General features: G+C 33.9%; 32 protein-coding genes, 2 long non-coding RNA genes, 4 other non-coding genes and 1 pseudogene across 51 annotated transcripts; 23 read left to right on the top strand and 16 right to left on the bottom strand.

Annotated features, from left to right (window-relative positions):
* Positions 1-8,213: 8,213 nt before the first annotated feature.
* LOC108199054 (protein FAR-RED IMPAIRED RESPONSE 1-like) lies at positions 8,214-10,700 on the top strand (annotated as a pseudogene).
* Positions 10,701-19,059: 8,359 nt separating this feature from the next.
* On the bottom strand, positions 19,060-20,636 carry LOC108198999 (uncharacterized). The gene is made up of 2 exons (XR_001802247.2): positions 20,444-20,636; positions 19,060-19,877 (listed from the first exon to the last, which is right to left on the bottom strand). It is a non-coding gene; the product is annotated as an uncharacterized LOC108198999 (long non-coding RNA).
* Positions 20,637-25,286: 4,650 nt separating this feature from the next.
* On the top strand, positions 25,287-28,576 carry LOC108212156 (uncharacterized). The gene is made up of 3 exons (XM_064083789.1): positions 25,287-27,548; positions 27,824-27,905; positions 28,038-28,576. The coding sequence occupies exons 1-3, from the start codon at positions 25,287-25,289 to the stop codon at positions 28,574-28,576; spliced, it is 2,883 nt and encodes a 960-aa protein (XP_063939859.1).
* Positions 28,577-48,311: 19,735 nt separating this feature from the next.
* LOC108199696 (actin-related protein 5) lies at positions 48,312-57,791 on the top strand. 2 transcript variants are annotated; one of them, XM_017367637.2, is made up of 12 exons: positions 48,312-48,641; positions 48,775-48,845; positions 50,283-50,407; positions 52,295-52,339; positions 52,643-52,745; positions 53,064-53,173; positions 55,063-55,172; positions 55,263-55,353; positions 55,443-55,874; positions 56,232-56,359; positions 56,600-56,939; positions 57,023-57,791. In XM_017367637.2, exons 1-12 carry the CDS (start codon positions 48,541-48,543, stop codon positions 57,521-57,523), a joined length of 2,157 nt encoding a protein of 718 aa, XP_017223126.1. In that variant the 5' UTR covers positions 48,312-48,540; the 3' UTR covers positions 57,524-57,791. The 2 variants fall into 2 exon arrangements, with proteins under 2 accessions (XP_017223126.1, XP_017223127.1); XM_017367638.2 differs by lacking the exons at positions 48,312-48,641; positions 48,775-48,845 and having other exon boundaries at positions 50,337-50,407; positions 52,638-52,745.
* Positions 57,792-60,352: 2,561 nt separating this feature from the next.
* On the bottom strand, positions 60,353-63,742 carry LOC108199609 (scarecrow-like protein 9). Its single transcript, XM_017367514.2, has 2 exons — positions 63,603-63,742; positions 60,353-63,311 (listed from the first exon to the last, which is right to left on the bottom strand). Exon 2 carries the CDS (start codon positions 63,138-63,140, stop codon positions 60,858-60,860), a length of 2,283 nt encoding a protein of 760 aa, XP_017223003.1. The 5' UTR covers positions 63,141-63,311; positions 63,603-63,742; the 3' UTR covers positions 60,353-60,857.
* A 10,533-nt stretch (positions 63,743-74,275) lies between these two features.
* LOC108199698 (telomere repeat-binding protein 4) lies at positions 74,276-79,627 on the bottom strand. Its single transcript, XM_017367640.2, has 10 exons — positions 79,454-79,627; positions 78,590-78,743; positions 77,641-78,487; positions 77,342-77,539; positions 77,195-77,257; positions 76,953-77,032; positions 76,236-76,477; positions 75,571-75,882; positions 75,052-75,115; positions 74,276-74,723 (listed from the first exon to the last, which is right to left on the bottom strand). The coding sequence occupies exons 2-10, from the start codon at positions 78,668-78,670 to the stop codon at positions 74,538-74,540; spliced, it is 2,073 nt and encodes a 690-aa protein (XP_017223129.1). The 5' UTR covers positions 78,671-78,743; positions 79,454-79,627; the 3' UTR covers positions 74,276-74,537.
* Positions 79,628-92,818: 13,191 nt separating this feature from the next.
* Positions 92,819-94,370, top strand: LOC108197790 (protein-S-isoprenylcysteine O-methyltransferase A). Of its 2 annotated transcripts, none has more exons than XM_064082951.1 (2): positions 92,819-92,949; positions 93,423-94,370. In XM_064082951.1, exon 2 carries the CDS (start codon positions 93,530-93,532, stop codon positions 94,121-94,123), a length of 594 nt encoding a protein of 197 aa, XP_063939021.1. In that variant the 5' UTR covers positions 92,819-92,949; positions 93,423-93,529; the 3' UTR covers positions 94,124-94,370. The 2 variants fall into 2 exon arrangements, with proteins under 2 accessions (XP_063939021.1, XP_017220980.1); XM_017365491.2 differs by having other exon boundaries at positions 92,839-92,978.
* A 509-nt stretch (positions 94,371-94,879) lies between these two features.
* TRNAI-AAU (transfer RNA isoleucine (anticodon AAU)) lies at positions 94,880-94,953 on the top strand. The gene has a single exon. It is a non-coding gene; the product is annotated as a tRNA-Ile (tRNA).
* A 38-nt stretch (positions 94,954-94,991) lies between these two features.
* LOC108199664 (AP3-complex subunit beta-A) lies at positions 94,992-108,818 on the top strand. Of its 3 annotated transcripts, none has more exons than XM_064082949.1 (11): positions 94,992-95,347; positions 95,942-96,018; positions 97,055-97,304; positions 98,408-99,031; positions 101,111-101,284; positions 102,344-102,470; positions 102,554-102,678; positions 103,763-103,963; positions 105,137-106,143; positions 107,082-107,354; positions 108,285-108,818. In XM_064082949.1, the coding sequence occupies exons 1-11, from the start codon at positions 95,132-95,134 to the stop codon at positions 108,643-108,645; spliced, it is 3,435 nt and encodes a 1,144-aa protein (XP_063939019.1). In that variant the 5' UTR covers positions 94,992-95,131; the 3' UTR covers positions 108,646-108,818. The 3 variants fall into 3 exon arrangements, with proteins under 3 accessions (XP_063939019.1, XP_017223076.1, XP_063939020.1); XM_017367587.2 differs by having other exon boundaries at positions 94,993-95,347; positions 102,569-102,678; XM_064082950.1 differs by having other exon boundaries at positions 95,292-95,347; positions 97,095-97,304.
* Positions 108,819-109,995: 1,177 nt separating this feature from the next.
* On the bottom strand, positions 109,996-110,067 carry TRNAK-UUU (transfer RNA lysine (anticodon UUU)). The gene has a single exon. It is a non-coding gene; the product is annotated as a tRNA-Lys (tRNA).
* A 14,491-nt stretch (positions 110,068-124,558) lies between these two features.
* Positions 124,559-124,630, bottom strand: TRNAK-UUU (transfer RNA lysine (anticodon UUU)). Its single transcript has one exon. It is a non-coding gene; the product is annotated as a tRNA-Lys (tRNA).
* A 1,607-nt stretch (positions 124,631-126,237) lies between these two features.
* LOC108198372 (16 kDa phloem protein 1) lies at positions 126,238-128,888 on the bottom strand. The gene is made up of 5 exons (XM_017366126.2): positions 128,747-128,888; positions 128,434-128,502; positions 127,738-127,876; positions 127,221-127,356; positions 126,238-126,598 (listed from the first exon to the last, which is right to left on the bottom strand). The coding sequence occupies exons 1-5, from the start codon at positions 128,814-128,816 to the stop codon at positions 126,533-126,535; spliced, it is 480 nt and encodes a 159-aa protein (XP_017221615.1). The 5' UTR covers positions 128,817-128,888; the 3' UTR covers positions 126,238-126,532.
* Positions 128,889-131,389: 2,501 nt separating this feature from the next.
* On the top strand, positions 131,390-134,267 carry LOC108197548 (trans-cinnamate 4-monooxygenase). Its single transcript, XM_017365194.2, has 4 exons — positions 131,390-131,776; positions 132,411-132,861; positions 133,299-133,432; positions 133,545-134,267. Exons 1-4 carry the CDS (start codon positions 131,437-131,439, stop codon positions 134,141-134,143), a joined length of 1,524 nt encoding a protein of 507 aa, XP_017220683.1. The 5' UTR covers positions 131,390-131,436; the 3' UTR covers positions 134,144-134,267.
* Positions 134,268-136,539: 2,272 nt separating this feature from the next.
* Positions 136,540-139,522, top strand: LOC108199900 (alcohol dehydrogenase 1). Its single transcript, XM_017367923.2, has 10 exons — positions 136,540-136,727; positions 136,828-136,964; positions 137,761-137,807; positions 137,910-138,235; positions 138,329-138,411; positions 138,495-138,570; positions 138,669-138,730; positions 138,824-138,919; positions 139,002-139,163; positions 139,249-139,522. The coding sequence occupies exons 1-10, from the start codon at positions 136,688-136,690 to the stop codon at positions 139,357-139,359; spliced, it is 1,140 nt and encodes a 379-aa protein (XP_017223412.1). The 5' UTR covers positions 136,540-136,687; the 3' UTR covers positions 139,360-139,522.
* A 2,349-nt stretch (positions 139,523-141,871) lies between these two features.
* Positions 141,872-144,130, top strand: LOC108198371 (uncharacterized). The gene has a single exon (XM_017366125.1). It carries the CDS (start codon positions 141,872-141,874, stop codon positions 144,128-144,130), a length of 2,259 nt encoding a protein of 752 aa, XP_017221614.1.
* Positions 144,131-147,839: 3,709 nt separating this feature from the next.
* Positions 147,840-150,729, top strand: LOC108199816 (alcohol dehydrogenase 1). The gene is made up of 9 exons (XM_017367805.2): positions 147,840-148,189; positions 148,760-148,896; positions 148,996-149,368; positions 149,457-149,539; positions 149,636-149,711; positions 149,804-149,865; positions 149,954-150,049; positions 150,145-150,306; positions 150,392-150,729. The coding sequence occupies exons 1-9, from the start codon at positions 148,153-148,155 to the stop codon at positions 150,500-150,502; spliced, it is 1,137 nt and encodes a 378-aa protein (XP_017223294.1). The 5' UTR covers positions 147,840-148,152; the 3' UTR covers positions 150,503-150,729.
* Positions 150,730-152,195: 1,466 nt separating this feature from the next.
* On the bottom strand, positions 152,196-153,550 carry LOC108197419 (delta(12)-fatty-acid desaturase FAD2). The gene has a single exon (XM_017365029.2). It carries the CDS (start codon positions 153,455-153,457, stop codon positions 152,300-152,302), a length of 1,158 nt encoding a protein of 385 aa, XP_017220518.1. The 5' UTR covers positions 153,458-153,550; the 3' UTR covers positions 152,196-152,299.
* Positions 153,551-155,139: 1,589 nt separating this feature from the next.
* Positions 155,140-156,933, top strand: LOC108197256 (delta(12) fatty acid desaturase FAD2). Its single transcript, XM_017364829.2, has 2 exons — positions 155,140-155,398; positions 155,565-156,933. Exon 2 carries the CDS (start codon positions 155,585-155,587, stop codon positions 156,737-156,739), a length of 1,155 nt encoding a protein of 384 aa, XP_017220318.1. The 5' UTR covers positions 155,140-155,398; positions 155,565-155,584; the 3' UTR covers positions 156,740-156,933.
* A 2,604-nt stretch (positions 156,934-159,537) lies between these two features.
* Positions 159,538-160,987, top strand: LOC108197230 (delta(12)-fatty-acid desaturase FAD2). Its single transcript, XM_017364789.2, has one exon. The coding sequence runs from the start codon at positions 159,659-159,661 to the stop codon at positions 160,808-160,810; it is 1,152 nt and encodes a 383-aa protein (XP_017220278.1). The 5' UTR covers positions 159,538-159,658; the 3' UTR covers positions 160,811-160,987.
* A 1,688-nt stretch (positions 160,988-162,675) lies between these two features.
* LOC108198962 (uncharacterized) lies at positions 162,676-164,627 on the bottom strand. Its single transcript, XR_001802228.2, has 3 exons — positions 164,492-164,627; positions 163,876-163,939; positions 162,676-163,472 (listed from the first exon to the last, which is right to left on the bottom strand). It is a non-coding gene; the product is annotated as an uncharacterized LOC108198962 (long non-coding RNA).
* Positions 164,628-172,237: 7,610 nt separating this feature from the next.
* LOC108197107 (PITH domain-containing protein At3g04780) lies at positions 172,238-178,312 on the top strand. Its single transcript, XM_017364616.2, has 8 exons — positions 172,238-172,409; positions 172,496-172,582; positions 173,867-173,990; positions 174,381-174,429; positions 174,526-174,583; positions 174,688-174,734; positions 174,825-174,902; positions 177,998-178,312. The coding sequence occupies exons 1-8, from the start codon at positions 172,371-172,373 to the stop codon at positions 178,044-178,046; spliced, it is 531 nt and encodes a 176-aa protein (XP_017220105.1). The 5' UTR covers positions 172,238-172,370; the 3' UTR covers positions 178,047-178,312.
* A 2,596-nt stretch (positions 178,313-180,908) lies between these two features.
* LOC108199913 (uncharacterized) lies at positions 180,909-184,557 on the top strand. Its single transcript, XM_017367936.2, has 3 exons — positions 180,909-181,401; positions 182,876-183,092; positions 183,435-184,557. The coding sequence occupies exons 1-3, from the start codon at positions 181,183-181,185 to the stop codon at positions 183,932-183,934; spliced, it is 936 nt and encodes a 311-aa protein (XP_017223425.2). The 5' UTR covers positions 180,909-181,182; the 3' UTR covers positions 183,935-184,557.
* A 1,019-nt stretch (positions 184,558-185,576) lies between these two features.
* LOC108198874 (uncharacterized) lies at positions 185,577-186,517 on the top strand. The gene has a single exon (XM_017366648.2). The coding sequence runs from the start codon at positions 185,715-185,717 to the stop codon at positions 186,396-186,398; it is 684 nt and encodes a 227-aa protein (XP_017222137.1). The 5' UTR covers positions 185,577-185,714; the 3' UTR covers positions 186,399-186,517.
* Positions 186,518-187,766: 1,249 nt separating this feature from the next.
* LOC108197609 (uncharacterized) lies at positions 187,767-190,683 on the bottom strand. The gene is made up of 5 exons (XM_017365271.2): positions 190,485-190,683; positions 190,279-190,389; positions 188,613-188,683; positions 188,459-188,521; positions 187,767-188,385 (listed from the first exon to the last, which is right to left on the bottom strand). The coding sequence occupies exons 1-5, from the start codon at positions 190,537-190,539 to the stop codon at positions 188,038-188,040; spliced, it is 648 nt and encodes a 215-aa protein (XP_017220760.1). The 5' UTR covers positions 190,540-190,683; the 3' UTR covers positions 187,767-188,037.
* An 828-nt stretch (positions 190,684-191,511) lies between these two features.
* LOC108198370 (1-aminocyclopropane-1-carboxylate oxidase homolog 4) lies at positions 191,512-193,073 on the bottom strand. The gene is made up of 2 exons (XM_017366124.2): positions 192,004-193,073; positions 191,512-191,907 (listed from the first exon to the last, which is right to left on the bottom strand). The coding sequence occupies exons 1-2, from the start codon at positions 193,000-193,002 to the stop codon at positions 191,590-191,592; spliced, it is 1,317 nt and encodes a 438-aa protein (XP_017221613.1). The 5' UTR covers positions 193,003-193,073; the 3' UTR covers positions 191,512-191,589.
* A 1,818-nt stretch (positions 193,074-194,891) lies between these two features.
* Positions 194,892-197,729, top strand: LOC108197551 (probable aldo-keto reductase 2). Its single transcript, XM_017365196.2, has 5 exons — positions 194,892-195,235; positions 195,492-195,692; positions 196,339-196,511; positions 196,596-196,698; positions 197,189-197,729. Exons 1-5 carry the CDS (start codon positions 195,020-195,022, stop codon positions 197,519-197,521), a joined length of 1,026 nt encoding a protein of 341 aa, XP_017220685.2. The 5' UTR covers positions 194,892-195,019; the 3' UTR covers positions 197,522-197,729.
* Positions 197,730-200,245: 2,516 nt separating this feature from the next.
* On the top strand, positions 200,246-204,919 carry LOC108198369 (butanoate--CoA ligase AAE1). 2 transcript variants are annotated; one of them, XM_064082589.1, is made up of 3 exons: positions 200,246-200,417; positions 201,146-201,375; positions 203,409-204,919. In XM_064082589.1, the coding sequence occupies exons 2-3, from the start codon at positions 201,172-201,174 to the stop codon at positions 204,831-204,833; spliced, it is 1,629 nt and encodes a 542-aa protein (XP_063938659.1). In that variant the 5' UTR covers positions 200,246-200,417; positions 201,146-201,171; the 3' UTR covers positions 204,834-204,919. The 2 variants fall into 2 exon arrangements, with proteins under 2 accessions (XP_063938659.1, XP_017221612.2); XM_017366123.2 differs by lacking the exon at positions 200,246-200,417 and having other exon boundaries at positions 201,115-201,375.
* A 1,933-nt stretch (positions 204,920-206,852) lies between these two features.
* LOC108198368 (uncharacterized) lies at positions 206,853-207,871 on the top strand. Its single transcript, XM_017366122.2, has one exon. It carries the CDS (start codon positions 206,887-206,889, stop codon positions 207,790-207,792), a length of 906 nt encoding a protein of 301 aa, XP_017221611.1. The 5' UTR covers positions 206,853-206,886; the 3' UTR covers positions 207,793-207,871.
* A 1,013-nt stretch (positions 207,872-208,884) lies between these two features.
* Positions 208,885-208,968, top strand: TRNAL-CAA (transfer RNA leucine (anticodon CAA)). Its single transcript has one exon. It is a non-coding gene; the product is annotated as a tRNA-Leu (tRNA).
* A 1,334-nt stretch (positions 208,969-210,302) lies between these two features.
* On the bottom strand, positions 210,303-211,414 carry LOC108199131 (uncharacterized). The gene has a single exon (XM_017366874.2). It carries the CDS (start codon positions 211,272-211,274, stop codon positions 210,429-210,431), a length of 846 nt encoding a protein of 281 aa, XP_017222363.1. The 5' UTR covers positions 211,275-211,414; the 3' UTR covers positions 210,303-210,428.
* Positions 211,415-213,198: 1,784 nt separating this feature from the next.
* Positions 213,199-214,086, top strand: LOC108199196 (uncharacterized). The gene has a single exon (XM_017366930.2). The coding sequence runs from the start codon at positions 213,199-213,201 to the stop codon at positions 214,084-214,086; it is 888 nt and encodes a 295-aa protein (XP_017222419.1).
* Positions 214,087-215,865: 1,779 nt separating this feature from the next.
* LOC108199197 (uncharacterized) lies at positions 215,866-217,422 on the top strand. Its single transcript, XM_064082607.1, has one exon. The coding sequence runs from the start codon at positions 216,412-216,414 to the stop codon at positions 217,294-217,296; it is 885 nt and encodes a 294-aa protein (XP_063938677.1). The 5' UTR covers positions 215,866-216,411; the 3' UTR covers positions 217,297-217,422.
* A 3,855-nt stretch (positions 217,423-221,277) lies between these two features.
* On the top strand, positions 221,278-222,361 carry LOC108197524 (uncharacterized). Its single transcript, XM_017365170.2, has one exon. It carries the CDS (start codon positions 221,373-221,375, stop codon positions 222,183-222,185), a length of 813 nt encoding a protein of 270 aa, XP_017220659.1. The 5' UTR covers positions 221,278-221,372; the 3' UTR covers positions 222,186-222,361.
* A 6,714-nt stretch (positions 222,362-229,075) lies between these two features.
* Positions 229,076-232,727, bottom strand: LOC108197765 (UPF0548 protein At2g17695). The gene is made up of 5 exons (XM_017365460.2): positions 232,602-232,727; positions 232,035-232,119; positions 231,780-231,956; positions 231,503-231,701; positions 229,076-229,371 (listed from the first exon to the last, which is right to left on the bottom strand). Exons 2-5 carry the CDS (start codon positions 232,091-232,093, stop codon positions 229,189-229,191), a joined length of 618 nt encoding a protein of 205 aa, XP_017220949.1. The 5' UTR covers positions 232,094-232,119; positions 232,602-232,727; the 3' UTR covers positions 229,076-229,188.
* A 1,495-nt stretch (positions 232,728-234,222) lies between these two features.
* LOC108197398 (uncharacterized) lies at positions 234,223-235,576 on the bottom strand. The gene is made up of 3 exons (XM_017365005.2): positions 235,239-235,576; positions 234,886-235,150; positions 234,223-234,694 (listed from the first exon to the last, which is right to left on the bottom strand). Exons 1-3 carry the CDS (start codon positions 235,372-235,374, stop codon positions 234,475-234,477), a joined length of 621 nt encoding a protein of 206 aa, XP_017220494.1. The 5' UTR covers positions 235,375-235,576; the 3' UTR covers positions 234,223-234,474.
* A 6,659-nt stretch (positions 235,577-242,235) lies between these two features.
* Positions 242,236-247,826, bottom strand: LOC108199882 (GPI mannosyltransferase 1). 7 transcript variants are annotated; one of them, XM_017367892.2, is made up of 7 exons: positions 247,602-247,826; positions 246,339-246,436; positions 246,142-246,209; positions 244,552-245,563; positions 244,116-244,298; positions 242,992-243,539; positions 242,236-242,781 (listed from the first exon to the last, which is right to left on the bottom strand). In XM_017367892.2, the coding sequence occupies exons 4-7, from the start codon at positions 244,820-244,822 to the stop codon at positions 242,467-242,469; spliced, it is 1,317 nt and encodes a 438-aa protein (XP_017223381.1). In that variant the 5' UTR covers positions 244,823-245,563; positions 246,142-246,209; positions 246,339-246,436; positions 247,602-247,826; the 3' UTR covers positions 242,236-242,466. The 7 variants fall into 7 exon arrangements, with proteins under 7 accessions (XP_017223381.1, XP_017223380.1, XP_017223383.1 ...); XM_017367891.2 differs by having other exon boundaries at positions 244,552-244,824; XM_017367894.2 differs by having other exon boundaries at positions 244,552-244,824; positions 247,638-247,826.
* Positions 247,827-257,373: 9,547 nt separating this feature from the next.
* Positions 257,374-259,012, top strand: LOC108198809 (uncharacterized). The gene is made up of 4 exons (XM_017366587.2): positions 257,374-257,558; positions 257,634-257,756; positions 257,843-258,004; positions 258,505-259,012. Exons 1-4 carry the CDS (start codon positions 257,452-257,454, stop codon positions 258,923-258,925), a joined length of 813 nt encoding a protein of 270 aa, XP_017222076.1. The 5' UTR covers positions 257,374-257,451; the 3' UTR covers positions 258,926-259,012.
* Positions 259,013-259,082: 70 nt separating this feature from the next.
* Positions 259,083-260,172, bottom strand: LOC108198810 (CASP-like protein PIMP1). Its single transcript, XM_017366589.2, has 3 exons — positions 259,893-260,172; positions 259,549-259,681; positions 259,083-259,437 (listed from the first exon to the last, which is right to left on the bottom strand). The coding sequence occupies exons 1-3, from the start codon at positions 260,063-260,065 to the stop codon at positions 259,234-259,236; spliced, it is 510 nt and encodes a 169-aa protein (XP_017222078.1). The 5' UTR covers positions 260,066-260,172; the 3' UTR covers positions 259,083-259,233.
* A 3,011-nt stretch (positions 260,173-263,183) lies between these two features.
* LOC108197856 (dof zinc finger protein DOF3.6) lies at positions 263,184-265,601 on the bottom strand. 3 transcript variants are annotated; one of them, XM_064082417.1, is made up of 4 exons: positions 265,392-265,600; positions 264,289-265,138; positions 263,637-263,692; positions 263,480-263,526 (listed from the first exon to the last, which is right to left on the bottom strand). In XM_064082417.1, the coding sequence occupies exons 1-3, from the start codon at positions 265,449-265,451 to the stop codon at positions 263,685-263,687; spliced, it is 918 nt and encodes a 305-aa protein (XP_063938487.1). In that variant the 5' UTR covers positions 265,452-265,600; the 3' UTR covers positions 263,480-263,526; positions 263,637-263,684. The 3 variants fall into 3 exon arrangements, with proteins under 3 accessions (XP_017221069.1, XP_063938487.1, XP_017221070.2); XM_017365580.2 differs by lacking the exon at positions 263,637-263,692 and having other exon boundaries at positions 263,184-263,526; positions 265,392-265,601; XM_017365581.2 differs by lacking the exons at positions 263,480-263,526; positions 263,637-263,692 and adding an exon at positions 263,886-264,114.
* Between the last annotated feature and the right edge of the window lie 2,444 nt (positions 265,602-268,045).

Genomic DNA, 268,045 nt, shown 5'->3' with positions numbered 1-268,045 from the left:
CAAATTTTAATTTTAGATGTGTTTAACATTGGTGCGTAAAAGTCTAAAAAATATTGAGATACAACTTTGAAACCATCCTAGACATTATGTTCTAGTTGTACGAACATTAATCATCTCGGGATGTATGAAGTCCAATCTATTCACAGGTTTATTAGTGATTCCCTCCTTCTTTTTTTTGGATTGGTTGTCCGCAAAAACATCAATTTAAATCCATGCGATCGCAATCTATAACTGACCTTGCTTGCGAGTTGCAAAAATCTTTATTTTTTTTGATACTTTATAAACAACTTTCACTTAAAAGATGCTTGAACCGAGCAAACAGATATTGTGGAAGTGTTGCATGAATAATCTTTTCCTGTATACAAAGTAAATCATATAAAAATTAACAACAAACATGTCCGATGAACAAAACAAACATTATAAAAAAATAACGAACAAACATGTATGCCTAACAATTAATTTATTGAACTTTTCATCCAACAATATCATGTCAAGACTGTATTATTCCCACATCCGACGAACTCTTGCTCTTATCAGCCAATCATCTCTATCACCATTCAATACATTTAGCACAAATATCTAGCATAGTGTAACTCATTATTATATTAGTTGGAGAAGACAAATAAGCTTAAAAAAAATTGTGTGCATTAAATTTTATGATGTCTGACCTCAATTTATAGGGGGTTGATTTGAGAAGAGACCGCTTATCAAAAATATTTACTGTTTTTGATATACACCTTTTCCAAAAATATGATGATAGTTTCAAATTCTGATTTAATTTTGATACAATTATAGAAGTTGATTTGAGAAGAGATTACTTATCAAAAATATTTTCTATTTTTGATATACACATTTTTCAAAAATATGATGATAGTTTCAAATTCTGATTTGATTTTGATATTTTGAAAAAGATAGTTCTGAAACTTTCTTCCAGTATATCCGAAACTAAAAAAGACAGTTTTTATTTTTGATATTTTTTCATCCAAAAATTCTAGAAAATTGAAAAAATATAACGGAGCTCTCAGAGAGGCGCCACCTATACGCCCCTCGCTTCTCCTTTATATAAGTATATTGATGATTTCTTTGTTAAGACTAATTTTGAGCAACTCATATTAGTTAAAATATATATAATAATTCTTTTTTTTTTACAAACAAATGATTTTATTAACGGAAATTACTCATCAGCATCCAGTGAGGACAAATCCCCGAACTGTCAACTACAATCTATTGTAAAACAAAGAACGAGCTAAACAAATAAGTAGCCGTTTTGTTTTCAGATCGCTTAACACACATAGAATATTCAAATTCTTTGATCCAAAAAGTAATACAATGACATGTCCAGCAATCCAATCTACATCATCTATGAAACTATGAAACTAGTAGCATCACAATTGATTTTCACATAAACATCATCTGTCGCCCACATTCAGAACTTTCAATTATATCAATTGATATCTGAGCAACAAGGACTCATAAAATATGTACAAATTTTTATTGTGAAAGATGAGTTTTTACAATATTCACCGTGATACCAGAATCGATACGACTTACGGATCATTCAAAATACAGTAAGAATCCTTTTAGAAAATAACTACGAACTCCAAAAATAATTGTATTCCTAACTATTGAGCCGTTCTAGAAAGCCTAGGGCAGGTGAACCCAACCTATATTAATATGGACAAGGGCCATTGGCCCATTGTATTACACGTGTCGGTCGGCGCAACGCATGTACTGTGTCACCTTGCCCTCAGACCAAAAGTCTTCACCAGTCATTCTGGTCAAACACAATCAACTTGCACAGTGTTACATACATGTATCACCCACAGATATTAATTATAAAATGAAAAAGATTAACTTCTCCTAATTAAAAAGGGAATCATATTATCTCTGATTATTCCACACTAATCTCAAGTAATACCTTGGTGCTTTATTTTTTGGTTTGTTTTATTTTACTGCATTTCATGCTTTGACTTGACATGTGATAACTTTTTCCTTTTTGGTTTTTTCTGTATTGTTGTGATAAAAGAGACATCCCCGCTTACTAAAATCATTTCGATTTTCTTTGTATAACATGCAAGAAAAGGTTTGACGAGCTCCAATATTCAGATTATTGCTAAAATTTGTTGATGCATGTCACATTTTTAATATAAATTTTGGAGATCCTAACTTTCATATTAATATAAATTTTTATGTTAACAGTTTCTTCAAACAGCAAAACCTAACCTAAATAACTTGTAAATCATGATATTCAATATTTTTAATAATTTAAAAATCCAAATCAACGGAGCCGTTTGGATAAACTTAAAAAAGTGCTTATTGCTTAAAGTAAAGAAGTGTACTAGAAGTGAGAAGCAGATTAAGACTTATAAGTGATTAAACTGTTTTGAAATAAGCAGAAGTCCTGAGACACAAGCTATCATTCGTAGCTTTTTATAAGTGTTTCTGGCTTTTTACACAAACAAGCCAAGAAAATTAGAAGTCAGCTTCTTCCGAAAAGAAGTCAGAAGTTTGGTTACCCAAACGGGCACAATTACTCACTTATAATCATTTATTTATTTTAAATAATAAATGACTTCTTTTAATGTGAGCTAAACAGTAAACAGTCCTATAATTTTTGTTGCAAGCTACAAAATTTTAAATGATATTCCGAGGCAGATAGGTTAAGGGGCAGTTATTTGTTTCTACATATAATCAGAAAAGAGGGCATATGCTACACAAAAGGAGACCTAGCTAGCTGGTTGACATCCATATTTCACGGACTAACTTTGTACTGAATCTTTTGATTTCTTTCGGGGTGCTTCAATTATTGAGCCGCTTATTTATCAGCATCAGCATGCTATATTTTTAGGTGGGGAACAGATTGCACAAAAGTTGCAATGTTTACAGTTTGCAGCTTCAAATTACTCCAACACACTTGCTCAGCTTAACTATGTTCAGTAGTTTTCCATGTCTCCTCAGCGACAATACGTATGTGCAACACGTAATATGTGTAACTGATGTACATTAGTAAAAACCGAGTCCGAGTAATGGATTGATTGTTACGACGTAATTTTAGGAGTTGTCTCGTATTATAACTAGATTACAGAGCCAGTTTGGAACAATCCATGTCTCCATGATAATCTCATCTCAAGATGAGTCTAGAAAGAGACAGATATACCATTTAAAGATGTCTCTAGAAAGAGACAGATACTGATATTACTTGTTGGACTAACTAAGTAAGCCATAACTCCACAATATCTGCTTTGGACCTAGTCCATACGACTTTGTTTTTGGACACCCCTAAAGGATTCGTATTATTGAAGTTGCTATTCTAATTTTCTGCCCCTCACACAATTGATGTGGGACAACTCATTGTTACATGGAAATCGCTCTTTTGAATTTAAAGTAACAATATGCTTATCACGGCCCTACCACATTCCCATCCTTCTACCAAAGTGAAAAATATCTCGCAACCAAAGAAGATACCATCCTTAATCTTGATTATCTCAGTAATCAATTTATAACAAATCCACTAGATCACCAGTCATGTGGCCACCTTCAAAAGAAGTAGCATATATAACTCTGACTGCTCCATAATTTGACTGATTATCTGCAAACTGGATGAGAATATAATCAAGATCAACATGGCCCCATGTGGAGCTCTTTATCATGAGCCTTAAGATACACATTTGTGCATCACTCAATCAGCAGGAAGCCCTGTTTCATTGCAAACACTTGAAGAAAGACTGAAAAAAAAAAAGGACTTAACACATCAGACAGAAAATGCAAACCCCCAGACTTGTGTTTGAATTGAGCAGCACTTCATGCCACATATCGATGTTTCGAAGCGAAAACTAGTCCAAGAAGGCTGGATATACATGCTGCAACTCTGTATCTTCTTGGTTCAAGGCTTTTTGCTGATTCTGAATTGAATTTTATATAGGTTAATGATTGCAGATACAAGATCCTGTTTCCTCTTTTACTGCAACCATGTTCATTAATTTCGTTGATTCGGTTTTTTCGATTCGGCTAAGCTACCAATATAACGTATGCAGCATCACAGCCATGAGTTAGAGAGTTTAAAACTTTTTATCTTGGTTTTATTATCAAGCAAGCATCTCAGAATTGACTAGGCAGCTATAAATATTATTAACTGGGATCATTTTAGGTTTTAGCAGCAGCCAAAGCAATATGTCTTCTCTGGTTTCTAGGTTGATCTTGATTTAGAAGGCCTGATTTGCTTGCTTCAATTTAATTTGTCCATGTTAAATGTATCGTTTAGATTCATTTATACATGATCTCAGATACTGTTATACAAAATCTTGATGTATTTAACTAATGTCAGATCTTTGGTGTATCCTACAGTTACACCATCTCACATGCATGATCAAATTTTCGTCATGTTATTGATTCATAACAAATTTTGGAACGTTTGCTTCATAGTTAATGGGTTCAGTTAACATAATTGTAATAGTTAATGGGTTCAGTTAACATAATTGTAATCTTATCACATTGTTGGTGTTTGGATAAGTAAGTTAGTTGCTTCAAATGGGAACCACATTACCGACAGATGGATAAATCATTTATTTTCATATCATTTCCGTTCTCATTAACAAGTTCTCATCTATGTTATGTTACCTGGACTCTTTATTTTATCTTGAATTTCTGTATCGGACACTCGACACTCGAATATGATATAAATATTTTAACACTTATTCTAAGCAAAAAAATATGTACAATTTTTAAATTATTGCCGAATCTGAGACGTATTCATGTTGGACATTTTTAGTCGACTCCGGGTAACATAAATTGTTTGTGTCATTCAAGATTCTTACTCTGATCACTGATCCAAACGTCTTCATAGATGATCACCGACCGAGGTTCTGCTCAAATAAAAACTCATAGAAGTCTGACCCAATTAATCGGAAAACAACAAAATTTAATTTATTAAATTATCGGTTCTCATTTTTATCCGCAATAGAAATCTCAAGATACAAAATGACACAAAACTTCTTAGTTTACTGATAACACATGATCAATCTTCTGGAGTACCAAACCACACACACCCGAAATATGGTCAAAGTTCTCATCCTCTTGTCAGCTTAATAATCCATAATTAATTCCACGAGAAAAAAGACAAGAAAGATTAACAAATCATCAATGACAAGCTCTGCATACAAAACACACGTTAAACTAATCACAAAGATGAGGAGCAGCTCCCATAAAGTAAGCATGGTTCATCAATTGGGGGGCATAAACTTTACTCCCTCCGTGCCTAAATGCTTTTCTCATTTGAAATGTCGGGACTGTTCATGACATGAGACAAATTACTAACTTACGTTTAATCTATAAAACCAAATATAGTCATGAGTGATCTTGTTGAATTCGTATTTATGAGTACTTTAATACAGTGAAATTTTTATATTTATTACTAATACAAAATTAAAGATATTAACGATTAAAAGTGTGCGTTGGCAAACGTGTCAAAAGCAAACAGGAAAAGTATTAAGAGACGGAGGGAGTAGCATAATCTTATTTACAAGTCTATTAAACTTTTTTTCCCGTTAGATTATTTTAACCGTTAGTAAGAGTGCATACATACAGGTTCAGTGGTCCTAATTAACTAAACCTGTCTAATTAAGAGCCTAATAATCTAAAAATAAGCAAAACTGCCCAATCCTAGCTCCCTAATCACATGTAGTCTTGATGAAGATGGGTATCTAGCTACTTTGATAAAGTTTGTCAGTTTAGTAATCTTAATAATCTTTTAATTAATCACACTTATAGTCAAGTTTTCGGCTGTTGTCGTATTTGGCCAAACCATCAGTTTTGATTATGTAGGTCTAATCGGCACACCAATTTACATGTGACCATGTTACACTAATCCAATTAATTAGTTCCTTTTTTTTTTTTTTATTAGGTTTTGGATTAGTTAAGAAGTACATAAATATCATCCAGTGGCGTAACCTTTGGATGTCTAAAGCGACCAAAATCAAAGAATGTGGGAGGGAAAGATTTGGGGCTCATTAATTTTTCTTATACTTTATTACTTTGTAATCATTGATTAAAAATGAAAACTTGCTGCATGCGTATCTCTTTTCTTTTGTTTCTGTTACAAAAAGAAATTCCTTAAATTTATTCTAAAATCATATTTCATGGCTCTTCGCACGTATCGTCCTTGCACGATGGCTCTGTTTTCTACAATTTTTTATTACATTTTCTTTATCGGTATTTTTTATATTTATTTGGCTTGTACATGATTCTTAAATTGTGTTTGTTTGGATGAAACGGAATAAAATGCGAATAAAATAAATTTACATATTAAATCGAGGGTGATTAGAAAAGATGTTTATTTCTTTCTCAACCATTGATTTTGTACAAAATTTGTTGTAATAGTATAAATCACCTAGCATAATTACATGGATTACCCTAATCATCAAACTATTGATGATCACGAGGCACATAGACTTTGTTGAGCTCTGCATATTCTACATTTTATGTATATGGCGTGAAAAGAATTAAAAAAACACATTAAATCTTGTAATCTTATTGGCCTGCTAATCATCAATTTGGTGCTTGCAATAACCTGAATTATGATTTATGATAGATTATATAAATAGCTTAGTCTAATCCAGTTTTTCAACTCAGAGTTCTAAACCTACCGGGATCTTTACCTTATAATAAAAAGTGTCTATATTTTTAATAATTTTAATAAGAGTAAATGACAAAATGGTGGCCGTAGTTTTCTAAATTTTACAAGATGATGACTGAATTTTAAAAACTACATAGTAATGACTGGAGTTTACTTCCGCGTTTTAATAAGGTGGCGGGCGTGAACCTCCGTTAATTACAAAAAATAAAAAAATAAACGACAAAATGGTGGCCGTAGTTTTTCAAATTTCACAAAATGTTGGTCGGATTTCCACCACTTTATCGTTTATTCTTTTATTTTTTGGAGTTAACAGAGGTTAATTAACGGAAATTCATGTACGCCACCTTATTAAAAAGTGAAAATAAACTCCGACCATCATTATATAATTTTTAAAATTCAACCATCTATCTTGTAAAATTTGTAAACCTAGATAATAGATATACCACTTTGTTATTTACTCTTTTAACAATGAGCCCGTGCATATAACATATGTATGCACCTATGCTTTAGGCTGATTTGCATGGGCCTGCTCTAAGCGTCAACATGCGCCCAAGTATTCTGAATGTATGATCTATTTTCCAATGGGCCATACCAAGAATTTGACTTCGCTAACAACTTCAAATGAAATAGGTCCATGTATCTCCTGTTGTCATAATTAAAGAAGGAGAAATGCTAGGTCCGTAGAATTAGATACAGAATTGTGTACAGAATGAGCTGGCGCGCCTGACGTGCATCTACGCTCTTATTTCATTTTTGTTTCTTTTGTTCTTTGTTTCTCATTTAACTTCACTTTTTCTATATTACAAAATTTATTTAATTAATTTTTCCTCTTATGTTTTATTACTTTTTTATTGTTAAATATTTAATCACACTCATATTATTTTTTAAGATCCATTCAATATCTACTCTCTCATTTAATTTGTCATCAATTCTTTCCTAAAACTTATATTTTACTTTTATTTGTATTAAAAATTTAACAAATTCAAATTATTTTATTTTAATTAGTTTATGTTAAAATTAATATGCAAAAAACCACTTGAATTTACAAAAATGAAGATTCTAGCATAGAATGAATTATACTTGTATTTAAAAATAATTTTAAACTTTCCTATCAAATAATAATAATAATAATAATAATAATAATAATAATAATAATAATAATAATAATAATAATTGTAACAGTAATAGTAATAAAAATAATAATAGGTTAATAATAATAATATTTTTAAAGTAATGCATGTTTTAAAACTAAACTAATAATAAGCTGGTCATGTGTCGATTAAGTTCTCCAGATACAGATACAGGGTCATCGTGTTCATCTCCCTGGTAACTCAACTCTTTCATCTTCCACAATCTGATAAAAATACTTTCAATCTGAAGGCGCAAGATCAAGCATTCACAACACCTTGGAGCCACAAGATCAACCAAAAACTAGAACATATATATCTTATCTGCAACATACATCAGGTATGTACTGTCAAAAGTTTTTTTAAATTTCATTTGTGTGTATATATTTATTTCATATATTGAAAATAGTGTGTGATATATATTATTGTTTTTTTTATGTATTTTGGTGTAGAATATGGAAAATCAAACAGTAGTAGATAAAGTAGGAGAACCTAAGGTTGGCATGATTTTTGAGTCATATGAACAACTTCTTTGCTATTATGAGAGTTATGCTAAACAAGAAGGGTTTGCTGTGTTTCAAAGAACATCAACTAAGGGTGAAGGAGACAAAATTTATAAAACTTTGTCCTGTTGTAGAGAAGGTCAGAGAGCTTCAAAATTAAAAAATGAGTTTCGCTTGAAACCTTCTACTGGAATAAATTGCAAGGCAAGAATAAATATTATAATTGGAGCAGATGGAAGTTGCATTATAAATTCTCTTGAACTTAGTCATAATCACACCCTGAGCCCGGAAAAATCTCGATTCTATCGCTGCAATAGAGCATTAAATCCATATATTAATAAAAAACTTGAGTTGAATGATATTGCAGGCATAAGACCAAATAAGAGTTATCGGTCTATAATTGTTGAAGCTGGTGGGCCTGAAAATGTACCTTTTATGGAAAAAGATTGTAGAAATTTTCTTGACAAAGTGAGGCGCTTGCGATTGGGAGAAGGGGATGCTAATGCCATCAATGAGTATTTTCTCAGAATGCAAGCTGATAATTCAAATTTTTTCTATACAATGGATTTGGATGAAACAGGTCAGTTGAAAAATGTATTTTGGGCTGATGCAAGAATTAGGGCTTCATATGAAGAATTTGGTGATGTTATTACTTTTGACACGACATACTTAACAAATAAGTATGACATGCCTTTTGCGCCGTTTATTGGGGTAAATCACCATGGACAATCAATTTTGCTTGGTTGTGGATTAATTTCAAAAGAGGACATAAATAATTTTATTTGGTTGTTCAAATCATGGCTTGCGTGTATGTCGGGCGTCCTCCAAAAGCAATAATCACTGATCAAGATAAAGCTATGAAAAATGCAATTCAAGAAGTTTTTCCGGAAGCTCGGCATAGATGGTGTTTGTGGCATATAATGAAAAAATTGCCTGAAAAGTTGAAAGGTTTTGATGAGTATGACTCAATAAAGGTTGTCCTGAAAAATGCAGTATACAACTCTTTGAGTAGAGATGAGTTTGAAGAAAGTTGGAATAAAATGATTGAAAATTTTCAACTTCAAAGTAATGAATGGTTAAATGGGTTATATGATGAGAGAAGTCGTTGGGTACCTATTTATGTGAAGGATGTATTTTGGGCTGGTATGTCCACCACACAGCGAAGTGAAAGTATGAACTCATTTTTTGATGGTTATGTCAACTCAAAAACAACATTGAAGCAGTTTGTGGAACAATATGATAATGCACTTGCAAATAAAGTGGCCAAGGAGAATCAAGAAGATTTTAATTCTTATAACTCTACTTATCCGTGCATAACAGATTATGAAATGGAGAAACAAGTTCAGTCCATCTACACTAATGTGAAATTTAAAGAATTTCAACAAGAGCTAAAGGGAAAGCTTTATTGTGAAGTTTCAGCGATTCAAAGTGAGGAGTCGAAGTATAAAGTTGTTGAAGATTGTATGTTTGGAGAAAGCCGAAGACATTTATCTTTTAAGGTTGCCTTGAATGAAAATGATCAAGAAGTGATGTGTAATTGTAAGTTGTTTGAGTTTAAAGGAATATTATGTAGACATGCAATTTCGGTGCTCATTCATAGAAGGATTTACACCATTCCTTCCAAGTACATCTTACGCAGATGGAGAAAAGATATAAAAAAATGTCACACTCGTGTGAAGATTAATTACAATGCTATGGCAGTTAAGATTGAAACACAGAGATTTGAAAAGATGTGTAATGCCTTCTATGAGGTTGCAGACTTGGCAATGGATGATGATTCAAAAAGTCTAAAGGTGATGGAATGGATAGATAGTCTGAAGAATACATTGCAGGGTGATACCAGTGTTAATGTTATTGACAGTTCACAAGATAATCAGATGAAAAATGTGTCTGGAGCTGTTAATACTGAGCAAGTAAAAATCACAGATCCAGTAGTTGTGAGAGGTAAAGGACGTCCACCATCTAAGAGGAAAATGTCTGCAGTTGAAAAAGTTGTTGTGAAAAAGAAAGGAAGCAGGAGGAAAACTGAAAATAAAATAATACAGGTTTGTGATTTTAATATTATAATTTTATGTTTATTTGTTATATTAATTTGTGTGCATGGAACTTACATAAATTGTTAATTTAGGATAAAAGTTTGAAATCAAGTCCAAATGTTGCTGATGATTATGTGCAAAATTTAGCCAGGACAAGTTCACAGCCAGGTTTACAAACAGAGTTTCAAGGAAATATCTGTAATCAAGTGGTATGATTTTATATACTTTTCTAATTTATTTTAATTTGTGTGCATGGAACTTACATAAATTGTTAATTTAGGATAAAAGTTTGAAATCAAGTCCAGATGTTGCTGATGATTATCTGCAAAATTTAGCCAGGACAAGTTCACAGCCAGGTTTACAAACAGAGTTTCAAGGAAATATCTGTAATCAAGTGGTATGATTTTATATACTTTTCTAATTTATTTTTTAACTATTTAGAATTTAATCATGTGTTTTGATCAAATACAGGATATTAGTGTAAAGACCACATATGCAAATTCAAATTCTGAAACATGTTCTCTGTCTTCACACAATGTAAGTATATGAAATATTTAGTATTAGCCATTCTTTATTATATTCCTGACTAATAATAAATATAAAATTATGTATGTAGGAAAATGCAAATATTTGTGGGGAGAATACTTTTCAAAATAATTTGTCAATGGCCTTATTCCTCACTTTCTCATGTTCATGGACATTTCCTACCATTTTATACTCCATTTGATTACAGGTTAGATAAAATAATAAATTAATTAATCCCTTTTATTAAGTTATGTATATATTAATATACATTTTTTATATGCAGGGAAGTGTTTTTGGGAATGATCATAATTTCAGAAATATGAATCCACAACAAATGGGAGGAACAAATATGAGTCTTCTTCAATCATTTTTCCAGGAGGGAAGAGATAAGAGGATTGATTAAAAAATGTTGAAATTTGAGTTCTCTCATGTAGCAAAAATTGCTTGATATTTTTGTTTCGCTACTTAAATCAAGAATTTTATTATTTTTCTTAATTATGAATTTATGTAAAGCATATTATTATTCAAATTGGATTTTATGTCATTTAGTTAGTCAATCTTAAACATATATAATGACAAACACATTTTAAAAAAATCATAAAAAATAAAATTAACGTGCATAATTTTAAAACACATGTTTAACATAAAAGTACTTCAACATTATTTGATAGGAAAGTTTAAAATTATTTTTAAATACAAGTATAATTCATTCTATGCTAGAATCTTCATTTTTGTAAATTCAAGTGGTTTTTTGCATATTAATTTTAACATAAACTAATTAAATAAAATAATTTGAATTTGTTAAATTTTTAATACAAATTAAAAGGAAAATATAAGTTTTAGGAAAGAATTGATGACAAATAAAATGAGAGAGTAGATATTGAATGGATCTTAAAAAATAATATGAGTGAGATTAAATATTTAACAATAAAAAAGTAATAAAACATAAGAGGAAAAATTAATTAAATAAATTTTGTAATATAGAAAAAGTGAAGTTAAATGAGAAACAAAGAACAAAAGAAATAAAAATGAAATAACAGCGTAGATTAGGTTAGTGGCAGACAGACTTTACACATCAGATGCACGTCAGGCGCGCCAGCTCATTCTGTACACAATTCTGTATCTAATTCTGTGGACCTAGCATTTCTCTTAAAGAAGAATGGACTTAAATAAGTGTGCTCGTGTGAAGCTACACAGGGTTATATATTTTAAAACGGGTTAAAAAACTATCGATGACGATGATAATACTGTGATATAGCTAGTTTGGGAATCTGAATTTCATATAAAATTTTATATTTGATCAAATAATTTGTTTAGAAACTTGGATTTAGATTTTATTTGAAATTCACCCATTCAAGTATACTATAATTTTGAGAATTTGAAATCTCAACTCAAATTTTATTATTTGAAATCCATAATTTGAAATAAAATGTATGTTTTCACCCTAATAGAGTTTGATCACTAATGTAAATAGAATTTCACATGTAATAACAAAAGATACCGCTATTAACGGAGATATCAGTACCATCCTTTTTATTTTTACAATACAGGCTTATATACTTTACAAATTAGTATTTGACAATAAAAGATAAACTCACCACTGAGCTATCCAATCCTTTATTACTGAGCTATCCAATCCTTTATTACTCCCACCAGATTTTTTACAGTTTCCATTTTTGGACGTCTCACCTAATTCTTTACACTACAAAAATTTCCCAAAATAGTTAACGGGTTCCACCACTTTATCACTTTTTCTTCTTTTTCACACTACTTTTACTCCACTATCTTTCTTTTATATATTAAAAATTAATGGATCCCACTACTTAACCAACTTTTCTTCCACTTTTTCACTAGTTTATAGATTTTTTTAACCTCCGTGCCCAAACCCAATGTAAACAATTGGGTGGGACGGAGGGAGTATAAATTATAATATGACAATATTTTTTTCTGGTCAGAAGTATAATATGACAATTGACTCCGAAGATTGTTATAATACTAATGATACTCCCTTCGAAGCGTGAGGCTTCAATTTTTTTTCTAAAATAAAAGTATATGTACTCGAAATTAATGATAAAATAGATTAAAATTATTAATTTTTATAATATAATTAAAACATAATAAAATATGTGTAACAGATATAGGACTTATGAATAAAGAACATGTATAGTTAAATTTCAGGGAATTGAGAACACAAAATCTATTATATATATAATACAACAACCTTGAGTAATTTTATTCAAAGTGACTATACTACCCCTCGCTCAAAATACATATTTTTTTTATATAAATGTCATTATTGACTTTTAACACTAATGTATTTATTAGACATTAATGTCTAACCATTAATATACATTAAATTACTTCATATTTAAAACTCCAATATATATACTCTCTCCGTCCCAACAGGTTCTTTACGTTACTTTTTGGCACGCATTTTAAGACTCTTATAAAGTATACTTACATCATATATATATTTTTTAAAAAAATCCTGAAAAAAGTTTTGACGTTTAAACTTTTATTCAAAAAAAAAATTAAAAAAAACATTATTGAACTATACTTTATAAGAGCCTCAAAATGCGTGCAAACAGTCCTAGTGGGACGGAGGGCGTATGTATTATATATTTGTATTTATGTTTTAATAATAATTACTTCATATTTAAAACTCCAATATATATATGTATTATATATTTATATTTATGTTTTAATAATAAATAAATAATTTTGTAAATTCTAATATTCGACCTGATTTTCAACCAATTAATCCAATTTTTGTCCAATTAGCCATCGATTTTAACTGAATTTTGTCAAATTCTATTATATATCTAACACAACAATAATGAGTAATTTAATTCAATGAGACTAATTTACCCTTACTCAGTATAAATATTAACATGATCATTATTTGAAAATAATTTAATATTATATATATAATAATATATATATAATCATTTTTAAATTTACCCCACAAATTTTGTAAAATTTAATATTCAACCTGATTTTCATCGAATTGATCAAGTTTTGACCAAATAATCATCGATTTAACCGAATTTTACTAAATCGGATTAAAAATCCTTCTGATTATCGATTAATCAGTCAACCAACCGGTTTTTAGAATATTTAATTAATATGATTAAAAAAAATTATATATATATATATATATATATATATATTAGAATAAGTATAAATATAATATATAACTATATGACAAGGGCTCTGATTCAGCAAAAATCTCATTGCTTTTATCAAATTTTCAATAATTTTAGGTGGGTGGTAATTTAATTATTTAATAAAATTTTAAACTGTGTATATTTTTTTGTATTTATATATTAATAAATATCATAGTGAGAATATGTGTACATATGGATATCAATATAATATGACTTAAAATATAAATAAATATACAATATGAATTACTTTTATAATATAAATAATCTCAATTTAAAAGAACCAAACCAAACCAAATGTGCTCAGTATATCCCGCTTAGAGCAGGGTCTGAAGAGGGTAAAATATACGCACACCATGCCTCTACCTTAAAGTAGAGAGGTTGTTTTCGTGAGACCCCGGCTTAGTGCATAATAAATAAAATTGTGTGTGATACAATATAACTATAATACCTTAGGTCATAGCCTTCTTCACATGGGACTTACTTAAAAATTTCTCGATTTAAGTGGTGAAGTCCATTGAAGAAAACAAACGGAGAAATCAAGAACCATTACTTACACGGATTGCAAAGTTGAAAGCTTGGGAGAAGAGATCGGGTGCCAACCAAATTGGAACCCAAAATCTTGAAATCTTACAATGATTTGCACATTAACACCGATGAAGACCTCTCTAAACCCATTTTCACTAATATACCAAGAACAACTCCATGGACTCTCACTACTTTGATCGCACTGCATTCCACCTGAATGACTTCATTGAAACTCCCTCAGACAACCTTGGCGATTGCGTCGCTTTGACAACCGCTACACCGTAACCATTTGATAGCAGACACACCACAACAATTCTCAAATGACAATGCCGTGAAAGCGCCCTCGAGCGGGAGAGCAAATCAATTAGGAATTGTTTAAACATTCGAAACTCCCTCATAAAACAACATCAATTTGCAAGATTCAAAACAAGTGACTCATTCACCGAGAAAAAAGTGTGCAATGTATATGGCATAGTGAATGCGACTAAACTCCACAAATTTCCAAAACATGTGATTACATGTGCCGCACAAAGTCGAAAGAAAAGATGAACGAAATCTTGAAGATTGGGAGAGAAGAATAAGAGAACGGTTAGAGCGGTTAGTCGTATTTCAGGCTTAATTATTATTATTATCTCTCAATTTAAAAGAGATGAACCTATATCAAAAAAATAATTTAAAACAGCCCGTGCTTTGCACGGGTTAAGAAGCTAGTTGATTAGAGTTTCTTAGCAAAAAACGAATCAGCTCAGATAATGATCAGCGAATAATCAAAAAATCCATGATTAATTGAAATGATTAATCAGATCATTAATCGTTCAATTAATCGGTATTTAATTAATATTATTTATAATCTTATTAATATATAATTAACTTCAATTTTTCCCCAAAATTTTAACAAATTTTGAGATTCTAACCGAGTTTTGACTAATTTATCTGATTTTTAAGCAATTAATTATCAACTTGAGAAATTTATATCAATCGATTTTCATAAATAACATCAGAATTCGTCTAGTTACCAATTAGTCGATCGATTAACTAATTAATCAACCTGTGTCCAAAAAAAAAACTAATTAATCAACCAATTTTTAGAATTTTTTGAAAATAAGTCCGGATAAAAGATGTACTGAAATATTTGACGTATACTGGGCCATGGACAATAGTTTGTCCCGGGTACATTGGGCCGTGTACAATAACTTCACTGGACTAAATTCATTCAGAGGCACAAGAGTTGTGGCATTACACGATACCAACAAAAAGTAATACTCCCTCCATCCCATTTTAAGTGTCTATTTTGCCAAAAAAAAATTCCCAATATATGTGTCATACTCTTTAACCCATGCAACTTTTTATTAGTTTCAATATAATATTAAATACAACTTACTAGTTCCAACATGAAAAAAGGTCAAATACATAGTAGGAGTGGTGCTATACATAATTAATATTTATAAAAACAAGGTGAATAGGTGTGTGAAGATAATGATAAAAACATTACATTAATTGTTTCTTAAGATGTGTGAAATTTGCAAAGTGGACACTTAAAATGGGATGGAGGGAGTATGATATACATGGGGGCCGTCTACAGCTTGTTCACGAGGAAGTTCAAGATGTTTTATATATGGTAGTTGAAGCACATTTGATAAAATAAGTTAGATGCCTGTTTTTTTTATATGACGCTTTGATTTTTGTCATAAGTGTTTTGACCGGGTAGTTAAAAATATACTTTTTTGAATTTTTTTTTTCAAAATAAAAATTTTGATTATTTATTATTATTCAGGAAAAGAAATTTTAAAAAATAATATTTTTAACTACCCGGTCAAAGCACTTAAAAGTGTGTGCCAAAAGTCAAAACGTCATATAAAAAATAGAGGTAGTATTATATTTCCTTAAAAAAAAAAGTTAATGTATTATTTTATTGAGACAGTATTTTCGAGTCTTATTTGTAAGTTCTATTGCTAGTTCGCCAATTTTATATTTTATAACCCCATTTCTAACACATTTGAGAACTCAAATCCCCTTTTGAAAATGAATGCCTTTCTCTCAAGTCCAAAAATATTTTTTTTTTATCAAATCTTGTTATAAAACGCTTGCACAAACTCATTCCTTTTCAAAATCATCCTCCCCGTCTTAATTACTTCTTAACAAAACACGATAAAATAAATTTTGGAATCCTAATTAGTAACAAACTTTTCAACAGACAGAACGGACAAAAGAACCTAGTATACGTTCACTAGCTGCTTTGTGTGAAAATTTCAGAGTGAGGGGTACGTGAATGAAGAGTATGGGAATGATTTACCTACGGGCGGGAATGAGGTTCTCATTCCATACCACAAAATGGTTGATCCAAATACCAACGCATGCGTGTGAGGTTCAGATTTCTGTTAACCACCAGTTCTACTGTCACGATGTGCTTAACGCAGTTGATTACTGTATCCTAAGATTTTGACCAGTTCAATTATAAGAGGATAATGATGATTAAGTATCTTTTGCATGGCAGCATGGATGTAGCTTTTGCGTACAGATCACTCAAAAGAATATTATCTTCGGCCTACGAACGAAGAGTATTTGTGTGAACTTGCCATTTGGGAACCAAATACTACTGTATCACTGTAATTACTTCAAGTTATAGGCTTACAGCTATATATCAAGTACAATCTCTGTCCAGCTTACAAGTTACAGCTACTGAACATGACCTTATTAAAAGTGCACAACTGCAAAATGATCCTCTCATATATTAAAAGTGTAAATGTAAATGTGTGTGTTTATCAATGTGTGGTGAATAGCACAATAAACAGTGTTTCGTAGTACATGTATACACATAGAATCTGCAGTTAAACTAGAAAACAAAGGTCGCAGTAACACTCCAAGACGCTGAGACATATTATACTAGTTTATGTATTTGTGTCGGGATAAGGAGGTGATGCGTGAATAATTAACTATCTCTGGGTTTTGGCATTAGTATGCATCGATTAATATTTTAAGAATCTTTAGGAATTTCAATTGTGAATATCGGCAATTTGTAATTAAGTTGTGTCGGAGGTTTTGTTATGCAAAAGGTTCTCGCGGCGTTTTTTAAATAATGTGTTTGGTTTCATCTCACTGTAAATGAATCTGTTTCTAGCGTTGTGTGTAGCTAGATCCAGTCGGGGCTCAAATATTTATTTTCATTATTGGTGGCCACATCAAAAAACACGAAGTATATTCTATGATTTGACCATTATTCGTGTATCTTCCGGTCGAGGTAAAGAGATTTTTTTATTCTTATATTTTTCACAAAATGTTGAAGCATATCCATATAGTTTCGCTTACACGAAACCCTAACCAAATCTACAATACGACAAAAATATTAGAAAAATCAGAATATTTAACCCTGGCAACAACTAATAACTGTAATTTGATGATTCTCCTCGTAATTTAAAGTAATTCCAGAATATCAAATTAGACTATCACAATACAATAATTTAGAACTAACAAAAAAGCTTAAATTATCATTTTAATTAGCAAGGACTTCCTGGGATCAAATAACGGTATATGTGTAAGAGAGTATCTTTCTAACTCTAGTTCTTGGGAAATCCCGATTAACAATTTCATTTATACAAAATCACAGAAGATACAAAAAGATTAAAGACTGACTAGTTATATAAAAAATCAAGCATGAACAAAATTGATAAAATAAAAAGATAATCAATCAATCTATCATAACTTGAAATTTGGAAAAGCAAGTGACAAGACTGATTATTGAGTAAACACGAAAACACCAAGTAAATCTAGAGAGTAAATTATATTAAATGATCAATTAAAATAATTATTAACTCAACATATATTCAAATAGATATATAAGAGTCAAAATTCAAGTATCACCAAAGCTATCAGTGTTGACAACTCTGATGGACCACACAAGAGTTTGTGAACTGTAATGAGTCGAAACTTATTCTCTGAGGACCAGTTGGAACTAAAATAAACCGCTGGTTTATATTATGTTGTTCATGTTATTAAATCGTAATAATAAATTTTAATATTGTATCAGCCGTTACATATGTATTTAATTGTAATTTATATGCAACAATGTTTTGCTTCCGTGTTTGTAAATGGATTATCTATGAGTTGTTCTATTTGAAGCGATACTGATGTAACTTATCACAGTGTAAGACTGTAAGTTAAGCAATTATTTACTCTTCAATAGTCTTTTCTTAGTTAAGTGATTCTTCTTTTATTGGAGAACAGTTTTTAGCGCGAGAATATTAAAAATACTATTATTCAATGCAGAATAATTGTTCTTACAAACAAAATATTCTCGCCTGAATCAATTACGAGTTTGTATTTTGTTTTATTAATCGATTAATCTTCTTGTTATATATATATATATATAAATTACATTCATTGTTGTGCAATATACTTCACCAACATTAACCCTTGCAATCTGATAGACAACTAATAATCGAAGATGGTGCTAAGTATATAGCAGTAAATGACTAAATGTACACACACATCACACCAGAAAAGAAATCCAATACATCACTAATGTGTCGTGTACTTTCGTATCGTTAATTATACAAAACAGATCACAGTTTTATTAGAATCCTTCGTCCAGCTTTACAATCACAAGCGCATGCAGTGCGCACAAAAATACAGATTTTACATATACAATTTTCCTCTTTTTATTTCAACGAGCAATCCCAGTAAAGCGCTTCTTAAAACAATGGACCCTGCAGGTTAATAAGGACCATACATAAGAAATACAGATATATCTGGTAGCAAAGCTGGCTTACACGATCAAATCTTATGACTTATGAGCTGTTCAAAATATGAAACAAAACCCTAAAGGCCGATAAATGATCCCAAGTATATATGTATTCTTGTCAAAGAAAACTCTGTAAATTAACAATCGGAAAGAATTTGAAAATAGAAATCCCCAAATACTGAAACAGCCAAAATGGTACAAATGTGAATACTGATAAAAGATCCTGATAGAGTACCATCAAATCTAAGAAATATTTGGTCCAAAACAAAAGAGCATATAGAAACAACAGATGACAGACAACACATGATATTATTGGTGGCAAACAATCAGCTCTTTCTTGTATAAAGGATATTTTGTGGTTACTAAGACAATATTTGATCCACATGTTTACATTATATGAGAATATGTTAAGGACAAATGTCATAACTCAAGTGATGAGAGAGGGAGAGAAGGGGAGAGAGGGAGGGGGAGGGAGAGGGAGAGGGAGAGAGGAGGGAGAGAGAGAGAGAGAGAGAGAGAGAGAGAGAGAGATCCAGTGCAGATCGGCAAACAAACAACATCCGCTAAAGGAGTGGGATAATGGGATGCTCAGAGTAGCCAACCAGCTGCCAGATCTAGTTCATGACTGCAAAACAAAAGCCAACTCCAGATAAGAGACAGAATAAATATTTTTTAAATAAACCTAGTATTACCACTTGGATCTTCACAGAAACCTGGTACAAATCCATGTGCTCAACCAACATAAACTAATAAACAAATATATTAACTATATAAACAATATATTAACACAATCGAGATATATATAATAACATATACATTTATATATACTGAATCTAACAGACACAAACAAACACATACTATCACCCATAAAAAAAAAAGAGAACCGCAAACTTTTAGCCTTAGTGATATAATTCTAGCTAATTAATTTGCATATATATATAGCCATTAATTGCCGCTGCAGCATCATCAAGATTCTCACATCACACAAAAGGGCCATATATGAAACCCTAAAAAGCTGTGTGAATCTTGATGATGCTCCACCCGCAAATACCGGCTTCTGGTCAGCTTCTCTAGATCTCATCTGCAACAATCTCTCTTCGAAATCAAAAATAAAAAACCTAACAACATGATCTATGTCAAAAACCCTAACCCTAAAGTACATCTTCAAGAAGATGAACAGAAAGAACTAACCACAAAACAAAGCCATCTAAATACACTGGCAGAAAAAGAAAGAAAAGAGAGAGAGATATAGCTAGTGAAGAGAAGTTGTGAGGAGTGATGAGGGCAGGGGTGTATATTTATAGTGAGAGAGGAGGGATGAGTATTGAATACAAGATACAAGGATTGGTTGGTTGCTAAAGATATGTCAGGTGAGAGATAGAGAGATCTGGTGTATCTCCAACAGTTATCCATCGCAATCTAGTACCATAAATATTATTATATTATTAAATGCTCTTAATAAATTTACGATCTCTCCTTTTTTGACTCAGCTCTGCTCACTTTCCACAGTGGCCTAAACAATAAGTCATCAATACTTGGCCCTTAATAGAAAAACAAAGATAACTAGTAATGGTAGCATTTAGGTTTCATAAATTCCATACAGCTTGTACAGCGATTAAAACAAACTAAAAATGTTAACATTAACATTATACAGGCTGTTATTTGGGGGAATATTGATATGTTCGGCTCCGATTTTAGAATATAATTGCAATCGAGATCATGTAGTTTGATATTTAAAATCAAATATCGCAATCTTAACCGAACTGGAATATATTGATGATCATAGTTGTATTTTTTACAATCTCAACCACACTACCAGTGTGAGTTATATATTGAAAATTAATAATCTTTAACTTCAAATTTATGTTATTGCTTACTTTTGGATCATTTTTTATTTTTCAGCTATCGATGTTAAGCTTAACTTAATATAAATTATTCGCTGCTTAAACTAAAAAATTAGATTATAAGTGATGAGTATGTTAGGACTTGTAAGTTAGTAAAGTGTTTAAAATAAATCACAAATCATTTAGTATTTGGATAGGTTTATTTATAAGTCAGTTGAGTATTCGGTAACTTTAAATTTCTATGTTAAAGTATTTTTTATTTTTCAAAACTTTTGAATGTATAAAAATTAATTCATATAAAAACATATATATTATAGCTAAAAATAAAAAAAAAAATAGATAAAACAAGTAGATGCAATATTCGTACTCCCTCTGCCCCCCATTTCTTTACGTTACTTTTTGGCACGTTTTTCCACGCTCATTTAAAACATAGTTCTATAATATATTTTTCAAATTTTTTTTTTCTAATAAAAATTTGATTTTTAAACTTTTATTCAAGAAAAAAAGTTATGAAACCATAATTTATATGAGCCTCAAAATGCGTGCAAACATGTACGTAAACTATTCAGTAGCTTATTATTCCACGAGCTAAGATCCAAAATACTCCCTCCGTCCCTATTTATCTGTCCATTTTGGAAGTAAAAATTTGTCCCTATTTATCTGTCCATTTATACTTTCAAAACTAATTTAATGATAGTTTTTCAAATATATCTCCATAATTTCAATTTTCAAGGCTTGACTTATTTAAAACTTGGTTGAATTCATGTTTTCAAGACATAAAGTAGGGGTATTCCATCATTTTCAAAATATTAATTAGAGGTATTTAATGAAAAAGTTTATACAATCAATTATTCCTTGGTATGTGTTTTTTTTCCAAAATGGACAGATAAAAAGGGACGGAGGGAGTATAAAAGAAACAAGCGTTTCCGCGACTCTACCGTCCAATAAATTCTGTTGGGACGGAGGGATTATTATTTTAGGATATTCATTTCTCCACGGAAAACACAACGCAAGAACAGTGAGGGGCTGAGGAGCGGCACAGTAATTCCATGAATAGCATTAAATCTGGCAGTCAATCTTAACTCACCTTGTACGGCCTGCGTATATTAAAATGTGTTTGTAGTATGAGCACACTGGAACACAATTATAGTATAGCTGCAGTTTGCGCACATACATACGTATATTCCTCTCCGATTATACCATCTCCCTTTATGTCACTTTTGTGTACAACGTAGTACCGAAGGTAATGATACCACCACGCGTCGATTACGGAAAGATATGACTATTCATACGCACTTCCCCAAATTTTCATTTTACTCCCCGATTGTTGTTTAGGTCAAGCGAATAAGCGATAACTCTTCTAAAGTGTACTGTACGTATTTAGCTGGTTGGTTGGATATTAAGCACTGCTCGCATTGTATATCAAGTTCATATAATTTGCCGTATGCCGATTCTTCGACATCTCTGCGTATATACAATGCGCACCCACTTTCTATTTAATATCTCCATGGTACAGTAAATATCAGTCGTTGGCCCACCGAAACACAAGTTTGTGGGACTGTTTGGTTGAGATTAAAATAAGTGCTTATTGTTTCAAATAAAGAAGTTTAGTCGAAGTTGGAAGAATGTTAAGACTTATAAATGATTAAAGTGTTTGGGAAACAGGTAAAAGTCGTTAAACAAAAGTTACCATTCTCAACTTATTTTAGGTACTTTTTGATTTTTTATACAAAAAATACGAAAAAATGTTTCTAACTTGTAAATATAAAAGCCGGGCTTTTAAATCTCGGCCAAACACCCCACGTTTTCCTCGCTCTATGTTAAAACTGTGTTCAGAGATTGTTGGGTCATAGTTTAATATTAAAAGTGATTTTTGATATTAAAATTTGGTTATATATTAATCAAATTTTAAATATATCACATTTCTAAGGTATGAAGCGATTTTATTTTTAGAGCTTTTGATGTTTTGACAATCTTAACTTCGTTTCTTTTTAATTTTAAATGCAGCACAAATTAACCAAATTCTATCATTTTAGCATATAATTAAACACTTTTATTTTAGAAGATTTTCTAGAAAAGGTACGGAATTGGACAACCTGCTATGCTATTGCGTGATGAATTTGCTTATTTATGAAATCAATATATCTTGTGAAGAAATATTAGAAGATCAACCTCGTCGATCTCATAAATGTTATACCAAATCCTTTATCCCCTCCGTTTCAATTTACATGTCCTCTTATTTATAATTCCTAGATTAATCTCACTCCACATATTTTGATCATTTAATGCAATTAATTTGTGAACAACTACTTTTCTTAAATTGTGTGATTTTTTTAAAGTGGACATATAATTTGAAACGGAAGGAGTATCTTTTATTCTAAGACAAAGGACAATAAATACAGTGTTGTGCTAAATTTTTTTTTAGCAAGTATTGTGCTATATCTTGTTGCGTATTTGCAGTATATGTTGACATCTTCGCTCTCCCGTTTTTTTTTTTTCCGATTTCCCAATTGTTCAATAAAAGTTTAGATCCAATTTTCTTGGGTCAGATCTTAGTGAAATATTTTATTCTGTTATCAAGATTGTTAGTCGTCAATCTTTTACAATATTAGTTTGGTATATTTTGATATTTTTATGTGTCATGTATTTTTAAATTTTTTTCTATTTCCGAGTTCTTCAATAAAAGTTAGATCCAGGTTTTTTGGTAAGATCTTGTGGAGTACTTTATTTTGTTATCAAGGTTTTAGTTGTGCCAATCCATTATTGAATGTTAGTGTGGTATATTTTGATATTTTTGTGTGTCATGTACGTGTTTCGACAATTTTCCTAAAAATGATTTACATGATATTTTCGAGATTTATAAGACTCGCATTGATTCATGAGATAATGGTGGGTCACTACTAGAAAAAGTGGATTAGACATCGCTGTTTAGACATCGGTTGTAAATCACCTCGATGTTAAACTATATCTTTTACATCGGTTGCACACAAACTGATGTCTTTTATTAATCTATGCATCGGTTATTCCTTTAACCGATGTCTAACACGTGTTTAAAATTTTTAAGCGCGCGGTCCTCCCATTGTTCCCCGCCTTAGCCAATTTTTTGTGAAATAACTCCCGCTTTTCTTAAACCCTCCATCTGCCCCCCCCCCCCTTTTTCGTCAATCCTAAACTAAAAACAAAAACAATAACATAAATATAAAAAACAAATAAAAACACTCATTCTCCCCCTTTTCAGACACAAACACACAGGTAAACTCTCTCCCCCCGACAGCTTCTCCCCTTTTCAAACTTTCGTTTTCTTTCAATCAAATTTCTTCTTCACCTTTGTTTCTCTCGTTTTTTCGATTTAACCTAACTTATTTCCTTTTTTTCTCCTTTTGTTTTGTTCGATTAAGCTTGGATTTCATGGATTAAAGGTTGGAGCTTTCAGTTTTAGGGGTTAAAGGTTCGATTTGACAACTCGGAGTTCATTTGGGTTCCAGTCTGGTTTGAATTGGTTCGAGTTTTGGTTTGGATTGGTTCTAACTTATTTCCCTTTTTTCTCCTTGTGTTTTGTTCGATTAAGCTTGGATTTCAGGGATTAAAGGTTGGAGCTTTCAATTTTAGGGCTTAACGGTTCGATTTAGAACTCAGAGTTCATTTGGGTTCGAGTCTGGGTTCGAGTGGTTCGAGTCTGGCTTTGGATTTGTTCGAGTGGTACTTTATTTTTATACCTATTCTCAAATTTTGATTTTGCTTTCGATTTTTTGTTCGATTGTGATTTTTTGTTGTTCTTTGTTTTTATACTTATATATGTTGCTTTCAAAATTTTGTTCTTTGTTTTTATATTTAGATGTTGTTTTTTGTTGGAGTTTGGATTTATTATGCACAACTGTTATTTTAAATGTTTTAAATGCTTGCAATTTGCTTACTCACTGAAAGTTTCGATTAAGAATGCACACTGTTTGGATTTTGTATAATGCTTGCAATTTGTTATCCTTGAATGTTTTGAATGATTCATTACAGTGTATTCTTACCTGATTGTAGTGTAATTAACCTCTATGGTAGCATATTTTCACTCTTTTAGGCAGTTAAATTAACGTATGTTATTATCACATGAGCTTATATATATATGTGTGTGTGTGTGTGTGTGTGAAACTCGTATTTAATTATATTTTCGTAATGACAATTAGGTAGGTCCTGTATAGATGGAACAACATATGGATAAAACATGGATCGGAAAAGACAGGGACACATTAGACTATGAAATCGGGGTTGAAAATTTTTTGATTTATGCCGAAGATAATAGTGAAGATCCTAAGAGCATACCTTGTCCATGTTCACGCTGCGGTAATTTCAAGAAGTTATCGGTAAAAGTTATTAGGGGTCATCTGTATGAGAATGGGTTTAGCTTGGGTTACATTAAATGGATTTGGCATGGGGAATCTAAGACTACTTCTAGATCAACTGATGCTTCTCACACCAAACAGGCTCCTGATCCTAATCCTGATCTGACAGAAGCCTTTGGTGTTTGCAAAGCAGCATATAATAATTCGGGGGCTGATAATTACGATAAAAATTCGTATGAATTCAAGCGGTTTGTAGCTGATGCTCAACAACCTTTATATGAGGGTAGTGAATGCAGTAAACTAGATTCAATGTTAAAATTGCACAACTGGAGGGCGCGATTTGGTATTAGCGATAATGCATTTACTGACCTATTATCTTCTGTGGGTTCCTTACTTCCTGAGGATCATGTCTTGCCTGTTAATGCGTACGAAGCAAAGAAAACCTTATCTAATTTAGGCCTTGAATATATCAAATTCCACGCATGTCCGAATGAGTGTGTTCTGTACAGGGGTGTAAACGAGAGTGCTTCTGAGTGTCCCAAGTGTAGTTTATCTCGATGGAAGCTGGGGAAGGATGGGAAAGCTAGGGTTAATATTCCAGCGAAAGTAATGTGGTACTTTCCAGTTATTCCCAGATTTAAACAGATGTTTAAATCTGCTTCAACCGCTAAACTTTTAACTTGGCATTCCGACAAAAGAATTCAGGATGGCCAAATGCGTCATCCAGCAGATTCACCTTCTTGGCGGAATGTTGATTATAGGTGGCCAACCTTCGGTAATGAGCCAAGGAACCTCCGCTTAGCTTTAGCAGCAGATGGTATCAACCCACATAATAACGGTCTAACTAATAGATATAGTTGTTGGCCAGTAGTTTTGATAACTTATAATCTTCCTCCATGGTTATGCATGAAGAGGAAGTTTATGATGTTAACCGTACTAGTCTCTGGTCCACATGAGCCTGGTAATAACATTGATGTCTTTCTACAACCACTGATTGATGATTTGCTGAAGCTATGGGAAGAAGGCGAGCCAAATGTATACGATGCTAGTACCAATTCTTTTTTCACTTTAAGAGCAATGTTGTTATGGACGATAAGTGACTTCCCGGCATACGGAAATTTATCAGGTTGCGTGAATCAGGGGTATATGTCATGTCCTGTATGTGGTGACGACACTGTTGCGAAATATTTATCCCATAGCAGGAAGATGTGTTATCAAGGTCACCGTCGCTATTTGCCTAGGCATCATCCTTATAGAAGGAAGAAAGCAGCTTTTAATGGCGAACAAGAATTTGGACAACCACGTCAACCCCTTTCTGGAGAACAGGTTCTAGAGCAACAAGAGCAAATTAAATTTACTTTTGGAAAAGAAGTAAAGAAGGCAAAGAAGGTAGACTGTCCATGGAAGAAAAAGTCAATTTTTTTTGACTTAGAATACTGGAGATTTCATCATGTACGTCACTGTCTCGATGTTATGCACATTGAGAAAAATGTGTGCGACAATTTGATTGGGACACTACTTAATATAAAGCACAAGTCTAAAGACAGTGAAGCATCTCGTAATGACATGATGGAAATGGGGATTAGACTTGATTTAGCTCCGCAAGTAGGTGTAAAGAGAACTTACCTACCTCCTTCTGTTTTTACTCTTACAAAGGCCGAAAAACGAAAAGTGTTGGGATCACTATTATCAATGAAACTGCCATATGGACACGTATCGAATATTAAAAACTGTGTATCAATGGCTGATGCGAAGTTGTTTGGACTCAAGTCCCATGACTGCCACATACTACTTCAGCAGCTGCTTCCGGTCGCAATCCGGTCTGTACTCCCCAAAAATGTAAGGGTTAGCATTATCAGGCTGTGTTTCTTTTTTAACTCTTTGTGTAACAAGGTTGTAGATGTATCAAAACTAGAAAAATTGCAAGCTGATGTGGTACTGACATTGTGCGAGCTAGAAAAGATTTTTCCTCCGTCATTTTTTGATGTAATGATACATCTCACCGTTCATTTGGTCCGAGAATTGCGACTCTGTGGACCTGTTTTCTATCGATGGATGTTTCCTTTCGAACGGTTTAATAAAGTGCTCAAAAGCTACGTGAAAACCGTTTTTATCCGGAAGGTTGTATAGCAGAAAGATATCTTGGAGAAGAATCCGTTGAATTTTGTGCGGAGTTTGCTAAGCAGAGTTGCACAACTGCTGGTCTTGCTAAGGACCATGACAACAAGCTTTCTGGTCCATTATCCGCTGCAGTAATAAAGTCGGTTGAAGAAAGAGAACGGGACGAGGCACATTTAAGTGTGCTTCTAAACAATCATGAAGTTCATCCATATATTATGTAAGTCTGTTTTTTTTAGTAAATTGTTTACATAACATTTTTCCTGTTTTTAATTTAGCTTGTGCTTTTTGCAAGGATGCACAAGGAATATATTGAACATATTTATGGAGGGAGAAACAAAAGCATTCAGTGGCTGATTGGTGAGCACAATCGGCTTTTTGCGGACTGGTTTTAACAAAAGGTTAACGATGAAATAGAGAATGGTGAAATTGTTTCACAAGCGATAAGATGGCTTGCATGCAAACCGTCATTTACTGTTTTATCTTTTGAAGGCTATCTGGTAGATGGGGTGCGCTACTTCACAAAAGACAGAGATAATGCGAGGGTTGTACAAAATAGTGGTGTCTCCTTAGTAGCTAAGACGGTCCAGGTTTCCAGTGCTAAAGATTTAAATCTCGTGGAGAGCGACATGACCTTTTATGGAAGGATTGAAGAAATATGGGAGTTAGATTATCATGCATTTAAAGCCCCATTATTTCTGTGTAGATGGGCAGACAGCGACAAGGGAGTGAAGATAGATGATCTTGGCTTCACACTCGTGGACCTTAGTCGACAAGGACACAAAAATGATAAATATGTGTCCGTTGACCAAGTGAAGCAAATTTTCTACGTTGAAGATCCAGTTGATTCTACATGGTCAGTTGTATTAACCTCAACGAGTCGCGACTATCATGAAGTGTATGATGATGATGAATTAGGAGACACGATACTGGAAAATCCACCTTTTTGCTCTAAAATCCCTGCAATTGATCCAGAGGCTGATTCTGGAAATCTAAGAGAGAATGGAGAGGGAATTTGGATCAAGAAGTGATCCAGATTAGTATATCATTTTGATTTGAACATCAAAAGCAACTTAATATGTGATGTTGCTAATATGTAATATTAACTGCTAATTGTAGTAAGGAGATTTAATTTCATATTGCCTTCTGATTTAATATTGCTCTGCTGATTTAATATTGCCTTGTATTAATATATGCATAAAATATTGCCTTCTGATTTAATATTGCTCTGCTGATTTAAATTGCTCTTGTGATTTAATATTGCCTTCTGATTTAATATTGCCTTGTATTAATATATGCATAAAATATTGCCTTCTGATTTAATATTGCCCTGCTGATTTAATATATGCATAAAATATTGCCCTGCTGATTTAATACTGCCCTGTGATTTAATATTGCCCTGCTGATTTAATATATGCATAAAATATTGCCTTATGATAAGCTAATTTCATTTTACAGATATATTGAAAAATGGCAAAGAAGGGCATTGCACATAAGGACAAAACTGTGCAAGATCGGGATAAACAGGAAGAGGTAAAAGAACATGAATCTAATGCTCCACAACTTGAAGCATCGCAAGAAGCACAAAAAACAGAACCCCCCCCCCCCCCCCGGCTGGAGGAAACTTCTAAAGCTGAAGAACCATCACTGACAATAACTAGTACACAGTCCAAAAAGAATTCATCTTGTGGATCAAAAAGAAGTGTTTGTGCTATGCAGAAAGTAATCTTGAAAAAAGCTCAAGGAAAGAAATTCAAAGTGCGATGCAATGGCATTGGAATTCCAGTTGGAGATACCAGACACACATTACAGTCCTACATTGGCATGCTAGCGAGGACAATGGTTCCAATTGATATTCCTAGTTGGCCCAAAGTAGCCACAGAATTGAAACAAAAGATTTGGAATGATATTGAGGTATGATTATCTTTATAGTTTTGAAATTGCATTCCATTTTATTGTAAATGTATATAAACACACAATCAGATGGTTGAATAATTATTGTAACTTGTTTGTTTGCCATTTAATTATATAGGATACCTTCAAGGTGCCTCCAGAACTTGAGAAGACATGTCTACAGTCGGCCGGTGTGAAATGGAGGCAATTCAAGACAAAATTAACCACCGAGTATGTGATGCCATATATTGGAAAAAGGAAGAAGCTGTATAAGCCTCCTAAGAAGTATGCATTCGTCGGTAAGGAGGCCTAGAGACGGTTTGTTGCAGAAAGGACAACAAAAAAAATGGAAGGCATGTGCTAGTTTTTTTTCATTTTGCAGATCTTTAGTCTTGACCTAATTTTAAAAAATCTAATGCATTTCTACGATTTATTTGGATGCAGAAAATTAATAAAAAGCAGAGTGAAATAGTTCGTAAGCGAAAGTATCCCCATAGACTGTCAAGAAAAGGATATATTGGTCTAGAAGAAGAAGAAGTAAGATTTTATTAGCATTATGTGATTTCGGCACTGCATCATCTTCATTTTCTACTCACAATTAGTCAATTAGTTTCTATACTTGACATAGTTAAAGCATTTTAATCAGGTTAACGCAGGGCTATTGAAGCCGGGCAAAAAACCTAATCGGGCAATATTCTGGAAAAAAGCTCGTACGCCAAAGGACCCTGCGGCTGTGATTGATAAGGACCTTGCGAAGAAATTTAAAAAAATTGTAAGGCCATCTGCAATACTTTTTGTACTCTGTAGAAATTGATAAACCTACTCTTCACAACCTGATTAATTGTTAGCGTGTTATAACAGGATTCTTTACTCGAGATGCAAGAAAAAGGTGAATTTAAACCATCCGGGGACAGTGATGTTCTCTCTGCTGTACTAGAAACCCCTGAGCATTCAGGTAGGGTTCGTGGAGTTGGAAGTTTTGTGACCCCGACAACTTATTTCAATTTGCCAAGAGGGGGAAAGAACCGAATTAGTAAAGATGAATTGATTGCCCGTGATAAAAAGAGGGAGGAGGAATTTGAGAAAAGAACAGAGGAATTTGACAAAAAAACAGAAACTTTGATGTCACAGATTGCAGAATTAAGGGCACTGATTGGGGCATCAAATCTTCAGTTGTCATCAAAGTTTTCTGAGGGAGATAGTTGTCGAGCTGAAAAAAGAATGACAGATGATTTGATTGTGGAGCCGGTAGCTGCAGAAGAGTTGATGGAAAATGAAGGTGCCAATGATTGTGTTGTTGTTGATACAATTGACCCTCCACCTCCACCAAATGAAAAGGTAAAAAAATATATGCAAGTTTTATGTCCAATGCAAAGTTGCCTTTTTTAATTATTGTGTCTGATCAAGGAGGCTCATATTTGGATCCATATAATTATAAATTCAGGGGCCGCGTAAATGTGAGCTGTCAGTGGATAAAATTGACAACAAGGTAGCTTTTGGTGTTGTTTTTGATGATGAAGATATGGCTTCAACGGTTCATGGAGTGCCTCTCAAACCGGAGCATGCTCGTGTCTCAGTGGACGGAATTATTCAGGGAGGTGCCCAAGTTCCGGTACCGATACATGGTGAGATAGAGACGGTCGAACAAGCGGTTGGCTCACTTCTAGCCTGGCCTCGAGATTTGATAACCTACGCCCCCAATGGTCCTACTCGTGTTGAGGTATATATTTTCTTAATGCCTCTTTATAATTTTGATTTAAGGAACCTTGAAATTAAAGGAACCTTTAATCATAATTTTACATTTTTGATAGAGAAAGAGAAAAGTAAAGGAACCTGCAAAGAAGGGTGAGCTTCAAATTGCACAAGACCTTTTTGGTAAGGTGCTGCTGAGTGATAACGTGCCTGAACGATACAGGCTGTTGTATAAATATGCAAGCTGTTTTATGAAAGCAACTGGAGCCTCCATTCAAATTCCTTGTGATTTTGATGTGTTTGGAATAGAAAGAACCATATTCTTATTGTCTGAAAATATAGTTTCACTCTCGGAATATAAAATGTTAGGACAAGCAGTTATATCAACATATATGGCGTAAGTTTCTTCTGTTTTTTTATTGTCAATCTTGTCTCATTTTATATTTGTAAGGATAATTATATAAATTATAAATGTATAAAACTTTTTTGGCAGGTTCTTGTGGACCACCATGCAGGTTCATGATAGGAAGAGTTTGGACATGTACGCATTTGTTGATCCATCGAGATATAAGTTTAATGCTGAGTTTGAAACTTATATCATTAGTAGACTGAATGATGGTGTTCTTCATTTCATGCCTTTTAATCAGAAGTATGTCAAGTGTTCAATATATTTGTTTAATTTTTTTAATTAATTTTTAATCCTCATATTGACCTTGACCTAATGACAACAGTATGCACTGGATGTTGGTCGTAATTTGGGAATCAGAATTTTTTTTCCTCAATCCATTGTCACATGCGACCCGTTTTCCAGAACTAGAAAATGCATTAACGGAGTAATTAATATTTTTTTAGCATAGGTATTTGATATTATTCTATCTCTACATCTGTTTAGTTCTTAGGTTTGACACGATTCTTAATTTTTGTCTACAGAGCAGTTAGGTCTTACAATGCTCAAAAAGGAAGGGTGATAAAAAATCCCAAAATTATCTCGCAGTAAGTAATTATGAAGTTTAATTTAATAGGTTCTTTGTAGTTTAATTTGTTTGATTTTGTTGATTGATTATATTGTTTGTATTATCGGAATAGGGCTGCCCTAAACAGCCTGGTGGCATTGAATGTGGATATTGTGTTATGCGATATATGAAAGATATCATTGAAGACAAAGAAATGAATTTCTTTAAATTGGTAAGATTTATTTATTTGATTTTTGGTACTTAACAGAGAAATGAATTGTCAAGTACCTATTTTTTTACTAGAACAATTTGTTTATTATTGTTTTTTTTTGTTAAATGTGCACAGTGGGCCAGCAAGAATCGGAAATCCTACACCAGGAAGGATCTTGATGTTGTTCGTATGGAGACTCTTGGCTACATCGAAGGATTCATGTAGCTAGCTGCTTTGCTTCTGATTTAACTTTTGCAAAATGAAACTGATGCTTATTAATTATGTCGTAACATTCGTAAACTTACCATGATTGCTACTGCTATTATGGTCGTATAATTATGATACTTTAAGGTTGTACGCGCGTAGCGCAGGCTGTTGATTTGAATATATGTTGATGGCTTTTGGTAATGAAACAATCTGGTACTTTAAAGTTGCTATATGGATTTTGTGCTAGATCTAGATAGTATTGTTTTGGTTTGATCTTGTGTTGGCTTGCTGGTGATTTGGTTAACTAAGGCGTAGGCAGTTTTGTATGTTTTGGTTGAGAAGTAATTTGGTTTTTTTGCCATTCGGTATGTATGGATGCATATAAAACAAATAGAACCTGTCCAATTTTTAGGCATATAGACATCAGTTTGTGCACACATTGTTAAAAACTGCAAAGCACCTGATGTAAATTGAAACAAATACATCGGCACATTTTTAAAAACTGATGTAAACAAGATACAACACATCGGGCTAGAATCTATAACCAATGTTAGAAAGAGGCTTTTACATCGGCACATGTTAAAAAAAGCAAAGCACCTGATGCAATTCGGAACAAATACATCGGCACATTTTTAAAAGCCGATGTCAACAAGATAAAACACATCGGGCCAGAAAAAATATCCGATGTCAAAACCATACTTTTACATCGGTTTCACTCAAAAAGTGATGTTAAAACTTATATTGACATCGGTTCTATTGTTATAAACGATGTAAAGGCTGATTTTGACTTTGTAAATTAATAGTTAAGTTTCATAATTAGATCATATAAAAGCTATCTAGAAACCATTGTAATGCACTTTCTGTTTAAAAAGAGGGAATATACATCGGGATTTAAGCTAAAACCGATGTTAACGAGGTCCCCAGACATCAGTCGGTAACCGATGTCAAATGGGGGTACCTTTCTCTACACCTGCATAGACATCGGTTAGGAAATCGTTTAACATCGGGTTTTAGCCGATGTCTATTGAAGTAGTGCGTATAGAATTCACCTTTCACCATAACTTTTTTCCCACTATTATATGGACATTTATTACTACAATATTAGATGATATAACTGATAACTTTGAATACTGATCACACCATGTGCTTATATAAAAGTCATACGACTACTTTCACTTTGATTGCTCGAAATGTGATTTTAATATTTTTATATCAAAAAAATTTGGATAATCTACATATTAAGCGACCTGAAAACAACAAAACTATTTTTTTGAATCGTTTTATTTTCATAATCAGGTTGTTGTTGACGGTTAAGAGTTTGTACCGGCTGAGTTCGAATGCTTATTTGTTAAGTGTTTTGTTTTTATAAAATTATTTATTCGTCAAGAAGAATAGTTTATCCCGAATGAGTTCGGATGCTTGTTTGTTAATTATATCTTGTTACATATTATAAAAAAAACTACAAGTATACCTTTTTGTTTGATATTTGTATGCTGTACTAAAAGTAGTATTATAATTTGCTCTAAAAAACTTGTTTTGAATAAATAAAATTATAATTACAATCACAACAAAAAGTAAAAATATTTATATATTTTACTGGATTATAGTAATAACTAGTGAATAAAGCCGCGTTTCGCGGCGGCGTTATGAATTTTGTATAAATTTTGATACGAATTAATATTATAATAGCATAAAAATTATTTTGAATCATCTTCCAATTAAACATATCACTAATAAAAAATATTATAATTAGTATAAAAATTTGTTTAAGCGGCCATCGTGTCAAACACAATACTAATATAAAATTAGTTCGAACAGACCTCCCGTCAAAAACAATATTAATTCATAATTATTATTTTTATGATAAAATTAAATATAACAGTATAATTTATATCAAAATTAGTTTGAGCCGCTCTTTTGTCAAACACAATACTAATAACAAAACATTATAATTTAAATATTAGTTTGAGTCTCCTTACTGTCAAACACATTACTAATAAAAATTATTCTAATTATGATAAAATTAAAGATTATAATTGGATAATATTTTTGAACCGTGGTCCCGTTTTAACAAAAACATTTATTATAACATAGATAAAAAATTATTTTAGCCACTTTTCTGTCAAACACAATACTGATAGAAAAATTATTATTATTTAGATAAAAATTAGTTTGGGCCGCCTCCCGTGCCCGTCAAACACAATACTGATTAAGAATCATTTACATTATGATAAAATCAATATATTATAATTCCTAATTTATATATCTTATTTTATTAATTATTTTAGTTTTATGATTACTATTTATTAGTTAAAAATTATTATTCTTTTATAATTCTAATTTTTTGCTATTAGTTTTTCTAATGATTATTATTTTTACAATCCTTTATTTTCTATTCGAAATTTAAAAAAAAATTATAAAACTAAATCGAAAATAAAACTCTGCGTATTACCTTACAAATTTGAAATATAAATTATATTTTATCGATGATTGTTAGTTTAAATAAATATAAAAATTATTCTAATTATTACAAAATTAAAGATTATGATTGGATAAAAATTATTTTGAATCATGGTCCCGTTTTAATAAAAAAATATATTATACCATTGATAATAAATTATTTTAGCCACTTTCCCGTGAACATAATACTAATAAAAAAATTATTATTATTTAGATAAAAATTAGTTTGGGCCGCCTCCCGTGCCCGTCAAACACAATACTAATCGAGAATCATTTACATTATCATAAAATCAATATATGATTCCTATTTTAAAAAATTATACTAATAAAAATTATTATAATTATGATAATAATTATGATAAAGTTAAAGATTATAATTGGATAAAAAATTATTTTAAGCTGTTGGCCCGTTTTAATAAAAAAATTATATTATAACTTAGATAAAAAATTATTTTATCCGCTTTCCCGTCAAACATAATACTAATAGAAAATTTATTATTATTTAGATAAAAATTAATTTGGACCGCACTCCCTTCAAACACAATACTAATCAAGAATTATTTACATTATGATAAAATTATAATTATATTTGGATAAATATATCCAATTTCATAGATTTTAGCTATTATGTTTTTCTTTAAGATTTATATTTCTTGATTGTTTAGAATTATCTCTCTTTTCTTTTAAGATTCTTATTTCTTAACTATTTAGAATTATATCTCTTTTATAATTATTATTTTTTAGCTATTTTACATATTTTCTCTCAAAAAATTAGAAAAATTAAACAGAAAGTTTGTTGACTCCACGTGACCTTAACGCCATGTGAGTCCAGTGAAAGTAGTAGTGGCCTTATAGAATGATGGTGCATTAGATGCGATAGATGCGGAGCTATCGGGTCGACTTCGTTAGTAAGCTCGCAATTAAAAATAAGAAGTATATTATTTTTATAATTGCTAAATAAGAGAAAGAATCGTATTATTTTTACAATTGTTTTTTTAGATTTTAGAGTATTAGCTTTAGAATTTGTTAAGAAAAAGAATTATATTATCTTTAGAATTCCTAAACCTGATTTTTTAATTAGAATTATACATTTTCTCCGAAATTTGAAAAAATTATAAGATTGAATCGAACAATTCTTTGTGTCTACTATTTAGACTCTTAAACACGTTGTAATTACGGACCTAGTATTAGATTATTCTTCTATATATCTTATCGAAAATAAAATTTTATAATATAAAATTCAACTAAATATTCTATATATCTTATCGAAAATAAGAATTGTACATATTATCTTACAAATCTTAAATATAAATTGTATTTTATTTATTATTGTTCGTTTGAATTAATATAATCCTATTCCTATTAGAATTACTAAATAATAAAAGAATTGTAATATCTTTAGAATTTAATAAGAAATATTCCATCCATTCCAAAATAATAGTCGCTTTGACTTTGTGCACGTATTTTGAGGTGAAAAAAAACACATTTCTACATGTTATTTTTGAAATTTTCTTTTTCTGAATAAAAATAAAGATGTTAAATTTTTATTCAGAAAAAAAAAATTCAAAAATAATATGTAGAAGTATGTTTTTTTTACACCTCAAAATACGTGCACAAAGTCAAAGCGACTATTATTTTGGAATGGAGGGAGTACTAAATAAGAAAAGAATTGTATCATTTTTAGAATTCAATACGAAATACTAAATAAGAAAAGAATTGTATCATCTTTAGAATTCAATAAAAAAAAGAATTGTATTACTTTTAGAATTCTTGAACATGATTTTTTAAATTATAATTATAATTTCTATCCGAAATTTAAGAAAAATTAGAAGACTGAATCGAGCAATTCTAGAGACGCTCGCATCCTGCTTTATATATATATTGATACCTTTATCGAGAAGATACTCTGTGGTACAGTTCTCTATGCTTGGAGTTGCCTGAATTCCCTAAATTAAGTATTATTTATATATTATTAGTGAAAATTAAATCTTAAATATTCATATGAATTATTTTTGATATTATTTCTAAAATAATTGTCTAATATAATCGATTAAAACACGATTATATAATGCTTGTGTAAATTCACTCAACATGTAATAGGGTGTGTTTCGATGTATTAAGGGGTCATTTGGTTCGTAGAGCGGTATCGGGTTGGAATTAAATATGGTATGGGGTTAAGGTATCATTCTTGATATCTTGTGTTTGGTTGAGTGTTGAAATGAATCTATTTAATTTAATATATTATCATGTTATTGATTAAATTAAATTATTTATTAAATAAAAAATTATAAATATTTTTGTTATTATCAATAACACTTATTTGTACATATAAATTTTTTTATTATTATTATTAATATTTTTTCAAAATATAAGAAAAGAATTTTAATACTGATACCCATACCAGCATCTCATACCCACCCCTCCACTTGGGTTTCAAAAGTCATGATCTTGGGGGTTTCAGGTATGGGTATGAAGACAAAAAAAATTCAACCAAACACTAGATATGAGTTTGGCTGACTTCATACCCATACCTGATTCCTCATACCACCCAACCAAACGACCCATACATTATATTAATGGACCAAGTCTTAAGTGTTAGGAGTTGTCCCGCATCGGTTTTGGGAGGGGCAGAAAACTAGAATATAAGCAGTCAGAACAACCCCAATAGTACGAGACCTTTTGGGAGGAGTTAAGGCTCGCTTAGCTGGCCCAACAAGTGGTATCAGAGCGAGGTTGAAACGGCCTGTAACAATCTCAAGTGGGCTCCATAAAAGGGCCTAGGAAGAGGCAGATGACCCCCCGGACGGGCTTAAGGATAAGGCAGGTGGGCCTTCCAGTTTGGGCCTAGGGGGAGTCAGATAGCCAGACGGACTTCCAGTATGGGTTTAAGGGGGAGCCCGATCACACGTTAGGAGGCAGAATTCGACATGTGTCGAGCCCGATGTGTGAAGGAAGGGGGAGCCCGATCACACGTTAGGAGGCAGAATTTGACAGGTGTCGAGACCGATGTGTGAAGGGGGAGATTGTTAGAAGTTGTCCCACATCGGTTGTGGGAGGGGCAGAAAACTAGAATATAAGCAGTCAGAACAACTCCAATAGTACGAGGCCTTTTGGGAGGTGCCCAAAAGCAAAGTCATGCGGGCTAGGCCCAAAGCGGACAATATCGTACTATTGTGGAGTTAAGGCTCGCTTAGCTGGCCCAATAAGAAGTATTTTAAGGAGTGTACATTATTAACTGAGTATCGTTTATGAGGCCGTTTGAGTGAATTTAAAATAAGTGTTTCTTGCTTAAAGTAAATAAGCGAGCCGTTTGAGTGAATTTAAAATAAGTGTTTCTTGCTTAAAGTAAATAAGCGAAATAGAAGTCAGAAACAATATAAGTGATTAAACTGTTTGGGAAAGAAGTAGAAGTCCCGAAACAAAACTAGTAATCCTAAATTCTTTTAAATACTTCTTGACTTTTTACACAAACGGTACAAATAAGTATTTCTAATTATAAATCTTGAAGCCGGGTTTCGAATACAGTGTTATATTACCCTCCAATATATCATAAATAAATTATTTCCGACAGAAAATAAATTGATCTATAGAAATGGTTTCATTGTGGACATGAATATTTAAATGGTGTGTCACATCCCACGTTGCTAAGTCCCTCCTTTTGCTGCTTTTGGAATCTTTCTCTCTTTTTACATGAGAAGAAAAGATAAGATTAACATAAAAGGTGATTGACCTGCATCATCGTCATCTTCACTATTCGCTACGGAGATTCGAAGAATATAATGACATCCAGTTTCACTCCCTCAATGCAAAAGAAACTACTTAGTTATCTTTCCTTGTAATTTTACGAACGAGGTGATCTTAGCTAGCTACTCATTACTCACATAAACAAGTTGAAACACTGTTCTATTTAAGGTCAATTGCTATTCAGTTTTTGCTTTTGCATACATGGAAGATGGAGTCACATCGACTGTGTTTTTCGTACTCGATTTTATAAAGGCCGTGACCCTAACTGACGACTTTTTTGAGGGAGATGAGTAATAAAACACTTTATCTTTAACTTACAGGTGTTCTTGTCATGTGAAAGGGAATCATCTTATGTAATTTGTTTGCAGAGGCTGGGTTTAGGAGTTTGGAACTCCACTTATCTGTTACTTTCCCGTACTTTCTGAGTATTTTAATTGGATTGGGCAAGGTTAAGCCACGATCGAGGATTGAATAAGAAAGAGATGTTAATTATGGGATGTTTGGTTGGGCTTTTAAACCTAATTTTTGGATTTATATGTCACGTATTGTTTGTATAAATAATGATAGGGTAATTTCTGACTTATAAATCAGAATCTGAGATATTAAAAAATCCTAACTATTTTTAGCTAGTTATTTTATTTTCATTTTACAAAATTGTAGAATACCGTTTTATAAGAAAGTGTAAGATAATTTATTATTATATTAATAATTTTTATACCTTATAAGTTTTTAAATATCAAAAAAATTATCTAAACATATAAATTAAAAGTTACCTTTCACTCATAACTAACTTCTCATTTATAAAACTATGTAAGCACCTTTTGGAAATTAAGTCAAATGGTCTTTACGTGAATCATCAATATTTAAGGGAAATTAATCGGAGCACGTGTAGTGTATTATATTTTAAAAATTAGTAAAATATATGACTCCTGGTATAATATGAGACATGGAACAATGTAAAAATTCTAACGCTACTCTTCGTAAGGGAAAATATTGCAAATAAAATTATAATACATAATTTTAGATGTGCGGTCAAAACCTTTAAAGTTGTGTGCAAAAAAGTCAAGGAGACTAATATATCCAAACAGACGAGTAATAAGTTAAAAGGATCTAAATAATTTTTAGAAGAGAATAGAAAAAGGAGTCATGACTTTTAAAGAATCTCCAGGAAACTGAGTACTAATTTCAGGTTATAGAAGTTCAAAACATTTATAGAAGATGCTACATAGATTGTGGAAAACAATAGATCCATTTGATTTTTCAAATTACTAACATTATAATATTTTGAAATATAGAGAATCCAATGAAGTATTTCAAAATGAAAATGATTTAAGAATCGAAAGGAAGGGAAGTAGTACATCTTATTCTTTGAGAGCCGGTGCGTTCCCTCGAATGATGTCGGGTTCGGGTTTGGCATATCGAAACAGTATTTCTAGGCTCAATAAATTTGGATTTGGAGCACATTTCGAAGAGCAATATTCTTGTTGTCTTGCTTCTTCGGTCTCAATAGATTGTATATAATTTTTTTTTGAACGTCCAATCAATTGTATACATAACAAAAGTAGTAAATTTTTATAATATAAAAAACTTAACTACACCCACCGCCTTATTCCACTACACCCACTTTATACATTAAATATTAGTAGGTCCCATCATTTTGCTCACACTACACTCCTTTTACACATTAAATATTAATGGATCCCACCACTTCACCCACTTTTCTTACTTTTCTTCACTAAATTACACTTTTTCTTAATATCCGTCTCACTCCCCATATGTATAAGGAGTGCTCCCTCCGTCCCACCTAATTCTTTACACTTTCCTTTTTAGGTGTCCCATCCAATTCTTTACATTTCAAAACTTACCAAAAATAATCAATGGGTCCCATCACTTCTCCACTTTTCTTCTTTTTTCACACTACTTTTACTCCTCTATCTGCTTTTTATACATTAAAAATCAATGGGTCCCACCACTTCACCCATTTTTCTTTCTCTTTTCCACTACTTTTATACATATTTCTTAACCTCCGTGCCCAACCCATTTGATAAGAAATGGGAGGGAAGAGGGAGTACTAAATTGCAGTGAATATAATTGAGAACCTGTATTAAAATCTTCATCTGATCGCTTCTGTTCTGCACCTCTAGGCTCTTCTAGCTTAGCAATAAGCTGGGGTCTGGTCACCTTAAGAAAGACAATACGATTAAGGATACGAAGTGACTGAGTAGATGTCTAGGGTCGTCGGCGAGCTAGTGGGGGCTACAAATGGCTAGTGTATCTGCTGCTTTTTGTATCAAGGACAAGCACCTCGGTTTTGGTTTGTCCTCATGGAACCCAAACCAGCTGTGACTTGATTGTATATGCTTCCACTATGTACTAATTATATGTCTCCAGTTGTACCGGCAGGAGCCGTCCTATTGAGTCACTTCTATATTGTCACATTATTACTTTCTTCAATTTTGAGGCTTCACATCACAACTATTCTACCGGCATTCGAAAACGTTTCATACAACGGTTCGTCGAGACTCTGTGGTGCAACTCAGAATTATTTAGCTTTCATGTCATCTCCAATGTAACCATGGTTTCATCGAGTTCTCATCTAAATATGTTTATGTTCTCGGGCATCAAACAAGGCTGTGGTCCAAATGAGAATCCGATATATATTGTATAAGTACATCTCAGTAATATTATGCGCTGTTTGCACGTTCCATACTCAAAATAAATAAACCAGGCTTGAGATATTTGTTTGTGAGTCGGAGTCGAAATCACGGCCGGTTCTTGATAAGGCGATCAAGACGAGCGTCAAGAGCATCACTACATCAGGATGCTAAAAACTTTATGCGTATGTAATATATAATAATAAAATTATGTATTTGATTTGATTGTGTTGTTAATTTTAAAACAATATTTTTTTTATTATATCATTGTATATTGTATATTTTTTTCCCGACGCATAAGTTGTTTTATTAACTAGCTGAATCAGCACGCAAAATATTCAAAAACTATTCAATAGGAACATCTCTCCTATCAAGAACTCGATTTGGAAAAGAACAAGATTCTCTCACTATATTTTGTATATTGTATATTGATTTAATTTGAATGTGTAATATTTTCCTTTGTGATATTGAAAGATAGGGGCATCATTTCTAAATTTCGTCTAGGACATCATAATCCCCACGGGTATCAAGACGCACTCCCTCCGTTTCAAATCTTTTCTCTTATCTAATTTTTTTTTGATTAAATAGACCGGATTTTGACCTACATTTATTATTTATCCTTTTATAATTGGGGAATTATCTTGTATATTGTTTTTTCAATCTTATTTTCAAAAATACTACCTTATCCAATCTTATTTTCAAATCTCTAAAATATTTTCAAAAATACTACCTTTTTGAAAATATTTTCCAAAAATACGGTGGTTGCATATGCAACCATATATGCAACTACAAATCCTGATTTCAAGTTGCAGATTTCAAATGTCATTTTCGACCTCATATTTGGACTCGATATATATATATATATATATATATATATATATATCGAGTCCAAATATGAGGTCGAAAATGACATTTGAAAACTGGAACTTGAAATCAGGAATTCAGTTGCATATGAGGTTGCATTCAGTTGATTCTATTGCACTCTAATGGCCCCGCCAGGGGCACCAACACATCAGTTGCAACTTACAGTTTTCAGTTGCATTTAGTTGCATATGAGGTTGCATTTAGTTGCATATGAGGTTGCATTCAGTTGATTCTATTGCACTCTAATGGCCCCGCCAGGGGCACCAACACATCAGTTGCAACTTACAGCTTTCAGTTGCATTTAGTTGCATATGAGGTTGCATATGAGGTTGCATGCAACCTCATATGCAACCTCATATGCAACGGAAAACTGTAAGTTGCAACTGATATGTGGGTGCCCCTGCGGGGCCATTAGATTACAATAGAATCAACTGAATACAACCTCATATGCAACCATATATGCAACTGAATTCCTGATTTCAAGTTCCAGTTTTCAAATGTCATTTTCGACCTCATATTTGGGATCGAGATATATATATATATATATATAGATATATATATATATATATATATATATATATATATATATATATATATATATATATATATATATATATATATATCTCGAATCCAACGATGAGGTCGAAAATGACATTTGAAATCTGAAACTTGAAATCAGGATTTGTAGTTGCATATATAGTTGCATATGCAACCATAGTATTTTTGAAAATATTTTAGAGAAGGTAGTATTTTTGAAAATAAGATTGGATAAGGTAGTATTTTTGGAAATAAGATTGAAAACGTGGTTATGAATAAAAAAAGCCCTTTATAATTTACAAGATTTGAAAAATACATATTAAGATAGATAAAATGTATTTTAAATTGATACAAATTTTATTATATCTCTATTTATATTTATGTGTAATATTTGATCAAAACTTAATAATTATATCATTAAAAAGTCAAATAAATAAAAAAATTGTTACTGAACCACTAGACTATTCGGACATGATCATCAACACATTAATGTTTTATCCCCGCAAGATAACCAAAATCAAGGCTGGTCCGCGGCCCGACTAACCTTCTCAGAACGATAAATGTTTTATTATTTGTGAGCTCTATTTTTTTACCAAAACAAGTTGAAGTTTCAGCCCAATAGATCTCGGACTCGTGTATATTGCTAGTTCCCCTCAAAGAAGGGGCCAACCGTGAATGTTCTTTTTGCAGGACGAATATAAATCGAAAAACACACCGAGTGGTGGCTATATTAGGTAGGATAGCTGAAATGATAAATCGAAAAACACAGCCCATGAATCTCGCCGAGATAATCAGCAGAGCTAGTGCGCAAAGTGGAAACACACACAGCCTAGGCTTACTCCATTTAGAAACATACTACAGTAATTCATTGTCCTTCCTGGCACTGCTCATCGTTTTTGTTTCCCATGTTTCTTTTAAGCTGCTGTACATGCGAACTTTTGCTTTTTAGTTATGTCTACCTCTTGATCTTTAGTTTAAGCCTATTTAAGGTACTGTAATTAATCTGTGCTGTAATGCTAAACATTAAGAATGTTTTGGTTAATTCGGTTATGCTGCTTGTGGAGCATCTGTTCTCTGTTCTTTTTTTTTTTTTACGAAAGCAGAAAATTAAAGATTAATGGACTCGTTCATGCAGGCTTGGGCTAGCAATGACTAGGCTGTTTTTTCACCGGCCTGATTTTAATAAGAAAATATGCAGGCCTGTTCAGCATGTGGGTTTGAAGCCCTTAGCCGAATCTTACTAGTTCACCAGAGGTATTTGAGTAGATAAATTCATAGAACTCTTCCGTTACTGGTTTATAAATATCTTAGACTATCTAGAATTCGAATCTTGTTAAAAATAAATTGCACGCCTAAGTGTGTCCATTTATTAATTAGGGTTCTGTTCCTTGACAACCGCGTGTTAAATAAGGGTTATCTAACACACTGTACGGGGGCCGTTAGATCTATATTTCAAAGGCTCAGATCCAATCTGAGATTTTAATGTATCCGCTATAAAAAACCGCGGATAGGGAAAACTCCCTTCCGCGGTAAATAACCGCGGATAGGGAGTTTTCCCTTCCGCGGAAAATAACCGCGGATACATTAAAAACCCAAAATTGGATCTGAGCCCTTGAAATATAAATCCAATGGCCCCCGTACAGTGTGTTAGATAACCCTTATCTAACACGTGGTTGATGTGGAACAGGACCCTATTAATTAATACTCTCTCCGTCCCTCCTATTTCTTTACATTTTTTTGATGTCCCATCCAATTTTTTGCATTTCAAAACTTACCCAAAATAGTCAAGGGTCCCACTACTTCTTCACTTTTATTTCCTTTTCACACTACTTTTACTCAACTATCTTCTTTTTATACATGGGTCCCACCACTTCACCCACTTTTCTTTCTTTTTTCCACTACTTTATACATATTTCCCCAACCCAAACGATAAGAAATGGGAGGGACGGAGGGAGTACAAACCATACTGACTTAATCGAACAGTTATTAACACATGGAATGCAATTCTATCGAATTATTTTAAGCTTCATGAACTATGCTTCTGAATTCCAGTTTGAGCCTAATTTCTTTACGAATATTTGATATTGATCTTTCCAATCTGTCTTGTAAAAAATTGGCAAAAAAATAATATTGAAACCCATTAGCATGTCGAGAAGCAGAACTTACTATAATACAGTACATACATTTACATTCACGCAAAATTTCTTACAGATTAGCCTTACATAATAGGATTTGTAATATGCAAAAAAGAGATACCTAGATTAATTACATATTAGCTATTACATAACTACTTTGCTTTATGTATGCAGTTGCGAAAAATTGTTCAAGCTCGGGTGTTTGAAAATACCCATTCTTTGGCTCTTTAACTCTCTTCTGCTTTCCATAAATTCCTCCTGCTTTCTTCCTGGGCGCCTTGGGGCACTCCGTGGCTGCAGGAATCTCGTACTTGCCACTGCGCTTCGGTGTTTTGTAGCCACCGTTATTTTCCATGTAACAGCAGTTCCCGCCCTGCTCCATTTCCATGACAACGACAAATATACGAACACGACTCGAAAAAATATTTAATGTTAGTAGTGTTTTGTACTTTGTATTATTTTGTATGCGTATTTATAGGTTGTATTGGATTACTTGTCAGTGTAATTAGGCTTCTTCGGGAAGCTCCTAATTTGACTTGTAGGGTAATCGTATGGGGGAAGCTTTTGGAGCATAGTAGTGGCGGAGGGAGAGTAGTGGCTGGGGGGTCAAATGCCCACCCTTGACCACTAGTTTTTCCTTTTTTAATCTTTAAAATTTCTTAAATTTTCTATTTGCCCCCTCTTTAAAGACAAAGCCCATCAGCACTATTACACACCAGTGACACCACGAACAAAACAATTGCCTAAGTCTTACTGTATAAATTTTGTATTGATTTATGTATTAAGTTCCTTTTGTTGGATTATAATTTATAAGACGATTTCTTATATTTAAATCCTGCTTCCGCCACTGATCCTACGTGGATTTATTTTGCTGAGGTGGAGGAACAAATGTGGGCGGGAAAGTTGAAATAGGCTCTGCTTCAAAATGTGAACCATTTGAAATTCTGAGTGTGAGGGGATTTAATAATGATGATAATAACATGGGCTTTAGTCGGATTCTTCGCTTCGTGGTGGGCTTACTCGAATGGTGGGTCATTAGTTTTGTTTGATTATTAACGTGGATGAGATGGGTTGAGTGCGTCGTTTAGAAAAAAGACATCTTTGTCATTATTTTGATGACTCGAAACTTTGGAGCTGGGCCTGTGATCATTGTCATTGATTCCTTTAAACAAGTACATTGAGTTCTTTTGATTTAAACCGTATTGTGTTTGTAGCAAGAAAGATTGCGAAAAAATTTATGACATGCATAGAAAGTTATATTTCATTTGAAAACTAAGATTTGATCAAATTACATGTTCAAATAAAAAAAAAGTTGGATTTGAATTTTATTTAAAATTCAATATATTTAAATAATTGATATAGTTGAGTATTTGAAATGATAACTCAATTCATCATTTAAAATTTAAAATTTGAATTGAAATATAAGTTTCCAAACACAATTTTAATTTTAATATACTTTCTCCTTGAACTTCCTCCTCCATGCACTTTCTAAATTCAACATTCTTGCTAATTCCAACAGTTATATTTGCACTTGTAGTAGAAGGTTTTTCAACCCCGTATTAAACTTTATAATAATCAAATAAATTTTTAAGTACTTTATGATTCTTTCACACATTGAAAAAAATTTAGAAGACTCACTTTCATATAAATTACCAAAACACAACCTCACATAATGCATTTTATACCTTGGATCCAAAACTATCGAAACATATAACAAGAATTAGTATTATCCATGTTATCCCAATACTTGTCATGTTTTTCTTTCATTCCTGTAACCATCCCTTTTGTCAAAAAATCATCACTTAAGGACAACTCAACAATTGCTTCTTATATTTTCACAAACTCAATGAAAAAAAAATTTGAGCTAGGTACAATACTTGGATCCGGAAATTCTTATTGTAACCTCGTAATTTTTTTTTCAGAATTGAATCAAACACTTCACATTAGTAAAATCTTGAAATCTAAGATGACTTTCAACATTCCTTTTCTTGTTATTATTAGTATCACCTTCGACCTCATCTTTTTTTTGTTATCGATTTTCACAAGTGATTTGTTAATTAAAAAACAGCTATGAGATAAGAGAGGTGGGGAATAACATCGCTCCACAACTCTCTTCCGGGCTCCGTAGCAAGAAATAATATATTATGTTAAAGAGAGTCCTTCGCGTAAATTGCTTTGAATGGGTAAATTAATCATTACAACGGTTATTTTCTTTAGAAAGAAGCTGTAGTGGAGTCTAAAAGAAAGTTGGGTTTCATCTTTTTTCCTCGATTTTTATTTTTATTTAAGTTAAGTGTTTCAAATCATTTGTCAAATAAGGGGAAAAAAATGAGCTTCTGCGTTTTTAAGCCCACAACCATGTGAATTCTTCAGGGAATTGGGCTCTATTACCATACACCCTCTAAATTTATATTTTTTTTTGATAAATGAGTTAATTCAATAATAAAAAACCATACGGCATCTACATAAACAGTCGCGTCGAACAAACAAAACACAGAAACAATCACTGATTAATCCATTCTTCTTGGAGATAAAATCACGTGATTTGTTGAAGATGATATGTACACATACTTCACCACATTCGCTTCCGCCACAACCAGTTTGAGCTATCGGCTGAGAATGTAATCCCCTAACAACTTTCATTACTAAATCAAGCATCATACTCACACAAATGGTGAGAAAATAACAAAATTCACACAAACGGTGAGACAACATAAAAAACTAAGATCAAACACGAACTAAACGTGATAAACTAGCAACTTTAGATCTGCAAATACTTAAATAAAATACTAACTAAACCAAAACAGAATAACTCGGACCATTTTATAGAATTAAATCATCTAGAAGAACAAGAAATCCGCAATTCCGTGAAATTGAGATCTAAGAAAAAAAAGGTCAAATCGGAAAAGGCTCTGAATCCTTAGATCCAAAAAATAAACTAATGCCAAAGTTTAAGAAAAATTGGATGAATTTTACCTAATAAGAAATCATAAAATTTATTAAAAGAAGAGAGAAAATAAAAAAATAAATACTGTTTGGGGCTTTTCACCCGTAGAAATTCGATGAAAGCCCCTGTGGCAGTGAACCAAAGAAAGAAAAAGAAGCGGCTGCGGAGAGAGTGTAGGGTTTTAGCACATGCTCTGTGTGTTTTGACTTTTACTAAATTTATACTACCTCCATCTCAAATTAGATGACCCCGTTGACTCTGGGCACGTAATTTTAGGTGCATTGACCGTCTACTTTTGAAATTTATTATTTTATTTTTTCTTTTGTAAATAAGAATTTCATATTTAAATATTTATTTGCAAAAATAAAATTTCAAAAATAAGTCATGCGGTCAATGAACCTTAAACTGTGTGGCCAAAATCAACCGCGTCATCTAATTTGAGATGGAGGAGTACTTAATTTCAGATCCAAAGGCAAGAACGTTTTCTTCTGAAAACTAATATACCGGATTATGATGTGTTAATAAATGAATTTTTCACAATCACAAATCAAATATTTTATACATTAGCTGCGGAACTTTTCACGTTATTTCGTCCCTGTTAAATTCTGCATACATGATACAACACCACTAACAGCAAGAGCTGGAGTGCTGGACTAGAAGAAATCCTCATTCATCTTGAGGGTATAGGGTTACAAAAGATGCCATTCATTTCTCAAATCCAAAGACAATCTGATTACCATCGCTTCCCTCCCTCCGTCCCAATCGTCATCGATAATGGCGCCTCCTATTTCCGAATTGGGTTCTCTCTCTCCCCCTCCCTCCCTCCCCCCTCTCTCTCCCCCTCCTTGTCTATCTCCCCTCCCTCTCTCTCCACCCTAATTTTATGTACTATAGCATATACTAATCTGATTGTTATGAATATTGTAAATCAGATGGGCTGGAGAGAGTGAGCCTCGCATTATTTTCAGAAACATTGTTCAAAGACCTCGTCACAAAACCACTGGTACGCTTTGAATTTGTTATTACCTTTTTCTCAACATTTCTATTTTTTAAATTCTAGTTAAATCACAATTGTTTCGGAAATTGAAGAATTTCAAGTGTGTGTTTGTGATTTTAGCTTTCAATTATAAGTTTAGCTATTTTCATCAGTAATGTATATACTAATTTTACCTTGCTCGTGGAAACATCTCGCTAAACATCTCAGCTTGTTGGGTCAAAGCGTGTCCAAAATGTTTACTTCATTGCTTCACTGTGTTGTGATTTTTTGATGATATATGTAATAACAAACGCTACATTATAAAAGAATTATAATTTAGGGTATTTTCGTGCTTCACCCAGCTTGGTTCTAGATATTAGAAAGCGAGATAATGTGGGAATATAAAAACTAGGGGTCTAGAGTAAATTTAGAAATGAACCATAATGGGCCTCACCATGTAAATTGAAATAGAGAAGTGTGTGCAACCTTTTTAAATTTGTTGAATTCAGAGAAGCTGATGAAGTTAGGAATTGTTTGGTTTTTTTATGGTTCTTTTCTCCTCTGGTGAAGTAGCTTGCTGATTGATTTTGCGTAGTTATTTGTTAAAGATAAAATACTTTTAACATGAATTTAAGTATTTGTTGATGAAGCGTTGGCTTATGTTGGTGGCTATTGAGCAATGATTGTCGGTTTATTAGATTTTTTTGTGACGATAGAACACTAGAAGATGACTTTGTATTTTTCTATAAAGATGATATAAATTACAACTATATTGTTTAGCTGATATTAGGAAGGCTCGGGAAGTTGTAAACATACAGCTTCCTAGTCAATTAATCTGTTTTGCCCTTTTCATTCCCAATTTGAGCCCCTTTAGCCTTTCTCTTGTCAATTAGCATGATTCTGGGTTGTTTGGTAGTGTATGTTGGACTGATGTTGCATGGATTCTAGGTTTTTGGCTACTGTAGGCAGGACTTGATGATAAATGGTAGTTGATATTTTAAGTTGACTGGAAATTTCTTTGGCCAGGGTTGGAGAACGTTATGTTATTATCACATTTACTAGTGGTAATGGCATTGAACATAATCGAATGAATGTTTGACTGTAGGAGTTAATTTTGGGTGATCGATCTGCCTTTCATAAAACAATAATTCTGATAATAATATATCTGAAACATTTTTTGATTTGATACTAGCTTTGATGCAGTATCCCGTGGATCTTAATACGCAACCACACAAAAGACAGGAGATAATCGTAGGTTTTTTTGAATCCTCACTTAAACATCAGGTCTCCAAAATCCAAATCTTAAACAATATAGTTTATCCTGCATGGACTTTCTTGCTTATGTATCACCATCACATATGTATTTCACAAATATTATTTTTATGATTGCATAAGATCAGATACTTTTGAAACTAATACGACTTTGCAATCCGTAATGTTTTAAAATTAATATTTTCAATGCAGGGGAAACGGTAACAATAGTTGGTGACCATGATCCGGCACTGTTGAAATACTTTGACTGTACCCGGTCGGGACCTCGTTCAGCATTCGATGCTGATGTTGTGTTTCAATTTGAAATCATGGAATATGTAAGATTGGATATTTCTTATATAGATTACTAGCAGTAGGTAAATTATTGAGATTTCACTGTAAAATAGAGCTGCTTTAACAGTCCATATCTGTTTTTTGTATATGTTTATTGTTTGGGTGCGTCTATTATAATCTACTCCTTTTAAGTCTATAGACTCTATACTATTGCATGTTCTATTTCAGCCTAAAATATTAATTCTAGAATCAGTCCAACTAAATTAAGTTTTTAACTAAATTGTCAATATATGGTACTTCACTGCTATTTCGTAGTGAATCTTTATGCTTTAGTGCCTCAACTTAATTTCTTATTGTACTTGTACAAACCCCAACAGGCTAAAACTAAGTTATAACTTATAACATTCATCATCTAGTTAGTCTCTCAGTGTTTAGACTATAAAGGTCTTCAGCTCCTTAATTTTGTTTCTTGATTCTTTCAAGTATTCCGCAACTTCCTTTATATATTGTTGAACCCATTTGGCGTCTGTCTGCATTTGCAAGCATCAATGCTCATGATTACTCCAAATTGTTTATAGGTCTTGCTTTAGCCAAGTGATTTCATAGGATCCATTTGTGAGTGGAGGCGTGGAGCTGATCATTATTTTTTTAGCGTTTTCTTACTCTCCCCCAAAGATTATATTTCATGACCCCCCTTTGCTGTTGTTTCAAATTTTAATTCGAGCTGCTCATTTTTTCTCCTAGTTAATTCCAGTTCTTTCTTTAGAGATACAATTTCATGATTGTTGTCATCCTTCTACTCTTATCAACCTTTGTACATCTTGCACTTCAGCTTTCCTTTCTCCTGTTTGATTATCTATCTCCGACAAAAGAGATTAGTAAGAAGTTCGAAAAGGGTTATGAACACGGGTTCGACATCTATTGCCATTAGGTATCGTCACTTATCTGCATGCACTCTTAATATATAGAAAGATATTTTGTTAGCCGAATACAGAAGTTCTAGTTCTAGTATGATCAAAAGTTAAAACATAATTGCATCATAGCATTATACAATCTGAGAATGATATTTAATATGATAAATAAAGAAAATTAACTTTAGCCTGAATCCCTAATAATATTAATCTCCAAGAAACAAAGTACAGGGTCAAGTTCTCTCGCATGGATATTGGATAGTGGTAGCTATGTTCTTACATGTAGGTCCCCCGGATTAAATAATTAATACTGGTAGCTAGAAATGGTATAAAACTTTTAATTTCAATATCATGTTTGTAAGACTATATTTTTACACGTAGTTCCCCAAATTTATTCATACCCTTGTTGCACTCTATTTTATTTATAAAGTGTACAAATAGAAACAAAATCGTTGATGCCCTTGCTGCCATGCACTCTATTATAACTTGGATAGTAGGCCCTAAATGTGTTCAAGTGGGGTTAAAATGATCGATCCACTGAGCCCGATTGACTGAAACCGAGTACCAACTACCTGTTTCAGTCTGGTTGGGTTGGGGCGGCTGAGGTGGGTTTATTAGAAACCTTTATCTTTTGGTATGGCTTCAGTGTGACCCCCTATATGACCAAAACAAACTATGATCACTCCTAATATCTCAATACTAAATACTGTAAATTTAAACTGCTTCTAAAGCTCAAAACTTCCATTCTGGGTCCTTCATTATCAACTTTTCGAAAAAATATCCTCAAATATTTCTCTTAAATTCTATTTTGTAATAGGGCTTAGCCAACTTACAGTTACCAACCAGAAAAGAAATTTTAGTACTTAAATTACCAGATGGTTAATTGTTTACTTCAGCTAGTGATGATCATATAAATCAATAAAAGAAGTGTGCCATATAAATCAATAAAAGAAGTGTGCCATGATTTTTATATAATTATTTTTATTTTACTACCTCACTGATTTGTTTTGCTTGCTGTAGATTCTTGACTTCGCTTTTGATAGATTGGGTGCAGATGGATCTGAGGTAAGTTTAGTCGTATTTTGTTAAAGAACAGGAATTTTCTGAAAAAGAAGACAAAAATTATATCAAGTTAAATGAACTGTTATTGGTGTAAAATTAAAATATTGTTTAATTATGTAAAATTTTGTGTTGGCATGTATATTTGGACTCCCATTTGGTTTCATAGTTGAAATCCTTAGGCCGAAGATCAATACTGACTATTCTATCAGTGCATGAAGCTGGAATCGCATCCTTAAAATGTAAGACATAGATTAATAGTATCACCCCATTTGTAAACCACTTCCTTCTAATTTGATGGCAGGACAGATTGATCACCCTGTGCTTATTACCGAATGTCCATGCAACCCAGTCCAATCCCGAAGTAAAATGGCCGAGCTTCTTTTCGAAACATATGGGGTTCCTTCAGTGGGTATGAGCACTGACTCTTTTTATTTTGACATTGTCTTAGCATCTTTATGGTTTGAAGTCCCGCACGATTCTTTAAATCATTTTTTATTTTGTGGATGGTGTCATCTAGCATGTTTTTGTGGGGTACTTGACTTCAAAATTATATTCGATATTGTATCTGCTTCAACAATATATTTGATATTATGGCTGTAGTCTTGTAGACACACAGTTTCTATTTTGCTTGCTGCTAATGTTGAAACTATTTATTTGATTTGATAGAAATGTACATTTTTTCGTTTTACCGAGTTATTTTAACGTGTTCCTTCTTTGGAGTTCACAGCATTTGGTGTGGCCGCTGCATTTAGCTACAAATATAATCAAAAGCGCGGGATATGTGACAGAAATGGTCTTGCAATCTGCTCAGGATTTACTACAAGTCATGTCATCCCGGTATGCGTTCCCATCCAGTGTTTATAAAGTTAGCATACTCTTTTATTGGCTAGTCTTTCCAAATTATGTGCTCATGGTTCTGTTTTTTTCTTCTGTAAATGCTACTAAATTGATAGGCTAAAGTTAGTATGTGGTGTTATTGTATACAGATAATTAATATATGTATTAATATATTTTTTGTTGAAGTCGTTATATCAGACCTTCAATATATCTGTGGATCTTTAGTACGAGGTGGAGAGCCCCCTGACAAAAGATCCTTCTTACACTTGATATTTACTATAAGTTTGAAGTTTAGCTCTACTGATACTGGTGTTTTGAAATTTCTAGCATCTCCTAATTCTTTCTACTTGTTTTGTACTCATTGAAATAGATATACAACATAATGTCAAAAGGTACATAGGTGAGATTCAAAATTACTTTTGCTCTTAGTTATGTGTTGGTATGTGGCACTTGGTTGAAGTGCAAGTGTGGGACATGGCCTATCAACTTGTTAATGCTGGGTCATGTTTTGACAGTTCTCACATTTCACTGTAGCTCATGTGCTCATCCTGGATGTTCTCAGAATTTATGCATTTACATTTAATTCCCGCATTTGGCAATATATCAGCATTGTATATGTTGTAAAATATTCGATTCTTAGTTGAATGTATTATCCCTCTTGATTCCATCCCCCTTTTTCTATATTTTGAGGATTTATCTAATTTAGAAAGAACTATAGATATATTGGACCACTAATGTTGTATATGTAATACATGGGGACGGGTCAAATAGAAGCTTAGAAATTTATGAACGTTTTAAAATTTACTTTTATTGCATGTTTTAGTTTAAATAATTATTTTCAATGCCAACATTTAGGGTTCACTGTTTTAAAAATAGGGTTTAAAAAAGAAGTTAGTTTATTGCATTACGCGTGTTATTTCAAGGTTAAATATTCAAATACCCAAGTCAACCACCATATATTTGTTAACTCTTAATCACACGTGCTGAACCTAACTTACACGGAAGATCAAACTATTTACAACCATGCCACTAGTTTTATTATCTAGCAAATGTTTTATACCAATTTTCCCAAAACTTTTACTTATTTAAAGAATACCGTTGTCTTATTCTTTAGTTAAAATGGTTTTTCTAGCAAATGTTCAATATGTTCAAAAATGTTACAAGTTTCATTTTTAAAAAGTTTTTACCGGAACCTCCCCCTTCTTAATATTACTTAAATATGAAAAAGTTAGCTTCAAGAATTATTTGGGATCCAATTGCGAAAGTGATGCTCACGATGATTCAGGGCATTTGGATGCGAGTACCCTTTTTGTAAATGTCTCTGCTAGTGTGCAGTTGGCTATCTCATTAGGAGTACATGCCACTCTTTGTTCGTTCGAATTTCATGTTAGCCTTTGTGGGTGCAGTGATGCACCATGTGATGCTCAACTAGTCTATGTTCCAATTACAACCTTTCCATGTAGTAGACTGTTCACATCCTGTAGTCTGGGAGAAAGAAAGAGAACTGCCAAGATCAACTTTTACTACTCGTTTTTGGAGACGACTTTCTTGAAGATTAGATAAACCCACATTGTCTCGCACCACACAACTATGTACACAGTACGAACTGTTCAGCAAATGTTATGAAAACCAAATCAAAGTATACTGGCTAAATTCTGTGTTAGCTTGAATGTCTGTCCTAGGTGAGTCACTAAACAATTGTTTGTTTGTTCGCTCTGAAGCCCCGCCATCTAATCTACAAGTGGGTAATCTATTTGCTTGCCTGGTTTCAACATTTGGATGCCTAGAATGGATGTTACACACGAAAATCTATCAGTGTGATTTTACAGCTTCACCTTCAATTTTAAGTGAAGAACTTATGACAGTTGTGTTTGTTATTGTGGATTCAGTTTGTTAATGGAGAGCCTGTTTATGAGGCATGCTGTCGGACAAATGTTGGTGGCTACCATGTTACTGATTACTTGAAGCAGCTTCTTTCACTTAAATACCCTCACCATATGTAAGAGTTAATCTTTTACATTGTACACTTCTAACTCGTTATTCATGGCAACCTAGTTTTGGTTATAAATTGTGAAAGTCTTGCTAAAAGGTCGAGGCTTTCATGGGAAAAAGTTGAAGACTTGAAAATGGAACACTGTTATATTGCACAGGATTATGCTTCAGAAGTTGGATTGTTCCAGGTTTGTTTTTTTTTTTTTATTTATAAAGTTTCTCTATGAATATATATATTATTTCCTGTACTTCATCAAGTTCTTGTAATATCATGCAGAAAGGGACAAAAGAAGCTGAACAGAAAGCCAGGTGTTGGCAACTCCCTTGGACACCGGCTCCAGTTGAACTGCCACCATCAGAAGAAGAAATTTCTAGAAAAGCTGCTTTAAGGGAAAAGCAAGGGCAAAGGTTGCGTGAAATGGCAGAGGCAAAGAGATCTTCTAAGATAAATGAATTAGAAAATGAATTGAATGGCTTGGAATTTCTTATACAGCAACTTCAGCATGTTGGAGAGAAAGACATTCCATCATTCCTTTCTACGACCGGCTATGTCTCTAAACAGGAAATAGAATCGGCAATTGTAAAAACAACACAATCTTTACGAAAGGCCAAAGGTGAGCAAATTGAGAATGAGGAGAAGGCAGATACTTCCAATGCTGAAAAGTATAATCTTCTCAATGTTGACGACAGCTTACTAACTCATGAGCAGGTATGCATAAATAACTCGGGGCCATTGGCTAATGCCAGACATAGGCAGTTTATGTATTTGAATATTATTAGTTAAGGGTTGGTAAAGAAGTTTTTACTGGCCCTGGTCAGCTGCTTAAAGTAGAAAGGCTAGCTTCTTAACAGTATGAGTCCATATTATAGCTAATATTATGCACTCTTTTCAACCAAGACAGTGCCTTGGCATTTTTAATATATATACTTGTATCATTATATGTATATGCTGTATGCATACAAGCATTTATTTATGTGAATGTGATACATTATGCATGTACTAGAGTCTAGTAATTCTTGATACCTGTGACATCTAACTGTTTGATGTTTGTGTTATGCTGTAAAGTTAAAGGAAAAGAAGAGGCAATTATTTCTCAAAACAACATCAGAAGGTCGGAATCGAGCTAGACAGAAGCGCATCGATGAAGAATTACAGCGAGAAAAGCAAAATAAGCTAGAAGAAGCAAAACGCTTGTATGTCTTATTGCCTTCTGGTTCTTTCTTGAAGTATAATTTGAAACTTTTTCCTTTGCAATTCACAAGCTGAAAGGTGGTTAGGATAGAAAATAATATCGAATGCATCTACAGCTGGGCACAACATGCTTTTATGTGAAACAAATTTGTGTCACGAATGATCTATTTTCATGAAACCCATGAGCTAATGATTTAGCACAAATTATCATTTATTGTTGAATATGGCATGTTTTTATGTAGGGAAAACCCAGAGGCTTACTTGGAGCAGCTGCGTGCAAAGTATACAGACCTCTGTGAAAAAATTGAACAGAAGAAACGACTGAAGACAAATGGAGGTAATACAAATGGAAATGGTGTCTCTGGAGGTGTTGGACGTGGGGAGAGATTAAGTGCTGCACAGAAGGAAAGGATGCGCCTCTTGACAACGGCAGCATTTGATCGAGGGAAAGGTGAGGACACTTTTGGTATCAGAGATGAGGATTGGCAACTTTATAAATTGATGAGCAAAGATAATGATGACGAAGATGAAAAACAGGATGAGGATGAGGCAGAGTTGTCTCGGATCTCTTCTAGGCTCCGGGTCTGTTAATAAAACCTCTTCATTGTAAATTTGTGATATATAGTTTAAGGATGTTTAAATTACTATGCTTATTATTTTGACAGGATATAGATCCAACATTTACTCCCAAAACAGATGTGGGATCCTCTGTTTCCGAGGCTTCCCGTCCCCGTCCACTTACCAAGGAAGATTTTCAGATTATACTTGGGGTGGAAAGGTTTCGGTGCCCAGAAATTCTATTCAATCCCAACATTATTGGTATCGATCAAGCAGGACTAGATGAGATGGCTGGGGTTTCAATAAGGAGGCTGCCATCAAAGGTCAGAGGCGCAGAGGAAGGGATGACCAACTCAATTCTTATCATTGGTGGAAGCTGCTTATACCCTGGTATGAGTGAGCGGCTCGAAAGTGGAATCCGCATGATTCGTCCATGTGGGACATCTATACGGATTAACAAAGCATCTGATCCGATTCTTGATGCATGGCGTGGAGCTGCTGCTTATGCTGCTGCGGTGCAATTTCCTCAGCAAACAATCAAGAAAATGGATTACTATGAGAAGGGTGAAGAATGGCTTCGCAAGTATCAGTTTAGGTACACTCACTGATTGGTTCTGTTAATACAAAGAAGGCTTCTTCTTCAAGACCATTTAGGGTCTAGGTTCAAGTATGTAAAATCATCAAATCCCATTGTCTATTCCATGTCCAGTAGAGAATTTTGGAATAGAGAAAAGACCGGGTGCCATTGTTGTGACCAACTCCCCCAACACCAAAAGAAAAACAATTAGGGGTTAGCAGCAGTAATGAATGAATGATAACTCTTACTTTCGCATTCTTCTAGTTCTATATTATGACTTGATTACTCCTTTTTCTTGCTTTGAGAGATATACTGAAATAATCCTATATAATATTTTATAAGTTTGTTCGTACCAATAACGTATTGTCCAACAAATCATAACGGTGGTTTGTTTTCAACAGTGAGCAAAGATATATATACGTTTATTTAAATATATATATTTTTGAAAAATTAAGTCCTTTTAATATATATCATATTCTATATAAGACATGAAATTTACATCTGGACAACAATGAGCCAACCAATATAATCAAGATGGCTTACCAATCTGGAGATGCTTTTAAGGAGTAATGTTTGTAATCAGGTGATTACTTAAAGGAGAATCTTATAAGAACATGTGGTCATGTGAAATGTGAATGTCAAGATAATAATTTGAGATTCAGTTGAATTATTCTCCGACAAATGTTGCACTTTTTACTATGGACAGGGAATACTGTACGGGTGATATGAGTATAAAGAAATCTAAAATTTCTATTACGGGAATCACAGATTCACAGGAAAGATGAAGAATGAGATCGACTGAAGAAATTATGTATTTCTTTCAAAATACGTACTGTAGAATCTTAATTTAAATAGATTGAAAATAAAATTTATAAATATTTTTTTAGTAAGATTATATTATATCCTCGCAGCATTCAGTTCCTTCAAATATCCTTGACTATTTTTTTTAGAGTTCCTAGTTACACCTTACACGAATAAAGTACTCCTTCCGTCCCAAAATAATTGTCACATTTGGTTTTGTGCCGGTCAAATTGACTAAAGCTTAACTGAAATTTATTAATATTTTATCAATTGACAAAATAAAAAAAATATGTTACCGGAAATAGCTTTTAGTCTATTTTAAAATGTAATTTTCAGTTTTTTAAAATAATAAATAATTTATTTATAATTTTTGGTCAAAACTTAGATAATTTGACCAACAAAAATAGAAATATCACAACTATCATGGGACAGAAAGAGTAACTCTTAGGATATAAAAGAAATACGAAATCTGTCGGTTGCTTAAAAACTAAACAGCATAATTTTTATTGGACGTGAATAATCTTACGGGGGTGTATTCGATTGGGATTTTAATGCATTGTTTTTAGTCTATGGATTTTAATGGATTGTATGAGATTTTGATTTTGTGCGGATTCTTGATGAAATGTCGCAGAGTTGATAGGATTTAGGTACAATGCTTCAAAATCCCATTGAATTTAGTGGGATTTCAAAAAACTTAAAATACACTGAAGAATGCCACAAAATCCATCATTTTATGAAATGAAAAAAAATCCATCAGCATTTGAATACCATCAGATTTTAATGGATTTTAAACAATCCCAATTGAATACCATCAGATTTTAAAGCATAATTTAAAATCTCAATTGAATACCACCGGATTTTGTAGCATAATTTAAAATCCCAATTGAATACCTCAAGATTTTAATGGATTTCAAACAATCCCAATCGAATACTCTCGGATTTCATGAATGCAAAAAAATGCTTTAAAATCCCAATCCAATACACCCCTCTTAATATCTTATCCATGGGGGCATGTCAGAACTCCCGATCCTGAGATCTCTGGGGAAGTTCCCAGGGAAATTCAGAGAAATATTATATAATCATCGGCAGTAATCAAATCTTGTTTATGTTACTCCCTCCGTCCCCTTAATTGTTTGCATTGGAAGGGGACACGGAGACCAAGACAATTTATGAAAAATGAGTAAAGTTAGATGAAAAGTGGGTAAAATGATGGGACCTATCAATATTTAATAATAGATTTGAGATAGTGGAGGAAAGTAGTGGGTGTAATAGTAGTTTTTATTGTTAAATATGAGATAGTGGGGGAAGATAGTGGGTGTAACGATGGGAAAACTTACTATTTATAGTAACGTAAAGAAATGAGAGGGACATACCAAAATAGTAACTTTAAAGAAAGGAGAGGGACAGAAGGACTATAGAATAGTTAATTTCGTTCCGTGAAATAATCAAATTTTACTCTTTTTTTTTTATGACAGTTAACTTCGTGAATCATTTGCAGAGTAATCAAATTTTACTCTCTTTTTTTCCCGACAAATATGGCTTATAGCCTTACAAATGAGTATCTGTTCTAAAGATGAGTCAGGGTCGAACCCAGGATGAGTATCTGTTCTACGAAACTCTCGGGATGAGCCAGGGTCGAACCCAGGTTCTGGGACGACAGAGGATAAGCTCTTTACCACTGAGTTATCCAACCGTGCTCAATCAAATTTTACTTTATATTATAGTTAACTTAATTTTGCTTACGTTATATAATACTAATTAATTTTGTCAGGTATTCAAGGTATCTTCGATAATATTTTTATATATAAACAATTTCTTAACTTTAAATTTAAAAATGCGAAAAATTAGTATTTCACCAACAGTATTTGTCCTCATTAAATTAACAAAATCAGTGCTGCATGTAGTGCACAAAATTAAGAACAGGCATATTTAATATGATGAAATATATTTCAGACTAAACTGAAAAATTTTAAGGTTGCTAAGAGAGTCTATTCATGAAAGCCAAATTACAACAAATTACTTCTAGGTCACAACGATGATAATGCAATACCAATCCAGATAATTAAAAGGAAGTTTATTAGGTTAAAAGAACTAAAGATTGTTGAAGCAAAACGTGCCATACATCAAAAGAACTTAGAAATGAAACAATATTACTTGCTACAAGACCTGTATCAGATGCTCCTATTCACCAAAAAAAAAACATGACTGATTACTTACTAAACAAGATGCACACATGCTAAGAACAGGTCTTTTACATGCAATACTATCCGACAGTTTTCTCATGCTTGAAGATAAGTATTTGGCGACCAAGCATGAATATTGCAGGTTTTGAGATCACCGATGTTGATTTCTTTGCATAGCATTGCAAGAAAAAACCCAGAAATACAGGTCTCATTAAACGTGCTGATGTGCTGATTAAAGACACGTGACTTTGAACATCATATCATATAGGAACATGATGTAGATGACCAAACCTTGACTTCAAATGTTCAATAGCCCTGACATTTTGAGGGAAATAGCCATGTTATGAATTGCCCTCTTCTTGTATTTGATGATACTTTCTTCTAATATGCAGGCTTCCAAGATGACAGGGCAAACAGAATTCGTCCCTTCCAGCCCTGCAGCATCCACTGACCATCTTCATCAATAATAAAATCCTTGTGATAGCACGACTTAACCCTATCTTTGGCCATCCTCATAATTTCCTTATCCAAAGGAAGTTGCCTGAAACCAGCCCTTAGATTACGCACCTGCCACTGCTTGTACGTCTCTGGCCTGTCAATTCTCTCTGCACCTTCACATGCAATCACGTTCATTGCCTCCTGTCCAAATATCATTTTCTCAAGAAGCATCCGTTCATGGGTCTCGCGGGGAACATTGGCCTCAAGCATATCAAACAGCGAGGAGAAATGAAAGAGTGCCTCTCGGAATCGAGTGATGAAGAAGGGAGCATTATAAGATCCATTAGTGACACCCTGTATATAAATGTCTGGTTTCATCTTCCTAATTAGATTCATGACTTTATTTCTGGGACTATCCACCACCACAGTCTCATCGAGAAGATTCTTAAACCTAAACAGACAGTTCACTACAAGCATCTCATCCCTGTCGATATCGATATCTTCAATTTTGATTGTATCCCACTTCTGAGCAATGGCGTGGAATTCAAATGGAACTCCAAAAGTCTCCGCATAATTAGTCAACCGCTGACCAGTCTCCTCAACCCTCCGTGATGGTCTAAAACCTGGATTAGGAAAATCTACTCCTGTGATTTTTAGTTTGGGAGGCCCGCCAGGTCTGGTTGAGAGTCGCTGTATAAGACAAGGCCACTGGAAACCATAAAGAATCCCAAAATCAACAATGTGAAGCCTTGTAGCATTTTCAGCTACCTTTATGATTGTCTTATTTGCAAAGAAATTGGGAATCTTCCTAAATGGGGAGGTAGCTAGCAACAAATGGTAAGCTTTCAATACATCAGCAGCCGTTAATGGAAAGGCAATAAGTTGCTTGTAAATCTGCGTCCCAGAGCCAGCCATGCGTGCCTCCAGGCCGTTGGAGAAATAATGAGCTAGCCTTTGCATACCATCACCTGATGGAGAAGAATGCTGTCTGATCTGCTTCAGTAAATCACTTGCATTTCTTTGATCATTGGCTGCAACAGCTTGTGCACAGAGGGTCAGAAGTGTTCTTAGATCTACCACATCCTTCTTACCTCCTTGTTTTTTGCCGCGCGCCTTCCCGCTATTTGATCCTTTTGGTTGATTATTCTGTTGCACACTTTTTTTTGCATCGTTCATCAATGATTCACGAAGAGCAGAATCATATTTTCCTTCACTACAAAGTAGCACCATATCAAACATCTCTGACCTCACAGTCGATTCACAAAACAGTGCAGAATGCTTGTTGCTCCTGCTTTCATCCAAACCATCTTCTTCTGTATAAGGATTCTTCCTGCTTCTTGACCCATTATGTGATTTCTCGTTCTGATTCTTGTCCTCCAACTTAACCAACACAGTCTCATCCTTTTTCTTCTGCCCATTTGCTAACAATTCATTAGTCCCCATATCAGCAAAAAAATTATTACCACTGGGAAGGAACTTGCTTGCCTCCTCATAACCTTTTTTCATTAGCAACGCAGATTGGCTATCTGTAAATATATCAGTAACTCCAAGAGTGCTCACTGGTGAATCTGCCAGCCCATCCACAGGACTGCCGTTGCTAGTTAGTGAACCTATTGACTGAGATGTTTCTGCTACAAGTCTAACAGAACCACCTTGCGAATTACATAGACTATAATCACTAGAATCACAAATGCAACCAGGCGTCAAGAGACTATTAATAAGATGATTGTTTCCACCATCACTATTGTAAGCTTCAACATGGTTTTCATCCAAGCTTTCACTGCTCTGATCTGAGTAGGCTACTGGCTGCTCCTCATGCGGGGGAGGGTACTTCTCCCCGAGGACTTCATAGAATGATTTCTCTGCCGCTAAAAGTGCTGCTGATTCTTGGAACATACATGTCTTCTCCTCCATATCCTCTTCCATAAGCATCTGGTTTATATACCCAAGAACTACATCACTAAAATCAAAATCCTCATGAAGATCTGTAGTGTGTTGTACGCCATAAAATGGTGTGAAACCACTAGAATTCGGATCAGCAGGCATCACAGGCCTATCGACTCTCGCAGTATCAATGAACTTACCATCAATCCTGGCCCCATTAACAAGTTTCTGATCCAAAAACCTCTGAGAACTGACCTCATTAAAACTCATCGGATTCACCGAACTAGTGCAATATGGTCGAACTTGGCCATCCGTAAAACCTAATTTACATGAATAATCCATCACACGATCAAACCCTCACAAAAATCCCCCAAACTCAAAACAAAGTCTTTATCCTTCTTCCTTCTAATCCTAAATTCCTCAATATCTATTCCCCAGTGGCCTAAAATCACAAACCGCTATCTGAGTAGTCTAAAATTAATCCAAAAGCAGCAAAACCCCAAACTCATAAACCTGAATCAAGAAAATTAAACCCATAAACATAAACACAAAATCACAAAAACCCACAAGCAAAACAGAATCTTTATCAACTATACACCACTAAAACCACAAAAAGGTAAAAACTTTAAGCATAAAAACACAAAAACAAAGATGGGTATTTCTATGATCTTCATGAACTTCCACTAAACCACTTCAAATATCAAAATTAAAAAAATAATAAAAAATACAGCATCAAAAAGATAAATACAGCATGAACATATGTACATAAAAAAGGTTATAAAAGAGAGAGACATGAATGAGTACCTGAACGAGAGAGAGCCCAAATGGAAGAAGCTAGAGAGATGTATGTGGAGAGGGTGTTGAATCTGAGAAAAGAAAGAAAATGTGAAATGAAAGAGAGAGATATATACATGAGCACAGAAAGATCTCAACCGTGAAATATCTCATCAGACGGGGTCACTTGATGAGTTTGACGCGTTGACTTGTTGTTATTACAGCCACCACTTATTTAGTTTGATTTTAATATTATACAATTTCGATAGGAAAACTTGAAATCGAATTAAAATTTTGTATATATTTGATCTGGAAATTTGATTATTTTAATACAAAAAATCAATTTTATGTAAGAAAACTCTCTAATTTGTGTTTATTGTTCTAAAAGATAAAAAAAAATTCATTTTTTTGTCAGAGACCAGAAAGTATTTCGAACATGATTTAAAGCTGTCGACTTGGTATTGAAACAGTACGAAAATGTTATATCCAAAAGGTCGTAGAAAGACGGAGGGGAGGGTATCCAGGTGGAATATGGATGGGAACATGAAAACTAGTTTTCAGTCGGTGTTTTGAAAATCCGGTTAATTTTATATAAATTTATAAAATGACATTTTCTCAATTTATCGATTATATTTTCATTTTATTTAAAATTAAAATTTGATAATTTTGATAAATTCTAAATTTATAAATTAATCGATCGATCAATTTTAATTATCAATATATATTTCTCGGACAACCCTGATACTAATATACAGCGAAATACTAATAGCATGTTGGCAACCAAGATCTCATATGAAATTATGAATTTGATCAAATAATTTGTTTGGGAATCTAAATTTGAATTTCACACATGTTAATATAAATCTCAAAACTTAAAATGACAACTCAAATCTTCATTTGAAATCCATCGTTTGACCTCTAATAAAATTTGTGACTAGTGTAAACTGTAAAGTTAGTAATAATAACGTGAACAAAGTGAAAGAGCCACATACATTGAATCTCGGATGGCTTTGAATATTGTGAAGTTTTGTGAGAGAGATACAGAGTAAGACTAATAATATTATATTCATAGTATTTTGGAGGTAGAAGACTGTGGACCAGTCTAATATACTCCACAACTTTCTGGTCATCGGGTTCCTCCTAGTTTATATAGGCGGTCTCTGCTGCACAGTAGCCACAGGAGGATTATCAGTTCACATTTTGCTTGGGACTCAAAGTTTGCTGTGTGAATTCTTCATGACCTTTTTATGCACTTTTTAGTTTCTTTCTTTAATTTTATATTTGTGTATAATATGAGTATGGATGGAATCAACCTCAGTACGACCAAATCTCTAATTCTATGCCAAAATAAAATCGGCTACACTTTTTAAGATATGAAAAGAGCATGTTTGTATATAGTACAAACATTATTTCCGACTTCAAATTGAAGATTAAATATTTTTATAATAAATTAAAAACTGATTTAAAAATTGAAATGAATTAGAAATGACGGTAAATAACTAGTACAAGTGTATTACACATGCTCTTGTTTTTTGACGACTTCTTGTGTTTGCATCAAGTACTTAGTACTACTAGTTGAGATTTATATTAAAATAAGCAGTTAATCAGAGATTTAGAATTAAAATATGGCCCTGATCACTAATCAGGGGTTTTCAGGACTTTTTTATTATTATTCTCCTAAAAGTCATCACAACATTTTTATAATATATATTTCCGCTATCTTCGCTGCAAAGCAACTGCAAACAAACACGATCAAATCAAATTAGATTTCCGAGTAATAAAATATTTGTCCGCGAGATTCTTTTATTCAAAAATCCAACTACTCCCTCAGTCCCAATGAATTGTATACCGTTTTCTTTTTGGTACGTCCCATCAATTGTATACATTCCAAAAGTAGTAAACTTTTATAATATAAAACATCATTACACCAACTACTTTCCTCCACTATCTCTATTCTATAATAATATAAACACTATTACACCCACTATTTTCCTCCATTATCTCAAATCTATTATTAAATATAAATGGGTCCCATCACTATACCAACTTTTCATCTAACTTTACTCATTTCTTACACAGTTTCTTGGTCTCCGTGTCCCAACCATTTGTATACAAATGACTGGGACGGAGGGGGTACAATTTATGGTTTTGCCTTAATATATTTTTGACCAACAGCCTAAAATTGTGCTTGCCACCTTGAACTTTAAGAAAACTTGTACTTTTCTTCCTGTAATACTTAAATAATCAGTCTTATACCTCTCTCCGTAGAATATTGCCCGGTCCATCGAGGATGAACTTTTGCTCTTTTTATTATATACTAATTGAATGATTTAAATATCTTGAAGCCCTCGTACTACTTCCGTTTAAATGTCATGTTTTATACAGTATTTTTTTTCGGTAACTTTTTTAAATTTGATCGAAACTTTTATGTAAACAACTAAAAATGTGTTATTAAAAAATATTCATATTTTATGATATTTTCAAATGTCTAAAATTATATGAAATTTATTAAAATGAATCAATCTAATAGAAAAAATCAAAACTGAACACGTACTTTAAAAGATGTATTCGTAAATTTATGTTAAAAGTTTACGATCCGGTATCAACAGAATTGCAGGAAACTTCTACGTGCATGTAGAAGTGGTTCAGCATCATCAATAGCTGCTGGACCCAAATAGTAAGATACAGTATAAATTTGTTGTCATCCACAAACTCTCTCTCTCTTTCAACTGAATTATCTTATCCTTTGACGTTGTCCGAGCTTAGCTTCTTTCCTCCCCGGGCAACACCTATAACACATACTTCATTGTCCAGTAATTAATGAGTTTTTGTCCAATTATATGAGAAATTATGCTTTTAAAGTATATTCTTTATTTTCGGATAGATTATATTAGTTTTTCCTTTTAGAGCATGTTTTATTAGTACCTAAAACATGAAAGTCCGGTACAATCTTCGTTCATGTAGTTTGCATGCTATGACGTGAACTCGTGGGTTTAGCTAGTGCGTACCCGGATAGCGGCTGCGAGTTCCTACGTTAAAGAAAATGTCTGTATTTATAATTTTAGAATAAAAATTAAAATTCATTATTTCTCAGGTGTTTCGTATCTTGTATTAAATAGGAGTAATATTATAATTTGTGTTAAATATAATGAAACTTTAATAATCACATAATCAAATTATGAAAATAGCGCAGATCGAAAAATTGTAGGGGGGGTTTGGAATGACATAAAAATCAACTACTAGTCACATGTTACGATTTTAACATCCAAAATCATTTTTGGGCACTAAATAATATTAAATCTCCATCTATATTAAATTAATTTTTATAGAAATAAAATTTGCAGCGAAACCATTGTTGTTTTTTTTCTTTTCTATTTTTACCTCCACAGGATGTCCCAGATGGTTGACATGGCGCTTAAAACTTGATATACTAAGATCACGAGCTGGAATCCTGGACACTACAAAAATAAGTGAGCTATCATGCGGTATTAGTGGGCTAGTGTGTTCAACCGGATTAGTCGATATGAATACAAACTGACTGGATACCGGTTTAACGAAAAAAAAAAAAATCTTTGTTTTTTTGGACGAATTACCGCTATTCATAGTAAAATTGTGAAGCGTGACGTTGATTTCTTGAGGATACATCCAAACGTATTTATCTTATCCTGCAGGTCAAGACGATTGAGTCCAACCCTGATTTGGACGAGAATTAAGCTGTTGGATTCTGTTCATACTAGGACATATCCAGGAAGTTTGGTCTGTTCACACTATGACAACTATAAACAAAACACAAGGGCTTAATTTTCTCCGTGTTTCACATACACTTTACTGTAAATCTGTAATGCACATATACATGTCATTGCACCACTTTGTTGTGACTTGTGAGTTGTGACCCGTAGGTTCGGAAACCTAAATTTATTACACTTTGCCCGGTTGCTAATGCCAGGATTCGATGTTGTGATAGAATGAAGGGGATTTGTGAACCGAAGTGATCTTAATTTTGCCAACTGAAATTACATTTGGATCAATAAATCCAATCTGTCATAAACAGAACAATCAATGGGTGTCTCGTCTGACATATCCAGCTGAACACTATTCTCGTTCCATTTCAACAAGAGTATCTTTTTTTTTTTTTATGGCTTTCGATGGTTGGAGATGCTCTAATAAAATATTTATTAGTACAAAACCCTAATTTTCTTTTTATCTCTTCTCTCCAGCCGCCTCCTATTTTCATCTCCGACGGGGCTTCCATCGGTTTCCGGTGGAAAGCCCCAAATCTTTTCGTTTGATTGCTAGTTTTTGATTGTTCTTGCTTTTTCATTGAGTTTCTTAATAAATCTCCATATTCGGAGAAAGTTTTCTTAGATCTATATCATCGAAACTTTCGATTTTCGTTCTTATTCGCTTCCAGAAGCCTTTTTGGATTTGTGAGTGGATCGATTATCTCCTGAGCGTCGTAGTGCAGATCTAATTGTTTTAGTTTGTTTTGATTATAGTTTGATTTCTCTCCCCGGTGAGAGTGTGTGATTTTTCTCTCCTTTTGTGAGAGTGGTTTGGATTCATCGATAAAGCCTTTCGGGAATTGCATTTGTGGTCGATAGCTCAAACGGAGTTTTTGGAAAAGATGGTGAACACAGAGCAAGAATTTATACATGTACCATCGTCAATTTCAACATCGCTTATTTGTCTCATCTTAGGTATGAAGACAGACATGTTAATTTTTTCTATGTTTGTTCAACTTGATCATTCTTGTAGATGCCGTATGGCCATTATTTATTGAATTATCTCCTTTTCTTCAAAAAAACAAGAGTATCTTTTTACTTAAAATTTTAAACTAATATTCTCAAGGATCCTCTCTATTTTTTTATTTGATATTTTGACTTTTTACACACACTTTTAAGTATTTTGGTTGGTTGGTTAAAAGTATTTTTTTTCAAAAAAATTAAAAAATATATATATTCAAAGTAAATTAAAAAATCAATCAAAAAAATAGTAAGTTTTACTATCTGAATAACTCATCTAAAAATAGTGTCAAAAAATCAAAATATCACAAAGGAGTATTTCTTATGAATCATTTCAGCTATGATCTTCAAGGATGCACTCAGTTACAGTTTCGGATATCCCAGATCGAGATAGGGTCTCGCGAGAAAATCAAATAGTCCGGAGGTTGAGATAATTGTTTCACATGTGACCATGTTCTTAATTTTTGATTTTTTTGGTAGATTATATTGAAGAATATATATGTGCGTACAAGATCAAAATCCCTGCAGAATGTACTACAGGTAATTATTGTCCCATTTTAGTGGTCCATTTACAAGGACAAAAGCGCCAAAAGAACATGATGTCCAGTAAAAACATTGATTTTCGTATCAACAAACAAGACAGCACACATCAAATCAGTTAAAGCTGATAGAGAGTTGCGACCCATCTGTCAACTTCGTTGTACTGACCCTCAGGCCTCATGCTCTGGCCCAAACCTATAATTTTCATTTGATTGGCCCCTTTCGTTTTCTCTCATCTTCTAGAACAACTCAACAATGCTCTTGGCTGCAAATTGTGACCATCTAGAAGCCTACTGTAACAAATGTGGGCTACAACATGACATAAATATTACTATCTCTTTCATCTATTATTATAAATTTTGGTGTTGATATTTATAGGGAATTGATAAATAAGCTCCATAGTTTACTATTTAAGCTTCAATTTCAAAATTTATATCATGTTTACCCATGTTTCGTCCATCTTATGAGTGATAATGTGATTTGGATAAAGAAAAAAAATGAAATTGGAGCTTAAATAGTAAAGTTTGGAGCTTATTTATCAATTCCCTTATATTAGTGTTATTAATGGTCCCTGGTTTGATGATGTATTTGATACTATTTATTATTAAATATTGAGGCATGTTAGTGAGTGTATTTGGTTTTTACTATTTACAGTACTGTTTTCTTAGAACTATTGATGTATGAGAAATAAGTTTAAATAATAAACATTATTTTAAAATATAATAATTACTTGAAGAAATATATACCCGTATATATGTTGTGTCCAATTGTCACATCAAATTTTGGGCCCAAGCACTACTAACTTGGGCTGGAATTAATTCCATTCTCCTAACAAATACTCTTGTTAGTGGATGTTTGGGAGGAAGGGAGTGGAGCTTAATTGTTCAAGAAGTGAGACTCTGCTTATTGTTGATTGTTTGGACAATCATCAAGAGGCTTTATGTTACCCCCAAACCTGCAGATCAGCTTGAAAAAATTAGCGGTTTTATGACAGTGGAGCAGGTTCTGGCTTTGATGGGGTTGGCTCCGGATGAGGATTCGTCTTCAAAGGCATCGGGCAGTGGTGATGCTTAGTTTATTAGGTTCTCAGTTTTAGTTTCTCGCAACAGCAGTGTGTAAACTTTATGTATTGGTAGATTTTGTCCCAATGTTTCTTTCTCCTTTGGCAGCTTCTGGTTTGCTGCAAATAGCCGGGTAGGTTGATTTAGGCTATCTTTTGTTTTAGAAACTCAGGGACATTAGATGATGTACTGCTTCTTTATTATATGCTATCTATTTCAGCTTTTCAAAAAAAAAAAACATTTTAGCTTCTTCTTTTAAGCTGCGGACTTATTTCTCATTTCTATGAGAAATTTGTTTGAAGTGTTTTCTAATCACACAAATAAATTAGTGAAATATGCTTTTATACCCCTTTTTTCTTTTGCTAAATTTTTATGGGATCTTTTTAAAAATACCCATCTGTAAAATTATTTTTTTAAAAATACTACCATCTTTTTCATTGTTTTTAAAAATACCTTTTCATAAATTTTTTTTTTCAAAAATACGATTTGCAACCTTTGCAACCTCATTTGCAACCTTGGGCGGCGCAGCCGTAAAAGTTGCAAATGAGGTTGCAAAAGTTGCAAATAAAAATGGAAAGTTGCAACAGTTGCAACTGCAATTGCAACTAGTTCAACTGAAAACTGTAAGTTGCAAAAGTTGCAAATGAGGTTGCAAAAGTTGCAAATGAGGTTGCAAATGAAGTTGCAAAAGTTGCAACTGCAGTTGCAAAAGTTGCAACCTCAGTTGCAACTGCAGTTGCAAAAGTTGCAACTGCAGTTGCAACTTTTGCAACTTCATTTGCAACCTCAGTTGCAACTAAATGCAACTGAAAACTGTAAGTAACAACAGATGTATGGTGTGCCCCTGGCGGGGCCGTTAGATTACAATAGAATCAACTGAATGCAACCATATGCAACTGAATACAACCATATGCAACCATATATGCAATTACAAATCCTGATTTCAAGTTCCAGTTTTCGAATGTCGTTTTCGACCTCATTTTCGGAATCGATATATATATATATATATATATATATATATATATATATATATATATATATCGATTCCGAAAATGAGGTCGAAAACGACATTCGAAAACTGGAACTTGAAATCAGGAATTTGGTTGCATATGAAGTTGCAAAAGAGGTTGCAACACGGCTGGCGCCGCCTGGAGTTGCAGATGAGGTTGCAAAAGTTGCAAACAGTATTTTTGAAAAAAAGATTTTATGAAAAGGTATTTTTAAAAAGAATTCTGGAAGGTAGTATTTTTGTAAATAATTAAAGAAAAGGTAGGTAGTTTTGTAGATTTCCCAATTTTTATACCCCTTTTTATCTAATAAGTAGTAGCAAGAATAATCAAATTGGGTTGTTTTGATTTTAAATTATAAAAAAAAACCTCTATACTTACAAATAATTAGTAGAATAAGGAGGGTGTATTCGATTGGGATTTTAATGTATTGTTTTTTATCATTCGATTTTAATGGATTGCATGTGATTTTAATTTTACGCGGATTATTAATAAAATGTCGGAGAGTTGATATAGATTCTTTAGGATTTAAACTCAATGTTTCAAAATCTCATGGATTTTGATAGGATTTCAAAAAACTTAAAATACTGCGAAATACCACAAAACCCATCATTTTCTGAAATCCAAACAATTCCATGAGAATTTGAATGCCATCATATTTTAATAGATTTTAAACAATCTCAATTGAATACCATCGGATTTTTAAGCATAGTTTAAAATTATAATTGAATACAACAAGATTTTGTAGCATAATTTAAAATACCAATAGAATACCTTAAGATTTTAATGAATTTCAAACATTCAAATCAAATACCCCAGATTTCATGAAAGAAAAAAAAAATCTTTTAAAATCTCAATCGAATAAACCCCTAACGTCTCGTGAAGTACTAATTACTTATTACATAATGTTTAATCAGTATGAGATTACATAATATTGTTATAAATATGTTTTAAGCACTTTTATATAAATAATTTTTTATGCAACAAAACTAATAATAATAAAAATAAAATAAAATTACACATGAAAAATGGCATCTGTATTATATCATTAAGCATGCAAAAGTTTGATTATCTTTTTAAAGAACAAAAAATTGATTGATATTTTATATTATCGTAGACTACACTATAACGGTGAGATCACTTAAATCAAATTAACAACAAACATCATAACAAATTTGTATATTTCACTAGGATCTCTTACAAATCTAAGATTCGAAATTTCGAAAATCGTCAACATATTAAAATGTATTATTAGTTTAAACACACATAATGAAATTATTAATTTATTAAAAATCATTATATTGCATCGCACAATTATAAACATATATGGATTTGATTATCTATTTGTACAAAAGATGAAAACATAACCGATCAAAATCATCTAAAGCTGTACCTGATAAAAAGAGTCATATAATACTGTGAATTTGATTCAGAGTCTTGAACGAATGGTTTAATTAATTTCTGAAAAGTTTCTGCTAAAACCCCTGCAGTTGTAAATACTAAATATATACAATTTCATGAGCTGAGCTATGCTATATACTCCATCTATCCCCTCATGCACATTTTAAAATTTTCATAGATTATAGTTTGATAAATTATTTTAATTTTTTTTCTTTTGAATAAAATTTAATATTTATATAAAAATTTAAAACTAAATTATAAAATTATATTTATAAGAATCATAAATAATATGTCTAATAATATTAAGAAATTATTAAAGAAAATGAGTACTAGAAAAAAGAGTTTATTGCATGACCAAAGATGATCCATCCATAACTTTGAGAAAACAAAGTCGAGGGTGGTAGATTTTTCACCTAAATAGAATGACTCCATAACAAGAAAAGAAAAAGGATAAGAATAAAGACGTGACGTAGAAGAGGAAGCATAAAGCACACGCTAAATCCAGGGAGACGCAACTCAAAAGAAAATGAGCCAAGTCTTTGAGTTGTTATAGATAACGTGATCTCCCTGCTAATACCTGACTAGCCATATGCTTGCCCTGCTGCTCCGGTGGATGTCTCTTTTAAAATTACGTCCTCCTCCGATTTATTTGTATACAGTTTTTTTTACATCAATTGTATACATTCTAAAAATATTATTTTATATATCACTTTTGACTTGAGCGCGTAACTTTAGGTGGGTTGACCGGATAACAATTTTTTTAATCGATTTTTGTTGTGAATTAAAATTTTGATTATATATATTTATTCAGAAAAAGAAAATTTTAAAAATAATACTTTTAACTATCCGGTCAAAGCACTGTGCCAAAAAATCAAACGTTATATATCAAAAAACAGAGAGGGTATAATTTTATAATATAAAACACTATTACATCAACTACTTTTTTCCACTGTCTCCCAGCCAAATGTATATAATTGTTTGGGACGGAGGGAGTATATGGATATTAATTAATTGTTTTATATACAATATATGTGGATCACCGCCAGGTGATCAGGATTCGAGATTCTGGTTGTCAAGTTCAGATCTAAAACTGAGTAGTTAACACTTAACAATTCAAGTCCCTTGGAATGTTTTTTAAATAAAGATCGTGTCAGTGTACAGCTTTGAGTACACATGCTATTTTTTACCATTACATATTTTGTTATGGTTTGAGATAGCTGATTTACGTATTTATAAGATGAAAAAGAATGTATTGTCTGTGAGAAAATTTTAAAATTATCTCATTTTTTAATTAACAATATACGGTAGTGTGAGTTTCAAAAAAAAAAAAAACAATATACGGTAGTGGAATATAATACTTCCGGGGACTTTGAGATTAATACCAAAAAAGGTTTTAGCTGCTTTGTTTATAAGGAGTATCATATCGTACAAGATAACATTGTTTACAGATTTTTTTTTTTATCAGAGAAAGTTTATTTATTACCTAGTCAAAAAATATTTCAGAAGTCGGTGGAAGTTTATTATTGAACTTATATCCAAAAGGATCCGAATACCTTAAAGAAAATAAATCGGTATAATGTAAATTAGTGACTAACGATATTCACGGATACTCATTTAAATTATTATAATCATTATATATACCACTTCGTTAAATCTTGAAAAAATGTTAATGAAATAATTAACAAACAGATAATGTATTTGCAACTAAGTTTTTATATATATATTTTTTATAATATTAGATTTTGCTTATTTTTTTATAATCCATATGGCTCACGCTCACACATCATTTGCTACATCAATTGCTGATTGGGATGATATATAAATTAATTCTAATGGCTAAAATGAGTATCCATGAAGATCGGACAATTTGATATAAAACCCGAAAATAAACAATATTAAAAATCATCAAACACCACAAGTTTGATATATTCGAAAGGAGCAAATCACTTGAATAAGTTTAATAAGGAAATCTCATCAAATTAATGTACAAGTAAATACCACAAGTTCTATTGAATTGCGGCTTATTCCCTAGAATTCATTTACAGGAATCACCCTCTCCAAAGGGGAAAGAGCAGATATTAAAAAAATCATCACAATTAGTTGTGAAATATTACAAGAAATAAAACGACTTTTCAAGTCTTCCCTTCTAGCATCTGTTTTCTAAAATCACAAATTCTTTTACATAGTTACAATTAGAAATTCAGATCCCACCTCTTAGACTCCAACCTCTCCGGCTAACTTGAAAGGTTCCATCTGGGGGTGTTTACCGTGCTTAGATTGATGCTGAGACCAATATGCATGGGCAGCCAAGACTCTGTCCAAAAGCTCCTGTGGCACAGGCTCTCCCCTCCGTTGCTGGGGTGCAATGCTTGCTGTGTGGACCAATGTCTTCCATTTATCCTGTAAATTCATGATTACAATTTTATTTATATTCACCCTGAACAAAAAGGTGCTTTATAATTATCTACGTAGATTAAAAATGCTCAGAATAAATTCACTTATATCACAGTATTGATGCTCATTTTAAAATTACTTACTTAAAAAGGCGGGCACATGGTATTACATAAATTATTTAACTCCGGAATTTATATCTATCTTGTTTTTTCTAACGATTTGTCCGCAACACAAGTAAAATATTGTGATTGCATGTCAAATATTTCAATTACCAAAATGACAAAATCTAAAGACTAGTTAGCGTTTCAATGCTATATTATGCTAAAGTTCTTACCTTCAAATCCACATAAGTTCGATGGTTTGCATCATCAAAAGCACGCATTTTGACATCACGCCACCTGCAGGATCAGATAACAAACATACCTTGATTTTCCGGTTCGAAAAGAATTCTCTTATTTGAACAAAAGATAAATATACTAATAGTTCAATGCAGGAAAAAGAAGCAATGTCTTTGGGGATATGAGCTTTTGTTAGTAAGACAAGCTGACAAGATCTTTTGGCATTGGTTGCCATCACCTTCAATTTAAAGAGAGGTAGTAGGGACAAGAAGTTGTGAAGAATATCAGGCAGTAGGAAGAAAGTATCATATGGGGGCATATATAAACCCATGTAAGAAAAGACCAAATCTAGCATATATATGTTAAACAAAATGAGGACGGATAAACAAGTAATAAGCTTAATTGGCAACTAATTAGCCCCAAATATCCATATTATTTTTAACATTATTGCTAAACAAAGACACGCTAGTAACTACAGACAGTAGTAATAAAAAAAAGTGAAGTTTAATGCACACCTTCCAGTTCCAAGTGTTTCAACGGCTTCAACTAGTGCTTCAACTTCCGATACAGAGAAGGGCCTTCTAATCCTCCGCTGTGAAAGGTCTGATCGCTTGGTCTTCTGGCTCATAGGAACCATAGCAAGTGCCTCCGCATTTATGGGTGGAATAGCAACCAATGCTTTTGAGTCTGTAGCTGTTCCATCTGTTGATACATCTGTAACTGAAGGAGCTGTTTCATGATTACTCTCAACATGATTGTCCAGCTTAGTCAGTGGAGTTTGATCAATTGATTTAGAGAACCCTGAATCCAGAATTGGTGCTGGGGTCCTGGAAAGAACATAAATTTAGACATGTCTTTTATACAAAAAGTACATAAAGGTCTAATTAACTAACACCGAATATCCTAAGTTACGAAAGGTAGTTCCTCTGAATAACACTATGCATAATGAACAGTATAAAACTAAGTATACCCGGCACAGATAAAGAAAATAAAACGAAGGAAAACATCTTGCATCCTACTCATTGTAGGTTTCCACATTTTGCATTTTATACAGCTCAGAAAAATATTAAACTGTGAGAACTCATGGCGGATTATTTCTTTGCAGGGATCATATTCCTATATCAATTTAGATCCAAAGTAAAGTTGCCGGGAAACAATGTCCAAAATAAATCTGCCTAACCTTGATAATTCTTGATTTGCATCATACGGTAGCAGGAGTGGAGAGCCTTTCTGAGCTGAAGGTGAACAGGCTTCTACAAAACTAGGCTCCAATGTAAAACCTAGAGATTCAAGATCCTCGTTTTGAGAGATCCCAGATTGTTGAAGAGTTCTGTTGTCGTCTTTAACTTTCTTTCCTTGAAGGACTACCCCCACTCGTATTCCACCTCCAAGAATAGAAGTCACAGCATCCATAACAGTCCTCTGTGTAAGAAAATCACAACATATATAGATTAAGACTCAGATAAAATCTTAAATAATCATTCAAATAGATAACACAAACTATACTGCTGAGTCCAAGCATTTGAGGCAAGAGGTAACAGGACTATACTGCCAATCTCATAAAATACAGCCTCACTGTGAAGCACCAAGAAACCAAATGGCTCACATATCAGATTGCTGTATCTCACGAGTTTGGATAATAAAAAGGTCGACTCAACAAACAATAAATCAACTACACATTCAAAAGTGAACATGGTTAATTATACCCACAATAGATAAACAGTGAACGGAGATTTGATGATGAGAGATTTGGTAAAACGACCTTAATCGAAATAGAAGACAAAGTCTACTACATTGATGATGATATATTTTTCAAGTACAACACAAATTTCCGAATCAGAATTTCATTAAGCAAATGGCAATTTGGCTAGAACTGGATAACATTTTAAAATCGTACCTTCAGTGAGCCAATAGTTGCCGTTTCTGGCACCTCAATATAAAGCTCTGGCACTTTAAAGGACTTTATGCGGAAATTCACTGATTTGATCAAAAGAATATACGCAAAAATAAGAACCTCAAAAGGTAATATCCTAAGCAAATGTGCATCCCAAATTAAAAATAGTAATGTATTACAAGAGAGAGGAAATTCAGAATTATGTATTAAATATTCAAATAATATTAAAAGGAACAAATTACTACCGCGGGGGTCTTTGGACTGCACAGAGGCTTTATGTCCTGAACCTGAAGATGAGACCCCAGTCGCTGCAGACAAGAAGTATAACGCATTCAGGCAACTGCTAGAAACAGTAAACCATAAAAAATTACTTATGGTATATAAGTAGGGACCTCTGTTCCAGATTGCAGGCATTCCACTCTTGTTTCCCCTCAAAGCTTTATCACGGAAACTAGAAATACTTTCACTACTTGCCTCCTGATCTGATCTATGTCCAAACAACCGCCTTCTTTTCGCCTGTAGGTCATACTGACATCTTTCTTGAGCATAAACTGTTTTCCTTTTGTGATAGAATGCCCTAGCTCCCCTAGCTGAAATGAACAAGTTTGTGAGCTTTATAATAGAAAAATCAGCTACACTCAAGTACACAATTTTCATTAAAGAATGGGAAAAGAAAAGACCCTCCACTTACAAATGTTAGAAAGTTCGTAATCCTTCAACTTTGGATATGCTTTCAAATATCTAGATGTTTGCAACTTTCTCATTCTACGGTAACCCATGCGTGATTGTGGCCTAAAAGCCCTTGCCTTGGTATTGAGTACATTACTCCTAAAATAATTTTCGTCATCATCTCTATTAACTATTTTTACACCACTCCTGTACCCGGGAAAAGGAGCATCGAGATCCTGGGCCCTGTACAAGGGTAAATCTACACTATTCTCTGAATTAATCAGCATATTAGTATTATTCACATAAAATTCTGTAGGATTCTTTAAAGGACTAGCCTTAGCCATATCTAAGGGCCCTCTTTGTTTCTTTACAACCTCTGTTTGTCTTCGAGGCTCTTTCTCCAAGTCCGAGTCATACAATTTTCCTTCGCACAAGGTCCCGTTTGATTTGCTGAGGATACTTCCAGGTGCATCATTGCTTCTGTGTTTTTCTGATTTCACACTACACTTTCCCTTAACCAGGAATTCAGAACTTGGAACAGCAGCAGCATGTTCATGAACATAAACACTCTCAGGATGCGGGACTTCCTGTACAGTAGACTTTGAATTGCGGTCAATAACTGGAAAATCAGGAACCTGTACACTCTCTATGCAACTTCCTTGATCAAGGCACTCAGATCTGATAACTGATCCTTCTAGATGTTCCTTTTTTATACCATCGTTATGGATTTTAATCTGTTCTTTTAATTCTGCTGCATTGCTAGAGGTAGAACTCTCACTCTCCTGCAATAATTTGCCCGCTACAGTTGCCAGCAACTCAAATGCGCATATTTCGCCATCGTCTGCTGGTTTCTTAAACATTGCCCTCCTCTACAACCAGTAGAGGATAAAGTCAAAAGGGCACACAGTACATAATATTGCACAAGCAATTAAAGTGAGCACGAAATACCACAGTTATCAAAGTCCACTTACCCTAAGAGATCTGGGACCTCTTGGTATCGCAGGGATCTGGTAGCCACGGAATCCATATTCTTGCCTGTTCTTCAAAACCATATCTCAGGCATGCATATGAATATTAGATCATCAAACAGAATACAATGCAGGACAATCGTAGAACGCTCTTATCCTGTAAAACAGATACGAATAGTGCATAAACAACAAATTCTTACATAAAGTCGTATACTTCATTTAATTTAGCATGAAAACAATAATAAATTCAAACAACAACCTAAGACCTACCACGAACTAATACCAATTAAATCCAAACAATTAGCATCCGCGCTCTCCCCATCCAATTATAGCAATTCGCATATTCCAAAATCTAAACTAACCCCTATTTAAACCCAAACTAACTCTGCAATCAATACAACATCTTACAAAACATCTGCCTACACTAAATTCGATCATACCGCCATAAATTAACAATTAACACATCTCCTCAAACTTCCACTTAAGCCATAATTCCGCAAAAACAACCCGATCAGTCTCCCCAAATTCCCATTTCCCATCAAATCCCCCGCCCAAATCACATCTCTCTGTCTTTACGACAAATCCGCATTGCTTAAAACCAAATTTTAACACAGATCCCACTACACCACTCAAATCAAACAACATGTAAACCACAATTCAACATCACAATCAACAATTCAACACGATCAAGCAAAAATCCCAAAAAATAAAATCACACACCCACACGATCCACACCAATTCAACTCAAAAACACGGAATGTCCATACACAAACACAAACACACACACAAACATGCATACACATGTATCTAAAACACGATCTGAAGCAAGGAGAGGAATAAACAGATGCAATTGCGATCGGATTTTACCTGAGACGATTGGCGATGATGATTGTGCGTATAGGTGTAAGTATCGATTGTGTGTTGATTGAATTGAGGGGAAGAGATTGAGAGAGTTTGTTTGTGTTTGTGTTGAGTTAATTCTTAAAACCCCAGAGAGAGAAATAAATTGAAATGCTATGCAGATGATGTAATTATTATTATAGTTTTGGTGTAAAGATGGATAGATATGTGTGGGGGTTGGGGGTGACTGGGAACCGGACTAGCCGGTCAGAGAGAATGAAGAGAGAGAGAGAGGGTATGACACACTCACCTTAAACCTCTCTAATCTTTGGTGTTGGTCTAATCTAATTTACAGGGACTTGAGACAGATAGTTGGACCTCTTCTTTCTTTCCTAAATCCTAACCCCTCTCTAACTTTTCTTTTCCGAACAATTTAGAGACAGTATACCATTGAGATTTTATTTTATTTTTAAAAAAGTTACTCCCTCCGTCTCTAAATACTTTTCCTGTTTGTACTTTTCACGTTTGCCAACACACATTTTTAATCATTAATATCTTTCATTTCGTAGTAGCATTAAAAATAAAAACTTCACTGTATTAAAGTACTCGTGAATACGAATCTAACAAGATCACTCATGACTATATTTAGTTTTATAGATTAGATGTAAATTAGTAATTTGTCTCATGTTAGGAACAGTACCGACATCCCAAATAGGAAAAGAATAAAGAGACGGAGGGAGTATCATTTATGAAATTTTTGAGAATATTCAATTTAGATTTGTTTAAAATCTATTAAAATCTTGAAATGTTCGATTGAGATTTTAAATTGTGCTACAAAATCTGGTGGTATTTAATCAAGATTTTAAATTATGTTTGAAAATTCATTAAAATATGATGATATTCGAATGTGAATTGATTTTTTTTGATTTCATAAAATGAGGTATTTTGTGAGATTTCTCGGGTTTTTTAAATCCCACAAAAATCCATGAGATTTTAAAGCATTGTGCTTAATCCTAAAGAATTTATATCCGTGACATTTTTATCATGAATCGGCACAAAATCAAAATCACATATAATTCATTATCCAATACAATCCATTATCCATTAGACAAAAGAATGCATTAATATCTCAATCAAACACACCCCGTTACTTATACCCCTTTGTTGGTTGTTTACCTTAACGCATTTTGAGCTTTTATAAAGTATAGTTTCAAAACAATTTTCTAAAATAAAAATTTAAACACCAAATTTTTATTCAAAAGAAAAAATTTAAAAATATTATGAAATTATGTTCCATGGAAGTCTCAAAATATTCGTCAAAAGGCAACATAATGAACCTGTTGGGACAAAGGGAGTATAATTTTACAAGAGATTATATATTTTTGGGTTGTTTGTTATTCTTGTTTTTTTAAATAAAAATTTATTTTAGAAAAAAAATTAAATTATCAAAATAAATTTTTATTTTTTGTCAAATAATGAATATGAAACATTTTTTAATACTTATATCTAAAATAATTATAAAAAAATATATTTTTATTAAAAATAAAAACTTATCTAGAATCTCTTAATAATTTTTAAGAATCTATCGAATCCGACAAGTATGTGATTTAATTTGTTTTGATTATGGAACTGATTGTGCAAGCGACCGAGGAGAAGATATTAAAGTAATTAAGATAGGTATTTAATTCAGGTTTCTATAAATTTTAATAGACTGTGATTGATTTTAGTTCTCATGTGAATATCTTATTGAATTTTAGTTAAGATATTATTGGATTTTTTTGAATAAGTTAAAATTATAAGTCAATAATAAAATTTTGAAATAAGCTGGATTTTTGATTATATTTTATATAATTTTAATTATATTTTACAAATAAAAAATTTACAGAAATTTAAATAAATATACCCCTGCTTTCAAATGTGAAGATATGATTAATCGATTAAACACCTATAATTAATGATGACTTTCATGAGCATAGTTCTGCAAAGGGTTGAACACGGTCGGGTTGGCCGGGTTAGAGGCAAAAATTCAACCAAATCCAATATGATCGGTTTATAAAAATTCGAACCCGTTAACCCGGCAAAATATTTTGAACCCAATACTATTATTCATACGTCGGGTCGATCGGGTAGGGTAAGGTCGGGTTTATCAGGTTTTATCCCGTCAAATTAGAACTCAAGAACATACGTACAACTTTTCAATAGTGCACTTTAAATATTATAATTAACTAATAATTAATTAAGTATACGAAAAGTATAAATTTAAACCAGCAGACGTCTAGCAAAAACATAATCCTCACTTCCGTGGTCTACGTAAGTGATCTAATAATCAAGAAAACTAAGCAAAAAACTACTTAAATACTGAAAACATAACTCATGTCACATTTATATAGTTTAACAATTAACATTGACACTAAACACAATTCAAGTTTCTAAACCCAGACACACTATTCACTAATATCAAATTCTAAGTTTCTGAATCAAGTTCTGTGTCGTCATGTAAAGCAACAAAAAACTTCTATTCGGGTTGATCGGGGTTAATAATTTAAAAATCCTGACCTAATCCAATCTATTCGGGTTGATAAAAAAGAATCCAATTATTTTTTCGATTTTGAACGGTTCGATTTATTCGGCCGAAATAAGAGGTGGGTTGAGTCGGTTTTACGGGTCGAACGGTTTTTTGTTCACCCTTAGTTCTGCATGATTTTAGATTAGTTGTAGCTAGATAACTTTATTTCAACTAGATCTTAATTGGTATTTAAAATATTCGACACTGGCCCGTGATGAGAATAATGGAACACTTAGGGACAAATTTGATCACATAATAAGTGTCAATATCATAAATTTTAAAGATTATCAGCAGCGTAGTAATGTACTGTTCATATCTTTTTCTTACTGAGGATGTACTTTTCATGTCTTAATAACTGGTATATCTAATATGTGTCTCATTTTAAAAATACTATCATGTTTAATTCATTTTCATTCATTTCAACATATCTCTAATCTCTCGTATTTTATTTTCCTTCCATGCTAATTTAAACATGTTATCATTTTAATATTAAAATATGATTGTCAAACAGGTCGTTAGACTTTATTAATAAAATGATATCGTAAATCATCATGATATATAAAAATTATTTATATTTACAAAACGACGTTCAGATCATTGAACTTGCTGCTCCTATAATTAAATCTACTTTTCCAATCTCTCTTTATATCAAGGCTGAAGCAATTTATTAATCTAATATTCAACTTAATTGACTATAATATAATCAAATGATTTAAACAAGATAAAAATTTGTCAATTATGGTACAAAATCCTACGACATCGGAAGACCTTGAATTCATCGCCGAGACAGGACGAGATTCCAACTCATTTTTGTCCATGTGCTATGTTTTTTTATAACTAATTATCCATATGCTACATAGTCTTGTGCTAAGTTGTATTCCCCATCGCAACAAAAATTATAAGTGAAATCAGAGTGTAATTAAATTTTTATATTATAAAATATTTTAATTTTTGAAATATATACAATTGAGTGAAATGTTCAGACAAATCACTCAATTGTATAAAAATGAATTGGACCAATAATAAATACTTCTCTCTTGTCTATTTATGTTTTCAGAAAAGATGATCCTCTATTTATGTTTTCAAAGGGTGATCCTCGGTAATTGAAAGAGGGAGGAATGCTTGCTTCAATTAAATGAAAATTATGTTAAAGAGTTATTTTTAAAAAATTGGTTAATTATTTGATGATACACGGGTTAATTGAATAATTCTCTAAAAGATCTTGGTATTAATTGATTAAATATCAAATTTTAATAAAATTTGGAAAATTTATAATTACATAGATAACATTTAATGGTTATATATTATTTATTAGATTAAATTAACATTGAGTCTTGTTTTTTAATCAATATGTTTGATTAATTCAATTAATTCTTTTATTGCCCCGACCTATATTTTTGAAATACTCCACTTTACTGTTGTTTCATACGAGTATCCTGTGCTTTTGTGAAACAAAAATAATAAATAAAGTTATCACATGTTAAGAATAAACATTCGCAAACTCGAATATAGGCAGCACTTTTAATTTCACAGCCTTTTTGTTAGGAGAGGAGTTAGACAAGTAGCTGTACCATAGTTGGTACAATTACGTAAACATATTTAATTAAGAGAATTGCATGTGTATGAATAATGCACATTTGATGAGATTCAGAATTATCGGCAAACATGTTACGTATATGTAATTTATACGCACATATATAATTTGTGACGGTGATCACGATGATAAGGATGAGTGAATAAAATATGTTTAAACAAGGCAAGTCGTCATAGATGTTGAATTCCGCTGGCTGCCGGTAACTATTTCATGCAACACGTGTCGAATATAACTTTAATTTTAGCAGCTATATTAAGAAATTCAGTGGGCTGGAATTCGAGCCATTTATATGCTGACCTAATTTAGAACATTATTTGTTCGAAATATTTAGTTCTAAAAACATATAATTCTATCAATTTTTTTTTGTAAGACTGTTACATTAACTTAAACACATGTGTACGTAATACTTATTTCAAATAGTTTAATTACATTGATATATATTTTGCAAAATTAGGATGCATTCGAAAGGAATGTGAGAAAGATAATCAGATACAAAAATGAAATGAGAATAGGTATTTTAGAGATAAGGAATGAACAATTTATTATTGAGTAGAAATGAGATTTTCTTTTCATATAATAAAATCACAAAACATATAATAAAATCACAAAAACAAATACTAATATGTAAATTGAGATTTCGATTCCTATCAACTAAATTCATTAACCGAATAATTTTTAATGCACAGAAATATATATAAATTAAAGCATGTATAGTTATTATAAATGACTTATGCTCCTATTTTATCAAAAGAAAGCATGTTGTAGAAGTTTGATAAAACAATACTCCCTCCGTCCCATTGAGATATATACATTTGTACTGGGCACGGACACTAACGAGAAAGGGAAAGAAAAGTAGGTAAAGTGATGGGACCCATTAATATTTAAGTGATAGATTGGGAAAAGTATATGAAGTTAGTGGGTGAGTGAGATTTTTATATTATAAAAGTTTACTATTTTGATGAAGTTTTGAAATGTATAGAATTAAATGGGACATCCCGAAAAGGAAAATGTATATAATTCAAAGGGACGGAGGGAGTAACTAAAATTCGTTAATTAATAATAATTTATATTTAATTCTGATAGATTATCAATCTGACAAATGTTTAACTACAGTGGAAAGATATGTTCCGCTCTTTGCTTTTTCAGATCCTTGTACTTGCTTTGAAATGTCGAGGAAAGATAGATCGGTCAACAAAAGTTCAAGAGTCAAAAGATAAGGATGAGATACGGCATGTGCAGCTATACCTTGCGTTCAAGGATGATCAATGTCTCAGAGCTCATTGTTGGCTCGAATTTGGTCATCGGCGGGTACGTAATATTCTGACTTATTTTAGGTCGATAACTATTACTCCCTCCGTACGGGGACGCGACACGGACTTTAATCCTCCTGTAAAATGTGGTTGTATAATTTATTTTTAAGATTTTTTTTCCTGAATAAAATTTGGATGTTAAATTTTTACTCAGAAAAAGAATATCTCAAAAATAAGTTACGGAACTATATTTTATAAGAGTATTGAAATGCGTGTCGAGCAGTTGAAAAGAAACGTATACAATTAAATGGGACAGAGGGAGTACTCTGTGAGGCTGTGATAATCATTTCTTTATATTTTTATTTTGGATGGTCCCATTCAACTTTTTATATTTCAAAATTTATTAAAAACAATTAAGGATCTTATCATTTTCCCATTTTCTTCCTTTTTCACAACACTCTTAGTCCATTATCCCTTTTTATATATTAAAAATTAATGGGTACCATCATTTCACTTACTTTTTTCTTTATTTTTTCCGCTACTTATACATAGTATTTTCTTAACTTCTGTGCCCAAACCATACATAAACAATTCGGTGGGACAGAGGGACTATATATTAACGTATTTACCTTACATGCATTCAGTCGGGGATGGATCTAGGAATATTTTCTTAGAGGGGCACCAAGCAAATTTTCGAAAAACACATATAATAGAATTTCAATCCTATTTTTTATATTTATTCAATATATATTTATTATTATTATCTTAAAAAATTAGAGAGAAAATTAAATAGAATCGAAGAGAAAAAAAATTATATTTAATAATAATAAGTTATGAACAACTAGATACTCTTTTCCTAAATTTTTAAGAGTTTGGTTAGTGTATGCCCCTGAGCACATGCTAAGCTCTGAATTTGATATATTTAGCTTGTTTTGATTGTAATGTTTTTGTATATGTTGGGGGTCACCATTATAAATAAGTAGTACCCAATCAAAATGAATTAAATATATGAAGTTTGTTGCTTAGCATGTGTCCATCGACACACTATAAAAATACAGAATTTTTGATGAGACACTAGAAGATCATTGGATCATTATTTTTTCATATCTGAAACTAGTTGAGAAGCCGCGCGTTGCGGCAGCCTATAAAAATTATATTAATGATTCAATATTGATATTTATAGAATAAAATAATTTTGTAGTTGTCTATAAAAACTAATTAACGTTTCAAAATTAATATTTGTAGGATAAAATAAATTTTATATTATAAAAATCTTGATGTAATACCAATACCAATATATAAAATTGTAAAATTGGACTATAATTCATGGTGAAAAAATGAAAATAAAGTTATACAGGCAATTAACAATTTAAAACACGTCGAATTTTAATTTTATTTGTGTTTTTTTTTGAAAAAAATTATGTTCTTACATTGTCACCTTCCGCCAATTTTTTTGGATTGATTGTGCACAAAAACATCTAACTTAAATCCGTGAGTTTGTAGTATTGAGAAAGAGGAGGTTGTGTTTAGATGATCCAAAACCTTACTATCTACGGGGGTATTTATAGGTGCAGAGAGACTTTTGTGCTACTCTTTCCTATAATTAAATAATCTGAAACAAAATTAGATTAAAACTTTCAAATTACTATATTCCGTAAATAATCCAAAACAAAATCAGATTCTGATACTTGCTTCTAATATACCCGAAACTAATAAAGGTAGTTCTAATTTTTGATATTTTTCATCCAAAAATTCCATAAAATTTAAAAAATAGAACGGACCGATGTGGGAGGCGCCATCTACAGCCCCTCGCTTCTCCACCATATTTTCCTTTATACAAAGTTAATCATATAATAATTAACAACAACAAACATGTCCGATGAACAAAACAAATATTATAAAAGAATAACCAACAAACATACATCACTAATAGTTAATTTATTAATATCATCCATCAATATCATGTCAAGACTATATTTTTTGCCCTTGTTTGAATTTGTCGGCTCCTACATAGCGATCTATAACTACCTTTGCTTGCAACAATCTTTATTTTTTTAATACTATATAAACAGCCTTCACTTATTGTTGCAGAAGAACGGCACCACCGAGTTAGAAATCAAGCAAGAAAACTATCACCAGAGAGAGGTAGAGTTGTGGTATTGAGAGAGAGGAGGTTTTGTTTAGATGATCCAAAACCCTACAATATATAGGGGTATTTATAGGTGCAGAGAGACTTGTGTGCTACTCTTTCCCATAATTAAATAATTTAAAACAAAATCAGATTAAAACTTTCAAACTACTATACTCCATAAATAATCTGAAACAAAATCAGATTAAAATTTTCAAACTACTATATTCCATAAATAATCTGAAACAAAATCAGATTCTGAAACTTGCTTCTAATACACCTGAAATTAAAAAAAGTAGTTCTAATTTTTGATATTCTTCGTCCAAAAATTTCAGAAAATTAGAAAAATAAAACGGAGCGATGTGAGAGGCGCCACCTACACGCCCCCCGCTTCTCCTTTATATAAGTATATTGATTTTAAGTTATAGAGTTTTGTTGCAAAGCTCAATAGTGATACGCTTAGCAAGTAGCGCATGGAAGTTTTTTTTGGACAAACTTAAAAAAAATGATTTTTTTTCTTTAGATAATGAATTGGTTTTAAATACTTATATTTATATTGAAAATATAAATAATATATATTTCAACTAGAATAGATTATATATAATTAATAAACATATTTAAATTGATATATATTTTATTGCATATATTAAGTAAGTTTTTCCCTAACATGTTAATTAAGTTTCTAATAAAATAGATGGGGTTGTATTTTCTAATAAGAATGTTTATGAGGGTGTAGTCAAAAAAAATAGTAAGAGGGGCTAGTTAATTAAATTTGTTCAGGAAAATATATTTGAAATTCGGTTGTATTAAATTTAGTTTTTTTTTTAAAATATAATAAAATCTTGAAGTATTCAATCAGAATTCTAAGTTAAAAAATTTAATGATATTTAGTCATAATTATATATATATATATATATATATATATATATATATATATATATAGACACACACACATTATTGAGATATTCGATCGGAATTTTAAATTATCTCAAATAATCTTAAATTATCTCGAATCGACTCGTGAAATTAGATGAGTCGAATTCGGGTAGAGTTTTAGACTCGATTAAGTGTAAAATTATACGAGTTAGCTCGCTTGATTCGTTGAAACTGGTTCGTTTAGCTAAATGAGCCGTCTCGACTCGACCAGTGAAAATTTACGAGTCGAGTTCGAGCAGGTTTATGCTCGATTAACTAAACGAGCTGGCTCGGCTCGACTTGATGAAACTTGGCTCGAATTAGACTCGGCTCGAAACTCGACTTACCCGACTCAAATTACAGCCTTACTCGCATGCACAAATATCGACCATCCAAATTTTAATATTTTGGAATTAGTACAGAGAGAATATTTTTTATTTTATTATATGTATTTTAACATTAATTTTATTTTGAAGATAATTTATGTTAGAAATTAATATCTAATACTAATTTAATAATAAGAATTAGTATTTATTTTTATAAATAAATAAGTACACACACATACATATATTTGTTTATAAACAACTAGTTGAGAAACCGCGCGTTGCGGCGGCCTATAAAAATTATATTAATGATTCAATATTAATATTTGTAGAATAAAATAATTTGGTGGCTGTCTATAAAAAGTATATTAATGTTTCAAAATTAATATTTGTAGGCTAAAATAGATTTATATTATAAAAATCTTGATGTAATACCAATAATGATATATAAAATTGCAAAATTGGACTATAATTCATGGTGAAAAAATGAAAATAAATTTATACACGTAATTAACAATTTAAAGCATGACGGATCTTAATTTTATTTGTTTTTTTTTTGAAAAGTAATCATGTTCTTACATTGTCATCTTCCTCCAATTTTTATGGATTGATTGTGCACAAAAACATCTAACTTAAATATATGAGATAGCGCATAACGGTCTATAACAACACTTGCTTGTAAGCACCTTAATTTGTTAATACTGTATAAACAACCTTTACTTAAAAGTTGCTTGAACGGAGCAAACAATGCATGAATAATATTTTCCTGTATACAAAGTAAATTATATAAAAATTAACAACAACAAACATGTCCGAGATGAACAAAACAAATATTATAAAAGAATAACCAACAAACATACATCACTAATAGTTAATTTATTGATATCAACCATCGATACATGTCAAGACTATATTCTTTTCCCGTGTTTGGATTTGTCGACTCCAATATAGCGGTCTATAACTACCTTTACTTGCAACAACTTTTATTTTTTTAATACTGTATAAATAACATTCACTTATCGTTGCAGAAGAATGGCACATGCGAGTTAGAAATCGAGCAAGAGAACTATCACCAGAGAGGTAGGGTCGTGGTATTGAGAGAGAGGAGGTTGTGTTTAGATAATCCAAAACCCTACAATCTATAGGGGCATTTATAGGTGCACAGAGACTTGTGTGCTAATCTTTCTCATAATTAAATAATCTGAAACAAAATCAGATTAAAACTTTCAAGCTACTATATTCCATAAATAATTTGTCTTTCCCATAAATAAATAATCTGAAACAAAATCAGATTAAAATTTTCAATTTACTATACTTAATAAATAATTTGAAACAAAATCAGATTCTCAAACTTGCTTCTAATATACCCGAAACTAAAAAAGGTAGTTCTAATTTTTGATATTTTTCATCCAAAAATTCCAGAAAATTAGAAAAATAGAACGGAGCGATGTGAGAGGCGCCACCAACACGCACCTCGCTTCTCCTTTAAAACAAAATCAGATTCTCAAACTTGCTTCTAATATACCCGAAACTAAAAAAAGTAGTTCTAATTTTTGATATTTTTCATCCAAAAATTCCAGAAAATTAGAAAAATAGAACGGAGCGATGTGAGAGGCGCCACCAACACGCACCTCGCTTCTCCTTTATATAAGTATATTGATTTATTTGAGAAAATAAGAGCAATCAAAGATTATTAGTATAAATATAACTTTTTGTAAATACAACCATAATCACATCTTATCGTATCAGTCTATTCATGATTCAGACGTTCATTTTAAAATTTTTTGTTTGAGTTATAGAAAACGCGGACTATCTTCTTTGCCTATAAAAAAAATTAAGAAAGGAACACAATGAAAGACTAGTTATTTAAAGTGTTCTTGGCGGATAGTAGGCTGGGGTCAAAACTAGACCACCACAACAACCACTTTATCCCACTATTTCCTTAGCTTAAACTTACAAAAGTGTTTCACAAAGGGTTCTATCTCAATTTTATACTCCAATTAATTGGATATATTTGTGCATGTAAATAACAAAAAGAGCGAGGACTTGCAGATGAAAAAATAAAAATAGAGGAGTATATTCTAAGATGCCCATTGCTTTCACTTCACGGACTGACAAAGTGACAATCGTAGGAGATAAGAGATGATAATCTGGAATGTAATAACAACAGATCTATTCTCTAACTTTAAAGGCCACCCGCATCAATCTTCACGCATCTTACATTTGTTTTAGTGGACTAGAATTTTTTAAACCTAAAGTCTACAGCTGCATACATGATTACATGAAGCACAAATTACACATGTGAATAAAATATCACTGCATAGAAAATTATATGAGATTCAGTTTATGTTATTTTTTGTTTTTGCTGCAACTTAATATATATATATATGGAGTATTGAGGTTGATTTTAAAAACAAATATCTTTTATTTACAATAAATTGTTACTTTTAATTTATAAGTTTCAATTTTAGATAAATATATAAAAATTTATAAATTTGTAAAGATTATATGTATGTTGCTGAAGTAAAATTTTAAAAATTAAAATAAATTATTTAACTTAGACTTAGAAAATACATATACAATATTTTTGCTTAGGACACAAAAGTATAAATAAGCCGACCCATTTTTTTAATAGGTTTTGAGAGTTACAAAATATTTACTTGTATAATAAATAAGGAACTGACTTATTATTAAAAACTAGCTTATAACCCGTGCAATGCACGGGCGATTAACATATTTGTTATTTTATTATATATAGGGAATTGATAAATAAACTCCACAGTTTACTATTTAAGCTCCAAATCCAAAATTTATACCATATTTACCTATGCCTTCTCCACATATTTCATCCATATTAGTGGTGATAATGACATTTGGATAAATAAAAAAATTGAATTGGAGCTTAAATAGTAAACTTTAGAGCTTATTTAACAATTCCCTATATATATTTTAAAGTTACCTAATTTTATTGTAAAAATAAAATTATGATAGAATAACATGGTTTAATAAATTTTTTACTTAACAGTTGGATAAATTCTTCATAGTTAAGTCTGTCAAATGGCTAATTGAAAATTAGGTCGAACATATATATTTTAATGAGAATGTTAAAATATTTTCTTTTACATGTTATAATTTAAAGTGGCCTATAAACTCAGATATAAACTAACCAATCAACCTTTGATATTTCGTTATTAATAATTAATAATATGGTATAAAACATACGCATGAAACCAAATACCTCCCCATCATACTAACCTAAATTTAATGTTTTGGTTTAATTGATAATAAAAAATATACTATAATATGTTATAAATTCAAGAGCTCCGTGGGTCGAATACCAAACGATTCACCAAACTCAACTAACTGACCAACCAAGTGAACTTTTATTTTTGGCTTTAATAGTGTAATAATATATAGTATATGACAGATTTGTAATATTTCTTTTAATATGAGATCATTAGAGTATTTAAAAATAATGTTATTAATGTATTTTGGTTGAATAATATCACATGTTATTTATTAATAATTATATTTAATGATATTATATTTTTATATATATGGCGCCCGTGTTAATTGTAAAAACTCGGTTTTTTTAGTTAGAAAATCTAAAAAGATAAAACGTTTTGATTATAAAGACAATTACTATGTTGCTCGATATTATTTTAGAAGATTGAGTTTTTTTATCTAAAAAATATATAAAAGATAATTTATTTTAGTTAAAAAGAATAATTGGTTATATATATAGATAGGCCCGTACTTCGGCCCAAGTACCGACCGCCCGACCAATATAATAATACTCCCTCTATTTTTATTATTTGACTTTTATACTTTTGGCACACATCTTTACGTATAAATATGTCGCCCATGTCCGTATTAATTGTAAAAGATTAATTTTTTAGTTGGAAAATTTATAAAAAGATAATATATTTTAGTTAAAAAAGTAATTACCATGTTTCTCAATGTTATTTTAGAAGATTGAGTTTTTTAGTCAAAAATATAAAAAAGTAATATATTTCAATTAAAAGGATTATCTGGTTATATAGATAGGCCCGTAATATGGCCCAAATTAAAAAGAATAATTGGTTATATAGATAGACCCAGAATAATTGGTTATATAGATAGGCCCGTATTTTGACCCAAGTACTGACCTACCAAATTTTTAATGTTTCAGTTTTAAAAGGATTATTATTAATTGGTTATATAGATATGCCCGTACTTAAGCCCAGAATAATTGGTTATATAGATAGGCCCGTATTTTGGCCCAAGTACCGACCGACCGACCAAACTTTTAATGTTTCGGCTTTAATAGTATAGTATAGATATCTTCATAAACTGATTTAAAATCAAAATCAATAAGAGTCATTTTTTGTAAGAACTAGATTTAAATTAATTATTAAGTTTTTTTCGAGAGTAACATTATTTTTTTTTTGACAAACATTATTTTATTTTTAACTGAAAGTAACGGGGTTATATTTTCAAAGAAAAAAGGGGAAAAGGTAACGGGGTTATAGTGTTTTGCTCCAATCCATTTCTACTTGTTTAGATTTGGGTTGTGTGGGTCAGAGGTCTATAGCAAATTACTCCATACCCAATAGTCCTATATTGTTACAAGTCCATGAGAATCTAGCCCAACCCAAATACAATAAAATTGAACGGTTTCTCTCCTCTCCGCTGCCGATCAACGCCGAGACTCTGATAGCACTGGATACTACAAGCCGGAGTGTCAGACTATCCAAATCAATCCAAGGCAATTTTCGATTTAATCACTCTTTCTCTGTAAGTTACTTATTTGGTTTACTCTTTAGCATGCTCTATTGTAATTTGTAATATGTGAACCCTAGTTTCATCCTCATGTATTTTCCACCTAATTGTAGTTCGTACATTGCTGCTCAACTATTATTAAGCACCTCTTGCTTGGTTGCTAATTTGCTAGATACCTCCTGTTTACTTGCTATATATAGTTAGCTCTCAATAATTTCTTTTTTACTTTATCGAGATTATAGATAAACTATACTCCCTCCGTCCTGTCCCATTACTTTCTGCAAGTAACTTATATAGAAAAGTAACTTATATAGAAATTCAAATATCAAGCAGAGATATCTTTTGTATGCATTCTGAAATATATGCAAAAAGTCGATCTGACTTGTATACCAGGACGGAGGGAGTATTGAATTAGGGATTAGGCAAGCTAATCCAATCTTACCAATGCAAAATTTTCAGGTCTGGATTAGAAGGCAGCAGTTAGTTTGACTCTTTGCTGAAGGAAATACTAGGCGTGGTTCGGGCTTGGTTTGCGGAGAGGGGCTTATATATATATAGTTCACAAAATGACACAAGTCTTTAGTTATACAGCCTGTAGACAGGTTTCAGAAATGCTATTTTCTATAGCTTTCTTTCATGTTTCGGAATACATTCTAGCAATTATTTTCCACGGGAAGTCGAATGTTACTCTCAAGTCTTTGCTGATCAGCAAAAATTATCTCGTGGCGATGATATTTTCATTGCTAGAGTACTTGGTTGAAGTTTATATTTTCCCTGGTTTAAAGGAACATTGGTGGATAAGTAACTTTGGTCTAGCCATGGTTGTCGTTGGGGAAGTTATTAGGAAACTGGCAATAATAACTGCGGGTAGGGCATTCACTCATCTTATCAAAGTTCGTCATGAGGAGCACCATGAATTGGTGAGGCATGGAGTCTACGGATATGTCCGTCACCCTGGATATTCAGGTTTCCTCATATGGTCAGTTGGCACTCAAATAATGCTGTGCAATCCAATATCCACAGTTGCATTTTCTCTCATTGTTTGGCGTTTTTTCTCACAAAGAATACCATACGAAGAGTACTTCTTGAGGGAGTTCTTTGGGTCACATTATGATGCTTATGCCCAGCAGGTTCCTTCTGGGATTCCCTTTGTGAATTGATGGATGGGATTCTTGTGCAGACTTATGTGGAACTGAAAATGGAAAAGTTCTGGAAATGTTAAATTGCGGAAGCCTCAACACTTTTTTAGTTTAAAGTCGGTTTATTTGCGTCTTTTTCTTATGAAAATGGTGAGAGCCCTGTCATAAGCAGGATAACTTGGAAAGTTCTGCAATGAGGAACACAGCTCTAAGATATTCTCCGTCATTTCTCATCTGATATTAAGGTAGAAATGAGTTTTGAAATTTATTAGTAACGTTATCTAGAAAAGTGAGAAAAACAAGGGTTTTGAAGTGAATTAGATTTCAGGCTTGTGTTGATACTTGTTGCTAAGTTGCTACTGGTTAAAACTTATATGTTCGAGTCCGTTAGTTAAAGACGCCAGTCAATCTGTTCTGGTCAACGTTAAATCTTGTGTTTTCAGTGATTTAATGGAGTAAAAATATTGCTTTTCGTCAAAAAAGAAGAAAAAAAGATGCCAGTGGAGTATGGTACTGTATATATTTTGGGGTAATTCTTGTTGTGGAGTCAGTGGAGAGAATTTTAATGTTAATAAATCTTGGCAGTCAAGTTAGAAATTGGAATCAATAATCTAAGATCAATTAAATTTGCATTAGTAGGCTACATGTGCATAATCAAAATAAAAAGAAGAAAAAAACTAAATGTGCATAAAATTGAAAAAGTTGGGCAAGGCCCGAACGTCGTTTATAATTCACTGATCACTAGTGTAGATTAATATATACTAAATATTCGACAACGGCCTATTAGCTCAGCTGGTTAGAGCGTCGTGCTAATAACGCGAAGGTCGCAGGTTCGAGACCTGCATGGGCCATTCTCTTTTTCATTTTTGCCCCTCTATTTTTTTTCCCTTCACAATTATACTCCCCTGTTTTAACTCCACCTCCTCTCTCTCTCTCTCTCTCTCTCTCTCTCTCTCTCTCTCTCTCTCTCTCACACACACACACACAGACACACCACCTGCACAAACAGTTGTCCTCGGGGCTCGCGCAATGTTTCACCAATTCGGCGCAACAGCAGACTCCCTGAGCAAAGCATCAACCCTGGTCTTTCGTATCGGCACCGACGCTCATCTCTACGACGATCCCGATGACGTCAGCATCGCACCTCTCCTCGACAGCAAATTTGACTCAGAGAAATGCGAAGCTCTCAAACGACTTCTCGCTCTTATCGCACAAGGGTTCGATGTCTCCAATTACTTCCCTCAGGTCATACACCTATACTTACAAATTCTGTGTATATATCTCACTCTTCCGTTGATCAGTTCTCATTTTTGTACGTTTATCACTCTTTAGCAGATCAATTGGAATATATAGATAAGTATATATACTGTTACTGTTTGGTGGATCAGTTATTTGAGTGATTAGTTCTGAAACTGCGATTCTAATCTGAGGAGACAGTGTTTTGCCTAGATTAAATTCGTGTTTCGATATGTCATAGATACATACTATCGTTTGTCGGTAAATTTGTTAGAAAATGTTTTAGGAGTGATTGATGTGAACTGCGTGATACTTGTTGACAGTGTTTTTTTTGCATCGACTATTCTCAGTTATTCTGTCACATTTTGGGAAATTTAGTAGGAATTTTTATATAGGTGAACTGTGATTCTAGTTGATCGAGGGAGTGTTTAGCTTGTGCCGACTATAATGAACTGTACTGTAACTTTTTAGTAAATTTGTTAGTAAATTTATGTTCCAAACTACACTGAACTAACTTAATTTGGATCTAGTGGAATTTGAACTGAAATGTGCCTTTGTATAATTTTTTAGTTTTTGTGTTTTCTGAATGGTGTGACACTACAGGTTGTTAAAAATGTGGCATCTCAATCGTTGGAGGTGAAGAAGCTGGTTTACTTGTATCTGCTGCATTATGCTGAAAAGTGAGTACTGAATTCCTTATTTATGTGGTACTTACATCGAGTAAAATTTGCGAGATTATATTGGTTGATGTATGTCAAATTAGTGAAACAGTGTGAATTATGTGAGTCATTATTTACTTAACACTGGTAATCGTGCTTGAAATTTTGCATACTATTAATTTGTTGAGTCAGTAGTCAATTTTTTTTAAGTGCAATACTAAAGCTCAGGGCGGAGCCGGTCATATGCTAGCATATGTGGTGGCTCACTCTGAACTTTTAACAAGTACCTTGGTATGTAAATGTGACTACTACTCCATTGGTACAGCCAGCAAAAATCGTTCCTTATAGATTTTTGTTTATATATAGAGAATATTAAGAGATCACAGATAGGCACCACAATAAATGTATTAAATATGATAAATAGGTTATTATGAAGTTTACCGTAATATATTTCCCAAGTCCTTTCCTGGATTAAACCACAAAAGTTTTCGTTTTTGCTAATATATACAATTCTCTTTTATATTTATATACAATGTAATAAAGTGTTTCTCGTTTTAATGTATGTGATATTTCTGAACTTACTTTGACTATCAATTACTAGATTTTTTTTTTAATGCAACTAGAATACATAAATTACAATCAGAAATCAACTAATTGTAATGGACTGCTTATTTATTAAAAAAACACATAATTTGTTCATATTGCACTGGATGGTAAATTGTATGATCTTTTAGAAAGTTATATTAATTAAATGGTATTATACTTCAAATTAAAAATATAACAGAAAATTAACTGAACAAATTTACAGAACAGCTGTGTACAGAACAATGTGATATGACAAGATTTTTTTGTTATTATTAAAATCTGGCATACCCTGACTTGTGAATTGCGATCCTCCCTCTGCCAGTAGTAATGTAGTATAGCTATTTGAGCCTGCCTTCTGCTCACTGCATGTATTAGGACTGTGCATGTGTTTAATAAAATGCTTGAATGTTGGCATAAAATATGTTGCAAAAATGTTGCATGCCAGTGAGTTGATGTCTAATGCATATTTTAGGCGTCCGAATGAAGCTTTACTCTCAATCAATTATTTCCAGAAAGACTTGGGGGATCCAAATCCATTAGTGCGAGCATGGGCACTCCGTACTATGGCAGGAATACGTCTACATGTAGTTGCACCTATTGTTGTCGTTGCAGTGGCGAAATGTGCAAGAGACCCATCAGTATATGTTAGAAAATGTGCTGCCAATGCTCTTCCCAAGCTGCATGATTTGCGCTTGGAGGAGAACACTGGGGGAATTGAGGAGGTGGGTGAAGTATTTTCATACATGTCTTTCGTTTGCTGGTTTGATTTAAGTGAAAATAAAATATATAAAGGAAATGAGCTGAATTTTGTATGCAGTTTGATGCTTGCCTAGTTACCTGTTACTATTATACTTGTGTTGCTTGTTCACCTAAATCAGGGGTGAATTTAAATCAAAATTGGAAGCGCTAAGATGCTTATTAAATCAAAATCAGAAGCGCTAAGATGCTTATTACATATTCTTCTTAAGAAGTTAATGAGATTAAGCCGGAAATGAATATTTGAACGACGTAACACCTTTCTAAGTGACACTTGTATATATTTGCAACATCAGGTTCGCTCTCAGCCCATAGATAAGGTGTAAGTTTCTATAATCCACAGGTAACTAATTAATTATATCGACCGTGTTTTGTAATTGAGGCTCGGAGGGTAATTACCTCCTTTTAGTCATTTTACTTTTAGATCATCTGACATCACCGTACCACCCCCGAGGTGGATAATTATATTATTAGTTTGACAATCTATATTTTAATTATCTAAACAATTGAAATTTTCCAAAACAATGACGCTACTGGTATTATTCTGTATCCATTAACTGGCAGGCTTGCTGGCCATGCTCACTTGAATAGGTCTTTCTACTCGCATGTAGTGGTTATCCTGCAAGGTCCAAATCTCATGTCAGGCATGCATAGTGCAAATTTATGTATTGGAGTTTGCATATGTCTGCCATGTTAAGAGCTTGAGATGAGGTAGTCTGCAAGTCTTTGTCACTTCATGTTAATTTAGTCATGAATTTTAGACCGGAAAAATGACTCCAGGAAATATTGGAAGTTTCAAATTATTCATCAGCAATAGTAGCTAAAAATGGTCTATGAATTAGAATACAGAATTTCCTTTCAGATATATTGTTGAATTTTGAATGACTAACTTTTGTATCTTGTCTCTTACTTGCGTAGTATACGAGTACATCTCACTGAGCATGTGTCTTAATAAGAGTCTTAATGGAAGGCTCCTTTGGGTGTATGTCCATATGCATATTAGTTTTGTACTTATCAAGTACCATGCAGCAGTCATTAATACAGTACAGTGTATTTTCATGTTATGCAGATAGTTGGAATCTTGCTGAATGACAACTCTCCTTCTGTAGTTGGAGCTGCTGCAGCAGCATTTGCTTCTGTATGTCCGAACAATCTGAATTTAATTGGTAGACACTATAAAAAGTTATGCGAGACACTTCCTGATGTCGAGGAGTGGGGCCAGATTGTCTTAATTGAGATTCTTTTACGCTATGTGATTGCTAGGCAAGGGCTTGTAAGAGAATCCATTATGGCATCTCCTTATTCCGAATACCTTGATTCTGAAATTGATGGTCCAGATAGAGACTTTGCGGTTAAGGAAGAGACTAATGTTGTTAGCATTGGGGCATATCAGTCTCAATTATTACAGATGGCTTCTAAGAGCTACCTTGAAGGACCAGAAAAATATCTTTCACAAATGAATTTTGAAGACAAGGGCGCATTCCAATCGGGATTACCAAAGTTTACATCTGCCAAAAATGATGATGTAAAGATCCTGCTTCAGTGTACTTCACCTTTGTTATGGAGTCATAATAGTGCAGTGATACTTGCTGCTGCTGGGCTACACTGGATTATGGCACCCAAAGAGGATCTCAGAAGAATTGTCAAACCACTCTTGTTTATCTTGAGATCGTCTAGTGCCTCGGCATATGTGGTACACCATCTCTCTAATAGTATCTATCAAGTGCTGCAGTACAGATTATAATATATAGATATGTTAAATAAATAAGTTACAAGATAGAACCAGGGTAATTTAAAAGCAGAAGCATAACTACATCGAAAGGGATACAATTTATGGATCACAATCCAAGAAGAGACTCAATATGGTAATACTATAAGTAATAGTTCAGTAATCAAGTCTTTATAATATGCGGGAATCACGTCGCTTGTATAGGGAATAAAGCCCTAATATCCTAACATTATGGACTAAAGCCCAATACAATTGGGCTTCTAATATATTAACCTACATGTATAATGAACTCCTAGCCCCAGATAAATTCAACTACCACTTATATTGAAACTTTTTAGTAACATTTATAAATTATAAAGTACTCCTCTATGTTAACTCTGTTCCTTGTCATCCTTCATTTTCTGTGTGCTTTCATGCATTTCTGCGTTCTTATATGAATTTTGCACATGTTACGTTATGATTATAGACTATAAAATTCCGTAGGATTTGTATGTCCTATCCCTAGATACATGCCCCTGTAATGTTTGGTGTAGCAAGGGTCCATGTTCTTTTCTGAGTGGCTTGGGGTTTTTTGCACTATATTCGCGCACACACTTTTTCTGCACTGAAACATGAAGCTTCGAACTCCCAATGGAAGGAGAGGTGTGATGTCTTTAGCACTTCTCCTCTGGTGCTGCATGTTTGTCATAGGACTTGAACATGTTTTGAATTTTTTTTGACCAGATTCTTTTACATATTTTTTAGGTATTAATTGCTTTTTACAGGTGCCTTTTTATGTAAACTACAGTAATTAATTGTCACTGGACCCTATCGGACGTTCTACTTTTTACCACTTATATTTATATATGTGATATACACACAGATAATTGTGTTTCAAAGCAGTGATGTGGCCTGATATCAAAATGTATGAAGAGAGCAGAGTGAGACCCTTGTACAGAGAGAAACGCAGGAGAAGTGGAAGTCTGTCTTTTGTAATATCTCATATTAATATATTTTCCTAAATTTCTTTTAATACGTTTACATTGTATTAATACTGTATCAGAAATTCTTTTTGATTCTCTCTGTATGTTTCTTTGATTCTCTGTATATATCAATGCTATTTTAATATTAAAAATTGCTACATAGATCAAAAATTAAAAGTATTTTTTTAACTGTTTAAAGGAAATTTTTAAACATAAACAAACAAATAAATGATGAAAATCATCAAGATATGAATGACTCAATATTTCCTCTTCTATCTAAATTCTAAAGTTAAATAAACAATATATTTTTAATTTTTATCTTTCATAAAATAACATTTTCAATATACAAGTTAATAAAGATCTACTGTATTAATAATACTTTTTGCCCCGAATTACTTGCCTAGCTAGGCTGGGTGGAAATTTATTTTGGCCACCATCACACTCTGAGAGTCTGAGGCTGGCTCTGCCACTCTGTATGGCTGTCATGCCCAGACCTTTAATTTTCGGTGCTAGTTTAACTTTTAGCTACATACAAGCACTACCTTTTCTTTGTAAATCTCTTGATGTGAACCCCCCTCCCCCCCCCCCCCCCCCCCCCCCCCCAAAAAAAAATAAAATAAAATAAAATAAAAATTCTTATATGGCCAATATCTGAAATCAAATTACTTTAGCTTGCTACATAGTCATACAATGCCATGAAAGTTTCTGGGTCAGTGATTTGATTTATTTTGTACTGGTTTCATATATGCTATTACTATGTACATCTAATATTTCATGCTTCGTAATTGCATGTCTGTCAGTACTAAGAAGACTATAATGGTGATTGACCTACTTCTGAGTTCTCATATTCACTCTATGGTGTATGAGTCTCCTATGTGTGAAATTTGAAATTAGTGTATAACAATGCTAGTCAGTTTCATTACTTTTGGTGCAGAGTACAGCATTGACGACGTGAATAATGATATCCCAAGTCTTTAAAGTTGATTATTCAAAAAAGATTTTGTTTGAACCATTGTACATCTTGAAACCATGTATATAGCCTTAAATTTTGGCTTATACATATGTATGCTTGTTGATGCAGGCGCTCTGCAATATTCAAGTGTTTGCTAAAGCGATGCCTTCTCTCTTTGCTTCTTACAGTGAAGACTTCTTTATATGTTCCTCTGATACATATCAAATAAAGGCCCTCAAACTTGAGATATTATCTAACATTGCCACAGAGTCATCTATCCCGGTTATATTCCAAGAGTTTCAGGTAATCCATATTTTATTGGTTTCCACTTTCCAGCATGGCCTGTTGATAATAACTAAAAACAAATTATGTCGTTTTTTTGCCTTTTTTAAGGAAAATAGATATCTTTTATCTGTTACTTTTTCTTATTTGTCTGAATAAGTGAAACGTAGAATAGGTGTGTGTGTGTTTGTTTTTTTTCCTTTCTAACTGTCTACAGGGTTATATGTATTTTGTTATTATGTATGTTTGAGTACTGTAAAAACACCAATTGGTCATGAATGTTGTGCCTAAAGACATGTTTGTGGAATTAATTTTAAAGAGTTAGAGGCTTGTTTTGGGTAGTCCAGGAGAGTTGCTGCTATAAAAGGCCAACGCAGTTGGGAGGAAATAGTGTCATATATGTGCTTTGTGTAACAATTTAGCCATTTTAGTGCTTGTAACTATAAGTACTTATTTTGTGCCAGGGGACCATGGATAGCTTAAAAAGAAAGGGATAATAGTTTTCTTTTCAACTCTATCTTTGAATATTTATACAATGATTGCTAGGGTTGGCATAAAAGAAAGTGTCGGGGTTTGCTTGTTTAGAGTACCATTAGCTGCAAATTAAATGAACCTGTCCTTTTCAAGTAGTCTATTCATTTGGATTCTCTTTTAACCTTGGATCTCACCTTTAACATTCAGTCTTTCACCTTAATAGGGTTATATTCTTATAGGAAATTGTAGTGTACACTGTACACATTATTTTTTCAGCTTAATGCCAAAATTGTTTAATAAAGGAGATAACAGAGATATGAGTGGTTCTGTTTGCTAGTCTCTATCAATGTGCATATACCTATAGTCCAGTTATGAGATACACGTAATCTGTCACTACTACTACCTATGTGCCTACCATATTCTTATACTTGCTATTTATTATTATGCATCCGCATTCCTTGTTTCTGTTGTACCTAATCTACCCATGTGCCTACCATTTTCAGACATTTGTTATTATGCATCCTTATTCCTTGTTGCTGTAGTGTTTTATTCCTTGGTCCTTTGTTTGATTCACATGCAACGATGCTGACCCTGTTGTATTGCTAGGATTATGTTAGAGATTCCGATAGGAGATTTGCAGCAGATACTGTAGCTGCAATAGGTTTGTGTGCACAAAGGCTTCCAAATGTAGCTAATACCTGTTTGGAAGGATTATTAGCTCTGACTATACCCCGTAAGTCACCTATTGTTTCATTTTTTTTTCGTAAATTTGTTTTTGTATCGAAATATTTTTGGTTTCATCTTAATTCTTTGAAGGCTCAACTATTGCAGAATCTTTGAATAATGATACCGAGTCTTCAGGTGGAGATTCAATTGTTCTAATTCAAGCAATCATATCAATCAGATCAATCATAAAACTAGATCCACCACGTCATGAGAAGGTTTTTGAGCTGCAATGTTACTCATTCAAGCTAACGATGTCTTATATATAATTTCTCCCCCATGTTATTTATCTAGATACATCATGTCATGTGTATGCTTAGTTTTTTTAAGCCCCAAGGTATTCTACGTAGTCTAAAGGGTATTGGTAGATTTTGTCATCTTGAAGTGGAGTTGATTTAATCTTTTCCTAGTGCTCAAGAATCCGTTTCACATATTACATATGTATGCGTTCGGGCCGGTTTATGTTCTGCCTGTATTTTTATTCGGTTCTGTTTGCACCCTTAGTACCGAGACATAGATTTCATTCATTCTTGCTAATCCATCTTTTTCAAGTTTCTCTCCCAGTGCCAGTGCCTGGGTACCAACCAAAAGAACCCTTGGGCACGTGTCAAGAATTGATAGATGAATATTGGGACATGACAACTGCATTTTCTTGAGCAAATGACTCGGGGTTGTCATTATAAAATTACGAGCCATGTAGTCAATATAATAGAAGCTTGTTGTCAAGGAAATAATTATTGATATAAATAATAGTCCTTGTGCCAATACAGTTTTCCTTGATATTTTTTCCCAGCTTAAATATTGTATATTTATACTTTATAATTCTAAAGGGGTAAGCTTATGTGTAGGCTTGTTTAGTTACTTTAGGTCACACATCATAATAAAATTATAATCCATGTCCAGAAAAGTATGTTTTGCGGAACACTCTTAAATTTGAATTTTCAAGAAACCTTGTTCATGTGAGCCAAAATTATCCAGTATAGGTTCTTTATAGGTTAAAAGTTACGCACTACGCAAACTTTGGTACCTTACCTCTCCTTGTAATAAGAGGCTCTTAATGTACAAATAATATATACGGCATAAAGAATTTGATTAAGATAATTTATGTTATTTCTGTATCTATAGATCAGTTTATTGGAGTTGCTTGTTCCAACTTGCGTATCTTTCTGCTGAGTAAGCTGTATGTAGTGTATAGATGCTTTAAATAAGCTGCTATCCTATACTCTCTTATTGCTCTATTTCGGTAAATTGTTTAGATAAACAAACAATTTTGCTTATAAATATATTCACTTTTTGCTCAAGGTAATTGTTCATCTGGTGCGAACTTTGGATTCAATTAAAGTACCCACAGCCAGGGCAATGGTTATTCGTATGATGGGAGAGTACAACTCCTCTGGTCACATTCTTCCAAAGATGTTGACCTCAGTACTTACGTATCTTGCTTGCTGCTTTACTAAAGAAGCACTTGAAACTAAGCTCCAGATTCTATATGCTGCTGTCAAGGTAATTTAAATTTGAACGTTTCCCTTGTTTAACTTAGTACTGGATAATCGAAGTTAGTCACCAAATTTTGTCACTGTCACTCTAGATTGTCAAGTGTGAATTTAAGTGATGACGCCAAAACTTCATGCTTTCTATTTTAAAAACCTACTGAAAATTTGGCGTCTTAAATGAAATTGGTTTAGAATATATTAATGTATCTCATATCTGTGCTGTAACTTTGATCACAGCTCTAATAGTGTTGAACATTTTTTTGGTCTGTCTGAAATTGAAACTATCGATTTGGTTTAAAACTGATTAATAACCAAGAACCACTCAGCTTTTCACCAATAATTTGTGCACATCTCACAAGCAGACTCAGGAAAATATTATTGTATATTTTTATTATGCTGAGAGATCGTAACAAGAGGGTGAAAAATTGAATTGGAAGCTGTTAATATAGAAATTACATCTGGCATCTTGTTTATTTTTGTTGGAGGGAGAATAAGAAATGATGACAGGAGAGACATCAACAGAAGAGAAAAGAAAGAATAGGTAAAAAGGTGTCTAGCAATTTGTATTGGAATTACTAAAAAAATAAAAAAAATTTAAATATGGATTTGGCCTTTATCTTTACTCAAACTCAACTGATCAAAATCTGCAACAGACAACATATAAATTAAAAGCAATGGTCCAACCTTATAATGCAACCTTATATAATTACAGTAGGTGGTTCGCTTTTGTCGGTTGGTTTGGAAATAAAAACTGAACCAAACAGAAAAATTCGGGTTTTTAGTTGCATTAATGATAACCAAACCAAGTCGTAATAAAACGGCAAAATTCAGTTTGGAGCAATTTCAGATAATTTTTTGCTCATCCTGAAAGGATGTCAATTGTGGTTCTGTAGTGATTATTATGTTGTATGCATCTTTATTTCTTCTTTATCCTTTTCCATCCATCATGTTGTCACCCCCCCCCCCCCCCCCCCCCCCCCCCCCAAGGTAAACCATCATCTTTACAGACATCTGGTCTCTGCAAGTTGGTGGAAATTGGACTCATACACCTAATATCATATCACAAATTACAATATGGTTGTCAAAAATGGTCAGAGTATAATAATATTTGTGTAGGTATCCTATTTTTCCTGAAATTTGCTTCTGTTCCTTGTCTTTATTCATGAAGTTGTTCTTTTTCCAGGTCGTATTATGTGCAAGAGGGGATGATCTATGTGCTTCCAAAAAACTCTTAAGCTATGTGCTTGAACTTGCCAAATGTGATATAAATTATGACATCCGTGACCGAGCTCGTGTTATAAGAAAACTTCTTACGCAGTACTTATTTTCCTTTGAACTGGTGGAAGAAGCACGATATATATCAGAATCAAAGAACATGTCATGTCTACTAGCAGAACGATTATTTTTGGAAAAACCTAAATCAATGTCAACTGAACCCAATAACTATCGATTTTATCTTCCTGGATCGCTTTCTCAGATAGTTCTTCATGCAGCTCCAGGGTATAATCCTTTACCGGAGCCATGTAGTTTGACCATTGGTGATAGTAGTTTCGGTTCAAATATCGTTAAGGGTGGCACTCACAGTGATTTATACGGAGTAGATGATTCTGAAAGAGCATCGGGTTCTTCAGATGATGATAGTAACTCAAGTGACGGTTCTGAAATTTCTGAAGCTGGCTCAAGTGGCAATGATGTTGGTGATGAGAGTGGGTCTGCAAGCGAGGGTGACGAGAACACTGGGTTATTAATTAATTTTTCAGATGTTGGTAATGCTGCATATGCAAACCTTAATGGAAACTCAGAGGTGAATGATCCTCAATCCAGACCTAATGATTTTGGCGAGCTCATGTCTAACCGAGCTCTTGAATCTTGGTTGGATGAAAGCCCTGATTCAAGCCGAAATGCTCCTGAATCAAGTAGTTTCCAGAATTCATCAGCTAGAATATCTGTCGGGTCCCTCTCTGAGAGGGTAAAACCAAAATCTTATACACTCTTAGACACTGTAAATGGAAATGGCTTGAGGGTGGATTATGTATTCTCATCTGAAATGTCAAGCAAATCCAAATTTGTTTGTTTAGAAGTATCTTTCAAAAATTGTTCCAATGAACCTAAAGAGAAAATTTTGCTGTTTGATGAGGACATTGAAGGGGGCCAAGATAACTCAGAGCAAGCATTGAGAACAAACGAGAGGTGATCACTTACTATGCTTTTGAGAGCACTCTATTCCTTTTCCGTACTTCCCTTGGAACTATGGTTATTCCACAAATTTTCTTTTTGAAGTTGGTTACATATCATCTGTGTCTTTCATACATAATATTTACAGTCAAACATTTAACTCAGCCAATTTTGGTTTATTGGTCGGCAAACAATATTTGCAAAGTTTTCACTCTCCAGGAAATGTACTGCCCCTCCTCTTTATATATGGTTGGTAGACCACGGACACCAATACTTTAACTAGGTTTTAATGTAATTGGTACTTCAACGCTGTGATGCCATCAGTATAAAAGGTTTACATGTGACTAAAAAGGTCTGTTGATATGTGTACTGTATAAAGAAACAATGTTTTCGGATCAATGGTGAAGTTCACATGAAATCTTCTTTTTCCCTAAGTATTGGTTTCAGTTTACATTGATTAGGTATTCCCAGAAACAACTTTTCTGCTAGTAGTCATGACTTGTTTTTTTCTTCTGACATACATTGTGCTTCTTCCACAAGTTCAAAAGAACATATATCATCTTTTTTTTATATATATATTTAACTTTATCGAGGTCTTAAGCCGGAAAATTTACCTTTACACATACTTCTTCATATTTGAAGTTTTACTGAAGTAGACCTTCTGGTGAATGTCTTTCCATACGTGACTTAGTGCATGCTTGCTAGACACTGAAGTCTAGTTGAATTTTATTACTTTCTGTTTCTGATCAGCCAATTTATATTGTAGATGCACTATTGTCCAGCAAGTATTTACATGTTATATGTATCCCATTGAGCTTTCCTTGTATTTTAACCAAGTCCATAAACGATTATAATTAAAGTATCTGCATGTCTTTGCTTCAACTTGTTAGATATTTGGTCAGATGATATGTTGTGACCCCAATAAGTTCACATATGTTCATCATACAATGCAGTTCCTCAGCACCACATAACAATGATGTTAAAGTTATAGTTCCTGTGGAAGAAATTCCTTGTCTAGAACCTGGTCAGAGTTCAAAGAAAATCATGGAAGTTCATTTCCATCATCATCTCTTGCCTATAAAGCTAGTTCTACGATGCAGTGGATTAAAGCTTCCTGTTAAGTTGTGGCCTGACATTGGATACTTTGTAAAACCCCTGCCAATGGATGATGAAGAATTCTTCAGGAAGGAATCTCAACTCCGTGGGATGTTTGAATACAATAGAAGGTCAGTTGTTTGGGTTACATTTCTCATACCATTTGGACAGGTCATTCTTATTGTTCTACTATATGTCTATGTCTGTAGTGGGTTAAATATTTTTTGCTCGTGGTATGACTATGTATGCTAATTTCATACTAACTAATACTATGATATTTATGATTAGTGTGTTTTCTAATCCTATTCCAAGACAGTAGTTTACATGTTATTTAGAAAATGGAAATTATGGAATATCTAAAACAGAAGTAGAAGAAGAGAAGAAAACAGTATAAAAGTAGTGAATTGTAAAGCTTGAAAGAGGTCTGTCAGTCCCATTGGACGGTTGACTTGATATTTGCGCAAGTGTAATACAAAAATTGGTGAACTTGATTTTTTTAACATTGTAAATCCAACCTTCGATTCACAAGGCAATTTAAGTGTTCTCCTAAGAGAAGGAACATTACAAGGGCACCTGATGAGAGCCGGGGCACAGCACTACATTACACCATGGCACTCATACAGTCACATCTTAGCTGAAAATCAGGCATATTCTACCCCTTTTGATTTTACAGTTATTGCCTCCGGGAAGATATATGGGGCCATTGTAGTAAGTTTAGAAATGCTATTACTTTTCAACATGCAAACAACTCGTATCTATTAAGAATGTAGAGTCTTCTAAAACAACTTGTTTAGACTGTTCATAGTGGGTTTAGACTGGGGATGGTCACTTATTTTCTTGTTTCTTTCCAATAGCAAAGGAGAGGACCAAAATATATATAGAAGATAAACTGAATCCACTGACACCAGGTTTACCATATGGTTGCGTAGAGCATTTTTCTTTGTGATCCGAATTAGAAGAGTAAATGTATTTGGCGGGCTTGTCTTTGTCCTGATCTCACTTTATAATTAGAGGTAAATGCCATTGCTTTCAGAGCTTAATGTTATCTTCATTTATAACAGGTGTACCTTCATTGATCATGTGAGGGAGCTGAAAGATGAAAAGGGTGAAATCTCTCTGGTAAAAGACAAGTTTCTTGTCGTATGTGAAACTCTAGGATTAAAGATGCTCAGTAATGCAAATCTTTCTCTCATTTCGGTGGACATGCCTGTTACTACAAACCATGATGATGTGTCAGGTTTGTGCTTGCGGTTCGCTTGTGAGATTCTGAGTAACTCGATGCCTTGTTTGATCACTGTTACCCTCAGAGGTAATTGCTCTGAACCGCTTAATACAACTGTGAAAGTCAACTGTGAAGAAACTGTATTTGGATTGAATCTGTTAAACAAAATAGTCAGTTTCTTAGCTGAGCCCCCTCTTTAAGGTGCTAAATCTGTCAAGTGATCAAATGTTTTGGCATCTGTAGTTTTGCGGAACTTTAAGTTGTGTGCTTTCATATCCCATTGAGCTTGGGGATGCAATTGCATTTGTTGTCCCATTAGAAATACAAAATATATTTCATGACCATTATAAAAAATCCCTTCTCTTTTTGGCTACTGTACTGCTGCTTAACTTGATATACATTTCAATGTTTGCGGCTTTTAAGTGTCTTCTCTAGTTTAAAAAGCATATTTAATAGCCACAATATATCAGGGGATGTTTGCTGTCTAGATTTGCTTCCCATTTTAAGCAATACTTTTTGTATGTTTACTGGTTGCTTGAGGGGGAAACCCCGAGAAACTTAATACCAACATTGTCGTCACCATATTTATAAAAAGCAAAAAATATACACTTGGTGCTCCTGGATGCTGAGGTGGTTTTATGTTTTATTTTCTATACCCATCCCTTTTCTGCGGCCAGGAAATTAAATATAGCTACTGCTTCTGATCTCAAGGTTGTCAGGTAAATGGCCTATCTGGAATCTTAGATTTGTTTCTCCCCTTGCCCCGTGTAGCGCCTTTCTGAATTTGTATATATCCGGATGCCTTCTAATTGTATGCACATACAGTAGACAAAAATAAGCATAGTCCTTTGCTCAGAGGTTTGGATTTAACATCTCACTGCAAACAAGTGATACCAAGAAGATTATTAAATTTTACAAGTCCGATTTTATTCTGCTTTGGGACCAACTTAATCGCATTCATTTGAAATCTGGAATCAGCACCCAGCAGGCGGCCATATCAACAGCCAACAAAAAGGCAAGGAAACGTCTTTACCCGGTCTGTATATATTGTTATTGGACAAAAAGTAAGCGTTTTATTATATCAAATTGATAAACCTAATTGTTACCAAAATATATGCTTGAGAACTGAGAGATAAATCACGAACAGACTAATACTATTTTCCCCGGGTCCCATGACATGCATGAAAAAGAATTTCCTTTATGGCCGGTTGAGGAATCTATATTTCATTTCAAATTCTGGATTTTATCAAATAATCTGTTTTGAAATTTGGATTTGAATTTGGATTTTATTTGAAATCTATACATTCAAATATTAGTATTGATATAAGAATTTGAAGTAATAGCTCAAATTTTATAATTCGAATTCCATCCTTTGAAATGAAATGCATGTTTTCAAAACGCCTTCATACTTGCATTTTTTCCCTGGCAGAAATATTATTTGGCAAGTAAAACAGATAATAACATGACAAAGGGAAAAAAGAATTACAATATTACGCTACGCTGGGTAAATAAAATTGGATTAAATGGAAAAAAGTTCAAAGGCTCCGAGTCGCCGACTGTGGGGATCGAACCCACGGCCACGGGATTAAAAGTCACGCGCTCTACCACTGAGCTAAGTCGGCTTCTGTGAAGTATGACTCGATGAATCATCCTCATTAGATGATACATATTTTACACCTGTTAAATATTCTTGATGGTACCTATAAAGATGATTAGTGTCCTAACAAGCTACTAATTTCTTTAAACCATATCTATAATATATATTTATAACATCAATTATATCCCATATATTATATTTAGTGAATATAATAAATACTATAATTATGTATAGAAATTTCTTTATACTCATTTGATTTTCTTAAAAGTGGATATGTTGTTTGAAATGGTGGAAATGATATTTCTGTAAACACACACGCATATATATATGAATTATGTACTATATCACCACAAAGACTCCATCATGTAAAAGTAATGGATCAGGTGTTTAGTCAATACATATATGTATGATCGTGTGCACACTTGAGCTGAGAGATGACATGGTTTGTAAGTTACAACTGTGAGTGTCTGCTCTTGATGCAACCTTGTAAGATTATGTGCCCGATTGGGTACCCAAACTTCTGGCTTTTTTTGAGAAGAAGCTAATTTCTACTTTTCTTGACCCATTTGTATAAAAAGACAGAAGCACTTATAAAAAGCTACGAATGCTAACTTTTGTCTCAGGACTTCTGCTTATTTCCCACACAGTTTAATCACTTATAAGTTTTAATTTGTTTCCCACTTCTAGTCCACTTTTTTAATAAGCACTTTTTTAAAATTTATCCAAACGGCCCCTAAAACTTCTGTTGTCTCTTTGAATAATAAGGATGGAATTATATTTCGTAAGATGTTAGCACTGAAAAGCCAATAGAGACCTACACTTTTATGTATATGTCTATTAAATTATTAATGATACGACAATATAAATCGTACATCACAATATATATAGCTCCGTACCCACAATAAAGAGAACTATTCATTTCTTCTTTCACTAGATAACATTTAAAACTCTAATGTTATCAATCCCCAGATATAATCTATTAAATCAATATTTATGTAAATGATTAAATCACATAAGTAGTAGGCTACAAATAAATAAGCTAACATTCTCCCACTTCACCGTATTACTACTTATATTCCAAAATATGAATTTACATTTTTAATTTGACTAATTATTGATTTAATATCTTCATGCATGCTGTATAAGCGAAAGTATTACAGCAGGCCAATGCAATATATTTATATCACAATGAACACAAGACCCTCGTTGATCATACCATTAATACTTCAACACATAACAAAATTAACATTAATCATAATAGTATAAAATGATTTTTTAATAAAGTATAATTATCAAATCCATTCATATGGTCTCCCCCTCGTGTTTGCTTATAAATATAAATTCTCAAGTGCGCAACAATAATGAGAACAACAAACCAATAGTATGATGTGAAGTACAATTTTTTTTTTGACAAAATAAGAGTTTACTTGGTATTAGCTTCACATAACAAGTGACTATTAGTTGGAGTATCTTCGTCAGATCCATGTTAGAGATACGTTGAACAAAAATTTTACTAGTTTGTAAACCTTTAGTGAGTGGATCCGCCAACATGTCATGTGTACCTGCTTGATTGTTATGTACGATCCCGACATAATATTACATGTTTCACATGTATGAAATAAATCTTTCGGAGCACAAAATATGTCCTCATCTTAGACCAACTATTAGATGTTTCGCATATATGAATGAAGTTTCTGGAAACACAAGACATGTTATATTATGTATTTCGTGCACATTTAAAGCAAAAGCGCGTGATTCAAGTAACGACCTCTTGATTGGATAATATTATCTTCGCTCAGGTTAGTTTATATTGAAAATGCGAATTACAATAAGAATGTTATTTATTAATATTTTTTTTAAAATAAGACATGATCATAATTAGAAGTAAATTAAAATTATATGTATAGGATCGAAGTCCCTATTAATCGACCGTTATACTAGCCTATATGTGATTGTTTTTAGGGCTGTAAAATGATCCAGGTGATCCCGGGTACCCCTCTGCTCAAGTACCGGATCATATTATTTTTAGCTTGTCCAGATTTGGGTCCGGGATCATTTTATTCGGGTATAAACCGATCTCGGGTATTTGAGATTCGGATCTGAACCGGATATGATCCAGTATCGTATTTTCTATTTTTTAACCGGGTAGTTTATGATCCATCGAATATGAGCCTGATGTGATCCACTAACATCAAATATCATTATTATTTCAGTTGTTCAAATAATTATCATTTAGTCTAAGTAAACATAATATTATAAAGTATAATAATTTTGAATTAAAACTTATAATTATATGTTGGTATATGTCATTTATTAAATATATATGAAGATAATAACCATGATCACATTAAATAAATCATATTTTATGAAGATAAAAACTTAAATAAGATATTATAATTTTATAAAATGATGACTATTTATTTGCAAACATGATGGTGTTAAAATATAATATGTATATGAGTTTGAATGGAATATGAACCGTGGATCATATTCGGTTATTCGGGTAGGATCATATTATGAAAAATTATATGAGACCGAATCTGAGCGGGTATAGGTGTGCTCGTATCCGGGATCATATATTATACGGGCTTAATTTTTCCGCCAGATTTGGATCGTTTTCAAAACGGATATGAGACATGTATCATATTTTCGAGCCAGATATGAGCCGAGACACCGGATAGTCCGTATCGATTTACAGCCCTAATTGTTTTATAGCGAAAATATTTTAGTTCTAGATTTTGTATATATATATCAAATCATGAGCACATCTCGACTTTAAATATTCATTATAAAGAAAAGTAATTTCATAATAAAAATTTAGAGAATAGGTTGTTGCAAAATAATGGAACCATATCCTATGTTAGTAAGTATACGAATTCGTCAATTATGGGTTGGGCGTTTTAACCATTAAGCAATTTACTAAAACTAAATCTCTTTGAAACTTTAGCTATACCCGGTCGTGATCAAGAAACCACCTGTTTCGCTTGGTGGGCGAGGAATGGACTTTGATACTATTTCTTCTGTTTCGCTTGGTGGGCAAGGAATGAACTTTGATACTATTTCTTAAGTTAAAGACAAGACTCTATGCTAAATATTCCTCCCAATCCAGATACTTTGATTCCAATCATGTTTTTTGTTGATAGAGGAATTTGGTAATCAACAAAGATGAGGTTCATAGCCAAGATCTGTGACGGTGGTTTTGGTTGCCGGAGAGTGGTGGTTGTTTGTTTTAGGGGTGGCTGAGATTAGGGTTTTGAGTTGGTCTCACGTGCTCTCAACTCATGATCCCCTAATGTGCCTACGTACCCCTATATTTATAGGGGATCAAGCCATACGTAGTTCTATTGAACCAAGACTCCTAGTTTGATCAAGACTAGGCTTCTTGGGGATAAGACCAACCTTAAGCCGGTGACTTATCACTTAGAGTTCTACTCCAGTTAGAATTAAGCCTTAAGGCAACTACCTCAGACTCCTAGTCCAAGTACATCACGGATACGGCATCATCCCCACTACGAGAGATAACACTAACCGCTACTTTTCGTAGCATGGAGGAGACGTCTAGTAGAGCCGTGACCAATTCCTTGAGGTGTAGGGACGCGTCCTTACCCCCTAGCGAAGGTTCTCACTAAGAGGTAAGACCATTGAGGAGCCAAATTACACGATCGTCTCAGTCCCCCAATGAGGGCTAACTCACCAGAATACAGGACCCAGACATATGATCGGCCTTCATGTCACCCCTGAGGGCCTTCTACAACCATGATCACCCCAAGCCCCCGCACGAGGACAACCCGGCAGATAGCAGGATTGGGGATTATAGATCACGCCCGGTCGTAACCCGGGAACTACCAGATTAACCTGATAACTTCCAGATGAGCCTGGCACTAGTCTTCATATCCCTCGGAAGGGTAGTTATATCCCCCGGAGGGGTAGGTCTTCGTATCCCTCGGAAGGGTCGTCATCGAGACTCACTCATCCTCACACATAATAAGTTTACCTGTGGGCGCGACCATGGAGGGCGCGCCCTAAGTCCTCGCATTCTCGTTTCTCCACGCGCCTTCAGTCAACCCCGCACTTTAGGGCGGTGCCCTCGGAATTACTCCGGGAAGGGCGCGCCCTTGTCCTTTCCTTCATGCTAAATTCAGTCATAACAAGTACTCCCCAAATTTTCTTGATATTGAAGATATCAAGGGAATTTTTATACCGTGCCACACACATTATTCTGAGGGCGCGTCCACGCATAGAGGCTCGACTTAAGCCGCGTATTATTCCTTGATATTTCAAGGTGCAGACTGTGCCACACGCCTTGCAAACATATAATGCCAGTGTCTTTGGACATTTAGCAAATTGCTAAGTATGAGGCTAGCGCATTTTTATGATGTGTTCATAAGTAATGAGCAATCTTTATGTAGATAAAAGAAAACAGGGGGCGCGGCCTATCTGTCGTTGACAGTGGCGCAGCTTCGCTTATTCCTTCAAAAGGACACATTCAACCATAACATTCGCGCCAATGAACTTCAACAAAAGAAGGGCGCGCCTTCGGGATGCGAAGGTTTGTGGCTGTTTTTCAGCCTTAGTGTGTCCATGATACCTAGGAACAGTACATATAAGGCGCGACTTACAGAATGGCGCCGCCTTGTTATAACATGACCCCTTTTTTATCTTTTTCTAAAGAATTGCCTAAGCAGAGGGCGCGACCGATGGTGCTGCCTTACTCGCAATATTTCTTTTCTTCCGAGGACTGTATAAGTAGAGGGCGCAGCCTACGGCGCAGCCTTACTTGTAATGTGGGCTCTTTTGATCTTTTCCAAGGATTAAGTAGAGGGCGCGACTTTTGGCGCAGCCTTACTTTTTCGCGCGTGACTCACTTGCTTAAGAAAATCAAAAAGACCACTCCCCAGTCCATACATCATCCCGTATGGGGCATCACGAATTTTATCGTGGTTTATATAACTCCGGTGCATCGCACGGGTCCCAGAGGTTATGGCTCAATGGGGAATCAATAGTATAAAGTGTTATCCAGAGCATATCATGGATAGGTAAGATCCAGAGCGTATCATGGATGCGCAAATATAATGTCCAGAGCATATCATGGATAGGTAAGATCCAGAGCGTATCATGGATGCGCAAATATAATGTCCAGAGCATATCATGGACGCGCAAATATAGTATCCAGAGCTAGTCATGGATAATTTAGGTAGACCTTTGAAAGGTATTGCGTGTACTGGTATGAATAGCATGAGCCCATGATCATAATGTACAATGCCTTTGAAAGTATCATGATCCATCGGAGGGCGCGTCCTAATCAAGACAGACAGCTCCTCTAAGATGTTGGACTTGACCTGCACACAATCATATACATATGACTTCCTTAACAACAATAGTGATGGTCAGTGTTACCTCATGACGCGTCCTGCTAGGGGGAGGCGCTCTCTCCCAGGAAATATTAATCCTGGCGCATGACTTAGGAACTCGGGGCGCGTCCAATTAGGAGAAGGAATGTCTTTGAAGCATCTTCCTTCTCAACATTTTTATCCTGGGGCGCGCCCTCGTGCGCTTCCTCAAGTGATGAGTACTACTGAAAGGGGGCATCCTAAGAAGGGACGTGACCTCCTCAAGACTATTGAGCTCCTTTCCTGCGTATGGTTGGCTTCACATAAAATCATATTAAGCAATTAATGCATCAGACATACCTGAGGGCGCGCCCTGTCAGAGGGAGGCGCGCAATTCGTTCTCTGACAGAACATTAGCTAGATGTGGCACGCCTCTTTCTTCCATGAGTGACGGGCTCATCGTATTGGCTTCCTGTAAGAGCTTATGTAGACACAGGAATACATATCATAAATTTCGTACCTGAGGGCGCGACTATTCATCAAAGCCAAGAGGTGCATTCCTCATGGGGGTAATCGAACACCACATTACCAGCGATTTCATAAAGGCATATTTCTATAGGATGAAATAACGAGGGGGTTGGAGTTTACCTGGAGGCGCGCCCTGTCAGGGGGAGGCGCGCACCCTTTATAACTTTTCGAGCTAGGCTCCATTTGAATAACTCCCCGCTTATAACCTTTCCTCTCACATCACCACATGTGGTTACACCTTCAAAATGCGCCCCTCACGAACCCTGAAGCATTTTCAGGGGAGGGCGCGCCACTTCTAGAAAATCTATGAAGTTTCCAAGTATGCGTACCCCTTCCTGCAATAGACTTAAACCACGACAAACTTGAAAGTAATAGCATGCGAAGGTGATGTAAAAAGTTTACCTGGAGGCGCGCCTTAAGAGATGTTTCAAGGGTGCCTGCATAAAACTTTCCATGTACAAATAATAAGAGTTTATTTACTTACCTCGTGACGTACCTTGTTAGGGAGAGACGCGTCTTGTAAATATCCTAATCCTTTTCCTTTTGCATCATTTTCATCCTGCACAAATTTAAATAACAATGGTCATGATAATAAATATTAAACATTATCTTATGGTGCACCTTGGCAAGTCAAATGCTATTTCCAAAAAATCCTTTCGAGATAGCACGTTCTCATTCATAAGGGCGTATCTAGGCGCGCCGTACGAAATTCCTGAAGTTCTTTCCCTGTCTAAAAACAGCTTCACTAAAATAAAATATTAGGTTAGAAATACACAACATTAAACATATATAAACATATATTTTATATGCATGACACCGAGGTATATACTAAAAGAATTGTAAAGGAAATGTAAAATACTTATCTTTATATTCCCTGGTTGCCACTAGTGTCACTTGATGACTGCTAACAACATCTCTGGATTTTGTAAGTTGGAACCCGTCCAAGCCCTTTAAATATGTCCTGCGCATTTCTGAAACAAAAATCTATACCTCCAAGCATGTATACAAAATTTTTTAAAAATACCAAATATAAAGTATTGATACTATCATGCAAGGATCTATGTTAATATTTTTAAAAGATTAAACTACCACACATATATCATTGCAAAAATAAAATAAGGTGAACTTATCTTTTTCGCCCGGCCATTGCAAGATTCGGCAATATGTTACTTGTTTACGGTGACAGGCCTCCCTTCCTTGTTTTTCTTTCTCTTCCCCTCCAGTTCATAGCCTGTTATTCTTTTGGTCCATATAAATGCATTAGCAATGGTAAGTAAATATCTCATTTGCATCCTAATAGCATAAAATATTTTACGCTAGTCATGCATATAGAATTTATGCATAATATATTCAATCTAAGTATTAATCTCATAATCTAAAAATAATTTAAGTAAAGAAAATCTTATCTCCTTTTTCTTTTGAAAGTCGTTCGGGTCTTGATTTGGTGCTGAGGAGCCGTGTTGCAACAGAGTTGTTGATCATGCGGAGGAAATTATTCCGCCTGTCCCTCGTTGTTCATTGGTTCATATCCAACCTCCTAATTTTTGAGGATAAGCCAGTGCACATACCACCTCTTTCTTGCTTAACCCATAAAATTTTATGCCTTTGCCAAGTTGATAACTAATATTACAGAACTCAAAACTACTTTAAGGCATAAGCACGCGCAAGTAATAAATTCCTGTAAAAACTCAATCAAACGTAATGAATATATTCCTCCACAAAATAAACAAATTAATATGAATACATTTAATCTGTATTTTGAGTAAAAAGCCTGATTTTCACAAAAAATTCTAAAAAAGTGTTCTACGTTAAAAATAGTAATAATAATAATGATGATAATAATAATAATAATAATAATAATAATAATAATAATAAAATATATCTTTGTAAAAATGTATTTATAATATATAAGTTTTTTCTAAACATGCATATAATAAATAAAACAATACTTTTATAATATTATATCTCTTAACAAATAAATATTTCTACTAATTATTACATTACAAAATAATTGTAACAAATTACGTATATAAAAATATATAATTAACAAATAAATAACTTAAATAATTAAAAAAGAAAACTTATCTTTTCATTCGGCGGTGTGGACAACTTGTAGCTAGTGGTGGCCAAACGGGCGCCCCGTGACGAGACGAGACGAGTCGGAGGCGAGACGAGTTGATGAATGGTGTACTCGTGGACGTCTCGTGTAAGGGTAGCGAGACGAGACGATACGAGACGAGTCGAAGGATATTAAACTCGTGTCCAACTCGCGAGTTTGGCGAGTTGGACGAGTTATGTATATTTTTTACTTTGCAGTTTGCTTTGGATTAGTTGGCGAGCTGGACGTTGAACTCGTCACGTTCAACTCGTGGACCAACTCGTGAGTCATGAGTCATGATACAGTCTCTGCAGACCAACTTGTACAGAGATGCTGCAGTCTGCAGACCAACTTTGTCGTTTTCATTAATTTATTGAATCTATCAAGATTCAAGGCATCAATAAATTGCTAGTTTGCTACTGATGAAAAGGAAAGAAAATCACAGAGATGTATATCCATTTTTTGACTTGTTTTTACATTAATTTATTATGTAATAAAAAAAAGAGGACGGTACCTCTATTTATTTTATTAATTAAAAAAAATTACAACTGATTTGAGAGGACTCCTCTCTAAAAAACGGAACAAACCGCATTTACATTAAAAAAATAAAAATAAAAAATTACATTTAAATTGAAATATAAAAATTACATTTAAATTACATGTAAACACAAAACTAATTTTTTATTCTTCTTCTTCTTCTTGTTCTTGAATCGCCGACGTGCCCGATTCCGATGAAGTGTCCATTGTCATCCAAACATCGTCTTCTCCTTCCGAGTCATCTTCTTTCCTTCCTTGTTGTCTTTTTGCGGCTTGATCCCAATCTTTTTTACAAACTAATATTTTTACGACATCCGGAGATAGACTTGATCTTTTTTCGTCCAATACTCTTCTTCCCGCACTAAAAGCGGACTCCGATGCAATTGTAGAAGCGGGAACTACTAAAATGTCTCTCGCAATTTTAGCTAAAACCGGAAATTGATTCTCATGATTCTTCCACCACGTTAATATCGAAAAATCCTCATCTAACTCATAATTATAAGAAAAAAACTCACGAACCATGTTAGTTGAACAAGATTGTGTAGATGTGGTAGATGTAGTTGAAATTCTAACCTTTTGTTTTTTTGTTAATATACCACTAATTGTACTATTAAACCTACTAGTACCAGTAGGCTTAGGTTGTACAACATTTGGAGTTTTGGGAGTATATATATCTATAAGACGGTATAATAAATTTAAACAATTCCTTACATAAAGAGTATGATCATATTGAACACCTAAAACTTCGTAATAATGTTCTAACATATTTTCCAAACCTTCCATTCTAACACCGGGATCAAGAAGACATGCAACACCATAAATATAAGGGAACTCCGAAAAATATTCAATCCACTTAACTTTCATGTCAAAAATAATATTTTCAAAATGACGATTTTTTTCATAATCACGTAAAGTAGTAACAATACTAACACATTCAATAATAACATGATGCACATTTGGTTCATAAACATAAGAAAAAACATTAGTAGCATGTGCATAACATTCAAGTATATCACGTACGCTAGTTGCTAGCTCCCACTGCGTTTCAGTAATCAATCCATCTTCATTTTGGTTTCTCGGGTCGGAATTATACAACTCCGTGATAACTACCTTATATTTAATTGCCTCTTTTAGTAATTTATAAGTCGAACTCCATCTCGTTGGACAATCAATAGCCCACTTCTTCGCCCTTAACCCGTTTTCTCTACACAATTTTTTATATTTAGATCTTGTGGAGTGTGCTAAACGTAAATACTTAACTATTTTTCTAATGGGTTCCAACAATAAAGTTATTTGTTCAATTCCTTTTTGGGCCGATAAATTAATAATATGTGCACAACATCTAACATGCAAAAAAACGCCATCTATTATAGTGGGAATATCATTCCTAATATAGTCCATAGCTTTATTGTTCGAAGACGCATTATCTAAGGATATCGTAAACACCTTATGAAGCAAATTAAATTCATTTATTGTTTCTAAAATTCTTTGTTTAATGTTGTAACCGGTGTGTCTCTCATCCATAACATCAAATGCAATTATTCGTTTTTGTAAATAATAATCAGAATCAATCCAATGCACGGTAACACAAATAAATGGCTCACCTTGACTCGAACTCCAACAATCACTAGTTAAAGAAACCATACCATCAAAATCATGAAAATATTCTATTAATTGTGCTCGTTGACCATAATATTGTTTTTGTGTGTGACGTTTAAGTGTGTTCCTAGGAATTCTTCTAAATGCGGGATTTATGCTAGTTTTTATCATGTGCTCTAAATTATCACTTTCTCCATGTGAAAAAGGTAACTCATCTAACGTAACATAAGTGGCAAATTGTTCGATCATTCTATCTCGATTATAAGCGAAAGGCATACCTCCACCGGGAGACGAAGTCATAAAACCACCAATTTGAGTTTGTTGCGATGTACCTCCACGTGCCGCTCCACTTTCGTGATTTTCTTTCGTTATTCCGTGATGTTTTTTCAAATGACGATCAAGTCCACCCGTACCGGCCCCTTTAGGATGCATCAAAGGTGATGGATTTTTGCCCTTTTCGATGCAAAGTAAACAAAAAAGCCTATAATGACTCGGATCTTCCGGTATTTTTTCTCGGGAAAAATAGTTCCATACATATGATGAGAGCGAACCCGAAGCATTGCCTACAAAAATAAAACATATATCAATTAATATCGGATATAAAATTAGTAAAACACTTAAAAAGCAAAATTAAATAAATTTTAAAAACTAACCGGGTTCCAGAGTATTGGGTCGAGGGGGTCGCATCGAAGTAGCTTGGGTGGATCCTTGTGATGATCGTGTGCCTGTGCCTTCAGCCATTTGTAAAACAAAGCTTGTAGGATAATTAAATAAAGCTTGACAAAATATTGTAACTCGCCGGAAAATTTTAAGCACGCCGGATGTGACTTGTGAGTGACGGAGAAATTCAAGAGAGTAAGAGAATGAGAGAGAGTAAAAGAATGGGGATAGAAGTTCAGAGAATCAGAGCTGGTGTGATAGGCATGGAGGTCCGTTGCATATTTATAGGAACTGATTAAGAGCCGTTGCTCGGAAGTCGGAGCCTTGGAGCCGTTGCTTGCTGCAGCCTTGCAGCCTGCAGGTTCAGTCGTTTGGAAGAACTAGCCGTTGGGAAGGACAGTTGCTAGCTAGCCGTTGCAAAGATGGAGTGGTCGCTATCTCCGCCTGTGTTGCTGGCTTGCTGTTGCTGCAGAGTGCAGACTTGCTGCAGAGTGCAGAGTGCGCGTGCAGACAGAGGCGAGACGTCCGAGACGTGCGAGACGAGTCCGAGACGTGCGAGACGAGTCGTGGACGTGCGAGACGGCCGAGACGAGTTGGCGCGAGTCGTGCGTGCGTGCCGATACGTACGAGCCGAGACGAGGCGTCCACGTTTTCTCAAACCCAGGCTCGTGATCGTCTCGTACAGATTAACGAGATGAGGCGAGTTTTAACTCGTCTCGCGGCGTACCGGTATTCAACGAGTTAAAAGGCGAGCCGAGACGAGTCGATCCGTTTGAACTCGTTCGTTTGGCCACCTCTACTTGTAGCCCCTGCTCCATGCATGTTGTTAATGACCTCTGTCCTCCGTGGTGCTTCTCCGGACTCCGATTAAAAAACATGCGTCCTTTGTTTTTGTTAGGCTTCTGTTAATTACAAAACAAAACAAAAAAAAAAACATTGTTATAATATGTGGCCTTTTCCACGCTGCTGCTGCGCCAATCATCCACGTCCCGCCGTAGATGTGCCTGAGTACGTGTACCTGCATACACTATCCTGTAATCAACCACCTATCTTCTTAAAAGACGTGTAGTCACGATTTCGTCTTTTAACCATAAATCAGACACTGCGACATTCTATTTGTTTGGTCTCGTTTGTCCTCCACAAACGAATAATAGGCCCCTCCTTCTAGCGCCAATTTGTTGATAGAGGAATTTGGTAATCAACAAAGATGAGGTTCATAGCTAAGATCTGTGACGGTGGTTTTGGTTGCCGGAGAGTGGTGGTTGTTTGTTTTAGGGGTGGCTGAGATTAGGGTTTTGAGTTGGTCTCACGTGCTCTCAACTCATGATCCCCTAATGTGCCTACGTACCCCTATATTTATAGGGGATCAAGCCATACGTAGTTCTATTGAACCAAGACTCCTAGTTTGATCAAGACTAGGCTTCTTGGGGATAAGACCAATCTTAAGCCGGTGACTTATCACTTAGAGTTCTACTCCAGTTAGAATTAAGCCTTGAGGCAACTACCTCAGACTCCTAGTCCAAGTACATCACGGATACGGCATCATCCCCACTACGAGAGATGACACTAACCGCTACTTTTCGTAGCATGGAGGAGACGTCTAGTAGAGCCGTGACCAATTCCTTGAGGTGTAGGGACGCGTCCTTACCCCCTAGCGAAGGTTCTCACTAAGAGGTAAGACCATTGAGGAGCCAAATTACACGATCGTCTCAGTCCCCCAATGAGGGCTAACTCACCAGAATACAGGACCCAGACATATGATCGGCCTTCATGTCACCCCTGAGGGCCTTCTACAACCATGATCACCCCAAGCCCCCGCACGAGGACAACCCGGCAGATAGCAGGATTGGGGATTATAGATCACGCCCGGTCGTAACCCGGGAACTACCAGATGAGCCTGATAACTTCCAGATGAGCCTGGCACTAGTCTTCATATCCCTCGGAAGGGTAGTTATATCCCCCGGAGGGGTAGGTCTTCGTATCCCTCGGAAGGGTCGTCATCGAGACTCACTCATCCTCACACATAATAAGTTTACCTGTGGGCGCGACCATGGAGGGCGCGCCCTAAGTCCTCGCATTCTCGTTTCTCCACGCGCCTTCAGTCAACCCCGCACTTTAGGGCGGTGCCCTCGGAATTACTCCGGGAAGGGCGCGCCCTTGTCCTTTCCTTCATGCTAAATTCAGTCATAACATTTTTAAAATTTTTAGTTATCATTACGAGAGACTTTATATCATGACACTGTATTATTTTTAATTTTTTATGAATTGTAAATATTTTCCTTTTCACAAATATTATAATCTCATCAAAATTAATTACAATAATTATTAAAATATAAATTAATGAGATTATAATATTTCACATTTATAATAAATAAAATTAATAGGGAGGGGATTATAATATTTTTAAACAAAAATCACCCATATGTCAAAAGAAAAAGTCATAGCATAAGCACCCATATGTCAAAAGAAAAAGTCATAGCATAAGCACAGTCCACTCCGGTGCTCAGATGACTGGATTTTTATCACTAATTAATGCAGGAGGACTGAGTAGAGTGGTGGTGAATTTGTTAGGAAAATCTCCTGGAAACTAGTAATGGCAATAAGATTTATCAACTTTTATTCAGCGTCGCATGGAAACGTCTTTATAAAAGGGATGTTAATGTTGTTATTACTGATAACGTCAAATCCCGTTCCGGTGCTTCCTCCGCTGTGTACTGGTGTCTTGCGGTGTAGTTGCTGGACGGGTGTCTGCAAAACAACACCGGAGGGGGGTTTGAGCCCCGCGGCGCCTCCGGCGTGAGAATGAGTACAGGCGTCGGAAAATAGATAGACGGGAAATGAGCTATCTATGTGTGGTGGGTGAGGGTGTATGGCTGCTGTGTATGGTGGCTTAGAGTGTGTGAGAAATATGAGAGTGTGGAGAAGAAGATCCTTAAGCCTCTCATCCTTGGTCTATTTATAGGCCAAGGATTAGGGTTTAAGGATGTGTACCTTGGATCCTGCTGTCCATCTGTAGGGCTTGGATGCTTAACACATGTCCAGGTGTCAGCTAAGCAATAGTATTTTGGAGTGTTATGAGGTTTGTCTTCATAGTGTCAGCAGCTGGCATTGGGTATTGTCCTTCTCATGTCAGACTGCAACTTGTTCAGGTGTCGGCTTGGACTCTTGTGTCCCGGTCCGGGGGAAGGATGGATAGGTTGCGTCTGGGTCCGGGATCATCTCCGGGGTCCGAGATCATCTCCAAGGTCCGGGATCGTCTCCTGGTTCTGAGATCATCTCCTGGGTCCGGGACCATATCCGGGTCATATCGTGCTCGGGTCCGGATTAAGCCAATCCAGAGTCCGGGTTAAGTCAATCCTTTTCATGTTAGAATGTGGCTTGTTCAGGTGTCGGCTTGGACTCTTGTGTCCCGGTCCGGGAGAAGAGTGGATAGGTTGTGTTTGGGTCCGGGACCATCTCCTGGGTCCGGGATCGTCTCCTGGGTCCGGGATCATCTCCGGGTCATATCGTGTTCGGGTCCGGATTAAGCCAATCCAGGGTCCAGATTAAGCCAATCCGGGTTATACCCTATCAATTACAACTCTAAAAAAAATGGTTGTTTCCAATCAAATTGATTAACCAGTGATACTTTTTACGAAATCCACAATTTCACCTGTATTTTCCTAATTTCATTAGTTTGGTGTGTGAGAAGTCTCGTAGATGTATTTTTTAATTTTGTAGGGAATGAGACGGAGGAGGATAAAAAAGGGCAAAATACTTAATGACGCCGACTGTGGGGATCGAACCCACGGCCACGGGATTAAAAGTCACGCGCTCTACCACTGAGCTAAGTCGGCTTCCGTGCCAGCAGACTCGATAAAACGATTTTAGATGTTATTAAATAACATTCTAAGTAGTTCCACCTGTCAGTTGACTCAGAGCATCTCTGTGGGTTGAAAACTGTGAGCTAAAAATCTCCGTGTCATCCTATGTGTTAGGTGGCCCCCTTTTAGATTATATGTAAAAAAAGTAGCACTCCAACTATCATTTTTTACCAAAAAAATTATAGATAACTAAGTATCATTCAACCAAAAAAGCTAATATTAGGTATAATTTTAGCTTATAATAATTATACATAACATCATTGGAGTGCATATCCTTACTCTTAGCAAAAAAATTGTATAATCCATTATCCACTATAGCTAACGAATTTAAATATTGGCCCTGTTTGGGAAATAGCGGTTAGCTGATAGCGGATTGAATTAGATGTTTTGACTAGCTGATTGAATTACATGTTTTGACTAGCGGATTGAATTAACTGTTTCTTGTAAAACTGTTTGGTAAATAACTGATTGATTAACTTTTTCCGACACAAACCAAAAACTCTAATCCAAAAAACTCCTCAAAATAGTTTTTCAAAATTAGCTTTTTGGACCCAAACCTCTGCTTCAATCCGTTAACTACCAAACACTAAAATTAACGGATTTTAGTGGTCAAATCTCTAAATCACCTCAAACCTCTAATTTTTGCCCAAACATCTAACTTCCAAACAGGACCATTACCCTTGAAGATGCTCTCAGTTACCCTATCTAGATAATTAATGTCGTAACAGATAAATAAAATAAGAATTAAAAAGTAGGAAAAGTGAGGATAGTGGTGAGATATGCTTAGTATTTTATATATATAATAAGTATAGTAGAAAAAATAGTGAGAATAATTGATTTTTATATAACAATTTTATTATATTTGATAAGTTTTAAAATATAAAAAATTAGAAAAAAATATCTTAAATGGAGAAGGTAAAAGGAGAGTAAAGAAATAGTTGAGATGGAGTAATAATTTGTTCTAAGTTTGAACAAGCATGAATGATTTGATTTGGTTTTACATTGTCATCAAAGGTTTTTACTGTATATAATTTATAATTTAAATTTTGGAAGCATAATTGCAACCTTGACTAAATTCTCAAAATTACAATTTAACTTGGATTAAAGGTTTTCTTTTACTCACTCGTACAGATTTTTAATATCAGATCAAAAAAAAAAAAAATCGAAAGAAAATTCATCAACTAACCTCTAATTGAAAAACATGTCAGATATTTAAAAAAATTTATATATTAGAACCTTAATAATTGTAAAGGAGATTAAACTGACTCGAAGAAGATCTTTTAACATAAATCTCAATAACTATAAGACCGTTTGGGGTAGCTTAAAAAAATGACTTACAAATAAGTGAGAAGTAAATAAGTTAATAAAATATTTGGAAAAAAAGCAGAAGCTGTGAGATAGAAGCCGACATTCTCAGCTTCTTAAAAAGGTTTCTACGTCTTTACACAAATGGATAAAAAAAAGCAGAAGAGGCAGTTTGCACTTCTTGCAAACAAACACCACCTATATATGATATCCTATGCTGCTTCATTCTCCGTTCCTCAATTTTGTTACTCATTCATGTCTTGTTCGCCCAAATACGTCGAAAATATATGATTTTATATAGCAAAACACAACACATACATCGAAATGATTCCGTCAAAAAAAAAAACATGAAAATGATTAATTATTTCGCACAAGGAAACCATAATTTTCACGAAAAATCACTTAAAAGTACAAAAGTCGAAACGCAATCTTTCACGGAAGAACGTTTACATAATTTTCAGGAAATTCACTTGAACGACAAAAGTCTGAAATATTAAAGAGAACAATAAAGTTTAACCGAACTTTCCCCTTAAACCAACGGATCAAACAAAGAACCATTGCTTTGTGCAATCAGGGAAAATAATCAGGGTTACTCTCCTTCCATCCTCCAAAGTCTTCAACTTCTTCCGCCTGAACCTATTAAATTTAAACAATATATGATGAATAAGGAGGTGATAATAGGCCAAATAAAAATTATATACACACACTAAGTGTTAGAAATATAAGTACAAGATCCCAAATGGGCTTCCTCTAACACCTTAATATTTTAGATGAAATGTTCTCTACACTACATTTTAGGCATACTCCGCAATTTCCTATTTACCATTTAAATCAAACATCCTTGTTATGGCCAAAGTTTGATATTTGAGAAAAAATTAATGATTAGAGCCATCATATTGGAGGACTGATATGTGTCTAGTTAAAATAAAAAACTAATCGAACAACTGTTTATCAAATAATTTCAGCTAAAATGACTAAATTTAATCTGAAATTCAAAACAATTACTACAATCACTAGTTAAAACAATTATTCAATTTGTTAACTCCTAACCACCAATTATCAAACAAGCCTGATGGTTGGAATTATGGTAAACGTATAAACACTATATATATCCCTGAGGAAATGCGAAGATCTCAAACTTTGAGACTTTTTTTGAGGAGTTCTATTAAAATGTAAAAAATCATCACGCAAACATTACAAGATTAATTTTCATTGTGATGATATATGTTTTTCTAAATAAATACTCGTATAAAATTACCTTTGGTGTGAAGGTGATGCCAACTTGAATCTCCCCACTGTACCTTTGGTTGCTATCCACGACACTGTAGATAGTAGGCTCCACTACAGCAGTCCCATTTTCCACTCCCAACTCAAAGATGTCGTTCAAGTAAATTCTACAAATTCAAGAAAGCTTTTCAGACTTATTATTACATGTTCGGATGTTCCGCATAATTCATTATTAGTACATTAGAAGGTTCAGCGGAAAAAGAGTCCTCGACAACTTAGGTGTTGTGTGGGGTTGCTGTTCCAGACGGTAACAACAGTTTTTGCTAAAAAACATGTGAAAAATTGTTTGGTAAATTTAAAAGCAGTTTTTTCGACTTTTCAACTAATATTTTTTTTGACAGTACAACAAATTTAAACATCACTCACAAACAGACTCTTAATGCTAAATTCAACTTGAGCATTTTTTTCTCATGTATGCAAATATCATTCATATGTTTAGGATAAGCTGTCTATTATTTTAAGATAATAATTAGGGTAAGAAAATTTACGTGGAGCGGCCGAGGAAATCATCAGCAGAGAAAGTGTCCTTGTCCATGATATGGAGAAGGAGCTTGTGCTCATCATCTGAACCGGGATAGTCCACGCTGAATGCAAATTTTTCGTTCCAAACTGGTTCACTTCCCTTCCCTGCTTCAAACATATAGCCATGTTACATACCAAACAATAATTTTAATATTTTATTGCAAGCTACTTTGCACGCCTGTGTGCTAGAATTTGAAAAATACTTTTGAAAAAATATTTCTTCAATAAAAAATAATTCTTTGGAAAGGAAATATCCATTTCGAAATCATTTTTGAAAAATATTTTCACTATATGACGATTTTAAAATTTATAAAAAGTAATTTGATAGAAAATTCTCAATTTCACGTTTTTCCTTTTTGCTACGGGAAGTCAAATTTTTGAAATTCATAAAAAAAATTAAAAGAAATTTCCACCTCTAAAAAAATCCATCTTAAGAGATCAAACTAACACAGAAAATATTTTTAAGGAAATCCTATTTTTTGGTGTTTATTATATTTCTGAAAATAATTTTTGCAAGATAAATGAACACTAAATTTCTAACAAATAAACAGAGGCTTGATCACTCAGCAATGTAATAAAAGAAGTTCAAAATCGAAAAACCAAGCCGCTTCTAAATATAAAAATAATAAAGCTAGCAGGAGGACTATAATAAATGTTTGTACCTTTGGCCACAGTGCTCCTCTGCTCCTCATCTTTGTATCGAATCACAACATACGGGTCGATCTTACCACCTTTTGTAATCGGAAGATGGGAGATACAAGTAGTTAATAGTGCAAATTAACTTGTATCAAAATAAGTAAATCCATTCGAATGCAGTATCAAAATAATAAAATAATATATAAAATAAAGAAACTAAAATAATATTTCATTTTTAAATTAATTTAGACAAATTTGCGTAGAACTTCAAGACGAGTAAGATTTCCCATTTTACTTCACTATCAAAAAAAAGTGGATAGAAAGAGATTAAAAACATACCCAAGATGAAGTCGGTGTTTTTAAGGCCTCGGGCTTTCACAAGTGTCACCTCCATCACTCCTGTAGCCATTTATTCTGGATTGTAACAGGAAGATTTGCTAGAGCACTCCTCTTTTTTTTTTTTGTTATATTACCAACAAGCCTTAAATTTTTGTAAAAAATGCAATGGTCTTCTAGCAAAATAAAATGTATCTTGAATGTAACGCCTCATTTGTTTGTAACTAATCAATACTAACTCACCTAACTATGTCTGTACATGTATCAAAAGTGGTGTACAACTATCGCCCTTGTCATATTCTATGAAATGCAGCAGAAAAGACGGAATTAGACTTAGGAATGACAGTTTTATCCAACCCGATGCATACCCGACTCGTTCCGCTCGGATCCGACTTTTTGGATTTGAATCCGGATTTGGATCTTATTTTCAGACCGAAAAAGTTTGGGTCTGGACGATCTGAGGTATCCCGACCCGAAACCCGAAACTCGATTTAAACCCGAAACTCGATTTAAACCCGATACAAAATAATATATATATATATATATATATATATATATATATTTATGAATTATTAGGTACAAATATTAACATTTTACTTAATTTTAAATGCGCAATACATAATTTATATTCATTTCATCAATATTATATTTGTCTCAATTATTGTACGTTAAAAAAATCTAAATATAATAAAAATAATAAAATATAAATTATAAGTTGAATGATTGTATACAATTAAGTTAACATGTTTCATGTGTTCATTGTACTAAATGAAACCCGTAACTCTCTTTTTTATATTCCTAAATTAAAAAAAAAATCAATAATCACGTTTTTTTATAGATATATAATCTTTAATTTTATTTTTTAAAAATATTCGAATTAGACCCGAACCCGAAAAGACCCGACAGATTAGATCTGGATCTTCATTTTCCGGACCCAGACCCGATCCGAACCGAAATATAATGGATCGGGTCTGGATCTCAAGAAACCGACCCGTTGTCATCCCTAATTAGATGAAATATTATCTCCATCCCAATTTAGATGAGCCTTTTGCTCATTTCACACGTACTCTCTCCGTCCTTTTTTAGTTGTCACATTTTTATTTTTGTTGGTCAACTTGATTAAGTTTTGACGAAAGATATTATAATTTTCTTTTTCATTTATTTAAAAATTTTGAAGTAGATTAGAAGTTATTTCCGGTGTCATATATATTTTATGTTTTTAATTTATAAAATATTAATAAATTTCAGTCTTTGTCAATTTGACCGGTAGAAAAGCTCACAGTATTAAGGTATTTAGGGAGAATCAGCGTACTGGACATAGCAGGGTTCAGTTGGAAGTTGAAACTATGACAAAAACTTTACTGTATTAAAGTCAGAATTAAAATTCGTAAATTATATATTTCAAATAATTTTTAGGCCTTTTCTATTTTATATGTTAAAATATATCAATGACTGAGAATTAATGTCTATTCCTTATTTCGTTGTTGTCCATATTAAATTAATGTGAAAAGTTAAATGTTGAATATTTTATATTTTATGAAAACCATTACGAATTTCCGGTTAATATATAATTTATAATTATGATTAAATAATATGTGAATTTTGATTAATGATAAGAAAAATGAAATGGAGGGAATATTATTTTTCAAAATAATAATAAAAATATGATTATAAAATAATTCAATTTATTCATATTTGGTGTCTCCAATTTCTTGACAGAGTAACTTACATATGATGATGATGATCGCGGTGCTGATATTATAGATTTTTGGATTGAAAAACAAAACCCTAAGAAGGATATGGGTACAGTGGGACTGTGGGAGTAGAATATCCATTCTGATGATGCTTATTTAATTTTTAAAAAAAAAATAAAAAACATTGAAACGAATGTAATTTACATGTCACACACATATAAAAATGCGTATCTTGAAATACTTATTTTAAAAATGTGTGTTCAAATGATATTTTTGACTGTCAGCTACGAAACATGATATTCTTGTTATGAACTAAAGAAATTTTATTCCGTGTGAATGTATCTAATTATATAATTATGTTTTAAAAATATATTTTATTTCAAATTTTGAATTTTAAGTGACACATTATTTCAAATTTCCAGTTTTATGTTGTTATTTGAATTTTCTAAATTTAAAATAACATTCAAATTCTATTTTAAATATAAATTTATTTTTTTATACAAATATATTACTCCCTCCTTCCCATATTAATAGTCCACTTTGTCAAGAAAAAATTTCCCATATTATTTGTCCATTTTCTTTGTCCAATACAAATTATAACAAGTTTCAATGTTAACATTTACTAGTTCACACAATTTTCATTATTTACAATGCAAACTATGTTGACTTTTAACCAAAATGAATGAAAACTTAGTAGTATATTTGTATAACCAATGCATGACAATGATAACAACATATCACATTTAATACTTCTTAATTTGTGTGATTTGTGCAAAGTGGACAATTAAAATGGGAATGAGGGAGTACTTATCAAATGCACAATTTTAACACAAAGTTTCATAACGGTTTACAAAAAAATTCTTCAACATGATCTAAGAAAAGCAGTGTACAGTTGTCACTGTCATTCTATTCGCACAAAAGACAAAATTAGGTGATACAGTTTGTACTTATACAAGCATCTTAAATTTCTACTGAACAAAAAATAAAGAAACAAGTAAAATGATGGATGCTCTCCTTGAACTAGAGAAGGCCATGCTGGGCATCTTCCTCGGAATCATGATAGCCATCTTCATCTCCAAGCTACGGCGCAAGCAATTCAAACTCCCACCAGGCCCCACGCCGGTACCTATATTCGGTAACTGGCTACAAGTTGGCAATGATCTTAACCACGGCAACCTTGTGGACTTCGCCAAGAGGTTTGGCCATCTCTTTCTGCTCCGTATGGGCGTGCGGAATTTGGTGGTTGTTTCCTCACCTGAACTGGCTAAACAAGTACTCCACACACAGGGTGTTGAGTTTGGTTCTCGCTGTAGTAATATGGTTTACGATATCTTCACAGGCAAGGGATTTGCATGATTACTTCAAGTCTTCAACGTTGTAACCTCAATTTCAATTGGGGGCTGGCCCTAATTATCACAATTTTCAAGAAAATAGCCCCAAATAATAGTGTCGGAAAAGATGGTCCCGAGCTACCATTTCACGATCCAAAACGCGAGATTGTCCGTCGTTTATCCTCGTTTTCTTACTAATACCACAAGATCTAGCATTTTGAAACCCTAAACGTTATTTCATGTAGTGTCTTGCTCCTAAAATGTTTGATCGTGTTGTGTTTTGTAGAATTTTTCGGACCAAACGCAACACAATCCAGCGTTTTCTTTCAAAATCAAAATGTCGGATAATCCGGCGTTAATAAATGATATTTGGGGCCATTTCTCCAAGTTCTGTTACTTTAGACATTACACATGAGTTTCGTGACATCTAGGACCCTTTTCTTGTTTTGTAATTGTTGCAACCTGAAAAACAATTATTTTCGGTGTTGCAATTTCAATTGCAACTTTTTATAACATATTGCAATCTCATATACAACTTTGACCGTATTTTTATAAATCTTTTTTACAAATAAGGATATTTTTGCCAATTTTCTCATTTAAGATTTCTATCTTCACTAACACTGGTTTGTCAACTTGTAACAGGCAATGGACAGGACTTGGTGTTCACCAACTACGGTGAGCATTGGCGAAAAATGCGTCGCATATTGACTGTCCCTCTCTTTACTAACAAAGTTGTGCAAAGATACCGGTTTGGTTGGGAGGATGAGGCGGCTCGTGTTGTTGCAGATGTTAAGGCCAATCCAGAATCTTCCACCAATGGGATCGTGTTAAGGAAGCGACTGCAGTTGATGATGTACAACAATGCTTATAAGATTATGTTCGGCAGGAGGTTTGAGAGCGAAGATGATCCCTTGTTATTGAAGCTCAAGGCCTCGAGTTGGGAGCGTATTAGGCTTACTCAGAGCCTTGATTACAATTACGGAGATTTTATCCCTGTTCTCCGCCCTTTCTTGAAGGGCTATCTCAGACTCTGCAAGCAAGTTAAGGATGAAAGGTTTCAGCTTTTTAAGGATAATTTTGTTGATCCGCGGAAGTAAGTATCAGTCACAACTCATTCTCTGCTTTAGTCGATCAGCTTACTATTATGCCTGTCTTTCTGTGGTTCTGTTATGAAATTACCTGCAAAAGAAGGATGTCTCATTCAGTCCACATTGAACTTGATCTTAAGTACATAATATGAGTATCAAATGATCGTTTCAAGTGATATGAATCGAGTTGTCATTTCAAATTATCAGATGTATTATGAAATATGAGTCGCTATAAATTTAGTAAAACCCGATCGAATTTCTCTGACAACTAATCTTCAACCAATGGCCACTGCTATTACAACTATCATTAATGTAAAAGCTGTTTTATTTATATAAAAACTAATTTTAGCAAGTCCAGCTTCATCTATTTCGGTTTTGTGGCCAACAATAGATTAGCGATTCTAATATGCAGCCCGAGTGTGTCTTCATGAAATTGTAACAGGATGCTTGTAAACACAAGGAGAGTAGATAACGACAGCTTAACGTGCGCCCTGGATCACCTTTTAGAAGCTCAACAACAAGGAGATATCACCGAGGAGACTATATTTCATATTGTTGATGGCCTCGACATCGCTGGTGTGATTGCTTCTTCCCATATTTATTTTCTTTGATCTCTACATATTTATTTCAAGTTGTTCATCGTGGTATCTGATTGAAAGTAGTATCTACTAATTTCATATTATTACAGCAATTGACACAACACTACGGTCAATTGAATGGGCAATTGCGGAACTGATAAATCACCCTGAAGTTCAGAAGAAGCTGAGGCATGAGATAGACAGTGTGCTTGGGGTTGGAGTTCAAGTTACTGAGCCCGACACCCACAAGCTCCCCTACCTTGAAGCTGTGATCAAGGAGACTCTTCGCCTCAGAATGGGCGTTCCGCTTCTAGTCCCTCACATGAACCTTCATGATGCAAAGCTAGGGGGTTATGACATCCCGGCAAAGAGCAAAGTTGTGGTGAATGCATGGTGGCTTGCCAACAATCCAGCTCACTGGAAGAACCCTGAAGAGTTTAGGCCGGAGAGGTTCATGGAAGAAGAATCAAATGTTGAGACAAATGGAAATGATTTCAGATTCCTACCATTCGGGGCTGGGAGGCGAAGCTGCCCTGGAATTATGACTGCATTACCCATTATGGGTATTACCTTGGGACGTCTGGTGCAGAATTTTGAGCTTTTGCCTCCTCCTGGACAGTCTAAGATCGATACAGCAGAGAAAAGAGGACAGTTCCTTTTGCAAATTCTGAAGCATTCAACTGTGGTTGCCAAGCCAAGATCAATTTGATAATTGGTGTCTCTTCTTATCTTTACTTTTGATTGTCAAATTGTGGAGTTATTAGAAACTGTTGTTTCTGCAGTTCTATGAATTTGAAAAATAAAGGCCGAAGTATACTGCAACTTTGGATTTAGTAGAGAAGTGTTCTCTGTGTATTTTCAATTATTGTGATGATTCTAATGCTATGTTTTGAAGTTAAGATAGGATGCAAATACTAGATAGTAGATAACAAGTTTGAGGGTCCTGGGCATGGGAGGAACTAAGGGAGCAACTTAGGCTGTAGCGTCGGCTTCTCTAAAACTGTGGTTCGTGCCACTAGTTCTTTGTGAAGTGTTTCACATGTGCTTGGCCGTGATGTGAAACTAATTTTTGGATTGAGATAGGCTAATAGAAGCAGCCGACTCTTGTTCTCAGAGTCTGACTTGTGCATTTGAAGGCATGTGTTGTTCTATTTTATCCCATCTCTGTTCATTTGTTCCTGCTGAAAAGAAAATCTTTGATTATTTTATAAATCGGATATACATTTATCTTAAATCAACAGGAAATTTCTGTGAATTCTACCCATCTTTTAGCATAATATTTTTGTGTTCCTCTCTTAGTCCCTCACATGTACCTTGATGATGCAAAGCTCGGAGGTTATGACATCTCGGCAGAGAGCAAAATCTTAGTCAATGCATGGTCGCTGCCATTTGGGGCTGCCCTGGAATTGTGATTGCATAACCAGCATTACATTGGGATGTCTGGTGCAGACTAAATAGATACTATTAGAATAAAATATGATATGTCCTTCTTCTAATATTTCAAGGTTTGAGACTTTCGTCACATGATATCGCTATGTGGGTTCGAGACTCCAATCAATTCATAAGTAAAAATTATACCTTTCTTATTGAAAATTATACCTTCATAAAAAGTTTGTTGGATTGAGAATGTATTAAAAATATTCCTGAACTTTGTCTGATTCAATTCCAGATTTTGACTTTCTTGATTTTACCAACATAATTAAATATTCCTTTAGTTTCAAATTATATGTCCACCATCAAAAAATCACATAATTTAGGAAAAGTAGATTTTGAGAAAAAAGAGATCTTATAAATTATTAATTGAACCTAATATGTGGTATATGGTTAATCTTGGAAATATAAATTTGAAATATGTGAACAAGAGTTGATTTTGGAAATACTATTTACATTGAAATTTGAAGTGAACAATTATTTTGAAACAAATTTTTTTTATTTTAAATTAACATATATTTTGAAACGAAGGGAGTATATAATTCAGTTTGGATTTCGATTCTTATCGGGTAGACCTGTTTAGTTTATAATAATGAGTTGGTTTGGTGTAAACTGTAAAGGTACCACATGGACAGTGGATAACCATAACAATAAATCCAATTGGTTTATTTTTATTTTTTTTATATATCAAAAGTATAGAATAGGTGAAAAAATAGGCAAGTACACAAACCACCGGTCATTAGTGGTTTTATCAGCAGTTTTGCAATACAATAGGCACTATACAATTATCAAAACCAACAAAACAAAAAACAAGGGCATGGTTTAAGCTGATAATTACTGATTAGGGAGTGGACAATATCGATTATTCTACATAACTGCCAGCTGCTAATACATGGTCCTCTAATATTCTACGTTAGTCAATTTGAATATTTGTTCAAGTTGTAAAGCATGTTCCGGAACTTTCATCAATTTTGCTTTCTCCACTAAAAAATATTGTCAACTTAAGTATTGTATTTAGGGGTGACAATATTAGACACGACCCGAACCAGACTCGAACCCGACCCGAATCCACAACCCGATTTACTGAGACAAAACCCAAAAATGATCCGAAAATCACCCGATTAACACGAAATAGACCCGAAATGATCCCAAATTAGAATTTCGTTTCTAATAACTTCAATTTTCAGTTTTATTTAATTTTAAATGATTTTAGCTTGACTCAAAGTCGACCCGAAATCGACCTGATTGCTGACACGAACAAGACGCATTACCCGAAATTGCCATCCCCGACTGTATTGCATTGTAAGATCACAAAAATATCACCTTGTTTTATATTTACAACATCACAAAAATTCAACACTTAATTATATTTAATTTTTAATTTTAATTACTTATTATTAAGATAAATTTATACTAATTATAAAATACTAAGGAGTAATAAGTTACCAAAAATGAACAAAGCAGTAATAAAATCCTAAATTAACGGTACCGACTGAGGAAGGCGGCTAGTAAAAAGAAAACCAAAGAGGAAAAGAAAACAAGCGACAAGACAGTGGGTTCTGGTTTTTGCTAAAAACCAGCAGTTTCCATTTTCAATCTTCTTTATTCACAAAGCAATTTATAATTATTTTAATTTAGGAATATTATAATACAATCTCCAATCAAAACCAGCCCACCTTAAAAAATCTGATTCTTTTCTCGAGTATAAATATATACCATTACCACAAATGTCTAGTATCATCTCACATTATCATATCATACAGTCTCGTTACACACAAATTTGAATCATCTTTAATTTTCATCCTTCAGAACACTAAGAAACATGTCAAGCACTACAGCTGGTCAGGTCATTCGCTGCAAAGGTAATACTAATACGTGAATTTACTAAAAACTGTTCTCGATTGAGCGCGAGCCTGATCGATATTTTCTTACTTGTTGTCTGATGTTATAATATATGTGCAGCTGCTGTAGCATGGGAAGCAGGAAAGCCACTTGTGATGGAGGAGGTTGAGGTGGCTCCTCCTCAGAAAGATGAAGTTCGTATCAAGATCCTCTTCACTTCTCTCTGCCACACTGATATCTACTTCTGGGAAGCTAAGGTACGCTTAGATATATCTGTAAAAAAATGATCACAAGATAATAATCTTTATAGATATTTAAATGCTATATTAAACAATTTCGATCACTTTTCTAAGATACTGAGATTAAAGTAGTAGATCCATTATGTAACATCCAACTCACAGTTGTAACTATGTGTATATCGGACTCAACAACTCATCACCAAGAATGATTTAAAAGTGCTAGCAAATTGGTATACTTGTAAAGGACTCATATATTCATTATCTAAAAGATATGAGATGTTACAAACACATTCTTTTATATGCGCAAAGTCCTCATCGACCTCATAATCAAATTTACGAAATCCGGGTAGTTCATTTGCACTCCTAGCAAACCAGTTATAACTCTGATATCATTTATAACATCTCAAATTCACAACTAGATGCATATCAGAACCAATAACTCACCACAAGCCGGTCAAAAGTGCTAGTAAATTGTTATTTATTTGTACTTATAAATGGCTCAATTACTGTTTATCTAACCAATGTACTCCCTCTGTCCCATTTTAACTGATGTTTGACTTTTTAACACGTATATTGAGGTGATAAAAAGTAATATCTACGCTCAATAAAAAAATTCAATTCTTATATCAAATAAAAGTTTAGAATCTAAATTTTTATTTGATATAAGTTTTATTAAAAATAATTATGTTTAGATGTGATTTTTTTAACACCTTAAAATACGTGTAAAAAATTCAAAAGCAGTTAAAATGGGACGGAGGGAGTAGATGTGAGTGTATTTGAAATTAAATCTTGTTTTTCTATGTGAATATTTCAGGGACAGACCCCTGTTTTTCCTCGAATTCTTGGTCATGAAGCAGGAGGGTATGTTAACAATGCTAAAAAAAATTACTATATTTTTTGCTGTTGTATTGATTGTCTCTGTTTAGTGTTTAGTGTTTATTCATGTGATTCTTGGTTGTGTAGGATTGTGGAGAGTGTTGGAGAGGGAGTGACAGATCTGGCACCAGGTGATCATGTCCTCCCTGTCTTCACCGGAGAATGCAAGGAATGTGCACATTGCAAGTCAGAGGAAAGCAATATGTGTGATCTCCTCAGGATCAACACTGACAGAGGAGTTATGCTCAATGATGGAAAGTCGCGATTTTCAATCAATGGCCAGCCCATCCTACATTTTGTTGGAACATCGACTTTTAGTGAATACACTGTCGTACATGTTGGATGTGTTGCCAAGATCAACCCCCTTGCTCCTCTCGACAAAGTTTGTGTCCTTAGCTGTGGAATTTCTACTGGTATGGATGCAAAATGATTTACTTCTATGGTATATTTTATTTTCTATGTTATGGAAATTACAATTTACTAATGTTTAATATTTTTATTTACAGGATTGGGTTCGACTCTGAATGTTGCGAAACCTAAGAAGGGTTCGACAGTGGCTGTCTTTGGACTGGGAGCTGTAGGCCTTGCAGTAAGTTCTCGATCATTCATCCTGTAGTTTCCCTTTGTTTGTTGTGTTTAGTAATTCATTTCCATTTCCCTTTCTTTAATCAGGCTGCAGAAGGAGCTAGAATTGCTGGGGCTTCTAGAATTATTGGTGTCGATCTGAATCCAAACAGATTTGAGTCTGGTAAGCTAGAAACTACAGACTGTCATGAAATTATCTCTGAAACATGAATTTAAGTGGTGAAGAAGTGACTAATTTGGTAACTTAATTTTAATGTACAGCAAAGAAGTTTGGTGTGACAGAGTTTGTGAACCCAAAAGACCACAACAAACCAGTTCAAGAGGTTTGCTATATAAAATTTTACCTCCAAATCCCCTCCACTTAAATTCTCCTTGTTTGTTTAATTTAAATTTCTCTAATCTGTGTGATTGTGTAGGTCATAGTTGAAATGACCAATGGAGGAGTGGACCGCAGTATCGAGTGTACGGGTCATGTAGATGCCATGATCTCAGCATTCGAATGTGTACATGATGTAAGTTCTCTAAAGAATCTATGATCAATTCTAAATATGTGACAGGCTTATTAATCTTAAGTTGAACAAATTACCATCTCAGGGCTGGGGTGTTGCTGTTCTTGTGGGAGTTCCACACAAGGATGCTGTCTTTAAGACCAGTCCTATGAATTTGTTAAGTGAAAGGACTCTCAAGGGCAGTTTCTTTGGGAATTACAAACCTCGTTCGGACCTTCCATCTGTTGTCGAAAAATACATGAACAAGGTAAAGCTCCACACATTTATACACGAATTATGTGTCTGCATTGTGATCATGCCTGACTTTTTGTATCAATGTTGTGTTATTTCAGGAACTTGAATTGGAGAAGTTCATCACTCATGAAGTCCCATTCGCTGAAATCAACAAGGCCTTCGATTTGATGCTGAAAGGCGAAGGACTCCGCTGCATCATCCGTATGTAAAGATTCAATGGTTGCAAGTTAGGAATCATTTGGGTCCGGAAACAGTTTCATCTTTCAAATAAAAGAATAATTTTCTTGTGTAGAACTTGTTTCTACAAGTTGGTTCTTGAATATTTGTGTTATTATTCTTAATTTCCAAAGTTGTCGGGTGAATTCATGCACAGTCTGATACAGTACTACTCCCTCCGTATCTTTTTTCATAACATGAGACAAATTACTAATTTACATATAATCTATAAAACTAAATATAGTCATGAGTGATCTTGTTAGATTCGTATTCACGAGTACTTTAATACGGTGAAGTTTTTATATTTAATGCTACTACGAAATGAAAGATATTAACGATCAAAAGTGTGTGTTGGCAAACGTGAAAAGTACAAACAGCAGGAAAAGTATTTAGTGACGGAGGGAGTATTGATTTCAATCATTTCTATAAAATTTCCAGATTCATTGAATTGTTTGATTCTTGTGGTTTACATACATCACTGCTCATTGATAACTATGTTTACAGCAGGGAATGATCGTCTTAACCAAGTGGCCTGATGGAGTGTCTGCCACTGAGTTACCTATATAGTTGCATGTTTAATTGAAATAAAATTCTATGTATCAGAGATGGGAACCGACGAATATCCGATCGAACCGATCCGAATGGTTTGGTTACGGGTTTGGTTTTTATTTTTAAAAACCGATTGAATTTGGTATTGGTTTGGTTTTTAGGTCAACCGAACCAATACCGACCCGAATATTCGAAACCCGATTCGAATTCGAACCAAGCCAAAACCCAACCGAACTCGATATTATAAATTTATCGTATACCATTATATAATATACATGTAAAAAAGAATAATTATATTGCTATCTTTTTTTAATAAATTTTCATTACGTATTCAAATATTAAATATGATATAAATTTATTTACATATACTAAATACTTTTCTTTCTATTATAAAATATGACATAATCTAGTATTAAATAATATTTATAAAAAGGAAAAATATTATCAGAAATTTTGTTTAACTAAATAAATAACAAAAATTCCATACAATTTTATATTAAAACATGATATTTTATTTTCATGTGTATAACAATTATCCTACATTTATTTTTAATATGCTAAACTAATACTCCCTCCGTCCCCCTGAGTTGTATACATTGGGGGACGGGGACGCGGCACGGACTTTAATGCTCCTGTAAAGTGTAGTTGTGTAATTTATTTTTAAAATTTTCTTTTTCTGAATTAAAGTTTGGATGTTATATTTTTATTCAGAAAAAGAAAATCTCAAAAATAAGTTATGGAACTATATTTTATAAGAGCATTGAAATGCGTGTCGAGCAGTTGAAAAGAAACGTATACAATTAAATGGGACAGAGGGAGTAACACTTAACTAACACTTCAAAAAATAATGAAGCTTCTTTTTTAATTATAAATTATTGTAATTTCTGATTTAATCATGCATATCTTAATATGCTTGTAATAATTTAAGGATATGTTAATTTTTGAATAAGAGACTTGTTTATAAATCTATATTTTAGATATACTTTTTAGATTTTTTATATAATTTCGGGTTTCGGTTCGAACCGAACCGTACTGAAACCTGGTGCTTCAGGTTTGGTTTTTGAACTTCAGATTTCGATTCGGTTCGGGTTCGATTTTGAAAAATACTATTCGGTTCAGGTTCGGTTTTTGTCAAAACCGAATCATACCGACCGATTGCATCCCTACTATGTATTAAATTAATTTCGATTGTTTTTAATAAATTATTGGTGCATTGACATTTTAGCTTTTTATAAACAGTTTTGTCGGAAAAAGGAAAATAAATTTTGGATTTGTTTGATTTATCTTATTTTTCATGAATAAATTTTCATTTCTAAAAAAATACATAAATATATAGAGTATGTTTTTCTGAAAACAAGTTTTATTTTCCAGATAAAAAATATTAAACTATCATTAAATAAACAATTCTAAACAATATTATCTAAGTGAAATTTTTCTCCAAAATAAATAGTTATACCTCTTAAATAAAATAAGTATCACTAAAAATGCTTAAGACTTTTTTTTTTTTTTGAAACTAAAAAATGCTTAAGACTTAAATGTCAAATTAGTGATATAAATAGCCTGAAAGATAAGTGTAAAACTGTAAATACAGTTGTGTATTTTGATATGTCAAAGCTTCCGCAAAATTGCCAAACGGACTGCTTTTAAGCAAAGTGGGCTTTTATAATTTTTAAGCCGATAAGTGTCATGATCCAGCATTTATATTACGAGAAGTTGGAGTTAGTTGAGATCGTTAGGAAAGGCGGGAGCAAGCTTGTATATATGTAGTTCTATAGCTATAGAAAAGAGTATCAGTAGTGTTCTAGAACGAATAGTTCTATTCTGTATTCCTTCCTCCTATTCTTGTGACTCTGTATTCTCTACAGTTCTATTAATATACATCTCTTTAGGTCACATCTTGACATTTGGTATCAGAGCTAACGATTCTTGGCAATTGGAATTGTTTAAAGAAGCATTATGGCAAGTAGTACACGATCTAGATCAGCTGAAGATCAATGGAGAGATTTGGATCTGCGAATTCAAGAAGTCAGTAATTCATGTTTCAAGAAGATCAATGAGAGCAATGCTGCGTTGGAAAACAAAATCATAGATAAAATGGATAAATTGATGGCGATGGTATCTGGGTGTGATGCGAAAATCGAAGCTTATAATGCATCAATGGAGGAAAAGATCTCACAGAAAGTATCAGGAGTATTACAAAAAAACAATTGGGAAAAGAAAGTGGGCAGAGATGGGGAGATTTGGGTGGAGAGATCTCCCATCTTGCGTTCTCCATTGGCAAGCACTGGGAAAAACAACGAAGAAGAGGGCAATGGCAATAAGACTAAAGCAGTCAAGAATCAAAGTGGACATCAATACCGAGCGGAAATTCCTAATTTCATGGGAGAAGATCCAAGATCTTGGATACGGAAGTGCAATAAGTACTTCGTGATGAATCAGGTTGGTGAATCTTCTAAGCTTGATATTGTTGAAATGCATTTAGATGGTAAAGCAGATGTATGGTATCAAAGTTATAAACTGATGCATGATGGGGGTTCTTGGGGAGACTTTTGTGATGCTATTATGAATAGATTTGGGAAGACTGGGGGAATAGATTTTCAAGAGGAATTTAACAAGTTAAGTCAGACTGGTAATTTGATGGAATATGTGGAGAAGTTTGAGGAATTGAAGGCTTTGATTCTGTACAGGAACCCAAATTTGGGTGAAGGGTATTTTGTTTCTAGCTTTATTTCTGGCCTTAAGATTGAGTTGAAACCAATGGTCAGGTTAATGAAACCACAAACTTTGATGCATGCTATAGAAGTGGCTCAGTTTCAGGAACAAACCATTGAAGTTATACTGAAGAAACATGAGAGTAAAAAGAATTACAATGGAGTAGGATATAAGAATACCATGGAAAAAAAGAATACAGGAGAGGATAAGAAAAATGCAGCTAGTAACTATTTCAAGAAAATCACTCCGGAGGAATTCCAGTATAGGAAGAACAATCACTTGTGTTACAAGTGTGGAGAGAAATTTGGTCAGGGACATGTGTGTAGGAATGAGCAGTACACTTATATGTTGGTAGAAGATTCCAGGGATGAAGAAATTGCTAAATTTCTGGATGAAGAGGAGGAAACAGAAGGGTTGGTAACTGAGGTGTCCTTGAATGCTTTGTCAGAAAGCATAGTAAGGAAGACTATTACATTAGATGGGAGGATTGGAAAAGAACCAATCAAGATATTGGTGGATACAGGGAGTTCAGTAACAGTGTTAGATACAGAAACAGCTAAAAAGTTGGGTATGCAAGGTGAGGAGAAAGAGACCATAAGAGTGAAAATGGCAGATGGCAGGGTCGTTACCAGTAAAAGAGTAATTCCAAGATTAAGATGGGAGGTTCAACAACATAAATTTTGTTGTGATGCCAGAATATTGACCATAGGGGGTTGGAACATGATTGCAGGAGTTGATTGGTTAGAGCAATACTCTCCAATCTTATTCGATTTCAAGGAGTTGTATCTTAAGTTGAAGGCTGATAAAGGAGAGGATGAACAGATGTTGTTACATGGAGATGTTAAGGAAAAGGTGTCGATCAAGTTGGTTAGAGGCAATAAATTGCAAGAATTCAACCAAGAACTGGTCAAGAAAAGAATTATAAATGAAGTAGTGTCTGCAGTAGGAAAGGAAGATTCGAGTAAAGCTGAGGTTCCAGAGATGATTAACAAGATTCTTGAGAATTATGCAGCAGTGTTTGAGGTTCCGCAGGCTTTACCTCCAACCAGGTCTGTAGACCATGAAATTCCTCTAATGCCAGAGGCCAAACCATTCAAGTTGAAGCCATACCGATATCCTCATTCACAAAAAACGGAGATTGAAAATCAGGTGCAAGAAATGTTGAATGCTGGTACTATCAGGAAGAGTAACAGTCCGTATGCATCACCCGTGATATTAGTTCGAAAGAAAGACAATTCTTGGAGATTCTGTGTAGATTACCGGCACCTAAACAAAATCACAGTTAAGGACAAGTTTCCAATTCCAAATATTGACGAGCTTTTGGATGAGTTGCATGGTTCCAAGGTGTTTTCTAAACTTGATCTTCGCTCTGGTTATCATCAAATTCTGGTTAAGCCTTGTGACACAGCGAAGACAGCGTTCCAAACACATCATGGCCATTTCGAATTTGTTGTTATGCCATTTGGCTTAACAAATGCCCGGCTACATTTCAATCACTTATGAATCAGATATTTCAGCCATTTTTGAGGAAGTTTGTTCTTGTTTTTTTTGATGATATTTTGGTTTACAGTCCAACCTTGGAATCTCATACAGAACACTTAGAACAGGTGTTGGCAGTTTTGCAGAATAATCAGCTGTTTGCAAAATTATCTAAATGCACTTTTGCTGTACCTTCAGTGGAGTATCTGGGACATTTAGTTTCTGGAGAAGGGGTGAGTATGGATCCAACAAAAGTTGAAGGAGTTATGTCTTGGCCTACGCCAACAGGTGTCAAAGAATTGAGAGGATTCTTGGGTTTATCTGGATATTATCGTAGATTTATCAAAGGGTATGGGATGATATCCAGACCATTGACAAATTTACTGAAGAAGGATGGGTTCAAATGGAATGCAGAAGCAGAAGAATCATTTCAGCAACTAAAGAAGGCATTGTGTACAGCCCCAGTTTTGGCCATTCCGGATTTCTCTCAACCTTTCGTTTTAGAAACAGATGCTTCTGGTAAAGGGATGGGGGCAGTACTAATGCAGATGGGCAGGCCCTTGGCTTATTTGAGTAAAGCATTTAACAGTAAAAATTTTGGATTATCAGTTTACGAGAAGGAGTTGTTGGCTCTGGTGATGGCAGTAACTAAGTGGAAACATTATCTAGTGGGAAATCATTTTGTAATAAGGACGGATCATCAAGCATTGAAATATTTGTTGGAACAACAACTTCATACAAATTTGCAATACAAATGGATGTCAAGGTTATTTGGAATGGACTATGAAATTCAGTACAAAAAAGGAATAGAAAATATAGCAGCTGACTCGTTGTCCAGGAGCATGGAGGGGTGCCTGGAGGAGGGGGAGAAAAAGAATAGTGCTGGAAATAGTGCTGGAACTTTGGAAAATACAGAGGAAAGGATAGCTGCCATATCAATGGTTCAACCTGTATGGCTGCAACAGGTGGAATTAAGCTATGAAAGTGATGATGAGTGTCAACAACTTATTAGCAAGTTAGTACTGGATACTCAAGAAGATTCAGATTTTGAGTATGTGCAAGGAATACTCAAGAAGAATGGCAAGATATATGTAGGCAAGAGTGGAGGTGTGAGGAAGCAGATAATCAAAACATTACATTCATCTGCTTTGGGAGGACATTCAGGTCAGACTGCCTGTTTGCAGAGAATTAAATTGGCATTTTTTTGGCCAAAGATGAAGGCGGAGGTGATTGAAGAGATTAAGAGTTGTGAGATTTGCCAACGAAGTAAAAGTGAACATGTCCAATATCCGGGCCTGTTACAGCCACTAGCAGTTCCTACTCAAGCATGGAAAGAAATTTCTATGGATTTTGTGGAACAATTGCCCTTATCTGAAGGTATGGATACGGTACTGGTGGTGGTTGACAGACTATCGAAGTACGGCCATTTTGTTGCTCTCAAACATCCCTTTTCAGCAAAAGAAGTTGCAGATGTGTTTTTAGATAACATCTTTCGTCTACATGGTATGCCAAACTCGATTGTCAGCGACAGAGATAAGATTTTTACTAGTGTGTTTTGGTCCACACTATTCGAAAAGCTGGGAGTTGAATTGCATTTCAGTACAGCATATCACCCTCAATCGGATGGTCAAACGGAGAGATTAAATCAATGCCTAGAATCTTATCTCAGATGCTTCACTAGTGAGAGACCTAACAGCTGGAGGAAGTGGTTACCTATGGCTGAATTCTGGTATAATACATCCTTTCATACCAGCTTGGGAATCACACCTTATGAAGCAGTTTATGGAGTGAAACCTGTGCCTCTGTCTATGGGGAATATACAAGATATGATTATACCATCTGCTCAGGATACATTGCAGCAGAGGACTCAAGTGTTGCAGGTACTAAAGGATAATCTGAACAAAGCACAACAAAGGATGAAGTATTTTGCAGATTTGAAAAGGACAGACAGGACATTGAATATAGGAGATTGGGTTTATTTGAAGTTACAGCCGTATAAACAACAATCCGTTGCAATCAGGAGTTCCCTTAAGCTGGCTACAAAGTTTTATGGACCTTTTCAGATTACACAGAAAATTGGAAGTGTGGCTTATAAGCTGAGGCTTCCCACTCATGCAAAAATACATCCTGTATTCCATGTGTCATTACTTAAGAAGCATGTGGGTACTATTCCCATAACTACAGGAGATATTCCAGAATGCAACAATGATGACATAGTGGTTCTCAAACCAGAATTAATACTACAGAGGAGGCAGATAACTAGGGGGGACATAACAGTGTTACAGTGGCTGATCAAGTGGGAAGGTCTGGACAAAACAGAAGCATCATGGGAGGATGTTTCTTTTGTGAGACAACAATTTCCAGAATTTCAAGCTTGAGGACAAGCTTTGTCTGAAGGGAGGGCAATTGTCATGATCCAGCATTTATATTACGAGAAGTTGGAGTTAGTTGAGATCGTTAGGAAAGGCGGGAGCAAGCTTGTATATATGTAGTTCTATAGCTATAGAAAAGAGTATCAGTAGTGTTCTAGAACGAATAGTTCTATTCTGTATTCCTTCCTCCTATTCTTGTGACTCTGTATTCTCTACAGTTCTATTAATATACATCTCTTTAGGTCACATCTTGACAATAAGTTGATCGGCCCAGCACCCACTCAGTTTTCCTAAGCAGTATTTTCCTTCTGGGAAAACAAAACAAGAAAACCAAGGACTAAAACCAGGGCGGTTTTATGATATGAGTGTACATGGTTTAGGAACATGCTTTGCTGGGAACGTGACATGGATTCACATCAAACCTTCGCGAATCCTCTCCGCTATGGCTGCGTGGCATTTTCTCCCTCGCCTGCACGTGTTCCGATATACTCATATAATTTTGTTTCCATATAAATTAAAAAATAGGAAAGTTGAGCACATTTCGATAGCTGAATTTATTCTCTGTTGTTTTGATAGACCCGGTTCGACTTTGGCATCCAATAAGTATTTAAACAGATACTAAATATCAAAATAAACACTAATTTGTAAGTCATATAAACTTATATTGTAAAAAAAATAAATTAGTATTCTTAAATATGAGTGCTCGAATCAACTGACACGTATAGTTTGGAAACAAACTAGTGAGCAAGAATGTTAAATTTTGAGGGCGAAATGAGTCGGCAAAATTAAATACTGTTAGATTCAAATTAAATTTGATCAATCGATGTTTCGGGTTTCAAAGCCAATTTCAAGCAAACTGAATAACTTCAATTTTGAATTTAAATATCCAGTAGATGTATAAAATGTTAACAAAACAAAACACTCAAAATAAATTTTTAATACTCCATTTCAAAATATCCGTCAATTCTTTATTTTTGATTGATAAAATTAACGTAATTTTGATTGAATTTATATATAGTATATAATTATAAGGAAAATGTATCATTAAAAATGATATGTGATCTATTTTAAATATAATTCCCAAAACTTTAAATTTTTCTAAGAAAATTTCTTATATTTCATTGATTAAATTTTAGCTCAGCAAAACTCAAAAATAGACAATTAGTATGTCCGTCGAATTATACAAAAGTATTTGTATATAGAACTTTGTAGTGTGTCTCCGTAAATTTATAATAAAATCTTCTTTTTAGTTAGACCGCGGATTTTATCAAACTTTATTGATGATTGATGAACGATGCAGAAAATTTGATTTCGGTCCCCACAAAATTTATTTATATATTATTTCAATTATATTGCAGGTTACAGAAAGTTAGCACCGACTTACTATTGTAGTACTAAAAAATGAGACGAGGAAATACGGGGGACCAATATACTCGTACGTTGTAAAAAGGGGGGAAGTGCGGATTCTGGTATTGTGTCCGAAGAGCCTGTGGTTTTATATAACCCGTGATTCTTAGTCAAAACCTGTTAGTACTTCCCAGCTAGTATATATACATCATCAAGCCACCTGTGTTTTTCATCTCACAGTTTCTCAAGAATTTTATATACAACACAAACATACTAGAGTTCAATCATCTGTTTCACTTTACAACTTGTGAATCAATAGCAAGAAAGATGGCAAGCACTGCTGGTCAAGTCATTCGCTGCAAAGGTATTAAAATTCTACCCTGTTTTTTTTTTTTTGTAATTACTTTTAATTATTTATTTGATGTTGAATCTTGTAATGTTCATGGCTACTAGGATTGGCCCTAGGAGTACTTGCTTAAGATATTATGTTATTAAATAAAAGAAACTCCTCGATTCGGCTATTGTATACTGACATAATTTATTAGGTATCTTGTGACAAAAAAATATATTAAGTTGTTATACTTTTTCATGATTGCTTGTAAGTTGTAGAGCTATAGCTTTCAGGATCACGAGATTTTAAAATGGTTTGTATTGAAATATTTCCGGATAGCAGATAATCAGGGTTGGAATACTTTACAAAATTAGCTGAGGTTCAATAGGATTTCTAGTGATTTGCTGACACTGGCATTGATTTAAAATGGAAAAAATTCAAGAAATTATGTAATTCTAATTCTGAATTTGAAGGCCCTAGTTTAAAAATTGAAAGTACCATTTGTTAGCTATATTCTGACACTTTATTTAGTTGAAGTGTTTATAATTGTGACCAATTGATGATTTTATATGTTATTGCATTTGTTGTTACGACTATGTACAGCTGCTGTAGCATGGGAAGCAGGGAAACCACTTGTGATCGAGGAGGTTGAGGTTGCCCCTCCTCAGAAACTCGAGGTTCGGATCAAGATCCTCTTCACTTCCCTCTGCCACACTGATATTTACTTCTGGGAAGCCAAGGTACAGTTAATTGTTTTATTGGAAGAGTTGATAAGTGATTGTATATTTTTTTAGATGACTGTATTAAATTAAATTTTGTTTTATGTATAAATATTTCAGGGACAGAACCCTGTTTTCCCTCGAATTTTTGGACATGAAGCAGGGGGTATTGTGGAGAGTGTCGGAGAGGGAGTAACGGATTTGGCACCAGGTGATCATGTTCTCCCCGTCTTCACCGGAGAATGCAAGGAATGTGCACATTGCAAATCAGAAGAAAGCAATATGTGTGATCTCCTTAGGATCAACACCGACAGAGGTGTTATGCTTAATGATGGAAAGTCGCGCTTTTCAATCAATGGCAAGCCCATCCTACATTTTGTAGGAACATCCACCTTTAGCGAATACACTGTCATACATGTTGGTTGTGTTGCAAAGATAAACCCTCTTGCTCCTTTGGACAAAGTTTGTGTCCTTAGCTGTGGAATTTCAACTGGTATGATAAAGTGGACTATATGCTTATACGGTATTTCTCGATCTTTAGACTGTGCACACGTTCTAATTTTTTGTGTACTCCGTAACAGGATTGGGTTCGACTCTAAATGTTGCGAAACCTAAGAAGGGCTCAACAGTGGCTGTCTTTGGATTGGGAGCTGTTGGCCTTGCTGTAAGTTCTGGCCCTTTGTTCTTCATTTACTACGGCCTTTGGGTGATTTTTGTGTTTGGTAATATGGTAGCATTTAATTTTAATTTCTTTGATTAGGCGGCGGAAGGAGCTAGAATTGCTGGGGCTTCTAGAATTATTGGTATTGATCTGAATCCAAACAGATTTGAATCTGGTAAGCTAAAAGCTACATCATGCAATCAAACTATGAAGCATAACTAAATAGTGAAGAAATGGCTAATTAGATAACTTATATTGTATATACAGCAAAGAAGTTTGGTGTGACAGAGTTTGTGAATCCAAAAGACCACCAAAAACCAGTTCAAGAGGTCTGTTATATACCATCTTGCCTACATGTCCCTTTCATAGTTTTTTTAAATTGTTTAATAAGATGTTCGTATATGTGCCATTGTGTAGGTGATTGCTGAAATGACTAATGGAGGAGTGGACAGAAGTATCGAGTGTACCGGACATGTTGATGCCATGATTTCAGCCTTTGAATGTGTACATGATGTATGTTTACTCTGACATGCTTATGAATGTGTTATAAAGCGATTTCTTTCTTGTATTTTTCATATCCAAGACTCTAACTTAGCGAATTATTTCAGGGTTGGGGTGTCGCTGTGCTTGTTGGAGTTCCACATAAAGATGCTGTCTTTAAGACTCACCCCATGAATTTGTTGAATGAAAGGACCCTCAAGGGTAGTTTCTTTGGAAACTACAAACCTCGTACTGACCTTCCATCCGTGGTCGAAAAATACATGAACAAGGTATATAAATTTATAGAATATCATCTTTGATCTAGGAAAAGACTTCTTGGTACAGTCCTGACAGAACAAGTGCTTTGTTTTTCAGGAACTCGAACTGGAGAAGTTTATTACTCATGAAGTCCCATTTGCTGAAATCAACAAGGCCTTTGATCTGATGCTGAAAGGGGAAGGCCTCCGCTGCATTATCCGAATGTAAACAAATAATGGCCTGGGATTCAGAAATGACGCCACATTAAGAAGCATCTGAGTACTTATGTCCTTTAGAACATAAATAAAACGCTGGAATGCTGTTTAGTACAAGCTTTGTGGATCATCAAATTTTCTCTAGCTTGTGTACCGCTGAGTCTATGTACTGTGAAGACAATTCTCCCTTTGTGTTATAAGAGTTTTTCTTGGTAAAAATTAAAATTTCATTGCATTGTATATGGATTTCGTGGGTTTATATTATCACTGCTTTTTGATGACATCTCTAATAAAAATGGATCCAGGTTCATTATTAATGGTTGAAAATAACAGAAATTCAAAGACGGCAAACTCTGGCCACAGAGGCAACTAAGCAATCACTTCTCTATTACAGAGTAGTTATGAAGGATAGTATTTTGAAGAACTTGTTAAATTGGAGCTTGTGCTTAATCTCTCACGAACCAATGCTGGAAGACGGATTGTATGAGTAGTCGAGTCCTACATTGTCAAGTCAATTGAGTTGTAAACTGGGGTGAGTTTCGATTGCTCCATCACGTATGGGGTGCAAATTGTGGGATTTTGAGGTGAATTTCGGGACTTTGGCAAGTCTTGGGCTTTTTTGTGTATTCGATCTACGGACAGCTTTTCCGCGTGTGCGATCTATGGACACCAATGTAGCAGAAATTCGAGCCAAAACCGGACTAGCTAGCAGGCACAAACTTAATTAAAACCGGACTAGTTGTCGTTAGGGTTTATTATCTCGAAATTACACAGCCTTCTATAGAACCATTTCATTCACCTTGACTAATAGCATGGCTGCAGAGATACACTGGCTAATTAATGCAAGAGCAGCTGAGTTAATGATCCTCGGCAGTTGTAAGCTCTCAGGTAGACTACAATATCCCAGGATGCAAGGTAGAACTCGACTGTGAAGCCATTTGGAACCGGGCATTTTGATTTTACCATAAATTTCAGAGTGCTAAATGTCTCACTAGAATCTGCATTCCTCTTAAGAAGATTTTCATAAAAGCTCACTCAGGCCCCCTCTAAAACATTTCAGGGCCCTGTGTTGCATAAAAAAATTGGTCGAAATATTTGGGGAACCTGATAATTATGAGAGCGGTTCAGTTGGGCTGTTTGCACCCCTCTATAGCCGGCCCTGAGATCACTGCTGGACAGGGTCACAAAGCCCTCTCCGTAGAAAATTTGACAGGGTAAGAGGGAATGTGGACAACCATGAACCATCCCTCGTTTACTAGCATATACTATCCAATTTACTATAGACTGGACTCCCAATGTGTTTTTCCGTGGTATAAATTTTTTAATTACCAAAAGAAACAATTCAGAAACCGCGAAATTGTACACTTGCTTGATCCTTTCTTTTTCTGGCCTGTTTCCTTCTGCTAAGGCTTTGAACTCAAACTCTGTTGTACTCAAGAAGCAGAGGACTAATGCTCTAAGCCTCTAACCCTTAAAACTTTTAGGCACCTTACTGGTGCTATTGATAATCAGTTCTAAAGGTATACACATATTGCAAATTTGGATAACTAAAGTACTTTAAATTGCGAGAACATCAGTAATTGGAGTATAGTGTGACACTTGATGCAGTATCCAGTGATCATCAAATTGGTTTTACTTTTATAGCTAATCGTTCTTGGGTTGATTTGATCATCCATATGTGTCTAAATTGTTTTAGTATCCTTAGATTGATCGTCAAAACACACTACATTTGTAACAAAGAAAACATTACAAAGGAATGGAGCTAGCCGAAATACATAATGTAATTTTTACAGAGCAGATAGCTCAAAACTCAAAGCTTATTTTTGTACCAGTAGACACCACTGGCCTTATCACCGTCCTCCTCAGCCTCGACATAGAGACATTCCTTAGCTTCTCTCCACATCGCCTTATAAAACGGAGTGTCATCGTAGTGATAGTAATCCCCCAAGACGGGCTTGATGGCCTCGGACGCCTCCTGGGAATGATAATGAGGGATGCTGGAGATGAGATGATGAAGCACATGAGTATCCGCAATGTGATGGAACACTATGTTTAGTATTCCGTAGTTTCGGTCCACAGTAGCCAAGGCTCCCCTTAGCCAATCCCACTCGGATGAATCGTAGTGAGGCAATGAGAGATGAGTGTGATGCAGGAGAGTTATCATCACGAGGAATCCGTTGGCTACGTGTAATGGGGCGCCATAGACTAAGAAAACCCACGAAAGGCCTTTGATTGCAGCGATCCGATATAAACCATAGCCAGCAGCAAGGACACCGATATCAGATAATATAATCTGAGCGCGCTCACGTTGCGAATAAATAGGACTATAGGGGTCGAAATGTGATGCAAAGCGATCGTATGATCGTCCTGCAATGTTGACGATTAAATATAAAGGCCATCCCAAAATTAGAGTGAAGGCGATGATGAAGACGCGGCCTAGAGGGTTGTTGAAGTGATGGTAGTATGATCTGATCGTGTTCTTGAATCGCGGGACATGATTTTCATCCCGGTCGAGAGAATTAGTGTTTGCATGGTGGCGACGATGACTAATTTTCCACGAAAAATAAGGTACGAGGAGAAGAGAATGCAGAACAAAGCCGAGACTATCATTTAGCCAATGGTAGTCACTAAAGGCCTGGTGACCGCATTCATGCGCCACCACCCACACCGCGAACATAAAACAGCCTTGGACGTAAACATAGGCCGTCCATGCAAGGTACGAGAGGGGTGCGGGAATGAGGGGTATGTAACTCGTCGCAACATGGTATAACAAGAAACACGCGATAAGGTCGAAAACAAGGTAGGAAGATGAACGAATAATCGAACGATTGAAACAATGTGGGGGAATGGCCTTCTTGATATCGGATATCGTAAAAGGCGGTTTTTGGTGAGGAACTCGACGGATTAATTTCTGATCAACCGGTTTTTGTTGATCAGTGTTAACAGGCATTCGTCCACCTTTACCCATTTGAGCACCAGAAAAAAGCTACCAAGTTTAAGATGTGTTGAACTTGAACCTGATTAGCTTTGTGTTTTGCTTATGTTGCTAACTTGCTATTGAGTATGGTCTATTTATATAGTTTGTGAAATATTTGAAATAATAGTGACCAAAGTGAGTAATGTGCAAAACGTTGAGCAGTCAAGACTGTGGAGACTGGATTGATGCACATGACAAATGGTACGCCAAAGCTGAATTTAGAGGACAGCACGCCGCTGACTGATTGGAGTGTTGAAACTTGAAAGCAATAATAAAAGCTGGTTTGGAGGTTCATTTGGAGTGATAATGCAGGAGTGTACAGAAAAAAGAGAGAGGTCGACAAGATTGTTTTCAGTACAGCACGCCACTGATACTACTATTAGATCACACATATTCGTTTCTGAAAATATATACTCCCTCCGTCCCGGTCAATAATATACATTGGGGGACGGGGGCGCGGCACGGACTTTAACGCTTCAATATAGTATATTTCTGTAAATTATTTTTAAGATTTTCTTTTTTTGTATAAAAGTATAACATTTATATTTTTATACAAAAAAAGAAAATCTTAAAAATAAGTTGTGGAACTATGTTTAATAAGAGCCTTAAAAAACGTGTCGAGCAGTGAAAAAGAAACGTATACAATTGACTGGGACAGAGTGAGTATTATATTATTTTGATTTGATCGGTCTCAATCAAAAATATTCCCTCAGTCATGTGCAGGGAATATTACTATGTAATAAAATAACAATTGTTTTTGGAAAATTCTCCACCTAGAAAAATGTTTATTTTCAAAATAATATAATATGTTAGGCCTACAAGTAAAGTCTTAAAAATCAATAATTAATTATCTATTAAGTAGTATTCCACGGCTCTCTGACTCAATTCAATACAACTGAATTGGGTAAGAAACATTCTCTTTTTTTTTCCGATAGACTTTCACTTCAGTAAATTGTACCGAATACAACATCGAAAGAATTGGGTACAATATCGAAAGAATTGAAAGAACTTCTTTCATACCTGAAAGATTTTATCTAACCAGAATACATATCGAAATGTCCCACAATAAATTAGATAAAAATTTTAATGTCCGAAAAAAACACTCGGAAAAAAAGAGAGCAAAATCCGTGGAACTAAGAAACATTCTATGTTGATATTGGTCAATAATGGCTAAGTTCATAATATGTCAATAATAATGATCATTACTAAAATCTGTGAAAAAAGATTATGAAGTAGAAACTTGAAAACTAATTAAAATCTTAAATTTTAAATTTCATTTATTTCCAACATATAATATATTTAGTTTAGATATGTGATAATAATATAGAAATTAGATGTTATCATTATCCAGTTAGACCTTTAGGTTTCCTCCACCCTTTTCTGCTGCCCAGGCTGCAAGAGACCTGTGTCGTTTATTATTTTTATTATAGATGGTGCCCTGTATCTCAAATTTGTTAATATATTTGCTATACATATTCAAGACTGTATTTTTGTTAATATTAGTTACAAATTTGTTCCGAATTATTGAAAACTTTTTAAGTGCCAATGCCACGATGCATGTTCCAATAAAGAATAGCTGCCAAGAATGACCGGAGGAGAATACTACTGTAGTAGCCATTCTTGACCGACAATTTACTTGACTTTAATTATTTGCATTCATCACCATGCTTACTATTGCTGCCACATAACACCATATCTTAAGTAGGTGAATTATATATTTTGCACGTTCAAATTCTCAGGGTGGCGGGCGCTTAGGCCACTCTCAACACTCATAATATTTTTCAAATAATATAAGTGCAGCTAGTGCATTAGTATCACAAGCTCATAACCCTCTTATAAATACTCAAAGCTTCTGCTCAGACTATACAAACTAAAAGAGCAATACATCACAGAGAAGAGAGCTTAGGCAAGAAAGCACTCCAGCTCTTTCAGGTACATGTATATTCTTCTGTACTTCCAGCTAATCAATTACAGTACTAGTAGTGTTATGTTTTTAGCATGCATATTGCTGTAAAAGTGCACATGAATGATTCAGAAAACATGCAAAGTTAAATAACAAGTTCTTACAATTTTTTTTTTCTTTCTGGTTCTATTGCAGGCAATTAGTAATTGGAGACAATGGGCGCAGGTGGGCGTATGTCTACTGCTCCATCGAATGGCAAGAAGACTGCAGCAGAAGCACTTAAACGCGCTCCTCATGAGAAACCTCCTTTCACCATAGGTGACCTTAAGAAAGCCATTCCTGCTCATTGCTTTGAAAAATCACTCATCACTTCTTTTCGTTACCTCATTCAAGATCTCCTCATGGCCTATGCCCTTTACTATGTTGCCACAAATTACATAGACCAGTACCTTCCACATCCTCTTAATTACTTAGGTTGGGCAGCTTACATTGCTGTCCAAGGTTGTGTCTTAACCGGGGCTTGGGTCGTAGGCCACGAGTGTGATCATGATGCCTTCAGTGATTATGGTTGGGTGAATGACCTTGTTGGCCTTGTTGTCCACTCTTCTCTCATGGTCCCTTACTTCTCTTGGAAAATTAGCCATAGACGTCACCACGCCAACACTCAATCCCTTGAGAACGATGAGGTTTATGTCCCTAGATTTAAGTATAACATCAGGAACTACTACAAAATTTTCAACAATCCTCCTGGCCGTGTGCTTGTGTGGGTTACCACTCTCCTCATAGGTTTTCCTTTATACTTGATGTTCAATGTTTCGGGACACAAGTATGAGAGGTGGACTTCACACTATGATCCCCATAGCCCTCTGTACACAGAACGTGAGCGTAAACAGATCATTGTTTCTGATGTTGCCATTCTTACTGTCATCTATGGTCTATACCGTCTCGTATTAATCAAAGGATTTGCATGGGTCTTCTGTGTTTATGGAGGTCCATTGCTAGTTGTTAACGGATGGTTCACACTGATCACAATCCTCAATCATACTCATCCATCTGTCCCTTACTACGATTCATCAGAATGGGATTGGTTGAGGGGAGCTCTCTGTACCGTTGACAGAGACTATGGGATTTTGAACAAGGTATTCCACAATGTATGCAATGCTCATGTTTGCCACCACATTTTCTCCATGATCCCACATTACCACGGACTCGAAGCCACAGAGGCCATGAAGCCTGTATTGGGTGATTATTATCAATACGATGGAACTCCGATTCTTAAGGCAATGTACAGAGAAATGAAGGAATGCATTTACGTCGAGAAAGATGAAGGAGAGACCAAAGGGGTCTACTGGTACAGAAAGGACATTTGAAACTGAAAACGATATTGACTCCTTTCTCTACTCATTCCCATGTTGCAATTTTCTACATTTCCTTAGATAGCATGTTGTAGGTTCATTAGTTTATTGCTCATTTTGAATAAGATGAGTCCACAAGCAGTGGATAATTTGTAAGTTGTAATGTAGCCTAGTATGATTGCATCAATGAAATTATGATTGTCCAAGAACATACTTTGTAAAATGAGTGGAGGTCCCCATTGTGGATGCTGCAAATATTCCATGAAACATATTACAGTGAACCTCAGTTTTTCTGAGACAATCAAACACAAAGTACTACAAACCAACATAAAAAAAAAGAAAGATATGAAATTTAATCAAACACCTGAGAGGGAGAGCACCTTTGATTATTGACCAAAAACTTTCCTAAGCTTAAAGGCCAGAACTGTATCAGGAAGAAAAGCTCATTTCCCTTAAAAGGCAGGCTGGAATCTTGTACAAAGATAGAAAATAAATGTAACTAAAATATTAAGAAATGCTTTTCAAATGTTTCAAAATAATATGGGAATTTAAACAATGATAAAATTTCCTTTAAGTTCAAGACAAAGAGATATGGTTCTCTGTCAAGGTGGTCTCACTCTCACAGGCTTTCTTGTGAGACCTCTTGTAGGATGAGTTTGCTCCACTTTTAGTAGGGCATGCCCTGTGTATTTTGTTTGTGGGGTTAATACAATTAGTACTCTACAAAAATAAATTACTTATGTTGAATGTGTGTATAATCTCAAAACATTTTTGTGCTTTGCATGAAACTAAAATTTAGAAGGATAAAGGTAGTTCTGTATCGAAAAGGCAACCAATGGTGCATTTGAGTTCGCTTAGTTAACTCGAAGGTAAAATATTTTTATTTTTTTTTTTCCATTTTCAGAAAGTTTTCCAGAAGAGTTGAAGTTTTTAGGAAGAGATGATTCAGAGTTTTAAAGATGAGGCCTTTCCATGCTTGCCCGTTCATAGTCCCTGGTTGAATTTTTCCTTATTTGCAAAAGGAGTAACAGATAGTTTTATGAGACATAATAAAAATTAATTTGGCAAAAAAGAAAATTCCATTTATGAAAATTTATGAAATATTGACATTATTAAAAACTATGATCTTAGTGATTTAGTCTGTGGGAAAGAGCATGTGCCTTTAATATGCCTGATACAGTAATCCTTCTTCCAGTGGATGATTAAGATTCAGAAACATCTTAGAGCATGCTGGTTTATTTATTGAACAAGGACAATCTCATTATGTGTTGAAAAACTTAAAAATGTTAAAGATGATTATATCTAATATATAATTTGTTTATATAAAGAAATTGAGAGAGATCAGCTACTCTTGCTTTTGCTTCACTAGTCTTGTTAATGTTTGACATGATTAATCGATCGTATCATTTCATGTAAAGATTTGAGGGTTAAAAGAGATTGAAAATTCCAATCTTAGAAAGTAGCCTGCCACAGAGCACCAAGTAATATATAAAGTTTTGGTGCCAGAACAGATGAACAACCTATTGATGAATGCTTATATCAGCAGCAATGGTGATATCATTTTGTTAATTTATAGCTTGCAACATGATAAAAAAATTATTAGTCCTCTAAATACGTATATATGATTATGAGCAATGCAGAGCTGATTTGTTGTCACATAAGAGTAACCGTTGATAAAATTGATAAGCAGATCTCACTAGAAGAAGAGGTCCGGAATCACTTGAAGTTTACACCACACATCTACCATTGCCTTATGCTCTATAAGAAAATCTAAACAATATGTTTTGTTTCTTAGCCATTCATAAATTGGGAAAAATGATATATTATGAAAAAACAGACTGGTTTAGTCATGCTGAACCAATGCATGATATATCCCAAAAGGTAATACTAACTTCTTTTTTCCTAATAATACTAACTAGTCTGGATAACATCAAATTCAAAACTGTATTTCACAAATATGTTGATGTAATCACTAATAAAATTAAAACTAAAACCACTTATTAGTCCTCTCAACACATATGTGCGGAGCTGATTTGTTGTCACATAAGAGTAACTGTTAATAAAGATGATGAGCGAATCTCACCAGAAGAGGTCTGGAATCCCTCGAATTTCACACCACACATCTACCATTGTCTTGTGCTTCTGCAAGAAAATCTGAACAATATGTTTTGCTACTTGGCCATTCATAAAATGGGAAAAACTATATATTATGAGAAAACAGTCTTGTTTAGTCATGCTCAACCAATCCATGATATATATCCCAAAAGGCAATACTAACAATTTTTCCTAATAATACCAACTAGTCTTGATAACATCAAATTCGAAACTGTTTTTCATAATATGTTGATGTAATCAAATTTTTTAATAAAATTGAAATTAAAAACACTTTAAGTTTAGTATTTCTTAACAGCGGGAGTTCTATACGAGGCATGCTAAGTAACCTGCAAGAAGTTGATAAATGATACAAAGATAGCAAAGTGCAATCTTTTTAAGCTTTTAGTATAAAATCCCACTATCCCTTTACTTTAAAATTATATTTTTATATTCTAAAAGTAAATCTACCAATGCATTAATCAATAAAGAATAGCTGCCAATAAGGACTCAAGAGTGGTGTCCTGGAGTAGCCTTATGAGACTGAGAATTTATTTGACCTTATTTGCAAATTATCATGACAGGGCAACTAATATCTTGCAGAACACCAGATTCAAGTAGAAGAATAATATTTTGCACGTTGAAAACTCAAGTGTGGCGGGCGCTATAGGCCACCACAGTCCACAACACGAGCCGTTCCAATAAAATTTTACAATGATATCTTCATTATAAATACTCAGAGCTTCAGCTTCAACTAAACACCACCAAACTTCATCAAACAGCCAACACAACTCAATTATTTTACTTCCTGATTATATTGAAGGCATTCAGTAATCAGGAACAATGGGTGCAGGTGGTCGAATGTCGGATCCTCCTAAGGCCAAAAAAACTGAAACAGAAGCACTTCGACGTGCTCCTCATGAGAAACCTCCTTTCACCATAGGTGACCTTAAGAAAGCCATTCCTGCTCATTGCTTTGAAAAATCCCTCATCACTTCTTTTCGTTATCTCATTCAAGATCTCCTCATGGCCTATGCCCTTTACTATGTTGCCACGAATTACATAGACCAGTACCTTCCGCATCCTCTTAATTACTTGGGATGGGCGGCTTACATTGCTGTCCAAGGTTGTGTCTTGACTGGGGCTTGGGTCGTAGGCCATGAGTGTGATCATGATGCCTTCAGTGACTATGGCTGGATCAATGACCTTGTCGGCCTTGTTGTCCACTCTTCTCTCATGGTCCCTTACTTCTCTTGGAAAATTAGCCACAGACGTCACCACGCCAACACTCAATCTCTTGAGAACGACGAGGTTTATGTCCCGAGGTTCAAGTCCAACATCAGGAATTACTACAAAATTTTCAACAACCCACCTGGCCGTGTCCTTGTGTGGGTTACCACACTCCTCATAGGCTTCCCTTTGTACCTGATGTTCAATGTTTCTGGACACAAGTATGAGAGGTGGACTTCACACTATGATCCCCATAGCCCTCTTTACACAGAACGTGAACGCAAACAAATCATTGTTTCTGATGTTGCCATTCTTGCAGTCATCTATGGCCTATACAATCTAGTATTAGCCAAAGGATTTGTCTGGGTTTTCTGTGTTTATGGAGGTCCATTGCTTGTTGTCAATGGATGGTTCACATTGATCACCATCCTCAACCATACTCATCCCTCTGTGCCTTACTACGATTCAACCGAATGGGATTGGTTGAGGGGAGCTCTATGCACTGTCGACAGAGACTATGGAATATTGAACAAGGTGTTCCACAATGTCTGCAATGCTCATGTCTGTCACCACATATTCTCCATGATCCCACATTACCACGGACTCGAAGCCACAGAGGCCATGAAGCCTCTATTGGGTGATTATTATCAGTATGATGGAACTCCAATTCTCAAGGCAATGTACAGAGAAATGAAGGAATGCATTTACGTGGAGAAAGATGAAGGTGAGACTAAAGGAGTCTACTGGTACAAAAAGGATATTTAAATTTAACTGAAAAGGAGTTCATCAAGTTTTTCTATTTGTCATCATGTATTCATGTTAAAGAAGTTTCTTAATTCCTTTCCTAGATAGCAGATCGTGGATTCATTGAGCTCATCGTTCATCTATATTAAGATCAATCAACGAGTGATGGATAATTTGAATAAACGACAATTACAAAGATTTATCTCTTACAATTATATTTTGTAGGTGTTAGCGATTTTGCAACTTTAACTCAAGTGTACTTATCCCAACAAGTAGTATATTAATTCATTCTCACGAGTTTAATTTGAGCTGCTAAGTGCTAATTACCATTCACTATCGTTCGCCCAATCCAAGTTAAATAAACTATGATGAAAATTTTATCATAAACTACTACTCCCTCCGTCCCAGTGAATTGTATACAGTTTCCTTTTTGAGACGTCCCATCAATTGTATACATTCCAAAAATAGTAAACTTTTATAATACTATAAAATATCATTACACCAACTACTTTCCTCCACTATCTTCATTCTATAATAATATAAACACTATTACACCCACTACTTTTCTCCACTATCTCAAATCTATTATTAAATATACATGGGTCCCACCACTATACCCACTTTTCATCTAACTTTACTAATTTCTTAAACAATTTCTTGGTCTCCGTGTCCCAGCCATTTGTATACAAATGACTGGGACAGAGGGAGTACTAATATGAAAATACACACAAGACTAAGAATGAAACAAGATTTAAATCTAGACCTTTAACTCCATCTTGAGTTTACAAGCACCTTCCATCATCTCTATTTTCATGTTCAAACCGCTAGTCTAAGGTACACATATATTCACAAGGACCTTCTGTATCTCACGTGTTAAATCCATGAGCAGCATGAATACATGATCCTAATTTGACTATTTGGGGGTGATCAAGTACATTCCTATCATGAACACAAACTAACAATATGTCAATCCCAAGTTAAATTGATCGGGTCTAATTAAGGTTGTCTCTTCCAAGCATCACCAAGATTATTGAATCAATCTCAAAGTTAATTACTCCTTCAGAAGCATTATACACAAACCAACATAATCAATTACATGAACACTAAATCTAAGAATCAAGAAGAACGCACACTTATATATATATATAGAGAGAGAGAGAGCTTTACTCCAATAGAAACCTCCTTATTCTAGAAACTAGAAACTATCACTAAATTTCTAAGAGAATATCACTAAATTCTCAAACAACCCCATTTTCTGCCTTCTTCTTCTCCAACCCACCAACCCTCCACCCCGCTTCCGGCAGCTTCACCCTACCACCCCCGCCAAGTCTCTGCTACTCTCTCCACCTCCATGCCGCCCGACCCTCCATAGCCACCACCTCCATGTCGACCTCCATTATTTATATCACCACCAAATCCAACCCCCCTCCGGCCTCCACCGCCCCTTCCATTCCACCCCCACCTCCACCTCCACCTCCACCTCCACCTTCGTCCTCACCTCCACCTCGGTCTTCCTCACCTACAGTACCGTATATCTAGCTTAATACCGATTTAAATTCCAGATCTTTGCCAAAAATCTGCCGGACAAAGCTAAAGGCTCCTTCCATGTCCACCACCTCCATCTCCACCTTCACCTCCATTATCTCCACCACCGCAACCACCACCTGAATCGGCAACTAGAACAGATTCAGAAATTCTGGGCAGTTTCCGTAAGTTTTCACTAATTCGTGCAACACATATCACTAAATCGTAAAGAGAATATCACTAAATTGTACTGAGGATATCACTAACTTGTATTGGTTTCTAGTTTTTATTTTAAAAGTGGTTTCTATTTGATCATGAGCCTATATATATATATATAACTCAAGAATCCATCAAGGCCTTGAATAACAATTAGTTCAACATCTCAAAGATTAACACAACAATAAAATTAAGAAGATGAAAGAAAGATAATTAAAATCATTGTGATGTTACTTCAGTCTCAATCTCCCAATTGATATATGTTGTCTTTCTCCAAGTGTCTAGGGGATGCAGTCACTCGTATTACTACTTTAGGAGCTGTCCTCGACTCGGCCAATAATGAACCAACTCCAGTCAGGTTTAGACAGTCTATGATACAGAACCTTGTAGTTTCAGCTACGGAGGAGTTAAAAGTGATGTCATTCACTAGAAAACTCTTGTCGACTCCAGGTTGTGCTGATGGTGCAACTAGCGAGCTAGATGAGATGGAATACCTAGCACAGATTCCAAATCTATTTGAACCAACAAGATTAGCCTATACACGTGAAAATTTACGCTATGTAGCCAGAGATTTACTGAACCCTAGACAGTTGCTTGATATATTATGAACATGGTAAGTATAATGTTATATGTCGCGAAGCTTCACCTGTATAGCATTATACTATCTTGTTCATGAATATATCAAGCAATTGTGTGGGGTTCAGTAATTCTCTAGCTACATGGCGTGAAGCTTCACGTCTTGTTGGTTCAAATAGATTCAGAATCTGTGCTAGATGTTCCATCTCATCTAGCTCGCTTGTTGCATCATCAGCACTGCTTGGAGTCCACTAGGGTTTTCTAGTGAATGACATCATTTTTAGGTCCCGGAGTAACTAAAACTAAAAGGTTATGTATCATGGATTGTCTAAATCTGGCTAGAATTGGTTCATTATTGGTCGAATGCCTGTTAATGAAAATGTAACAAATCAATTTTGGATATAAATATATAAAATTTAGATGAATTAATAAATAATTAAAATATGATTATATATATGACTTATATAATGTTCTGAACTATTATAAAGAGAATAAACAAGAAGAATTATCAAAAATATTATTTTTAGATTTTTTTTGTGATTTTATTAAAATATTAACAAAAATATGGTTTGTAAATAAAAAACTATTTTCCATTTTTCTTATATAATTGTAACCCCCTAATACAATTTTTTTTTTGAAAAAAATCGAAGTCAATTTTAATTGCATCAAAGGCTGGTCTTGGTTCCATCCAATTGCATTTGGTTGCTAAATCGTATATTTTGAATAACTCATAAGTCATACAAATGTATATGAAAGGAAAAAAATATTACCCGCAAATTGTATCCAATCAAATGAAGACTTTAATCTTTCGTGGAGCACTTTCTTCATTGTTTACTGCAAGAGATTCATGTATATAAATCATATAAATTTCATAAACCAAATTGGAGATAGTAAAAATAATGCCAATAAATATTTTGGAGGAGAAAAATGATATCAAATATGGTTAAACTTATGTGTTATGTGTTATGTTGGAGTTGTCAACTAATCTTTTATTGTCGGCAAACTAAAAATCTTAACCGAAATTGATTTAATAAAAATTTAAAATTTAAATAATTATCAAACTACAGGGTTATAATGTGATTCAATTTAATTCTAGATTAAATACCCAAAACTCATTTAAAACCGTAACTTACTAAAATCTAAACATATCTAAAATTTAAAATAAAATAATTTCAAACAATGTGCGTGTGTGCGCGTGTTGCGAATTGGATCATACACAAACTTGTTTCGTTTCAATTTTAAAATAACAAATCTGAAACTTGCTTTTATTTCAATGAAAATTGAGTAAGTATTCAACGTTGTTGATAGATCTAGCACATTTTTTACTATATCAGCATATGTATGTATTCATATATTATTGTTTCAAAAGTCAAAGCAGTAACTTACCGATATATCAAAATTATTGTGACGCTAAGTATTTTGTTTGTGTGCATATGTAGTATCACCATGGATATGAGCACTTGATATAGACTGGAGAAGAGATGTTTGAAAAGAAAAAAACTGAGAAAACAATCATAGAGATGTTAAGATATAAGAACACATAAAAATGATGAGGCGGCGGATATATATAGATATGATCGAAGAAAAATAGGGTTTTTGCCAATATATTTGGGCTGGACCGTGGGATGGGCTTACAAATAGAACGCTATAACATATACATATAACATTTAATATTATATTATTTAGATTTAGATCGATTTGACACAAAAATGAATTAATTTTGTGGTTTAGTTTTAAATGACTCATACGGGCTTGAATTTTAAAATCGCAAACTCAAATAATACATCTTCTTGTTAACTTTAGTGTCATGCAAAATTTTCAATCCTAAAAATGAAGTACGTAAATAAAACAAATCAATAAAAAGTGAGGCAAAGGTAAGAAATATAGGTCAACTAGATATTTATATTTTTTATATGAATTTCTATTTTTTTTTGGTTGGTCACAATGTCAGGGTATAATAATAAAGTGGTGTAGTATATTATGATTTTTTGTGTGTTCAAAACACAAATACTTGTATATGCTAAGTGATCAATTATTTTTTTTTAAAAAGGTATGAGGTTATAGGTTCATGGGCATCATATATATCATATGGATTATGTTGGGAATATATGTTAAGTAGGGGTGGCAATATGGTAACCGACACGAATTTGACCCATAAAATACGAATTCAGGTTGGAGTTTTTCGGATTTGGGTAGAATTCGGGTTGATTATTCAGGTTGACCCAAAATCAACCAGAAAAAACGGGTCATTTTCGGGTTGAAATCGGGTTACCCGAAATTAACCCGAAATAACCCGAAAATGAATACATTTTTTAAAAATCCTACATATTTATATAAAATACATATATTTATATTATTTTTTAATATCTATTAGTTAAATTCAATAAAATACTATTTGATTTATTAGAAATTAATTTACTTGAATTAAAATGACAATTATTTATTATTTGAAAAATATTCTTATTAATAAATATTATGGATCGGGTCCGGTTCAAGTTGAATATTGTGACCCATTAAAATTCCGGTCAGGTTCGAGTTGGCTAAAAAACCGACTTGCGCCTGTTAACCCGACCCGTACCCAGTCCCAAACCCGAAATCGCCAATCTTAATCTTGGGTTTAATGATAATAATTCACTAATTAGCATTAAATTATAATTATTTTTAACCAGTCAGCGAGTGATATTCATAAGAGTATTTGTTGATTAGGTTACTTACTAGTTGATAGTATTATAAAAATATTTTAAAGTAAATTTTATATATTAACGGATAAGATTTCGTAACAAGTGAAGTGATCTTAAAATAACAGTTGATTGTCAAATAAATCATGAATGAAACGGTCCGGATGGAAAGAACATTTAGTCAAATGATAACTATTCTAAAGCATGAAATTCTCACAAGTGAAAGGAAGACCAACAAATAACTTCATGAGTATCAATAAATGAAGAATAAAGTGTATCAACGTGTTTTAACGAAATTTTATACGGGTGAATGATATGTGAATTAATTTGAGCGATAAAATGAATAAAACGAGACAAATATTTGGTGACGCGGAAAACCCCCGATGTAGGGTAAAAACCGCGGATGGGATTGGTTACCCAGCCGAAAGAAAATATTCACTATATGAATGGTTTACAGGAGATGAAGATGAAATTGTAATTCGAGTAAGAATTGTTGTCCTCTCTTCGTTTACACACCTACTATTTAGAGCATTCTCATTGGGGTCTCTTTCTTTAACCCCAAAAACTTACTATATATAGTAATTTCCCATAATTATCCCAAAAGTTTAGTTTTCTGTTAAGACGTTATCACATTCCAGTCCTTATCTCCATCTCTATATTGTTTTTTTAATATTTTTTTTATGTATCCTTCTTTTACAAAATTTAAATTTGTATAACGGTAATATATATTCCTATCTCATATACTCCTTTCTTTCATCAGTTCATCAATAACTTGTAATTCTTTCAAATATTTGTAGAAATTTCTTTGTGGTATCACATATCATTAAATGGTTAGATCATTGTTTCGCAAAATCTTAGCATACTTTTCTTCAAAAGATGATACAGATGTTGAAAGTGAAAGGGCTTATAGACAGTATTCTGAAAACAGGCGACATCGCAAGTTCATTCGTCGAAATCATAACCAGGGGGCATGAGCGCCTATTTCGTGATTATTTTGCTGAGAATCCTGTTTATTCCACAACTCCAGCCTTCCTACTTTTGCTCCACCAACCCACGTGCATGTAACCGCCTCCAATTTTGGTGCCTCCTTATCTCATTTTCTTATTTGAATTGTACTTCTGTAATCCTGCAGATTGTTACGAGTTACGATCCATTCCATGACTTATCCAACAACTTTCAACTGCTTTATGACTCCATGTGGGCTGAAGATCCTCTAGCCGTAGTCCAAAATAATTATCGTGGTCCAGTTTGTATTTCAGGCCCATTCTTTTTTGTTTATCAAGTGCAGCCATGTTAGGAAAAATAAATGTAACAAAAATAAATATATTAATATTTATTTTTATACCATCCATTATCCAAATTCTTGTAATTAATATTTCAAGTCACGTTTGTAAAATTCAGGGCATAAGTTAGAGCTGTTAACGAAACGAATATTTAATGAAATGTTCGGTATTCGAATTCGTTTAGTATTATTCGTGTTCGTTTATTAACAAATACAAATACGAATTCAAATCTTAAAAAATATTCGGTTCATTAACAAATACAAATTCGAGTAGATAAATATTCGTATTCGCTATTCACTTAATTATTCGGAAATTAAATATTATATATATATATATATTATATAAAAATATTATATTTCTTATTTAATAGGATTATAGATTATTTTGAGACCAGATATTAAATTAAACCAGCCCCGTCCATAGTGGTGAGCATCGGGCGGTTTGGGCGGTTTGAAAGGTCTAAACCAAACCAAACCGAAATAATCGGTTTTTCAAAATCTCAATCCAAAACCAAACCATTATGTTTAAAATCCAGACCAAACCAATCTGTTTAAAACGGTTCGGTTCGGTTTGGTTTCGGTTTAAACCGTTTTTTATATGTAAAACAAAGTTAGCAACAAAATTAAATTTTAACTTGAAAATAAGGAATGAAAAATTCAATTTATATTTTCTATTTAATCATATTTAAAGAGGATACAAGAATATATTAGCTTGATAGATAAAAAGAGACGGAAGAAAATTAAAAAAAATGTGATTCGTATATTTTTACAAAAATATAAATAAAAAGAATGGAAATATTATACATACATCGAAATTAATATCATAAAATAGAATAAATAATATTTTTAAAAAAAATCTTTACTAGGATACCTTTTATATTTTTAAGATTTTACATTTTTTCGTAGATTATAATTTTATTATTAATAATACATTATTCGTACATGTATATTTATAATATTTAAATTTACACATTCGGTTAATCGGTTCGGTTCGGATTTATCGGTTGGTTTGGAGGTAAAAACCGAAACCAAACCGAAATAATTCGGTTTTTATAATTTGAAACCATAACCAAACCAAACCGTTATTAAACCGTTAAATTCGGTTTGAGCGGACTGGATCGGCCGGTTTCGGTCGGTTTGGAGAATTTTTGCTCACCCCTACCCGTCCATATACTAAAAGGTTGAGCCAGTGAAAGTTCTGTTGCATGATCTTAGAGTTAATTAAGACATATTAAATTTTACATTTTGGTTGTAATTGAATTTTGTTTCTTTGAATTGGATGATTGTAGTCTGTGTAATTAGTATTTTATAGTTTGCTTGAATTGGTGTAGTATAAGAGTTTATTACTTTTGTCACGAGCTAGCACTTCAGTTATTTAGTTCCATTTTGTTTTAAAAGAGTACCTTAAACGAATATGAATAGTTAGTGAATCTAACCGAATCCGAATAAAAAACAAATAATTATTCGGATAATAAACGAATACAAATCCGAATATATGTATTTAAACCGTATACAAATACGAAAATTAAGATATTCGTTTCGAATTCGTTTCGTTAACAGCCCTAGGCATAACACAACGCATGAAGTGTAATGCAAAATTAATGGACAATGGGGCCGTTTGGCTAAGCTTAAAAGAAGTGACTTCTACTTAAAAGTAAAGAAGTGGAAGAGGAGTGAGAAGTTGGTTCGGATTAGAGGTGTTTGGATGCCGTGAATTTTAAGTACTTAGGTGTTTGGATAACTTGACTTATAATAAATGGTAGATTTGATAATTTTAAACATAATTTTTTTTTTCTATTTAAAAATATCAAACTATTATTAATATAAAAATCATTATTTAAAGTACATATCAAAAAATAAATTACTAACGAAAAGATAGGTGAGTTTTGTTTTACATGCAAGTAGGTAAGTTTTTGTTTTACATACAAGTTAAAAAAAAGAAGCTGAAAGCCGGGGAAGAGAAGTTAGACTTCCTAACTTCTCAATTCTTCTGCAAAAGCTCAAGAAAAGTTGGCATTACTTTTTTACCCAAACAGTCATCAAAATGTAGAAGTTGCTTTTTCATGGAAAAGAAGCTCTGCTTCTCAATGCCAAACACCCCCAATATAATGACTAATTAACGGAGAAAGTATAACATTATCTATACGTTGATACTCCCTCTGTCCCATTTAATTGTATACGTTTCTTTTTCATTGCTCGACACGCACTTCAATGCTCTTATAAAATATAGTTCTATAACTTATTTTTAAAATTTTCTTTTTCTGTATAAAAATATAACATTCAAATTTTTATTCAGAAAAAAAAATTCTAAAAATAAGTTATGGAACTATACTTTACGGGAGCATTAAAGTCCGTGCCGCGTCCCCGTCCCCCAATGTATATATCTCAGGAGGACGGAGGGAGTAATAACTAGTCATAATTCAAATTGGACAAACTGTCAAATCATATAGGTCCATAAAAAATCACAAAAAAACTCAAGAATCAAGACGAACATATTCATCTTATCAATCTAAAAATTAATAATCACGTTTATAATAAAATCCATCAAGATAAGCGTTTTAATTTATTTAATCTATAAAAATTATCATATTAAGAATAATATGCCATACTTAGTTAAATTAATTATTTAATTTCAAATAAATGATGAAAATAATATAAAAAATATATATCTATTTAGTTAAATACCTTTTTATTTTTTATTTTATGCGTGGTGCATTTCATATTTTCGACTACTTATGAATGGTATTTTTATATTTACTTTTATGTTACACAAAAGTTAATTTAAAATTAAATTATAAAGTACCACATATATCAAAAAGTAATGATGTTAGTTGAAAAAGTTGATTGTACAGGAATTTAAAAAGAATATTTTGAAAACACTATACAGAAGTTTTAAACTACGTTTTGTTCTAAGATATTTTAAGTAGTAACTTGTTACGAGTGTTGAAAATGTGAAAAAAATGAAGTTTAAATGAAAAATTAGATGATTTAATTAAATTTCAACATTTATTTAATATTTAAGTAAGATAATGATATGATATACATTAAATTTAAAATATAAAGGTATTATTCACAAGACAAAAATAGAAAGATATTCGAGAAGTCAAAAATAGAATAGTACACACTAGAACATGATGATATTATAGATCAAATATGCTATATGTGGAAAAAAAATCATTTTGACATCTGATTTATTACTTCGTAGTGCGACGTGTTGTTATAATTTCGTATAAAATTGAGCATTTTCGATAAACTGTTAACCATATTCAAATATAATTCAATGTTTTAATATTGATATATAAAAAAAATTGACAGAGAAAGTAAAAATTATTAGAAGATGGACTTATCAATGTTGGTTGTCGCCTTTGAAATTTAGGCTTAATTACCTTCATGTCTTTGAAGTTTGGGTCATTATACACGCTTACCATCCAATTTTAAAAAATGATATGACCATCAAATTTTGGACAAATGAACTCCTCGATCATAACTCACGAAAAGAACCCAACATGGACTCATGTGAGACAGACTCTCTGTCACAACATCTGCAAATAATTTTGCAACAATTGTAACAACCTGGTTACTTCACACAGACCATTCGCTCATTTTAAATATTATGGCCTCAAACACTTTTTTGATCAAATATTATACCAGGTACTGTGTATCGAAGTAGAGAAGAGTGAGTGGTGGGTGTGAGCGTGCAATATCATTAGTATGCAAATCAATACAGAGCTTTACTACCAACTCAAAACTGAACATCCTTCATTTCCAACTAATGTTTAAGGCAAATTACTTAATTCTTAAAAATTCTAACAGATTCATTTCCGGATAAACATTTTCATTGGAATCAAAATGGAAGAAGACCTGGGAACCTCATGGTCTCCAAGGCAAACTTCCATGCACCAACATCATCACATATAAATGCTATTCAAAGCAGGTTAAGAACTAATGCTGAGAACATACTAATCTAAAACATAATATAACTAAAATTAGTTACCTGAACTGAGAGAGGGGCATGGTTTAAATACACGAGCAGGGTGATCGAACTAGCACATTAGTCAATGATGATCAGATTGTTGTTTTCGTTGCCAACCGATGAATCATTGGTGCTTGAGACTACTGCGCGCGTCCGCTTGCATGACCCACTCATTTTGCTGTTACTGTTGTTCTTTTTAATCATCTTCATGAATCCATCCCTCACAAAACCTAGAAACATATCAAGGTACCAAATACCCCTAACTCGATCAAATGGCCCGAAGATCCTTCGAGGACTTTTTCGGATTTCTACAATGTTCTTAGCCAAGTATTTAGCCAAGCAATTCTGACTAGCCGCGATAACTTTCTTATGAAGCACTAGGTAGTTGTCTTTAAGGCGCTGGTTCAGTTACTCAACCAATCAATAATGGTAAACATCAATAAACATCGCCAATCCTCTCATTCACGCAGTGCCTCAGTTGATTCTGTCTCCAGCTCAGTCCGTTTTCTCATTCTTAAATAGTGCCAAGTACAATTGCCTATATTTCATTGGTCCTCTGATTCAGAGGCCCTAGGATTCCTAAGACCATGACAACTATACGGGCCATCTGCATTCTTAATGATCACTCCCACACCTGTAGATTGCTTGAACGTTATATTTGCAAAACCCCAATTCTAGAAAGTACGTCCAAGTTCATTTTCAAAAGATAAAGCGAAAATTGAAGTTGTCACTCTAAATATTAAGTTGATGCAGGTTAATATATCTCATCTTGTATTAAAAACTAGCGTGCCTTTGCGTATTCTTCATGAATGCAATTTCAACTTATCACTTCTCATATGTGCTTAATTCTTATGAACCTCATCGAGAAGATGCACTCACCAGTGACAGATTAATACTAGTAATAATTATATTCTCATAAAACACGCAAGTTCATGTGTGATATCCCACGAAATTAGTAAATCTTTAACAAAATAGAACTTTTGTTTTGAAACGTTTACTTTAACAAAATAAAACTTTTGTTTTACTAATCTTTAATAAAATATGATGTGAGTAATCTCTATTTTTTCTGAAATAAGTCCTTACTTTTTTACTAAGTATAATAAATATAAAACAACTTCTTGACATTTATATTTAAAAAATAATTTTTTTTAAAGTAAAAACTTATTTTTTAAAAAAATTGATCGACAAACAGGCACAATAATCCAATTGAGTTATTCCTTGCGTGAGACACCCGCGCCGCGCCCACTACCTCGGACTTTATACACAAGATACATACATACGTTTGACTCTCGTACACACAGAAGAGGGGTTTTCTCTTTGGTCCGTTTCACAATGTCTGGAGAACCCGCCTCTGCAATTCAAAGAAACCAAGTATGTTTTCTTCTGTCTTTTCGTTATTACATCTGTATCGATATGTGTATGTATGTATATATGTCTGATTTCTGTTGCCGTCTTAGGTTGATCTAGTGGACTTCATAGATTGGACTGGAGTCGAATGTCTGAATCAAACTTCAACCCAGGCTTATGCCAATGCTCTCAAAAAGGTCTTCATATATACCGCCCCCCCCCCCCCCCCCCCCCTTTTTTTTTAAAATTTGTTTCCAATTTTACTTGTATTGACTTGTATTTGGTTGTATATGTTTCTCGCAAGGGGTTTTATTGTGTGATACATTTGGTGGTTTTTTGATTGCATAATACTCGTGTTTTGGGATTGGGGCGATCATACTAGTTAATATATATGCTGAACATAGTATAATAGTACTAGTTTACAATGCAAATTAGAGCAACTTGTTAATGGTTTTCTTGTTCTTGATATGAGTATTTTTGAACTCAGTGATGAATATGATATATAACTTTGTGAAGTCATAAAAACTTGTGGTACATATTTAAGGGATAAAATCTACCTCTGCTGGGAATTGATGGAGGCGAGCCTCGTAGTTTCAAAAAATTCCATCAAATAAGTGATAATCGTCAATCATCTTTAGGTAGAACTGTTTTCAGCATTACAAGAATTTATACAGAGATCTTATTGTTTCAAAGCTAAGTACTTTCCTAACTAAAAAAAAGCTAATCATTATGGTCTAGTACTCTAGTTTTTAAAAGTAATCTGCTATATTTCTACAAAGAAAAACACCTCCTTTTTCCTTGTAATCTAATATGGATCTAAAATTATTAAATTAATTAATATATACTGCTATTGTTCAAGCATCAAAGGAAACACCAAATAACTCAATTGGAAACCTTAAGGAAGTAGCTTGTCATCTTTACGGTGATGCGATGCCTTCCAGCAAACTCGAATTGATCTTAGAAATGGGCTATTCATGTAAGCTAGGGGGTTGAAAACTAAATGATCTTTTTTTAGTAGAAGTGTGGGGCGGTGTTCCATATAGTGCACAATTTGAATGATTAGAAAACAGTGGTTTTGCAGAGTTGCGGAAAATTTCATCATTCACTGCTGCAACGTAATTAACGTCCATGATTCATGTGGGTGAAATTTGTACTGAAAGAATAAAGGCAGCATTTGACACGCTTTTGTTACCATAGGTTCAATCTGTATTGAGAAAAATATTTGAGTTCAAGTGTATGTTCATAACTGTGAGAGACAAAATCGTTCTGTATGCAGACTTTGTGGTAGTGGAAATTATCAAGAAGCTGGGAATACCTTGCTTCTATACATTTTCTTGTTTGGAAGTAGAAACCTTTACATAAGAATTTTAAATGATATTTATTGGAAAATATCGAATATTCTGGCAGTTTTTTCTTCAGCCATTTAGTAATTGTATCAGTGACTTAAACTGGCTTTTGCTTTTTTTTTTTTTGTGCATTAGGGTTATAGAGAAGATGATGGGTTGAATTTAGAGAGTGATGCAGATGAACAACTTTTGATTTATATACCTTTCACCCAAGTCATCAAACTACACTCAATTGCCATTCAAGGACTTGACGAGGAAGGTATATATTTTCGTGAACTTGTTTCTTACAATTGTTTGCTTTTTAGCATTTATTCTAGTTAGTCTTACATATTCTAGCTTTAGTTTTTTTAAATTGTGCCTACTCTGTGAATATGGTAATAAGTGATAGTATGCTAATTGCTAAAACTTCATAATCATGCACATTGATTAGATGTCAATACATTTTTCCCCTATGTCACAACCCACCGGGATTGCCAGTTACTTCCTGGATTGTTGCAGTGATTTACTGTGTTTGTGCATCCCTTTTGTGTATAATAGAAACTGCGTAAAAGGGTCTCCACTAATTAATTGTGATAACTTGGAACCATGGGTGCATATACCTTCATACTGGAATTTGTCTTCAAATTTGGAACTTTGTGTCAATTTCCAGGTCCAAAAACAGTTAAACTGTATACAAATAGGGAGCATATGGGATTCAGGTAACTGATTTGTGGATTTGTAGTTGCACGCAGTAATTATGTCATAGTTTAATTTTCGTGCACCTTATTACCATGCCAAAATGATGTAATTTGCAGTAATGTTAACGACTATGCTCCAAATGACACCATAGTATTATCCTCTGAAGATAACAAGGTAAGAGTTTCCAGTGATATGATGAATCCTTTGTGAAAGCCATTGCATGTTTCAGACAATGTTGTAAATGCTAACATACAAATATTGTATACTTGCACATATAGGGAAAACCAGTTGCTTTAAAGTATGTCAAGTTTCAGAATGTTCGCAGGTAAGTTTCAGAATTGCATTTTAGCCTTTCAATGTTTTTTACTTATCTTTTGAAATGATCTCACTGTTTTGTCTCTGGACATTGTATCAGCTTGACAATTTTTATCGAGGATAACCAATCTGAATGCGAGACAACAAAAGTTCAAAAGATTGTCTTATATGGAACTACGTAAGTATCAAATGGGCTGTTATGTGTTTCATACAAGTACATTGTAGAGAAATGCTTCTTGTTCTTCTTCTTGGATAATAAATTTGTCCAATACTATATAGTTTACTGACCAGTAAATTCCACCTTATCACTTTGTCTTCTGATATTTCACATCTTTAATAAAGACTTCCAGCGAATGATTATAGGGTCCTGGACTCCTGGTCCCCAGCAGGTGTATGCTGGGGAGCTCCTATCTGCCATACACATTCCAGGATTATAAGATTTTTAAGCTACGTCCAGCACAATTTACTGCTGAACACCTAGCATCAAGCGGTTATTTTCCACTGGATGTGTTAATGTTTTTAATATGTTCAATATGCTCCGTGATTAAAAAGTACTGGACATCCGAGTATTTTCTTTTTTCAAATTTTGGACGTTAAGTGCTTTTTTGCGCTGAACATACTAATGGCAGTTTCATAATATTTTCCAGAAAATTGTCTGGTTTAGTGAAAAAAACAGCTCCCCAAATTGTCTGATTTAGGTGTCTAGCGGTTAAAAAGCGCTGGATGAGGTGAAATTTTGTTATAATCCTGGCTGTTGGTATCTCATCCAACGGTCTGAAATTTGTATGGCAGATAAGCGCTCCCCAGCATACACATGCTGATGCTGGGGAGCAGGACCCATGTTTATAGGAGACTTTACTGAATCCTCTACATACACAATATTTTTGAGCCATTTTTGGTCAGATAGTTTTTTTTTTTACCTAATAGTTTAGATGTGATCAAATATGATAAGCTCTATAAAAATATTTATCAGTTGAAATTGATTACTTAAATTTCTTTAGTACTTTTACGCTCTCTTTGTGTTTGATCAATCATATTCTTAAATCTGTTTAGTTTTTTAGGGGAGAATCAAATGCAACAAATAATTTTATTTGACCAAGTGACAATACTGTGTTGTGACTGAGCTTTTAGTACCTTTTGAGTATATCTGAGAGGACTTTAAGTTCCTTGCAACAAGACTGGACCAAGTGTTATTAATTCTAATGAACCTCGTGAATTTACCCGAATTACCTGAAATCCTTCATGTGATTCAAGCAAAGTGGTAGTTAACTATTGAATATAGAACTAAGCAGTTGGTCTAGTTTTCTTACCAGGCTCTGCTCAACCAAAACAATCTGCCTACTTATATATTTGTGTGTTAAAATGGTAACTACAAACTAAATTAGTGCATATGTTATGCTGCTAGCTAGGAACTGATAGTGCATATATTTTCAAATCACTTCTCCTGTCGTGTATGTGTACTTCTTTTTGTGTTCTATGTAAAATATTGCATAGTAGTAAGCCTATATGACTATAGTATTAGATATCCATGAGTGTACAGTGAGTATCCATAGCACAGCAACGCTATCAAGTTATTATGTTGATGATACTCCTTCTAATCCTTTTGAATCGTTTTCCACAAATTATAAACCAAATTTACCTGAAATTGGATGAATATGCGCGCGTGTGTGTGTTCCTGATTTCATTTTGCTTCTTTTATACTTGTCAACTGCACGGTTGTGTGGTTGGTGACTAGTTGACCACTTGGACAGTGGCCGAAGGATGCGATTGGTAAGTGAAACAGAGTTAACTTACGATGTTTGCTTGCCAAAAGACACAGTGATAGCTTTTGTGGCTAAAGACTTCAGATATTCTACATAGCTGCAACTTCATTCTTAGTCACAGATGGACCATATAAGCCCTCATTGTTCAGCTTTTAATTTTGCACTTAGTTGACTTTTGACTAGAGGTCTATCTCCTTAGAGCAAGTCCAATAGGTGTGCTAAATCAAGTCTTAAATCCGAAAATAGAGAATATGGGATAAAATTGTATTCCAACACTATGCTAGTGATGTGCTAAATCACTAGCACAAGCCTCCCCTTCCCTATTTTTAGAATATGCTAGCCACTTCTAAACTATTTTTATCATTAAAATATTCATTTCCCTCTCTCCTCCACATCATTTCCCTCTCTCTTTTTTCCTCTTTCCCTCTTTTTTAATATTATTATAATAATAGGGAATGGATATAGGGAGTACTATTGGAGCTCATGTACTAAATCTTGTGCTAAATCACTAAGACATATTATTTTATAATATTTTTAGGGAACCTCTTAGCATAGTGTTGGACTTGCTCTTAGATGCCTAATTGCTAACCCAGCTGTCTTGCTACTTATAGTGTATCCAGAAACTATGATGTAGGAGTTGGTGTATCTTTTTGGTTAAAGTAATGCATTCTATTATTCTATATATTATATACACAAGTGTAGTATACAGTCTTTATTAATTGATTAATATTTTTTCAGTTGCTAAAGCTAAAAAAAGTAAATTAGGCTGAATTTTGGATATTTTTTGATGATAATGATGATGCGGAAGTACGTACATATCCCCCACCAACCTACTAACACTGAGAGGGTTGCTCATGAAAAATCACAAACATAAGGAAAATTTGAAGCTTGACGAATATGAGTTTACTCTCTTGTTTTAATATGTTAATTTGCCGTGTGGTAGACTTATTATCCATAATACATTGTTACATTGCTGCGGATTCAATTGTTATTTTGCTTGAAGACTTGGTATGTATTAAGTTGTGTTGGTGCTTTTGAATCTAGTTTGATAATTGCTTTATGCTACTGTATAATTTTGTTATTACATTTTCTTTTCTATTTAGTAACGTAGTTCGTCAAGCTCGATTTTTAAGCATGGGCTCTGTTCACTTCAGTCCTTTTGTGGAACTTCACTACATGGTCTAACAACTTTGTTTATATGCGGATATCGGAATTTGTCAATGTTTTCTGATATAATCCTATCCCTTAAAGGCTTAGGCACATTATTGATTTTTTTACTTCCCATTAAATTTGGAAATCCAGTGGACCTGTAATATACACAACTTAATTGGGCAGAGATAACATAAATTGTTTCTAAGCTCTGTGTGTAATCTAAGGCTTGATTAAAAATAGCATAGGACAGATGCACCATGCCTTGGCGAACATACTTTCCTAGAATATCTTGTAGTAATTAAATTTGCAAGTGTATTTGTGGCATCGAGTATAAGTTATGACCTTGCTTTTAATACAGGGTGGAGACAACTGATATGAAAGGATTGAAAAAGATGGAAGACCATTGATTATGACTCGAGGAAACAACGGACAGTACACTGGGATAGGTTTGGGAATATATTCGTTATGTCCTGTAATGTTGTTAAATATTTAATAGAACATTCAGTTTCCCATAGAATATTTGGGTGACTTTGTACTCTCAAATTTCAGTGGAGCACCCTTTATCATCTGTCATGTTTTCTTTATCTTGAATGATGACCATGTAACAATGTTGATCTCTTGCATTTTCTAATGACATAGCAATTTTGTTATACAATAAGTTGATTTGGATCAAGTTTTTATTTGATTCATAAAGCTTCTCTTGCTCTTGAGATGCAAGTGTAATGACTGATGGCCCTTCTACTAGTTTATGTAGAACTATTGAATAAGAGTGTTAGGCTTGGAGGTATTGACATGATTTAGGAGCCAAGATTATGTGGATTTGACTCTTTAATTGATTAATAAGAAAGATGCTGTTTTTTGTTGGTAATTTTCTCCTCCTGCTCTCCACTTGCGACACTATGATATCAGAAAGTAAACTTCATTTTGTTTGGGGCACAAAATAAGGAGGGGGGAGGGGATTCTTTACTTTTGCTTCACTCCGAAGAGTAAGATTTTAGTGGGTGAAGGTTTCACATACTTGCAAGGCAAATCCACCTTTAACTTCTTGATCCAGTCGGCTACTAATATTGTCATACATGTTGCACACAATTTCATTTCAAAATTTGCTTATAGCATTGTGCGTAAGCTGGTTTATTGTATAAAGATTGTGGGTGCAGTTGGTAAGGGTGAGCTTCAATAACTTGATATTGCTGAAAAATGGGATTGAGCCTGTTTTTCTTATAGGCAATGACTAATAGATAAAATAGAGTGTTTAAACAGGGTTTACTGGCAATATCAGACACGACTCAAAACCGACACGAACCCGTAACCCGATTTACTGAGACAAAATCCGAAAGTGACCTGAAAATCACCTGATTGATCCGAAATGACCTGAAATTAGAATTTCATTTCTAAAAACTTCAATTTCAAGTTTTATTCAATTTTAAATGATTTTAATTTGACCCGAAATCGACTCGATTGTTGACACGAACACGACCTGTTACCAAAATTGTCACCCCTGAATTGTTCATCTGGCCGACTGAGCCAAGCAAACTAACGAGCAGGGCAGTGTATTAATTATGAGTCGAGAAAGAACAAGACGGTGATTGTAATGGAACTGATGTATAAAATGCAAAGTCATCACATTTGAACCTTGACCAGGACATGTAGGATAAATCCAAGGTTAGCAGCTCTGGTTGACCAAGATATATTACCATACTAGTACCAAGTACCATCCATTCATCTCAAGTCAAGAGTCAAAATCAGGCCCTCGTGAGTTATAGTAGTACTGTAATAACTTTATTCTCATGTACTTGAATATAATAGTACAACTAGTAGTATAATTTCTTTGGAGAGGAAGTACAACTGGTATCTTTGATAATGTGCCATGGGCCAAGCAAGTGGCCTACCATTGTAATAATGTTTTATGATTTACATTTTAGTTAGTTTAATCAATTCCTATATTTCAATTTTTTTATAAAATATTATTTTATGATTAAAATAATTAATCATTATACTTTGAGTTGTCAAAAGAATCTTACGAAAATCCGAATAAACCATTGGGGGAGGAGAGAGAGTGTTACGAGAGAGATGGGAGAGAGAATTACGAGAGAGATGGCATTATGGAGCAATAAAGAAATGAAAAAGAGGTGACTAAAAAAGGATACCAGTTGCGGATGTTCACATGAAAGATCCACAATCATATTAGGAAGCCGAATACGGATAACATATGATCATATGAATTTTCCTGTTACAGCTCACAACTCACAAGTACCCCGTCATGTTTTGGCTTGGTCCCCAACTCGTTCTTCATATATTATTATATTAATCCATGACCAGGATAAAGTTGCGCCACCGGATAATGGATATCCACATTTGTGTTTATCTCCAAAATTATTTTAATCCTATATATTTTTCGGAAAGTGAAATGTATAGAATTTTTAAGTGAATTTAAAAGCTTATTCCACTGTGACCAAACAATTAATTTTTGGAAAGAAAAAACATGAAAAATTCAAATTTCCAAATATATGAAACATATATTTAATAGATTAAAATTCTCCTGATAAAACTATTTTTTTAATCCAACATTTGCATGATACACGGAAGATTGTGTTTTGAAAATACTTTGAGCTTTATCTTTTTTGACTATTGACACATATATATTTTATGAATTAGTATCGGTTTTTCTATGGTGTGCCCATGGGCACATGCTAAGCGCGGAAAATCATTTTGATTGGCTCCTATCTCATGATAATGGTGGACCCCCCTGCAAATACACCAACCACACCAATCAAAATCTCCCAAATACAAAAATTTACGCGCTTAGCATGTGCCCATGGGCACACACTAGCCAAACCGAATTAGTATTTGTTCTAACACTTGATTTGAACTTATTTTATTTTGGAAAAAATTGAAAACCGCCTGATTTTGTAACTAATTTTACCAATGAAAATGATAATATAAATATATCAAGGAGATAAGATAATTAGTAAAGTGAACTCCTCCATAAATTTGAAACGGTAAAAAACCAGTTGCCGTCCACGATGCCAATAAAACCAACAAAATCACCGCCGTAAATAACCCAATCCAGCCCAAACCCAAGCCCAGCCCCTGGTTTGTTCACAGCGTCCAGGTTCATCTCCAGCTTTATCCACTTTCTCGTCCCCATCCCCCTGTCACATTTCAACACGTTTCCTTGGTCATTACGACACTCCCTAAGCCCCTTTTCGTCTTTTCACTCCCCCATCCCCCCCTCCCCTTTATATTCCCACCATTTCCCCCTCCCCTTCATCCTTCCTCTCCGCGTTGGGTTTTTCCACCACCAAACCTATACATACACCTATACACACAAATCACCGAAACTCAATAATTCAATCGTATATATTTAATATCTAATAATTGGCATTTTTTCGTCCAATTCGATATTTTCTAGGGCTCGGCGCCCAAACAAATGAAATTTTAATATTTCATCAATCATTTCGTTTCGAAACTTTAATATGTTATCGATTTTATGTTAATTAGGTTGTGATAATTGTTTTTGTAAGGCTGTGTTTGGCGGTGAGTATGGATTGTGGAGTCTATGCGACTCGGGGAGAATTATTATCGATTATCAGAATGGCGGCCGGCGGTGACGGAGGTTATAGTCACGAGAGCGAGCATGATCTCGCGGTGATGGTTAGTGATTTTTTGGAGAACGGGAGCGGTGATTCGCATCGGTGTCATAATAGTAGTGATAGTGATTCCGGCTTCTCCGATCTTCCCAGCCTGGCCGATAACATCAAGGTTTTTTCGGTTTCGTATTTCGTGTTTCGGTGAATTTTGTGTTTATTTTTTTGTGAATTTTGCGTGTGTTGATTTTGCGGAACTGGCCATGTTGTGTCTATGTGGATTAGGTGGTTGATTGGTTGTAAATTCGTAATGCGATTTAAATGAATGCCTAATTTTATTGACTTTAATTGAATAAAAGTTTAATTTAATATACGTAAGTTTATGTGCATTTTGTATGTGTTGTGTCATGTGTGTTGTAATAAATTAAGAGACTACCTAATTGGTATACTAATAATTCTATTATGATGATGAGTATTAAGGTGTTTATAATATGGATTTATCACTTTTATGTAATGCATAAATGTAAGGCTTTATGATGCTAATAATTCGAGACAGGCTTTTCGTAATCTGATTTGAGCATAGATTGAGCTTGTCTTTTTTCTTTCCGTAGAAAGGCACGAAGCAAGGTTTCAGGGTCTTCAAATCGTTCATTTGAAAAAATTGATTGTAATTGGCCAAAAGTGGTGACTTACCGTTGTTACGAGATGTCTGTATTTGATGTACGGAGACATTTGTAATCAATGTAACAGGAGATGGTATTTTATGAAGACAACAAATTGTAATTAAGAACTCCCTCTTTTAGAATGGACTAAGATATTGAAGGTTCATAGTAAGCACATAAACTACATTTTTGAAATTCTTATTAATTTTTTGAAACATTAGAAGAATAATTTACTGGTTTAAGTTATTAAATTTCCAGTGCACATATGAAATGTGTGTGCACTGTCGTTATTCATTCAGAGGCAGCTGTTAAGTTGTTTTTATGGTCTACACAATTCTTTAATGTGTTTTGAAGTCTTTTGATTGACTGTCTTTTATTTTCTAGTGATGATTTTTATTGATTTGTTGTTGCTATTTTATATGATGAGTGAGCGGCTTAATCTATACGCCATAGGGTGCAGGGAAGATGTAAATGTACTTCTAAATTATAGTACTTATTCTCTCTAAATTACATATAAAGTTTATTGGACTACTTAGTCCCTGACAGGGTAGAGTGATCACTAACCAGATCTATATTGAAATTTTTTCGAGCTTTGTCTTGTCTATGGAATAATTTCTTGATATATGATTTGTCATTGATTATACCTTCCTTCATGATTAGAATTGAGTGGAAATCATATATAAGTGTAAAAGGAAGTAATCTAACATGGAAGAAGGTAACAATGAACATTTTGAAAATATTTTGTGGTGGTTATGTTGTGATGAAATTGTTAAGGTAATTGAAAATGAACATCAGATAGAATAAGTCTAATAAGTTGTATTTGGGGTTTTAATTAAATATGTTACGTTGTCATTGCCAACCTAAATATTTATGGCTGCACTTTGAATTTCTCCCTCTATCTCTATCCTTCTAAATAGAAGAGGAAAGTTTGTACTGAAGATTATCTCTAAAGTTTCTGACTTCTAGTCTTGATTTCTTGTTCCACAGTGTTATAAGCTGTCAATGGATCAGTATGAACGTGACTTGTTGTCTGTTGTGGATTCTTTGATGCAATCTATCAGTGAGATAGACCTACACCTTGTCAAGCCAGGTCCATGTAATGCTAGTTGTATCAGATATTCCCTTGTAAAGCTTCTGAGACTTTCTGGTTATGATGCTGCTGTGTGCTCATCTAAGTGGCAGGGTAGTGGAAAGGTTCCTGGGGGTATGTTCTTGAATCCATTTTTTTGCTTTAAACTTGTAAGAAGCTAGATTCCTAGGCTTTAGCAGAGTATGTAAGAAAGTTAAAATATAAGATAATGAATTCAGGAATGAATAAATGAAAGGGAAGCATGCTATCTTATATGGTAATGGTAGCAATATGGTGGTGTTGCACAAATGATTTTACTCAGATGATGTTGCATGTTTAATTGTGACTTGTTGGATATGTAGAGTTTATTCTTGGGTTTGACTAAGTAATTTATAATTTTGTAAGCTCGGGTACTGTTGTAGAGTTAATTACATTTTTTGTTGCTACTGATATTCCTCTATTAACTTTTTTATCCAGGGGACCATGAGTATATTGATGTTGTTAATCACAATGATGCTCGAAGCTCTGAGCGTCTGATCATTGATATAGACTTTAGGAGTCACTTTGAAATAGCTAGAGCTGTTGACTCATATGACAGGATATTGAATACCCTTCCAGTTGTTTATGTGGGCTCTTTGAGCAAATTGAAACAATACCTTCAAGTCATGGTTGAAGCTGCAAGGTCTTCTCTCAAGCAGAACTCGATGCCTTTCCCTCCATGGAGATCCCTTGCTTATTTGCAAGCGAAGTGGCAGTCTCCATATCAGAGGCATTATTGTCCAATTGAAGAGAAAGTTGAGAAACTGAGGGCCACTGCGAGGTCTGATCACAGGCAATGTTATGGGCATTTAAAGAGACTGCAAGCTTCAATTCAATCTGAAATGGAAGTGCAGCGATTACTGAAGCCAAGAAACAGTGACAAGAGTCGTATATTGAAGCTTGACCGGCGTAGGCTCATATCATACAAGACTCTCTGAGTCTTACAAATTTTGTCCGCGAGGAAATTAATTTTTTAGGATACATAAAATTCGTTTTACATAAATTTTACCAGTGAGGACCTGTTAGATTTTTTTTTTTTAATTGTTTTGGGGGAGATAATAAGTTGTTATGGACCAGGGATAATGGGTTCATATTTACATCAAATAAGTAGCTAAAACACATTATGTGGGGTTGTTTTTGTTCCCCATCCCATGTTTGGGTGTCAGGTTGTTGACCTATTTTCATCAGATATTGCAAGATGGTTGGACTTGGAAATTGTTGAAGGGTGTAGTTTTCTACAGCATCAGTTTCTTGAGATAGTCGGGCTTCTTGGATAACGCTGGAACATGGAGCATCAGTCTATTACAAATTTGTTCTATGTTCTGCTTTTGTTATTCTTTTTTTTTTCTTCCCTCTTTTTTGTTTGTCGATTTGTATATGTAACCTGTGTATGGTGAATTGGTGATGATGCATGGGGGTTGACTTTTGTCTTGTGTTATTTTTGAGCATGAATAAGTTCTTGAAAGAGTTGTAATATGTATGGGCAATGTCGGGTTGAAATAAGATTTAATAAAGTTTTTGCCCGAGCATTGTGGAATGTCATCGGAGGATATTCACTGTTTTTGACATCTTGGCGAATACTGCTTTCTTTATGTTGATTAATAATGTAGGTAATCTGCACTCTGATGCTAGTTTGATGTAACGTTAGTTTGGTTTGAGATAAAGCAGCTAATGTTAGTTTGGTTTGAGATAATGTTTTTGCTAAACATTGTTAGCGAGTCATTTGAAGCTATACGTGGCTTCTGGATTTATAGTGAATGTTAAAATCATATTACCACCTTCATGTGCAACCTGTAATTGACAATATGTTGAAAGATACATATTCAAATCAATATCATTTAACTCTTACCGGTTTGAATTAGGAGGCATTAATCAGACACATTATTGTTAAATGGATACAATCTAATTAGTGTCCTACCTAAGTTTGGTAGGAGATGTCTTTCATTTTGATCAATAAGAAGATATTATATATGTAAATATCCAAGGACATATAATCTGCAAGAATATATATGGGACCATTTGTGGGACAATCACAGCCTGGTCTACCCAACAGTGTATAAAATTTTCCATGAAATGATTAAAGGCAGTGGGGTTTCCTTTGGTAGGAAACAACTTTATTGGGAAGACTTGTTTATATATCATGCATAAAACCTCTTAAATTCCTAATTTCCATTTGATTGAGATGGTAGATAGACACTTCATTTGCTTAAGATAGGACAAGAGCTGAGTTCTCTTATAAAATGTTCTACTGTACTACATTATACATTTACTATGTACTAATAATTATGCGGTTTTGCAGATAAGAAAAATTGTTTTTTTTTTCTCTTTTTGTTTTTAGAAATCAAAACTTTTGAAGAGAATCATAAATTGCAGTGAATGAACTGCCAACATCTTGAGATATATGTCATAAATATGTAGGGACTTGTAATAACTTCAACCCTCCAACCTACTGTACAACATATGAATTATATAAATGTTTTAAAAAACAATTTCTAGTCATTGTATGATTAGTTTCACGGTTCAACTTTCACCTAAAATTTAAAGCCCAAAGCTGGAAACATAAACACAAACATCATGAAACCCACTAGCCACCTCTCAAAAATTGGTTTGTTATCATATCATACTCCCTAAAAGGCTATAATTCAACCCCACCCTACAAAAATATAACCAGTGCACCTCTAACCACTCACACTATTTCTCAAGACAAATACCAAATTCATGGGAGAAAAAGAAAAAAAGAAGGCCAAGAAGCAAAAATATCAGCATCCAAATCAGGATCATACCACCAAGATTGCCACCAATGCCTCAGATTTCTCATTCAAGCCCTCTTCTGATGTTAAAGGCCTCCGTTTTGGAGGCCAATTTATTGTAAAATCATTCACTATCCGCCAAGCGCGGCCATTGCAGCTTCTGCACCTCCTCTCCCTAGACGAAAAAAGCCCAGCAGGGAATTCAAGAACATCAACAAGTTTCCGGTCCACCTCTGCATTTTTACCAACAAATTTTACTATCTTAGCACACCATGCATGGCACACTCTTACACTAGGCCTAGGCACCAAAAAATCCAAGGTACTTATTTTTGTGTTCGAGTCTGAGAATTTGAAGAATGCAGTTGACAGGATATGGCCACAGGAAATACCGCTGGGAGAAGTAAACCGAAAGATCATCCGGGGTCTAACCGGTTGTGAGATGGCAAGATTCAAATTCAGGAAAGGGTGCTTAACATTTTATGTGTATGCAGTGAGGAGAGCTGGAAACATGGCGTTTTCGTGTGCTGATGAGCTTAGGTTCGTACTGGAACATGTGGTCGCGTTGAATGATTTCTTGGATCACACTTTTATGCTTGCAATGCCCAACCAGAGGTCTATCAATTATGCAGCTCCGGTTGCCATGGCTCATTAGCTAAGCATGTCTATATCTCTCCTTAATTTTTTTAAATATATTTTTCTTTAATTTGTTTAGTCGTCCATTGATTATACAAAATGTCAACCTTTTGATATAAAGGAGCCTGCTTTATTAGATGCCAAGGTATCATTTTAACTTTACCTAGTATTGGAGTCACTAGTTTTTACATTAATGCAGTAAGAACAACAGAACAGATATAATCAATTTGGTGCTTCGGGCATAAAATTATGTACAAAATCTTTCACAAAATGACATGTGTTAAGTTTTGTTTGGAACGTGCTGTGTCATTTTGTACAAAATTTTGTATCCAATTTTGTCCCTGTAGCACTGCTCTGCTGGAAAATTCACTTGCTAGTGTAATTTCCCGACACTTAAATCTCGACCTCTTATTAGTTAATCAGTCACGGCGATGCAAATTGTGGTAGTAAAAGTATAGGTCTGACAGACATTCATTTCCTTGAAGGAAACGAGTATTTCTAAGAAATCTCATAATTTATGGCACTAAAACTTCTTGAGTTGCACAATGGAATTAAAGAAGATACAAGGGTGAAAAGCAGAGTGATTCAGTCTGCAGAATTTGAGACAGTAACCACTGTTTTACTGGGAATTGAGTAGAGACCTGATTCCCGAAGACACGTATGTCAAAGCCAGAACACTACTCTAATCTCCACCTTCATATAATATTCATCCACGTATGAAACAGAAACACTTCCTACACTAACAAGCGTTTTAATTTAACGGATTTTCTGATATGTGTCTGTGTACACAACAAATTTCTCTTTCGTCTAAATTAAAAGTAGAAAGATCCTTAATTTAAATACTGACGCACACAAGTTCCGATACCCGCTCACTGGACAACAATGCCAGTGAAAGTAGTTTGAAATGATTTCATTCATCTCGATCAAGATAGTCATGAAAAGGGCGGAAGGTCACCGTGAACTGTTATATATACAAATCACATTTAAATATATTGTCACAGGAATGGTGAGACCATCTGTTTTCACTTTCAGCTGTACACAATTGTACACGCTTAAATTTAATTTCATGTTGTCAATTTTTTCTTTCGACCACTTACAACCAACAGCAGCAAGAAATTTACCTTTCAGCTGTACATACTATTAATACTTATGGGTCATTCTTCGGTTTTATTAACAGTTTTCTGCTAGTATTTAGATGAAGTGATTAATGTTGATCGATTATCATAACATAATTAGATTAAATGGCTTCAGAAGTTACTGCGGTAAGCAGGGGTGGTGCAGGGTGCCACACCACCCAAATTGACTGCACCACGCCACCACATTCCGATCAGGAAATAAAGCTTTTCCAAAATACCATCCTCATCATGAGTAAATTCAATTGATAAACTGAGAAAAAAACTTATCACATGGTACAATAATCAAATTGAACTGTGAATTCAACACCACAAATTTGTAGCAACAAAATGTATAACCCATCAGATATATTTTACACTCAACATGTTACAGTCCTCCAACAAGCTTCCCAACAGGCTGGTTTCATCCGTGCTTGATATCAGTGAACTTGGGGTAATAGTTCTTCTAGCTCCATCCTATTCCATGATTCTGGAAGATACATCTTCAGAGTTCAGACCTCATTTTTTTTTATGTCCGGAAAGGTTTCATGAAAGCTCGACAATCTTTGGTCGCTTGCTTGATTTTGCATTTCCCAAATCTTCAGATGATTCCTTGCAGACGGATTTGGCTCTTTTTGTGTTTGCAAGAGAGCATGCTAGTTCAATACCATCATTGCCCTGATCATGTTTGTCAGAGTCACGCTTATTTTCTCCCCCATCCTCATCATCATAAGTGCTCTCACTGTCACTCTCACTGTCATCGTATTCATCAGTGTCTTCATCACTATTACTAGTAGTTGCAAATGGTAAAACTGGCTGAATACCATTGATAGCAGACTCGGCAGCAGCAATAGCTTCAGGGGTATGGAGGTCAGCTACCCCCAGCATCAGATCCTATTAGGTTACCCCCAAAATTAAGTACAGAAATTGGTTGCTAGAATCATCATTAGGTGTAAGAGAAATATACCATTTCAATGTGTGCAGAATCATTGTCTTCAAGTGATTCAATATCAAATACCTTCGCATTGTCCTACATTTAACATATTGGTCCTGATAATTTAAGGTGGGGAAAGAAAGTAATTGGACAAACAATCTGATTACATCTACAGTCAATAGCGTACCATGGCAGCGAGCTGCAGTTTTTTATTTGCATCTGACATAACTGGTAAGAAATCCTTCAATTTTCCCAGAACTGTTAAAACGGGGTTAAAGTATGCAGAACAATAGTTTATAAGTATATTCCTACATTAACTTAGACGTCAAAGTCATTTTTAATATCTAGATACTTAAGCAAGAAAAATGTCATAACCTGAAGTTTCTATAAAGTAATCATACTTTCAGTCAAATTTAATATGTGCATCTGTAATACACACTATAATACCGTGTTGAAATCAAGTATAGTAATTATGGATGCTACACTAAAGCACTAAGAAACTATAACTTTACACATAATGGTGTTTGCAGACTTATTTCATTGACTAATATCACCCTGAAAAACCACTCACTTGTTCTTCCCCAACATCTAGCAACAATATAACATACCAACACTGACAAGATTTGCCCCGTGCCCCAGCTAAGGTCTTCCACCATTTTATATACAACCCTCCATATAATTCACATTTCATCGCCTTTCTCTGCTACCAACCAATGGGTATGCAGAGATCAGTTCACCATAAAAGATACTATTTTCATGCTTAGTTAACTCCACCTATTCTAATACTTCAAAAACATAGTATTGTAGTTTTTACAATTTAGAAACTAGAAACATCACACCCTACAACCAATGTGCAGCCTTCCCACCATCCCAACCATAACACAACCTTGCCCACCAAAAGGGTAACGAAAGCTCAATCAGTTAGGTGATAAACAACAGTCTACAATCATAACAAAAATATACAATCAAAATATTTTTCCCACTGCTCCCCTATCCCTCAAACATCTATACATCAAACAAATGAGTTACAATCCTTTAAGCAAACTGAATGTATCAATAATTTAAAGCAAGACATGACTGAGGCAATCCTTGAACCATTTCTTTTAAACCTTTTTTTAATTGCATATTAATTTAATAGGGAACCAATCATCATAATGTGAATCAGCAATAAACACAATAATACTCCAGGTGATATTAAGTAACTATAATTAGGCATACTACCCTCTAAGGGTGTAATCGAGCCGAGCCGAGTCGAACACTGGCAGGCTCGGCTCGAACTCGACTGAAAAATTCGGGGTTCGAGCTCGAGTTCGACCGAGCCTTTAATTTCAAGTTCGAAGCTCGGCTCGTAAATAGTTCGATAAGCTCGAGTTCGGCTCGAAAGCTCGAATCGAGTCACCAAATATTGACAAAAACTCGAAATATGTTCGGTTCGACTCGAGTTCGATTCGATTAAATATATAAATTATAAATAAAATATTAAAAATATTTGTAAAAATATATTTATAATAAAAAAATTAAAAAATAAAAGAGGCTCGATAAGGCTCGCGAACTTTACGACCCGAGTAATTTGAAGCTCGAGCTCGGCTCGGTAAAACTTCCAAATAGCTCGAGCTCGAGCTCGGCTCGATTATTACCGAATCAAATTCAAATATTTTACGAGCCGAGCTCGAGTAGCTCACGAATAGTTTGGTTTGTTTACACCCCTACAGTACCCTCTACTGCAATTTCTACAAATTTTAGTAGAGTATCAATTAACAGATGTTATCACATAATCGAGTATTAATTTAACGAGTTTTTACCACACAGTGTTAAAACAAAACAAATAAAGCACAAAGAATGAAAATGGTTACCTTGGCTTTTCGGAACCGAGGTAATTATAGGCTTTTTCTGAGGCAATTCATATTTTGTAGGCTTAGGCTGCCGCGGGAAATCATGATTCATACAAAACAGAAACTTGGATTCTGCAAATAATGTAAAACCCCGAAACAGTATCAGCAAACACAAACAAATAAGTTATATAAAAATTAACAGGGATGGAAAGAGATAGAAAAAAGACCTGCGGGAGATTTTTCAGCCTCCAAATCAAGAAGAATTTTACTGCTGTTCGCCATTTGCTAAGTAACCTGTTTAAACGTTACGAGAGAGAGTGTGTTTAACTGGGTATTCTCTTTGTAATAAGCAGCACCGATCTTGTCTTGCTTTTATTTTCTCTTCAGTTACAACTTGCAAACCCTATGCGGCGGTGGGGGTTGAGTATTCGACTGACTGATATTATAATAAATTATTTACTTAAAAATTATAAATATATATACTCAATAATTTTTTTAAATATATAATTATTAAAAAAATTTGTTCATCTTATGATATCTCCGATAGAGATTTTGTCAAAGGGGTGTCAAATCTATCTTAGAGCATCTCCGATAGAAATTGCTAAGAGGTTGTTAAATCTTATGTGGTAGGACAATCTTCATTGCAATCTATTGAAGTTGTATGATTGCCAAGAGGCTGCCTATCACCATCGTCAAAACTTCGTAACTTTCCAAAATAGTTAAAATACATATATAAGTGCCGAAAATGTAGATTATTAATACTTCTATTAGTTCATGAGTCATTTATAATTCAATTGAGAGGACCACATAGACAACTTTCAAAATTTGCTAATTATTGAATTAGAATGTTGTCAAGTTGATAAAAAATGAGTGAAATAAATATTAATATATGATGATTTGACAATATTGACAATTATTTTGACAACCCTTGTTAGAGATGCTCATCTAGTATAAACTCGTGTGTATTAAAAATATTTGACAAAGTATTACATTCTTGGTTTGGTTTACCTAAAGAAAAAAAAGGCTAAGATAACTGAGCAGTTACATGTAAATGAAAAGAACCTCTGTAGGATTGACTCAATAACATGCTGATTGAAACAATCAAAACCATTTTTTAAAATTTTGCACAATTAAGCACATGACAAAACAATCAAAAGAACTATTCTGAAGCTGGTAATTAACAGTTACAACTAGCCGCAGAGATAAGATCTGATTAACATATGAAATTCTTGGTTAAAAGACCTCCTAGCCGGATTACCAGTGACGGGAATCAAAATGTGATAAACTACAGGGAACAGCGAGTCCTGAAAATTGATGAAACTGAATATCTATCTAATTCTGACTAGAACCTACATAAGACTGTAGAAGCCTGAGCGGATTCCAATCTCTCCACTTCAAATTTGGACCAATCCTGCAGTTGTTAATCAAACTTTTGACACCCACTTCCTTTTTCATTTGTTGTCTCAACTCTAGTAAATCAAAGTCGCGATAACGAGCTGGTTCATCCAGTGATGTAATTTCAGGTAACGGTCCATAAGTGTCTGCATCGTTAGCTGGGTTGAAAAAAACTGCAACTGATATTCGTGGTTCTTGTAATGAGTTGGCCAACACCCGATGTTCAACACTTCTGTACTTGTCGTTTGAAATAATCTGCAAAAAAAAATATTCATATCAGGGACACATAGTTTCACAACTTTGCAAAATATAAAAACAAGACCTGATGTAATACGAAATATTTGATTTTACCTGAAGAACATCACCAATGTTTACCACAAGAGCCCCCGGATGAGCCACCAGATTAGCCCACTCATGTCCTTCAACTTTAACGTGGAGGCCAGGTACATGATTAGACAACAACAGAGTAAAAATAGAAGGATCAGTATGCGATTTTAAGCCCAGAGTTAAATCTGGCTGTGGACAATGAGGGTAATAATTTCCAGCCATGATTCTAGCATCCATGCACAACTTCTCCTCTAGTGCTTCCCTCTTCAACCCGAGTCCTTCACTCATTAAACCTAATAAAGCACCCCCTAGTTTCTTCATCTCTTCATCCCACTCAGCCACCGCCATCCTGCATACCTCCGGAACATAACATGATTCTGCTGGCTCCGGTCCCAATGCTACCAGCAACGTGTCGTTCCAGCTGGCGCCTTCTAATTCATTTAAATGCAAACTTGAACCATAGTAAAGTACTCTCTTCTCATTTCCTTCACGACTATAATACTGCGATTTCAGCTCTGTTTCAAGCTCATTGAAAGCCTTGATCGACAAAATCACATCATCCATACGACACAAAGGAATTCCATGATTGATTAATTGAAAGAATCCAAACTTAGACGATGCTTCTTGAACTTGTCTCACAACAATAGCCCTGTCAGACGCAGCCAGGTCAATGACAGGGATATCCAAGGTTCGCGTGAGAGAGCGCGAATCAATTAGATTCTCAGGTGGCTGGTAGAAGATACGTGGAATCGATGTGATTCCTGCGTCAACTAGGCCTTTTACGCCAACCTTAGACTCATCAAACTCTTTGATATCTTCGCGCAACTTTGTTTTCGAGATGACAGGGCTGGAATTGTTACTGTTTGATCTTGTCCAGGGTACTAATAATGATTTGATGGACCCGAAAGATACTTTGATTTCATGGAATGATGTTTGTATTGACAGAGTTGATGTTCTTAGAGCATCAAGTACAAAATTTCCCATTGTTGTTTCGTATGTTTTCAAGACTTTCAAAACCACCATGTTCGTTTATAAAAAACAGCAACAAGTGTAAGAAGCTTGCTGTCCGAATCAGATTCACATTCTTAAATCCTAATCCTTCTGGAAATAAAATCTATGTTCCTAGCTAAGTTATGATTTCTAATCCAAATAGGTATAATACAAGAAATTGGGGTCACATGTTAATCAGGAGTGCTGATCTAGACTCCAGCAGTCCAGCATGTAAAACCTTGTAGCATAGTTCTAAACAGGAAGATACTAAGTAACCCAAAATATGTTCCCAATTCTCATGTAAATATGAATTTTGTGCATACAAATTCATAAACTTATCAATAAAATCTAAATTGTCGGAATGTATTTTTTACATAAAAATTTTTCGCCCCTTCAAATTATTTTTCTGATTCCGTCTCTGCATAAACCACTCAACTAAAATCCGTCATATGTCTGCCATGTAATTTGAGAACAGAATTTCGGTACAAATTCTGATGTCCCTGACATTACTCTCCTTAATATCACCTGTATGTAAAACGTTTTAGGATATTTCTAAAAATCACCTTACAAGATATTTAGTTGATTCGATCTTTTAAATCCCATTAATCATAACATATCTTTCTAAAATTAATATAATAATCTTAATAAATTAGATATTTTATATTATTTAATATATTTGTTTAATATCATGATTAATAATTTCAATTAATCTTTTAAAAATGTGGCTCTCATTAAATATTACTAACGGGAGTAACAGACGGGCAGAAATGAGTTCCAAATTTTCAAAAAAGTGGTCAATTAAACTTTGCTCCGCTTTTAAACTGAATAATATAATCAGAATTAAAATAGTTTCTGGATTCCACATGACTAGTGGCTGCATCAATTGATATTAGTTTGTTGTATCTAGTTTTCTACCCAACGGGCCACCATATTCTACATATCGGAGCGCTATAATTGAAGAAGTTTGCTATACATTACTATAACTTTGCTGTATTTTGTGATTTTGTCCCCGGCGGCCTGACATAAATTTAAAGCTGAGTTATTATAATGTTTCCATATTTGGAAAGTAGAGTGGAAAATATTAAAACGCAAGCAATGACGTTTGGTGGCTTGAATTTGTTACTATAAAAACTGCACTTATTGTCCTGATTGGAAAATGCAATGTATTTCTGTCACAAAAAAAAATGTAAAGTATTAATAAATGATTCCAAACTGTGTCCGTTAAATAATCAATTCTCTCAAAATCTCAAAAAGGCTCCACCAGACTATACTTTGATAGTATTAAGTTAAGTGAGCAATTGTTCTAAAATTTTAAATGGAAGAGAACTTACCAAAATCTTATTATATTCTAACAATCATATGCATATAAGTTATACTCCCTCTGTCCCATTTTAAGTGATGTTTGACTTTTTAACACGTATATTGAGGTGTAAAAAGACAATGTCTACGCTTAATTAAAAAATTCAATTCTTATATCAAATAAAAGTTTAGATTCTAAACTTTTATTTGATATAAATTTTATAAAGAATAATTATATATAGATGTGATTTTTTTTACACTTTAAAATACGTGTAAAAAAGTCAAAAACAGTTAAAATGGAACGGAGGGAGTATTATTTTTAAGTTAATATGAGATTTTTTATGTATATACATACATCAATAAATCGAACCAAATTATTTAACTATCACATTTTATTTAAAAAATAAATTTTGATTACCTAACACTACTCGTCTTTGTCCTGATTTTACGTCCGGCAGCCCTTTTTTGTTTTTCATAGATAAGTCATAAGTCATAAGTGATTATCTATTTGGTCATGGTCTGGTCTTAGTGCAGACTATAGTAGTCCTCTACTAGGTCCATGAATTCCATAACTTTTGATTTTTGGTTGGATTCCATTCGGTTCTGTGCTTCCGGTCCTGCACCTATAAATAACATAGATCTCCAGACTCATGCTTAAAATCATCTCTACTAGACTCTCTCTTTTGTCAAGGAAAATCTCGGCTCAACTCTCTGATACACATAAATAATTCCAAATTATACTAGCCTTACAATGGGTGATGCAGTCCCCAGAATGAAGTTGGGTTCACAAGGTCTTGAAGTTTCAGCTCAGGGTCTTGGCTGCATGGGAATGTCCTACTTCTACGGTCAGACCAAGCCTGATTCCGACATGATTCGACTCATCCACCATGCTGTCCAAAGCGGTGTCACTCTTCTCGACACTTCAGATTTTTATGGACCTCACACCAACGAAATCCTCATTTCTAAGGTCCGTTTTTCTTTTTATGTGCCTTTTTTTCATCATCTCGATATGATTAAGGGGATGATTATGGCAAGCCCGCAAGGATTTGTTTTGGGGCTACTTCCAAAACGCTTCATATTAATAGAGTTCGTTGACTGTTTATATTCAAGATAAATCTTCTTTATTTTTATGACGTGGGACTTGGGTTGACACCCGTTCAATATGTAAATGAATCTTGAGTTCAAAATGTGTAAAGGATTTGAATGAGATTGTGTGAATGTAGGCTTTAAAGGACGGTGTTAGGGACAAAGTTCAGCTGGCTACCAAGTTTGGGATCAGGATGGATGGAGAAATCAGAGTAGTGCAAGGCGATCCAGAATACGTGCGGGCGTGTTGTGAGGCTAGCTTGAAGAGGCTTGAGATTGATTTTATCGATTTGTACTATCAGCACCGTATTGACACTCAAGTGCCAATTGAAGTTACGGTATGTCAATACATAGTTGTCGTGTCCCAAATTACTTGCCCTGTTTTTAAGTTTTCTGCTAAAAATTTTATAGCTGTTGTATTAATCTGTCCTCATTACTGGTAATTTGATTAATTAAAAAATGTTATTTTCATAAATCAACAATAGACAAATGAATGATTTTGCTGCTTTTACCCAAATCCTAGATGAGTCTTTCTTGGTGTGCTGTTGGAATGGCTGCAGTGAGCATATCTGTGATATTTCATTTGTGAAAGTGTGTGCACACAGTGGCCAGTTAAATGTTAAATAGCAACTCTCATGATAGCAGGATTTGCGAAAGGATCTGATTGTGTCGAGAATTCGTCAGTTTCACTTTGTATTAAATCATTTCCAACTTAGAAGACTATCTGTGAGAGCTCTAGGCCAGTAGTCCATCAAAAAACTGTTATTTAATCATTTGACTACTATCTTCATCGACTCAGTTGGGGCGCATAGTCGTCCGGGAGGTCAAAGTGCTATGTTTTTATTATACAGTTGTAAGTTGATGCCATTAACCATGATAGTGCAAAGAAATGTTGATTTATGTGATGATGGTACCATAATATGTTGTTTCTTCCTATTTCTCCTTTTACCCATTGTGCCTTAAAAATGTGCATTTGTTTGGAAGATGGGAGAACTGAAAAAACTGGTTGAAGAAGGTAAGATCAAGTATGTAGGGCTTTCTGAGGCCTCTGCATCTACAATCAGAAGAGCTCATGCTGTTCATCCCATCACTGCCGTGCAGCTGGAGTGGTCTTTGTGGTCGAGGGGCGTGGAGGAAGATATAATTCCTACTTGCAGGTATGGTATCTGTTTAAATCATCATATTTTCCAACTACCTATAAAAAAAATCAGAAACTTAGTTCACTGGTTTGTATTTTTCAGAGAACTAGGCATTGGGATTGTTGCATATAGTCCTCTGGGACGGGGATTCTTGTCTGGAGGTTCAAATTTGGTTGACAGCTTAGCAAAAGATGACTACAGAAAGGTTGTTTTCTCTATTATACTAAGTATCAAGCTTGTATTTTAATTTCAAAATCTAAAATTCAGTTTTATTGTCTAAATTAGCCAAAAAGTAAATAAAATCAAGTTTATTGAAGAAACTGATCACTATTTGCAGAGTGCCGAGTTCTCTTTTAGTAGCTTGGATCTTCATGAAAACACAGCAAGCAAAGTTAAAACAATTCATGAACAACTACAATCTAACTGTCTGAAACTCTTTCGTTAAAGAAACTTTAACAATCTGATTTGTTTTGAAGGTTTGGTTGCTAGTAACTATTCTGAACCTCGTACTGCTAGTACTAGCTGTATAAAATAGATTATGTAAACCCGTGAAGGAATGCAAAAGTTGCAATTGCTTAACATACTTCATAAATCAGAATATTTATTTATAATAATCCGTATTCTGAACTAATATGTTTTAAATATTAGTTCTTGGCTCCTTGGATCAATTTGTATAATTCTTTCTTTCTGCGCAGGCTCTACCAAGGTTCCAGAAGGAAAATATAGAGCGTAATAAAATCTTATCTGATCGAGTTAATGCGATTGCATCAAATAAAGGGTGTACTCCATCACAACTAGCACTGGCTTGGGTCCATCATCAGGGATCGGATGTGTGTCCTATTCCCGGAACCACCAAAATTGAAAATTTTGACCAAAATATTGGAGCTTTAAAGATAAAATTAACAACTCACGAAATGGCGGAACTTGAATCCATTGCTAATTCTGTCCAGGGTGAAAGATACCCAACCGGAGCAGCCTCTTATCTGAACTCGGATACTCCACCCTTTTCATCGTGGAAAGCTGAATGAATACTGAATATGTTGTGGTTTTCGCCCTGGCGCTATTTCCTTCTTCTTTCATAGAGAGGTTGGTTGCTATGTAATTGTGTTTCAAGTATTTTCTTAATATGCGGTTTGTCTTGTGATGTATGAGAATAATGTTCCTGATATTGACTTGAGAACTTCAGTTGTTAAGTTATCAAAAATCGAAACCAGGACCGGATGATTCGATCATGCTCCACAGATGGACAATTAAGATACCTCATTGATTCGAATTTATGCACCGATGTTTACCACAATTGTAATATGCAATATTAAATAGTGCGCTAAAAAGACCTAGACTTGCAGACGCAGTTGTATACATGCTTGTCTAAATTATGATGGTGGACTGACTTTGCTCGTTTAAAGTCGGTCGTCACCGGCCAAAACACGCAGAGTTATTTTTTAATTCAGTAAATGGTCTGACTCGGTATACACGGAATGTACATGTTTGTAATTTATGAAATTATTATTTTAATAATATATTATATCTTTAAATCTTTAAGTAATATATATAGCTTTAGTTAAGAAAATTTATTAGCTCACTTATCGATTATTTTAGTTAAATTTGCAGTGTCAGGGTTTTATATGTTTATCAGTTTATGTGCGTAGCCTGAGGCCATCCTGTTTGGCAGCGGAGAAAAGTCATTTCTATCATTCTTTCAGCTGAAAGAAAATGATTGTTTATATTCGATTATGAGATTTTAATTCGATTAATATAAAAGGAAATTTTCATTTATGTTAAATATTTTAATTATTTAAATTTTTTCTAAATTTAGATTTGAATCATGATCGAAATTGGTGTCAAACAAATCAAGCGCCTAATACATTCCGTGGATAAAATTATCTTATAAATAAGTAATAACGTTCGCATTCACATCAATCAGAATCAAAATGTTTTATGAATTTCAAAGTGTTCATTTACACTACCCTATTCTGAGATTTAGCTTCTCTGTATGATTTTCATTTATTACCACACGTATTTTATATTAGAAAGATAAAAAAAAATTAGGCTATATATATTATGCTCTTTATGTAATTTTTGAATTCTGATAATTAGAGGTTTTTTCTAAAACTGAAAACTTAAATTATCATATTTGAATCTAATAATTTTTTGTAATGTAATTTATTGGAGAAATTGATTAAAATAGGAACATTAAAAAGTTTGAAATGAGTAATTTGACTTGTGTGACATTTAAATAATAAAGAGCGGTATGTGATATGTGATTTTATTAGATATCATGTGCATGATATGTGAATTTGACACGTGACACGCTAACATGAAACGAAACGAAACGACACGAAAAAAATGGATATGGGTTTCAATTTTTGATACACGAAACACAAAAATACACGAACACGAAATTACATGATAGATTTCGTGTCGGATATGGGTTTTCATCTGGGGTACACGAAATACACGAAAGTACACGAAATATTTGTAGATAATATTTATTATATATATGTTATGATATATTAAATATATAATTGAGTAAAAAGTATATATTTATATGTATGTGTGGATATATATTGTAGATACATTAACAAATTTATAGAGAATTGTAAATAAATATATCATCCACATTTAATAAATTTATAAAGGAAAATATATATTAAATCCATTTTTTGATGAAAAAATATATTAATATTTTTATATATAATATACACGAAAAGTACACGAAATATATACGAAACGATTCGGATCGGATACGGGTTTCAAATTAGGTACACGAAATTAATAACGGGCGGATACGGGTTTCACCTTCGAGTACACGAAACACGAAATTACACGAAACGAAAGTATACGAAACAAAACGATTGCCACCTGTAGTCACATTGCCATGCCACATCTCGACTCGGGGTCATTTGTGTGAATATCTTGCATACGTGAGGCGATCTGGCGAGAAATTTTTGTTATTTGCTTATTTAATTGATTAATTAATATAAATATAATTGAATAAACTAAAAAAGAAATTCAAAATCAGAATTATTTAAATATATTATATATATATTCTGTAACAGTCGAATCTGATTAAATTAAATTTATCAAAATATGTATGGGGATAGAGTTCCATTGAGTCCACCATTTTATTGGAGTTCTCGGGATGTTCTACAAATAAAATATCTTGTAAAAAATGTTATCTTGCAAAAGATATTTCATAAATATCATTACTTTAATAAAATATTACAAATCTCATACATTTATAAGTAAAATACGTATGTCTACAAACTAAACATGTTCTATAGAATAATATATTTTGCTTTCTACTCGTAAAATGTATGAGATCCGCAATATTTTTAATATAATAGTGATTTTGTAGAACATTATTTGAAAAATAATATGTTTTGCAAAATTTTAAGCTATATTTTACTTGCAAAACATATATGAACTCCAAGAACTCCAATAAAATAGTGAACTACCATAGAACATATAATCTACAACAGCAAAAAATATAACAGCTAAGAACTGAATTTAAATATTTTGTAACAATCGAGAATTAATATGTATATTTATCAGGTGAGTATATATTAATTATAAATATTCTGTAACAGTTGAGAATTAAGATATATATATTCTGTAACGGATGAGAATTAATTGAATAATTTATAACGGCTGAGTTACAACAATTTAAATCTGCAGCCGTTACACTTCCTATTCTCGTCTTATAAATAGAAGAACAACTCATAAGATGGTACTCCTGTATGCAACTCACAAATCATAAACTCTTTCCTTTTTCTCTAAACTAGCTCCAACGATCACACTATCATAGTGTAAGTGGGCAAAAATCTATTTAGCAGTCGGGACTTGTTTTTTGAAGGCCTGACAATTCAGCCATTCATGCCTTGTTGATTGTACACGGTTATGACTAATTGACTATAGTGAACGGTACACTTCTTTTACCGTCTTCATTAATACATTGTATTTCATTGATTTGTTTTTCATCTTCGTAGATTGTTTTGTTAACGGGTGGCTTGGTCTAGTTTTGTTAAATATGTTACGTAATTACCTCATTGTTCCTGTATTTTTAAGAATTTCTCACATTTTATATTTGAAATGTTAAGAGGGGTGCATTTAATTAGGATTTTAATCTATAGATTTTAATGTATTGTATGTGATTTTGATTTTGTGCGGATTTTAATGTTGTAGAGTTTATGCAGATTCTTTAGGATTTAAGCATAATATTTCAAATTTCATGAATTTTGGTGGGATTTCAAAAAATATCACTTAAATATCACCATATTTTAGTTGATTTCAAACAATCTCAATTAAATATCACCATATTTTGTAGCATAATTTAAAATCTTAATTGAATAGCAAAAGATTTTAATGAATTTGAATAATCACAATTAAATATACTCGAATTTCATGAAGTACACCCCTAATATTAAGTCGTATTCGTACTTGTCACAGAAAACTGACAATTAATGGATGACGGCAAAAATAAACGTCATAACCAAGTATGAACCATTAGCGCAGGTCTTGTGTTTTTGCGCTGTATTTCAAGAGTTCATCCTATCGTATGATATATTAATAATATAATGTAAATTCTAGAATATAAAAGAGTTAGTGCTTCTCAGGTTAATATTTTATATGGTTTGTGCATGTATATGTAGCTACCATTGACGAGAAGATTGAGAAAATGAAGTGTGTGATTCAATGCTCAGCAAACAACATGATCATGCCTTTGTCTCCGATCAACTTCCTGGAACAAGCAGCATTGGTTCATGCCGAAAGGGTCTCTATCGTTTATCGAAACACTAAATTTTCGTGGCGTGAAACGCGTCAAAGATGCCTCAAGATCGCGTCTGCTCTACATGTTTTGGGAGTTAACCGTGGTGATGTTGTAAGTTTTCTCATTTCCTTAATTAGCTTCTACTAATTGATTGCCGTTACATGTTTTTCAAGGCTTCAGTACTTTGTTGCTCGTTAATGAAGGACAAAGTTCGACGTTAGTTTGCTTTGATTATTCTCGTAAATTTAAGCTTTAACTCTCCTCGAAATCTTGAAGTGATATGTTTTATCTTGAAGTGATTTGTCCTTATTTATTTGTCCATTTATACTTTCAAAACTAATTTAATGATAGTTTTTCAAATATATCTCCATAATTTCAATTTTCAAGACTTGACTTATTTAAAACTTGGTTGAATTCATGTTTTCAAGACATAAAGTAGGGGTATTCCACCATTTTCAAGATATTAATTAGAGGTATTTAATGAAAAAGTTTATACAATTAAGTATTCCTTGGTATGTGTTTTTCTTTCCAAAATGGACAGATAAAAAGGGACGGAGGGAGTATTACTCACTTGCAATGAGAACATGACTTAAAATCGAGCTCTCATATATCAAGACTAAATTATCAACTCCCAATTTAATTGAGTTATATACAAGTGTAGGAGTATTTGATTTAGTTCTCATAATTAAGTTCCTATACATAAGAACATGATTTAGAATCGAGCTCTCATATATCAAGACTAAATTATCAACTCTCAATTTAATTGAGTTATATACAAGTGTAGGAGTATTTGATTTAGTTCTCATAATTAAGTTCTTATATATAAACTGAACTTGCATATATCGAGACTAAACTATCAATTCTCGATAATTCGAGAATTATCGAGTTGTATATAAATGTAAGAATATTTGATTTAGCTCTCATACATAAATTATCAACTTCGATAAAATTAGAACAAAAAACGATAATTTATGTATTATGATATTTAGTCTAAACTTTATACGACTTGAATACCGATCAATCAACTTCGTTAATATGAAAATATTTTGAAGATATTCAAGGATGAACTTTATTCTTAACTTAAAACACATTATATTGTACTAATATGAGTTAAGTATTTGTTTGATGATATTTATGACCCATTCTTCCGACTATGGTCGGCTCATTTGAGAATAATGATTTCTGTGTGTGGAGATCGGCTCATTTGAAAAATATCATTTATATTTGTTAAATAACATATTCAAGTAATATTTATATTTATGTATTCTATTTATAACGTATAAGTATTTATATTAAAAAAATAATTATTTCTGAACAATCAGATTTATTTTTTAAAAATTCAAGTTTAAAAAATTAACGAGCTCGAGCTCAGACATCTTTATTCGAATAAAAAATCTGCTCTGCCTGTCTGGAAAACAATGGAGGGATTGTCCTTCCAAAGTACTCGTCGGTTAAGATTCGTTTACACTCCAGACTAAACCTATGACGACGGCCATCAAATATTACATCTGTGGAATATATGAGGTCTGACTTTTTTATTTCTTTAACGTTGTTTACGCTTCCTAATTCTAGTTCAGGGAATGACAATTTGAAGTTGAGTAGTTTAGACTATTTTATATTTTGACTTTATACACCGTTGAGTTTATCTAATACTCCCTCCGTCCCCTTGAATTGTATACATTGGGGGACCGGGACGCGGCACGGACTTTAATGCTCCCGTAAAGTGTAGTTGTGTAATTTATTTTTAAAATTTTCTTTTTTTGAATTAAAGTTTGGATGTTATATTTTTATTCAGAAAAAGAAAATTTCAAAAATAAGTTACAGAACTATATTTTATAAAAGCATTGAAATGCGTGTCGAGCAGTTGAAAAGAAATGTATACAATTAAATAGGACAAAGGGAGTACAAAATTAATATCTCCCTGCAACTTGCAAGTGTAAAGCTAACATTTCATCTTTGACATCTTAATTACTCCAAATTAGGCATCAAAAATTGTACCAAACCCGAATTGCCTCGGCAAAGACACTTGTCATTAGAAATCCGACACATAACTAAAAAACGGTTATTATTGTGTGATTATGGACACAGACTAGAAAAACCGTTAAATGAGTTACTGTAAGTATAGATCTTGTTAAATTTGACAGGTTGCAGCTGTGGCACCAAATATCCCAGCACTCTATGAGTTACATTTTGCAGTTCCCATGAGTGGAGGTGTGCTTTCTGCACTTAACACAAAGTTGGACACAACAATGTTGGCTTCAATACTAACGCAACTGGAAGCCAAAGTGATTTTCGTAGACTCTGAATTCGTCGAAGTTGTGCATTCAGCATTCGAAACTTTGTCGTTGGCACAAACCAAGCTCCCCATCCTAATTCTGATACCAGATTCGGATCAAGAAGTTTCACATTTCGAAAAACTTCCTAATGGTTGCCTAAATTATAGTTCCCTGTTTGCTATGGGCCAAAATGATTTTCAAGTAGTTAAACCGAAGAACGAAATTGATCCCATATCAGTGAGTTACACTTCTGGCTCAACAGGGAAGCCTAAGGGAGTAATCTACAGCCACAGAGCAACCTATCTCAATACTCTGGCTGCAATTTTTCGATTTGAGATGAGAAAATTTCCGGTGTTCTTATGGACAGTTGACATGTTTCGCTGCAATGGTTGGTGCTTACCTTGGGCAATGGCTGCGCTAGGTGGCACGAATATTTGCACCCGAAATGTCACAACAGAAGTCATTTTTGATGCTATAGAGCTTCATCAAGTAACGCATTTATGCGGGGCGCCATCAATCCTGAACAAGATTGCAGAGGCGCCAGCTAACTATACGCGGAAAAATGCCTACAAAGTGGAAGCAGTAATTGCTGGAGCACTGCCAGCAATTGAAATTTTGTCCAGAGTTCAAGAATTGGGATTTAACATCACGTATGGATATGGAATGACAGAGGCTCTCGGACCCGTGATTGTTAATAAGTTGTCCAATGCAGAGTTGAGTATGTCAACAATAAGCCTAAAGTTTAGACAAGGAATCATGGAAGAAGTTGATGTCAAAGACTCAGTAACAATGAAAAGTGTACCATCTGATGGAAGAACCATTGGGGAAGTGATGTTTAGGAGCAATACTATGATGTCCGGTTACCTCGGAGATTCGGATATGACTAGAAAGGCTTTTGAAGATGGGTGGTACAGAACCGGGGACCTTGGCACTAGACTCCCTGATGGTTGTATACAGGTGAAGGATCGCGCAGTGGATGTGATAAAGTTTAGGAAAGAAATCATAGGGACACTTGAAATTGAAGCTGTCTTGTTAAATCATCCTATGGTTCTCGAAGCTGCGGTTGTGGCAAGGCCTGACAGTGTCAATGGTGAGACACCTTGTGCTTTTGTAAAGTTAAGGGATGAATATGATGATAATGTGAGTGGTGAAGAGATTATCAAGTATTGCAGGGAACTACTGCCCCTTCACATGGTCCCTCAGATGGTTTTTATGTATGATTTACCAGTTAATTCAACAGGAAAGATTCAGAAGTTTGTTCTGAGGGAGAAGACCAGGACATGCAGAATCTGAACATTTTTCTTTCTACATGTTTTACTGATGTAGCATGCAATATTTGAACATATATGTGATATGCAGTTAAATTTGGTGTTTTTAAATGTATCATTTTTTTCTTCAGAAAAAGAAAACTCCTGGCATTCAATTGAGTCCATCATTGGGCTTGACTGGGTTCTCGGACTGCTATAGTTGCAATAGGGTCCAGTATGATATGAGGGCTTGTGACGCTTGTCATTAAAATTTAACTTTAAGGTGAACTCTGAAGTTGGGTTGGGAGTTGGGACGGCCATGACATTGGAGATTGGGTTATATTATATGATGCACTCTGAAATTTCAGTCTGACTCTAACCGGTAAGTTGAGCATTATATAAACCTACAAAAAAAACTGATGGGTCTCGATTCCTGACAAGCGGCTGATTTGAGTATTCAACCATCTATGAGGTATCTTGTGTGAACGGAAGGGACACTTCATCCGCGTTCAGTGTCCAATCAACTTTAAAAATCGTTGATAGATGGTTGCAAGAATCACTTGTGAGGAATCAAATGTCTGAGAGAAATAATCACGTAACTCACGTAGTTACGTGGAATTAGTGATGACGATAGAGAAATAAAGGAAAAAAAAAATCAAAAAATGAAGTTTGCCATCATTATTTAGTTAGACTATAAAATAATTATAGGTTTGCATCATTATGTTTAATATTGTTTGCTTGATCATTCGTTAAATACATGTCTTAACCTGCGTTTCTTTTCTGCTATGCAAGAACTACTAGTCCACAATGTTATCAGACAATGTGACAAGCAGCTTAACTGAAGACATTTTACGCAAACATGAATACTACAAGTTCAATGTACATCTCATAGTAATACAAAATGTTGCCCATGTTGTGTTAATCATTTTTGTCATTCGATTTCCCCGGATTCTTGAACAGCAGATTATGGTTTTAACGTTTCATGAATTTTTTTTATGTGACTCACTCCAATTTCCAAGTTACCCGACCTTATAAAAACCTTATACTATGTCTCCTTGTCTACTAAACATGCATTATATAATTCTCTTACATATATTGTTTCAATACCTAAATGTTCATTCAAAGACTTCTAAAAATCTCTAGTCTCAATTTTTTACAGGCAAGAAAAGGCCAAAGAATATGCTGTCTCCGTTCATGATTGTGGTCTGAAACTAGCCTCAATTTCAGTAAAACATATATCAATTTTCGAGATTCATGCTAAGTTATGGACCCTCTGAACCATATGTAAGTAACATGTCTTATACACAGAAGTGCCGATCTTATGTTTATGTGTCAGTCATTCCACCTCCCCTAACCAATGAGGTCACATTCTCAATTCTAAGATGCAGGTTTATTATTAAACTGTATTTGCCATTTGACAAGGAAATGATAATGGCTTATGCCTCCTTGTCTCCTAAACATGCCAGCCAACATTATTAAAATGGCATTTTAAAATAACCATAGGCATAATTTTCTGATCCTGTTTAATTTTACTTGATGTGGCGTCCCTAAATCCTAGGGTTGTACGACCTAAGAACTTTTTTTAAGCTACTATTTCTTGTCGTAACCTTGTCGAAATTATATTACCTACTCCTCTATGCACCTCTGTGATTCTTTGTAACAAGGCTATTATCAGCAGGGTCAGTGATTTATCATTGCTCAATTGGTGTATTTTATTAAGGAATATTCTGTAGTAGATTGTGAATTGATCATGGGGAGAAGTTGGGCATGTAGGCAGAAATCCGAACTAATGGTTAATTTTTATATCAATTCTACATACATCGGTGGGTGGATAATGAAAGATAATCAGGGATGAGCGTTGTTCATTTAATGACCACAATTAGAGAAAAGATTAAAGAATTTTGTTGTACTCCAAATTTGTTACAAGTTCATTAAACCAGTAGGTACACTCAATTTGGCCTCACATGGAAGTTGTTTAACTTGATTCTCTAGCTTGCTTTTGTTGTGTCTTCTATATATAGATTGATCCTTAATTTGCATTCCGACATATCTCAGACACAGAGTACTTGTAACCATTTGTGAAAAACAAACACTAGACCATGAATTGCTCCTTTGGGTTGCACCCAGTGAGGTCCATTAGCTTGCCCTCTAGATTGCACCCTACTTCCCTCAAAGTTGATACAGAGTTTGACAAGCTTAAAATTTGGGAAGCCTCATTGCCATCCTTGGAAGAATCGATTAGTGGCCAGACTATCCTAAAAGGTCTGGTTGGGCTAGCTGAGCTGTACAATAGTGTCGAGGAGCTTCTTCAGACTAGCCGCACTCAAGAATCCATTTTACACCATCAAGATAGTAAAGTTTTTGAAGAGGCACTTGAAGGTTCAGTGACTCTTCTTGATGCGGGTAGCTGTGCTAAAGATTTGTTGTCGAAGATGAAAGAACATGTGCAAGGACTTCAGTCATCTTTGCGTAGAAGAGGTGGAGGTTCCATCCAACAAGATGTAAATGCATACACCACCTTCAGGAAGAAGGCAAAGAAGGATGCTTTGAAGTGTATTAGATTACTAAAGAGAGCCGAAGGCAAATTTGTGTTTTTGCCTCTATTAGAATTAGATCCTCATTTGTTGATGGTGATCAGAGTGCTTAGAGAACTAAGCAGTATTACAAATGTAATTTTTCGACATCTCTTATTGTTTTTGTCCACACCATCCCTTTTGAAAACCAAGCTTGGAGGATGCTCCTTGATCTCCAAACTGATGCCAGTAGGTTTAGTCGTTATTGAGAAGGGAAAGAAGATCAATAACGAAGTAGGGAGAGTTGATGTTGCCCTTTGCAGCCTTAGTGCACATGCTCGAGGTACTGGTGTTACAGATGAAGTTCGAACTGTACAAAATAAGTTAGAGGCACTTGCAGTCAGCATTGATGGACTCGAGTCTGGAATAGACGCTGCAATTAGGCGACTTATCCAGTATAGAGTGTCTCTCCTTAATGTTCTTACTTGCTAGTTTCTCAATCACCCCCTTATTCTCTAGGGGTCATAGGATTATACTTGTTTACAGAATCTGCTTGTACAAAAATATGATATAAGAAGAGTACAGTTAAAATACTTCTGATTTCGACTCCTGCTGCAAATATTTATATTAAACGTTCAGCTCAATCTTAATTTATCAAGGAAGCTAAGCCCAAAAATCATTAATCAGTGCTCATGCACCTGTCTTGCATGTTAATTTTTTTAGATTAAGTTACTCCAGCATTTCCTTCACGCTAATTTTCGATAGGATTTTGATGTTTATATTATGAAAAACTGAGTTACAAAAGAATTAGGACAGGCTCAGCGGTGGCAGAGTTGCTCCTACTGGTAAAAGAGGTCTAGATTTCAATTCTCACTTACCGCGCTATATGTAAAAGAACAAATACACCGAGAAAAATGTCAGTTAAGAAATCTGAGTTGTAACCGATTTATAAATTAAAAGGATTGCTACATCTCTAAAATTATTAAATTCAGATTATTTTCTGCAGCATCTAATTTCCTGGAACACAACCTGAACTTTGCAACTCTTATTTCACTGATTACTCACTGATTATGCCAATTATTACTACAAACTATCACTAATGCCCTGCTTTTATGCATGAACCTCCCATCTACTTCTACTACTGGTGGTACCTTCAGCATCTGTGAATGAGTAGCTTTGCTTCTTTTGTTTCCAAGAATCCTGAGAGTTTCAGCCAAATTTGTTACCTACAATAAGGTCAAACTAAGATAAATTAGTATATAAAAATGTGGTTTTCGCAGGAATTGTCTTTTAGCAACAACTTATAACTGTATCCTAGTTATCAGAATGGCGATTAACTCTGCATTATACAAAGCAGACTCATTGATGGTTATATTTTTTCTCTTTTATCATAGACGTTAGTACACTGTAATACACTGATACTGCAGATTTTTGCATATGTAGAGAACATAAGTATATCTTGACAAACAGGGAGATAGTCTTTGCTTTATTATGCTTGTGATATTATTACATATCTTTGTCCTACTAGTTTTCAAGCAACTAGTCAGGAGTCAAGTAGCTAGTAGAGCATAATATTTCAACATTGTCAGGATGGCCGAGTGGTCTAAGGCGCCAGACTCAAGTTCTGGTCTTCGAGAGAGGGCGTGGGTTCAAATCCCACTTCTGACATTTTGGACTTGATTTCCTCACATTGCTTAATTGATCCATGCCTATAAATTCATCCTGGCTTTATTTTGCACATAATGGCTTCCAATAATCTATCGTGCCAGTTATATTTTTTGCACAGAATGGCTTCCAATAATCTAAAGTACATGATTATGTATTCGTTTTACTCGGTTATAAGTTCACTGATCCTTTATAGTCGAGCAAATTAGAGAAATGGACAGTGCAATCCTGAATAATTTGTCGAGGTGTTGTATGCTGTCCAGTTGGTTGTACTGGAATTATTTGTATGCTACTGCTATTAACTTCTGCGGAATAATCCAATAATGGTTCCTTATATGCTTTAAATACGCATTCAGTCTTTTTGATTTCTTCTCCAGCACTGTGATGCTCTCAAAACTAATTGATCTTAACATTTTAAGTGTTGCTGATCTAGATAGGTCAATAGCGAGGCCTCAATTTGGTTATTTACTTGTTTCAGCAGAGATGCAATCAATCTTTTAAATTTTTCTTATTTTCATTCTGGAAGAAGGCAAAACTGTGTTGGTTGCTTCGTATGAATGACTTATCAGCCTTCACAAACTCCAAATTGCAAATTTAGGTGTTTCATGCGTAAGAGGACACTGTCATCAATCATCACAAACATCTACCACAGCCAAACTTACTACAAATTAAAAGATTTGTGTGAGAAGGTGATTAAGAAATCTGAAGCTGATTTGGATTGAAGGGTTGTTTGTGCATAGCTATGATTCTTAAGTTGTGATAGAGATTTTGAATTCAATAAGTACATGTACACGTAAAGATGGTTGTCCTTGTTTGCAACACAACTAAAAATCTCTCTATCCACAAGAACCATTTTATAGGAAATAGCTGACCAATTGTTAATCCGCCACTTGGCCTATTATTTACATGTGAGCAAATTTTGAACCTGCTACTACTCAATATTTGTGGATTTTACTTAAAAAACTGACCTCTAATTATATGTAATACCAGTTCTCAGAGAGGCCTTTAAATATTTATGTAAATTGCATTGTTGGATAAGTGTATTCTGTCCTGGAAGTTACTCCGGGTGTAATGCATTAATCACCACCATCTTCTCCTCAGGCTGTCAGCGAGCATTGGTGGAAGGAAGCTTATAAGTTGTCTAATAGAATAAGATCTTTGTGGCACTGTGTGATGCTTATGTATCAGGTTTTTGTCAATAAGCTATGTTCTTGTTATTAGTTAACTACTTAACTACTTAACTGATATTTATTTTAGTAACAAAATTGAAGTAGTGGGGCTTGGGAGATTAAAAGAAAAGTAACTGGACTTGTAAAACAGATGGATGAAAGCATTGATTCACATTATGTTTCCGAAAATTATATTATAATGTACACAACTCTTGAAAATTACATATCCATATGCATATCCTCTAAAATTTGGTTGCCTCTGGGAAAATTTCAAGTGAAGCATCTTAAAGAACATCAGTCTGATGCCATGTTTAGGAATAAGGTTCTGGTTTTGATCAAGCGCCTAAACAGACACTCTAAATTACTCTCTATGCCTTCAAAATGAGTCTCCAGTGCTACTAGACCTCGTTGTGCACTTTCAATCTTCTCCCCTTTCCTTGATCTACAAAGACTTATCAATGCTGCATCAATCCTTTCCAACTCATTCATGTTTTCCTCTTCACACGACACTCGTTCTGTGTGGATCAGCTTTGTTATAGCTGACCATCTCCTTCCCTTTGTCTTTGAAACTGGTACCGTCACAAACATCAACAAGGATTGATAAACCGAAATGCTTGACAATGTAACTTCTGTCAGCAATCCTATCACTGATGAGTGTTTCTGATCTGAATCCAACATTGCCAAAGCCTCATATTGTTTTTTTATTTGTTTCAAAGATGCAATCAATCTTTTGGCTTCCTTCTTCATTCGCCTCCTAAAGGAATTGAATTTCACAACGCTACTTTCAATGCTTATGTCTCCTTTTCTCCTTCGAATAGATGATTCAAGGTCTCTTGTGTGTTCCTTAATTTGTGAAACAATATCCCTTGTTCCACCACATATATCAAGAAGCCTCACAGACCCGTCTAACAGACAATCCATCAGAGCGGACTGTTTGGTTAACTTAAGGCCAAGAAGATCATTTGTGCAATCATACAGCTCTGCCAAGCCAGACAGACTGTTGCAAATTGCTTCTGATGTCTGGCAGCATGGAGTTTCCAATGTTTTGAGCTTGCTAAGCTCCTCTTTGACTCTGATTATCGCAGGATGTGATCTGCAAGGCAAGCTTATTGATCTAACATGGTAGCTAGTACTAGCCATGGCTTTAGTTTTCTGTGTTTTGATTTTTTATCAACTGTAGTTTTTTTGATGAGAACTACTTGCTATAGGCATTGCTATATATGCATGCACAAAAGACAGGAGAGGAGACAAGATGTGTCACAGGATGCAGTATGATTACCATGTGGGCTCCTCTGTGATCTGATTATCTTGTTATGCATTTGGCCAACAAGGCTCTAACAATTTTCTATTTCTTTGCTTGCTGCTTCTTAGTATGAGTTGGTTGCCTCCATTACTATGTGCTATCATAGTTTAGTTGCAATGTTTTAAATTTTTTTATCTTAAAATGAGTTAGTTGCCTTGATTACAATGTCTTCTTATGATTTCTTTACTAACTTTCAGAGTTGATTGTCTTCATTACTATGTGTTCTCATAGTTCCATTACAAACTTTGAATACATTAGATTTTGTCTTAATACGAGTGGTTGCCTTCATTACAATGTGCTCTCATAGTTTCGTTACAAACTTAGAATGCATTAATACTTTTTCTGGTGCCGGTGTGAAGATTATATGTCAGAGGAATCTTGGCTCTACCACCAAGCCGCACCAACATCAAGAACAATATGAAAACACGAGATCTCTTTAGCCATGTTTCAGAAATAGAGCCTGGCAGTTTGTTAGGGATCAAAGGTATGAAATGAAAGATTGAAGCAAATAGAAAATACAGAAAATTTGTAATCTATGGTGGAGTCAGAAAATTAGTGTCGTGAGGCTAATAATAAAAATAAAAAAAATTAATATTCTGTGATAAAGTTTTGGTCTAGTGAGGGCCAAAAATAATTTGTATTATACGCTTCCATGTAGTAATAAAATTAAACTGCTTCAACTTTTTTTTCCCAATAATGTACTATGTTCAATTTAAAACCTGATCGTTAAATTTCGTCTCAACGGATGAGAAGTCAGAATCATTATAACTTATCCCTATCAGGTATATTAGAAAAAAGAAGAGGGAGAAGTCATTCTTATTTTTGAGGTTCTTGCAACTATTTTGATTCTTTCGTTTTGCTGAGATCTAATTTTAAACGAAAAACAAGCAGATTTTGAATCATCTGACAATGCAATAGAATCACCCTGATCCAAAGAACACCCACTGAATTATGACAGCAAACCACTCGTGTACAGATATTAAAAACAAAGACCATCTTACCAACTAAATCCATTGGAATCTTTTAATTATTTTCAATATGATCCTTAATATATGAATATGGTACATCATCTCCGTATGATCCCAATAATTCCACTGAAATTTCCCGGAAATTTAGAGCCCCTGGACGCTTGCTAAAACTTAATATAATCCCTCATTAGGCCTGTTAGCCTGCATTATAATCATGCATTATTAAAGAAAGAGCTAGATTGATTTTGTCTATGCATGATCCCCAATCTCATATTCTCATCGACATCCAAATAACAATGCAGTAGCACGAAATGAAAGATTGTTGTACGATGCAGACAAACAATTCGTGTGCTAATTTTCTGCAATGGCTAATGAAAATCTCTCTGAAATTTCATGTATCTCCCTGCATTATCATATCTAATAAAGAAATATGCTGTGTTGCTGTTACAATGACATGAGTATGTTCTGGATGAGACAGAGACAGCATTGCCAGCTAATTTATATGGAGGTGATGCAGCTGCAATTTTTTATTAGTTAACATTTTGTAATGGTGTCAATCATACCACATTATGAGGAAGCTACAAGGAGATGAATCATGCAATTTTTGTCAAATTTTAGTGCATTTTGTAAGACAAGTTGTAACAGATTAACAAGTTTTAAGGGAGAGCCCACACTAGCATCATTTTTTTGATCTTCTGTCCCCTGCATTGTGGTGATATAAATAGCAAAGTCTGCAGTTTTTACATACCATTCAAAGTTCAAATCTTCTGAATTTTTTGACAATATAGCAAAAATGGCTTGTGCATCAGAAGCCAACAACAGTCATCATATCAGATCGATTAGCTTGCCTTCAAGATCACATCCAAATATAGTTGAAATTGATGAGGAGCTTAGGAAGCTCAAAACCCGCGATGTATCATCATCTTGTAATGCATCTGCGGTCTCCAGTGACCTATTGACACTTGAAGGTCTGTATAAGTGTATTGCTGATCTTCTAAACTTGCAACTTACGCAACAAGCCCTTTCTAACCATCGCCAAGAGAAATGGGTTGATGAGTTGTTGGATGGATCTGTGAGGCTTTTAGATATATGTGGCACCACAAGGGACTTCACGTCGCAGATTAAAGAACACGTTGTGGATCTTCAATCTGCGATAAGAAGAAAGAAGGGAGACTTGACCCTTGCCACCAGCATATCAAAATTTAATTCATTCAGAAGAAAGATGAAAAAACAAGCTAGAAAATTGATTGCAGATTTAAAGCAGGTGGATATCAAAATCACATGCTCAGCAATCTTCGACTTAGATTACCACTTGTCAGAGGTGATCAGAGTACTAAAGGAAGTTAGCTCAGTGGCCATATCAGTTTTCCAGTCCCTCCTGTTGTTCTTTTCTTCACCAGTTTCCAAATCCAAGTCAACTAAATGGTCATTAGTTTCAAAATTAATACAAAAGGGAACTGTAACCTGTGAAGAGCAACTCCAAAACAAGAATGAGTTGGAAAAAGTTGATTCTGCACTAGACTCATATGATTCGTGTGAAAGTGAAAAGATTGAAATCGCGCAAGAAAGGCTAAAGGCACTCCATGATGGCATTGAACTCGTTGAATCTGCAAGCGAGTGCATGTCCAGAAGATTGATTAGAACAAGAGCATCTTTTCTAAATATCATCTCCAGCTTATAGATCTAGCATCAGAAAGTGCCTTAGTTTTACATATTCATTTATTAGTTCAACTGAAATGTAAATGAGGGATATTTATACTTATACTGGAACATTTACAAGATTAATCTTCTACGGCTACATATATATTTGCTTTTGTTTATTCTCAGAATACCTTTGGCTCTTCGAACATCATAATATTGCATGCAATCCTTGTTCTACAACTTATTAAAAAGTAAATATTAAGATCTCCATCAAGCTCAAGCTAGCTCAGTGTAACATTTTCTCTTCTTTGGATTTATTCCATTCATTTTGCTGAAGTGTTTCATCAAATATAAACTTATATCAGCCTGTAGACTATGGTATTGTGCTTTCTTATGGTTTTTGCAATACTATTACTAATAAGTAACTACAGACTTGGTTCAGTTATGCCAAAGGTTCATCAGGATCAAGAAGACCCACGAGATTAAGTAAAAAAAACAAATAAAACGCACACATGATAACTTGATTTAGACGGGTAAAAGGTTTAGGCAGAAATTTTGCTAAGTTACCAGGTTTAAACCATATTCAGTATCATATATGTACATGTCTGGGCTTGAATAGAAACTAGAAACTCTTCACAACTCTCTATTATACAGAGCTCTAATACCATGTTAAGTGATCAATTCTCCTAAAACCTCGAGGTGTTAGAAGAAGGGCTTACCAGGATCATATTATATTCTAACAAAGTTCAATGGTTCAAGTGATCTGCACTATTGTTATTTTCTCACCACTGTAACCGGTAATTTGTGCATGATTAATTTTAGTCTAAAATAATTTTCACTCAGAACATGATTATCTTATACACATCTGTACATGATTATTTCGTAAGCTTCTTAATCATAAAATTGATGATTAACAACAAAAACATAATTGCACCCATTAAAATTCATCAACAAAAGGAAGACTTTGTCAAGATTGATTAATCTGAAAACGTATATATTAGCTGTAGATCTTGTAGTTTAGTACTAATGTACTTTGCATATGGAAAGGTACAATAATCCAAGCAAACCTCAGTGCAGACATTATTGTAAAACATGCCACTCTTGCAAACATGTAGAATTAACAACCATATCCATCATAATCTTAGATCAATAATTTAAGAACTTAATGATCTAGCTAAATCCACAGAGTACTGGTACTAGTAATTCTCTGCATTATTTGTACAAGGTTCTTCTCATTTAGACAACTTAAATGCAAGCCACCGTCTGCAAATTTAATGGCTGCCGACTTTGATAAATCCAAGAAGATCTATGTATAAGCACAAGGGTGAGAGTGTCATTAATAGATGCATGCATGAAATAGACCAATCAATATGACCCTTAGTCCCTTACACATATGTGGGCGCCAAAATAAACAATGAGCACTATAGCTCCAGATAAAACAAAAACCAATCATTAATGAGATATATGTTACCAAGATTGTTGTTAATCTCAATAGTTTAGTTGTCCTAATACATGCATTTAGGATAATCCCTGGTGCATTGGTCTGGGGCCTTCTTGTACCTGAAGCTATGTTAAAAATTTACCATGTTCTAAAGTCAAATGGATGAGAACTCTGTATTAGTGAAAGAAGATTGTGTTACAAGATCAAACTGAATATACTATTTTTCGGAGGTCCGATGACTAAGATGTACGCATGCCTTACTTCTGACGGTGAGTTGTAACAATAACAAGGGCCTAAGATGAGCACTGCATTACCAATAAGTGGGAGCTAGACATAAAAAATAGAAAGAGACATGACTCACCTAAGAGTTAGCAAGTTGGGCAGCAACTGACATCCAATAAGAGAGAAAATCGAGCAATACGGTGGAGACACGTCTACAAAAGACACATACCTGCAACCATTTTAGAATATTTATGGCCAATCACTTAAACTAATCTGGTATGTATCTTCAATCCTACTCCAGAAATCTCATCTGCATCTGTAATTATTTATTAATCCCCAGAAAGATCACACAATCTGCAGCATCATATTAAAATCTATTGTTAAATACTTTCTTGATGACTTGAAATCTCCCCTTTGATTCAACTTTTGCATATGCAGAATGCACGTAGATGAAGCTGCGCAAAAGATGGCAATGTGGCACTCAAAGAGCATGCCACACCAAAAATGACCAATGAATTTCACCAAATACCAAGACTTAAAAAATAGCAAAGGTCATCTTGATCACATGCCCATTACTTTGTCCCATAATTTTAAAACTAATCTTGCTCTTGTCTTAGCATTTGTCTATATATAACAAAATGCAACAGAGGTTTGGATATCAACACTTCACATAACTTCATATTCTTAACACAGAAACAAACAATGGCTGCTTCAATGAGATGCAACAAACCCCGTGGTGGCATTCGATCAATTAGCTTACCTTGCAGGCCACATTCGAGTACTTACAAGATGGATCAGGAGCTGAACAAGCTTAAAACATGGGAAGCTGAAGTATCAACAAATGCACCAACAGCAGAGACCATCTGCAACGGCCTATCTGGATTAGGCGAGTTGTATAGATGCACGGACGATCTTCTCAATCTGCCACTGACTCAACAAGCCCTCTCTGCCCTTCAACACGACGACCCATTCAACGAGTTGCTGGATGGATCCATCAGATTCCTAGATATCTGTGGAAGTGCAAAAGATATTATGTCACAAGTTAAAGTAAACGCTGCAGATCTTCATTCATGTCTACGAAGGAGGCCTAAAGGCGATCCAAGTAGCTTTACCAAGTACACATTGTTCAGAAAGAAAATAAACAAAGATGCCAAAAGACTAGCCGCAGTTCTTAACCAACTAGATAACAGAACAAGTGGCTCTCAATTTGCTGATTCAGATCAACACTTAATTTCAGTTATTCGAGTACTCAATGAAGTTACTGCCACCACTATTTCTGTATTCAACTACGTACTCGTGTTCTTAGCAACATCCACAAAGGTGAAATCCACAAAGTGGTCATTAGTTTCAAGATTCATGCACAAAAACAGAGTTGCATGTGAAGATCATCAACAAATGAATGAAATGGAGAAGGTGGACGCGGAATTATCAAGTATAACATCGGGTTCAACTAAAGAGTCTGGTTTGCTGAAGCAAAGACTAGAGGCATTGGAGGCCGGAGTTGAAGGAATTGAAAACGAACTGGAATGCATGTTTAGGCACATTGTTAGAATAAGAACTTCTCTGCTTAACATTGTTTCGCAGTGATTAGATGTTTTGACAAAACTATCCGAATTTTAGAGGATTGATTAGTTTATAGATGCTGATTGAAATGTAAAGAGAAAGAACTGTATTAGTTCTTTCCATGAGTAAATATATACAAACATTTGAGTTCCATCACATATAGTCTCTTCTCTATTCCATGATTTCTTCTTCTTTGCTTCTATATGTATAAATAATGAATGCAACTAAGATCCAAAGTGTTATATCTAAACCGATAAGCTTAAAGATCTTTATATTTGTTTCAAAATTAAATCACGTGAAACTGTTTCAGAGGATCCTTTCAATTCCTTCCCTCCCAATTCACATTCCTACTATATTAGAAAAATGAATAAGTTTATAACAATGTATGATGTTTAAAATTAATAATGAGGAGACTAATTACACAAATTATAATTTCATGAAACAAACTAACCTAATTTCATAACCTTAGCCGGTTTCTTAATGATAACACGTTTAGGTTCAGAGATCAAGGTTATTTAATAATATCACTATATTTATAATTTGTTTGGAAACCCGGTTTCATCATATGGATATTTGAAATAACAACTCAAATACTGTCATTTAAAATTTATTATATAAAATGAAATGCATCCTTTTAAACTTCCTATCTCTTATATTATTTAAGAATTGTGTGAACCCAATATGAGTGAGTCTTTAATGGTTCTATTATACATGTATTAGAATCGTATTTATATATAGATTTAGATAGTGGTTCATGTGAGAACAGTGGGACCAATTGTTTTGCATTTGTTAAGAAAGTGTTGAACAATTATTTTGGAAAAATTTCACTTTTTTAAATGATGTATTGTTTTGGAGCAGTTACATACAATAATCAAGTATTTCTAGTTATAAGTATGTTGATTATGTTCATATAGAGTCAGCAAATATTGATATATATTAACAGAATAGAAGTGTATTTTTCTTGAATAAAAGGAACTTATTTTTGTTAAAAGTAAATCTAAGTTGCTCTTGCACGAGTCAGCTGCCTTTATTCATTAAAATTAACACCAGTTTTGGACTAAGTTAATATTATTGGAAAATATTCTGATTCTTATTCAGGCCATCTTAGATCAAATTTTTATCTACGGCTACAAACCTTAACAGGGGACATTGCTTAAACATTGACAGCCATGCACAAGTTAGAATATAACTCCATCTTCTCTGCCAAAGTTAAGCCTGCATGCTTTATAATAATATATTAATAACTTTAATATAAGAACCCATACATACATATGACATATATAATCTTATCCTATTGCTCTTTCTTTAAAAACATGTAATATCCCCAGACAATTAATCTAAACAAAAATCTCAATGTTATTGTGTACTGAAGGTACATCCTATGCAGACAAATGTACGTACAAGTTCTGCATTTCATTTAAATTAGCAACCGACTTTCATGGGTTCATGAACCCTTTTACAAGAATAATAAGTTGACGGTGGTACCAAATTATAAATTAGCCTGTAGAAAATCTAGGATGAAATCTTTTATAGGAAGATGTATCTAGGCTGTATATATTTTTTCTTCGACTTTTTGCTGATATTACAAAAGGGAATAGAAAAGATTTTGATTGAATGTTTTGGATATTAGACGGTTTCAGGCCTTGTTGGTGGAAAGGAGCTTCAGCATGTAATTTTGTATCGGTATGTTAAGAATCTGTGCGACAGTGTGAGAAATGTACGTCTGTATATACAATGAAAAATATTTGATATATGAAATTGTGTACCACCAGATTCACAAAGTAAGTATGTGTTAATATTTTATTAAAAAAAAGTCCAAACATCTATTAATAATATCAATTAAATTTTTCCACTCAATTATTATGTCATTTTTTTTGCGCCTATAATACTCTTATAGTCGTATATAAATACCCAAGTTTGAAGTTATTCAGATCTTATTTGTGTGAACCATGTCATGGAGTGCGTTCTAATTATCACATTATTAGATTTATTTAAAAAATGTCCTTTTCTTGGAACCATAATTAGTTAGATTTACAATAATTAGGCCAAGTATGTAACAATTTTATATATTAGCTGTGAAAAAGTATTTTTGTTTTTTATTATTATTATTAAATAAAAAAAGTTATCTGTTTTCTCAAGAATTTCATAATCAGACAAATCAACTGGTCCTTACTTTGTAAATAATATATAATATTCTTTCAACAAGAAGATACCACTATGTAGGTTTTGTATTAAACATACTAGCAAGTGTGGGGAGTTGGCACACCTGGGCAGGTAGTTAGAATATTAAGGTCAAATAATTTTGTTATTGTGAAATTTTTCGAGATGAGCTCAAAAATAAAATGCAGGATGACTCGTCTATCTCGTGGCCATTCTGGGAGAGTCGGACTTATTATTAATCTGAAATTGTGAACTGTTTATTAAGCTGTTGAGTGAGTCATAATTCAAAATAATATAATATTATTTATTTTAGACTGAATTTATGCAAATTTATTTTCGAGCGCATCTTAAAAGATCTCATATTAATAGATTTATTTTATTATTTATATTCCAACTAATTTTCCATCTCACAACGATGTTTTACGGCTCCTGAAAATCTAATTATATAATCTAATCTTCTTCTAGGTTACTAGGTAGAAATTATAATTAGAAATCAGAGTATTTTTAATGGAATTGACTGATATATTAGTTAATATAAGTTTAAAAAAACAAAAAATAGATATTGATTAGAATTTAATAATTTATTAAACTTATAATTGATTGATTAAACTAACATAAACTAAATAATAATTATCTTGACAAGTTGTTTTTCTATTAACACTATCTTGCCATGTGGTGCATGCAGAGCCCACTTTTAAGCCCACAAAATTTTTAAAGCTACTCAAATGATTTAAACCTATTAAGTAGAGGCCCACAACAACAAACCAGTAATTTTAACTTTTTAAGCGCAGCTAATCTGGTTTTATCGCAAAATTACCCTTATTAAGCTCTTGAACACTTACGATTAAAAAATTATTCAATAGAATTTTTTCCAACGGTAGAGACTAGAGAGAACACTTGAAGGACGAGACAAGTGAAAGCCAGCTAGTAGCAAACCTTAGCGCAGACAATGTGGAACATAGCACTCGTGTATACATTTATTAAACATGTGTCTGCATTCATTGTAAGTTTGTAAACCCATATCTATCAATAATTAGCTTATTAATCACCTTAGATCCCACTCTACCTGTTTTTTTCCTAATCATACAACCAACAATTAGCACACCAACATAAACATGATTTAGAATTAATACAAATAATTACGTTAAACAGCTTGGATAATATAATTTAAACAATTTTATATAATTAGAAGCCAAATTTTCAAATTTACGCGAAAAATCCCCGTTTCAACCCGATTAGTGATAATAACAAGAGGTCGAGAATTTGAGAGTCCGAATACACGACGAAAATGATAAACAAGTGGAAACGATAACTCGCCAGAAAAATTAAGCGGATTAGGCATCTTGCTCTGACTTGTACAAAAAGATCAAAACTAGAGTAAGCAAGTTAGGCAGCAAGGCAGATGAAACGGTGGAAACACGTTTGCAAATAAACCATAGCCGTAGCTTATTTAATCTGCTGAAAGATCTCCAGATCTCCACTGTTGCGATTATAATACCATCTTTTTTCCACATTGATGCAAAAAGTTACACGTATGTGGATGGTAGGAAAAAAGTGAAATGTGGCACTCGAAGAGCAATAATTGGGAGGCCAAATTGGCGTGACTAATGCATTTTTATAAAAATGCTAAAAAAATGTGGCAAATTATTGTTGAGCTTGCTGGGGACAAAGATGAAATAATTGAAATAAATAAGTCCATTTCACATGAAATGCCAGCCACGTTACTATCGACAGGGGCGGAGCCATCTTGTGCGAAGAGTTACCCGTGAAATTTTAAATACGTCCTTTTCATCCGCTAGTTGCCGATATTTTTATAATAATATCTAGATACATTTGTATAATATCCTAGGGTATCAGCATATAAATAGCAGAGAGTTGAAGGTTGAGGTATCAAATATTTTCAGAGCTTGGCAGATCAAAAGTTTTGACAAGTTAAGAAAATGGCTACTTCAATGAAATTCAACAAACGTTGCACTGTTCGATCGACTAGCTTCCCGTCGACGTTGCATCCGAGTGCTTGCAAGATCGAAGAAGGGCTTACCAGGATCAGATCATGGGAAGCGGAGGCTTCTGATGTTTTGACAGCGGACACGGTTTGTGATGGTCTGTGCAGGCTTGGGGAGTTGTACAAATATACAGATGAGTTTCTGAATTTGCCACTGACCCAGCAAGCGCTTTCTCACCATCAGAACGAGAAGTGTGTCAATGAGTTGATGGATAAATCGGTGAGGCTTTTGGATATCTGTGGGAATACAAGAGATGTTATGTCAGAGATTAAAGTTCATGCCAGAGAGCTTCTGTCTGCTTTAAGAAGGAAGAAGGGGGACTCAAGCGCGGAATTTGCAGCTTTCAGAAAGGCGATTAACAAGGATTCGAAAAAATTGACTGCATCTCTCAAGCAAGTGGATACCAAAAGCAGTGTATTAGAAATCTTTGATCAAGATCAGCACCTAGGTGCAGTGATTAGATCACTAAAAGAAGTCACTGCCGCAAGTGTTTCTGTCTTTCAATCTGTTTTGCTATTCTTATCTACACCTATATTGAAGCCAAAGGCTACTACAAAGTGGTTGCAAGTTTCAAAACTGATGCACAAGGGTGCTGTGTCAAGTGAAGATCAACAGCATGATGTAAATGAAGTGGATCGAGTAAAGACCTTGGAGAGTGATGTTGAAGGCATTGAGAATGGCTTGGAGAGCATGTTTAGGCACTTCATTAGAACAAGAGCGTCTCTGCTCAACATTGTTTCCCAGTAATTAAGTAGTATGATCTGTGATTCTTGACATCTGCAAAAGTATCCGAATATTAGAGGATAAGCTTGTGGAACTCAATTTTGCATTGTATAAACATGTAAACAAAACTATTAGCTATTACATGCTCATTTTCGAATGTATATACACAATTCCAATATAGTACTTCAATGTTTCACATACCTCGGTCTCCACCATACTGTCACTGTGTTCTTCATTTCCAGGATTATCTGATAATGCAAAACATATCCATGGAGGAATTTTGCAACAGATATGATAAGAATTAAATCAATGTCACTAAATTTATCTCACAAAGCATGATATGGTATAATCCTTCAAAAAAGCCTTATCCTAAGTTTAATCTCCCATACACTAATCTCATTAAATTTCTATGTTCATGGGTTCCTACATATCCAAAACAATTGGTGAAGTGAATAATTATTACATCCAAATTATGATTTATGATTTCTTCACCACATCGTATATAAAATTCCATCAGTATATTAGTAACCAATTGAAACCCATCTGACATAGTAACTGAAACATATAGCATATAATGCATATCTCATTTGAATTAGAATCTGGAAAGGGTAAGATATATGAGCATATATTATGATACTAGAAAAAGTTAAAGTAGGGAGTCAGTTTCTGCAGATTCCCTGTTAACCTTTTCGAAGGAAAAAATAATAATTTAGAAACATTTCAAAATTATATAAACAGATAAAATTTGGAATCGCATGCCTGCATCTCCTACTGATAATTAACCAGGCCTGCAGGGACATTCAGAGAATCAACCTACTTCATTCCTCAAAGAAATAATTATGGTAAAAACATAAATTAACTAAACAGTTAAAAATTATTTCCTCAGTTATAGATGAAAATGTCAGTCTCCATGAACCTCGATATAGAAAAACAATACAGATCTAAGCAAAGAAGGAATGAATAAATAATTATACAACATCTTAGCTGTAGTCACTTCTTTGGCTGGCCAAGTGCAAACCTGAAAGGGAACACTTTGGAAACATGCCAGCCATGCACAAATATCATATTGTCTTTACCAGTATTCAATATCTAGAAAGTAGAAACCACCACCCATATGCAAACAAATTATTGTATATTAGTTGCATTATTATAGTCCATATCACATCAATATCTCTAAACAGCCATCCCAGATTCTAAATTTTGGCCTACATTCGAGGTCCATGGTAATGTAACAGGATAGAAATTGATCAGAGTTTCACCTGATAAGATGATTAAGTTTTATCATGTCACACAGTGTCGGATAACTGCTTAATCAAAAAGCAAGTTATATAAACGTCAGGAAGAATCAGAGAAAACTTAACCGAGGTCTGAAAGCACAAATCATTAGACAAAACTTGCTAAACAAAAAGCGTGCACACACACACAACGAAAGTCATTGCTACAACACAATAATTAGAGGATAATATATATCCAGATTCCAAAAAGAATATAGTTTTAGGTAACAAACCTCAGTGTTGACATACTGACAAAATACCATTCGTGCAACATTTAAGTAAACAAATTAAAACATTATTCAATGTTTATCTCAGCGACTATATCAATGTGAATCTTGATTAACAATTAAGCATGTGATCTCAGTTTGATCTCATTTCTACAATCTCCAGTATAATCTTACGAAGGTTCCACCCATCCAGACATAATTAGGAGCAACAGTTACCCTTCTTAATGGTAACTAGACTAAACGAAACGATCTTCATTTATTGGAAAAGCTCAGCAATATATATAGTAATGAATTTATTGAACAAAATACATAATTCAATGACCAAAAAATAGATTATACATTAGGACAAAATTCATAAAGGACTGTTAGATAGTACATAGTTGGCACTTGGCCGGCCCCTGTTACTTAATTATGAAATAAATTCAATGTTCCATTTAATACTTCAAGTATGGGAGAGTCGACAATGACAGAGCCAGCAGCAGTCATTGTCTCTGAACAGGGACGGAACTTGAAGAAAAAATGGAGGGGCCGAACTTTTAAACTAAATCGCATAATTTATTCTGAAAGGATAGATAAAATATCACTTCATATACGCAACTTTTAAACATCAAATGAGGCAAACTATACATAGATACTACTTTAACTGCATTTGACAACATTTTCATCTCGTAAAACACTTCAATGACAGATTCATTGTCAATTTTTCCAGCGACTTCCTTTTAACATAAGTAATCAAGTAAAAAATGGGGGGACCAAATAACAATTTTTGAAATTTTATAGATAAAAAATAGCAACTTTTGGGGGGACGGCCGTCACCCGTGCCCCTCCAGTTCAGTTCCGTCCCTGCCACTGTAACTAGCATAGCAGCTCACTTTCTATTCAAGTCTCAATAAAAACTAAAAACAATAATCTATGATATTTTACAATTGTGTACAGCAAAACAAGAAGGAAAAATCTCACAACTAATTTATAAAATTTTCAAATGCATGGCAAGCCGGCAAGGGAAGTTAGTGTATGAAAATTGAGAAGGTAGGAATGAAAAGGCTTCGGGTCTGAAAAATTAGATATATTGCTAACTAGTAACATTTATAATCTAAGAGTAATTCAAGGAGGTCACAGCAGCAACAACATGAATATTTAAAAGGATCATGATAATGCATGTAGTACAAAGCATATTTGGCTGCATTGATAAGATATCATTAATATATAAAGAAAATACAGATAATATGGCAGGTAGCAAAACCCCGGTGCCGGAAACAAAGGAGGCATACCACTCGTGCAAACATTTATTATAACAGGTAGACTCAAGTATGCATTATTTGTCTTAACAGCTAAATCCCTCTTTAAACAGAGATATACGACTAGGCAAACCTACAATATCAAATATAATATTTTACTTGAGAAACTATGATGATGGATTGCAACAACAGAGCCTTGCTATATAATAACAAACCTCACGAAACTTATGGGCGTGAAACCCACCTAAAGCAATTTTTTGTGTTTAAAGAACAATAAAAGAGTCAGTAAGTCGCAACGTGTGAATCGCCCAAGCAAAATCCTATTAGACAATTACAGCATCAAATTAATGAATTCTTTCTTGAAAAAAGAAATTGTGATTCGTGTCTACAATTGGAAAAGCAAATGAGATGGAAAAGTAAAGAAGATAGCAGAAAATGGAGACTCTTCTTTAGAATCCATCTATATGATTCTCGAATATTCCTTTCATTAAAATACAAATGTAGCAAGCAACAAACTTAAGGTAGGAACTAAGACATTAAGTATGACATATCAAATGAGCTAAGCGAGTCAGGCATCTACTTGCATTATAAAAATATCAATAGACAATAATGAATGCAGTGGAGACACATATATAAAATGCCATACGTGCAAAGAAAGTATATAATATCAATTGCCAATCTCTATATCTTCTTATGTATATAATCTTAATATATATAATCTTCATTCATTCTTATTTCTTAGTTCCCTAAACAGATCTCAAGAATCTGCACTATTTTGTCGTATATAGATTACAATAATTTAGTGACTTGAGGAATTCCCCATTGATGCAACTTTGTGTAAAGGTGTTGGAAGGAGGAAAATGTGGAAGTCAGTGTGGGCTACGTGTGGGCAACATGAAATGACCAACGATTTTTGCTAGAATACCGATTCTCTTAAAATCTAGATGTGCTAAGGATGAAAACTTAATATGCATATCATGCTTACCGGTACTCAAAGGCCATTTTTATGGTTTTATGTGGATTTCTGAAACGGTTGGTTCAACAAAACCATGATATTATGTTGAGTTAGAGACGCTCGTTAGACATTATAAAAGGGCTTACCATGTATATCATGTTTATGTATAAAATGTTTTCGATATTAATCTAACTATAACTGCTGCAATTTACAAGAAGATATAACTCAGAGAATACCATCTCCAGACATATCATCACGCTTCCGACACTAGTTTATAGCTCATCTTGGTTACTAAGGTATATACAGCAGTAAATAGAAGTTTCAGGTACTCTATATAATTTAATAAGAGCCCAACTCAAACTAGCTTGCCTAGTAGGTTGCATCCTAGCACACTTGACATCTAAGAGGATCTGAATAAACTCAAAATATGAGAAACTGAAGTATCAACTGTGCCAACGGCCAAGAAAATTGTTACCATTTTAAAAAAAAAATTACATATGGACAAATGATCTCGATTTGCCACAAACCATCTCTCAGAACCAACATGAGTAATGCTATGATAAGTTTGTTGACAAATTCATCAAAAATCTGATAACTATGAATGTAAACATATATCATGTCATAAGTTACCACACGAGTGAATGTGAAACCTACAGTCTGTTCTACGGAGAAGAAATGGATAGTTAAGCACTGAAGGCTACACTGCCCCAGTACACATTTTCCGGAGAGAGGTTAAAAGATCACAAAAAGTTGATTGCCGCCCTGAGGCAAGTGTGCAACATGGAGTACATTGCAATTTATTAATCAGGATGACCACCTAGCCATGGTGATTCTAGTACCAAATATTTCTACTTCCACGAACATCAAAAGTCTTACAGCATGTCCTGATCTTTATTTTCACACCAACTTGAAGTCCAAGGGAACATAGTAGTCACTTGTCACAAGCAGGAAGAGAACATGACATATGTTTTAATTAACTAGATAGCATAGATGGAGCATTAATGAGACTCAGGTCAAATGAAGGGCAGACTGAATCATGTAAATAACAAAGAGTGGAGGCATCTGAGTCACAGAGAATGGCATAGAGAGCATATTGTTAGATAGCTAATTCTTAAAAAAATTAGGTGTTGATAGAATCCACTAAATGAATCTTATACCTCTAATACTCCCCTCGAATGCACAAGGGGGCCACCATAACATATTAATCAAGGGGGCACAATCCCAATGTAACAAGGAGCAACAACAGACCTCTCTAAATAAACCTAGAATCTGATGCCAATTTACATTATCACTCTCCTTGAACCTATATGTATTTAACAAAACACCAAATGAAATTTATACTTTTAACACATACCAGGGATCCTGACTAGGATAAGGGTCTCTTGAACATTGTCTCTCAGTAATGTGATCTGATTTATACTTCTCAACTGATATGAGTATTTTGAGATGGAGGGCCTATGTATATTTATCTCAAATAATGGAAGTATATATATATAGGCTTAAGTTCTGTGGAGACCGGATTTATTTGGAGTATTGGAGACCCCATCTGGTCCGTCCATCTTCTTCAAATCTAATGGTGGTTATTATTTTAAAAAGAATGTTTACTTGTTTATTGTTTCTTATACTCTCTTCACCGTATAAATACATTATAACGGTTACTCAGAAATCAAGCGTGAAATCAGGCGGTTGTTCTGTTCTCATGAATTCAAGCACCAAGATTATCTTTGATATTTATCCTTCTTATTCTCAGTCTACTTGTCCCTCAGTATACTGCGACTGAAGAACAATACACAAAATAGAGCAGATCATAGTTCAAACAGAACAATACAACATTTATCAAACTGCTTGGTCATGCATAAACAACTAAACAACACCACCATATTAGCAAGCGATAATACTTTATTACACAGTCATTTTAAGAACATCAAAGTCATATAATGGCCCCATTTTCTTTTATTTTCATTGACATGCAGCAAGCATCCAGTCGAGCTTAAACAAGAACACAACAAAACAATCGAAAAATTAACAGATTATAGTTCTTCACATTTGATTCATGTCCTGTAGTTTCCCAATAACACGTTACTTGTAGACGGTTCTCCGACTTATGTCGTAGTTGTTCTGCACTATTTCGCGTTGTCGATCTTATCCTATGATCATGTGGATTTTGATCTGACGGAAAAAATTAAGCAGGAGAAATGACGAGTAATTAACTGTCAATTGAATGTCTTGTATCACTGAAGTTTGCAAAACTACAATTCATACAGTATGATATACTGAGGTTATCTACATTTATTAAAATATTAAAGACTTGCCACATGTCTTCACATCTGCCGTTGTTTATTGTTTTAATTAAGGGTGTAAGATATGGTCTTCAAATACTCCAATATAATTAGTCTCCAAGGAGCCCAACTCTATATATATATATATATATATATATATATATATATATATATATATATATATATATATATATATATATATATATATATATATATATATATATATATATGATTCAGTTCTGATTCCTCTAATAGATGATACACATGACATACTTCAGCATCAAGATCCTACAGGTATGTTTTTGCTACTGAATAGAAGCATAAAATGAATTGCATAAACCTTCTTAGCAATATCTTTAAAAGACTCTAGGCGTTGCAAAACTCCGATCAACTAAAAATTCCCATTATATAACTCTCTCAGTTCTTCGAGATGAAGGCAGCAGCCTAATTTCCACAAGAAACTTCATAGCATCAGAAGTTTAGTGGTTTCATTATGTGCTTAAAGAATATAGACCTGAAATGCTAAGAATTACGATACAAACCTAAGGAGAAATCTTTTCGTGTTGGTTTTTCATTCTTTCTCATTTAATATTTAGTTTTTTTCACATATTATTCTCATTTAATAGTTCCCTACATTATCCACAACTACCCCACTTCAGAACTGAGACCAAAATGCTAATAACTATATTTAATATTCAAGTTTCCAACTCTTACTAACAAAATGCATATCAATCCTGTAATTAAACTAATTATCAACATGATTATTGCTTTTGCACTATATCACACTTTCTGTTCATCCCGATTTGTAAGTCACTAAGTGTGAAAAGTTGATGCCACCATATCGTTCAATATATGTCAACCAATGTGCGACTTTGACAACGGCATTCCTGATTGAAATGATGGTCAACAGTTCACCTATAGAATTATTGACTCCAGAAACAGCCTATTAATCTTTGTATATAAAGTTAACTGAAAATATTCAAATTATACAGATCTATAGGACATAATATTTGCTAAAAGTTCAAAATAAAAAGTGACAAGGATATTAAGTAATTTAGTTGGAAGATACATAATTTTGCATTGCAGAACTAGATTGATTAGCAAAGTACTTTTGTCTGAGACGCGCATATGGATACCCAATTCGCGAGATAAAGTGGTCCGGCTTTGAAAAAGAAAGTATCTCATACCAAACTTGATTGTTCTCGTCTAGCTCAACTGAGAAACGCTCTTCACCAGCCTGTTTTCAACAAAGGAATATATTACATTAACTCTTTGTTACTAAAAAGATATACAACCAAGTAAAATCTTAATATTTATTATGCAACTATATTGTTTGAGGGTATTGAGCACAAAGCTAATAACTTATTACAGCAACTATAGAGTACTAGAGGTATTTACATAAACTTGATGAATGATTTGATTGCTAAAGTTAAAACAATAAAAATGCACTGAACACACCAGTTTAGCAAATAACCAATGAAAGGATAAGCATGACCACAATTTCTGAATGTCAGCCCCACCAATTAGTCACTAGTTTAAACACTAGACTTGGCTGATGCATGCAACAGATAAGCTGGAGCTATAACAAATTATATCCAATTGATAGATAACATTAGAATGGTTAACTGCTAAGCTTTTCAGGTAGCATTAAAAAGTACATAAGAAACTCAGACTGCTTTATTTTACAGCAATTAACGAAAATGGAACCAATAGTTATAGGGGCTGTTTGGACAAGCTTAAAAGAAGTGACTTCTTGCTTAAACTAGAGAAGTGGAGCAGAAGTGAAAAGTAAATAAGTTAATAAAGTGTTTGGAAAAGAAGCAGAAGTTGTGAGAGAGAAGCTAGCATTCTCAGCTTCTTAAAAGTGCTTCTACTTTTTTACACAAACGGATCAAGAGAAGCAGAAGCCAGAAGCAGCTTCAGCTTCTCTTAAACAAACAGGGCCATAGTATCCCAAATACCAATGTGAAAAAGAATTTGTTTTACATTGTCATTTCCATTTCTTCAAATCTACTTGGATCCATACAAATTACTTGTGATTATCATTATTTTTCATCTTCCTTATTTACTGACTGTCAAATCAGAAGTACAAATAACAAACTTTAACCATTCCTTTCTATCTAGTTTATAAGGTTTATGTATATTATGTGTGTGAATTTGTGTATAAAATTGTGGGTGAGTGTATTGCTGCCAAGGCACAACCACATGACAGGGACATCAACAACGCTAACAGAAATCGAGATTATTTTATTAACATTTAGAGATGAATAAGACCCTGGAAATAATTGAAGAAATTAGGGATTTTTGATGGAGCAGTGAAATCTACAGATTTTATGGTTCAATTCAAATCACAAGTAAGTCCCGTGTCAAGAAAATTATGGGCTCGGTTACTTACTGACTTGATCACTTTACAAATTATATGATCAAATTTTGTTTGTACATGTATTTGATATATCTTGTTTTCTTATGTGTAGTAATTTTCACTTTGTACATAATCGCACACATGTACAAACACAAGCCGGGAGTCTTTATGAAAACATCCTCTTCATTCTTTTGAATGAAGGTAAGACTCCAAAAATCTTACCCTCTGCGATAAGTGGGACATACTGGGTACATTTGGTTTGGTTTATAAGATTGACACCTCTGAATAGTCTAAAAGTTGCATGATATCACTTGGAGATCTATTCAGATATGAAACTTTTTATCAATGTGGGATTCCAACAATAATTTTTCACTTTGGAATGTTCTTATTACAACCATTTGCAGCACTACAGAATATTTTCCTATTAAATTCGGAATAGCATTAATTGAAAATTTACAATATCCGAGACCGAGAGCAATAGACCAACCTACATTACCAGACTTGGTATGTATGAACAACAATTGTTAAACAACTAAAACCGAAAGAAAGTCAATTATATATAGCTAATAGCATTAATGCATAAATGTCATAACTGTAGCTGTTGATAGAAAAAACTATGGCATTTTTTACGAACTGGACACCGTTCCTCTTGCACAAGGAAAAGGTTTCAGGTTGCAAAAAAGGTAATAACAGTTGAGACTAAAGAGTAGATGCAAGTTGAGTTATATACATGGGGACTTTGGTGCTTAACGAGGTACACTTCTTTGTGACAAACAAACAATGCAGTTTAAATGTTCTGACAATGAACCTCTTGATGATTTTAGTAAAGGTGAATTTGAGAATTCTTTCCAAAGACTACTGAAGATCAAGGCCTCATTCAAGTAAAAAATAATTATGATGAGTTTGGAAAACAAAACTATTTTCTAGTAACTCATATCTATTGGCATGACTAAAAGCCCAGGACTTGCAGTGAATACATGCTCAGAACTTGCAAAGAAGCACTAACCAGTAGGTGTCCTTTGAGGGTACCGCTACCGAAACTGAAAGAGGCCACAGGCTTATTAGCCATTTTGCTTTCATTTACAAACACAACCTGCAGGGGCATCATGATCCATGGTACAATCTCTTTGACACAAACACACAACTTCTCCCCTGTTTGGACTGGAGTCTGAGGATCAACAAAAGCCCAATTCATTCCGAAATGCCTACAAACCAAATTTCCATTAGATACCAAAATATCCTTTAAATTAAATTAGCTACTATCCAGAATTTTATATACTCACTTCCAAGTCTGCAGTGCAGTCTTGCCTTTCTCATAAGTCTCAGGCCCCGAACCCAGTAAAACTTTTGCGTGATTAACAAAGAAACCATCTTTACTAAGCTCCTCATTTTCTTGAAGCGAAGACGCGGGCTTCGCACTAGCTCCTTTATATTTAATATCGTAATTAAAAGCAACAGACCTAGAAAAAAATCGCCAATCACACTCATTAACTCTCTAAATTCATAGCTATAGAAATCAACTTAATTGCTTGCATTACTTGTTGATGCACGACTTCTGTTCTTCCGGTGATGGACACGCCCAACGCAAGAAATCCATGTCTATCACATCCACCAACAATTACCCTAACAAATGAAATCAACAAACAATTAGGCCTTAAACAGCCACTTAATCATTATCGCCATTATTATTAATTTATTATGATTATCATCCCGTAGATTTTACATTGCCTCTATTCCCTTACAAGACACACATTTGACATGTTTTCGGCTAACAAGGCTAATCCAAACACGGACATCATTAACCTAAATGCAGTCTAAAAATTACTCATAAATATCGAAATTCAGAACTACAGGTGTCATATTAAGTTAATTAATCGACAATTAGCACCGCAGAATTCAGCATCGCACAATTGTACTTCAAAATTAGTAACTGATTTCACGAGGGAAATTGTTCATGTGTAATTATGTTCATTTCATCAGGTGTATTAACAATTAAAAATGTAATAATTGATATACAAGCTGCAATTAATAATAAAAAAAAAACCAAGATAATTGGGCAACAAAGTAAAGAGACGTGAATATAAGCGAGATTGTCGCAAACTGACCGGAAATGTGAGCGGAGCTGAGTGAGTGTGTAGTTGAAGGGTGGAATTATGGACTGTTTGATAAACCTTGCCCACGAATTTAGTGGCGGACAATTTTATTTTATTTTTTATAAGATTAGCAGCCAGTTTTGGAATAATAGAATTTATCATGATTTTATAATAATATTTTATATTCTTGTTCGGTAAAAATTGATAAAACAGTTTTTTCATAAATAATTTTTTTTTATTTCAAATCACATACATTTAAAACATGTTTAGAATGCTATATTATGCTTTCCTTTTCATTTCCCTCGATCTCCCGTTTTATATGAACCTGTTTGAGCAACATATTTTTTAAGAATGAAATGTTTGCCTTTAATTTGAATCATGAAAAGTGAAATAATTATTACACTATTATACAAAAGTGTATTTATAATTTTATATAGAGGTTGTGAATAAAAGATTTATTCCTTTCGAAAATTCAACCAAAAAAAAAATAACTGAAATAAAATGGGATGAGAATACTATTTTGTTATTATTGAAAATTAAATTTCATTATGTCTATTCGCAACTTTAATCTAGCCACTTTAAAAGTATATACCTTTATTATAATTTCAGTTCTTCATTCGTATGTCATCAATATCATTATATAATAGAACGGTATATTAATATCGAAAGACTTGTGAAACTGATGTGTATCGTAACGTTTTACATCATTCTTTTATGAGAATCGATGTGATGTCTTTCTTTTGTTTATGAAATTGATATTTTTGTTTTTGTTTTACATCAATTTTTTTAATGCTTAGTGATAGGGTTAATGCTTAGTGATAATTTTTGGTTTCTCGTTCAATCCACAATGTTAATTTATCATTCATTTTTTTTTTAATCCACAATGAATGTCAATGAAATTTTTGGTTTCTCGTTCAATCCACAATGTTAATTTATCATTCATTTTTTTTTTTCTACGGTAAGGCTTGATTGTATGACTAGTACTCTGAATCTGAATTATCTGTTTCATTTGCTAGATAATTTTATTGACATTCATACCACTTGCTTAGTGATAGGGTTAATGCTTTGATGATGACCCAGCTTTCACTTTTTGAACGAGAGCCTGTTTTGTATCATTTTGAACTTTCAAAGTCAAAAATATGTATCTGTAAAAAAAAAAAAAGTCAAAAAAATGTATATTTGTATGAGAAGTTAGCGTTATGCCGTTATCAGTTATCACAACATTGTGGACACTACTCATTGGCCAAAAATATACTCCTCCCGTGATCCGTCCCTCAATTGTTTACCGGGGACGGAAATTCGGCACGTATTCAATTGTTCATCGATTTATATTTTGATTAACTAAAAATTATCTATTCATTAATAAAAGAAAAATGTTAGGGACCTCAAAAAATTGTCCCAAATTTTTTTCCCAAATGAGGTGTCTAATCCTGATTGGTTGCATTTACTCCCAAAATAATGAGGCCCCTTGTAGATTAAATCTTTTGGGGTACCTAGCATTGCTCTTAATAAAATGTCCGACAAAATTCCAATAAATCATAAATCATATTAATTCCGATTCTCAATTTTTTCGATAATCTGATATAGCTTCACAAGTTATTGTGTATTGGCTTACCCAATGAAATCTTAGTAATGATATTAAAAAAGAAATATTTATTCGAGTATATAACCATTCCATAAAAAGATTGAACAAAAACTATGAAATTAATTTACGAAAACAAAACTATACTACAAGAAGCATTCCATTTTTCTCTTTGCTTCCAAACTTCGTTTTTTACTATCTTTCACAACCTAACATTCACTATATTTCCCATAAAGCTTCAAACCACCATAACAACAAAATTCAAAGCAGGCAACTTCAAAACGACGTCGTCCCATCCCCCAACTACGAAATACACCTGGTGGAGTAAGTGGAAGGGGAGTAATCCACTGAAGGCGCACCATACACCCTCGGATGATCACTTTCCAATCCATAGTCCATCATCGGACGGTACTCAAGATCTTCATCATGATCATGCACAAACTCTGGGAGATCAATCTCGTTCCTCCTTACATGGTCCCACAAGTAATCTACTCTGCTCACATACCTCAGTTTCCCATACAACCTGTACAAAACAAAATCAATCCGTATTAAAATCTTTCGTAACTGACGGAATCAGAATTTCGAAAAACATAACATTAATATTTACTAATATTTTTTTAACAAATATGATTAAATTAATTCAGAGAAAATTAGGTGTGATTAATTTGAAAAAGTCGAGAACAATTTTAGCGTGAAAACAATTATTTCACGTACCCTGAGGAGAACATGAAGCGGCCAAAAGTGGCGAGAAAGAGCCTGGACTGAAGTCCCGGGTGGAGAAAATAGACAGCCTGGAGATTGTTGATGACGGTGGCCGGAATCGCGTCGTGAAACGATCGGAGGGCGGAGATTCCGGGGAAATTCTGGCTCTTTTCGACGTCGGTGTGGACGTAAAGAACGGAAAACGAGCGTTTCTCAAGCTCCGGGAATATCTTGTCTTCCAAGTATTTGTTCACCCCGTCAACGCTCACATCTCGAGCTAATAAATCAAAAAAAAAATTAATCGAATACAAAACATGGTGCCCATGCATGTGATAAACAAAAATAAAATAAAATAAAATAATTACCAGGGAAGAATTTGGCGAGGATGCGAAGGATGATATGACCACGTTTGTCACGGCCTTGGATCTTGAAGACTTTGAGTTTATCCAGCAGTTGTTGTTGTTGATTCATAGACGATGAGGAGTCAGTTGAAAGCGGCATGTTCAGTTGTCTTAATTAAGGTTTGTGTGTGTTTTTTGTGTGTGTTTTTGAGGAGGGGTTGAATGAAAATAATCGAATTTATAAAGGGAGAAAAAGAGATGAGTAATATAATAATAATAATAAGATTATTATAATGAGTTATCGAATAGGGAAAGGGATTGGATTGGGGATGGGAGATGAGTGATTGTAAGAGGGAATATCCGGAGCATCTTCTTTTTTCCTTCTGGACTTTGTAGTTCACTTATGCAGTTACGCCCATCCCCGTGCTTTACTCGTTTCTGTGGGCCCGCCTCTTTTGTTTTGTTTCTGTATAAATTTATTTTATTTTATTGGGATTTTTCTTTTTAGGTATTTCTGTAATTGTGTTTTGTGGGAATTTGCTGGACTTTTATACTCCCTCCGTTTCTTTTTTCTTTTCCTGTTTGTAATGTCGGTACTGTTCATAACAAGAGATAAATTACCAATTTACATCTAATCTACAAAACTAAATATAGTCATGAGTGATCTTGTTAGATTCGTATTCACGAGTACTTTAATACGGTGAAATTTTTATATTTAATGCTACTATGAAATGAAAAATATTAACGATCAAAAGTGTGTGTTGGCAAACGTGAAAGTACAAACAGGAAAAGTATTTAGAGACGGGGGGAAGTACTTTTTTGGGAGGCAGGGATGTAGATGGCAAATCTTTTAGAAACAACGGGTATTTATCGACGGGATTTTTGAAATCCGATTTATTTTTATATATATTTTTTAATCGAAGTGTATATGATAAATTATTAAAAGTAAAATACTATATTACTTTAAATATGAATAATTGGAGAGTTTATGAATATAGTAAATATATTAGTTACTAAATAGCTAATATCATAATAACTAAATACTATTTTAATATTAAAATAAATATGATTTTCACTCCGATTAATCTCCGATTTCCAATTAATCCCTGAGTCGGTAGCTCAGCCGATTATGTTCAATTTCCGATTTCTATAACACTGCTCATCAAACACAATTATGAATAGTTGTAAGAATATTAGTTTTTGTTAAAATTTAACTTCTTGATTTTTATTTCTGACGAAAAAACCTTTTTCATTTTTAATATTTTAAAATAACAAAGTCTAACGGCATCTCCAAGACACTATAAATTTAATTAAAATGGACAAGAAAATTTATTAAATAAAAATAATTGACTATGTACAAAAAAGTCCCCACCCCAACACATATTTTTCTTATCTAAACTTTACTATTTTTTGTTATTGATGTTAATTATATTTGTCGAACCTCTTCCTCTCTTGATCCTAAAATTTTAAATAATTTATTTTCTTATTAATATTGCTGTAGAGTTGGGTTATGTGAAAATTCGTTTTTAAGCTAGAGAAACATTGTTTATAGTTTTTAAATTTAATTATAATTAATATGTTTGATGTTTGATTATCTTATGTAATTTATAATTTATAGTGTACCTTAAACATCATTATCAATTAATCGTTAACATTTATCGATTTTAACAATCATTAAATTATATACTAGAACGAAGGGGCCGTTTGAGTAAACTTAAGAAAAGTATGTCTTCTTTAAAGTAAAGAAGCTGATCAGAAGTGAGAAATAATTAAACTTATAAGTGAGTAAACTGTCTGGGAAAAAAATTAGAAATCCTGAAACAAAACTTAGCATTCTTAGTTTTTCATAAATACTTCTCATTTTTTACCCAAACGGTCAAGAAAAGTAGAAATGCCTCCTTGTCAAAACAAGCCGGAATTGCCCTTCCCCAAACATGCACATCGTGTATCTCAATTTATAAAAGTAATTTTTGAACTTTTAAATTATATTATAGAACATAATTTTCAAAGCGGGGATGTTCAAAATACAGTTAGAAAAAATTGAAATTGTTGGATTATATTTTATTCAATTTTGACCGGGCTAAAATTCAATTTAATCATTTGCAGAATGATTTGATATGATTATGGACACAAACACAACATCTCGCAGGTTAAATTTAATATATCAATATTTCATATTATTTTAAGAGATAATTGCAATTCAAACTCTGTAACTTTCGTTCGAAAACGATATTGCAGCCATACTTTTGAAAACTCAAATCGCACCTCTTATCTTTACATTTCAAGAACGATACGCACCCCTCCGATAAATTCCGTTAAAATATCCCTCCGTCTCAATTTACATGTCATTTTTGTTTTTCGAGAAGTCAAATAGACTAATTTCGTTACCAACTATTAGAAAATATTTATTTATTATTTTAGAAAATAGAAAGTTACATATTAACATAGACTAGATTTACTTTTTGACGTTATTTTTTTTTAAATTTTTGTTTAATTAAGCTATCCCCAAGTCAAAATAATTTTACATATCAAATAATTTTAAATTTTTAGTGTGTGTGTATTAAGTACTTAAAATATACACTATTTTAAATATAAAAAATAAATATTATGTGATATTTATTATAAATAACACATAAATTTATATATTGAATAAAATATATAAATTTTAATTTATTCTCTTTGAAAAATTGAACAAATTTTTTTTAAAAAATATCATCAAAAAGTAGATCTAGTCTATTTTAATATGTAACTTTTGATTTCCTAAAATAATAAATAAATGCTTTCTAATAGTTGGTTAAAAATTAGTCAATTTGACTCCTCAAAAAGTAAAAGGGACATATAAATTGAGACGAATGAGATATTTTAATAGAAGTTAACAGAATTTAACGGAGGGGGTGAGTATCGTTTTTGAAATATAAATATAAGGAGTGCGATTTAAGTTTACAAAATTATGAGTACAATATCATTTTTGAACGAAAATTCAGAGGTTTGGATTGCAAATATTTAGTTTGCAAGAGCATCCCCTTTGGTAAGATAAAAATGGATTAAAATAAAGTGTGATTTGATTTGGCTTTTGCTTTTGTGATTTTGAAAACGAAGTTAAAGCACTAAAGCAGGATTCAAACAGTACTCGGTCATATCAAATGGAGTATTAAACAGTAGTATCAGCTCTGCAGTGATGTTGGATATTGGATGTCATTTCTCCATTTACAAGTCGATTAAGTCAAAAGTAGTACTCCCTCTATGCCATCTAACAGTGTACGTTTCTTTTCAACTGCTCGACACGTATTTCAATGTTCTTATGAAATATAGTTCCGTAATTTATTTTTGAGATTTTCTTTTTCAAATATAAAATCCAAACTTTAATTCAAAAAAAAAAAATTTTAAAAATATATTACACAACTACACTTTAGAGGAGCATTAAAATCCGTGCCGCGTCTCCGTCCCCCAATGTATCCTACTCAGGGGGACGGAGGGAGTATCAGTACTGCACCTAGGTAACTAGGGCTATTTCCGTTCCGATCATTTTTTTATATATTTTTTTATTTTATAAAATAAAAATATAGGATTTTAATTCAGAAAATTTTAAAAGATTATTACATCTCGTGATGCACATAAAAATTAGAAGTTCTACTTCTTTTAAGATGGATGGATTTAGGTTATTCTTAAATGAAAGTGAAAGAGGAAAAAGCATGAAAACATTTGCTGCCAAAAAAATCTGCTTAAACAGAATTTAGAACGGTGGGAAGCCAGAAGGCTGTTTGGTTTAACTTATAAGTAGTTCTTATTGCTTATAAGTGAAATGTTATTAATAAAAGAAATAATTTTTTGTTTTATATGTTTATATAAATTATTTTATCTCTACAACTTCTTAGCTATAGAAATTATTACTATTACTATTACTATTACTATTATTATTATAAGATATTATAAACAATTTTTTTATTGTGATTAATTTATTATTTGAAAATAAACAATTGAAAATTTTAGAATTTCCAACTTATCAAATTTTAATTTATAAACCACATGTTGATCTCTATCACTTCTTTACACAAGGATACTGATTCTAAATTGTAAAAACAAAACCGGCGAAAAGCAGCATTCAAACATGCCTATGTATGGCATATGGTTACCAAGATTTGTGGCAGACATAAATAATCAATTATTCCCACTTATTGGACCACCTAGTTTCGGGATCTGAGCTATACAAATTTTAACTATTCTTGTTATTTTTAAAATATAAAATGGACTATACTAGATAATTCAAATTATTTTTTCAAAAATATTTTAGGATACATTAATTTGAGATAATTATATTGATGAGATTGATCTAAATGCAGATCCATTAAATAATGACTCAATATCCAATTGCAAAATGATACGTGAAATTTGGAATTTTTTTGAATATTTTTTGTTGAGGTACCTGACATTTTCCATATAAAATCGAGTTTATCATCAATTTGCGACACCCAATAGCTAGAGTCATGTCATTTAGGGGAGAGCGGATGTGAGTTTGGTGCGATTTTACCTGAACCCCATGTCCCCAGTTTTAAAAATAAAAAATCTCAACCATAATCTCATTGTCGGTTTCGATTTCAAAACCTCGAATTCGGTTTCTCTTGGTTCAGTTTCGGTTAAAAATCGCATGAAAAGCTTCAACACTAAGTGAAGCTCCAACACAAATCAGTTCATCCGAGTCGAAGCTCCAACACCAGGTGAAGCTTTGTTAAGAATTTCACAAGGAGACAACATGTTTATCGTACACTTGCAATAGAGATTAAGAATAAAATTAACTAAGAAACCTCCCACCCCGAAACATAGAACTAAACATCAGTTTGGGGAGCACAGAGTTACCTTTTTATAATTTATAAATAAAAATAAGTGACATTCTGGTACAACTAAAGCATTCAAATTTTAAGGCTCCTACTCACAGAATTCCGTTTCTTAAAAAGTGCTTCGTACTTCAACTATGATGAATGGCATGTTTGCTTTGTTAATATAGCAAGGCACAAGATGTCAAATAGCAGTTGTTATATTTTGTTGGAAGTTTGTCATTTTGAGCACAAATTTGAGTAAGGCTCAGTTACGTGTTCGTGGCGGGTTATGCTTGGATTATGTTCTCCTCCGAGAGAACTTTCCAATGCATGTTTATTCACTCAAAATGATTAAGGAATGGATGAGTTGTGATGATCCAAAGTTGCTTCCTTAGAAGTGGAAAGTTGGAAAAGAAACTAGTGTCCCACATAGAAAAGAAAATGGGCCTTCCATGGCTTTATATATTAGAACACATATGAGGTGTTTAACTTATGTTTAGTGCTCCACCACCTACGTGCGCGCAGGGGTGCAAATTGTGGGATTTCGAGGGAAATTTCGTGGCTTCGCAAGCCTCGGGCTTTTCCCGCGTGTGTGGCTTCGCAAGCCTCGGGCTTTTCCGCGCGACCTGCGGACACGAATGCAGGAAATTAATTCTGATTTGATTTCGGATTAATTGCTTGGTTTAAATTAATTCGTTATACTTTGCACACACGTACACAGTTCGGTTTTTAAATTTTTATTTTCGATTTCGGTTTGATTTTTTACAATTTTTCGCGATTTCTGTTTCGAATTTATTCGGGTTTTCGCTCACCTTGGTGCCATTCATTACTACTCCCTCCGTCCCCCTCAATTGTTTACATTGGAGGGGGACACGGAGACCAAGACATGTATGAAAATTGAGTAAAGTTAGATGAAAAGTGGGTAAAGTAGTGGGACCTATCAATATTTAATAATAGATTCGAGATAGTGGAGGAAAGTAGTGGGTGTAATAGTAATTTTTATTGTTAAATATGAGATAGTGGAAGAAGATAGTGGGTGTAATGATGAGAAAAACTTACTATTTATAGTAATGTAAATAAATGAGGGAACATCCCAAAATAGTAACCGTAAAGAAATGAGAGGGACAGAGGGAGTAGTTTATATCCAAGATCCCGGAATTAAAGAGATATATCTCACTGTACTATAACAGGAAGAGTCCGAGTCTAGGCTCATATTACATCATACTCCTATCACCATTCTTTCCCGACTATGTTGAGTTGTTGATAACATTCATCTGTTCTGCACATGAAAAACTAATACTCAGTTGGGCACATTCGGTACTGTGCGCCCTCCCGCAGTTTAGACTTTCTCACCATCCGGTCTTCTGCCAAATGTTTGGTCCGGTGTCACATTAAGAAACATCCATTTGCCAATATTATAACATGGTGACTCCAAACTCCGATTAATTCTAATAATTTTTTTTATTAATTTATCAATTATATTTCGATTTGAATAAAAATCTCTGATTTATTCAAAAAATCAGATAAATCTCTCCAAATACTGAATCGGTATGTCAATCACTGAATCGGTATATCAATTAATTATTTTCAATTCCCTATTTTTGCCGCCTTGTAACCTTTTGATGTAAACAAATCAATTGACCTTGTAGAGCGAGTTGAATAGGTTACTTATCTCATTACTTATTAATAATATAAAATAATGAATCATAGTGAGTCTTAGTGATTTAGGTAATTTATTTTAGTTTCAATTCCAATAGCAATCCTTGTATTTGTTCTCCTAAGATTATTTTAATAATAAATTTGGGGGAGGAGGGAAAAGACAAAGAAATAAGGAGAGAAATGATTGTTTTATTCATAAATATTATATAGGTAATGGCTAGGGATTACCTATAAATAAATAATGGCTATTTGAGGTTGTGTCAGTGATTTAGTATTGGAGTGCTTGTTTTTAATACATTACCTAAATGTAAGTTTAAGAGCAAGTTTAGGTAACCTATTAGACTTGCTCTTACAAGCCGCAAATATGTCTTTACACGGATAAATATGTCTTTGACACTGGGTTATCCGTTACCACCACATTGTACGTATGGCGTAAACCACATGGGATAATGGAGTAGGGGATCAATTTATCTAGGGAAGCAACCAAAACTAGCGACCTTTAATCAGCCAGACTGCCAGAAAATGATTTATCTTATGATATCAAAGCATTTTCATCACAAATTCATGTTCCAAGTTTCTTGTTATAATAAAGTTTCAACACTACTTCATCATAATATCTAGTAGATATACAATCATACAAAACTGGCCTGACGGCTTACGCTACCACTGTATACAACTCAAAGAATGACACTTTGACACTAAAAAACTATAATTCAAGCAAAATTGGGTTTCTAAAATCAATAGTAAATCATTAATACAGGTTAAGATTGTGATCCAGGTCATTGCTTGTATTTTGCTGATTTCGTTCGATTCACATGTTCCAAGGGTCTGAATAACGGGGAACAGGTATGATGGGTGATGACACAAATGAGGACAAAAGTATTGGCGGCCAGGAATAATAGACTTGCCACCCAGAGACACAAAAAAACTTGCTTGCCTTTAAACTCAAGAAGGTAGCCCCACAGTAGCCAGTGTGTTTGTGCTCCAACCCACAGAGAAATGCATACTAAGCCTTGTTTTGGCTTCATATTACTCCAAGGGAGTATTAGAGGCAATAGGCAAAAGAACCACACAAAGTACTGTGCTGTTATGACCTGTCAGAGAAAATGGTATAATTCAGAATCAATTAATCCAAGAGACTGATTTGCCTGCTTACATGATTTTGAAGCACAACAAGGACTTTATGTTCACACAAGGGTGTGTAGCTTTTGTAGACTCAAAATTCAAGATTCCTTCAAATAACTCGAGCTGACAAATGACTGATTATAACAGATTCAGAAACTTATGAGTTATAGATAACAAACCTTGTTAAAAGCTACAAAAGCCACAGTTTGCAAGAAGAAACAGAAAGGCAAATCCTTCCTAAAGCGGGATATGAGAACAAGCTGCACTATAACTTGAGGCAGAAAAGAGACAAGCTTCTCTGGAAGTGAAAACTCTCGCTCATAATGGAGATATATGTGATAAAAGTATATAGAAAAGTTATGCCTCGGATCCGTACGTGTAAGATGGTATAATAGGGCTTCATGCAAGAACTCTAATTCATACAGGTAAAAGAAAATTCCTGTAAAAAAGAAGAAAACAGTCCCTGAGAGAAGCCCAAACTGAATTCTTTCTTTAGTGAGCAACCTTGCAATAACTCCCAATTTCTGAACTAGGTCAGATACATTCTTGGTACTTGACCTCTGCGCTGCCTTAATATCTCTAGAACTCCATTTTCGAAGGATAAGCCTTTTACCAGATTGAAAATTGCAAGGCTCAAGGGCCAAGACGATTGGAAGTGCATAAATAATAGGATATATTCTCAGGTGGACAACAAGACCGTACCAAAATGCAGCCTGTAACAACTTGCCTGTAGAATGAAGAACAATATGTCGTAACTCAAGAGAAAACTATTGAGGAGCAGCCTAATACAATTTACGTGAAATGTGACTAGTACTGGGAGTGCTAACCACAAATTGCCTAGAAGTAACAAGAGATAATTCTGTGTGTGTTGTGTGTGTGTGTGGGTGGGTGGGGGCTCAGCAATATATTTTAACAATATGGAGTCCTCCCAACTTGTCACTGGCAAATTCAAAACCATGCTTCACTTGCACACCGAGGGCACCGTTTCGTTCAAAAGTTTCATACATTTCAAAACAGTACAAATTGTATAACCAGGTAAAATTAGGGCATGTGATTTTACCAACACATTAAAAAATTAATGTCTTAAGGAATTCATACATATATATTGACAAAAGTTGGTGCATATTATCCTTTATTTTGCATGGCTTCCTTTCTTCCTTTTAACTGTAAGTTCTGTCAGCAACCCAATGAAGATTATATTTTACAAGGACTTGAGTTGTCCACATTTTAATTAATTAACAAAGCAACAAAAAACACAAAGGACAAGTAGATTGGGGAAGTCATTACAAAGAAGATGAAATACCTTTCAAGAGACATAAAATAATCCACAAAACCATAGCACATATAATAGGCTCGCAATTCCCACGGGTTCCAATTGTGAAGGTGAACGGATTAAAAAGCCATACCATTACGGAGTAGATGCATATTTCATCAGAAACACCTTGTAGCTTCAGAATTGACCGGATAAAATATCCCACAAGCAGATCTTCAAAACAAGTATAACACAGTTAGTATTTTCAGATGGTCTCATACAAATTATATATAGAAAAGAGAACAAATTAAGACCAAAAGAAAAGGTATTGACTTGTTACCAATATAGATTAAAATGAATGCCTTTTGTCAATTTGCTCTGTCCTTGTTTATTTACGATTTAATATTTAAAATATGAAAAAAAAATAAACACAAAAAGAGAAAATATTGACAGATCCATTGTAATTAGTGTAAAACATAAGGGATACCTGAAATAGAGAAGAGAACTTTTCCCCATGACCGGTGAACTATTGAATTTGGTGTGAGAAGATATGCGATTAAGGGTGAATATCGATATGTAGACCTTTTGTAAGGAGAGACTCCTGAAACCACTAGCGCCGCAGCATCAGAAAAGACAAAGTAATCGACATCTGTGTATCTAACCTCCATATGAGTGTCTTGCCATTCTCCATATATAATTAGAAAGATTCGAAGAAATGCTGAAAATAGGATTATAAAACGGAAGTCTACCCGTTTCATCACTGAAACAGATGACCATATAGTAATTAGTGAACAATTCAACTATGGACCAACAGTTGCTAAAGGAGATGAGATGTTTGTATGATAATGCACAACTGTTTATGGTCCACATTCTTTTATAGGGAAATGGCCTTTTGCAAGAATTTAGGTACGTGTATGTGCAACGACTCCACTGACGACTCTATCCTCAACCTCAAGTCCGCTACTAATAAAGAATACTACTGCTAGTGGATCAACAAGCGACTGATGATCGAACCCCCATATTTATGCTATGCTCAAAAACTATCTCCAAGTCTTCGAGACTATGGACTTAGGCAATTGAGTGGTAATAAAACTCAGGTCAATCACTTCTTGCAAACACTTTATAATAATAAATTCAGAAAAAAAGTGTCATGATACTTAAACTGAAAAAACGTATATACAATCTAGTGATCTGAATGTGTTTCAGAAATACAAGTTCAATGCTACACAAGGCTTGTTCCTGACTTTGTATTAACTATTTTCCTGCACTCCTCCAAGTTCAAACCTCACAAGTCAGTGTGTGCCTCACGTCAAGGACCTTGTGTCAAAATTAAGAGAGGCACTCCCAACTGGAAATCGGGAAGCAATCCCAAGCATCTTTAACAGATATCCTCCCACAGGGCACACACGGGTCTTTTGTCTAGTTCAACGGAATCATCTCCGTATAAAATGTATGTCTACCTTTCAGGTTGAGCTGCTTCAGCCATGATTATACAATAACTAAATTCATTTAACAAATTAGCAATCAAATAGTTTGAGAAGGTGCTGTGAGATTAGACTACAGCACTACGCATAATTGGCAATAGACACATTTCAACTGTAACTTTAACAGAACAGATAAGAATCTCAACAACTATGATTTCACCAAGACACTTTTAGCTTTCCATTAATTCTTTACCGCCTGTTTCACCTACATTGACAATTTTTTCCATTGTACTTGTCACATTTGGTTCCAAATAGCAATAGCTGTTGGTTGGTTTTAAAAAAAAAGCTATAAACAAGATCTGTGACAATTGAAGAGAAAATTTAAAATTAAAAAAAAAAAAATCTGCCCAGATGAGTGAAGATTTATACTTTGCAAATTAATCTAGCTACATAAACTATCATTTAATTTCACCAATGATCCTTGGAAAAAGGAGACACAATTTTTTTTTAAAAAAAAAATCCCCCAAATATTAAACGCAAAATCAATAGTGCAGGTATATTCAACCAAAAATTCAAATCATAAATTCAAATATGATAAAAAGAACCAATTAAATAATTAGCACAGACAGATGGATAAAAGTGAAAAGTCTAACCTGATAACTGATAAGTGTGAAAGTGTCTGCAAAATGAAAACTTTAGGCCGACCTCACAACGATATGCCCTGTATCAATAAAGATACAGATATTACTCATGGAAAATTAATAAAAGGGAGTAAATTAAGAGGGTTTATGCAACATAAGAACATAAACAGGATATATTATATTGCCAGAAGGTCAAATAAGAGCATTACCTTATTATGAGCTAATTCATGAAACTATAGTCTTCAAAAAATGCAAAAACAATACTCCATGAATAGTTTCTTTACTACTCAACAACAATAGTACAGATCTGTGAATGAGACACAAAAAAAAGGGCATCCTCGTATTAAAACATCAGATAAAGGTGGAAACTTTTCAATCAAATCAAACAAGAATGAAGCATATATTCAAACAAACAATAATAGAACATTAATTAATGAGCATGTGTAGATATATACAGTTCAAGTAATGATACATATATGCATGTGATGAATCATAAAAACAAACATATCAATAAATATGAGGGAGGGAGGGGAGAGGGGAAGGGAGGGAGGGAGAGAATTATGGTTGTTCTGCTTAATTTCTGACCACTATCGTTACTTTTTTGCTGATTTATAACTTACTATTTAATGTTCAGTGTGTATAAGGTATAAAGTATAAACAGTGATATCAGGGCTTAATGTGTGTCATTTTCATTTTGCAGGCTAAGAACTCATTGTATAACAGAGCCGTATATAATTGCAGCCAACAGACAACTTAGTGAGGCACAACCAATTTACAGACAATTACATCCTTTTCACCTAAAAAGTACTGTATCAAATTAAGCTCTATTACGTACTAAACTCCACTTATAAATTTCTCATTTAGGTCTAATCAGTTTCAAAAAACAAGAGAAAATTTGCAGAAAAAAACATTAGCTTAAAAGCAGAGCTCTGAGATCCTCCAGAATGCATGACCTCTTTTACAGTGTTACTGGTGATTTGGTGAAGATAGAATAGAATGGGTTTCAATGTTATTTATAGATCTTATTTGGATAAAAATTTCACTTCAGTGAACATAGAAGTTATACACATAACCAAACTGTGTTCAATCGAAGAGCAGCTGCACAGAAACATTTGTCGTGGTTATAATTAAGTTAAGGCTGTGATGTCCATTGTCCACCGCTGGGCTGCTTATTTACCATACGAGTTGCATCAAGTTTTCCTTCTATTTGCTCCTCATATGTATTTTTATTCCTCAACTTCCTAGTAATTTCAGGCTTTATAGAAGATTTTTAGGGAGAAAATATAAGTTTCGTAATGGTTTTACCATGACAATACTGGAGACAAGTTACAGAACTCCAGTAGATGTTTATTAGAATTTATTCAAACAGTAGCTTACAAAACAACACAAATTGAAAGCACATATATAATCAATTGAAGCACCACATACCCTAAATACATTCATAAACAGAGCAGAGCAGAATGAAAACAAACCCTAAATAGCAGAGTGACTTCAATTGGGCGAATTACCCCTAAACCTGCTCACCGTGACTTGTAAATTCGGTAAAGTGGGCGTTACTTGTGATTATATTGCTGGATTTGATGTCTCGATGCACCACAGATTGCTCGGGAGACTGGTAGTCGAAGACTGGGTATCGACTGAGCTGGGTAATGGGAGATTACGGGGCTGGTTGGGTTGAGTTCGAAAAATTCATTTATCGATTATATTAACAAAGTCTGATTATAATTTATAAGTGAGAGTTGAACTCATTCTAAAAAAAAAAGAAAAAGAAAAGTGAGAGTTGAACTTGGTTTGTAATTTATTAAAAAATATTTGGATGACTTTTAATTATTAGTTAATTAAGTGTTTGTTAATTTAGATTTATAAATTAAAAATATTAAAATTTTGAAATAAAAGAAACTTAATTAATAAATAAATTTTATTATATATTAAAATTTAAAAATTTCATAATAAAATGCAAATCATTAAAAAAAGTCCAGAAAAGTCAACATTTCTAACTTTGAGATTCTGACTTAAAAAATTCAAAATAAGAATTTCAACTTCTTTTGCCAATTACTACGTAAAAAGTAGAAATATTTTAAAGTGTTAAAACAAAGTCCGAAAATACTTATAAGCGTTTTCAAACACTCCCTATATATCTAATTTCAATATTTTCAACTTTATTAAATTATTTATCATAGTCAAATATGCCCACCACTAAATTTGATATATAACATCGAATTCAAACCTAATATAAATAAATTACTTTACAAAGTCAATGAAATTAATTGGCCGATGTATATAACCCGCTTTACAGCGTCGATGAAATAAACACAATATAAATAAACCACTCAAGAACGTAATAGTCATTTATACTTTAGGTTAAGTGTAGAACGCTAGAACCGATACTCTTAATCTATCATAAGTATCTATGATGTTGGTTATATTAAGAATCGACATTTTTAATATAAAAGAGTGTCCGTATTCTATACTACCGATATTGTAGTTGTGTTATAAAAAATATTTTTATACTAGCAACAATTGACTTCTAAACTAAAATAATTAAAATAATCATATAACTAGATTTTATTTCTCTCAAATATGAACACTCATCTAATCATGCTTACAATATAATCACTTTTAATGATTTAATTAAAAGAAAATTGGCCCGAAAGTGCTCACAGGAAGCTAACCCGAGGTCAGGCAATATTTTAACAAATTAAAGATGAATCCGTAAATATAAAATCCACTCCTGTTTTTACAAAAATATTCCTAATTTTATAATGATTTTCTTGTAATCTTAGCCACACCCCAAGGTCAACCTCAGTACATCAGAAACAGATAAGCATATGAACACAAAATCATAGTAGTAACTAGTAAGTGTAAAACATGATAGCCGACCGAAAGCATGACCTGCTCTTTCTCTCATTTCTTTATAATTTTTTCACACTACTCGACATGGATTATAAGGCGTATAAAAAACATAGTTCTATGATTTATTTTAAAAAATTTTATTTTTTTATAAAAATTTAAACATCAAATTTTTTTATTTAGATGAAAAAAAAGTTCAAAATAATTTATCGAACTATGTTTTACAAGAGCATTAGAATGCGTGTCGAACTCCCGTCCCTCAATGTAAACAAATGAGGGTGACGGAGGGAGTACATTGCAAGCGAAATCACTGATTTCTAGTTTTACCCTCAAGAGGAAACTCATGTTATCACAGTTGGTTAAATTCAGATTCTTTTTCGCATAATGTCGATTTCGTAAGGTCTAACCGCTTGAATTCGGGGGTGGACCAAGACAGAAATCAGAACAAAAGCATTGACATCCAAGAATAATAGACTTGTCATCCGAAGACAGACCGGACCATTTTTGGCTTCGTCTTTAAAACATGCGTATACTTCGATCTCTCGGTTCGGTTCGATTTTTGATACGAGAAGCAATCGACAAAAGAATCAAAAACAGTACTGTGCTTATGACCTGTCAAGGGAAGTGTAACATAATGAATATACAATCATCGATGATAGTTTGGCTGTTTACATGACTTTGCGCAATAATAGTCTGATGTTCACACATAATATGTAATCGTTTCTGTAATTTACGAACACGCCTTATTGAATGCTACAAATTAGCCACTGTCCTTTGCAGGCAGAAGACCACGTTAACACAATAATATAGCCGATCTCGATTTTTAGATTATGATTTTCCCACTGCACACAAAGTAAACAACTTTTACATTTCCAATTTCTAACAATTGCATGTTGTTTCTATTTGCTATATATAATAATCTAATTTTAAAAATTATCATCGGATATAAATATATTTATATTGCTTTAAATCGATTATCACATTGATAAAAACAAGTTAGAGCTGGAAAATGATGTAATTTTCCTACTTTTTTCAAAAATTAACATACTTACTCACATACACAAATTGTTTTTGACGGTATTTAAAGAATTATAAAGCAGTTGCGAAAAATATTTTGAGAAAACAGAACGTTCAAATTCACTCTTTTTGAAGGTACGTAATTTTTTTGTGACAACAGGTAAAATTATTTTTACTTCTAAGGAATTAGCCCATGCAGATGAGACTTGAGAGAAGCAAGTTTACGGCCCCATATTCTAGTTCAGTATAAAGATACCAGATGTCGTTTGTAATAGTAAAAATAATAATAATTTCTTAAATTTGAATATACAAAAGCAACTTCAAGAGGACTATCATATTAATCTTCTCCTAATTTATCCTTAATAAATTTAAGTTGGAAGAAAAAGAAAAGAAAATTTTATTTAGCAAAAAAAAAAAGAAGAAATTTTTTGGAGTGAAAGCTGAGATTTTAGCCTCACTTATATACCTATGCTTCACTAGTATTAATATTAACCCTACTCGATTTGCATCTATAATGAACCCTTCGAGTAGGATCGAAGGCTAGAAGCTCAATGATACAAGTGTAAATTTTTGTGTAGTAGCATTTACACTTCGGTATTTCTTTTGCACGGTCGGTTTTGTCCTGTTTCCTTGGAGTGAAGTGTATAATGTTATTTAGCATTATATTTTTACCATAACCGCAGCCGATACCTTGTCACATTAACCACCACCTGACATTTCCACCCTGATCCTCTAACCAGCACTTTCAAGTTGCTGCATAATCAGATGACCGGACGCTAGACGCTGGACACGGGCGCCAGAATGCTGAAAATTTTTGTAAGACTAATTGAGACATAAATCAAAGCTGATGAACTATCATATAGAGGAGCAACTGGTGTTGTACAATGCAGATGTCCGTCTTCTATTTTCCTATTGATTGTAATTAGCATAATGTGATGTTTGGAAAAGTAGATATCAAAATACGAGAGAATATAATGAAATTTGTGCGGACATCTCGCAATGAAAATTAAGGGTCATTCATTTTCCAGTCTCTGAAAAACCAATATTCTTGTTAACTAGAAAATAGAGGTGATTGTTTGTAAGAACTATAAACCAATCAAATATAACTGATTGGTAAATATTAACAAATATATATACATAGATAACGCAATTAACCTAGTGATGAGTTTCCGGAAGTTTGAATGAAACAAAACTAAGATATTGGCGCGGCTCAATCAGACTCACCGTTCATAACTATTCAAGTGCATATGTGCGCATCTGAGTGAGCCCGGCCAATATCATAGTATATGTGTCACAAGTATGAACATGTATTAGCTAGCATCAAACACCAACTCTTCAAGAATGAAAAACACCCATTGCTACTGATATATGTGGAGTTTTTCGAAAGAATGGAGAGGAAGTATTAGAGAGGGGAGAGAGTGTTGTGAGAATATTGTCTAGGGCTAGTGATATTTAAGAAGATGGTAGTAAGCTTTGGCAGGAGATGCATTTATAACCCCCAACTTACCTCTGCACAACTTCACCTATATTTTTCCCTCTTTTTTTTCTCTTTCAAAATATTCCAAACACCAAAATCAACACAAGTCATTTCGTATAGTCAAATTACTGTAAATTTATAGTTCATTCTTAAAGTTAAGTAGCTAAAATGTTGCTGCAGGTATCATTGTTGTAGAATTCAAGAATCAGATCTTATCGAAAAATTAATACCATGCATATGATGCATCATACTATCAACATGCTTTTTCCGCCGAAAGACATTAATTATAGTTTTTTTATGTAAGCAGGAGGATTTACATTATCTTTCAGCGGAAAAATCATCTGTCCTAATATTTTTATTATTTATTTTTCATCACTAATGATATGTCGCTAATAATCGATTGTCCAGGACTATTATCCATATTATAATCGGTACAACCTCTCGTAAGAATTACTCGGTCGAGGCCGATTTTTAGAACACCGGAAAGGACATAAATTTGTTCGCACATGAGAAAACAATAATACAGACATGCAAAGAACGCGTTATCTGTGGTAAAGCAGTAAAAGAAAATAAAATTGAAGAGGAAGCACGTAGAAAGAGATAGATAAAGCAAAAGCAAAGCGATAAGAAGGGAGTATTAATGAGACAAGCGTAACTCCCATGATCAGATTATACTGTGCCACCAAACCAGTGGCAGAGCATTTCATTTCTTGAAGCATTTCGGTTATATGAGGCTTTTATTACTATTTATTATAGGAATCTTTTCAGTACTGTGTCTGATGTTTGCATACACATAACACAATTGTATTTATGCAGAGAGAGGACTTAAGTGAGAGCTAGCTGCCTTGGTACAATTTCAAAAAATGGGACTGAAAAATTTATATCTATTCCATTTGTATGTTATGTCAACAACACGTTGAGCCTGGAAGTTTCAAGTCATTTTTGTTTTATTAATTGTTAATATTAATAATCACATTTAGCAGAAAAGGAAATGAGTACAAGTTAATGACATTAATTGGAGGTATGTGAAGGAAGTAATGAAGTGAGCATTCTTATTAATGTAAAGAAAAATGAGTTCATCATCAAAATGGCAGTAGCCTGGTAGTAATTGTTGAGTTAAAAACACCAAGCTTTCATGCATTACCATCTATTTTGGCGCTTTAGAGGGTTGCACACTCAGAATTGGACCCCGACCCATTCGGAGTTGGAAAAAAGACTCCCGCTGCATTCTTTACGATTTTTTTTGTTGAACGTCTCTTTCATTTTTTTACATTACAAAATTTTCACAAAATAATAAAATTTAATAATATAAAACTCAATCCAACCCATACTTTTTCATGATTCCCAATTTTTCTCCACTTTTCTTATTCTTTATACTACTTTATACATTTTTTTTATCTCCGTATCCAACCCCAATATAAAGAATTCGCCCGGATAAAGAGAGTATAATTTATTTATTACTAAAAATGAAAAAAATGAGATTATAAGTACTAAATAAATATGAATTTTCTATTTATTTAATTGCTTCAAAAATTTAATTTAAACGTAATTTGAGTCGTTTAGCTTAGGTTAAATAAACCGTTTTCTAGCGTCTAAGGATCTCAACAAGCTCATTGAGGTACCAGGGTGAATGAGCATAGCTATGAGAGATAATAGGGATGGACGTGTGGCATTTCGGGGTCGGGGATAGCTATCCCCTCCCGATCCCCGAATTTGATAGTTATCCACGATCCCGTCCCGAACCCCGAACGGGGATTCTTTTCCTTCCCCATTCCTGCCCCGAACGAGGAACGGGGATCCCTGCGGGAATTCGCATTTTAGTTTTTAATCAAAAAAAAAAATAATTTTATAATTTATAATAACTCATAATACAATATAATAACTCATAATACACTAATAAAACTACTAACTCATAATACACTAATAAAATGATATCATCTCATATTTTTAACATCAAATCATATTAAAACTAATTTAAAATATAAATAACGACAATTTTAAAATTATAAAATATATTATATTACAATATATTAATCGATTATTAAAAATAAAGATTATTTTTTTAATTTTAATAAGATTAGAAAAGATATCTAATTTTAATAATTTATTTAATATAATATATATAAATATATTATATATATATATATATATATATATATATATATATATATATATATATATATATATATATATATATATATATATATATATAATTGGAGTCGGCGATCGGGGTGGGGAGACACGAATCCCCGACCCTGCTGCTCTGATCTCCAAATTTTTTATAACATTTTCCTCATTCCTCGCCCCGACCCGAAAATTCTTCGAATCCCCGACTCGAACGGGGCGTGGGTCGAATTGGGGTCGAGCCGGACGGGGTGGATGCCAATCCCCAGAAATAACTACATATTTATTAGGCCTTTTTCAAGAGCATTATCATCTTTGAAGGCATAGTAACGATGTGAAGTAGTAAAGATTCTGCGAGTGCCTTCACTGTGAAACTATATTTATCATCATTCGATATATTCAGATTTGATCATATTTAATTTTAGGATTCTATTCCTACGTAAACAATATTGTATATATTCTATTATAATAAATGAAATTTTACTTTTAGAAATTTTCTCCTCTATTTTGATAGGTTCTAAATTTGTCTTATTCGAATTTGTTTCATAAATGATATATGTGTCTGCAGATTCCAATTTCGGTTCTGTGCGTCAATAATTACTACTCTTATAGTAACATGGTAGCTTCTAAAATTGAAATATAAGTCGAAAAAAGGAAATTATCAAAAGAAAAATGTTAAACATGAAGCAACGTAAACAGAGACTTATTTGAAATATTTGTAATATATAGTAAAATATATTGAACTGACTGAGAGATAAAATCAAATACTTTGTAAAGATGTAAAACATCAGTTAATCAAGTTGCTTAAAACAGAGCAAAAATCAGGGGTGGAGAGTGTTTTTGGTATCACATGAACAACGTACATCTTCACCTTCAATTGTACATAATAAATTACTTCTGGTGCATCAACTCTATATGCATCTCCACTTCTTATTGAGATTTCATCTCCACTTAAGCATTGCACCAGTGAATATACTTGAGGTCCATTACAGTGTAAAGGGATCACACAGCACTTTGTTGTACCATTTGTTTTATGAGTGCAGCTCTAATGCTCAAATGAGGAACCAGCTCTCTGCATGATAAATCAATCGAGAGCGCAAGACCTAATAAGTTATCTCCCAATAGTGGTGGGATGTACCAAAAGAGATCGTATGCCCACTGCTTTCGTAGCTCAACCAATTTACCATCTTTGGTGCCTCAGCTTCGTATAAACGGAGGCATTTTTTGATTACCTGTGACATGAAAGAATGTAGTTGGATTTATAGAAGTGTGATTGTGTATCATTTTGGGACAGAGGGAGGGAGGGAGATCAAACGGAAACATACCTGCAGGGGACTCTTTCGGTACTAAATGATTTCTGATTGCTGCAGCTACCAAAATTCAAATAACTCAATTCCTTCAAAAATGACATGTTTGAGAGTTCTTTAAGCTTGGGCAATAATAAACTGTAAGTGTTTGAAGATGATGAGGAAGTGATTCAAGGCTGATGTGATGGAATATATGAAACTTCTTCAACTGTTTCAAGCTTGATAAATCGGGTAGATGTACCAGTGTTGCATGGTTAGATAGGCATAAGTGTGTTATATTAAGACGATGTTCCAGAAACGATGAACCAAAAATTGCACAACCAGAGAATTCGAGAACTTGTAGGTTGTAAAGCCCAGAGAGACCGAAAGGATTGGTTGAAGATAAATTCTCAGTCTCATCGCAGATGAATAACTTTTTCAACGAAGGAAAACTTAGAATCGTAGGCAACCATAATCTTATATTACAGTTCAAAGTTAACGAAACCAACTTTGTATCTTTCACTGCATCAGGCAAATTAATTCTATCGATGTCCTCTCGGGGAAGAATTAATTTTTCAAGTGATGCACCATTCCACACATTACTTGGCAGTTATTTTAGCTTACGGCAATAAGACAAATTCAACAGCCTTAACCTACTAATTAAGTAGCCCAATAGAATCTAGTACTTCTTCAATTGCCGTTCCATTTGCTTTAAGCTTTTCTAAGCATTGCATCATCTCCAATTGCTCAGGCAATCGCTCCAGCTTTGAACAGTGCCCCAGATTTAGTACTTGAAGCAACTGGAGCTTCCATATGATATTTGGAAGATTCCCAAGGTTTCTGCGGCAGCTCAGTTCCAGTCTCTCCAAATTAACGAGGCCTACAAACGAATCTGGAAGTTGTTCAACTGCACTACAACTCGCAAGAAATGTCCTTAATTAAGCCTTTCATATTTCCAATCTGCTGTGGTAGCTTTCTAAGCATCTTGCAACCATCCAAATTCATTGGAACCAACTCCTTGAGCTGAGTAATTGAATCTGGCAGTTCCTCAATTGCGGCGTGAATCAAGCTCCTTTAGCCATTTCATATCACCCAATTGCTCTGGCAACCGTCTTAGATTATGATAATGACCCAAAAGCAAATAGCCCATTTAATTAGGCCATTGTTTGACAGGCTCCGACAATCATTTCACACTATATATAGACATTTGGTCTTTCAAATGGATGCATATCCTCAAATTTAAAACATGCAAATTGATCTCAATCTTAGATTTAAGTCAATATATTTATCTGTATTTATATTCAATTTTACACGAAACACGCACGAGAACGGCACGAAACATGCACGCACGAGAACAACATGAAAGTACACGAACCCTAAATGGATCGGTTTTATATTTGGTATTTGAATACACGACACGAAAAAGTATACGACACACGAATATTTATTTATATTTATATTCAATTTTACACGAAACACGCCCGAGAACGGCACGAAACACGCACGAATATGACACGAAAGTACACGAACCCTAAATGGGTCGGTTTTATATTTGGTCTTTGAGTACACGACATATAAGTATACCATATGAACGAATTGACAGGTCTAGCTGGCTCTACAGTGCGGATGTTAAGAAGCTAATTAACATTTTCTTATAACAATGAACGTAGGCACTAAGATCAGGGCTTATAAGATTTATAATTTCTATTTTGAGTATTTTAGTCTAAAGAGATTTCGAAAAAGCTGGTGGAGGAATCTTTTGGTGACATGGGTGCTGATTGGAACCTTGTTTTCGATGTGGGTGTTTTGGTATATGAACTCTCAAGCTTTGGAGAAAAGAAAGGAGACTCTTGCAAGCATGTGAGATGAGAGGGCTAGAATGTTACAAGATCACAACAGGATTGATCAGAATTTAGGCACGGCGAAATTCTATTGAAAGCCAAAAAATCTTGGTCCTGTTTGGTATTTTTGGACTTCAAAATTTGGTACCTGTTTTGAAATTAAACAAAAACAAGTTCCCAATGCACTTCAAAGTGGCTTTCGACCTCCATTTGTCAGTTGTGTTGCCATTTGATCTGTATCCACAAGAATCCATCACAAAATTATTAGATTTATCTCATGAATATACACAAAGTGTCTGATGTAATTTTGTTTAGTTTTTAATTTGTTCAAATGCTAGTCAGTATCTTAACTTCTACTATTTGTCAACCTCTACTTGTATGCATTTCATATATAGTACTAAATGGAAAATGCAGACCAGAAGTTAGAAATTGATCATCGAATTTAATTAAAAAAATTGTTTGATAAGGAAAAGAATGCAATAACCATTAATTTGTCTCTATCAGGTCGCGTCTAGCTCATTGCATATGCAAATCCACTTAGAGAATGTAGTTGGTAAAATTAGTTAAAGCCTAAAGGTAATGGAGCAGTTGAACTTGCATTATCTGATTATTATTAAATTTATACATAATTAAGCATCCATATTTACTTAACATGCATTCTTAACAGATCATAGCTTCTTATACGTTCTCATAAGTATTTCTCTGAAGTTCTACAAGAATTCAAGCAATGGCTAGTCCTTCCTTACATGAATTCAAGAGAAAGACTTCTTTCTTCTTCAAAGAACAGATCAAGGTCGCCAGGCTCGCCTTCACTGATGTTACACCTGCAGAAATGTATGTTAAATTCTTTTTTCTGTATCGAATTTTATCAATTTTTATTTCTGTTAACATGTGCATGTTCTGTTGAAGTCTGACGGAAGAGGCTACGGATGGAAGTTTGATGACATTGGATAGTAGAACTGTCAGATTCTTGTCGCGTGCAGCGTTTGAAGTTGATGAGTACTGGAGAATTGTGGACGTTCTGCATAAGAGGTTTATGCTGCTTTTTAGCTTGTGAAAAGAATAATTAATTTAGAGAAGGATCACAAAAGTTGATTGAATTTTTTTTGTGCTAGCAGGCTGTGGATGTACGACAAAAAGCAGTGGCAGTGTTCATATAAGGCGCTTATTTTGCTGGAGGGACTTCTAACGCATGGTCCCAAGAGAGTTGCAGAGGATTTTCAGCAGGATAAAGACATTATTTGGGAGATGGGAAGCCTCAAATTTGTTGATGAGAAAGGGTGAGTATTTCTATTAGCTAATGTCACAAATTGCGATTATTTCATAGATGATCCATTACGGTGTATTCTAGTGGATACCTCTCTTCTCTCGGTAACAAGAGGTTGAGTTTCAACTAGCGTATTTTAGTGGATACCTCTCTTCTCTCGATAACAAGAGGTTATTCAGTTCAAGTCTTATATTCTAATAAATACTTTCCTTCTCTCGATAACAAGAGGTTGAGTTTCTAGCACTGTATTTTGCTGGATATCTCTTTTCTCTCGGTAATAAGAGGTTGAGTTTAGAGTCTCAGTACAACCACATATACTTATTTATTAAAAATATTATCTATCAAGAAGTCATCATATGTTAATGACACGTGGGTCGAGACTCACACATGCATCATTGACAAGTCAGCTTTGTGGGGCCCACCAGGCCACCACATCATGATGGTCCCGTCAACATGGTCAACGCATATATGCAGTATTCTTGTGGCAGTAATGCATGTTAACTTGTGATGCAGGTTCAACTGGGGATTAAGTGTCCGAAACAAATCTGAGAGAATACTGAAGCTGCTTAAAGACGAGTCATATCTTAAACAAGAGAGGGATAAAGCTCGAAAGATAACAAGTGGGATAAAAGGTTCAGGAAGTTTTTGCCAGCGTTCTATTTCCGCAGATTCAAACTCTAAACAATACGGAAGATGCAATTCACATTACAATACTTCCCAAAACAACAAGGACGACCCAAACAACAGATATTTTTTCGACGAAAGAGTACAAAATTTACCAGAATTTTCCGAAGGTTACAGATTCATACCGGACTATGCAAGGGAAAAAACTGATTCTGGATTCAGTTCTCGGCATGGATATACAGAAGATCACCCATTTTGTGAGGACCGATATCATCAAATCAGAGAATCCTTAATTTCTCCAAATTTTTAGTAATTGTGACCTTTGTAAATTGTAATAGTGAGATGAATCGCATGAACATTATTTACCAAGGGAATTTCATTTCAGTTTTCATATAAACTACCATAATAGCTAGTCTTGCGTGAAGATATATTTATTCGAGATTATGAACTCTTGCTGCATGACAACATAATACAACAATTACAATGAATACAATGAATATAAAATACTACAATGAATAATCTTGGAAGTACAACAACTGCAAATGATCTAAATTACAGAAACTTATCGTATTCAAATCTAAATACAACGATGAATTAACACAAGACTCACTAACGGAACTAAGCTCTCTTAGGCAGCGATAAAGATGAGAAAATAGAAGAAACAGCCGAGAAGAGAACTGCAATGAGAAGCATGCTAGAAACAGCATAACCCTTGTCAAAAAACTTGTCGTAGCCCGAAGTTATTGCGCCATACTGATCTTTCAAGTCTACTGTCACGCCGAACCCTGCACCGGTGCCCGTTGCCAGCAACAGCGATATAAACTGCACATTTGCACAGATTTGAATTAATTATGTTTGCATTAATTCTCAATTAATTAATTTTGGATATATTTATCTTTTTGTGCTGAAATCTGAAGTTCTCGGTGTGAATACCTTGTCACCGTAAAAGTCGAAGAGAAGGAAGCCTTGGCCACCAATGCGGTTTCCTCTGGTTGCTTCATAGACGGTGAGTGCAGTTTGCATGAGAGTATACGCGATGCCAATTACAATAGTCGCAAGCATGTACCTGATCAATATATATAATTCATCACTAAATACGTAAAACTAGGATTGTACCCGCTGTCACAGACTTTTTTTGGATGACAATGTATTTAAATAATTACGTATTAATTTGTTGTGTGTTATTTTATTTAAACTAGCTAGGATCCATCCGAAAATACTAAACACAAGTATGAAGATTTATATTTAGCAAAAAAAAAAAGTATGAAGATTTATACCTATAGGCTTTAACATCCTGGAAACGGATCTTAAATTCCGCAAAGTTGATGAAAATGGAGGCGGTGTTGGTGGTGAGGATGATGAGTCCTATGAGCAAGCAAATGAAAGTAAGCACTCTCACCACTAGTTTTACTAGCGGCGCTACGACGGGCGGCGTTGGAGGTGGTGCCATATATCCTCAGCTATATATGTCAACTGTATAATCTCTTTAGTGTAGAAAATTTGTGTGTTTTTTGTTTTGTGAATTATGTACACTTGTTCTTGTTATATTTATAGAATTATAGTGTAAAGTCAGCGTTTGAGTTTGAGAAAAATGATGGATTTATAAGTACTGGGCATCTTCCAGCTTGTAGGGTTTACTTTGAATGTTTAGCCAGGCTTGTGGTCAACTGCCTCGTACGTACGTTGACCGATGATTAAAAATAAAAAAAATAAAAAGAAAGTTCTTAACAAATATGAATACATTTTTGAAGATAAATTAAACATATATGACAGCTGCTCTGGTTGACTAGTGATGTGGTTGTGAGCTAAATATTTGCAACTTGCTTGAAGAAGTAGCGAACAGAAATTTCTCTTGAGCTTAAAGGCTAAAATGAGATCACTATCGGATAATAGCAGAAGCTGCATAAAACTCCAAATGAACAAGTCGACTTGCATCATTTGTTCCTAGACCACGCTGTTATGTAAGAAAACCTTTGACCATTTTTTTGAGAATTTGGAATGTAACAAAAAGGTAAAAATGAATTCCAAATTCTTAGAAAAGTGGCCAAATTTTGGTCCGTTTTTCAAAGATGTGGCTCTCATTAGACTCCACACTTTTGAAAAGCGAAATCAAAGTTTGACCATCTTTTTGAGAATTTGGAATTCTAGTCAACGTTTTGAAAATCGATGTAAACATTGCCACAACTCTGAAGTTTACTTTAAACAAAATTTAAAAAATTAAGTGTAGAATAATATATGAGTTCTTCGCGTCTTTTTCGTGATAGGAAAATACAGTAATTTAGTAATGTGAGACGGAAACTCGCAAGGAGTCGCTGGATGATATACCAGCCTAGTCAACTGCTTCTCGCTTCACAATCAAACGCGTAGCGTATGTAAAATTGCTAGATATATAATTACCAAGACACAAGTGTTAATATTATAAAACGAATGTGTTGGACTAATCTACCTGATCTCATGCACGTTATCTTTTGCTATATCTCTCAGCGGACGAGCGAGCTAGAAAGAGCATATCTCCGATTCACGAGAGTTCTTGGAACTTGTCAGCAAGGCAAAACGATGTCGTGCTGTCTCATGACCGACCGATTGCTGCCAGTCGATTTTAAGTTGACATTTTTTTTAGGCAGTCGATTTTATCCGGTCGATTTTGTCCTTTTTTTTTTGTAGTGTTGAGAGTCCTCGAATAATTTAATTATTATTGCTTAAAATTGAACAATTGGAATGACTACCGGTTGAATGTTTAAAGAAACAATAGGCTAGCAAAAGAGAAACATACATACACTACATTTAATTAGTATGTTTATCATCAGAAGTAAGGAGGGTACATCGACCATGGTATGGGCGGAGCAGAACATGCAACACAAATAAAAGCTCCGATGTGACAACATATATAATTATTCGTAAAAATTAGTATCGAAATTAATCGATTGATCTATTAATTTAGAATTTATTAAAAAAAATTGGATAAATAGGAATTTTTAGCTAAATCGAAATATAATCAGTAAATTAATAGATAATTCTTTTTAGGATTAGGTGAGCGAATTTAAAAAAAAAAAAATCAAGAATGAGTCGTAACTCGTAAATGTGTTTATATTTACTGAAAGATAAACTAAACCAGACTAAACATACAAACTATATCCCACTTAGATTAAGGTGTGGGAAGGGTAAAATGTATACGAAAACCATGTCTTTATTATAAAAGTGTAGGGAAACTGTTTCCGTGATAACTCCGACTTATCGCAAGTAAAGTATCATATGATATATATATATATATATATATATATATATATATATATATATATATGTGTGTGTGTGTGTGTGTGTGTGTGTGAGTGTAATATATATATATATATATGTAAATACTAAATAGTATCTTGATCTATAATTTTCTAAACATGATACTCGCTTTTGTCATGAAATTCTCTGTCATCGAATGATACGAGCCTTTTTTTCAAACCAAAATGACATAACACTTCAGATTGAAGTCGACATAGCCTATGAAATTCTTCAAAATGAAGTGACCCACTGTAAGCCATGAGACCAAAGTCAAGATTTTTTCAAAGTGAACTTACTCTCTAAACCATGGATCAAGACTCAACAACTTTAATACGCCGTCCTCCATTTTTCTTATTTAATGTTATATCACCTGCAAGATTTAAAACTATCATGTATACATTTAATTAATCAGCCTATATCCGATAAGGCTGACATCTTTTTTTCTTGCTCCGATATGTGTTCAATTCTTCTAACCGAGACTGAATTATATTTATACAAAACATGTCCGGACTTGTACACTCACCCTTATTTTTAAAATAGACTCAATATTAAAAGACATTGAAAAATAATATTCGATATATAATCTCAATATCTGGTATATTCATAGAATTCGCTGATAATCATATTAAGTATCGTGTTTTTTAAAGATAAAAAATACGGTGTAGGAAGTGATTGTGTGGCAGTCGCGCCCCACATTTTTTTATCTTCAGCAAATGGACACAACCACTACAACCATCGCTAAATTATTTCACAAATCATGCACACATTGATAGAAAGCGAGTGCGTGCGTGTAATATATGCGCAGAAGCTTTTTGACAGAGGGGGAGGGGGGCGAGGTTTTGCTTTGCCTTTGCCTTGTCCTGGTTATCACAAAAGCAATTGGCAGCCCCAACAAACTTTAAGTACAGATTCTGTTACTAAATAATTTGTAGTTGTTACACTCAGCGGCTCTTCTTTATGTATTACTCTTTTGCCACCACTTTAATTATGTCTCAATCATATATATGGATCATTGTTGTATCATTCTTACAAAATTATTTCCCATCACACTGACATTCATGTGCTTCTCTAGACTAAGGGCATTGTCCGATGGCGGATGATAATGAAAATGGAATGAAGAGTATGAGAATAGTCGAATTGAGGTAAGTAAGAATGGAAACGCTATTGCATCACAAAAAGGGATGTATCGTAGATTATTTACCTACTTGATGAATATGAGGTTGAGGTAAATAAGAATGGAAACGCTATTGTATCACAAAAAGAGATGTATTGTAAATTATTTACCTACGACTTGATGAATATGAGGTTCTCAGTTCTCACTTAGGAAAGCTAAAATGCAAATTAATCGAACACTAAAACATGGGATACATTGAGGTCCCAATTTATGTTATTACCCTGCACAGAAGTGCTGAATCTAAAGGAGAGTGCGTGTACTGGAGAATAGGCTTTTATTGTCGATCTTTATAATTACCAGAAGCTAGCTTTGAGAAAGGAAATTAAGGGAGAGTAGAGTAGTATTCAAGCATGGCCGAACCTCATTAATTACTCGAATACTCCACTTTGACGACACCTATCTCCCACCATAAAAAGCTGATGAATCTGAAGTGATCATCTTACTATTCAACATTGGGAATTGAACTGTCCAAGAAAGAGGGTTGTTTTAGGGCATGGGAGAGAAGTACAAAATTTAATTCATCAGTACGTTCTTTATGAGTTGATGCTCATCGAGCTAGGACTACTAGACGTACTACTATATTTGCTTGAACAAACATGCATGGGGAGTGACTGGCAACTGCCTACACATCTGTGGAAATGAAACATTTTTACGAGCCTATACTCGTAAAAAGTACTTACTAGCTAAGGAGGAATAGAATGGGGGAAGGAATGAAAATTATAAACAATTATATTGTCCATAACATATTTAAAATTTCATTCCGTTTCTCCTAATTCATTCACTTTAACCAGACACAACATAAAAGTACGCATGCAGGAACCAATTATCAGTGCTCAAAGGTTATCTACTATATATAAATAAACATATATTCATCCCCTTGATATGTTGATCTTAAATTGTAGTTACACAAGAATATCTTTCTTATAGAGAAGATCAATACATATCAAAATTCAAAACAAACATACTAATCCATTCTTCTTCATTAGGGTTTTCAGTCGTAGAAATAACAGAACACGTTCATTCACTCGGCCAATGCTTCTTTCACCCTTGATCTGAGTACAAATTCTTAAATTACGGTAGTCTTCATGTATAAGATAGCAGAGAGATTTATATTCAATATACATCAAACACACGAGATTAATCAAACAAAAATAATATATAGTCCAGCGCTGGATAAAATAGGGTTTCGAAGGAAACAAAAAATTATTTAAATCACAAGAGATGACCTGTAGAAGGATTTAAACCATTTGGCTCATTCCATGCATAGACAGAACTCCAATACTCTTGTTGTTCATTCCCCGGAAAATCCAAAACGTTCTTCGGCAAACTCATGAATCCTTGATCTTCTCCAAATTTTATCAACTCAGCTTGAGAAGGGCCACTAGAATAGTCTGCTGTCTTAAAATCATGCTGACTGGTGGTAGCTTCCCCTAGACCTTCACCTCGAAACTGATACGTCACTCCTGTTGATAATGGTTCCAGTACTCCAGGCGCAACAGCGGATTTCTGCAATCTCCATTGATCACTATACTCACCAGACGCGGCAGCTGGGGACTGAATTCCCCGGAAAATCAAGCTGTTAATATCCTCAGCTCCAAGAATCTCAGTGAATTTCATCGAGGGCAACAAAGGAAATTGTGGTAAAATTGAAGGGGCTGAATGACCTAAAATATTGTTCGTGGTACAGCTACCAGAAGAAACTCCACTTGCTGAGCTATTACATGTAATCGGAGACTTTGACCTAATTCTTTTACTTTTCTTGTTCCTCCGGAAGCCACCACCGACAGGTACATTTCTCAGTGCACCGCCCCTAGTCCAATAGCGACGACAGGCCTTGCAAAAGTGCCTTGGCTGTGAGAGACTGTAGTTGTTGTAGTAGCAAAATTTCGTGTTGGTGGATGCACAACGCGGGCATTTATAGGCTGTTTCTTGAGGTGGAAGCTTTGTTAACTTAGGTCTCTCTGCCATTGAATTAGGCCCGATTGGAAGGCCGTGAGACGGAGGCATAGGTGGTAGTGTGAGGTGGTTGTGATTGCTATCATCGTTATTGTTATCCGATACTGATCCTCCTGGTGGCTGTAAATTTAAAGCCAAAACCAATCGATTATAGTTTGTATTTGAGCACTTCTCTGTATATATATATATCATACTTAAATTTAAAGTCAATCCGACAAATTTGGTGTCAAAAGTCCATGTGAAAGTGCGGAATTCTTTCTTGTAACATGTCTAAGAGTATATACACATCTTACAACTAGCTACTAGATTCCAAATTTTTCCAAGAAGTAGATATAAAGTTAATCATGATGAAGAGATAAATGTAAAAACTTACTTGGTATTGCCAATTGAGAGGATCCAGTACTTGAAAGGCTGGAACAGATGAGAAAACCATAGTGCTTTGATCTTTTAATCTTTCTTTTCTTTCTTTTGATAAAGTTTGGGTGGTTTATGGTGGAAATTTGCGTCACTAAAGCTGAGAGAGAGAAAGCAAGAAGTGGAGGATGAAAAGATAAAGGAAGAAGTGTGTGTCTGTTTATTTATTTCTTGATGGCTACCTATATATATAGCCCACTCTCACTTTAGTTATAAATTTTGTTAGGGTTTTGAGGAAGATTTCTTATGTGATTTTATACGGTTACCAAAAGTTGTAGTGGTCACACATATAACATTATATATGATAGGGATTAAAGTTGTAATGATCACAGCACAGTTAGGTTGTATTCACTTGGATGAAATGAACTTGGATGAAATGAAATATGAGAAACATCAAAGAAGTATTATGAAGAAAAAGAAAAGAAGGAGAATGTAGTAATTAACTAAATATAGGTAAGTTTAATTTTCTATTAATAAAAAATTATAGTGAAGAAGTGAAATGAGCATTCCTTCTAAAACACATGAAATTTCTTATTTAAATATTTTGGAATGTAATGATAGAAGAAATTGATCTTATAGACTTTTTTTCGATTACCCCAGCATAAATTTCATTACATTCTCTTTCCATTTTATTCCATCTAAGTTAACGCAATGTTAGAGTATAACATTTGAGAAAGTTGATCTGTCGATCTCTGGGGTGGGGGAACTAGAGTAAGCCCGCTTGGATAAATTTAAAAAAAATGCTTCTTACTTACTTAAAATAAAGAAGTGGATTATAAGTGAGAAGTAAATTAAGACTTATAAATGATTAAACTATTTTGGAAAGAAGTAGAAGTCCGAAACAAAAGTTAGTATTCTTAGTTTTTTATAAGTGCTTCTGATTTTTTACACAAACGGGTGATGGAAAGTAGAAGCAGGTTTCTTATTGAAAAAAGTTAGAAGCAGACTATGCCAAATATGCACTAGATTTTTCTAATAAATTAGGACACAGAGAAAGACTATATATATAAATGGATGGGGTTTATAAGTTGATACTCATGCACTTTAAATTTTCCTAGTTAAGACATGAAAACGAATGAATCGGGTTTACATTTAAGTTCATATACAGCCTAGCTAGCTCTCTAAATTTCATTTATATATTTAAAAGAGTGATTGACACTTTGCATTCCTTATATTTAAACGCATTTTTGATTTTGTCTCAAACAAATTTTTTGGTAGTATGCACCCTAAAATTTGAAAACCGTTTCGCTTTGCACTTTTTTGACCACTCTCCGTTTAATTGACCGTTAAAGTTAACATATTTCAGGTTTTCACTTTGCACCCCACAATTTTAATTTTTTTATGAGTATTTTGAAATATATTTTTTTCATGAATGCAAAATGTTCTTGTCATTTGCGGTGATGTTGATTGTTTTTCATCTTACGATAAGAACAATAGGGCAGCATCCCCGAGTATAGAGGGCTTATCCATCTGCATGTATCGTTTTCCACATTAAGTTTCGGATAATTTGGATTATTAATATCCTAGCAGACGAAAATGATAAACAAATTTTTGATTCATGAAAAAAAAATCAAAATGCTCATGAAAAAAAATTATACTTGTGGGTGCAAAATGAAAATCTGATGAAAATCTGAAATCTGTTAACTTTAACGGTCAATTAAACGGAGAATGGTCATGGGGTGCAAAGCGAAGCGTTTTTCGAACTTTAAAATGCATACTGCAGAAAACAATTGTTTGAGACCAAATCAAAAAAGCGTCTAAACATAAAAAGTGTCACATCACTTTATTTAAAATTCTAAACACAGGAGTACCCTAGTCGTGACCAAAATTTGAAAACACATTCAGGTCTCAACTATGAAGCTCCAAGTTTTCCGGTGACGAAAGGGGATGAAAATATGTGCAGCCGACTGATGCGACCCTCAAGACATGATACACATGCAAACGAACATATGCATGAATATATATATTATGTAAGGCTCCACAACATTTTGCTATGAGCTTGATGTTCGTGATTTATGCTTTTGCTACAAAGAGATCTGAATGTGACGTGTTTGGGAGAGAATCTCACTCTTACAAGGCACGGAATTTTTAAAGATCGAGCTGCAATAAGGGACTGCTGGATGTTGTGATCATGTTCATCTTAATTCCAATCTCGTCCCGCAAATTTAAATATTATTATTTCACATATTGCGAAAATATTATTAAATTTGGGAAAAGATTTTGATGTACTTAACATTACTCATACATATTATAGTATTACAACTATTTTTTTGAACAATCGAGAAGAAATACATTACCATAAAATCCTTATAACTGAATCAAGACCATAAAAACTACTTAAATAATAAAGTCAAATTGTACAAACATTAGGCTGGAATCTCCTGGTCGATTTTGCCACCGGCAATACATCTACATTCATGAACAAGAAATGTGGGGCGGGGCGGGGGGTCATCAGAAACAATTTACATGAGCCTTGCGGAAAATAAAATAACAACGAAATTATGGGGCAGTATGAACTTTACTAGAGGCAAGGGTGGCAATTTCGGATAACGAGTCGTGTTCATGTCAGCAATTAGGTCGATTTCGGGTCAAGGTAAAATCATCTAAAATTAA

Source organism: Daucus carota, chromosome 8 (genome assembly GCF_001625215.2).
Source record: "Daucus carota subsp. sativus chromosome 8, DH1 v3.0, whole genome shotgun sequence".
Taxonomy (NCBI): Eukaryota; Viridiplantae; Streptophyta; class Magnoliopsida; order Apiales; family Apiaceae; genus Daucus; species Daucus carota.
This window is presented reverse-complemented; position numbering and strand designations above follow the sequence as displayed.

Excerpts from the sequence above, each read along its gene's own strand:
- LOC108199698 (XM_017367640.2), bottom strand. The coding sequence starts at position 78,670 with ATGGTTTTGAAGAACAGGCAAGAATATGGATTCCGTGGCTACCAGATC. Across the intron at positions 77,540-77,640 it reads TTACGAACTTTCTAACATTT|CTAGGGGAGCTAGGGCATTC; the intron begins GTAAGTGGAGGG and ends TGTTCATTTCAG. Across the intron at positions 74,724-75,051 it reads GAACTTATGTGGATTTGAAG|GATAAATGGAAGACATTGGT; the intron begins GTAAGAACTTTA and ends ATGAATTTACAG.
- LOC108198368 (XM_017366122.2), top strand. The coding sequence starts at position 206,887 with ATGAATTGCTCCTTTGGGTTGCACCCAGTGAGGTCCATTAGCTTGCCC.
- LOC108199882 (XM_017367892.2), bottom strand. The coding sequence starts at position 244,822 with ATGAAACGGGTAGACTTCCGTTTTATAATCCTATTTTCAGCATTTCTT. Across the intron at positions 244,299-244,551 it reads AGTTCTCTTCTCTATTTCAG|ATCTGCTTGTGGGATATTTT; the intron begins GTATCCCTTATG and ends CTTGTTTTGAAG. Across the intron at positions 243,540-244,115 it reads TATTTTATGTCTCTTGAAAG|GCAAGTTGTTACAGGCTGCA; the intron begins GTATTTCATCTT and ends TTCATTCTACAG.
- LOC108197524 (XM_017365170.2), top strand. The coding sequence starts at position 221,373 with ATGGCTACTTCAATGAAATTCAACAAACGTTGCACTGTTCGATCGACT.
- LOC108198874 (XM_017366648.2), top strand. The coding sequence starts at position 185,715 with ATGGGAGAAAAAGAAAAAAAGAAGGCCAAGAAGCAAAAATATCAGCAT.
- LOC108199664 (XM_064082949.1), top strand. The coding sequence starts at position 95,132 with ATGTTTCACCAATTCGGCGCAACAGCAGACTCCCTGAGCAAAGCATCA. Across the intron at positions 95,348-95,941 it reads TCTCCAATTACTTCCCTCAG|GTTGTTAAAAATGTGGCATC; the intron begins GTCATACACCTA and ends GTGACACTACAG. Across the intron at positions 107,355-108,284 it reads ATGTTTGAATACAATAGAAG|GTGTACCTTCATTGATCATG; the intron begins GTCAGTTGTTTG and ends CATTTATAACAG.
- LOC108197107 (XM_017364616.2), top strand. The coding sequence starts at position 172,371 with ATGTCTGGAGAACCCGCCTCTGCAATTCAAAGAAACCAA. Across the intron at positions 173,991-174,380 it reads TCAAGGACTTGACGAGGAAG|GTCCAAAAACAGTTAAACTG; the intron begins GTATATATTTTC and ends GTCAATTTCCAG. Across the intron at positions 174,903-177,997 it reads ATTGTCTTATATGGAACTAC|GGTGGAGACAACTGATATGA; the intron begins GTAAGTATCAAA and ends CTTTTAATACAG.
- LOC108212156 (XM_064083789.1), top strand. The coding sequence starts at position 25,287 with ATGGAACAACATATGGATAAAACATGGATCGGAAAAGACAGGGACACA. Across the intron at positions 27,549-27,823 it reads AAACCGTTTTTATCCGGAAG|CTTGTGCTTTTTGCAAGGAT; the intron begins GTTGTATAGCAG and ends TTTTTAATTTAG. Across the intron at positions 27,906-28,037 it reads AAGCATTCAGTGGCTGATTG|GCTATCTGGTAGATGGGGTG; the intron begins GTGAGCACAATC and ends TATCTTTTGAAG.
- LOC108199196 (XM_017366930.2), top strand. The coding sequence starts at position 213,199 with ATGGCTTGTGCATCAGAAGCCAACAACAGTCATCATATCAGATCGATT.
- LOC108197609 (XM_017365271.2), bottom strand. The coding sequence starts at position 190,539 with ATGGCGAACAGCAGTAAAATTCTTCTTGATTTGGAGGCTGAAAAATCT. Across the intron at positions 190,390-190,484 it reads GGCTGAAAAATCTCCCGCAG|AATCCAAGTTTCTGTTTTGT; the intron begins GTCTTTTTTCTA and ends CATTATTTGCAG. Across the intron at positions 188,684-190,278 it reads CTCGGTTCCGAAAAGCCAAG|TTCTGGGAAAATTGAAGGAT; the intron begins GTAACCATTTTC and ends CCGTTTTAACAG.
- LOC108197548 (XM_017365194.2), top strand. The coding sequence starts at position 131,437 with ATGATGGATGCTCTCCTTGAACTAGAGAAGGCCATGCTGGGCATCTTC. Across the intron at positions 131,777-132,410 it reads GGTTTACGATATCTTCACAG|GCAATGGACAGGACTTGGTG; the intron begins GCAAGGGATTTG and ends AACTTGTAACAG. Across the intron at positions 133,433-133,544 it reads TGATGGCCTCGACATCGCTG|CAATTGACACAACACTACGG; the intron begins GTGTGATTGCTT and ends ATATTATTACAG.
- LOC108197256 (XM_017364829.2), top strand. The coding sequence starts at position 155,585 with ATGGGCGCAGGTGGGCGTATGTCTACTGCTCCATCGAATGGCAAGAAG.
- LOC108199131 (XM_017366874.2), bottom strand. The coding sequence starts at position 211,274 with ATGGCTAGTACTAGCTACCATGTTAGATCAATAAGCTTGCCTTGCAGA.
- LOC108197790 (XM_064082951.1), top strand. The coding sequence starts at position 93,530 with ATGACACAAGTCTTTAGTTATACAGCCTGTAGACAGGTTTCAGAAATG.
- LOC108198369 (XM_064082589.1), top strand. The coding sequence starts at position 201,172 with ATGAAGTGTGTGATTCAATGCTCAGCAAACAACATGATCATGCCTTTG. Across the intron at positions 201,376-203,408 it reads GAGTTAACCGTGGTGATGTT|GTTGCAGCTGTGGCACCAAA; the intron begins GTAAGTTTTCTC and ends TAAATTTGACAG.
- LOC108199900 (XM_017367923.2), top strand. The coding sequence starts at position 136,688 with ATGTCAAGCACTACAGCTGGTCAGGTCATTCGCTGCAAAG. Across the intron at positions 137,808-137,909 it reads CTTGGTCATGAAGCAGGAGG|GATTGTGGAGAGTGTTGGAG; the intron begins GTATGTTAACAA and ends TTGGTTGTGTAG. Across the intron at positions 138,236-138,328 it reads TAGCTGTGGAATTTCTACTG|GATTGGGTTCGACTCTGAAT; the intron begins GTATGGATGCAA and ends TTTTATTTACAG.
- LOC108199913 (XM_017367936.2), top strand. The coding sequence starts at position 181,183 with ATGGATTGTGGAGTCTATGCGACTCGGGGAGAATTATTATCGATTATC. Across the intron at positions 181,402-182,875 it reads GCCTGGCCGATAACATCAAG|TGTTATAAGCTGTCAATGGA; the intron begins GTTTTTTCGGTT and ends CTTGTTCCACAG. Across the intron at positions 183,093-183,434 it reads TAGTGGAAAGGTTCCTGGGG|GGGACCATGAGTATATTGAT; the intron begins GTATGTTCTTGA and ends TTTTTTATCCAG.
- LOC108197419 (XM_017365029.2), bottom strand. The coding sequence starts at position 153,457 with ATGGGTAAAGGTGGACGAATGCCTGTTAACACTGATCAACAAAAACCG.
- LOC108199816 (XM_017367805.2), top strand. The coding sequence starts at position 148,153 with ATGGCAAGCACTGCTGGTCAAGTCATTCGCTGCAAAG. Across the intron at positions 149,866-149,953 it reads ACCAAAAACCAGTTCAAGAG|GTGATTGCTGAAATGACTAA; the intron begins GTCTGTTATATA and ends GCCATTGTGTAG. Across the intron at positions 150,050-150,144 it reads CCTTTGAATGTGTACATGAT|GGTTGGGGTGTCGCTGTGCT; the intron begins GTATGTTTACTC and ends GAATTATTTCAG.
- LOC108199609 (XM_017367514.2), bottom strand. The coding sequence starts at position 63,140 with ATGGATTATTCATGTAAATTAGGTTTTACGGATGGCCAAGTTCGACCA.
- LOC108198370 (XM_017366124.2), bottom strand. The coding sequence starts at position 193,002 with ATGGTGGTTTTGAAAGTCTTGAAAACATACGAAACAACAATGGGAAAT. Across the intron at positions 191,908-192,003 it reads ACATTGGTGATGTTCTTCAG|ATTATTTCAAACGACAAGTA; the intron begins GTAAAATCAAAT and ends TTTTTTTTGCAG.
- LOC108197551 (XM_017365196.2), top strand. The coding sequence starts at position 195,020 with ATGGGTGATGCAGTCCCCAGAATGAAGTTGGGTTCACAAGGTCTTGAA. Across the intron at positions 195,236-195,491 it reads ACGAAATCCTCATTTCTAAG|GCTTTAAAGGACGGTGTTAG; the intron begins GTCCGTTTTTCT and ends GTGTGAATGTAG. Across the intron at positions 196,512-196,595 it reads GATATAATTCCTACTTGCAG|AGAACTAGGCATTGGGATTG; the intron begins GTATGGTATCTG and ends TGTATTTTTCAG.
- LOC108197230 (XM_017364789.2), top strand. The coding sequence starts at position 159,659 with ATGGGTGCAGGTGGTCGAATGTCGGATCCTCCTAAGGCCAAAAAAACT.
- LOC108197398 (XM_017365005.2), bottom strand. The coding sequence starts at position 235,374 with ATGCCGCTTTCAACTGACTCCTCATCGTCTATGAATCAACAACAACAA. Across the intron at positions 235,151-235,238 it reads CCTCGCCAAATTCTTCCCTG|CTCGAGATGTGAGCGTTGAC; the intron begins GTAATTATTTTA and ends TTGATTTATTAG. Across the intron at positions 234,695-234,885 it reads CGCTTCATGTTCTCCTCAGG|GTTGTATGGGAAACTGAGGT; the intron begins GTACGTGAAATA and ends TGTTTTGTACAG.
- LOC108198372 (XM_017366126.2), bottom strand. The coding sequence starts at position 128,816 with ATGGCTACAGGAGTGATGGAGGTGACACTTGTGAAAGCCCGAGGCCTT. Across the intron at positions 128,503-128,746 it reads AAACACCGACTTCATCTTGG|GTGGTAAGATCGACCCGTAT; the intron begins GTATGTTTTTAA and ends CGATTACAAAAG. Across the intron at positions 126,599-127,220 it reads GCATCACCTTCACACCAAAG|GTTCAGGCGGAAGAAGTTGA; the intron begins GTAATTTTATAC and ends TAAATTTAATAG.
- LOC108197856 (XM_017365580.2), bottom strand. The coding sequence starts at position 265,451 with ATGGTTTTCTCATCTGTTCCAGCCTTTCAAGTACTGGATCCTCTCAAT. Across the intron at positions 265,139-265,391 it reads CTCTCAATTGGCAATACCAA|CCACCAGGAGGATCAGTATC; the intron begins GTAAGTTTTTAC and ends TTAAATTTACAG. Across the intron at positions 263,527-264,288 it reads TGGTTTAAATCCTTCTACAG|TTCAATTCCCAATGTTGAAT; the intron begins GTCATCTCTTGT and ends TTTCTTGGACAG.
- LOC108198371 (XM_017366125.1), top strand. The coding sequence starts at position 141,872 with ATGGCAAGTAGTACACGATCTAGATCAGCTGAAGATCAATGGAGAGAT.
- LOC108198809 (XM_017366587.2), top strand. The coding sequence starts at position 257,452 with ATGGCTAGTCCTTCCTTACATGAATTCAAGAGAAAGACTTCTTTCTTC. Across the intron at positions 257,757-257,842 it reads GTGGACGTTCTGCATAAGAG|GCTGTGGATGTACGACAAAA; the intron begins GTTTATGCTGCT and ends TTGTGCTAGCAG. Across the intron at positions 258,005-258,504 it reads AAATTTGTTGATGAGAAAGG|GTTCAACTGGGGATTAAGTG; the intron begins GTGAGTATTTCT and ends CTTGTGATGCAG.
- LOC108199696 (XM_017367637.2), top strand. The coding sequence starts at position 48,541 with ATGCCATTCATTTCTCAAATCCAAAGACAATCTGATTACCATCGCTTC. Across the intron at positions 52,746-53,063 it reads ATATGGGGTTCCTTCAGTGG|CATTTGGTGTGGCCGCTGCA; the intron begins GTATGAGCACTG and ends TGGAGTTCACAG. Across the intron at positions 55,354-55,442 it reads CAGAAGTTGGATTGTTCCAG|AAAGGGACAAAAGAAGCTGA; the intron begins GTTTGTTTTTTT and ends AATATCATGCAG.
- LOC108197765 (XM_017365460.2), bottom strand. The coding sequence starts at position 232,093 with ATGGATTTCTTGCGTTGGGCGTGTCCATCACCGGAAGAACAGAAGTCG. Across the intron at positions 231,702-231,779 it reads ACTGCACTGCAGACTTGGAA|GCATTTCGGAATGAATTGGG; the intron begins GTGAGTATATAA and ends TTTGGTTTGTAG. Across the intron at positions 229,372-231,502 it reads CCCTCAAAGGACACCTACTG|GCTGGTGAAGAGCGTTTCTC; the intron begins GTTAGTGCTTCT and ends TGTTGAAAACAG.
- LOC108198810 (XM_017366589.2), bottom strand. The coding sequence starts at position 260,065 with ATGGCACCACCTCCAACGCCGCCCGTCGTAGCGCCGCTAGTAAAACTA. Across the intron at positions 259,682-259,892 it reads CAGGATGTTAAAGCCTATAG|GTACATGCTTGCGACTATTG; the intron begins GTATAAATCTTC and ends TATATTGATCAG. Across the intron at positions 259,438-259,548 it reads TCGACTTTTACGGTGACAAG|TTTATATCGCTGTTGCTGGC; the intron begins GTATTCACACCG and ends GCAAATGTGCAG.
- LOC108199197 (XM_064082607.1), top strand. The coding sequence starts at position 216,412 with ATGGCTGCTTCAATGAGATGCAACAAACCCCGTGGTGGCATTCGATCA.